General features: G+C 37.5%; 1 protein-coding gene across 5 annotated transcripts; it reads right to left on the bottom strand.

Annotated features, from left to right (window-relative positions):
• Positions 1–137,313: 137,313 nt before the first annotated feature.
• INSC (INSC spindle orientation adaptor protein) lies at positions 137,314–286,953 on the bottom strand. Of its 5 annotated transcripts, none has more exons than XM_071808937.1 (14): positions 286,522–286,569; positions 245,559–245,652; positions 211,097–211,442; positions 210,550–210,602; positions 208,768–208,891; positions 206,179–206,292; positions 199,250–199,375; positions 168,155–168,326; positions 166,611–166,789; positions 151,139–151,205; positions 148,654–148,809; positions 147,920–147,996; positions 145,800–145,968; positions 137,314–142,029 (listed from the first exon to the last, which is right to left on the bottom strand). In XM_071808937.1, exons 2-13 carry the CDS (start codon positions 245,609–245,611, stop codon positions 145,840–145,842), a joined length of 1,596 nt encoding a protein of 531 aa, XP_071665038.1. In that variant the 5' UTR covers positions 245,612–245,652; positions 286,522–286,569; the 3' UTR covers positions 137,314–142,029; positions 145,800–145,839. The 5 variants fall into 5 exon arrangements, with proteins under 5 accessions (XP_071665038.1, XP_071665037.1, XP_065695270.1 ...); XM_071808936.1 differs by lacking the exon at positions 286,522–286,569 and adding an exon at positions 286,416–286,514; XM_065839198.2 differs by lacking the exon at positions 286,522–286,569 and adding an exon at positions 280,603–280,818.
• Between the last annotated feature and the right edge of the window lie 1,405 nt (positions 286,954–288,358).

The raw sequence follows: 288,358 nt of genomic DNA, 5'->3' as shown, positions 1-288,358 counted from the left end.
CTCTTTTTTAAAGGTTAGTGTGCCTCCTGTAGCTTTCAATCAATTTTGGTTTTGTCTTTCTCGTTCATACTATGATAAAATTCAATTTTTTTCCATCTTCGTTAAGAAAAAAACAATTTCTTCACTATTTTCAGCCAGAGTTTGAGGGAGACAGATATATAAATTTGAATGAAAATAATTAATATTTTAATAAGTTATTCCAATTAATAAATTTCAAATTTCCTAAATAACTAGTGCTTCTAGAGAGGCCAAGAGTCAGATTTTTGGATCGCATATTTATAAACACTCACATTACAATTCCATTGGTGAAGGACTCTGTGCTGCTCACCTTTGAAAAATTAACTCAATAAAATCAAAAGGTGAACAACAAAAAATAGCAGGGCTGTATGTGAATAATTTTTTTATACACATTCAAACATACATACATGCACAGTTAGCTATGAAATGCCCATCTGACCAGCTAATTCCATGCACCAACATTTTGCTTAGTAATGGGTACAAGTAATGTCTAGGACATGAGTAAATACTCTTCTGAATCAGGGCCTATCTTGCCACGATCAAGACACAGATTATTAAGTGCTACTGACTGAGGTGGCATGGAGTGTATTTTCTTCTTTTTCTGCTGTGGTTTTGAGCTATACATAGAGTCAGTAACATCCTCAGATTGACAGTTATGAATCCTTGATTCTTCAAGAAGGACAAAGTGACATTCATTCTTCACTGTGAAGCAGACAGAAAAGCTAAGACATCATAACCTTCATACAAAATTATCTAGCTTGGAAGAAGTCTTGTGTTCAATTCAACCTAACTAGAAGTGTGGGTGTGTAAGATTCAGCTGCAACATAAACACCTGCCTGTCAAAGATAACAGCACAATGCATGCTTTGGTATGGATATTTTAGTATTTAGTGATCAATATAATGTGAGATTTGAACACCCCTTTCATGCTAGTTTGGTTCAATGAAAGTTTGGTTCCTCTCACTGATTGTGAAGATACCGTGGGCCTGGATAGCAGGTGGTAGTAGATATATCACAGTATTAACAGGGGATTATTCTTGCACTAAAGGCAGAAAATTTGCACTGGGATGAGGTAACATGGGAGTAGCCTATAAATGGATCAACATTCACCCAATTCTTGCCATCTCAAGAAGGCATGTCACTGAGGCTACTGGTTTCTAAGCATCTAAGTGCCGCAATGTCCAGACAACAGTTTCTCTGACTCCCAAAAATGGCACTGTAATGAAATGCTCTGCTACATGAATAGCAGAGGAATAATTTTAACACAGGAATAAAGGTAGTAAAAGATGACAAGGACCCTGGCTGCACTGGAAGTGCTACTATCACTAGCCACAGTCATGTACTAGTGTTGGAGATAGGACATCAGAGAGCAGATGTTACACATAACATGAAGTCAAATGATCTGGGAAGGACAGACAGAGTTTAAGAGTTCTTGCTCTGAACAGCACTTCCCCACAACAGTCTGCAATGGTTTTGTACAACTTACATACCAAAAATAAAAAGCCTGAGTGAAAAGCTTTTGTTCATGGAGCTAAGCTGGAAGGTAGCAGAGCTCCCGTAAGACCAGTCACACAAAGGCAAGTCGTTCCTGTGTCTGGTCTTTCAATGTCCCAGGTGGGATGGCAGTTTTAGTCCTAATCCTTCTCTCAGAACCATGTCCAAGCATTCAAGGCTTAACAGACACAACCTTATCACTGTCTACAACTACCTGAAAGGAGGTTGTAGCATGGAGGGTGTTGGTCTCTTCTCCCAGGTAGCAAGTGATAGGACAAGAGGAAATGGCCTCAAGTTGCACCAGGGGAAGTTCATATTGGATATCAGGAATAAAATCTGCATGGAAAGGGTTGTCAGGTACTGGAACAGGCTGCCCAGGGAAGTGGTGGAGTCACCATCCCTGGAGGTGTTTAAAAGGCATTTAGATGAGGTTCTTAGGGATATGGTTTAGTGCTAGAGTTAGGTTAGGTTATGGTTGGACTTGATGATCCTGAGGGTCTCTTCCAACTGAAACGATTCTATGAACCTTCTTTTCTACTTTTCACCTACCTCACTGAACAACATGTGGATGCCAACCTTTTCTAAACTTATGTGCATCATGTAATACGTAGAAGCTTTTGGAAATTATAGTCCATCATCCTACAGAAGTTATCAGGAAACAGAAGTAATAAGAATACTGCAAGAACCATGCCAATAAGGATACATTGGGGTGAAGAAATGTCCAGTGTCATGTTCAGATCCTGTTTGCTCAGTCTCAAGCAGCAACTCAAAAGGATTAAGGTATCTAAACCATAGTTTAATCCATGTTAAGTAGAGAGCAAAACTTCATTAATACTTGGAGCACTTTAAATCAATATTTAGACATTTAATTATTTTGTTCATTTTACTTGAATTCATTAGTAAAGCCTGATAGAACTATTAGGACTCCCTGTGATTAACATACTTGAATCAGCAAAAGGTGGCAATTAAATAAAAATCTACTTGTTTTTCTGGCCTATCATAAAATTTGCATAATTTAGCAATTATTTTATCATTTTGAATATATATTAAAAGTGGTTTTCTGCTTTTTAATTGTAAGCTATATTCTACATATTTTAATTCTAGCTGCCTTATGAATATATTTTGAGTCACATATAAAAATATTTTTGACTGGCTCAAATTTGTAAAAATTTTGTGTCTTCTTGTCACCAAAAGGTGCTCATGTATCAAAGATCATTAAGTGTGATTTCTGATTGTCTCTTATAAGCATGTTTATAGGTTATATTGTAAATTAGAGCTTTGGGGGGGATAATTACTTTTCTAGTAGCTCAAAAAATATTTAGCTAACTCCACACTCCATCAGATAATGAGACTTCCCTCTGTACATAATTGTAGTGCTTTTTACAAAGAATAAAACTATATTGATTATTTATGCTCTATGAATATAGATTATCAAGTAGATCTAAACAAATGTATATCACTGAAAGCTCACTTCAGAGGATTTTGGATCAGAAAAATGTATCATCAGTTTGAACTTTAATATTGAAATAGTGAGTGGATGATCAGAATTGTGTCCATCACAATCCCACTATACTTACTGTCTTTATTATCTTTCTGTAAAAGTTGATGTCAATCAGATAAAGTACTGAATCAGGCATCGTACGGAACAAACTGCATCTTTTGTCTAACCACAAAGCCTTTCTTAAGTTTTCTATTTTGTTCACTAAGGTTGCCCTATCTTAGGGCAATCTTTAGTTTCATCTATGGTTTACAATGTGAAAAAATAGTTACGAGACTTGTATATACAAGGATCAATTGTTTATAATAAAGTATTTTAAGGGGATTTTAAAGTGCATTACTCTTATTATGGTTTAGAAAATTGATGCCTAAACAACAACCACATTTGAAATCAGACTTACGACCAAGAACAAAAGAGTTTGCTGGCCTCAGTCTCACTACAAATCCAGGTACATCTGTATTGGCAAGATTTCTAACACAATTAGACTAATTCAAACCCTAAATAGTCACATCAGCGTTAAACACATAACAATGAAATAGGCAAACTAACCTAAATGACCAATATAGAGGTCAGAGGGAATAGGCAATATGTTTTATGGTGCACGCACAGCACGCCCCCTGTACTTGGTGTAATGTTAGGCAGAGATCAGATTTCCTTTTGAGTGGAACAAACCCAAAAGTTATGGTCCAGGAGCACACTTAACAAGCTCCAAGTGCTAATGAGCATTCAAAGTAAACCTCTTTGAAAGATCTGTAAAGTGTACATTCTGTCCTGAGCAGCAAACTTTTTGTGTGGGAGTTGTACTCCTGCTGCACTTCACTACTTGCTAATGGAGATGTAACTACAGAAATGCATATATAATGTATACTGCATGGGATGCTAAAGGAATATATTACGCTGAGTTACCCATAAGTGTCCTAGCATACACAAAATAATAAATCAAATATGTTTTGTTAGAGCTGTTGTTGCAAATATACTGTTAAAGTGACTGGAGGAATAACAAGTATGATAGGGAAGTTATACAAAGGGTTCCAACCATGTAAGCACCTTCTTTTTTAAGCTTCAGAGATCCATACTGAGCTTACAGTACAGAAAGAAATAAGCCATACTCTTTAAACCATATTATAAAGAAGAGAGAAAGGAAAAAGATACGATCCCTTTATCCCTCTCACAAATCTACTCATGATTTTCCAGAAATAAATTATTATATTAGGAAATAGTGATTCACTGGAGTTGAAGATAGGAGAAACGAAACTTGGTGTTTTCTGTCCAAATGTATGTAATCATGAATAATTTGGATAGTGATGGCTTTCTTTAATTTATATACCAGACCTCCACATAGAGGAAGTTCTCTGGGAAATTCCACAGTTGATGATTCAATGGCATAGAATTTTTTATTATGTTACTGAACTTAAACACTTCCGTGGGCAGGACTGTGTGGTCTAATACTTAATAGTTGGAGGAGAAATCTTGTCTTCTGGAGCTGCGTCCCATTTTGGAAGTTCCATGGCTTGGGATTAAAATTAACCTCCATGCAAAAAAGATGTAAAATTGGACTTTGTTGTCTGCAAGGTTACGAAAGCAGTATGTGTCTAACTTGGTCATCGATATATATCCTCAACTGTTGGAAGGATTATTGCCACAGTGCCACAGCTATGTTTAGGGTCTACTATCTGTGTTTTTGACAATAGGTTGATACCTTGTCTACTATGTAAGAAAGGCTGACAACATATTCCAAGGAATAATGATACATTCATTTGTCTTTACTGCTGGATATAAGAACTGTTCCTAGACATCGTGGAAGTTCAGTAATTTCAAACATAAATGAATTTCCTCAGAAATGCACATACTAGCAAAAAAACCTTCAAAAATACTGTGTTGTAAGAAAACCTGTTATAGTTTGGTCTTTTTGAATTTGATATATTATATACTTAAAATAAATAAATTTTTGCATATGAATCACAATCTTAATTGTTCAAGTAGAGATGTATCCTTTCAGCTGCAGCTGGTTATTAATAAACAATTAGCTGTGTTAACTATGAAAGTGAGGCTGAAAAAGGTCATGGGCTCTTCAGTAATTATACCTGAAGTCCTGCTGAATGTGATAATAGGAGAATTTAACAGTTGCTTTCTGGTTGCTCAACGTTGCTGGGTTTGTTGTTGTTGTCGTCATTGTTTTGGTTTGGTGTTTGTTTTTGGTTTTTTTAAAGAAGGAAAAAGTAAAAAAAACCCTTAAGGATATTCTGTATGTAGAGAAAAATATAATCCTGAAGATGATCAATTGGTGCTACAGACAAGAAAGCATCTAAAGCTCAGAGGACCATGGTGGTGAAACTACAGTTCATTTAAAAAATAAATAAATAATGAGACTTCATTAACTTACAGTGAAGTGGAAAAACTTGAAAGTCTTCTCTAAGTTAAAAGCTGTAACAAAGAAAGCAGAGGAAGCAAAGAAACAAAGGAGCAAAGGAAATAGAAGAATGTCTTGTGAAATTAAGCAGTAGGTTTTTTCTCTCCTCCCTTTGAAAACAGAGGAAGTCAATGAAAATGATAGACTGATGTTCAAGAAATATAACTTGATTATTCTAGCAGCAGTGAAAAGGAAACGCTGCAAATAATTCATCAGAATACCAGAGAATCAAAAAGAGAAAAAAAAAAAAAAAGAAAAAAAAAGAAAAAAAGCCCATGACAATATACTATATATTCTGGCATGATAAGTTGCTTCACACAGCAGATAATTTATCCAAGCTGCGTGATGCATCTCATTAAGGGAGCAACCACCAAAAGTAACTTCTGATTTGCTATATGCTGCTCAATCTATCAAAAACCAGTCTCTTCCTACTTGTAATTTTGGCACTAAGAAAAATGTTGAAATATGTCACCTTACTTTGAAATACCTTATAGCAAATTAATAAATTCTACATTACAAAGTACTTTGTTTACTGAACGACAGTATAACTACACTCAGTGTAAAATGCTGCAGTAAACAGGGTTACTTTCCATTGATTTTCGGTGCACTATGTGATGGGTGCATGCTAGTCCAATGCTTCTTGTCTGAATGATAGATAAATTGACAAAGACTTTGGGATGCCTGATTAATTTGATAGATTAGAAAGTATACCACAACTGAGGAATAAAATGTGATGGTCCAGCTTTACTAGGTTTTAAGAAATGAGAGGAGAGGAGATGTACAAATAGATTGATTATAGCATCTACTATTTCAAGCAGTGCTACATAATATTTTCTATTTCTATATTTAAAAGATGAAAGGAAAGAAAAACATTTTGTTTACTTGATCGGTAGTGTTTATTTCGTGGAAACAGAAGATGTTTCAAGTGACTGCTACGGAAGATTCCTATATGGCTTTGACAAATTTGGATACAAAGTTTGCACAAAACTGTTCACTGGGCAAGCTTTTGCCATTCTGAATTTATCATAACTGCATAAGGTCATACAACTTATATTGCTAAGATAGGAATTCAAAAACTAAGAGCCATAACCTCATGAGCTTATGAACAGCATGAAATGAAAAACAACACATTAACAGAAGTCTCAGTGAAGTGTCGAAGTCCTAAAGGTTTACAGCTACAGCTTTTTCTTTTTAATACAAATGAAAAAATGACCTCAGACAAAATTCATATTTATGCCGCTATCACAGATTTGTTTGCTTCTTGGGTAAACATAGCTGGTATGCTAGCTGTAAGCTTATTTGGGTCACTGATATAAAGGTAGCTAACAGGCCCAGAAGTCGTGGAGCTGAATGACTATCCAGGTGGTAGACCTGTGATAGATGCTACACTCCCATGGCTTCAGGGTGATTGCTTTCTGAACAAGCTAGCCTACATTTAAAGGTAGCCCTACATGACCTAGGCCAGAGTTTCAGGATTCTGATTTAATTTTTTCCTCTAGAAATTGTTGCCTCTAGTCTTAAGGTCTTAAAATGAGCCCTTCTACTAATAAAGGTTTTTTACACAATTTAAAAAGGAAAAAGCCATAGATAAGACGTAATTTATGAAGAAATTTTTAATAACCTCTCAGCTGTTAATTGCTGCTTCCCAAAAGAGACCAGAGACAAGAGTGTATGTGTATGAATGTTCCTCCTCCCCTCCATTCCCCAGAAAAGAGCTGACACACGTCCCAGATGGTTAGTTGCCATTGCCAAGAACATCAAAGAGGAAATGCACTTGCACAAACAGCTTCGATGACACCAGACAGCTGGGGTTTGGCTCTTCCTTTTCCTTCCATTTCTGGTGGCTGTCCTTACGTCTAAGAAACAGAAGTCAGAAGGAGAACTACGGAACACTTTTTTTTCATTCAACCTGTTAGCATGAATACACATCTCTGAGGTTCCTGGAAGGCAACTTCTTACAATGCACAGGTTACATAGGTATCTTCCACCTACTGTTTGTGCCCGACACGTTGCCTGTTGATTTCCCATGCTAAAATAAGGCTTAACACATGACGTAAATGCATTCTGTAATTGCATAACCATAAACATGCTTCTGACTGGAACAGAAATATCTTTAAAAATTACTGTGCAGTAGTAAACTTTATGCAAGATTGCAATTTAAGTTGCATTTAGAAAAGAAAGTGTCCCAGAAAGAAAAAAAAAAAAAACACAACAAACACATCCTTCGCTTCTAACCATGTGCCTCATGATAACAGTGAGGGACCTGTCCTCTTTAAAAATAATCCTGGATTCCTGTAACTACTACCTGGTCTCCTCCTCACATTTGTCTTTGCTTTCATCAAATGAGCAGTTCACAGTACCTAAAACATAATCTCCCCCAGTTCTAGCCTATGCTTTAGCCTGTTTCATCTAGTTTAACCTCTTGTTATTAATGTCTCTAATGACAGCTCCATAGTTGAAATTCGTCTCATCTTTGACTTGCCAGACCTTCACTAGAAGTTCTATGCCTTGCTTTGAAAACAGAAATACAAAAATCAATGTCATACAGACATCACACATGCAAAACAAGTAGCTTTTAACCACAACACGGTTTTGGGATTTTTAGTGCTTTTATGCATCATTTTAGCCACCAGGAAAAGCTCTGCATATCCTGGAGGGCTCTTAATCCTTCCCTTAAGTTCTTTGCAATATGTCCTCTGTTGATGACTATGACATTCTCCTTATCACTCCAGCCAACAGCCAGGACAGATCTCCAGTTCCACCTTTTTCTAAGCCCACCTGTACAAGTAATAGCTAAATATTTCACATTCTTTTTCTATAGAAGCATGAAGAAAGTGATCTCTAATTCATCCACTCAGGTAAAATGATAGCTGTCATTGGTCTTGACTACTAGGATATGACTTCCACAATTTTTGTGCAATCTTGAACAAAAAACTTGTCCTCCTGTATCAGTTCAAGAAGCAGCTACAAACGTTATGCTAGTATATATGCTTAAATTAGATCATATCCATCGTCTTCCATCTCATTACCAATTTGCTTTTCTCTACTATGTCAAAGAGGAGCTATTTATTTTCGTATTCAAAGACATACTGCTGCCATCTCTGATGGAGTACAAGGCTGACTGTTCTGTTGCTATCTCCCATCATTTAAATCTTCAAAGTATCTTTATCCTTTTCTGGATTAGAGCAACAGCAGCACTTTAAACTGTGACAGTAATTTCTAGAGTGCTCATCTGAAATGCAGGCAGATATCCCAGAGAACATATTTACAAAATGATTAGTTCTGGAAGATCTGAGCAGCGAAAATGTCTGGTATATGATTAGGTACTCTCTAAGTTACAGAGACAGCCAAAATTCTGGGGTCAAACAATGTCACACAGAGATAGAAAAAAAAAATACCTCAGTTCTGAAACTTGAAAAACATTAATAAACAAAGGAGAACATTTCAAAGTTACCAGCATTACAAACATTTTCAGAAGCAGCAGCTTCCAGAACAGTTGATAAAGTACAAGGATGAAGAAAGAAGAGATTCATGAAAGGTGAATGACAGGGGTGAAGAATAAGAGATAACCAAGACAGTGAGGGCAATAACATACTAAAGTATGAAAAGACAGTGATAACCTGGGTCAAAGTAGTGTGACATAGTGGAAAGGAGAAGCCAGACTGAAAATTACCAGCTAGAATACTGTCAAATGGGAAATCAGTTCTTCAGGATAATATGGCATGTTTTATAAAAACAGAAGCAGCAGGTGGGCTGACAATCAGAGCGCAGAGGAACCACATGAGAACTTTTGAAAGAAAATGAGGAACCAAAGGGTGATCATCTGAAGAAGATAGAGAGGAAGAAAAGTAATTGACAGGGTTAGGAGTGCACCCTGCATTAACACAACCTTTTAAATATTTACAAATAAGCATTCTTTCCTTCCTTTTAAGATCTCACCGTTTCCCTGCATATAGAAAATGAATATCCTGAAGCCAAGTAGGTATGATTCCTGTATTGCTCTGTGCCAGACAGTCCAATGTTCCCACAAAGAACCTTGATCAATCACAGGCAAAGGTTCTTTTCAGAAATCATCTGACAAGGATACAGTTTCATAAAGACAGGAGATGTCACTTCAGAGACATGTATCACTAAGTTGCACTGTCAAATTATCTGAAAACTGAAGCAGGCCTCCTCTTTCACAACTTATTTGCAGATCAAGATTCTAAGAACTTCACTACTAAACTGCTGATTAGTTCGCAGTAACTTAAACCACACGCAGTATGCTAGGTATTCTTACATTAAATGTGTTTCAGTAACTTTTCATAAAATGCTCTATTCTGCTCAGTAATGTTAATTAAATATTCTATGTTTCATAATTGTCTTAATTTTTGTAAACATGACAGCAGCTTCACTTGCGTTTTCCTGATAAACTGATGTGTAACAAAAAGAAATCCGTATAAGGAATAAAGATACATACCATACAAACACACTAAGAATGTCCCACTTATTGTAGTACATTTAATGCACAATATATATCACAGCTGTTTTTTTTAAAGAGAGGCACTGTCTTTAAAACACATTCTTTGTTACAGAATAAGGTGTTCTTTACTTATTTTCATTAGAAATTGAGGAAGAATAATGAACACCCTTACATCATTAAAACAACCCACAAACCAACAAACAAAAAAATGGGAAGTTGAGAATTATATTATTATTAACATATGTAGCAAAACCACCCACCACTTCCAACAAGGAAATTACTGAGTTTAAATGGCAAATGACAATATTTTCAGCTTTAGCTGTGTTTATAAGACAAAAGGCTGGAGTGAATGGCTGCAACTCTACAATGAACGTAACAATTGGTTCTCAAATAAGTCTATGTATTTCACTGAATTGCATTTGCTTATTTAGATTTGGATATATGCATAAAATTAAGCAGAACAGTTAAGTCAGTATACTTATTGTGTATTAAAGCCATCAGTAACAATCAAGACCATCAGATTAAAAACCAGCTCGTAACCCAAAGTTATTTAGCTAGTCTTTACTTCAATGCTATTAGAAAAAAAAAGAGGAAGAATTTCGTCTACAACTGAAATTCTTTTTTTCCAGGAACCCCATGGGAGCAAGACAGTACATTGTTGCTTAGAACGTGGCTTTTAAAATTCACTAAGACTGCTGTATATTATGATTGGCTCAGGTATTTGAACCAGCATACAATGAATACAGTTGTAATTTTTGCAGTTACAGGGCAATGAATGTTCCATGTTATTTTGCTTGTTGCCTATATGTAGAGAGCAATTTACGTGGAGAACATTACTGTATCTGTCATGTTCCATCTAAAAGCACTGATGCAGAACTGCTTGGAGACAGCAGCCCTGCAGTATTGATGCTCATGGCAGAAGAGATTTAGATACCATGAAAAGCTAATGGTGTTAACTAAAGAATCCTTCAATTCACATCAGCAGAAAGGGAACATTTAAAGCAGGATTAGTTTAAGAATAAATGACAAAAATTCAACACATTGAAGTTGTGCAAAGTGCATATTGTAGCAATTATAGAGACTTTTAGATACAGTACTGAAGAGCCAAATTATGGCTGTGCTGTATATTACTGTTCAGCATAGGCAGCTGCCTTTACACGGGCTGACTTCTTATTTTAAAGGCTGCTATGAAATTATCTTTGTGCTTTAAACAAACATACTGCAACTGTGCACAGGCATATGCACCAGGAAAAACTCCCCTTTCCTTTTTTAGCCTACACACTTCTCATTCATGCTTGAAGTTTCTCTCCCTCCTGTGGATTTATCTTCTCAATTCCTCCCCTGAGGTGGGCAAAAGGGGTAAAGCAGAATTAATTTTGCCTCCTTTTCTTTGAGCTAGACAGAAATGACTGCAGTAAGGCATGACAGTTCCGCAATGAGACTGGTGAAGACTATATGGGGTCCGGGCAGACAGTTATGTTAATTCTGTGCTGGAAGAAATGGTCTGAAATGGTCTGCTAGCAAAAGTGTTTTAAAAGCTGATAAAGAAAGGATGGAAGGAATTTTCTACCCTATTCTGCACTGACAGGAAACCTGATCTCAGGCAGTGAGGATCCGTTAGCAGTGAACTGCCAAGTTCACAAACCATACGCGGGATCAGAGCTGCTGTCGTAGCACAGTGACCTGCGTTCTCTCATCACGTCAGTCCCAGGAAGGAAAGAAGTTTTGACCCTGCTCTGAGAACAACTGTCATCAATTCACAAATAAGTATTACCTAAGAAAAGAGGGTTAATTAAGGACTCAGAACTTAATATTCTGTTCCTTAAAAGAGTCAACTTAGGGTAGTATTCCTGCTTTGCTTTTCTCTGAAAGGATAATGAAATTTGACATGTACGTATTATGAGATACATATGTGTGTATGTAAACATGAATGTATATATAGATTTAGCCAAACTCCAGAATATCAGAATGGAGTAAGAAAATAAAGAGCATTAACTCTCAGAGTACTCTCTCTAGATCCTGCATTTGAAATACAGTGATATTTGCTCCCAGCCATATCAACTAGTTCCCATTAAAGCAAAGCTATTTTCTCTCAAATATCATCATTGGGCTATATTTGTGTCTCTTACAGCTCAATTTTGCTCAGTTTACAAGTGAAAAACATGGCTGCTTCTATGGCCTGGCAGCAGCAATCTCAGCTTGGGACTTCAAAAACCAATCTACATTTTAGAATGCTTTTCTTTCTTCCATTGTAATAGTGTTCCTTCCATTTTTTCTGTTCTTTTTGTCAGATTCATTTTTAAGACAGTCAATAGTGGTTCCGATGCTGTACCAGGAACAGTTTTTATACAGTATAATTTGCAGCCTATTATTTCAAATACTATATGATAACAATATACACAAATAAATTAGATCTATGTTAGAAGGTTCCCAGGTTGCAATTACTATTTTCAGTTTTTGCACATAAGATTAACTACGTACTGTTTACTCCTAGTTTATCTTCTATAGTTCCTAGATTTCTTCCAGAGTTCCCAGTAAGACTTGTAAAAATTATCTATTTATCTCCAAAAATTTTCTTTTGTTCATTTTATTTGATAAAATTGCAACATCTTTGGGGACACACAACATTTGTTTTTCATGTCTGTAGAAAGCTAACACAAAGGAGCTATGATCTTTGTTTGAAGCTCATAAACAACAAGGCAACAGAAAAGAAATGTGAGTATATCAAGAGCATTTTATACTTTTGGAAAAAAAATGGAGGAAAATAGTGTTCAAATGTGCTGTGCTGCAGTTGCTTCAAGTAATTAGATGATTCCATGCGCAGCGTCTTTGAATAAAAACAAACAGAAATTTTTTTATATCATCTGTCTGATTTTCATGACAAATTATCTCCTTGAAAACATTTTTGAGTATTTATTTGGGATGCTCTATGTTGATTAATATTTTTCATTCCATTTGTGTAAAAATCTCAATTAATATTTCATACTTTCTTCTGATTCTTTACTTCTTTGAACTTATTTTTAGATATTTGCCTATTCTCTTATGTGTCTTATCAAAGAATTGCCTTCAGCAATCATACCTTGTGAACTTTGGCAGAAAACCATGCTCAACCCAATTATATTTCCTGTAAAAATATTACTTTTTGAACATTTTTTGCAGTCGCTTTAACCACAAAATGCCACCAATTATTGCAGTCTGCTGCTCCCAACCACAATAACATGAAAAAAATTCCAGGAGAGTCAGTATTACATCAATTTCAGAAAAGCACTCAGGAGGGTGTAAAAGGCATCCACCAGGGGCTGACTATGTAGTACTTTAAGTACTATAGTTGAGTAGGGAGCATTTAAATCTGGTGTGGTTTTTTTTGACCTATCAAGACTTCTAAGTGAAGAAAAAACTTTGCAACAGGTACAATCTTTATGCATTGATTTTCTGATGCACCAAGTCTTTCCAGAGGACATCAGGGCAAATGTTTCAAGTTAATGGAGGGCATATTGTGGTGATTTGTATCATCTGTCACACAATGGGGACAAGCAGCCATGGGATAACATTTCCTAGAACCTACTGTAGTTAGGCAAAAATATTCAATTTAGCTCTTTTGAAATCCATCACAAAGATGCACAGTAGAATGTATAAATAGCCAGGCTAATAGACAGACTAGCACAGAAACATCTGTACAGAAGACTGTTCCATTTAACAGTAATTTGTCAAGATAATTGTGTCAAATGCTGTATAACCACAGATGAAGTCAATATTAATAAGACGTCAATCTTTGTTATCAGAATATTAGTAGAGTGCCCTTAGACCTTTATTACTTTTATTTCTGAGGCAGGAGAGAACATTTGTGCTTTGTCCTGTCCTATTTTAACATTCTCCTTGGAATTAAGATGATAAAATATCAAATATTGTGGTCAGAATTCTTTACAAGAAAAATTATACCATTGAGTATAACGTTTAAAAAAAAAAAAAAAAGAAAAAGAAAAAGAAAATCAACTAAAAAGAATATCCAACTAAAGAAAACTTTCCAGTTTTATTTACTAACTTTTGCAAGCAGTTTTAGGAAATATGAGAGGTATGCCTGAAACTTTTAACTAGTAAAGTTCTAGGAGGAATTGTTTATAGATACAGTAACAAATGCCGCACAATAAGAAGTGGCAACTGTTCCCAGTGATTCTTACAGGGAGAAATCTGGTACCCAGCTACAGGCAATGATCTCCAGAGCTCGGTATTGTTAGCAAGGAACCAAACAGCAGAGCTGACATGAGTCCAGCCAGTATGACATGACTTCTGCAGTTAAGCATTTGACTGTATCAGTGATTGATAGCAAGATGCAAATGTTTCAGTGTTTCACCTGAAATGGGACAAGAAACAAAGAAACCTGTGAATCATTGTAAATATTTGTTTGCACTTAGCCTGATTTTTCAGTGTATAATTAAATTTTTAGGGCTTTAAATAGTATTACAAACGTTTCTTACAGCCTAAACTGGAAAGTAAACCGCATCTGAAAATAAAATCTGATTTTTGTAGTAAAAAATCCTACGTAATTCCAAAACAGAATAATTCAAAAAGCTAATAGATGTCATTAACAGCACATTTTGAGCACGCCATGAACTTGTACAGTGCATGTACTGATGCTCAAACTTTGTACTTGTTGTGTACATTTATTAGAGCTAAAACTTAACTCCTTACAGCATGAAAAGTACGGGGAGCTTTTGTAAACAGAAAAGAGCTGTAAACATGAAAAAGACTGTTTCTACGATGGCTGGATGATTCTAGGAATCTTGGGTTTCATTTTCTATTCCATAATGTCCTTTTTGTCTCAGCAAGTGAGATCAGAAGCAGATGCAGCAGAGCAGCTAGGATAAAGGAGGGATGTAGGACGATAAAGGAAGATACTAAAAAATTTTACAGTGGGCAACATGAGTTGGTCAGATTATATCATCCCATACTGAATACTAGAAATTGAGCTAACAGAGCTCACTGCATTTGCTTGGTGCTGTCTGCAATTCTGGGTAAGTCGCTGCTGCAATGCATTTTCCAGCAGTCATCAAAGTGACAGAAATAAATTGGACAGAGTACAGGAATACAACTTGTACGAAACAACCCTGCCAGGGAAAAGGATGACAAAGAAACAGCTTTCCAAGACTATCATGTAAATGGTGGCTTGCATTTTTCTAGTCAAATGATTATGAATAAGCAGTACATTCTTTCGAGAGAAGTTTTTGGTGCATGTATTTAAAAGCTTCACCGAACTGTTTCTGCATCTGCAGATAAATCATGCTGATATATTTCTCTTTTTTTTTTTTTTCTGTTTTTGTTACATTTCTTCAAATTTATCACCAGATATAGGTAATTAATGAATGTCAATAATTATTCATTCTGACAGACAATGTGAGAGCTCTCACAAACATTTATGACAACACCATGCTGACCAGTGCCAACTTTTCACTTCATGAGTTCTCTGCATTTTGTAGCAGCACATGCAATGCAGTACTTATGCACACAAAAAATTCAGTGTAGGTGGCACCTTAGTAACTGAGACAAAAGTTGTTAACTTATGTACATAAACATTGCACTTGCTTCAGCAGAGAGACTACCCCAAGTTTCTGTCCTGAACTATGATATAATGGATATGGTTAACCTATACTCTTCATCGCACTTACACAAAGCACTATTACGTTCTTCAGCTGGGCAAGACAGAAAAAAAACCCCAGTTAGAATCACAGCAGAAAATCCAAGGCACAAGTGTGTTTGTTGAGCCATATCTGGGTAGTGTAAGTCTGGTTTATGAAGTCTTGCTGTCACTCAGAGGTCCCTGCACTGTTATAGCTTGACAGCCTGTCACTCAACACCACACCATAAACTGCTCCCCATCATGCTCTACAAAAGGCTGTCCCTAAAATAAACAGAAACTAAAGCTAACTCTGGAACCAGGTGAACCTGAAGAGCCCAGCACAAGAGCACAAACCAGGACAACGACATGAATTGCCAGATTTTTTGAATAATAGTAAAAATGAAACTGCCTTGGGTACATCCAAGCACAGCTGCAAGAGCTAACTTATTAATGTCTTTTCATTGGCAGCTACATCTAAACAATCTGTCAAAGAAACTTTAGCAGGTTTTCTTGTCATAAATGATTCAGCTGAAAGATATACAACCTTGTAAGCCAGGTGCTGAGATGTAAAAGAGACTGGATCCTGCATGGGATGTTTTTTGGGTTTTGTTTGTTTGTTTGTTTTTGTGTGGGTTTGTTTGTTTTTTTCTCCAGGCTATAAAGAGAAGGCCATATAATTGGCTGGTGTAAATAATGCCTAAGGGCCTTGACGGCACGAATATTAAAATTACAAAGGCTGTTTTTTTCAAACTACTTGCAAAACTTTTGTTAAGAATTCCCCAAAGGATTAAAAGTATCAGGCAAATTCACTGAATACGAGTGAAATTAATATTTTAGGTAGATGGGTTACTAGGCATCTATGGAAAAGGTTTCTTCCAGTGTTGAAGAAGAGCTTTGAAAACACTATAAACTACACTATTAAAATTATAATCCTGTCCTGCTTTCAGTGCACAGGCTCAAATGTAGGAGTCAAAGAAGGTTTCTTGCTTTTTCTCCAGTTAGTTTCAACCAAATGACAATGAGACAAATAAAACTATAAGTGAAGTAACAGCATCACCACTATTGTAATATATTACTGCACCTAAGTTCTTAACCAGTGACAAAACCGAAATGAGAATAATTTATTCCTGATTGTAATATTACTTACTATGGGAATGCCTAAGGTCTACTACAGACTAAACAGTAATCCCAAAAGGTAGGCTATCCTAGCAGATAAGCAAAAAGACTGTCAAAAAGCCAATCATCTCAATAGGTGAGATGAACTTATGGGTCAGGACAAGGATCTAACAGAGCAGAATGCAAGTTTTTTGGCAAATGCCATGCCTAATCCCCAGGTGGAAGAGGTGCTTGTTTGAATTCGCTTTTCATATTCGAGGTTCCTGTGTTTATGTAGGCACAACAAAAGCTAAAAGAAAAGAGACACTGAAGTAACAAGTAGTGAGAAGAAGGGGTGCACATGTAAAAAAGACTCAGTGAAAAGCACTCTCTCTTCTCTTTCTGATATTATACTATATTCAGACCAATTTGGTTTTAAACTAGCCTTGTGGCTGGTGGCAGCCTATAGCAGCAGTAGGCAAGTACTGTGTTCAGTAGCTAATTTAAACTGCATGCTGAAAGGATAACACATATAAAGGTAGAGGTAAATGGTATTTAGGAGAAAAAAAACAACACCACCCATTTCTTTAAAATACCAGTTTTGATGCCATACTCCTTCTTGCCTGACATACTCAGTCTTGACTTACTGCTGCTTCTCTTTGTTGAAATATGTGACATAACCTTTCCAAGTCTACAAAACATATTAATTTTCCCCTTGGGTACTTTCAATTTGCATTAAGTCAAACAATGCTTACTTTGCTTTCTCTGATGCCTAAATACAAGTACTGGAACATTTATGAATGGCCATGGACTTTAAAACAAACCAACAGTCTGATCTGAAGGATTTCTTGAGCAGAAACACAAACATGAGAATGATCAAATGGGGAACAGTAACCTTCTGAGCCAATTAATTCACTTACAGCTTTGAGGAATGGAGCGTTCAGCTCAGCGCATTGAAGAAAACTTTTAAACTCAAGCTCTGTTGATGACCTTAGGCCAGACATTACAACCGTGGTAGCAGTAGGTTTCCCCATTTTAGTATGTTAGCTCTGTTCTCAGCCTTTGCTCCTTAGAGGTGGGAAAGGAATAATGTAGGAGACTCTTGGATGCTATTGTTTAAAAATATTACCTATCATTTGCAGAACATCCAAATAAGATAGTATATTGCAGAGCCCAACAATGACTCTCTTAGGCCCTTCTTGCTTTTTTTCTTAGTGTCAATGGTACCTGACATTCTTTTTGAAAGATATATGCTGCAAATCTTCTCATACCTGCTGTGGTTTAACCCAAGCTAGCAATGTAACCATGATAGCTGCTCGCTCACTCTCTGCCACCCACCTCTGAGTAAGGAACACAGTTGAAAGAGAAGGAAAAAAACTCATGGATTGAGATAAACACAGCGTAATAAAATAACAAAATACTAATATATTACTACTACTAATATATATATATACAATGCAAATAGGATATAAAAGAAAAGATACTCAATACAATTCCTCACAAACTCTGTCCACACTGAACAGCCAGTCCCCGGAAGCAGCACACTGGTCCCAAACAGCCAATATTAGAGACGGTAGAGAGAAAAAGGCAAAAAGGCCCAGAAACCTCTGGCAAAATGGTAGGATGGTAAAATGCCAAAATAAAGAAATTCCTGAACAGAACTCCACTGAAATGGAGCAGAACCAGAATGGGTCTCCATCCCTGTCCATCCCAAGTCCAACATGACTGGAAGATCCTGACTCTCCTTAAATACAAAGCATGATGCTAATGGCATGAAATATTGTTATTGATCAGTCTGGATATTAGTCAAGGTCTGACCCATCCATGCCCCCCTTCCCAGCTGCTTCACACCTGTAGGCAGAGCACTCAGAGGCCTTGGCTCCCAGACAACAGCAATTAAAAGCATTAACTCTGTCCTTGTTCTCAAACTAACTTCAAACAACAACCATCCTAGGTATGAAAAAGAAGGTTTTCTAACTGCATGAAGAAAATTCACTCACTCTCAGTCAAACCAGCACAATGACTGTTGTAGGTCCTCCCATACCACTCTGGTCATCATTTCTGGAACTTCCACATTCATTCTGGCACATCAGATAACTCAAGTTAGTGGCTGGTCCTTCTTCCTTGGTGGGTAAGTAGCACTGAGTTCATGACAGAAGTAAAGTAGCTGAGAAGAAACTAGGCTAGATTTGGTGACATGTTTCTATTCTTCTCTAAACACAACCATCATTGTCGAAGGACTGAAAAGGACAATTATAAAAGCAGTAAATGGGTCACAGACAGTGTGACTTTTAAAAACAATGCTCTGAAAAATTGTAAGGTGTGGAAAGAAGTGAGGGTCAATATGGTTACTTAACTTTGCTTTCCTATTCTTAGTATAATGCAAAATAGAATAGAAATTAGGGGTTTAATCATGGTTTAGTAACATTTTACTCATACATTTCTGTGTATATTTGAGATATGGAGACATTAATACCTATAACTAAATGGAACATCAGGTTATTGCTTTATAACTGAACTAGAAGAGAAGCATCACTGTGGAATTCTATTTCTCTCTCTCCTTTTTAAAAAAAAAACAAAAACAAAACCAAAACAAACCCAAAAAACAAACACAAACAAACCAAAACAAAAAATAAAACACAAACCAAAACAAACCAAAACAAAAAAACAAACAAAAAAACCCAAACCCCTGCATTTGGTCACAAGCCTATGTCCATTAATCTTATTCATGCTGAGTAATAACCACCCATATTTTGGACTCCCTGGGGCATGTTGCCAGAGTGCATTAGAATCTACCCATGGGCTTAGAAGCAACATGATGTGGTTGCTGTCTGGCTGAATTCAAAGTGTGGTGCAAAGAAACTCTACAGTGTTCCATGTCCCAGGGAGGATGTGGAGCACACATGGACCTTTCCCTGCCTACATAACTTTTCTTTTTCCTCTACAGGGGACCAAACTACTTCAGAAATGGTACTCTTGGGTCCCTTTTTCAAACGCTGCCCTCATTCAGAAATACCTTTACAAGGAAGCATTGGAAAACAATGGAATTTCTAGAGATAAGAAGCAGAACAACCATTTATATATTTTACCCATTTCCTACAAATTCTTTTATGTTTTCAAGTCTTTTCATCTTAAAGTAAATACACACAAGATGTGTGTTACAAAGAAAAGTTTGCCTTGGCTAAGTTTTCACCAAGGTTTTAAGATACTACATTAATGAAATGCATGGTTTTCCAATGGTATATGCAGGGCAAGAACACATTTTATAGTACATTACAGACATCTTAAATCAATGTGACACTTTTAAGTTAATTCAGTTCCTTCTATCAGCACAATATCACTAGCTCTAGGTTGCTTTTATTAGCCATTTCCCTATTTCCCACTTTTGATCCCCAGGGAAAAATTAACAAACCAGTTTGTTTAAACTCTTCTTGAAATATTAGCTCTTCTGTTAACCCAATTGACTCTGAAAACTCATTTGGAAAACAGAAAACATAGCATGCATCTGGATGACTATACACAATTGTAACATACACATATTAGCTACTCCTTCAGTGTTGCTTAAGGGACTATGAGTACATTTATCTTATATAGCAAGTTCTACCTAGCATTAGAAGTAGCAAAAAATAAATACGCTGAACATCATGTAATTCCCAAGGCAAACGTTAATCAGTTATGAGAAATATTATGATACAGGTATTACAGTTTTCTTTTTCTTGAGGGACTCATAAGGTAAATAATCTAAGACACTGAATTGATTATGGAAGACGTTAAACTTATGATGTCAAGATATTTATGATTTCTGCACCCAGATATTAATTTTCCAGTACTTTTAACTCATATGATTAACTTTTTGCTATCAACACAGAGGTTGATATGATAGTAGCTTTTAAAACTGGAACTTAGCACTTCAGTGAGTAATGTAAAAATGGTCCTTTTGCTAGGACCATAACTTTTCCAGTGAGCTATAAGGCACCATTTTTCTTAGTTTATGTGCACATTTTAAACATTTTTCTACATAGAGAAGATTCCAAAGAGAACAACCATTGATATTATGGCCATCAAAATATAAATTAATCTTGTCCTAACCACGCACTGAAAATTTCAGTCAGGAAATTCCACAGATGCCAACAAAAGCTTTTCGCTCGATAATATTTTTACAGATTTTTACTTATACTTATTTTCCCATGTATTTTTTGTGATTTTTCCCAATTGAAACATTTTATTTGTTTACATTTAAACATGATACCTTTAAAATATTTAGAAAGTTTTAGTCTCAAATATTTAGGCATATGCTACCATGTAAAACTTTTTTCAGTTATCTTGAAGACTTTCCACCCACCTGTGTTAACCAGCATCAAAATTTTCCAATGTAACAAAAGATACACAAATCTTAGGAGTAAGATGTTTCAAACAGCATTCAATGAAAAGCAGCTGTCCTTAAATGAAATCTATATAAATATAGTAATTAATTTAATATATTGATTCAAGCTATATACCATGAAATATCATAGGCATAATAAAAGTTAGGCACAACTGAAAAATATACACAGGGGAATTTTATTTTATTTTTTTTTCACAAAAATGCAGCCTTTTTTTCCAGATGATATTCTCATATAATGAAAAGTTCTCAAACATCAAATGTTTAATTTGGTTTTCCTCCAAACCAGAAAAAAAAAAAAAAGTTAAAATGTTTTGTAATGCAAAATAGACATCTCTAGCTTTTATCCACTCCACTCATTAACTTTTGTTAAATCAGTGCTATTCATTATGGGTGAGTTTCTTTGTGAAATAGAAAATAAAACTAAAAAGTCCATAACTCTAGTCCTCAAGTTGTTCAATTGCTCAATTTTGTGAAGAACCATTACTTTTTTTTCTCTTGGTTTTGTTCTTATCTTAGTTTTAGACATCTGGCTGATTTCTGTTTTTCCAGTGGGCAATTTCTTGAATGTTTGGGATTTACAACACTATTTTAGTCAGAGAAATGAGACTTCACTGATCATCCAAACACCAAAATTGGCTGCGATTGATTCCTATTCAAATATTGCATTTTAACTCATAGGTACATGGGTACATCTTTCTTTGTAAAACACTTTCTACCTATCACTCTCCAAGTTTTGACCCAACTTGCTTGAGCGTTTTTCCCAGTCTCGCCATTACATGAAAATTCTGCTTGAAATCTGTAAAATGAACATAAAGTACAACCAGAAGAGCTCTGTATTTAAAGAAGATTGACACATCTAAGCAGGACACTTTTTTAGCGATAAAAGGTGAAAATCAGTAATTGATTATAGACAATTTAAGATTAACCTTCTTGAATAAGTAGAAAATATAAGACTGACCTGAACTAAATTTAGTGAACTAAGATGTTCGGTTTTGCAACTCTTTGATTTTAATCTTTCATATTGATTTTATAAAAGATATTTAAGTGACATTCACACACTTCCATCTTTGTTTACATGGAAATCTTCATATGTAAAAGGGAAAGCGCACATGATAATGTAGATCTGAAATGCAGAACACCAGATTTTGAGGTTTTTCCTCTTGCAGGAACTTCAACCAGCAACAGGAAGTGGTATATTAAAGCTCTAATTAAAAGGGTGTAGCTTTCAAAGTCAGCACGTATACTTGGAGGCTGTGTACACTGTGCTTTATATGCTTACACAAAACCAAACTAACAGCAAAGATTTTAATTTTAGGTGTTGACACCATTCAACAGTGTCACTAAACTTTGAAACTGTGACCCATTATTAGTCACGTGAGGCCACAGGAAATAGGCATTGAGTAGAAATACCTGTGGAGTAACAATTCGAAGTCTGCATTTGCTACCTGTCCCACACGCAGAATTAGTTTTCTGAGTGCTGATTAGATTTGCAATGTCATTTTCTATTGGGCTGCTGGAAGTTTTGCTTATAAAAACACTGAATGAATTATGAAAAACCCAAATCCTGGGCAATCACTGCCGTAAAGTTCAATATTATTAAATTAGACAGTATTATTACCTTATAATAAGGTCTCCTGTTTCATAAGTACGACTAACATACCTGAAATCCTAGACATAAGACCTTGTGTTCAGTTGTGTTAAACACATTCCAAATGAATGCATTTAGCAAGAATACTGAGACTAGTTTGTAAAATAGTTATGTCCATGCTATAATTTAATATTCCATTCCATTCAACCACAAACTTCACAAGGATTTTTCTTTAGTCTGCTGATACAAACCAAGAGATTTTGATTCACCTTTTCCCCACGGCAAACGATTTTAAACAATGATGATTCCATCCTTTCAGTTTTCAGATGTATTAAACAGCCTGAATTTGAGACTACCTGAACTTTAAACAAACAAACAAAAGCATGATTGATATGCTTTTCAGCATATTAAGAGTATTGTGCAATAATGCTTATATTAGGAACCACACATATTGTACCACCTTGCCTAATATTAATTAATTTTTGTCACTTTTTATTTACATAATGACTGGACCCAAAATGTCCAAGTGCAATGTCAGTCTGATTTGTTAATTGATACATACTTAGCTTTATCTCTAAGGTCCCCGCACCACATTGACCTTAATAACAGCTTCTTACATCTTAGCTTTTTCTCACCTAGCCTTAGCCATTTTGTTTTCCTGAGTTTGGTCTTCTATTATTTCTTCCACTGCATATGTTTAATTATTCTGCATTCAAGCTGCCTTTTTAACCTCTCATAATCTTCACACTGATTTTATTCTTGCTGTTTAAGAAAAGCAAAACTCTGACACTGACAGGATGTTATGTAGACCATAAACTAAAGATTTTATACTTAATTTTTTATTTTGCAGGCTTTAAAAATATTTTATTAAAAAACAAGGAACAACTACCAAAGTTCAGTTCATTTTTTTCTGTCTGCACTATGACTATTATCATTGGTATGACCAATGACACGGCAGTGTAGCAATTAAGGAGGCTCTTTTTTTTTTAAAGAATATGTAACATTGCACTAGGTAACAGTAGGAATATGCCTGCTCTTTGGTTTTTATTACAATTTTGTGAGTTTGTGGTTGTTTTTTAACAGCAATTTCTCAGTACACTATTAAGGAAATTAGAGAACTAGTAATAATACTCCAGTGGGCAATGAGACTACAATCTGCGAATTAAGATACAATTGCAATTTCCAGTTTTTTCCTCTTTAACACAATTTCTTACTTAAAAAAACCAAACCAAAACAAAGCCCTTATCTCAGAACTTCAGGAAAGGAAATTCTTCAACATTATGTTCTGAACATTTATTTCCAAAGTTTTATTTTGATCACTTCCTGACAATTTTTGTAACCAACAAACAGAAGAAATAATCATAAACATAATAGAAAACAAAGCTAACAGCAACCAAAAAAGAAAAGCACACCAGTAAGTAGCAGTTCAGCCCACACAAAGACAACATAAATTGACAACATCAGCCAACACTTGAAAGCTGAGCTGCCAAAGGAAAGTCCCAGCAGGAAAATCTTTCAAACTGTTACTGTTAAATGGCCTGGTTAAAACAAACAAACAAACAAACCCCAACCGACCAACAAAAAACCACATTCTAAAACAAATGCCCAAGCTTGGCTGAAAATGTGTCATAAATAATATACCCAAGTAAAATGACACGTTGGTTAGCTCTACTTGGCCACTAGTACCAAAGAAAAACAACTAATTTTACAACAAAATACTTATTAAAGATTGGTTACTAGGTTTCTTCTACTAAAGATCCCAGATCTTCGCTTCTGTTGTAAACATACCTACACAACACATACAAAAGGTCCATTTAATTCATAAAGAACAGAGAGACTATAAATAAGTGTAGAACTTGACTCAGAGATTGTAATTACTTTGTGAAGCAGAAATGAATTTGAAGCAAATTGCCTGAAAGTGATACTACAGTTGCCAGTTGTCAAAATCTATGGAATTTCTCTATATATGTAAAAGGTAGATTGACTTTAAGGTAGGAGTGAAAATTATAAGGAACTCATCCTGTGCCTAGCTACAGAATAGAACTACTGATGTTACTTTTTACTCTTTCTTCTGTATGTTAAATATATTTAAGTCAAGGAATTAATATTGTTAATTGCAAGTCTAACCGCATTTATTTAAGAACAAACTATGCCTATGCACTCCAATAGCGGTAGTACTGCAAGTTATAATATCACAGCCAGGGCCTGATCTTGTATTAGATATAAAGAAGAGGGAAGAAAAAGTAGAGTACACCTGTACACAGTAATCATGCTTTGTGAGGTGCCACTAAAATTAACCCTATGGTTTTATTGTTACACAAAAGAAAATGTTTCTGCTAAATTGACCATTGTACATGTGAAATTTACTTTTTGGCACAGAGATTAAAAAATAGAAGTCAAAGATGTTCAGCTACCATCCTCCCACAGGTGTTTATCAAACTTATCAGACTGAGCCTTTCTACCTTCTTAGGCAGAGAGATGTGAATGTTCCTCATGTTCTGCAGCCTACCATAAAGAAATCTATGTCTGTCACCTCTTATCTTCTGATGATGTTATTCATCAGGTACTTTAGAGATACTTTTGAACCCATGAAGTGCAGGCTGGCTCAAAATTTTCTCTAATGAGTTCTACATCCCTAATTCAAAGTGAATCTGGTACTCAGGATTAGGGAGGGAATGATTTGACTAGGCAATATGCAAGGTAATTATTTGTTTTCTAAAAGCTTAACCTCAGGTTTTCAATTTAACATTGTTTAGATTACATCATCAGCATTAAACATATGAATATTACAATGTCCCAAGCAGGGCAGAATATAATTTTAGCACTAAAAAATCATGCTATACTTTGTTAATCTTTTAGATGCCTGGATCCATGGTGTGACAACAAAGAGACTATTTGAGGTAGTGTGTTCAGAACCTTTATCAGGAGCAACTGAAAAAATGATGTGAAAGGATCACACTGTTCTGCCAAATGAGAATATGAACACTATGGGTCATCTGGCTATTGCATAATCCTCCACACTGGCCACTCTATGGGGAATACAAAATTATTTAAATCTTAGCTTTTGTCTCACCTAAAACTTCAGGTTCCCTCACATCAGGTAATACACTGTAAGGTGATGGAACCAAAGACACAAAATCTACCTTGTTTCAGCATCACGTTGGTGTAGTAAAAGCATTTTGAGCACTACAGCATGGTTCATGTTCAGAAGTGGAGTGAAAACAGTACGCATTACCAATTGCCTGCTTATTCTTCAGGCACAATAGGAGGCATACATTTCTTCTGTGATAAAATATCAATGAACTCTGTTATTCTGCATGTAGAGTCAAATAAAACACTATAACAACTTTTCAGCAGGTATTCACTGAAACCTAAAGAAGAATTCATTTCAGATAAGCTCATGCTGCTTTTGTGTTCCCTTCCCTTAATCATTAGAGTGATTTTACCTAATTTAAATGGGACATCACAGAAAAACGTTAAGAGTCTTGAATGCTTGTGTACCTGCATGTCACTGCACATGAAAGGAAACTTAAGGGAGGAAAAAATCCTCACTAATAATCCAACATAGAAGTAAATTGAAAGAATCATGCCAAGATCTGACAGCAGTAAGACAATGCATCTCATCATTTCATGAGAACAAAATGAGAGAATCTTGAACTCTGTACCCAATTAATATTTTGAAGGGTAGGCAAACTTAGAAGAATTTCTAAGGTAAGAAATGCCACAAGTGGTAGAGTTTCATATTACTCTCAGTTTTCATTCTTAAAATGACATGCTGCTTCTTCCTACTACTGCTTTCTGTTTGTGAAAGACTGTTTTATGCAGAATAACTTAGGTTCTTTCTAATATAACTGTCAGATTCAGTGACAGCTATGATAGTAATTGAGAAATAATATGGGCATCTCAAAGCAATGCAGAGTGGGAAGTACTTGCAAGCTGGTTCAGCACCATTTCAGACACTTTTGAACAAGTAGGGAGGATGGCTGACCAGCAGCATCAGTTTTATGAGAATGTTTGAATGTATGTCCTGGTTTTGCCAGGGAGTACATCATAGGTGAACCTCATGTAAATTGAGAACATACAAAATGAGAGGTCCAAACTCACTAATCACTTTGGTAAGACTAGCTTCAAGTTTATGAAACTGGTAATTTGTGATGAATTTAATTGACATTCATTTGACCGTGATCTTGTATTCAATAGTGAGGAACATACAATAGAGAGAAAACAAGCTAGCATATGACTGAAAATCTGCAGATTTTTTTTTACAACCAAAATGTTAACGTTGCTCCAATTAGTCAACAGAAAAATGAATTGTTTTGCTTAACTGGCAAATTTTATTCTGATATCAAACTACTTCTCTCCAGTCAAGAAAGAGAAAGGAGGACAAACAGAAAACAAAACAAATCAAAACAAACAAAAGAACCACCTACAACCAAACTTGCTTTCCAACATTGCCACACTCTGGAATACTGCTGACTTACTTGCTCAGTTAAAAACAGGAAATGATCCCCTCATGATTTTAAATGGTACAACCTCAGTGGAACTGACAGGGTCCATTGGGTTTAGACTGTGGCAGAAATTATGATACTGAACCTGCAAGATATATGCATTACTTAGCTAAAACAAAGTTAAGCACAGTGCATAAATCTCTGTTGACTCAAAAGCCAACATACTATATTCTTTGGCATTCCCAGTGTTCCACAGGGACTACAGAATTAGCTCTGCTCATCAGCAACTGTCACTTGTTGTAAGCTACATGGAGCACATGCAAGTTATGAAAGAAAGAAATCACTTCTGTTTTTTTTTTTTTTTCATATGATCTCATTCATAACATTTTCTGTTAAAGTATTGAATTATGATAATGTCAAAGAAAGAACCTATTGCGATTACAGAGCAAATGTATGGCTAGTAGATACTCTGCCATCCAATTTTATAGGAGACTTAGCTGTTATCTGTGTAACAGAGACTTAAGTTATTAAGAAGTAGGAGAAGCAGGGCACCCCATTAATGTAGCTATATGCCTTCCAGAATCCAAGCACACTTCGGTGTTTCCAACCAGCACTGGAGACTCTAGCTTCAGTCCATGTTATGGACACAACGGAAGTGCTCAGTGGTCTGTCCCCAGTTCCATAAAATACTTGAGCAAGAGCCTAGAACTTCACACAATTGTTATATCTCATAAGCTAAGCATTTATTTATGCACTTGCCAAACCACAGCTAGACCTGCAGACTGAATCTTGGAAGACAACATTTCAATGTTTTCATACAGCATGTTTGAGTTGACAGTCTCACTTGTCCCAGCAAATAATCTTCCTTTTTTACTTTTTTTTTTTTAATTTGCTTACTTGGTACTTTCTGGGGTAGAATTTAGTTTAACTACAGACTGAGAAACGGGTACAATTCAAGGATTTTCTGATTATTATTTTTTTGCACTTATACATGGTAGATAAACCTAGAAGGTAATCCGGAACATGAAACACAATTTTATTAAAGTACTACACAAAATCTGACTAAACGTTAGGTGGAAAAAGACAATGATATAATTGATTTTTCTTTCATTACTTTGAGCTCAGTTTTCTCCATGAAGTCAATTTTGCCACTATCAGTTTTACTGTTAAATTCAACGGTAGCAAGAACATACTTCTTTACGCATAAACGATACCAATGAGGTTAGCCAACACAGGGTTGCACACAAAAATAGTTGTTGAATACATTAAATAATGCAGTAGTAACACCATCATGTATTGATTTGGGATAAATAAATTTGTTTGGGAAAAAAAAAAGCTATCTGAAAAAATGCAATGAAACTAGAAAAGTAGTATGATACACATCCTAAAAATATGTCCTTTGCCATTCAATTTTCTAAATGTAAGCCCAAATGCTTTGTCTTTGGGCTTAATTTTAGCTCCATTCTACTGCAGGTAAGTCTTCTGCAAATTCTAGCCTGAGGGTATACTTTTTTTCCTTTGTGTTTAATGCTGTTTGAAGTTGCCTGAGTGGAACTTGTGAAATTCCCAGCATCACAAGAGACGTTTGTGTTTTCCATTTAACCCCTGAGTTCTAAATTCTGCTCACAAATTGTCTGAGCAATATGCTACATGAAGCATTTTCCACATGCTGATATGGAAGTTGGACTCCATTCAGATGAAAGCAGAACATTTTTATTTAAATATTGGTTCCACTTAGGCATCAATATTTTTGATCATAAAAGCTGCACCTGAAGGTTGTGGAAGGTGTGGAGGATCTAGATAATACCTTCAATGTTTTTTGCCATAGGAATGTAAGATCAACATGAGTAAGAAAACAGACCAAACAAAGAATATGCCAACAAGCATAAGAAGAAAATATTTAAATTACATGGGTAGATATTAATATTTGGCAAAGACTACAGTGGTTTATTTTTATAGACAAAGTAAAAGCCTTATACACACAGAGGAAGAACTGGAAGTACTAGCTTAAGGCTTTATTCAAAGAACTTACACCTGAAGTTAATATATTTTTAGGACTGATAAAACAAATGTAATTTAGAGTGCTCAGTGTGCTAAATCTACTTGGCATGCTCTACAGCTTCCTCTTCGCTGCTGCAAGATTCGCTGCCTATAGCTTTTGGCAGTCCCAACAGAGCTAGCTCTTTCCACTAACAAAATACAAAATGCAAAATTAATAAAAGGACCCTTTGAAACTGACAAAAGTGCCTCAGGCAAACTATCTGCCCAGCAGCTGGTTAAAATTTAATCAGTTATTTTTTTTCCAGTCCTGTATATCTTTTGTATGGAGCTCCCTAGACTGACTGTGGTCAAAGTTTGTTAAAAAGAAATAATAGATAAGTCTCTCTCTTTCAGCAAATTAGCTGCTGAGCTAAATTACTTCTGGTTTTTAGTGACAAATTAAACTATTTTTTTTTTTGTTTCTTCAAAAGCGTTTAAAAGATCAATTGACAGATGTTATTTAAACTTAAGAAAATTAACATCTAAAAACCCATTTGAATGATGATGAAACTGAGATACTTTTTATCATGTGGTATTACTTTAAACCATAAATACTTTTTTTTGTGGAGGATTTTAGCAGCCACGCTGTTTTTAAGCATTAATGCTACCTGTTACGAATAGGAACACAGATTCACAGAGTAGTCAGATGTGAAATATACTGTTGCTTTTTGATTAATTTAGTTTGTGTACTTAAAGACTGTTTCAAAGCATTCAGGTAGAAAGGAGGCATTTTATTGAACCACAGAGTAATTTAGAGTGGAGTTACATCTGGAGGTCAGCTTCCTTTCCAGTATCAGCCTCATCTTTGAAATCTTTGGCTAGACCTTCAAAAGCAACTGTATGCAAAAATTGTTTTGCATGGTTTAGGTAAACTTTAATTCCAGGAATACATTTCCATGCACTGGACTGATCATGTAAAAATTTACCTTTGCTTGAATATAACTATCAGCTGCAAAAATTGTAGCAGATAATGTTTTTAAAGAACTTCCAGTAAGCACTAACACTCTATTAGTATATGCTTTGTCATAACACTCAGGAACTGTAGGCTTAGAAAAGGATTTCATTGCATCTCATTCATTATGGTCACACCATCAGAATGAAAGTTTCCCCAGAATGCTTAAAAGACAGATAGGAAGGGGGTTCTAGGAAGCTAATAAGGGAGCATAAGAAGCATGGGCCCAAGCAGCTATATAATCAAACTATTTTACAATTTTATTCTTATTTTTGACATCATGATAAACAGCTTTAGAAAGGGAGTAAAACTTTTCATATTTCTGCAATATCCACTCTTGATATTTCTATATTTCCACTGCTATTTTCCACTAGAAGTGTTCACTACTTTTACTCTTATTATGAGATTTACAGAAACTGAGGAGAGTCTTTTTGATGACTTAATATTCTCAACATCCCCACCAAGTTTCTTATGAGTCCATACTGTAATCCAAGAGAATCATCCTTCTGTGACTCTCTGAAAAAAAATGATTTGTTTTTACTTGTATAGTTATTCTTATGGATCATCCTTCTTATATTATTGATCATGACAGTGTAGATACTTAGTTTATGTCAATGTTAGTTATTCTCTTAAAATGTGAAGAAAAATCAGGCACAAGAAGAATCTAAACAACGCACAGACATTCTGTAGGCTCTTTCAGGTCACTTCCTTGACATATTGATAGTCACATTACATAGAAAAGAGTATCATTTTTTCTTTTGGCCATAATTTTCCATAGACTTTGAGGACATTTGTCACCTGAATTCAAGTATCAGAAAAAAATATAAACTTTAAAGATTAACTCTGGTTATGAGTTTTTTATTTTTCAATTCGGTGGTACCATTAACAGATATAACGAGATCTAGGACATAACCTACATATTTTTTATTTGCTTGCTTGTATTACAACGAGAAGTCTACCCAAAAATATGGATTTCATGGTAATTCTTCTTTGGTATACTACCTGCTGACAAAGCAGACATGGACTTATATTAACAATTCATAGTATCATAGTGACATCAAGTCATATTTACAGAGTAGAGTAAGTTTATTGTGACCTATAACTCCAGTGTAAAACGGATTCTGTGAAAGCTAATGTCTGACAACCTGTCTGCACCCGTGTGATGACATCCCTCCATGCCCCGACAGGCCTCCCTTGATTTATAGGTGCCAACATGTAGATATAAAGTTGCGTCCAATGATTACTTGCTGCCAGGATCAATCACCTGGTGTCTAACAGGCTTTATGTATTCACATTTTGAAATTCCTTACTCTTCACAAATTTTCATTTCCAGGAATAAAAAATGTATAAGAACATTCAAGTCTTTCAATCTAGCTCAACAACTTGATATTCAGTAAATTCATGGTACAGGTAGCTTATTAAAGTCACCCCACTAGTATGTTTACCCTAATTTTCTTGCAGAAGTAACTAATAAGTTGGTTCAGTAACATTGTGCTCTGTAAGACACTGCCTCAGGCTCTGCAACGAGCCCAGAAAGCCCAAGGCAGCCCCCAACTACACCTACACATAAACAGATTCAGTTTCAGGTGGAAATGCTTTCAAGCTATTTACCTTGAGCAGATCATATGTCTTTCCCTAAATAACCAAGGTAATGTTACCAATGAAGCCTCCAAGCACAGCCTACTTACACACAAGGATTTTGACGAATGATTTTCTTCATAATCTTAATGTCCATTCTTTATTGATATGGCTCTCTACTTCGTTTTAATAAAACCAAATGTCATTAATTGCAAATTGCAAAGTTTTCTCTTCATTCTTTAAATCTAGCAATGTAAAACTAAGAATATGAATACTAAAGCATTATAAGAAGAGTTAAATAAATCTGCATGTAACTAACAGAAATAAACCAAAACTGCAAACTCTACATTTCAGTCGACTATTCATTGGGAGAAATAAATTCCTTTTATCACAACAATTCTGGTTTGTTTATCCATCTCTCCTAGTATGCTCTGTATTTGTTTATACTGTAATGTTACTCTTCCATTACTATTCTATTATTAATAAAATAAAGTGGTGTTGCATTACTAGCAAGCATCCACCTGTGTAATATATAGCCCCTAATGCTTCTGAAGTCTTGACAATATCTAATTGAGGACAAACTCCGGTCTTTTTTGCTCCTACAAATGGATGACCAGAATTCTGTGTCTCATTTTTGCTTAGCTCATGGAATTGTGCTAGTAGCTCTGACATGAATACCTACCTGTGCTTACATTCAGTTACAGCACTGCTGTTTTATGTACCTTACAGACTGAGGGGCTGCTCACAATAAATTGTTCTTGTGTTTCTGTAGCTCAGTCAGGTATATTCAGTTGGCTTTCTGAGGTTCACTGGTTATCCAATTTACAAATTAGCACAATTTAGCATAATCATTGTGACACCAGTGCAAGTGTCTCTACAAATGACTGAAAAGAGATATGAAACATTTACAGACAGCAACGACAAGAGTCTGATTCAGGCAGAAGTGCAAAGTAGACACTCATTCAAATCCATGAATAGTGTACCTACAGTTGGGATTGTAGTTTCTACCTATTTCTCATCATTTATGAACTCTGAAATTCCTCATGAAGCTCAATATTTTTACAAGAAAATTGTGGAACAATCATAAATGAGCAATGCATAAGAGCCAAGGGACGTACTTAAGGTAAATATGAGATGTGTGTATATATATAAGGTTACTTTAAGGTAAACAGAAGCTTAAGTACAGTTATTTTTACATTATTTGACATCTCATGAAATCCACAGCCTAAAAGTGGGCTCATCACCACAAAGTTGGATATATTATTATTAGGACATAACAAAAGGCACATATTCCTACTAGATCGGCATTTGGAATATTCATCTGACATACAAAGTATGCTAGTTCAAATGCCTTTTCAGGTTCTGAGGACACTTGTCTGGATAGCCATTAGGAGATGAAAGAAATAAGTTCATTTCCCCTCTCTCTATAATTACGTGAAGTATAACAAGTTATAAAGAAGTGAATGGGAAAATTCCCAACTAGAAAATCCTTTTTCAGATTATCTGCCAGCACAAACTCTTGTGTGGGGAGTGCTCTTGAGATAAAAGGGAAGAACCATCATGTTCCTCTCAGATTTGCACTGTGCAAGCCCCAGGTCAGTACGAGCCTTGAATAAATCCTTACCTTAATTGGACCCCTCAGGAAAGACAGGTAGAGGATCACTTTACTGTGAATTGTAATAGGATCTGTGAAAAGATCTATAAGAGATGTTGGCAGTCTTTATGTGTTCTTGATGGCCCACAGAGACTGATCTAACTATTGCTGTTCAGCATTCTATGCTTCTACCAAAGAATGCCTTACCTGCCAAATTGTCTTCCCTATCACACTCTTAGACTGTCCAGAGCTTTGTGGATTCCTTTTTTTGTTTTTTTAGTGCTGTTAGCACTTAGGACATGCCTAGGGGTATTGTAACTTTGCCTGAAAAACACCTTTACCGACCTAGCTGTCTGTTTAGTAATCTCAAGGGTTAGATAAGTTTTAGCATCACCCAAAACCAGATATGTCAGGGAGAGGAAACACTTATGTTGTGGTTCCAAGGATTTACGTTCCAATTTTACCACAGCAGTATCCAGCACATCTGTCATGTTGTCATGGTTTAACCCCAACCAGCAACTTAGCCCCACACAGCTGCTCACTCATTGCCCCCAGGTGGGATGGCGGAGAGAATAAGAAGAGGAAAAGTGAGAAAACTTGTAGTTTGAGATAAAGATGGTTTAATAAGTAAAGCAAAAACCATGCATGCAAGCAAACTGAGGAATTCATTCACCACTTCCCATTGGCAGGCAGGTGATCAGCCATGTCCAGGAAAGCCAGGCTCCATCAAAGGTAATGGTTATTTGGGAAGACAAATGCCATCACTCCAAACATCTCCCCCTTCCCACTTCTCCCCCCAGCTTTATATGCTGAGGAAGACGTCATACGGTGTGGAATATCTCTTTGTCCAGGTGGGGTGAGCTGTCTCGGCTGGCAAGAAGCTGCTGCCAGCTGCTTGTGCACTCCCAGGCTCCTCACTGGCAGGGTGGTGTGAGAAGCAGAAAAGGCCCCAACTCTGCATGAGCACTTCTCAGTGATAACGGAAACATCTCTATATTATCAGCACCTTTTCCAGCACAAATCCAAGACATAGCTCCATACTAGCTACTGTGAAGAATGAACTCTATCCCAGCCAAAATGAGCACACATATGAACTATTTTGTGCTTATTACAGAAATCATATTCCATGATTCTTGTATGATATAAGCAGGGTTGCTAAAATGAGCTTCAGTGAAAAGAGCAGAGTAAAACCATAGTCTCATCTCTATCTATAACAAGAACTTAAACTTTAATGAGTAATTTTAACTAAGATGACGATAAGGAAGAAGGCATCAGATAATCTGCTCAGAAGTACCCAAACAGTTTCATCCTCTAAGTAGTCCTTTCTCTTTCTTTTACAAAATGAGATACTAATTTGGGTGGACAGAAAGTCTCTCCCTGCTGATAGCTACCTCTCTGTCTTCTGGGCTCCCGAAGAATCTACTCCTACAGTACAAATTTTACCTGAGCCTCTTTAGATAATTTCCTTGCTTTCCAGCATGAATAAGGAGGAAAAATCCCAGAGTTACATGCAGATCCCATTGGGAGGACAGAAAAGGGACTTTGTGCCATGTATGAGAATTTAAACAGGACTCCCACTTCTGTTTATTATGAAAAAGGTGTCACCTAGTCTTAAAAACCCCATGGCAAGCATTCTAATCTAACCAGCCCTTAATAATTACTTGGTACTCCTTGATTTCCTTCTTTAAACTATTAAAAAGCATATATATGAAAACTCAGGTAAATAGTAGTGCACACATAGTCAAATTGCACTAAGTACTTATATGCCAATACTAGAGTAATTCAGCTACGTATCAAGACAGTAAAAAAGTCTCCATTTTATCCACAGTCCCTATCCATTTTATTCTGTATTCGAGGTCATCAGGACTGGGAGGTAAAAGGTATAATATTAATCTAAGAGTTGAATAGACAGAGAATATTATCAAAATCCTTAAAAACGTAACGATAGCCTTGATGACTGAATTATTCCGCACTATATAAGAAAGGCTTAAAAACCTGGTGGTAAACCTCCTCTCAGATCACTAGGTTTAACGATAAGATAATTAAGATAAAGAGTGTCAGGTTACCAAGTACAATTAATCTGATCTGTGATTTAATTTGAAGAGGGTGGAGATTTGAGAGACAGAGATGAAATATACTAAATGAGTCTCTGATTAGGAAGAAAATATGTAATAAAGTACTTTCATTAGAAGAATATAACTGAAGACAGAATACAGGTATATTGTGCTGGAAGTTATATATACTGGAGGGTCAATTACAAGTTAGATCAAAACTGAAAGCTCAAATCTGAACTTTTCAGGTCTCTGGAAAGCACAAAGAGCAGAGGCTCAGACTCAATCCGCAGTCTTGAATTCAGTGGTCCACCACTTGTTCCAAGTACCTAAAACACAGGTAATGTAATACCCTGAAATCAGAAGGATGGTTCTCCTATGAACTTTTAGGCATGCCTTTTTTCACAAAACCAGACAGTAAAAAGGCAGAAATCCTCACATCCTTGCCATCCACAATTTTTTATGAAATATCATTTCTCATTTACAGAAGGTCAGATTCTATCACCATTAATATCTGAAGAGTTGAAACTGTTTTCTCAGTAATGTTATTTAAAGTAGTAGGGATGTGTAAAGGGCAGCAGTCACTTTGGATTTAAGCGACAAAATCTGGTATTAAAAGAGGAGAGAATTTTAGGCTCTCATTAATCACCACCTTTAATTAAGCAGATTCTCAAAAGATATGTCCAAAGTCAGTTCTTAAGTTAAATACTTTGCAAATCCTATTGATTCCTGTGAACAAACCTACTGTATAGAAAAGACACTATATGTTACTAAGTTACAGAATCATGCAGCCAGATTGGTATTTTACTTGGCTTTCATACGGTATGTGTAAAGAGCTGAGACACGTGTATTAATATATCAGCTGAAATTAGTAATACAGTGATTTAAATGCAGGGAGCATTAAAATAAAAATCAAAGAATATAAAATAGCCTTAATCTTTATACCGTAGCAGCTTTATCCAAGCTTGTCTCAGTAGGCACCATGACATTGCCTAAGAGTTGTATATAGTACACATAGCAAACTACTGGAGCTTTTATTTTGCCAGAAACCATAGACATTTGTTTTTATTAGCATATCTGAGGTATACTAACTTTGTGCCTGTAGTGTGAAAAAGACAGGTATTTAAGTAACCATCTAAAAGTAAAATTATGGACAATTTGCATATTTTTCATGGTTCTCTCCTTTGTAAAAGGATGCAGCAACAGTGGTTGTATGAATTTCTACACATTCCCCTGTCGTTTTTCTGATACTAGGTTTTAAACTATCAAATTTGAAGTGGAAACTGTGGGTCTATTAATTAAAGTATGGGAAAAAAAAATAAGAGGGGGTCAGGGCTCTTGGCTTCTATGTACTGTTTATATCAAATTGACATTTCTGTTCCACTCCTGTAAACTTATGAGGAAAAATACTTCCTTACCATTGTTTTCCCCAAATTCCACAAATTTCCCACTTCTTGACCCATGTCTGGCCCCCTAAATTAGTTTGGTCTATTATTAACCCTTGACTAAGCCATAACACTCTCTGAACTACAGATAGAGGTAGGGAGGAAGAACAGTAGCCCTACCACATTCCTGACTTCTGGCCCTCTCAGTTGCGTTTGCTGGAAAATCTACGTTCACAAAAACAACCTGGATCTTCTTCCACATGTAAACAACTGACAGGATGAATGATTTTTCCTTTCAAGAATAAATTCCAAAAACAATGTCTAGGCACTGGAAAAGAGTATAGGACAGTTGTGGGACATGTTCAGCTGTGGTTCTGAATAAGTGTGATATATATATCAGTTTGGAGCTAAATAAGCAAGCGTTTGTGACCATACAAATGGAGTTTTAGAAAATGCCTAATATTTTCAACATCAGCTCAGCAATCACTTGAGAAAAAATATCCCTATGAAATTCCTCGAATGCATTATATCATTACCAGACTTGGTATAGTGACTATGCAAGATCAACAACTTTCCTGTCTGAAAACAGAAAGCATTGTTGATGTTTTCCCTAGGACTCCAGTTCTTTTTCAGATATTGACTTCAGTACATCTTATCAGTGAGAGATGCTGAAAGGGAAAGGATTTGTACCAGATGTGCTTTCAGCTTTCTGAAAAGGTTTTTGGGACACGTCATCTGTAGAAGGAGGAATGCAACAGTGCCCATCTCAATCAACAAACTGTTCACAGTAGGATTCAGAAATCTCCTGAGAAATCAACTGTAGATCTTAACTGATAAATCAGAGGTGTTTAAAAAGCTTTAACTAGAATTGTTTTCATGCAAAAATTCTGTTTGGGGTAAAATTATTTTAATGATATACTATTTCCTATGGAAAAGCTGTAAGCTTACAGGGTTTGGGAGGTATATGTTCCTCAATGGAAAAACTACATAAATACTTTAAAATTTAAAACCCACATTTCTAAATACTTTGTTGCAGAAATAATAGAAAATATAATTATTTTCTTCTGGAGTTGAATGATATTAAATTTCAAAATAAAACCATTAATGTCATTAGAAAGTACAGCTCAGAAACCTCCTTAGACAGGTATGGTGTAGGAACTTGACATCGAAAATACCAGTACATGTATTTCTCAAAACTGACTGTAACTTCTCCCTTTTTTTTTTTTATTGTTTTATTTTATTTTAATTTGTTGTTGTCGTTGCTTGATGTTGTTGTTCTGTTTTTCCTTTTTTGTTCTATTCAAACAGAATGAACCAGTATTATTCACTTGAATCTACCAGTTGCCTAATATAAGTAGCTTACAAACCTTTTTATGCTTCTGTAGCACACATTAGAGCTTCTGAGAAGATTGGTTGTATGCAATTTAGATTCTTTTCACTTTTTTCTGCAAGATTAAAAGTTGTTAGTTCAAACAGACATGTAGTATTCTTCTGAGCTGTTTAATTTCTTCACTGATTTTGCATTCTAAATGCCCATAAAAAGCTAGATATGAGACAGAATTACAAAATGGAACAGAGTTTATGTAAATGTTAGAGAATCTAATGGACAACTTACCAATTTTCATGGCTAGATATTTATTTGGGCTTACCAGGTTCATGATGCTCTTCGGCATAAGAATATAACTGGCATAAAACCAAAAGCTTGGCTTTCTCATTACAGAGCTTAAGACAGTCATGAATATATTAGCCTGGGAAAGCATTATCATGTCACAGACCAGGTTTCGAGAACATCACAAAATCTTTCCTGTGGGTAGATATTCTCCTTACTGCCTATCAAATGATGAACAGGAAAGACGAAAGGTGATTTCGACTTGGATTAGATATCAAATACCTACTATGTTATTTATCTTTTGCTTCTACTGCTGAGATCTCCGGCAACCAAAAAAACAGGGTTTTAAATGAAGAAACTATCTGTAAACAGAGGAATCACAGACCCCATTGATATACTTACTGAACACTATCCTAACAAAGTATGGCTTTTATTTCTCTCAAAGATTATAAATTCATGAGCAGAATTCAAACACATTGGTCAGAAGTTTTAAATACACTATATGACAGGCTTTTTAAAAAACTGGGATATTGTTGCAGTACATACACAAAGATTTTTTAATCTCCTAATGCATTCTTCTGTTCATGTGATTACAGGCCAGTTTTAACACTGAGAGGAAAGCAGTTTATATTAGCACAGTAAGGTACAAAACAGAAGGCTCTGCCTCCACTTCGATTAGTGGTGTGTAATAATGGTTATCAGAAATAATCTAGCCTTCTTCCTGGCCACCATAAATTTAAATCTTAGTTGAACACAGCTGACTGTCTAAATGATGCAAACTCAAGGACATCCCCAGGAGTTGACCACCAATGCATATGCAGCTACACATACTTATGTTTGAGTGAAAAGGTGAAAGCACAGTTTGAAAACTCCTTTTGTCTTCCAATTTAGACTATCTATGTATCAACACTGATGACTGAAATTCTGAAAGAGGCTTGGCAGCATAATCCTCCACCTGTATCAGTTCCCGTTTTGGAAAGCATGCAGTTACAGTGCCTGTGCTGTGCAGATCTGGTATATTCTGACTAATAGATTAAAAAAAAAACCAAACTGTGAATCCCAAAGCTTGGGAAAATCTTGCCTCTTTGACTGACACCTTTTATGACTTTGAAATGAGCAGCTTGTGGTTATTGAAAGATTGGCCCCATTTCACCCCAAATATTAGAAATATTTAATGGATCCTACAAAGTCAAGAAGTGTATTAAATGCAGAATCAGAAGGAGATCAGTGATATGCATCTTGCAGTAATACTTGCTCTGATAGGACTGGAACTACAATAGAGTTCTCCTTCCCACAGCCTAAGCTAATGTTAAAAAGTAGAAGGAAGGGCATCAGCAGGTAAACTAATGTTTCACCCAGCTTTTTAAAAATCAAGCACCTATTTTACACACAATTATACTGAAGTACAGTAAGAACAACTGTCAAGTGTGGCAGAGATGGATATATTAATAGGAGAGACTAAAATACAGTAAAAGTTTAACCGTATGTGCTTATGCAGATTTCTGAAGGAGTTCTGACAGATGATACCTAAAGACTATTCTGGATTCATCCCCATAAACTGGATAATCAATCAAAAATTTAGAAAAATAGAAAATAAATAAGAATATACATGGAACTGTACTTAGACCAAATAAGGAAAAACACAGTGGATATGGCAAGCTTTCCACATAAAATAGTAAGTGGCTATAACTTTCAATGTTATGGATATGATTTTTTAAAGGTTTTTTTTTGTCCTAAAAATAAAGACTCATCTCCTCTGATCAAAACAAGTATATGTTTTATATTGTATATACACATTTACAATATTTAAAACATAATTATATTTATATTAAAGAAGGCACTTTACAAAATGTAAGCATCATTTTTAATAGATCTCAGTGATTTGTAAACCTCGGTTTCACTATGGGTACTTTCCTATGGGATCTCTTGTTTTTCCTCTAGTCTTTGAATCTTTTAAAGCCTATCTCATTATTTTTGTTGTCTGAAGTTGGGCAATAATGTTACTGTGATTAATTAAGCAAAAAGACATGGAAATGGGGGTGTGGTAATCATCAGATAATAAAGCCCTCTGGGTCCCGCAATGCATGAGGTGCAGCCAGGACCCTTTATCCCCAGAGGTCTGATTATCTCCAGGAAAACTACACCTCCCTGTACTTGCTGTATGGCTATTATGAAATATCTTTACATTTTATAGATAAAGTAAATTACTTTAATCACTGAAAATTGCCAGTGTTGTGAGGTTTCAGCTGTGAGGTTCACAGAGCTTAATCTGCCCATTTCAAGTCTGAAATAACCAATAATTGTTCTAATAAAAGCAGCAGTAAATCATTATTTAAATGCTGGGATCATCCCCTCAGAGTGGCAAAGGCACCTTCTGTATGTTTGATGACATGGGGTGCTCATTTAACCATAACCCTGAAAGTGCAAGCCATAAGGGAAATACTTTACCAGGGTTATTTAGTGTGTGTAATCAATGTTTTGTTAGAGCATCAAATTATTTTCTGTCATTCTGCAAAGTCCTAGGTCAGCAAACAATAACATCTGCCCAACATCTGAAAATCTCTTTGGAAAAAATTCCAAATATCTTCAATTTGTCACACTTCCAATCAGGCATTTTTCAGAAAATCTTCAGTGGCTTTTGTTCAAAGGCAAAATACATGTCCCCATTTCTAAATCATTGGAATGCACAAGAAACATGTTTACTAATTGCAAATATGACAGGGATGTCAGTGACAACTCTATCCTGCCTTCCACACGCTCTGGAATCGTGAACACAGGGCTCAGGCAGAAGCCACGGTCAATCAAAACACGTATCGGTCACACTGCTGCCAGCCCTGGGACCATGATATTCTCATGTTTCCTTTCCATAGATGAGCACAGAAGTGGAAATTCCAGAGTTACATCACAGCTGATGCAAGAGTCAGTGACTGACAAAAATATCACCTTCTAGAGTATTCCTTTCGGGAAAGGTATTTCCAGAAGCAAAAATGTGTTACACTGATATTTATTATCTTATCCTTACCTGTCATATCACTTTAATTTATTTAAAATACATTAACTATTTGGAAAGACTTGCAAGCAGTTACACAGGACTATTGATTTCAAGCAGTTTACTTCCCAGAGGGTTTTACTGAACTAATCTTCTATGAGAAAGACACTGTAGGATACATATAACAAAAAAGCATTCCTGATTATGAGAGTATTCAGAAAGGCAATCTGTGTTGGAACTGTGTAAACAGATAAATTAAAAACAATGAGGTCTTTTTGCAGTGCAATGTTCATATAGACATGAGACCTGAAGACTACTCTCCCAAGAAAGCAACTAGTTATATTATCGGACTCGTGGATGACATGGTTTCAGCTGGCATGTCAAACTGGAGAAAGTTTACCTAGTAACAGAAAACTATATCCTTGGGAGAGGTGAAAAAACAGAATAGGATGCAGATAAATCTGGGTCCTGATGCCATTTATTCTATTTTTTAAATAAATGTTAAAATGTTGACACATTTCTCATGACAGGAAAATAATTTTATTTCGGAAGGAAAGAGTGTGCTATCAGTAATTCTCAGGAGAAATCTGAGATTATTGTGCAAGAGGCAATTAACCCTGAGTAATAAAAACTTCTAGCAGCCTCAAATGACAACCTGATAGAAGAGCAGATAATATTTTCTAGGGAAAATAGTGGCTTGCAAACAGGATAAATTTTGCATCTGGTCTGGCTTTCAACCCAAGCTTTTAAGCTTCCTGCAGTAATTTGTTTACCATGTTGACTAATGAGAAGAATTAATCAGAAGAGTTTTCATGGGAGAAATATGACCAGTAACGTGAGCAAGGATCATATGATACAAAAGACTAATGTAGTCTGCTCTGGAAGAATTCCAAATTGGAAGACTGAACCTGGTAACAAGTCACAGCATAGGAGATGAGGAGGAATGCTCTGTGGAAGGGTACATTTAGCAAAACTAGTTAGTAAAAGAACAAATGAGAATATCAGTCCTAGTAATGAAGATGAGATAAAGTTAAAGGCTAGATTTGTTCAATCCTGAAGTCATGTAAAGAACAGACTAGTGAAGTCAGTGAAAGAACTGCAGCGGGAAATCATATGAAAATGAGAAAAAGAAAAAGATTCTGTGTCCTGATCATTAACTTGTTAGTGTTGAAAAGATATTGCATTTTTGAGATTCAAAGGTATATGTCAGAATCTCAGTAGTGACAGAAGAGCTGTATGTTTTGGTAAAGTACTAAACACGAGGAGGGGCAGGGAGGGAAGGCAGCATTCACAAGAGAATACAGTCCTGAGGAATGCAAGGTCAATACTTACATCAGAACAACTATGATAGAAATAATCATATTGAGGTTTGCTTCATATGTGACTTCTGTAAAATTGCTATTGTGGACCCAGTCCAAGGAAAAGTGTACCAGGGAATCAGCTCGCTGCTTTCCTCCCATGCGGAAATATTCTCTGAAGCTAAAAATGGAAGGGAAATTTGTACCTGGATAATTCTCAGACTACAAGACACTAAATACAAGGAATGAGACTGATTCTCAAGTGGTTGAAAGTTGCCAGTATCCTACTGAAAAGCAACAGAGCCAGGAGGAATTTTCAAGTGTTTTACTCAAGATAAAAAATTAAATGTGACACTTTCAGCAAATGATTTTTTAAATTTAATTTCTGGTTGAAATAGTTTGTATAAAGGTTTGTCTACTTGTATCAAAACAGTAAAAGTGCTACATTCCAGTTTTCTATAATTAAACATAGGAATTATAACTAATAAAGCAAAAACATACCAAGATAATCCATTCGGCAAATGTTGAAACACTTTCCTTAGCTTTTCTCTTCTCTGGGGGAGAAGAGTAGCTTGTTTGTGGGGTGTTTGTGCACATGTGCCAAACCTGAAATTTCATTAAAAATACCATATACTCAAAACTGAGATTTTGCTGTCAATCCCAGTGGAATCACCATTTCAAACAACAGCAAAACAACAAAAAGTGACATTTTCAGGAAAGCTTAATTCCTGTCTGAAAGAAGTAATAGGAAATAATTTTACTAATGTAAGAGAAGATAGTCCTGGTCATCTTCAATACATCTGAAATACACAAGAATTGTTGTTATAGAGAAAAAAAAATACTATTCCTGCAATAATACAGATTTTTGTACTTAATCTATCTCAAACTTTACCAAGATTAAACTCTAGTAAAGTTCAAGTTTATTCACCAAATTGGAAAAATAACTGTGTACCACATACTTCATATGATGTTTTTCATATACCTAACTGGGGAGGAACCGTACTGAACCATATTTCACGTTTTATAACACTAATGAAGCCCATAAAATTCAAAGCATTTCCAAATGAAACAAAGTAATTCCAAAATTTCTAGCTGCATAGAGTTTAGCTGATGTACCTCATTGCTTAATGAAGTTTCAAAAACTAACTTGTGTCTTATAATTCAGAAAGATGGAAGGAACAAAAGATAACAAAACTAAAATTCTGAGAATACAAAAGATAGGCAGGTTCTTAGGACCTGTCGCTAAAGTAATGCTCATTGAATTTTAGGGTAGGAATCAAAGTTTTGCTTAGGTATGTTTCTTACAGCAAGTGCAGAGTTGTCTCAAAAGCTACCTATACCAGAACTATACTTCATGTGATATGTTATGTGTTCAGTAATTTTCATATGCAAACAAAGTAAAAGTATGAAGTTATCTTCACCATACTTCAGTATTTCTCAAGGTAATTCTCTTGTGAACAGGAAATTAAAACCAAATTTAACCAAAACCAGACTAAAATATAGTAAAAATAGGAATTTGAAATTAGCATATTGCACAGAGTAATTCTGAACAAATATATAAAAGCCTTTTTCATACTTTTTTTGCTATGATTGAACACAGCAAAACCAGAGTTGTTCCTAAGTATGCTGATATGTTCTGCTACTCAGTACAAGAGCTTAAAGCCCATGTACAGTTGAGAAAAGCTTCCTAACTGTTCCCGGCACATGGTACACCTAAAGCAAAAAAACTAAGAGTAGACATAGCCTTGATTATCTAGGAATGGAAATATTGCAGTGATTGACCCTGCAGAGTCTTGGGCTCCAGCACTGCAGCTTGTTCCCAGTAAGTGTCCTGGGACAGCTCACATGAGCAGCTCTCCTTCTTGCTTGTGGTTGGTGAGGATAATGGAAATGTTTAGGTTTAATAATGATGTTAGAAAAGGATTCACAGAGATACTGGGTATCAGGTAAACTCCTAGCCTAATATAGAAACTGAACTCATGTAACATTCATGCAGAAATATTCTATGTAGCTACAGTAAATATGATCAAAGCCTTTAATTGTAGAACAGGCTAAAGCTTCTTGTGAAGAATTTTGGGTAATAAGCAAATTTGAAAACCAACTTGGGGGTTTCCTAAAAGGGTGAATAGCCTTTGAGGTACCAAACTTAGAGCCTCTTGTGCTTCAAAATCTATAATATTTAGAAATGAAACAGGGAGCTTTGAAGGTATGAAAATCCTGAGGCTTCAAGAATGTCTTATTTAGGCTGAAGAATGGGCGAGAGCATAATGAACACAGCCTAACAAGGAAACACAGAGTAATGTCTCAACATGCTTTTTGTTCAAACTTTATAGGAAATTATATTAATAATGCATGAGTTTCTTTATGTTGTTATTTACTCACCCACCCCATCACTTTCCTTTAGAAAGTATTTTACTTTTACATAAAAAAGGAGATTTTTCACTTTTATTCAATGTGGCTATGGCAGATACACAGCTCTTTATAAATACTCTTAGATAAAGCCACTTAAGCTGTGCAAAGTAGTTTTGTTAAAGTAGGTATTCTTTGTCTACTTTTTGCAATAAGCAAATCTAGAGAGAATAACAACTGAATTATATAATTCTTTTTACAGCATCATAATTCACAGAGATGCTATTTAAGTAACTTATGATAAATTTTAAGTGATACTTATCAGATCTCCAGGGAAAAGCAGTACATGTTTGGAAGCAAAACTCTTGTTTACTGTGGTGGAAGAGAAGAAGATCTGGTCTAGAGAAAATTTTCATCATTCTCCCACCTTTTCCTCATGGAAAAAGGACCAAGCTTTTGATAGTTCCAGTTTTCAGCTAATAGTCTGGTAGGAAAAACTTCACCTCATTTTTATTCCTAAGAGAAACATGTTGCAATAACCCAGTCTCTCCTTGAAGTCACCATACCCTCCCTCTTATCAGTCAATGAGATTAAATTACATGCAGTTCATTCATCTTCTCTCATTTCTGCCGTTTTTGTCCCTTTAAAAGCAATTAAAGTAGAAGTAGTAGATGAGATAGAGACAATTTTTGTTTGCAGATTGCAACTGTGTTTACAACAGGGAGGAGACATCTTGACCACAGTCAGTCATGGGTTATCAGAAAGTCAAACATAGATTGTGATATTTCTTTAAAGGATAAATCATCATCAAAAGAAAGGTGGGAAATGGGTGTCATTGTTTTTGAAAATAAGAAAGCAAAATAAGTGTGTTTCTCCCTTAAAATCACTAAACTTGTTGCCAGAACTAGAAGAGTTTTTTTCCATAACCTTTCTGTCGATAAGTTCTCACAATCATCAAGCCCAACAATTACAAGGATCAAAAGGGCCTCAGTAGATCACTTTGTCTAAAACCATGACCTGAGGTAGAACCATCTGTACTTAAATAAATATTTACCAGGGAAAGCAAACATTACTTTAAAATCTCCAGTTGCATTCCTTCCTTTAGGCCAATTGTTATTTACCTGCTTTCTTATCTGTGCAGTGAGGGGTTTTTTTTTTTCTGAATGGAGACAGCTTTCTACAAGCTAAGCTGGATTCCTTTTGTCCTTCAGCTGACAGATACCAAAAGCAATTCAGCATGTTTCTGGTAACTGTTTAGACACTGAAAGGCCACTGCCAAGATTCCTCCTCTTTTCAACAGCGAAGAATATATCAAATTCTTTCAGCCATTTTCTTAAGCTTTAAACTCTCAAACTGGACTGTGTTTTATCAAAAGACTCAAAACAGGTAAATATAGTAGAAATTAATATATCCTTAATGAAGTTATATGTATGTTTTATCAAAGGACTTAGCACTTTGTCATCAAAGTCACTATGAATGTTGTCATTGTCTTCACTAGGAATACCATTACAGAAAGAAAACAGAGTGAAAAACCAGCATGATAATTATGAATAATAGCACAGAGGAAAATTCTGGCCAAATCCTCTTTTGGAAGACACACCCATGCCTTAACTTCAGAGAAAAGTTGCATCTGGGAGATTTACAGGATTTGACTGTAAAAGAACTCACTAATCACATACACTAATATTTTAAGGGATCATTATCTGCAACACAGGCAATATTAATAAAAAAATACATAATTCAGTTTTCTTTTGCTTGTAATTAATATTTTTATTGCCATGGTTCTCACAAATTGGGAGAACCAGCAACAAGAATCATTTTCTGTAAACTGTAAAAGTTAATTTCCAATACATTATGCATATCATTCTTTAAATGACATATTCCAAATGCAATTTTTGTGACTGATCTTAATTTTGCATATGCTTTTAAAGTAGCATTCATTAAAAAGTAATCTCAGTAAATTGACGTCAGGACCATGTTTCATTTTGTCAATCAAATTCCTGAAACCTTTTGAGACAGTTTCTTGCACATCACTAACTACACCTGGGAAATTATTGTTTCACTCTCACTTGAACTACATTTAAAAAAATTAGGAACTTACTATGAAGGGATCCTTCGCTTGGAATGCTACAATATTGAACTGTGTTTTCTAAGCTGCCTTGCCTGAAGCCTGAGTTCAAGGTGAACCTCCTCATCAGCTGGGCAGAGCCACAACAGCCCACGCTTGCTGCCAGGGACAGATTTTCAGAGTGGTTCTTTGTGAGGTACCAGAGTGGCCAACCTCTGCATATACATAAACATTTCTAATTCATTTTTGATTTCAAACTAGACTGAAAATTCAATGAAGAGCAGGTTTTGCTTTAATTTACTGTGAATTTCATAATGTAATAACATCAGAGGAGTTAATGTACAGCTGTATTAATTGAAAGTAGAGCTCCAGGGGTTGATGGAATTCTTTGGTTCTTTTCCTCATTTCTCTGTAGAGAATGAACTTTGAATTCTATATTTTCAGCTCCTGTAGATTTGTGAGACAAAACATTTTTTCCTCATTCTCACCAAAATGTGATTAGGGAAAAGGGGCTTTTTTCAGCTGGTTTACTCCTTCTCTTTTTTCTACATATAATGACTTAGATCAGTTAGTCAGTCTGCATACTCTTATAGTGTCACAGCTTTCAGGCTGACAGTTACATTCATTTTAATACTTCCTTCTGGCTAATAAATAAAAGTGGGAAATAAATACTCATAAATTGTGTATCTGAGCAGTTGGTTTTGTGTAGAGAAACTAAACCACAAAATGTTGGAGAATGGAAGAAAAAGCTAAATCAGATTTCACACAGTTTCCCATCAAGATTCAGAGGAATCCTGGCAATTTTTTCTAGATAGATCCAATATCTATTGAAATCGACTGAGATACTAAAGGCTATTTTCCTTACCTAGAGTTGTATCAGCTGATAACTGAAGAGATATAATATTAATTAACAGTAATTCTTCCTCTACCCAACACAATAATACATAAAAGATGGGACTAAGAGACACCATATTTCCTTTTATATATCATAACGGACAAGCATCTGAGGTTCACCGAGATACATGGGTGTACATCTGTACACCAGGTACACCTGAACAGACATGACTGCTGTACTCAGGTAGGAAGTATTTTGTAAATCTGTCCTTTATAATTTCATCTGTAAATAAATGTAGGTATTGCTGGGAAAAAAGGACAAGGCTGAAGTAAACAGCAAAATACCAAATATAACTCATCCTAGTGTTAATTGTACTGTGACAAATTCTCAGTGGCTGTGATCAGAATATAGCTTACCATACTGCTGGACCAGTTATTTGTAACTGTGAGATATGAACAGTACAGAAAATGGAACCATATAGCCCCAAACTGCCTTTATGTCCCATTCTGTCTTGACTCATCCTTCGCAATACTTTGTGCAGGGGAATGAAATCCAGCAACAGAACTGGAGGCAGAACTCTTCTCCTAGGAAATACCTCATAATACCCACGGATAAAGCTAGATAGAAGATACCAAGCCTTGGAAGTCCTGGACTAACATCTGCTCAGGGCTTACAATCCATAATAAAACTGCAACTACAGTTTAGATGACTGACAGTCCAGTTTAAAAATCAAATGGAAGTATGGGTAACTTGTGGGGGACTACGGTGGGTCTGTGGATTCCCTGACGGAGGGCATGGGAACAGAAATTAACCTTGAAGATATGAAGGCCTACCCATGAGAAAGATGGTAGTAAAGGAGTATCCGGAGATATTAAGGATGTACCCGTGAGAGAGAAGGGAGTAGAAGAGTAACACTGATGATAGCAAAATTAGCCAATGAGATGTTACTGCTGTAACTTGTAACCAATAGTGAAGAGACACATGAATTGGTAAAACTGTATAAAAACGCACTTGTGGCAATAAATGGCATCTACTACTTTCATCCTGGAAGAACTTGGTCCATGTCATTTGTCCGTCTCAACCACGACAGTAACTTCTAACAGGAAATTGAGGCTTCTAGCAGCAATGAAGCTATGAAGAGATATAACTTCCTAAACCAGACAGATACAAGCTTCATATAGTTTGTTAAGGGGCATGCCCAGTATAAGAAAGAAGCTCTGATTATAAATATTCTTCAAGTTTAACATGACTTTTTTCACTAAATATGTTGCTTAATGTAAAAATGAAGATGTTGCTTAATTCAGGTAAGGAATTTCATTTCCCTCTTTTGAAAAAGTCATATACACAGACAAACCATTTCTCTCCACAGACAACTCATCCCAGAATTTGTATAAAATCGGTCAATTTTTCTGCATTTCCTCTAAGTGCAGAGGAGGGTCATGAAATCTGACTGCTAAATTCTCTGCCTACCATACAAGCAGAAAAGAAAGGAGCCTAAGAAAAAAGCAAGCAGCATACTGGCCACTGGGTAAAATTCAGATACTTCACTTGTGTATTCCCAGTTTGATATGAGTGTTCTGTAGTCTGTAGCAGTTTTCCAAAGCATTACTTCGCCTTGTCTAAACCACAGGAGAATCTGACAAGTCATTGGAACTTTCAGACTCAATGTTTTGTTTCTTCATTTTGTGAAAAATCACATTCTGAGACAAACACTTCAACATTCTGGGAAAGTTTAGTGAATTTAATTTTCCTCCAGGATGGAAAGCATTAAACTCTACCTACATACCTAGCTACATATTGTACCAAAGATAGATGATCCCTCAGGAAATCCTCCTGACTGAGGTAGAAAAAGAATCCTTTAAAAATTAGGTTTGTTGTCTGTTAACATCATATTTTATATTCAATTTTCTTTTGTCACATTCCAAGAAAGCAATTATTTTTGCATGTACAGACACAATACTCTTTATGAAGGGCATGGTTTCGTATCTTTGTCCATCCCTTTTGATTTATTGCCTCAGTGTCAAACTAAGATGCCTGTTCCAGGATTTTGAGACTCAAAAAGGGTGTTTGCTGCACAGAATACAAATGTTAGTTCAAAGAAAACCTTTGCTTGCATTTATGCTTTGAGAAAATAGATTTTAAAATCACAGAAACCTGTTTAAATTTGAAGAATACAGATGGTTTACTGACAGTATCTGTCCAGTTATGCCCTCTATCTCATTAGCTCCTGAAGGGCAGCAATGCAGGAAAATCACCAGCACAGTCTGCAGATTAGTAACTGGTGAATCTAAATAAAAATAAAACAGAGATTATGATGATTTACGGCCTAAAGTATAAAAAATTAATAAAAACTGATAGAAACTTCTGAGTATTGGAGCTCACTAGAAGTGTCCAGAGCTTTATGTTCTGGCTGGATTGCATTACAGAAGTGATATTGGCAGGTGCTTATAGAAATACCAGAAGAATATTTTTGCAAGTCAAGCGTTTTTTTGTTTGTTTTTAAATCACCAAATGTTATTAATTTTTCCTGAGACAGAATCACACTCTGTTCTTACATTGGCGGGGGGGAGGTAATCTGCTAACGAGCAAGTTCCCCTCATCAGTTTTGTTTACTCAAGATGTTTATACTTTTTGTTTGCAAACACAGCAATGTTAATACAATTTTTCCATATTCTGTGCTTCACTTTTGAAGCCAGAAAGAACTGTTCTGCAAGCATGGATGAACACCTTTTTTTCCACTTCTATGGGACCAGCATTTATTCATGTTGGATATGCTAAGAAATTTGAATGAAATTATTCTATTTTCAGCTCAAATCCACTATTACTGTATTTAACAAAATTCCTGAACTAATAAAAGCATTACTAAAATAAGATGGATTATTGCAGGCTGGCAAGTGGTCTTTAACTCTTCACAAAAGAGGATAACAGCTGTGTCAAGCAGAACTCACTCATTGAAAATGCCCCATAATTGACAGAGTTTACAGTAAAAAGTTCTGGAGGAGGGGTGCATAGGGGCAAGGGGAGGACTACTAAAACACTGACCAAATTCAAACAATGTTTTAACTTACTGCAATATCCTTGAATTCCATCTACATTACCACTTTTTAAAAATGCCTGGTTTGAAGTATATTACACGTACGAAGGAATTTCATCAGTGAACATTACAGGTTAGTGCTTTTTAGTTTTACTGTGTAAATAAAATGTCCGTGCATCATGCACCCTTGCAATGTACCTATGCTGAAAACATACAGGACTTGTGTTCTTAACCCTGTGATTTGAGAACAATAACTGTTAATGTAACTCAGTTAACTGTATTGCTTTTAATTGAAGATAATCTTGATTACAGCCAAAGGGCACTATTAATACTCTGAAGAAATGACTAAGACTTTAGCATTTGAATCTTGTAGAGAAAATAGAACTAATTAGCACTAATTTAAATCTAAGATTAAAGAAAATTCATTTTTTAAATTTTTAATTTAAGATAAACTATTTTACTCAGAACAAAGAAAGAATAATAAGTACTTTTTGCAACGGAAAGGCATTTTTTACTTTTGCATTATTTCATTAATATGGGAATATGGGAATCATGACCCCATTAAAGATCAAATAATAAGCATTTAATTATTGACAGCAAATAAATTTTTAATAAAGATACAAGAGTTTTGCTGTATAAAAGAAAGAAAACAAAGTACCTCTGACCCAGAAATTCATAGAGGATCTCACACCACTATATAATCTGTAACCTAATTTTAAAAGGATAGGTTCACAAAGGCACATGTCATTTTTCTTTCTTCTGTACCACGGAATGAGGTACTGTAAGTATAACGTCTGTGAAAATGCTCCCCAGAAGTACCCCGGTTCTATCTTAATCATGCACTTAAACTAAATAATACATTGAATATGTCATAACCAGGAGGACAGTCATGATAAAAAGTGATTTAACCCCTTTTTACTCTACAAAATAATACTTTTTTTTTCTTTACCTTGGGACTAGTTGTCATTTATAATTTCTGACCAAAGGAGACATAATGGATTTACAATGAAACCCTGATGCTTTTCCAAGCAACATGAAGATGCAGAAAATAAGCACCCATTACATTAGCAGACAAAAAGATGTTTTCACTGGAACTCTAAGCTTCATTCTGATGCTGGCAAATAAATAGAGTGTTTGCAGTTTCTGAAAGCATAGTTTCTGGCTAATCATGGTTCTTCAAGGTAAAAATAAAATGAACTTTTTCTGAACCTTTTGATGCATCACACAGAAAAAGATTCAACATGACTTTTACCAGCTTTACATCAATATTCAGAAGGGGCCCAAATCCAAGAAGGCCAATACAATCAGTCACTATCAAATGCTAAGATTAGTTTCCTAATATGGTAAAAATTATCTATACATATCTATATTAAAAAGAAAGAAGGAATTGGGAAGTTATTACTGTAAGAAACTCTCCTCTTTTCCCAGATTACTTCTTTTGCCACCTGTAAACCTCATCAGAACACGGCATCAAGGTGGGGGAAAAACAAAAATCTCAAAAACTTAAAGATTAGAAGAAAAAGAAGAGCTGTCAGAAGCCAAAATATTTACTAAGTTACAGAATCTGTTTAGTCTTTTCATAGTTTAAATGAAATAGCATATTCTTGACAGATGAGCCAATTTCAAAAGATTCTATGTCGAGATGCAGTTAGAATAACCCACGCACTAGCTGAGTTTCATGAATTTGCAAAAGTGGGTTGAAGTTCTCCCATGCACTGCTTTTCTTTATATTCCTCAAACTTTCAGAAGAAATATAAATATAAATATAAATATAAATATAAATATAAATATAAATATAAAATAATATAAAAATAACTATAACTATAAATAGGGAGAAGTGAGTCACATGAACATTAAAAAATATCCCCTCAAATATTCAGTCTAAGTTAGTTTACAAAGCACAAGATCTGGCAAGTTGTCCCATCCCCAAAGCCTTTGTAGGAAGTTGGCAGCAGTCACATGCATGTAGCAATCACAAAAATATTCTTCATTTTGTGTCTGGCACTTAGATGATAGCACCATGAAGTAATACCCCCCATTTTACCCACGTTTCACAAAGTAAAAAATCCACGAAAGAAAGTACTTTTCGTACAATGTATTTCTCATAGAGTACATGTGAACTTCTGCATGTACAATGGTCAGATTTACAGTTGCATGGCCATGACACACATGCTCTTGGTTTGACTGCCAACATAAACACCAAAACAGTAGAGTTACCAAGTAATACCACTTTCAAGCATACCAAGAATGTTCACAAGTATAAGCAAACATTTTGGAAATAATGATTGTTTAAGAAAACCAGACAGAAAACTGGAAATGGTTTAGCCTGAACCTCTGTATTGTAAAATTCTGTCAGTTCTTGTGAAACATCTGGTGCAGGCCACTGCTCAAGGACAGGGTAATTGCTACTTTATTATTTTGACCATGCCTTAAGATATATATATAAAGATATATATTTAAAGATAATTTTTAGGGTGGGTTTTCTCAGTCTCCTAGAGCAAGCAAACTGCATCTCAGCAATATCTACTTTATTGGAAATAAAATGAAGCCCCTAGTAACCGGTTTTGAGTTTGCCTCCTTTTCCTTCAGTTGTATATATTCTTGTTTAGTATTAACAGAAAGGGTGAATAGAATAATAGAATGCCTTGAGTTGGAAGGGACCCACAAGTATCATAGATTCCAACTCCTGTCCCTACATAGGACAACCCCACAGTTCACCCCATGTGTCTGAGGTGTTGTCCAGTCTCAAACACTGTCAGTCTTGGGGCCATGACATCTCCCTGGGGAGCCTATTCCAGTGCTCCACCATCCTCTGGGTGAATAACCTTTTCCTAATGTCCACCCTGAACCTCCCCTGGCACATATTCCTGCCATTCCCTTGAGACCTGTCATTGGTTATCAGAAGGAGGGGTTCAGTTCCTGCATCTCATCCTCCCCTTGTGAGGAAGCTGTAGACCATGATGGGGTCTCCCCTCAGTCTCCTTCAGGCTGAATAAACCAAGTCACTTTAGCTGCTCCACATATGGCTTTCCCTCCAAATTCTTCACCAACTTCATAGCCCTCTTCTGGACACTCTCCAGTAGCTTAATATCTTTATCCTGTGGTGCCCAGAACTGCACACAGTGCTGCAGGTGAGGCCACACCAGTGCAGAGCAGAGCGGGATAATCACCTCCCTTGCCTGGCTGGCAATGCTGTGCTTGGTGCACCTAGGACACGGTTGGCCCTCTTGGCTGCCACTGTTGGCTCATGTTTAACTTGCCATCGACCAGAAACCCCAGATCCCTCTTTGCAGAGGTGCTCTCCAGCATCTCATCCCCCAGTCTGTATGTACAGCCAGGGTTGCTGTGTCCCAGGTACAAAATCTAGTACTTGTCCTTTATAAACTTCATACGGTTGGTGATTGCCCAGTTTTCCAATTTGTCTAGATCCTTCTGCAGGGCCTCTCTGCCCTCAAGAGTTTCAACAGCTCCTCCCAATTTTGTGTCACCGGCGAACTTACTTACCATTCCATCAAGTCCTGCATCCAAGTAATTTATAAAGACATAGGGGAGCGTTGGCCCTAAGATGGATGCCTATGGAACCCCGCTACTGACTGGTTGCCTACACAACATAACCCCATTTACTAGAACCTTTTGAGCTCGGTCTGTCAGCCAATTGCTCACCTACCGCATTGTGTGTTTACCCAGTTGTATGCTGGATAAATAGTGTTCCTGATCTACTTCTATATCTTTATCATATTTCTTCTTATTAGTTCTACTCTGGAATAAAAAGGCTTACTATTTTCAATCTGTTTTCATATTACTCTTGTTCCATAACTCAATTTATTCTTGTTTTTAATTTCAAAACCCTGTTTATTTCTTTGATATCCTCTTGAAGCTATTGTACAACTAGAACTGGCTATGTATTGTAGAAAAAGTAACACATTTTACTTGAAGGTATTAGACTAGTTTTTGTATTCATAGCCAACCTATTATTTGCACAAGCTAATACATTCTTCTCCCTGGTGAACCGCATCCTTCAACAAGTCCACTGCCTTCTGGTACTGCCCTTCAGGAAACCATATAAACGAATTTTTTATTGCACTCCAAGCCATTTTCTCTTAAAATGATCTAATAATCACAGAGTAAGAAGTTAACTAGAACAAGGAAAAAGCTTGACCAACACCTTTGGCAAACCACCCATATCCATTTGTTTTCATGGGCTAAAGTATGAAGTACTGATAACAAACTTTCAGTATAGTCCTATGAATAACTTCACATGTTTTTTGTCAGTGTTCAAGGGAGTCTGTAAGTGTCAGCCACGAGTGGACTTTGCTCTTTCAAGTAGGTTGATGTCTAGTTGGTTTGGGGCAGGGGAGAAGACTCTCAGAAAGTTTTCTTTAGAAAACAAAAGAACAGTTATTTAAGAATGCTAATCTAATGACATGCTGCACCCCTTACTTCTGCTTGATGGTTTAATTATTAGTAACTCAGTGCAGTTCATTAGGGACCTATTGTGCTGCTATTGGCAAAACAGAAATGTCACTGTATGTTAAATAATTAAAAGCAGTAAAACAAACATTATCTTTTGAGTCCTGGATTTATAAATTGCTGTTAAGCATGCATCCCTTTAATCAATAACTACTTATCTATTTTGTTTTTGTGAATAATGAGTATCAAACTCTTTCCTGCCATTCTGATTTGATAGTTTCCCAATTCTTCCTAGAACTATAGATTTATTTTTTTCTTTTTCTACAGAGTATAAAAGTGAGCAATAGCTCGTGCATCCAACCACTTCTCCAGCAGTACTAGCCTATGCTTCCCCAGCTTAACCATTACATTTTTTTCCTTTTCTAAGTGGTCAAGTATTTCTAGAGGACCAAATCCCGCACTCATGCAGAAGACCTGTCTGCATCATGTCTTGGTCCTCCAGCACAAGAATTGGTTCAGATCCAGTCCTTGTAAAAAGCTTAGGGAGAAGCAGCAGTGAAAGGTTATCAAATAGTTCTACATTGCTTATTTGAAATAAAGTAATAGTCTTGTTGACCTCAAGATCCCCAGATTTGAAGAGCTTTAATTTCTACTTATTAGCAGTGGGGACCTTGATTTTAAAGTAATTCCATGCATCCAGTCCTTAGGTCCTATAGCCCAAATTGTTATACCATGTATCATGTATTTTATCCTCAAGCAGTACCATTATTAAGCCCTGGTACAGCAAAGAGTGAACAAAGATACAGTCTGACTCACAAAACTTTTCTAACAAGCAGATTTTTTAGACTGGAATAATCACAGGAGGGATTGTTTTATAACTGAATAGCCTCATTCTCATTTTTCATCTTTTTGGTTCTATTACATTATGGCAGTCTTGTCAAGAAGTTTTTCCAGCCTCAGTCAAGAGCAGACAGAGTGCATAATGAAAAATAAAAAGCAGAGTACATCTAACTTAAAAATTTTTACTGCTGACATGAAAGAAATGCCAAGTGGAGAATAATGCCTCAACTGCTGACTTTGTCACAACTTGGGAGAAACTTTCAGAACGATTAAGAGAGTCACTTCCACATCACAATTTCAAAACAGTGTTGGACATGTGCAGGCTGGATTTTGAAAGGAAGCAAAGCATTAAATCATCATGTGGACATTTATATTACCATACTGGCAACACTAGCACTTTAAAGCTAGAGCTAAAGCACCACCTACCCTTTTTCCTTCACAACTGATTTTTCACTAATTAACCAAAGCAGGCAGAATGCTGCCAACCAACAGCTAATGCCAGTGCAGAATTATTCAAATCATTGGAAACAGGATACTTAAATTAGCATCTGCCTTACCTGTTGGGTCTTGTTGCAGCTGTGTACAGAAATCCCTTATAATTCCATTCTTTTTCAGGAGAGGGCAGGTTAACTGTGATAAGAAAAGGCAGGTGTGATCACAGGGACTCAGCAGCATAAAATGGGAAGAGAAAAAGGCATTCAGATACTAATATGAGGGCTAATAAGTACCTGACCTGACTTGAACAGCTCTCTCCAGAAGAGTTTAGTGGCAGAGAATAATGAAGAAAAACAGCAGAATGTAAGATCTATGGAGGAAACTGCAGTCTCTCTGCATTATTACTTTAGACATAAAATAATTTGATACGCCAGAGTGAAAAAAATTGTTTCTTTAAATAATCAATTGCAAGCTACTCCTCACAGATACTTCTACACTTAGAGCTGCTTTGTTTTCCTGCTAGGTCTCTTAGAACTGTGACCTCTGAATTTCTGTTCAGCAAACCCCAAGTACCTTTCCTTTACCCCAAGGCACTGTTGCACATGACACAAGTAGGTAACACACAACTACAAGCAAACTACTCCTGGCCTTAGCCAGCTGCTGGTTACAGTGCTTTTCATTGAACAGTATTTCAGACTACTCAGGTTTGCAATGCCAGTACTTTCAGTCTAGCTTGCAACACAATGATTTTTATGTATGTAACCATTAGAGCAAGTGAACACAGGGAAAAACCTCAAGTAATGCCTAAAACCAAAAGCCAATAGGTACATCTATTTTCTTCAAGAGAAAAGACAGCAAGACACCAAAGAAAAGGAACAACCTAATACACACTAAAGATCCCATCAAACTTGAGTCAGTCCTGGAGAAATGTACTTCAGCACTGGCACTTACACAATCCCTCTGACACATAATAATAGTATAGGTCCCTAACTGTGGCAAAGAAAAACAAAGTCATTTCCTATGCTTAGTCTTCAACAGGCAACTAAAACTGATAGATCTCTTTTTTCCCTTTTACATCATGGTTCAGTGGATGATAAATGCATGTTCAATCACTTTGTCTTCAAGGCGAAGCTTGTTTTTTGTTTGTACACAGGCACACAGCACAGCTGAGGCCTCCAAACACTACCGGAAAGCAAACTATGCATTTAAAACAAACAAACAAAAAACCCACACCACAACAGTAAATGGAAAAGAAGGAACACAAGAGCACCACAGGGAAGACAGAATAAGTGGGCTCCCTCCTGAACTGTAGTTTATACAGGTGGCAGATGGGTAAAGAGAAGGGGAAAATCAGATTGAAATTGTGTCAGCTCCCCCAACTTCACTAAGCAGTAGTTAAAACTTCAGCAGAGAGCAAATTATGAAAAAAAAAAATATTCATGCTATGTAGGCACTTCACCATCCCTTCAACATCTTGGAGGCGTATGTTCTTCAGGGCTGGTGCAATCTGTGCATATTTGCAATCTGAATGAACTATTTTTAGAAGAAGGATTGCTATCTGCAGAGTAAACATTAGTTGGGGTCCAAGATCTAAGCCAAAGCAATTCACTCCCTGTTCACTTGACAGAACACCACAATGCCAACAGGAGAATCTTTTCCTCTTATTTTTTCGTGTGGGAGCTTTTGATCTTTTTCTTTTTAGGCAGTCTTCTCTTTCACATGCTCCAGCTGATAGTTCATTTCCTCCTCGTCCCTTCCACTCCCTAGACTCAACCACACTGTCTCCCTAGGTGCACATTATTCCCCACAAACCGCTCTGTTTGCTTTTGCTGATCATGCTGGATCCTTGAGCAAATTGGATCTTTGCTTTTAGATATTTGCATTTTCAACTTGTTTGATTTGGTGCTGAAATAAGAAAAGAGCAATGGCGAGAAGAGAGTCTGCAAAGAGACAGGAATAAACTTTTCAGCATGAATAAAACTAACTGCAGATCCAAACACATTTTTCAGACAGAAGTAATTTCAAAGTCAAGTCAAAGGAGCTTAGTATTTGAGGAATTTTATTCATGTTCGTGTGTGTATGTGCTCATTTATATGTACACATATATTACCAAGGCTAGAAAATTCAAAGATACAACAATATTTGAAATATTTCAACGGTATTTGAAATTTTCAAGTTTCAGAAGTGAAAAATGCACTGTTTAATTACCTAAGAAACCCTAATTTATGCTATCCCCTTAACCAAAAAGTAACCATGCAAGTTTGGAAAACACCTTATAGACACAAAATTGAGGACTAATTTAGAGTGATTACTAAAAACATGTTTTCATTTTCCTGATACTGATAAATAGGTACCACCAAAGTTCTAAATGAATCAAGGAAACATCATCTACAGTGCAAAACTGTTGCATCTTTAGGCTACAGATTCTTCTTCCTTCCTGAGCCTCCCAGTGTTGGAGTGCCATTGTATGTGAAAAACTAAAACTAATTATTGCAGGTGTTTTCTGACTATGGTGGATCCTTGGTCTGTCTCACAAGCTCTGAATATATAAATCCATCAAAACAGGGAGAAGGTCAGCTCTGCTAGATCAGTTCCTGAAATGGAGCAGCTTCCTCCCCAGTGAGGTCTGAGAGATTTAGAGGAGAGGAGCTACACCTACCACTACCCCTTGTGCTGCGGTACAAGTATAACTGCAAGTTTACTTTGCAATATAAATATGATTTGGGTGTTTTTTCTTCTCCAATGAATGTCAATCTCTAATGCTAGAAACTGTCAGAGGTGTAACATTATCGTTGGCAGCAAGGTAGTACTGTTGAAAGAACAACATTTGCTTTTTCTTAAGTGAGTTTGACTTCGTCATAGTGCCAAAGAGGCATAATATTGATTAGAAAACAGAAAGAAAGAAATGGTTGATATCTCAAGTTGTTGCAATTCATGGCCCAAGCTACTAAGCAGTAGTCATATTTTGTCAATGATGTCACTCACAGTTTTTCCTCTTCTTCCACTCCATGCATTTTTTTACATTGTCCCACAGACTGAAAGGTCATTCCATGCCTGGTTTTCCAGCTCCTATTGTCAATTCAAAAGTATTGCCACACTTGCAAAAAAAAAAAAAGCTAGTTTCATGATGCTTGTTGTGTGGAAAACAAGCATATATAGCTTTGCAGATAGTCTTGGTACAGAAGTTAAAAACACTGACCATAAACTCCTTGAAGCACAGACCCTCTCTGTGTATTGTTTGTGCTAAAGAATATTGGTAGCAGTAGAACTCAAGAACTAAACAGGAAAGCTTTTTACACCACAAAAAGTGAACAGGGGAAGGAGGTAGAACGAGTTGTATGGTGACATTGTGCATAAGCTCCAAGCACAATGTAAGTACATGAATTCAAACTGTGAATTAATTTGGGCTTTCATTAAGGGGTAGGAAGAAACCAAGTGACCTGAATAGCACTTACTTAAAAAAAAAGATTGCAGAACTATGGATTTTATTTTTTTTTTCCAATTCCTATGGAAAATGGTCTTATTTTGCAATCAAAGTTTGCACAGATTTGGACTTTAAAAAGAAATAAAGATGCAAGATGAACATTGTTTTCAAATATTTTTTCAGATTTTTGAAACTAATATCCTATTTGCTTGTGTTCGTGTTCCATAAATAGAGTCAGCTCTACACAAGTAATTGCCCAGAGAGGGTGCCTGCTAAGGACAGCCACACAGCCCTTGCTTTATTACTTTTCTGTCTGTGCCATAGCCTTGGAAAACCAGACAGACTTGTTAGTATTAACCACAAAGGAAGGCTGAAGGCAAGTGGGGCAGCAGACAATGCATGGATATACTGAAGACAGAAAATGCAAAGTCATTCAACATTTTTTATTGAATCAAAATACAAGCCACTGAAACACTAATCCAGGGACTACAGATATTTTCTTAATATTCCTGTAGATTCCCAAAAGAAATGTCTTACACGAATTGGGTTTTCTTAGCCATGACATCCTACAGTTGGTATAATTCTTTTAGTATCTATGATAAACTGGATCGTAACTTCTTAGGCAGTTACTTATTACTAGAATTACAGTCTTTCAAAACTTGATTCTTGAATATCTCCTGTTGAAGTTTTCCTTTGGCATACTCCTATACTCCCTCTTTTTCAAGTATCTACCTTCCAACAGTTACTCCATGGAAACTGCTTTTGATATTGTCTCCTCATCCTTATTCCTGGATGTATAATATGATTATATAGATACGATGGAGTCTCCACAGTTCTATTTCCTAAATATACACAGCTTTCAAGGTTTCTGGTGGTATCTGGGATACAGAAGAACAGCTCTGGACAATAAAGATTTCTAATTTCATTAAGCAGTCACATCTCCTTCAGCATCTTACAGAAACCATGAACAGCTTTCAGAGACTTTTTTTTCCCCCCACTTCATCAGGGGTGAAGTAAAATCATAGTTAAGATATAGATAACAATAAAGCAAAAGACTTCAGAGCAAAGCTCAGTGCACTGAGTATCTGTTCATGGGCAGGTAATCCAAGCTAGTAATATATTTAAGCAGTGAACAACATCACAAATGGATGCAAGTGAAGCAGCATGTGCACAGAAAAATAAGTCTGTAAGGTTATGCTAGACAGAAGTCTATGTTAAAACTACTTCAACATTTAGGTTTTATTCTGTGCCAGAAATTCTGGCACTAGTCTGTAGCTTCAAATGGCATGTTCCTACTCAATTTTAAACTGCTAGGCATAAGTATTCAACCTTTTGAGAGGCAAAGCAGAATATGCAACTCCAATTAACACTAAATGGAGCTGTATGTTTGTTCAGCTACACATGCTGCTAAAAATGTACTTCTTGGCCCATAGCTTTAAAGTAGGAAAAACAAACACATTCTGAAATGTAAAGGGAAAAAAAAGGTTCATGTTTCAGATATTTCACAGAGTGCAAAAACCAGAATATTATAGTGCAGTTGTTATAGGTAGTATAAACTGCTACATAAAGGCAAATCAGGCCTGCAATAAAAGATCTGAATACCAAATAATCACTGATGTGTCAAGTCTCTTACACTGATATATAAAACGAATCAAAGCATTTGCATGGATGGAATATAGTGGACATAACTCACAACTAAATCTTGAAACATTGCAACCAGCAATCTTTTAAAAAAGTTTCCAACTGCTCTGCATCATCTAAAGCAACATTATCATTCTAAAGAGAGAATCTGATACCATGTGTTTGTTAATACGGCCTTAAGTGTTAAATGTGCTGTTGCTGTCTTGAGCTATGTCAAGACTTTTTAAATAAAAGCAGTGACTTACTAAATCCTGTCCCTAGCTAATCAAAACCATGAGTTTGAAGCAAGTTGCTTAATACATTCTCTTTACTCACTATTCACTGTTGAAACACTTACTAAAGAATTGCACAGTACAGGACACATATCCAGAATTTGAGAGAATTCTTAGTGTACAAAAAAATCAAAGGTACTGCTGTAGCTGAAGAGAGGAGGGGCCTCATAAAAATGCAGAAAATTCCTTGACTTTAAAATAAATATATTTTTAAATGGATAACACTCAAACATAATTCAGACAAACACAGGTTATCATTCAAAGCAGGTGTGTTATAAGAAATTGACAAAATACAACATTTAGAATTAAGGAAAAAATTGTAAACTCTGTTGCCAGAGGAATTCAAAGCACTTTAGATACATAGCATCTTAATATTACATTTTTTTTCTTTTAATTAGGGTTTAAAATGATCCAGAAACAGCACTATGGCTGTTTGCTCCCTTCCATTTTAGACAGACACATCATCACTCGGTTGTTTTAGTTATGGGCTGATTGCATTAAGAACTGGTTTTTTTTTTTACAGTCCAGTACATTCAAAAGAAGCTAATAACTATTAGCACAAGAGTGGAAGATACCATCTGTAGAGGAGATCCTGCATATAAAGCTCACATACAAAGAAACTCCTGAACATTAAGTTTAGATCTGCAGCAAAAATTCATCATTCTGGTTCATCTCTGTCCATCAGTCAACTTTCTTAGGCAGCTGTAGCGAATTACAGCTGCAAAGGCATTATCTATCAGTTATTGAAGAACGGCTAATGATTGTGCATCAGAGTAAAGCTCTTTAAGTTGAAAGAGAGAAAAAATGCATTCTGACTGCTGTTGAAATACACAGCTCTTTGACAGAAACCACATATAACGTCCAGATATACCATGCAGAAGGGAAAGAAATATACTGGGTTACACCCGCATGAGACAGGAACTTCTTAATGTTAAATTTTTCACCTTCCCAGAGGCAAAGAATTCTTGGCTCAGACAAAATATCTGAGACAATTATCAGTCACAATCCATGTCCCTGAAGCTCTTTCTTTAGCAAGAACCAGCTTGTGCAACCAAGCAGCATTCTACTTCTGTCACAAATATTAATGATAAAAGTAATACATCACATCTTCACAAAAACATGGTTGTACAATAACTTAGTTATAACAAGGCTGCTGGAAGTAGATATGGCTCTCCTTGGATTGCCTGTGTGATCTCTAGCAATGTCCTTAACCCCTCTTTCTTTCTTTCTCTTTTTCTCTTCTGTGCTGCATTAAGTATTTGTAATTGGAAACTTTTAAAGTCAAGGATGGCTTTCTATTTTGAATATAGACTAAGTGCACAAGGACCTAAGCATAGGCTCAGTTGTAAAATAAATTAGTAGCAAATTGCATTTATTGAGAATAACTGAGCAGTGAAATAACAACAGTACACTTCAATCTGCAACCTTAGTCAAAAGAATATTTCTTCATCCTAAAGAGGACGTCAGGAAGCTCACCGTTTCCACTGAATGGATACAGGGATTGTACAGACATAGACTTCACCCTTAAAAAAAACCCCCACACTTTAAATGGGGACCAGCCATGCAGCAGTACATTGATGCAAATAACACTGTTCCCTTTACCAGGAAGTATGTAAAGGCAAGGAGAAAGTCTGTCTGTGTAAGAAGGAGAAAAGTGACAACATAGGAGAGGCTCCATATGTCCCAGTCCAAGTTTCATCTGAGAACCAAGAGATCTCAGCACATTTTCTGCTCACAGTATTGTTTTCTACAGTCTCAGCAAGCACCCAGGATAAGCCTACAGGAATGAAGACATTGCAGGAAAGTGGCCTTCCCCACCCTCAAAAAAAAAAAAGTAAACTTAGAAAAATTGTCATTTACATAAGACCTAAATTCATTTTGAATTTAATGGAATTACTTCAGCTCCACAGCTGCGCGATCAAGACTAAGATATGAACTGTAGTTCAGTCTAAGTATATTTCTGAGGTTACTCTCAGCCTGAAATCCCCATACATAAGTGTGATACGCAAAAGCTTTAACACAAAACCTGCCTTTATCTTTTTCAATACAGTACCATGTCTATTATATTCTACAGCTTCATTAGCATGAACAAATTCAATCAATATTTCAGCAAAGAATGAAAGCCAATTGTGCTTCTTATTCATGACATCTTGAGGAACTCAGTACTGTACCAATGACAACCTCACACAGATTTAGTAAGAGATGGCTAAAATAATTATTTGCAGAAAAACTGGAAAAAGCGATATAATTTTTAATGAGTCAATTCCTGAGATAATAAGCCATTTATGAGTCTGTATACCCACCAACACTAGTGGACCCACAGCTCCTTGCAACAGAGTTAAATTGGAGCTCATGTAACCATGATAAGTTAAACATTGCTTAAGTCAGGTTGTTCACAAGGGAAGAAACACAGCCCTTTACTAAGACATAGATCTTCCACAGTTTATTTATCATTAACAGAATGTGCTTTATAGCACTGCATAGAGGTTGCCATAAAACAACATTTTAAGGCGCTCTCAACCATATTTCAGCCATAAATGTCCTATAGATATAGGAAGGAAAACTACCAAGGTTCAATATTATCATCTTTATTACAGATGACCTCACTATTGTGTTCTCTATAAAGAAAAAAAATAAAACCATTAACAGTCTGAATCCTAAATTAATACAGGTTTACGACTCATATCTAGATCTAAATGGCCTTACTTACAGTGTAATTATTTTTCTATGAAAATTTTGTTGACAGCCCCATTAACGGTGATCAAACCAGAATAGATATTACCTCTTCTACTAAAAATGCAACTTCTATGGCAGAGTGTTCCATATATTAACACACATCCATCAGGGATTCAGTTTTCAGTGAAGTTTTATAATGAATAACATATTAAAAAACAAGGCACAAATTAATGAAGATTCAGTCATTTCACTACATATTACAAAGCTTATACAGCTACACTAATTCAGATATTTCTAGTCCCCTTATACGCTATTTCTCACTAGTCCTATTTGTCAATATGGTTTCACAATACAAATATATTATTACAAGCTGTATTATTGCAGCTAATAGAGATTCTTATAAAAATCCAAAAGAGACAGTAGGAAAAAAAACACTACTTATTGATTCATTATTTTTTAAAATACGATGCATATGTTTGATGCCAAAATCTGTTTCTGCTTAACTTGCAGCTCTGTACATCCTAAATTTGAAAAACTCCAAGGGAATTTCTAATGCCTGTGTCAGAGTATGGCAAAGCAACAGTTCTGACTTTTGAGCATTATATTATTGCATGTGTTTCCACAAATTTGCCTAAAACACAGAATGTCTCTAGGTCTTACTGATGTAATAGACCCCAGATTATTCTTTTCTTTTAGCTGTTACTGTTTCTCAAATCGATAACACATAAATCAATCACAGAAAGTTATATTCTTTGGGTTTTAGGCATGAAAGAGGGCCTAGGGAGACATGCAAGCTACAGCGACAGTATATTCCTATTATTTACCTTGATACAGCTTTTGTACATTGTACTCATCATAGTTCAATAGTACCTGACAAAACTAATGCTAGTTTTCATCTAACACTAGCTTGTGATCTTAAATAAGAAGCTGTGTGTGTGAAAGTGCTTTTAAGCACTACAGCGCACCAAAGAATGAGCTGTTTTCAGCTAACATTGAGCCACTAATGATTTTAATGAGAGTGCCTTCTGGATTCATATTTTTTTCATAAAATACATCACACTAAAACAAAATCAATGAGAAACATTAATTAGGGCCTTTTTAGACGCCTTCTGTGGTGTTGTTTTTCTTTTGAGAAGCACCAGATGAAGAATACTGTGCTTTATTTAAGCTAAGTTGTTTGACATTTAGATGAGAGAAAAAAGAGAAAAATACTAACAAACACAGGAACAATTTTTGACAGCTCTTTGTCATGCAAGAGAGAAAAAAGGGGACCGACTGCAAGATACCACTTTGAAGCCCTGGAAATTTGTAATGAAAAATTTAAGATACAAGAGAGGAAGAAAGATGAGCTATTCATTTGGTTCTGCATATATTAACACTTGTAATTCAAACTAAAGGTTTGCTATGTGTTTTCATAATTTTGACTCTAATAAATATCTTGGAGAATTGCTTTGATATTCTAAGATCATGCGTGTAGCTTGCATCCATTAAGAAAAATGGGGAACAATCATCATCAGCCCTCTTGGCGCTAATGAGAAGGTCATTGCTCTTTAATTATCACAGACATGAAACTGAAATATTTCAAAGGGTTTGTAGAATACAGTGGCTGTGGGCAAAGCTGTGTATCTGTTTATAAGTCTGTCTGTCACGGAGTAAATCAGGCAGGACGTGTATCTTCCATTCTGTTGCCTCTCTGCTTTTGTGTATGTTTAATTTTCAACTTTGTATCACTGTTTCTTGCACATTGGATTAATCTGGGAAATTTAGACCAGCTATTAGCAGGGGCTGAGTAGGAGGGAGGAGGACAGAGAGAGGCGGAGAAAGAGGGGTAGAGATGTGAGAATAGTAAAATGTTCCTCATCAGGAGGTATTGTGACATAAGTACTGGTGTGTTGTGTGACCTTATTTCCCACAGTAGGGGTGTTATGAAGAAATAGAGATGATGAGGTGTGGCAGGAAAATATTAGCAAATTAAAAATTTGTGTTTGGCATTGGCTGTGATCTCACTCATATATCTACCCTTGCAAAGGAAGTGACTACGAGGGGAACAGATACAGTTGAAGGAAAACGGGGAGGAATCAAAAGTGATTTTTTTCCTTTCGGTTCTGCATTCCCTAAAACAATTTCCTCTGACTCTGGTACAGAACTAAAATAAATCATTGCCCTAAAATGTTTACACCAAATGTATTATATTGGACCACTACCAAAATTTTGAATTACTTCAGAATTAAAAAGACTATTTTAACTTCAGTAATGGGTGAGCACCCTTGCCTTTCGCACAAGGGAAAGATTGAAGAGTGGAAAGAGAAATTTCCTCTCTCTGAGGAACAGAGAGAGGAAAGAGGAAGATCCAGTTTTGAATACTATTTCCATTTTGTTTTGCACATTTTGGAGTACTACTGTTGAACAGCTGTCCTCTCTCTTTTTACTCAGTTTTTACCTTTGGGAGCAGTCACACTCCCAAAAGCAGAGTCAGAGCAGGCATGAGGAAGAGAAAGCATTCAGAACGCCAGCAATCAAACCACAGTCTCCTCTGGATACTTTGTTATAATGGAAAGTTATGGCAAATGTGCAAAATTAGCTTCAAAATCTAAATTTCACAAATATTTCTCATAATTAAGAGTGTTTCTATTTTTTGGAAGACTGATACTGAAATTTCAATACAAACTGATTTACAGAACCTCTAGATTTTCATTACTGAAAATTGATGTTCATATTTCAATAGAGTAATACAAGAGTAAACCTTTATGAGAGATGGAAAGCTTACCTTCCTGCAATAACTTTCATCTTGAAAGCCAGCTTAGGTGGAATTACATCAGGTAAGGAGGGAGTGGTTTCCCAAGTTATTTCCCACAAAGATTCCAACTAACTGTTTTCACAGAGTTTGACCTTTCTGTGCAAATATGAATTCCCTTTTCTCCCCCTGTCAGACATCAGGCCAGAAAAACTTCTGGGGACTTTCCATGAAATTCCAAGAGCAAAAACCACCACCTTATTTTTTTTTTTTCCCCTGGTCTTTTGTAATACTTTACATGCAGAAAGGTAGAGGTAAACTTAAGCCAAAAAAGATGAGCGAAGACAGTATGGAGTGGTATCTGCACAAATCTTGTCTGTTCAACTGGTAATGCAAACAAATGCACTTGAAACTGGTGGATACCCTGACACTAGGTAAAGTGACCTAATCCCTAAAGGCAGCAAATCTCCATGTGATCCTGATAAAAATAAAAAAACATTGCCCTATTAAAAAGTAATGTAAACATTCTCATAGGAGTTTTTTCTTGAGATCTCCATACATAACATTGTGCAAAAAGATCAGACTGCCTTTGTAAAAGAAAGACACAAGTAATCACCTTCTAATGTGATGAATGTGACTGACCTGACATGGTCAAAGCAGAAGCATTAGCCTGTGTCTGAACTAAAATACACATCTGAACACCCAGAGCGAGAGGTATTCTCCGACCTTTCTCCTTCTCGCTCTCCTAAGAACCTGCTGTCCACAGTGAAGAAATCTGTTGCGCAAGCCAGATAGGGAGCACGGCGTACCTCCCACCAGCACTGCAGATGCAGTCAAGGTTACCCTCCAACCAGGCTGGAAGGTGCTGCTCTTTTACTGCAACAGAGAAACGAACTTAAACAGAAGGCATACTGATTGGTTTGGCTCACCCTCACAGCTGGACACCAGCTAATCTAGTGATTGCAGTGATCCCTTCATTAGGCTAAAGAGCTGTCAGTGCTTCTCTCTTCCCCATTACCATCAAAATCTGACTTCAATGAAAAAGGAGGACAGAATCTCTGGTATCTCCTCTGAAAATGTGTATCATTATTTGATGCCTCCATGACTGGTATTTATAACTCTGTTTATTCTCAGCTACACTTGTTACTGGTCTATTTTTGAAAGAAACTTTGGGGAGATTAAAAAAAACAAAAATGAAACAAAACCACACCCCACCCCCTTCACCCCCCCAAAACCCAACAAAACACAAAAAACTACAACCAACCAAGTGACAAAACCAAAAAGACACAAAAAACCCCACACAACTACAAACAAAAAAAATCTCATACATGCCACATTTAGTCAGCGGATAAAATAATAAAATCTTAAGGTGTTATTTCAGAAGAGAGTGTGACCCCTACATGTAGGGATAGTGCCTGTGAGAGGGACTCAAAAGAGACCATTTGCTAATGACACTCTTGCTTGTGAAGAAAGAGGGACACTGGCTGGATTTCTGAAGCTGATATTTCTCAGTTATAACTCTATTCAGAATTCCACCTGAGAAAATATCTACTGTCCAAACCAGGTAGCAAGAAACACTGTATAAACAGGCCCTAGTTGTTCTCTTTCCTTCTGTAAAGAGCACGGGAAAATTTGCAAGTATGGACAGGTATGGTGGGCAGGAGGCTGGAATCTTTCTTCTAGATATATTAGAAGTAGAAAATTATTTTCTAAAGTTATGAAGAAATTCAAATGCAAATAATTTAGTCCTTGTGATCCTTGTGCTCGCTCTCTTTTGCACAAGCTGAAGGAGGATGGCACTATGCAGGTTCTAGCTGCTATCACAAAATAAATACATGAGAAGTGAAGAAAGTAAGTGCTCATGCTGGGAGAGAAACAACTTTCATTTGTAAATCAAGCAGCACAAAAAACATCGGGGAGCAAGTTGCCTGTTTCAAAGTATTATCCTGACGGAAATATTTAGCACATTCCCAAATGATTCCGATTTACAGTATTTTCTATCCTAAAAACCCAAAACCAAGGTATAACTCCTCAGTACTTCATGGCTTTTATATATCTGTCCCTATCTTTATACTGCTCAGTATCCAGAAATATAGATTACTTCCTATTTATGTAGCTAATTTATCCAGCCCATTTTTAATTGTATTACCCTCTTCATTTTGACTATCTTTCGCTTTGTATCTTTGGCATTTTAAATCCTTTTGCTATATGTTTTTTCCTCTTGATCACTAAGACATAAAGTAAATTGAGTTAGTCCTAAAACTGATTCTTATGGCACTCCATTTTTCTCCACCTTCTCATGCTCTGAAATGATTTAACTCACAACTACCTTTTTGCCTTTGGTATCAAAGCACTTTAAAAACCAAAACCAAACATCAGTTTAATGTAGTAGACCCAAACATTTACAAGTAAATACTTAAAAATACTTAATACCTAAAAAACCCGCAAGTACTTAGAAAAGCCCTTTGTGCAACATTGTATCACAATATTCTGAAAGGAATTGAAAACAGGAGAATTCTCACAACATTGCAGGGCCAAATACTATAAAGCAATTTTTACCAGGGCAAGTTGAATGAGCTTTTAACAGCCAGTGGGGAAGGAGTGGGTGGATTTTTCTGCCAGCTGTTACCAACAATTCCTCCTTCTTCACTCCTGCATCACGTATAACCCTGAAAGCAGCATCTACTGTTGAAAAAGAGTATTCTACCTTCTAAACATTTGCTTTTCTTTGTGGACTCTTCATTTCAATGTGATTAACAGCACAGAAGATAAATCACAACTGATGGAACAAAAGGTGGCTGCTCAGTTCATCTCCATTGCTCCCACGAGAACCAAGTATCTCGGTAGACCCTCATGGAAGACAAAGCATTCTTCCAGAACTGAGCTAGTAGAAGAAGAAAACAGCTGGATAAAACTCACAGGTACAGAGAAATTAAAACTACTTGGAGGTATGTAGAACTGCACAGAAAAGGAACAGCTCCGCATAACTGTATCTGAAAGTCCAAGCCATGAGATCTAATCTACATTTTGGAATAGCTTTACATATTGAGGCCAGTGGTTGTTCTACAGTTACGTGCTCTTAGGGTTAACTAATGTCTGAAGCAGGCATGTACTAGTTGAAAAAATCAAGCTCTTACTCCATAGGTATCACAAAAAAACCCTACACATACTTATTTAGAAGTAGAAATGCTGCGAAAGCTCATGAAATAAGACTGCTGGAGTTGTAAGGCAATGGAAAACCTGAGCATGAGGCAATGAATTCCTAGATCAACAGGGGTTTAAGGCGCCAAACCCTGCGCCTATTAATTTTGTGCTATTGGTTTCAATAGGGCCATATCCAATAATGACGAGTGATATTCCTGGTACGGTTGTTTTTATGTTGTGTTAATACAGTGTTAAGCCAGTTGTTTAAAACTGCTTTGCAGTAATTAAGTAATGGCAGTTACTGGCACATGTGTTTATTAGTAAAAAATAGTAAAGAACTGTTGCGGTTCTTTTCTTTATACCTGGCCTTAGGGACTCTAGCTTTTGTACTCCCCAAAGTGCCCTCCTATTACTGAACTAAACTTGCCAATAAAATACCACAGGGGGTAAAGGAGTTTTGGGGTTTGTATTTTTTTGTGTGTTTTGTTTTGGCTTTATTTTAGTGGGGATGGAAGTTCAGCTGAACCTGACCCTCACCAGAATGGCAGCTGCTGATTTCTTGGAATGGGAGAGGAGCAACAGGTAAAATCTTTACGTTCATAATTCTGACATTTGTTCACCAGGTAGGGAAAGTATGAAGAAACCACCTGCAACCCTGGGTTGAATGGAATTATGGCTGTTCAAAGCATTTCTTACGAAGACTGCATCATAAAAAAATACCCCACAATTTACGGCCCACAAAGGATAACTATATAGATTGCTATAAAACATTCAAGGATCTGAAGATCAAGTGACCCCATTTTTCACTTAAAAAAGGAAGTTCACTCTTTTTTTTTGCCGACTTCCACCTACTACGCAATAAAATGTGTACTTCTATCCTAGATAGGTGGTCAACAACTGAGATAACATGACTGATATGACCATCCTTAAATTTACATTTATATTCCACATCTTTCAGTTTTTATATGAGTTTTCCATGCACTCCAGTTTTGACATATCTTGCCATAAGAACTTCAGTAAGTTCTGAATAAAAGTCCGACAAAGATGAGGTATGCCTGAAAGCAGCATTTTCAGCAAGCTGAGTAACGTGCAATAGTTACAAGGTAGTAAGATGATTTCTTTGGTCAAGACCATCTTTCAGCAAATCATCTTCCCACAATACCATGGCTCCAGTATTTCGAAGACAATTTTGTCATAAATTCTAGCTCAAAAGCTGCCAATAAGCAAATTCAATGCATGTCTGAGTTTAAAAACTCAGGAGGCAATAGTCTTGAAGATTCTTGTTAAACTGTTTTCTTTCTCCTCAACTCCTTATTTGAAGCATATTTTTAATTATGCATCATTGCCCACACATAAATTCATTTATGTATATTAATTTTTGCTCCACTTAGCAGAGTGGTCACTTAATTAAATGTCTTCAGTTGTTTTAATGAAAAGAAAAAAAAAAAAAAAACAGCTTTAACAGAATGTTGTAACACCATACATTTAAACATACTATTTGTTGCCTTTATTTCAGTCCATTTGTAACACTGATACTAGGACATTTGTGGAACAGATATTAAAAAGTAATATACTTTTCTAAAGCCCTTAGACTGTTTTGCAGATTTTTAAATTGAAATCAAAATTATACAGATTTTTCATTCTGATAATTTTACCAATTCACTAATTCTTTAATCTTTACAGGTCATTGAACAGCTTCACATTAATGAGATGTAGTTAAGAACAAATTTTACAGTTTTTCTTTTTTCTCTCTTTTTCTTGAAAAATGTTGCATATCATTTGCAAATTAGAAAGAACTTGTTCCATTTATGGTACATTTATTTAAAATAATCGAATGCATGAGAGCCAGCTGAACACTGTGTGCAATGACGCTTTAAAACAAATTACCATTTATTTATAAGGAAGAAATAGACTTTTAGAAAGCACATAGGCTGCATTTCATTATTAATGGTGTTCTCCATGCAAAACCGATTTCTTTCAATAAGATACAGAAACAAGAGGAAACTCAAAGAAAAAACAGGAAGAAAGCCTATCTTGGGGACATGCATATTTTGCATATTAGAAATTCATAAAACATACAAAACCTGATGGCACCTGAGGTGCATGTATGAGGTATTTCAGTGAAAACTTCTCTGCAGCTGCTAGACTGTCTCAAACCACACGGTAGTATGAGACTCTATACAGTAAATACTGTATTTAAAAAGAAGTCAAATTACTCAACATCAGCATGTAAAAACTTCACTTTCTTCTAGTATGCACAATGTATTCAAGAAACACTGCTAACATCAGATGCCTGAAAGAATCAATATTTCAAAGTTATTGTAGACTGTAATTTCATGCTGTGGAAACAGTGAAAGGTAATTACTTTGGCTCAAGTATGTTAAATTACTATTATTCTATTCTAAATTGAACAGACTGTTTATAAATGGCAAGTTAACCACCTAGGGTTTCTCGGGCTGGGTTTGGTACGTGGACACGTGCACACCACTCATGAAAGTCAGCACTCATCACCGGCCCAGAGGTCCATTGTTATTCAGTCAAGAATAAATAACTTGCTGAAGATTAAGGTTACATGTCTCAGCTGAATATTTTGACTGCTGCTCAACAATTCTCTAGGCTTGTTTGTAAAAGCCTGCAAACTCTGCATTTGACTTCATCTGGAAGTGGAATGAAAATAATTTTATACTGTTTATAAACAGCTATTCATTACAGAAGAGCAGCAGTCAGTAACAAAGGTATTTTGGGAAGTAGGTGGTAAGGTTTTCGTTCTTTTTTTTTTAAAGCATAATGGAAAACTATAACTCTGTGAGTGTGGGTCTGTTATAATTTCAGCATGCTTGTTCCCTTGCACTTCAGCTCCCTCTCTCATATTTTATTAGCTAGAATCTGACCTGTAGCTCAATGTAAAGGGGTCCCACACGTTTCTCGGATAATTTTAACAGAGGTAGAGATGGAAGCATAAGCAATTTTTCTTTTAAGTTAGTGTTTGGAAAGGCTCAGAAAATACTTCAGGTTCAAAGACATATGAACTGTTTGGCAACAGTAACTATACACCTGCTAATTCCAGAAAACTTCTTCACATAGACGGATGACGTACATAAAGCCTAGAACTACTGTTACTAATTAGATCGCTGTTAACAGGCAGCAGTATCAATGCTTGACTGCAAATTCATATCTGGTCAGTGAACTGACAACAATCCCCAATTACTCATTAGTGATCTGCACTTCAGGAGGTGCTTTTAAAAAAAACCTGAACTAATTCCCTCTTCTCTCACTGTAACAGATATTTGCATGATTCCTGAAATACTAAAACTCAAGTTTCTGTGTAGCTGCCAGCTATTGTCATTGATGAGATTTGAAGGTTTTTTTCTTCTAATAAGCTTCCACACAAGAATTCTTAGCAAAGAAAAACATAGCTATAGATCCTGGGGCCTGTTTCCAGCTCTGCAATCAGCTTCTCTGATGACCTCGCTTTCCAGCTATTCTGATTTTTGATTCTTGCAGCCTCAGGGAACAATGTGGTCTCTGCATAAGTTCTCCTTATTCATTTTAATACTACCTTCCCAAAGTGAAGGGCCACTGAGATGTGGTAGCTGTTCTGATCCTTCATTCCCTCACTTGTTGTTCACCGCCTTACCACCGAATGAGGAGAGAACACCACACACAACACCACACTGCTGACCCTCATCAGGCCAGGCTCCAGCTCAGACCTTAACATAGCAGTTTACAGATGCAATGGCAAGCTGTTCCAACAGAAGATCTCAGGATTCACAGCAGGCCATCACTCCTCTTTACTTCCCTTTCTACAAACACAGGAAGCACAAAGAAATCGCAGAGCTCTGGATGAAGAGACACAAGACAAAAAGGACAGAATACACAGGGAAAACAAACAAACAACAAACCCCACCAATAAACAAGATTTTCCTGAGAGAAGGCTTTGGGAAGTCCAACTTGCTCACTGCTACTAGCATTCAGACAATATAAGGAAGAGAGAGGACACAATTATCTACTTGCCTCCTCTGTAAGCTCCAACATAAGGAAAAGACATGCTGCCTTGCACCATCTCAAAGATAACTGTCTGCCTTGAAGTACAACAACTTCTGAAAGTCCCTATAATGCACTTCTTACTATGTCCTATACCACAAATAGGCCATTTCTAAGACATCTCCTACCCTTCTCCCAGTAAAAAAAAAAAAAAAAAAAAAAAAAAAAAAAAAAGAAAAAAAAGGGGGAAAAAAAGAAGGAAAAAAAAAAAAAGCAGATGATGCAATTTTCCCTAGCTACCGCTGCCAGCCCACGTCAGGTGCCATGCCAGCAGTTTACTGAATTTTTGACATCTCACAAAGTCTAATGTTCTGATTTCTTTAAACTACAGCCTTAAAATTACCTAATCACAAATTATTTTCAGTCCAATTTGTCTTGCTCTGGAGCCACAAGTCCATTGTTTATACACCACATCTGGCCAGAGGTCATACAGATGTCCACTCTCATCCAGTCTGGGATTTGTATGCTTTTCTTCATGCACTGATTAATGGAAAGTGCTTAATGGGACCACCATAATAATTTTTTGTCCAATAATCTGATTTCAGCCAAGTTGTGGCCAAGTTATAAAAGTTTCTGGGCAGCCAATGTGACTGAAAACAAAGTACATCAACTTGAACTTAAGTAACTCATGTAGCAGTCCTTTTAAAACATGGTTTGGCTTCTGATGATAAAGTCAGTTACAATTTGTACAGACATGACTTAAGTTATTATACCTCTAGCATCTAAGTAATGTAAGTTTTTTATATTAGTAGTTTTTCTCCTACATGCTTAAAGTGTAACACTCATGCTTTATTTGGAAATTGGGAGAATAATAGTATAAAAATTAGAAAGGTGGGTCACTTTACCCACCAGCAAGTTGTATGAACAATCAAGAATATACAGGAAAATTATTTCCTTTGATTAACCATCCCTGTTTCCTAAGATTATTTTCCCAGTAATGTTATTTGCATTGAGCCACCTAGACCAGCTTACTGAACTGCAAGTTCTCTGTACAGAGCTGCAGTACACCGTGGCCCTCAGTAACTCATACAGAATGGTTTCTCTAAACATCATCTTCTCTGCTGAAAAAAATAACTTCCAGCCATTTGGTGATACTAGCCTCATCATTTCTTATTTCATTATGGAATGAATTTGGACTATCAATAACCTTAGCACATTATCACAGCCCTGATGCTTTTCACCACATGGGCCAGGTACTGGAGCTGCACTTCCATTGCCTCAAACTCCACATGGTTTACAGGCCCCAGGCTGGTCCCTTCCAGTGAGGAACCAACCTGCAGAGATCCTAGGAGAGTTCAGGCTTCCAGCACTGCTGAGATTAATCTTTCCACTGGGGTCAGCATGGGAAACATTTATACAGCATAACATTTATTAAGAAATTGTTGAGAAAGTAGTGGCTGTAGGAGGCTACTTGTAGTTCAAATATTAGAAGCAATTCCAATGAAAATGAAAGATGTCAATGTCCACTGATAGTTTTAGAAAAGTCAGTCATAACTCAGTGACAGGATAAATTATTCTTTTTTTTCTTTAGTTTATAAACAACTATAATAGTTTTTGGACAGACATAAACTGCTGTAGAAAGCCCTCCAGGTGGCACAAAACTTTCTGTGGTATTAATTTACCAGATAGTAGTTTACCCCAAATAATATCAATCAGTAATTAGGATCGTATTACTCCTGCAAGACAGAACTCTATGTAAATGCATATAAAGAACAAGGCAAAGCAGTGTAGATACCCTTTCTTTTCTTTGTTTACTCTCATGTCCTCTGGCCAGCAAATCTAATATTTTTTTCTTCTGAAAACTCAAAGACAGTCTTGCCATATCATGTTGGAACGGAGCTGACAAACTTTTCTAATCCCCAGAGATTTGTCCTTGAGAAATTACATTCTGCAACAAGGCAACAGGGCCTTCTGCTGAAGAAGTCTTTGACTTTAAAACAGAAGAATTGTGCAATATTCCCTAGATGTGATCTGATGATCATACCAGTGTTGTAGCTTCACAAACTAGCTGCATGCCTTAGAATGGTGGAAATCAGTATCGTTGTTGGAAGTGTACATGCAGTAACTACAGGAAATTACATTGTGGAAGAGTGCAGTTTCAAGAGAAAATGAAAATTGCTCTTCTCTACTATGCACTCTAGAGCTGCTTCAGATCATAAAGGCAAGAAATCTGGCCTGAATGCAGTCTCTAGGGAATAGACTAAATGGAATACTCCAGGTTAGTCTCTAGGTAATCTCTGCAACATTTCATTTCCTGCCCAGCTCCAGGCTGCACTTTTACCTCAGGCAGCAGTCTCTACTCCTCTGAGCAGGCAGCTGCGCTTTTGTCTGAAAAAGTTTGTCCCCTGTGAGACCCACCTCAGAGAAGCTGAATGGTCCAAGGGAATGGCCTGGTACAGACACACATGTTGACACCCCTTCCAGCCCAAGCTGGGTGTTTCTGCCTGTGTCACTGGTACTCCTCTCCATTGCAAAAATGGCAAAGCCCAAGCAAATTCACAGCAAGTAGTCCACAAAAAAAAAAAAGTCCTTACAAAATACTGTTACTCTGTCAACACACCCTCACCTCCAGCCTGTTTTCTCAACAGCAGCAAATCCGGTTTTTTGGGGGCTCCAGGAAGATTACTGTGTATCCTGCAGCCCACCATAATTTCCCAATATAGGAACACAGCATGGCCCCATGCTGCTGCCAGGCACTGCCCAGCAGCCCCTGCCCTCGCAGGCTCTATCCCTGAGGAACCCATTGCTCTTCCCAATGGATCATGGCACAACCGTGATCAAAACAGAGCATCTTAATAGTATCCATCACAACCACAAATAAAGACCTCTGTCTCCTTTCTCCAGCTTTAGGGAAAGTCAGGCTACAGATAAAGAGAAAAATGTTGTAGGCATAGTTATTGTTGTAGTACTTATAACAGCCTCTTAAGGTTATAGAAAAACTATATCATTGCAATTCTACTGTCTTTTCATGAATCTTCTGAGATCTCCAAATCAGCTCTGAACAAAAGCATCTCACATAATGTCTGTTTCTCACCACACCTATCCGTAAGTAGACTCTCAGATTCTTTCTTGCTCAGGGACATGTTCTTACAGCACTGCTGTACTCAAAGGCATTCACAATAAATATTTCCCTTCAATTTGCAGTTTTCTTAACAAAGTGCTGCCTTTCTGAACAGAACCACATGCTTCTGGTTTGTTTCCCCTCCCCTCCCCCACCTCAAACAAATCAATCAATCAATCAATCAATCAATCAATCAAACAAACAAACAAACAACAGCAAAACCCAAACCAACAGATAAAAAAAAAACCACAAAACCAACAACAAACAATAAAAACTTGGGTGAATGTCTCACTGTAATGGGTTTATAACAGATATTGAACCATCTCAGGTAACATCAGCCAAAAGCCTAAGCCAGGAAAGTTTCTGCATTTATAGCAATCAGGAGAGATCACTTCAATTCCAAATGCTTTAATTGAAGTAGCCAAGAAAACTAGCCCCTAAAGTTCTGCCAAAATATCCTGGAGATTGGGATTCTCCCTCCTTGCCCACCCATTAATGAATTGATCAAAGTTTTCATGTTGGTGTTTTGCTGTGTCACAAATATCTTCATAGTATTCTCTCTTGCATATCTATTAGGTGAGAGACAAGGGTCTATTAGTAAACGGAAGTAGGCAGCTGTTGAGGCAGGAGCGTTTGGAAGCTGAGACTCAGTACTTCAATTCACAGTTTTGCCAACAGAACCAATACTCTGGAGCAATGTGCAAAGCAGCCAGCTAAAAAGTTAAGTAGACAGATTAGAAAAAGAGGATCTGTAAAAGTTTCATATGACAAAAATTGAAGGGAAATGAGCAGTTTCACTTCAGAAAGAAAGGAAAATAAATTATTCAGTATTTTTTTTCAGAAGAGGATTAGGGACTGGTCATCGGACAAGGGTAATCAAGACCAGAGAATTCAGGAAATGAGCAGAATCCAAAAAAGAACTTGGATTCACTGACAGGCACCTAGGTTGAAGATACTGTAATGACCATAGTATCTAGCAAACAGTTGATTACACCACAGGAAAAAAAATGGTGCGAGAAAAGGATTTTCTTGAAACAGGATAGCTGACAAAATAGTTTAAACTTTCAAAACAAATAATCTATAGCAAAAAATAATCCATCAGGTGCTTTTATACTATGTGTCTTGCATTAATATGTAAAATAACGCATTAACTTTCAGATCAAATCTGCATTTTAAAAGTTAAAATTACTGTAACATTCTCAATTTGTAGAGGCTGCTATTAGCAGGGAGTCATCCTGTAACACAAAAATGTATATAGACACATGCATTAATTTAATTTGGAAGAGACTCCTGGAGGTCATTTGATCCAAACATTCCACTAAATGCAGGGCCGTAGACAAGGTTAGAGGCAGCTGCAAACGTTACAATCGGGTTTCTCAGGGCCCCACTCATTTGCACTTTATCTTCACAGGTGGAGTTTCTCTGGGCTCCTCTACCAATGTTTGAGCACCTTCAGTGTGAAATTTCCCTAGTATCAAAATAGGATTTCATATGTTGTAACCTGTGTCCATTGCTCATTTTTGTTTTGCTGGGCACATCTAAGGAAGAGTCTGACTCAGTCTTCTTTATAATGTATTAAGCAGTTGAAGCCAGCACTATATTCAACTTCTCTTCCTCAGAGTGAGCAAACTCTCAAGATGCTCCTTGTACATATAATCATGGAATCATTTTAGTTGGAAAAGACCCTCAAGATCATCAAGTCCAACCATCAGCCTAACACTGTCACTAAACAACATCCCTGAGAACCTCATCTATGTGTCTTTTAAACATCTCTAGGGATGGTGACTCAACCACTTCCCTGGGCAGCCTGTTCCAATGCCTGACAACCCTTTCTGTGAATAAACTTTTCTTGATATCCAATCTAAACCTCCACCAGCATAGCTTGAGGCTATTTTCTCTTGTCCTATCACTTGGTACTTGGGAGAACAGACCAGCACCCTCCATGCTACAACCTCCTTTCAGGTAGTTGAAGAGACCATCAAGGTCTCTCCTTCACCTCCTTTTCTCCAGGCTAAACAATTCCAGTTCCCTCGATCTCTCCATCGTGTACTTCAGCATCCTCAATGATTTTGTTAGACCTCTGCTAGACTTATCTCTCTTTACTGATGACTACTGGCAAACCACAAACTGGAGACAACACTTAGGATACCATCTCCCTTTCACCAAAGAGAGGGGGAACAGTCACGTTCCTCAGCCTGCTGGCTGCTCTCTTGCTGATAAAGCAGTAGGTTGCTGACCTTTCTGTACACAGGACACACAACTGACTCAGGTTTGACTTGTTATCAACCAAGGCCCCGAGTGCTTTTCTGCAGAAGTACATCCTTGCCAATCTGCTACCCCAGGTGCAGAACTTTGCATTTGGCTCTGCTGAACTTCAGGAAATTCTTGTTGTCCCATTCCTCCAGCATGCCAAGGTTTCTCTGGATCGCTGTGCTTTCTCCTCAGCATACTTTTGCCCATGGACTCACTAAGTGTATGCTCCATCTCATGTCCAATTTGGCAACAAAGACATTAACTAAAGCACACTGGCCCTAGTATTGACACTTCAGGAATGCCACTGGTGACCAGTTTCCAGTTGGACCCTGAACCAGTAACCCTTTCAGCCTGTTGGTGCAGTCAGTTTCTCACCCACCTTATAGCTCACCTGGTTAGTCCTTATCTCATTAAACATACTAAACTGTTAAAACATTATAGCACATATATAATGAAGAACTGTTTCAGGTAGGTAGACAGAGATCTGCCATCCCGACAAGAAGGGACCAAGTTAATTCTGCCAAGGGGGAACAGGGACAAGAGGCCAGAAGACTAGGAGATCCCACGGGAGAACCTTTCCTTGTGCCAGATCTGCTGTCAGTAGTGGGCGCAGCTTCCACCTGCCAGGAATAACCACAGAGCACATTGTGTGCTCAACTTCTCCATCAACGTCAGCCAGCCCAAGCTGCCCAAGGCTGTGCACCAACAATGGAGGGGCAGTAGGGCCATTTTGCTATCTTGCAACTGCTTCTTGTACCGTGACTGCAGTCAGCCTAGGTTCTATTCTTGGTTCAACTTTCTGGCCAAGCAGTCTGTAGCTAGAATGTGCAAATTGTATGTGTGTCAAACAAATTCTTAAAATTTGCCAACATAAGTAAACATTGAAATTGAGATGTGCATAAATCTGTGTTTTTATTTAAGCATGTATAAATATATAAAAATTCTTATTTATGTTATTTTCCAGGTAAAATAATGGCAATGTCTTCGTGTGACTTAAGAGAATCATGTCACTTCAGCAAATAAATAACCAAAGCACTTGCATGCATTGATTCTTCTTTTACTCCCTACAGATATTAGTGATTGCAGTCTTTTGGGCCACATGAAAAATGTGTTTCTAGTCATTTGCAATTGAAAGCTTATGCTCCACTTTCTAAGAACCACACTAGTGCATTTTTTTTTCCTGTAAGGAAAAGCATTAGAGATCTTCATTGTCCCCTTTGTGAAATTTGTGTGCTTCTGCTTCACTTCTCAATCCACCTTAACATGTACATCTGTCCTGTTTTAGCAGTTGGTAGCTTTACCAAACACAAAAAAATAGCAGTAATAAATAAGAGTTGATTTTAAACCAAGTTTAAGACATGAACAAAAATTCTTTTTCTTCAAAGCTCAAAAGAGACCCTTTCATAACCACTCTTGACAGACCACAGAGGATGGGATCTAGAGGTTGGAGATGCCAACTTCATTTCTCGAGAGGTTGAACCAGATGTATTAACTCAAATAGAACAAGAAAGAAAGATGCCTTCCTAGTCCCAGCAAACCTATTATCATGAGGGCTGTGAATATTATGTGTTCAATGTTCTATGTGAAAGAATGAACAGTAAAAGCTTTCAAAATGAAGTCAGCTGTAAATGCATACTCTTTTTTTGAACTGAAGATGCAAGCTCCCATGAAAGTTGGCCTTTTAAAAAGTTAGAGAATAACATTTGAAAAGCGAAGGCATAGCACATATAAAAATTCTACATTTTCAGAACAAATTCAGAGAAAAATACATAATAATCTTCTTAAAATAAGATTTTTCACTGTACTTCTAGTTGTAGTAATCTAATGTTTAAGGATGATGAGTAGATCATTCCTGCTGTAAAGTTTGTATATTTCAAAAAAATAAACATTGGTCCCAGTTCTAACACTGTTATCTTGAATTTCACTATATTTGGTATTTTTCTGGAATAGCATATTTTGAGAGCAGTATTAATATCTAAAGTAATAAAAAGACAAAATTGCAAGCTTCATGGTTAAGAAAAAGTCTGGAAAACATACACTTAATACACAGACAAATTTCTAGAATATGTTCCAGTTGAAATAAATTATCTTTCTCACAGTAGTTATTTCAAAGCAAAATGGCTTTTGTTTCATGACAGAGTACCCACACAGAGGGACAGTCTGTAGCAAATGACATGCCATTTCACATTTTTGGAAACATCTTCAGTTCCTTGTTCTCATGTAGACTAGACCTAGGTTTTCCAGGCTAAAGAGACCTATTTAGACTCACTGACCCCTCAGGCCCACTCAAGACTCTTTAGTGAGCGGAGAGCATTGCACAGTCATGGCCACAACTAGGCAAAGAATTATGGTCATTTCCTAGATCAGTAATCAGCGTGCGTGTCAAAGATGCCTGTTGTCACTGAACCTATTTAATTTCTACAAGGACCCCAGTAAGTCAAGCTGATGAGGGCAGCGCTCACCCCAGCAGGGATACTGGGGTTGGTTCAGGCTTATTGTTCTCCTTGCTGCAGCAAGAGCATTTGCCACCCTCATCCTTCCCATCATATGAGGAGCAATGACTCCAATGCTGCAAAGCCCTTGATCTGCTTCCCAGTCGCTCTCCTTCTCACAGCAGAACTCACCCTGGCCCCTGACCTGCACGGTGTCCAAATTCAGTTTTTGTTTCATACTACTGAGAAGCCACAAGTGAAGCTGAGCACAGTTGCCCATGCGTGAGTGCTTGCAGCTGAATATTCCGGGAAGCACATTACTGGGGAGCTCTGCAAGAGGGAACCTTTACAACAGGATTCTAGGATTAGTTCCATTCTTAGTGCGTATAACGTGTGAATTACTTTACTTTCCTCACTGAGGATAAATAATGCAGTTCTTTCTGAAACAAAACATACCCCAGGTCAAGTTTTCCCCCCTCAGTTATACTGGCAGCCTGCAGCACGTGGAAATATGCCAGAGTCAAAGTGGACTGTAATAAAGTCAACAGCGTTTTATCAGATACTATAGCTAGGGGCTATAGTATGATCCAACGTGTACATTTTGAAGAGAATTCTTTTAGAAAGCACTTCAGAGAAATAAAACAAAACCAGTTTATTTTCCTTGATAATATTCAATCCATGCAGGACAACTCACAAGAGGCCAATAAATGATTGTTACTGGAAACTTTGAAAAATCATTGCAAAAGAAAACATTTATACAAGTTTATGAAGGCTTCTGAAGTATGGTTGATATGTTCAGGTCCAAAAGGACTGTAAAGTATCAGGATATTACACAGAGTAATGCTGATGGTTCTTACTGTATTTACATTGACCGCAGTTTGGTTTGCTTCTTACATATGGGAAAGGTTAATTCTGTAGTGAACAATGTTTTGATTCCACTCTGGTGCATTTCTTATAGAAACACAAAAGATTACTTGACTTATTAACATGAATAATAAAAAAAGTTCCCACTTTATAATACAAAGATAAACATACATATTTGTAACAGTGTTTTGTTGAAAAGATATAGAATTCAGATCTTGGCCAACAGGTTTGGAGAGATTAAAAGTAGCCCTGAATGCTCAGGCAAAACTGGTTTCAGCCCCTGTATTTGTTTATAGCAGAAGTATTTTCCTTGGGTCATTTTGGTTTTAAGCTTGCTACTGAAGATAATTAGATATGCTTATTAATTATAGTAGGGTTACATCAAGATTTTAATCAAAATGTGATGCATCTCAGGGCAGCTTTCCATCAATATTTGAGCCAAGTTTGTTAAGTTCATGAACTTTTCAGTAAGGTTAGGTGAAGTCTAGAATGAACTCATATTGATTTATGGCATTGCATTTAAAATAGAAGTATCTTTTTATCTTCAGAAAGTTCAAATTTTAAGTAATATCCTCAATACTATAAATCAATGGGATACCCACCTATGGAATAATTTTATATGTTCTGTGTATCCTACCTTGAAAAGAACACAGAGAAAGAATTGTGCCACTGACAAGATTCAAAGCCGGGCAACAGACATGAGTGTAGTCACAGAAATATATCCGCAGAAGGAAAGCCGGAAACACTTGGAATTTTTATTGCAGACGAAATGCAGGGGGAAGAGGGAGGGAATATGCTAGAGCTACTGCACTGAACACATGATATGAGGGAATTCAGATGTTCTCATGTTCCCTGCCACTTTGTGAGAATAAGGGAGTTTTCATTAAGATTGCAAACACGCTCTTTTTAAAGTGATAAAGAAGTTAATCTCTTTTATTTGAACCACAAATTATAAATAACCTTTAGAATTTATTGTTATAATAAAAAAATCATAGTTGGGTAGGGAAAATGCAGCAATAGCATTCAAAAACCCAAGAATATAAAACGTAATGCTTAGCACAAAAACTGTCTGGTTAAGAGGTTAACCTGATTCAAGACAAGAACTCTCCTCTTTCTCACATTGCCCTTTGTACCAAATATTACTACTGCTACTAATGCTATGAAATTTACCCATTATTAATTCAGCATTAGTATTTCCCCATTTTAATTGAAGTACTAAGGATAGTTCAGAGGGGGGCGACAAAGCTGGTGAAGGACCTGGAGCACAAGTCTTCTGAGGAGCAGTTGAAGGATCTAGGGTTGTTTAACCTGGAGAAAAGGAAGCTGCAGGGAGAACTTATCGCTCTCTATAACTACCTGAAGGGAGGTTGTAGCATGGAGGATGTTGGTCTCTTCTCCCAAGTACCAACTGATAGGACAAGAGGAAATGACCTCAAGTTGCACCAGGGGAGGTTCAGATCGGATATTAGGAAGGGAAGTGTTGGAATCACCATCCCTGGAAGTGTTTAAAAGGTGTTTAGACAAGGTTCTTAGGGACATGGTTTAGTGCTAGTGTTAGATTATGGTTGGACTTGATCTTGAGGGTCTCTTCCAATCAGAATGGTTCTATGATTCTGAGTTATGTTAGTCTTTATTGCCAAAGGATTGATCTGAGACAGATCATCTACAAAGATCGCGTGTTTTTCAATGCACAGGCTTCCAAGAGAGAGGCCTGCAGAACAGGAGAAGGCACTTCATTCATGTTTACTGGACATATCTCCTTGCTTTTGAGCTACCAATAACCAGTAAGTAAAAATGAAGATATCATAGCCAGATAATTCACATCATTCTAGCAATAACTGATCTTTATCACTGCATACCAGCAGAGCAGTCTGATACCACCTAGGAGCTTCACTAAAGCATTTGCATAAATCATTGCAATGGAGCCCCTCTAGGCATTTGTTGGATCTGAAGTAACTAAGATACAACAGATCCTCTTTGACTAATAATCTAGAAACAGCAACTGACAAAAATGGATGCCTGTAACTTTGAATCAGCCACAATGTATTTCTTCAGAAGCCTAGGCAAATACAAGTTGGGGGCATGGAAAGAAACTAGGTGTAGCATGGAGAACATGGAAGAGAACTAAGGATGTGTTTGCAGGAGATACTAGAAGGGAGTGTAAAATACATGCAAGAATGCCAAAATAATATTGATTAACTGCAGGAGGCCAGAGGAAATCAGAATTCAGTTTCTGTGCTCACAGAAACTCTTATTCCTTTTTTTCCATCTTACTGTAATGCATCAGAGATTTGTCACAGCCAGAAAGAAAGTGTTAAGTAAAGGCGGACAGCTCTCAAACAACACAGAATACTTATTGTCCTAAACATATAGCTCAACGTATGAGAAACACTAAATTAAAGGCCTTTGCTATTCAGTGAGTCACATTAGATCAAACTCCTTCTCCTCAGATTCTAGATGTTAAATCATGTGCTTAAGCCATGACACATCATCTACTGGGTATGGAGAAAGGAAGCACTTGGAGCGATACCAACAAGAAATATTGATTTGAATTTCACCTTGCATGCACGTCCTTCCATTGCCTTGAATATTCTTGCAATGTAAAAGCTCATATGGCTTTGGTTTGAGTATGAAAGTTAGAGAACCCAGACTTACCAGGAACAAACTTGAAACAGGCATCCTACCTGTTCCTGCCATGTTCCATACCATATGGCTTAACATTTGTGGAAATCTTTCACACAACCTTAGACTGCAGTTGTTTCTGTAAAAGGCACTGTCCGCAAAACACTTTTTTATTCCTCCAAATGTAACGAGTTTGCAACAGTCCGAGCTGCAAAAACATTGGGAAGTATTTTCGAGACCCTTTTTTCTGGATGTTCCATAAAACATTTAAGTAAAAGAAGGATGGACATTACACTGGCAGATAGTACAGGCATTTACATGTTGTGGGATCATCCCTCCACAAGAGAAGAGAAACTTAGCTCACAGCTTACTACCAGGATGTCGCTGGTGAAAGCAGCAGCTTTGCCTACAAGCTAGATTTCAGACTGCCAGTCCAGCCCATGGCATTTTGCAAACACTAGGAAATCAGTTCACATCTGTAGAAGCAAGATATATTAAGAGAGTTGACTGAGGCCACTGACTATATTGCTGGGCTTTGACTTCAAAGTCTCTTCCTATCCACCTGGCCTACAGCAGCCTGTGCTGCTGGAGGGAGATACCTCTCCTGCAGAGCACTTTCTACTCACCTCAGATGAGCCACTGCCATTGCTATGTGGCAGATGAACAAATGCAGCTGGACAACCAGGAACTTGCTGAAGTGGCTCAGATTGAAACATACCCAACAACTGAGCTCCACGTCTGTGATGTGCATGAGCCCAGTAACCTGCTGAGCCTCATACGTCTTGTGGGAGCAGGGGAGGGGGTAGGTGCTTAAATTGCAAGATTAGGGGCTTGGGGGGAGCGTGGGGGTGGGAAATCACAGCTACTTCTGTGATCAGCTTCAGCTGACAAAGCTATTGTCACACAAAAAAAGCTAGGAAGTTATTTCCCTTAAAAATATTAAATTTAGATGAACCTTGACGTTTCTAGGGGAGAGACCAAAGTCTAGCTCCCGGTAAGAGCATGTATGCTACGTGTGTCACTTATGAAATAAATACAACAACCGAGACACATTAGTTAAGAGAGGCCCATTAGGCATTTGTGTGTTTACAACACACTTCCTGCTGCTTGAACATATTTTCTCTGACTTGATGAAGTATATACAGAATACCATTGTGATTTCTCTATAGAACACTAGCTGGTATCAAGCAAATGTGAATACTGCCTAGTGCTGTGAGATCCAAATTCACAGACCACTGTTGTAGCTGAATTGTTTGAAAAGACATATGGCATCCCAAGTGTAACAGATAGTTGAATCTCAAGGGGGAACCATTGTTCATTCATCTGGACCAAGTGACATTCTTTATGCAAGAATAATTCCTGATTAAAGGGTGAGTTTTAATGGAAACTAATTAGGCAACCTCTTTAGCCTGGGCATAATGATCAAATGAGCTGTCACACAGTACCTGATACAATGATCTCACTTGGTACAAGATTTTATTCCTTAGCAATTACACTCCCACGTTGCACTGCATGTGTTTATTGCCTGGAGCACACATGTCAAATTAAAGAGCAGCTTATGCACCTGATATTTAATTATTGCCTAGCACTACAGACAACCGGGAAATGTCAAAGCCAGCAGTCCTGCATTGGAGCAACTAAAACTGATATCTTCTTTGGCAAAGAAAAAATAGAGATAAAATATGTATGGATGATTCAGTTGTCTCACAATCCACAGTTACAAAAAAACGGCCTCCCAAACCTTAAATAATTTACCATCATGCTCAATACAGAGAATTCTGTCAAAGCAGAAGAGTACGTGAAACAGGTTTGCCAGCTCACATGATTATTTGTATTAGATGCATCTTTGCATGATTAAAGAGTTTACAATAAAATGGTGGGATCTGAGCTATTTTATACCAACTCCGAATACCAAAGGAATAATTTATTTCTTCAGGTATGGACTAATTCACAAGTGTTAAAAGAAACATTCATTTCTAGAACCCTGTTATCCTGCAGTTAACTTAAAATCATCCTTAGCTTACTGGAAATTTTCCTAAATTCCTTCATAGTCAAATCACCTCCTTAATCCTAGTTATAATAAGACTGAAATGAAAAGCCGGCAATACTAAGAGAGATGTAAGCAAAGTGTTTCCAGCAAATTGGGACATGCTAATCAAAAAAGAAAGTTTTATGGCTGTGACGGAGGTGCTGACAGTAAGGTAAGGAAAAATCCACACTGCCCCAAGTTCTGAGTGCAATTTTTAATAAAGAAAAAATGTTCACAGTACAAAAGGGTTTCTCTTAGTCATTGATCTGTAATAGAACACCCAAACTGAGATCTGATGGTATCCTCTGGCTAAGAAAGTTGTGTGTGTATCTTGGACCATTCTACTCCAAATAAAGGAATCTAATTACCCATAATCTTAATTGCACAGTCTAATACTAAAAAGGCTTAATAAGAGTGCTTTTGTATTTACAAAACTGCACAGCTTGTGAAAGAACCCTCAAAACATTTGGCAGGAATCCCAGCCGAGGTATGACTGACTGGAACCTCTAATGACTACAACATGTAAACAAGTGTTTTGTTTCAACTGATAATCATTAACTTCCAGTGTCAGACTTATCCCACAAGGTTTTGTTCACTGCTTCACCAGCCTGCTTTACAAAGGCATCTGGTGCTAAGGGAAAGGGAAGGGGGGGTGGAGGGAAACAGAAAGTGCAGAGTGCTGTACAGTGTTGTCACTCTTAAACTAAAGTGGCAGTAGGCAAATGAAAGGGTCATGAGGTAAACGCTTCTAACAAGGAGCAAGCTGCTGTGATAATTCCCACCATTCTTTGATGGTCTCTCTTACTGTGTGACTTAGTGACATAATGTGCTAGACCTCCTGGATATTATATTTTATTTTTTAATGAAGAAAGGTAGTTTGAAACAGAGCCTCACTGAATTATTGTTTCATGCCTTGATAGCTTTCAAAATTAAGCATGTGCAAAAAAAAAAAAGAAAAAAAAAAAGGAAATTCAGTTTCCCTAACTGTTGCAGTACTGGAACAATCTGCATCTGAGTGCTGCATTAGAATAAAAGACAGAGGAACAGTAGAATATGCCCCTACAAGGACAAATCTGGTATCCTAACAGAAGGCAAGCATGTCACAAATTACAGAAACTGCACTGTTTACCTCAGCTTTGAAAGGCAACTCAGCAACAATCATTTTAGAAGTGAATTTAAAATGGCAAGATCCTCAGGTAGAGTAACTATTATAAAACACAGACACCATGGAGAAGCCTACCTGGATTTCTCATAATTCATTCACTTTATTACTGAAGTAGTTATTGTTCAAATATTTTATGTAGAAACACTAGCAAAGTCGTAAACAATTATGTCCATTATGTAAAGTGTTTCGTAAAACCTTACAGTCTGTAAACAAAAACCTGAATAGCCCATATTTACATTCTCAGCCTTTTCTTAGCTTGGAAAATGCATCTACTTCGGTAATTTCTAATCATGCAATTTCATATAGCCAGTGTTTTGAGTGTTTAGTAAAACAGCAGGAGTAGATTACAGATTGCATATCCAGTACTTCTGTATTTACCTGTAAGTAAAAGGTCATTTGTAAACTCCATTTAGCTACTGATACCGCAGAGACTAGTTTCAAAGGTTTACACTTATTTCATGCCCTGCTAGGATCTTGCCTGTGTAACAAGCATTTCCTGATCAGTTTTAGCAGAGCACTGAAAAGCCTACTGCACACAGCGCTCACGATTGCATGGAGGAATTTATGCGTGCAACTCTCCAACAGCTTTGATATATTAATATAACCCTGCAGAATCAGGTAGGAGCTGTGAATCAGCCTGGTGAAATTTATTTGAAAAACACTTGGCAAAGCAAGTTTGCGATTGTTTAATTTTCATTATAACTGCTGCCTCACAAGATAATGAGCCCTCATAACAGTGCTTTATGTAAAAGCACATTATGCCTTCACACAGCACACACAAATGGCCAGTGATTATTAACAATGTTAAAATGTCAGTAGAACCAAGCCAGCATAACAGCATACATTTAGATGCCATAAAAAGCTGCAAATGACTGTTACATTGTTTTAAAGGAAGCATCTTAAAAAGGCACTTACAAATAGAGGAAAAGATATATTTGTTAAGAGGAATAGAAATTTATGATGAGATGTCAATCAAATTTGACTTCATGAAAAGCATTAGCCACAAGAATCAGCTAAGCTCATCACTGCTGCTATTAGTACTCTCAGTTTTAGGATTAGAGACAAAATGCTCCATAAATAATTTTTGCTTTTTGCCTTTGCCTTGATTTTTTTTTCCTTGCCATTCCAGGATTTCAGTGTTTTGGAATGCTTTAAGAAAACATTCTCAAAGTAAAACTTCAGAGAGTCCAAATGTGCACATTTGCCACTGATTTATGGTCTGAAAAAAAGGGCCAACATTTAAAGGAAAGTCTAGCAAAGAGTAAAAGGTCTAGACAGGGCAATCACTATCTAAATTATGACAAATATTTTAGAGGCTTTTAGCCTAAAAATGTTGCTCAGAGCATCATCTGAGACACAAGTAGATCTTACTCCTATTCACTGAGGGGAAAATTGATATGGTAAGAGGGTTGAATGACAAAGGATTCATGGCGTTAGGCTGTTGTTGGTTATTTACACCAACCCTCCAAAGTTATTCTTGTGAATTTGAAATTATTCAACTCATTTATTAGGCTATGTTTAGGTTAATTTTATTTTTAAATTAGAAAGAAAGAAGGACTGTGGGATGGGATTTTCTTGGTGATGGGAGGGTTTTTTGTTTGGCTTGTTGAAGTTTTTTTCTGTGGGGGTTTTTTGTGTTGTTGTGTTTTTGTTGTTGCTGTTCTTGGGCATTTTTTGGGTTTTGTTTATGTGGTTTTTGTTGTAGTTGTTTGTTTTTAATTACCACTATTTGGTGAAGAAAACAGCATTATCTAAAATTTGTCACGAGAATTACGGTTTTGCTCCATCTAACTCACAAGCTCTATAAACCCATGTAAGTTAAACAAATAATTTTTAATTTTAGATCATTCTGTTGCAAGGCCACGTACTGCATTTCATTTAATACATTAACAAAAGGTGCTCAAGAGCAAGTGAGTTGTAAATGTTAATTTCCCCCAAGATATGATTTTCTAAACATAAACCTTCAACCCCTTTATTAAAAGTGAATATAAACAGAAATGTGAAATTGAGCATTTTAGACTGTCCTAATCTACATAATCAATTGCCAATAATATTTCTCAGCTATTATGATTTTATTTTACACAGACGGTAGCCTATTCAAATGTGATATTCAATAAACATTTGTATCTCCCTCTCATTAACCACAGCCCTAATTTCTAGCCCTCAGTTATTATAACCCAAATACTTTAGAACCTGAGTTATATAGCTCAAAGAATAAATGGGTTCATCTGTATTATTAACATAATACAGATTTTGAACCAGGCAGACTGGAAATTTTAAAATTACTTTAAAATATTAATATTTCATTGTTTTTATTGAGCACTCAGTTGTGAGGTAAGACAGTAAATTAGTCTTCCTTAAACATGCATGAAATAGGTGTTGTTTTTCCAAAGTTGGAAATTATCATTTGTCTCCAGTCAGCTTCAACACTTAACAGGTTTGTAATAAATACACACGCAAGCAAGAAAAGCCTGAACATTAACAGAGACGTTAAGAGGGCAATTAATTAAGCCACATTAGCACAACCTGATCAAAAACACGGCATCAGTATCCTTAGGGCAAAAACACGTTTCAGGTCATACTTTACACACACACATATGGATACGCACACATACACCCACAAGCAGGCACATATAACATATAAAGCAGCATATATCAGACAGACCCTTCCTTTATGTTAAATATATTTAAAAAAGCATCAAAGTAACTATTTGCACTGGCTGCTTCGTTTATTTGCACTGTAAATTATTCGAGATCAGATTTTAAAGCTAGTTTGATTTCTGGTATGTACAAAAAGAAACCATTGTCTCATATTGTATATACTGATTGCCTGGCACCACCCAATGGCAACCATTAGAAATGCAGATGGCAGTTTTTGCAGATGTATGTAGAAAAATTATCAACACTTAAACATACTAAAGAAAATAAGCAGTGGGTGTTCTCTCAAAAATAATAAACAGGTATTTTTTCAGAAACTAGCTGGCTGCTCTTTAAATTGGTTCAACAAATGTGATTCTCACCAGAAGTTTAGTGCTGTCCAAATTCCATAGCAAAGCAAATTAGTTGGTTAGTGAAAGCTATATTTGTTTTTTTAAAAAAACACCATTAAATGATCACATTTCTTATGAAATCAAAACTCATAACCAGATGAGAATTATTGTTAAGCCTTTTGTGACAGGAAAGCTCACTCATAGTGTGTAATTACAGAGTAAATGGTAAGAGTTAATCGATTTCAGCAACTAGGGAAAGAGAAATAGGTGGATTCAAAGCAGAGAAGAAAAAGTCTTTAGTGTTTTCTTAGTCACTGCAAATGTTTTTCATACTTTACTTGATTCATGAGACACACTATGGATAACCAAATAAAAAAATACATGCACACACATACACTCCTCAATCAAATGTAGAAGAGTAAAAAAACCCAGCGGCTCCTGTATTCCTCAAACAGGATAACAAAAATTACAGTCTGTAGGATCGGGAAAGCTGGATACTTTCAGTGAAGAAACAAAGTCACAACTTAATTCCCAGGCTCTTTTTCAGTCAGAGACTTTGTGCAACTCCAGATTAGATTTCTAGCATACAAAACTATAACAAAATGTACAGTCAATATAAGAATCCTGAAGAGATCGTTCAAAAATCCTTGGAAAAAACTGTTTCTTTTTCTCAGAGAAGACACTAAAAAGCAATTTGGTATTGCAACACGTTTTCATCACTGATCTATTCTAAGCCGTTTTATGCTCTAGTGCATAGTTTGCTCTCCATTGCCTTCCTTATGAAGGCTGAGCTTTATCAAGTGTGATAATTATTTTCTGCTAGTCACATAAAACAATGAAAGCACAGAGTATTTAACCTTTTCCTTTTTTGTTGTTGTTGTTTAAACACACATATGAGACACTTGAAAAAGGATGAACTGGTGAGGCATATTCTTTGACAGGTTGCCTACTGTAGGCTTTGCATGAAATGGAATGTACTGAACATCTCAAAATCTAAGACCTTCTGGATCTCAAGTCATACAAACACATAGCACCTGCAGAATTCCACAGAAAGGAACAGCGCTTTCACAGGAGAAATTAAATCTCAAATGCCACTGAGTCCTAAAAATGCTGTGGCAGCTTTATTTAATTTCGGGTAAGCTGGATCTTTCTGATATAAAATGAAGTGAATGAAATAATACATAAAGTTTACTTGCTCCTGTGTTATCTAGTTTCCTTGAAAGCTATTAACACCTTATCTGTACACTCTCATTTCCACATAGTTCTGTGAAGAACTATTTAAGTAGTTACAGCTTGTAACATTGAATATTCCTATTCCTGAGGACAGAAAGATGAAAGAAGTACCGATGTATGTGTATGTTGCAGGTATACCTGCAGTAATTAAAAGTTGTTTTAATTATGACAAAACAAGTAATCATCACATTTCAGGCTCAACACTGCCAGTCTAAAGGAGGCAAAACAGGTTATGTTTAGAGAGACTGTTCTGGACACTTGAGTGCTAGGAAAGGAAATATTTACACTTCTTTTTTTTCCTGCAGTTCAACACTGACAACTAAATCACAGATTCTGGACCACAGCTCCATGTAAAGACAGCAATTCTGCAGCAGATTTCACAACCAGAAAACCACAAAACACCTGTGGTCACAAGAGTAACACTTTCATTTCTATGAAAGCTGCCATAGGAGAGATTAAAAATCCTTCAACACATTAAGGCACACACAGGGCTTCAGAGGTGAGCAGATATTAGTACATGAACTTTATAGGCAGGATGGAGGTACGTGGGGATTGAATAACTTTCCCTAGATCAGATGACAAGTCTGAAACATCTTGTGTCTTACTCTGAGACGTTCTTCCTGCCTTTCCTTTTATTCTCTAGGCAATAAACGTGCTAATGAGAGAGGTTCATAGAATTTACTGAAAGAATGGAAAAGGCACAGAATATGTTCTTATGATGGTGGTTTTTAACTCAGAAGGCATTATTTGTCAGAAATTCCACATCTTCGAAAGGAAAACTAACAGCAACAGCAAAGCTTGCAGCACTAAATATAATAGTACAATTTATATGTTATTTTCACAAGGATAAGCTGTTTTCTAAGGACAAGACAAAATAATCAACCCTATAGAAGCAGCTTGAGTAGTCTAAATATGTCCCAGTTAAAATTGTTAATGAAGCTGCAGAGTGAATGCAAATCTACAAGTCCCAGAGCTGGTGTAGCACCATGTAATTTCTCAGCAACAGTGTCTGAGAAGTCCCCGAGCAGCACACCGCAATCCCTGCTACAGAACTGAATACCCTTGTAGCACATTAGTGGTCTACACAGCGGCATTCAATCAGTTTCTTTAATCTGAGGAGTGCTTTTTTACTTTGTGAGGAATCTAACTCTACTGGGGGGATTTGAACTGGAGGCCCTGGGATCCAAAAACAGCAACATTACTAATGCAAGTGAAGGCAAATCTCCAGCACCTTTTAGCTGGAGCCTTAAGAGGCCTGTAAAAACAGTGAGAGTCTCTCCCTTGCAGCAATACTAGTTATAAAGGGTAAACCACTCAGCCAGGTTTAGCAGAAATGAATGGGGGAGAAAAAAACTCACACAGGAAAAAGGGACGCTAAATTATAGAGGAACAGTAGCATGTATGTTGCATTCATTCCAGGTCAGAGTTCACAAGGAATTAAATCCTGGCAGAGCCCGAGTGCTTTCAGCTACCATCGGGCCAAATCTTCCTATCTTTAATGTTTTCTTACGAAATAGCAAAACTGCCAATGACCTCCCAGATTATTTTTCTCCACTTAGAAGATCTGGAGTGCCAAAATGAGAGGGAGAAATGACAGAACTCTCCTGGCTTACAGAGGTTTCTCAGCATCTCTTCTCCCCCTTAAAGAAGCAGGAATATCGGACATGTAAGAGCAGCAGAGAACAAACATTTCTCATGAAAACCAGAGGCAAAAGATGACTTGTTTTCCTGCTTGGTAGCAGGACACCTTCCCCCACTGCTGGAAGACTTGGAGCACTTGTAGACTCCTGGACACAGCTCCCCCTACTCCTGCTGCTGCCCGGTTCCAGGTGAGATCACCAGCTCTGAACTCCAGCACACCAGGCTGACGGGAAAGCCGAAAGGCGTTCCTGGGGTTTTTGGCTCACGACCTCTAACTTTTTGGGATGATGCCAAAATACAGCTCTTTCTGTGCTTGTTGGCTCAGCAGCCCTCAGAGACTGAACTAAAGCACAGGCCTCCAAAGGACAATTACTCATTTATGCACAATGAGCATAAAGCCTTATAACAACCAGTACAAATACAGCACTTCAGGGTCAGACTCTGCTTTTGGATAAACATGAAGTGAATAACAGAGTGCATGTCATTTAGATGTTTTTGAGCAAGTCCGTTTACACAGAAAAGGAAAATTTACCCTCACTTGACATAACACAGCAAATATGGCTCAGTTGTGCTCTATTTCTGCATCGCATTTGTTACATCAAAAGAGAGAAATCTTGACTACCATATTCAGCTCTCCAAGAGACACCCCAGTTCAGAGAACTGAGATCCTGTACTGACAGACATCAGGATGGCTCCTCCAAACCCCTCCAGAAAAGTTGCAGGATACACAGGGAGCACTTGGATCCAAAATTTATGTAGTAATATAAAAATAGTAACTCCAGCCAGGGTGTGCAGCCTTTGCCAAAGCTTGATTGGCATTAGGTGATTTTGGCAATGTTGCTTACAAAGATTCCAGTGGAAACCTAGGCAACTGGAAATTAAGTGTAAAAAATTACATGGACTAGCATCTACCTTTAAGCCCTTGTGCAACAGAAGAGGTCAACCAGATAGCTGTTATTCTAAAGGCAAGGAGGCATATTTAAAAGCAGTTTAAAAGCTTTATAAAAAGGACATACTAATATAGAAGATACCATGAAACCTCACCTGGCTAACAGCTTGTTCTGAAAAGCAACACCACAGAAGTGAAAAAAGCCAGTAAAGTTATGGGAAACCAAGAAAAAAAAAATAGCACAGGGAGTTCTGTCATGTCAGCTAATTTCTGTGTTCGTTATTCATTAAGTCTTTTGTCTACGTCTACTGATAAAAGGCTTTAATCTCTACACTTCAATTCCAAATCTTTATGAATGACAATTTAAGGCATTTACCCCATATTTTTTAAAATGTGGTAATTAAAATAATCTGTTTTACACTTATTAAAAATAAATTATTGCATATTTTAATGTTTTTCCTCCCTGCAACTTTTTCTTAATTAGTTATTTAAACTGCGTTGAAAATCCCAAGCCAATACATTTCAATATTCATTTTTCTATTTCAATTTTTCAAACAAGGGGAAAAGTTACCCTCTTTAAGCTGAAAATTCAATTAAAAAAGCAGATTAAATACTCATTGGTGTTATTTTACATCGTTCGCAGAGAGCTTTTTTCTTCAATATTTATTAATTACGATGAACTTGCGTGTACCCATTATCTTACATCTATTAGCATTTTTCATCTGAGAGGATCTTGAAGAGCTCTAAAAAACGGACAATTTTGTAAGTAAGATGAGGGACTGATTCACCGCTCAAACCCAAACCTCTCTGGAACAGAAATCTTTTGACTTTTAGAAAGTTCATAGCAATGTTATAAAAAGCAGCAGAAGGTACCTTAGCGAACATTAGCAGAATTTAGCGCAACATAGTTCCATTCCCTCTTGCTCACATTGGTTCCCAAGCTAAAATTCATAAAGTAAATCAACTGTCAATGCTGATTGGCAAAGTGTAATTACTTCTGTTGAACTCTAAGATATCAAGCCTTGTATTCCTAAATAGAGGATTAGTAAACTGTATATTCCCAAATTAGAAGTGGCTACACATAATTTAAATAATTTAGTAGCACATACTTTCAATTATGTTGCTGTTTTACCCTCTGAAGAGTGCTGTCACAAAGCCTACTAGCGGCCTACTTGAGTATTAGAAAAGAATTACCAACAATATTGCCAAAGATTGACTGCCATACGAGACAGGGCCTCAGCAGATGGAAGCAGGGTTTAGCTGTATGCCACGGCCATGCAGCAACACCAGAGCAGAGACATTCAGTCCAGCAAAGTGCCATGAAACAAGTACACCGGACCTGATGCAGAGACACAAATCAATCTGTACTGCTGCCTGTCAGACCATAAATACTACTGGACAAACTCCATGTGGGCTAAAAAAAATTCAAGTTAATACATTCCAAATCATCTGTTCTTTTGGATTTTTCAGATGGGTAGGTTTTTTTAAGGCTCTTCTATGCGTTATAGATAGAGAGATGCAATAGAAATATTTTACTAGTATATGCATACAATTTTGTGTGGTTTAAATGTAATTGTAATTGCAGACTTTGTTTAAAAAGTTCCAGTTTATGACAGAAGCATACTCTCAGATCAGGTGGAACTGAAGAAATCATTACACAGTGTGGAATGGTAAGAAGAATGAACTCAGTAAGATTTATGAAGAAAGTGACTGAGTTTAAGAGATCCCATCATATCTCAAAAAGAAAAAAATAATTTAAAAAATTGCTCTTTGAGTTTCCATGTCTTTCTACCATGGCTTCACATAAACTAACTTTTTCCAAAGTTTGGCACATGCTGTGCTGGGTTTGGCTGGGATGGAGTCAATTTTCTTATGCCTATGGGCATGAATGTCCAGTGTGGCATGCTTTTTCTGTAACACTCAAAAAACCCCCATATTTTCCATAATTTCTGGGTTTCCTCCTCACATGTCATTAAAACAGCCATTGTTCCTCATGTTGTCTTTTATTCCCAAGATACTGGTGATGACTATAATATCTTTTATGGCCAGTCTGCTTCCAGGTAGATGTCCAGTCAAAGTTCAGGATTTTTTTTTCCCTCTTCATCTATTTCAGTGTTTTTTGCCAGTGCAGACTGGTGTATTATTCACAATGAAAGTAAGAAAATGAAACATGAGAGTTCTGCCTTGGCACAAGGTGTTTCCCAATCTCCAGCATAATTTTTATTGCTTCAACTTTTTAATGGTTCCCTAATAAATATTGTCTCCCTTTTTCATGTTAAACACATAGAGGGTAGTGTATACTACTGTGTCTTCAGTTGGCTTAATCTCTTCGATGTTTGACTGGTACAGTATATTTCTATGTAGAACCCTGCTTTATTTGGGATAAGATGCCACAACTAAACATGAAACCTTTATATAATTGGTGAAAATGTCATTGCAGCAGTTTACAAATTCAAAGTTCTTCAGTTCCAATGTCCCCTTCCTGATTTTGAAATGTAGTTGCCAAGAACTTTACCATTTTATGCAGAGAACATCTTTAAAGAGCTGAAATAGACCGCTGTCAGACTCAACATTTTATCAGTTATTCTGTGAGAGTATTAAGACCAGATTCCTACAGAAATTCATTCCTCTGTGTAGTTTTCACCTGCATAAGCTTCCATAACTCTTTCCATATAAACTATGACCAGTATCTGAAAGAGGAAGCAGTTTTGCAAAGTCCACTTTAGAAAGGTGAAACAGACAATCCAGTACATGCAGGTACTTGTATACATAGCAATGCAACCTCCATGCCAAAGCAGAATCTTACATGTCTGCCACTCCTGCACTGGAATTGCAGAGTCTTGGGAAAAATACAGTCCAAACAGCAATGAATGACCACTTCTGATGGTGGCCACACAAGACAGCAACAGGAAAGTTATATCTATACAGCTATGAATTCCTTGTTAGGAGAGAAGATTAACCTCACAGAAAGCAACTGCCATCACCTACTAAAACCCAATTAACTAATCACAGCAATCTTCTTTGCTCATGCTTTGAGCACATGGGATAGATATTCTAGTTCCCAGGGCAAAGGGTAAAGGGGCATAGCAAAAGAACCTTGGTTAAGTTTTGTCCAACTTGGAATGCAGTATTTTCAGGTTAATTTGCCAGAAGTACATATTGCACTGAACTGAACAAAACAGAATACAATAAGAGACTTTTAAGTTTATGATATTCCCCAGTAATCAATGTTTTCTCAGTCTTCAACCTTATTTCCTTTCAAAATGCATCAAATTCTTCTTCATTCCTAGAGGCTTTCTCTGTAGTTCAAGTGAGATGGTCAAGCCATATGTACATGACACAGCCCGTTAAAGCCACAAAAAATATTCTTAAGCCCAACAGCATCCCCAAAGCAGTGAGGTGGTTTTCTTTTTTGTTTTATATATGATCAACATGTTATTCCTACTTTTAACTCCAACATAATCCCCAATAATTTCTGAAATGTCTATCTTGAACATAGTACTCTGTGAGAAAACAGTAGCTAAAAGAGCTGGTTTGCACAACAAGTATTAGAACTGGACCCAATATTTCAGCCTAATGCAGGTTAACAGAGCTGAAGATCTGAATTTTAAAGTTTTAATAACTGCACTGTGTCCCAGCTCTCCACTTTATTAATTCTGTACACTGACAACACTGGATGAAAGCAGAGATCTGCAGATCTCAATGCCAAAGCAAAGCCAAATATATTGACTGTCATCATAATGTCTTTATTCATAAAAGGGGGGGTATGCATGTGCACATAGATATTCTGTATACTGTATGCAAGTTCTCATTCAATAGGAATTATACTGTTGCAAAGCAGAGCTAGGAAAGCTCTACACTAAGGCTATGTCCCTGTGGAAATACTGCATGAAAAGGCTTTTTATTTTTAAAGATAAATTACATTTTTTGTATAATTGAGTCACACTTTTCATGTAGCGCTCAGCCTAGGGATGTCTGTAGGAGAAAAGAACAATATCTTACTAAATCCCTTTTAGGATCATTAAATTTAGATCACAAAACTCTCGCAGGCATGCAATTCCAAACATGTCACAGAAACAAAAGGAACAACAACAAAAAATGACAAGCTTCCCATACATTATTTTCCTTCTTACAATGATGCTTAAGGTAGCAAAGTGTTAATGAATTCAGTACAATGTATCATGCATTGTGTTAGAACTTTTATATTGTTGAAAAATTGTCATATTTGGCTAGGCAGCTGCATGGAGAAAAAAAGCTCTGACAATATCTAATTGAGTCTATTTTTACTGTCTTTCAGATAACGTTGTTAGAATTATGTACTGTACATATTTCTTATTTTTAGTTTCATACTCCCTCCCCCCTTTTCACAGCCCTTCACTGCAACAATATTTTACTACTGCTGATACAAATCCAGGTCATTTTCACAAGAGTCCTGTTCTGTAATATTGAAATGGGGCTACAAGCTGTTATGTAAATCACTATTAATAACAGTGTATTCAGGACATGTGCCTCTTAAAAGCTCGTTCTTCTTTAAAACGCTGACTGGGACACAAAAGCTTCAGTCTGTTTCCTACTTTATGCTTCCTGGGCATTTTTGAGGTAAACATTTAATCTCTTTCTTGCTCCTTTCTGTAAAACGGGAATAGCAGAAATATTTTCTCCTATCTTCTCTCTGTCTTTTGAAACCATGAATGCTTCAATGCAAAGGCTGCCTTTTCTGTGTATATATCATGTCCAGCATAACTGCTCCAACAACTGCACAAACACACACACAGAATTTCAGTTATTAGCGTGGGATACTTGTAGGGCTCTCACAACAACTTTACATCTCTCATCCTTACCCAATCAGCCTATTATCAGTTTTTTCATTCCTGATTTTTCATGAGCCTCCCCCCAAGCCTTCATAGTCTTGTCAGAAAATCAGGTAGGCAGGTTAGTCTCACAGATAGAACCATTTTCTCTAATGCTAGAGAAAGCACGTCCTAGGTCTCATCCTTTGCAGTGGTCTGGTTACTCACTTTAACTGGCCAGGTGAGCTGCATGACACTAACCAAGACTGTCAGGAGCACTAATTTCAGACTGACAAAAGTCTGTTTAAAAGGAATCGGATTCCCTGGGAGTGCAAGTGGCACCACCATTGCGAAAGCAGAGGTGGAGAAAGTTTACCTTTCTGTACAGCCAGCCAAGAGGATTGGACCTTCAATTTATGCACATGTAGGTATCACGTCCTGCTTCCGTGCAGGACAACAGCACATCAAAGTAGATAAAACAAGCCAGGCAGGTCAAATAGCTGCAAGTCACCACACAGAAACTCACTTATTTTAAATTACTACTACTCAGGCTGAATCTCTCTATTACAAATTTTTCCACAATTTAAAAATAACAAAAAATACCATGCTAATATCACCACCATACCCTCCCAAACACTGTTGTTTAAATATGTTTTTGTACCCATAGGCTCAAGGCACAGACTTCTGGGAACAGGATCCTCAAGGAAATTTTCATCCAGTCATGACTTGAGAGAACATTTCAGTTTATATATATTTATAAATACACACACACACACACTGGGTAGACTATCAACAGCTGGGGTGACCAGTGCTTTGGAGGAAAAATTTTATTGAGAAGCAGCATAATTACTTCAGGGACAAGGTGCAGGAGAAGACAGTAAGTAAAGAGGAGTTTCAAGATGGGAAAAGAAACCACCTCGCAAAGATTAAAAGACTGCTCAGCTTGCTTACTTTGAGTTTCTGTGACTTCTCTGGTTAGCTCCCATTAGCATTACCAAGATTTTTCTTTTCTTTTGCACTTTGATAAATGGATATTCATGTGGGTATATTGAAACACTGAGAAAGAAGTCAAAAATCCAGAAACTAAAAACAGTGCATTTAACAGAAAACAAAATAAAATAGTTTTACTTTTTCTTTTTACTTTTTTCCTTCCAACAATAGAAACGTTGAGCTCAGAATGAAAAGCAAGATACTATTTTGCAGAAGACTGACAAAGTAAAATATAAATTTGCTATACCTCCTTCTTGTCTTTTACCCTTCAATTCAGTCTTCTATAAAAACATATTTTGTTGTTTTCTGCATGACACCCTACATTCTCATCATAGAAATCTAATACTGAAACATTGTTCTAAGCGAGTCAAGCTTAGGTAAGCTTTTAGGTGCCCACAGGGACACTGATTATAAAAGGAACAGAAGTGAAAAAAAGAATGAAAATAGAACTGGGAAAGTATGGCAGTCTCAGGGAAGAATAGCTGGGGTCTAATGAGGAGCTGTACCTGTGAAACCCAATAGCCAGAACAAAATTAGCCATTCAGGGTGACTTACTCAAAATAATTCTTACAACAGTTTTAACAGCAGAAGTACTCCAAACCATTATAAAGTACAGCTGCAGATACAAGTAAGAAATGCAGGATTTAGTAGACCTGCTCCTCTGTTACAGATGCCCAGAGGCTATGGTCGGACAACCAGGATATTAAAATGGATATACCATATACATATATATATATATATGTACACATATAAAATCAAGACCATAATGCCCATGGCATTTGCTTCCATTTAGCCTGCAGGCTTCTAAAAGTATGGGGAAAAGTCTATTCGAGTATGGGAACTGGCATTATATATGAAAAAGAGAGCTAAATTATCTAATACGATAACACCGCTTTTCATTTTTCATGATTTTCCTCATTTACAGTGCATAACATACTGGTCTGAACAGATGGATTTAGGAATCGATCGGTTTGTGCGCAAACTCTCTTCTATTATTAAAAAAAAAAGTATAATTTTCATGTGTGAATCTACACGAAGATTAAAAATGGAACATCACCAATTTTGTACGCTAAGCTGTAATAACCTTAACACAGATTCTGCCCACATCTCTCTGCCTGTTCTCAGTAGAGGTGAGGACTGAGTCTCACGTGAGAAGTTTTTTTAAAAACAAATTAAATCTGCTTGACTACTACCATTTACTGCCCGGTGTTATTATGTGTCTATCATGTGACTGACTGTGATTATGTGACTGCATATGAAATAGTAACTATTAATGACAAAAAAATCCAGAAATACTTAGTAAAGGAGATTTCCACTTTCTGAATGCAAGGTGAGCTGTAGCCTCATAATGATTACTGTGACATTATTAATAGTATATTTTTTGAAACAAAAAGATATGTCGAGATTTTTTGCAATGTATAGTCTGGCCCTTAACTTTCTACTGTCTACACTCAAGACGATGGTTTAACACGGGAAAATAAGCACCATGTTATGGTAATTTAATGTTCACTTCCAAGCTGTACACAGGATAACCATATGCACAAGCCTCCTGCAGAAACACAGAACATGCGAGTACTATCTGGGCTATCAGCTCCTGGCCTCATAACTGCACACTTCATGTAGGGCCTTTCATAAGCAGTTAAACATCTATCTCAGAAATGATGATTTTGGTCCATAGGGCTCATGGAAAGCAGTTCTAGACTCTCTGTTCTGATAGTTGGGTTTGGTCCTGATTTTCAACCTGAATCTACTCATGGGCACCTCATACTGTGTGTTCCCCAGCATTCAGTGGTCTTGCATCTTCACTTCCTCTGTATCGTCTGCTTCCTCTGTTCCATTTTTCTCCCTATCTCTTCTCTTCTCTCTGTCACCCAAGCTGTCCTTAAGAGTTTCTTGGGTAAATTACAGTTTGCAAGGACGTACTTGAAAGCAAATTATTCATTTCCACTTTGCACAATTATGCAAGTAATTTATTTAAGCATCCTGTTGAATGTGTGTACATATAACACACACAATTGTTACTAGTAACAGAATCATCAAACAGCTCAACATGACACAAGCAGAAACATAGACTTCATTTTTGTGTCAGTAAGAACACTTAGGCTTGCTGAGGCAGAAAAGTATTTTTTGGCTCTTAGTTCTATTTATAGCAAAGGCAGTTTTCTGAGTGGTTCTGCAGGACACTTACTACCAGAGTGGAGTCATAGAGGCAAGATTGTTTCCTCTGAAATGTCTCTGCTTCTGGCAATCGTCAAAGAAAACATACTGGACTAAACACACCATTCATTTGCCCCAGCACACATCATGTTGGTAGTTCTTACAACTGAGTTGCAATAATGGACCAATGCTCAGGTTTGTGAACCAATTACTGCCATAAGTGTCAGTCCCACACCATCCCTCATTTTGAGAACGACCCTTAATAAAGTTAGCAGAGACTCATTATACATTCCTCTCTCTCAAGTAAATGTAAACACTGAAAAATCATTGCAAGAAAACAAGGACATCCCTAAAGGGTCAAAGTTTCAAAGAAGCACATGTAACAGAATCTCTCTATTGTCCTATTTATAATCCAGGAAACTAACTAGTAGGACAAAGATGTACTAGAAAGTAAACCCAATTTTAAAATATGAGAAACAAGGTTGAAATTCATAAGCCAATGTACAATCCATCTTGAAAATATGGAAAAATTAAGCCGCAAGCATGGTTTGAGGCTTCATCAAATTTACACCCTTAATATTTAGAATTATGCAATTGCTGCAAGGCCTCCCTCTATCTCTTTTGGAAGCCTAATACGAAACTTTCATTAAAGGAGACTGTAATCTTGTATGTGGATGGAGCCAAATAATTTTCTCATAGCCCATTTAAGAAAGCTCGTATTTTACAGGTCTGCTTTGCTTGCAGTGCATGCCCATTTTGTAAAGGGCTATAACTCATGCCAGCTAGACTAGTGGATGAGCTGCAGTAGAATAAAGAGATTACCCTGGTGACTTGAGGGAAAGGAGTTCATTTGGCAGATCCATCCAATTAATAAAACGTGTATTTTGAATTTTGAGACTGACTTCATTTCTCTTTCCTTTTGCCTTTTACAACTCATTACAGCCAAGTTGCCTCTTTTGTTGTAGCTTTTTTTGGTTTGGTTTGGTTTTGTTGTTTTTGGTTTGGTTTGGTCTTGGGTTTTTATTTGGTTTTGTTTCTTTTTTGGATTGTTTGTCTCTCTGTTCACCTCCTCACTTCCCATGTCCCACCGTTTCTCCTAACTTTCTGTATTGGCCACCTTTCTCCTTGCCACATGCTGTCTCACAGGAGATCCACTTCATTTTCTGTATTTTCTATCTTCCTCTTTAGAACAATTCTCACATAACTGAGTCCTCCTCCCAGGAGCATCTTATTCCTCCCATATCTTGAAGGGCTTCTGGCCTGATAACTACCTTTGGTCACACGCATGGATGACACACAGCTAAAAGCAGCCCGCTGGATTGCAGTCTATTCCCCCCCACACCAGAGCTCTGGATATTTACATCACTGGAGCGTCCTATGCCTTGTGAAGCAAACAGCAAGCTCTTTGCTCCTGCAGGCCAGGCCCTTCTCTACCAGGAGGAAGGCTGCTCGGATTCACCACAGATTTCCCAGACAGGGAGCCCTAAACACACTCCAATTGTATTCTTTAACTAGGGGTCTTACAGCCCATATAAGGAGTGCACAAATCACCCTGCTCAGCAGGAGTTTTGAAGTGTGTGTATTAAAGACTAGGACTTTCCCATATAGGATAGCCCAAGAAAGAGAAGAGGAGGAGCAGCAACCAACACCACTGATCCCCAAACTCTTTTCCCACTGAATTCAGAACAGCCTTCAGGCTCAAGTCATCTGATTTGAAGCCCCCAAAGATCATTGACCAAATGAAGATTATGACTGTTTTGTCATTAAACAATTCCTCTTCTTGTATCCCCTCTTCCCACCAGGTGATACAGTGTATTAGAGCTTACAAAAAACCAAAACCCATCTATGTTCACTCTGTGTGTCTGCATCCCAAAGGAGTGGCTTTTGTCCTTTTGTGCTGCTCAAAAATAAAACAAATAATCTTCTCTGTTTATTGGTTTCAGGACCCTAAAAGTTTTGAAATAATGTCTTTGCCTTTCAAGCCAGAAAGGCTGGGAGCTACACCATAGAAAAAGTAAAAAAAAAAAAAGCAAATTGGCAAATAAATAAACTGTTTCTTGAAAGCATTCACTCAGCAGTTCAGAATCGATCTGCAGAGTGCGTTCCACTTGAGTTTGCTTTTCACAGCCATTAGAGCAAAAAGCTCTATCCACACTCATGTTCTGCCAAAGGGGTGAGAGGCTGCAGGGCAGGGACCTTGTCAACTGTGCGTGCCCCAGCTCATGCTGCAGCCCAAATGCCCACACTACAAACTCCTCCTTCTTTCATCAGAAGAGGCATTTTACTGCAAAACTGGTCAGAAAGTGCAGACAGCAGTGGCCCTACACCCCTTCTTTCCAACCTCAGAGAATTAGTCACCCACAGGGATCACTGCACTGTGGGGAATGGCAATCCCCACTAAGGCTTCCCTCTGCCCTGCCCACCATTCAGTTGCTCTATATTCAGCAGCCAGAAATGACAGGCAAGCTCCAAAGCAATGAGTCTGTAAAGCAATGAGTCTGTAAAGCAATGAGTCTGTAAAGCAATGAGCTGTAATTTAGCCTGATCTGATATTGGGGAATTTCTATAGATCAGGACCGTACTCTCTTAGGTAAGAAAAAAGGAAATGGCAGCTGAGTCTCCTTGCATCACCTATTGGTGTATACTTGGTAATTCTAATTTAAAAAAAAAAAAAAAGACAACACGAAAAAGCACATCTGCCCCAAGGCAAGTAAGGGGATAACCATCTGTTTGGCCTTTAATTCACACCAGCTCAAGTTGCTCCATCTTGTCTACAGCCCTGCACTGAACCACTTGTGGAAAGGAAGTTATTTATCCCAGTGATCTCCTGTAAACTTCACATTTTCTGCGTAATCTGAAAAGACTGCCAAAACATTATTTATTTACTTCCTAACATAGAGGCTGGTTCAATGGACCTTCCACAAGTAAAAGAAAAACCAAGCAAACAACTCCTTCTCTGTCACAGACCAGGCAAGTTCCTCACTGCTGGAATGCAAGACGCCAAACTTCTCTGGCACATCTCCTGTACATTGACACAAAACAGTACAGGAAGAAATAGCTGTTTGACCTCTCCTTCTACTGACAATAAGCACAACAAACATATGGGATGTATCTCTGTTGAGAAGGGAGCAGACAAATTCTTAATTTATTCAATGTTATCAGAGGCTGGAAGTGTTCTGTGACTTAGAAAGTCCCCTACAAACTCAGGCTTTCATGAAGAGATTATTTTATCACCATGGAAAGAAATATATTTAGAGATCTGTTGACCTGAGGCTTATGAAAAGTATTGAGTTACAACCATCTTCAGGAAGTTAGAATTAAAACAAAAGGAACTTATGTTTTTAGAAGAGACTCAAAAGTTCAGATTTTCAGAATAAATTTTGTTACTTTAAGATTTTCAGAAGAAAAAAGGCACAGAGACTAAATTTATTTATTTTTTTTTTTTAATATGTTTCTCTAACAAGTAGTCCAAGCCTTGGTGGCAGGAATGTTTGACAGCACATTCTTTCTCATCTTTGTTCTGCCAAGATTGTTATACCATGCCTATGTCACATGAGAGACCTTCACCCTATAACCCACCATCTTTGTTCAGTAATCAATACTGACCTGTGATCAGCTGATACAGCCAAGTCTCTCCTGATCTCAAACAGGTATCATGATGAAAGTCTATACCATATAGTGTGTCACATCTATGTGCTCTGCTGTATGATTTGTCACCTAGAATCACTTCAAGTCTCTTGCAGTGTTTCTAAATATGCTGCATAGATTTTAGTCATCCAATTCACCCTACTGGAGTTTTTTATCGCTGTTCCCTTTGTTGGCCTGAGAAACTACTATGTGACAAGAAAGAATAAAATAAAAAAAATAAAGAGATCAAATTCTAGTTTTGCTGTCTACTTCCAAAGCTCCTCATTTTTAATGAAACACAAGTCATCATTAAAATTTCTTTTGCTGACCACAGTGCCTACAACATTCATGGATCTTCAGGAGAGATGCTTTTTTTCAGCATAGCCAGACTTAGGCCTAGCCTGTGTTAACAGCTCTAGGAAAACAAAACAGAAACCACTTAAGCAAATCGGAGTTTAAGCTTTCTTCCTGACAAGTTATGACTGTATAGAAATGTTTTTAGTGCTTTGGTGCTACTGCCATAATTAAATATCACAGATATTCACTCAAAAGTACAGCAACACAAGTGTAATTTTCACCAAGACAAAAATACAATGAATATCATACTTCCTACTCATCTCCTGGCCACAGCATGACCAAAAAAGAAAAAGAAGGAAGAAAAAAAGAAAAAAAAAAAAAAGTGGGAACTGTCTGCTTGGGAAAAGTCTGGAATTTCAAGTCCTGGCACTATTTATGCACAGTCTCTATAGCATGAAAAATCCTACATCAAATATGACCATCTTCTGAAGATTCTGTGTGGGTTTCAAAAAAAATCACTTTGCACATTCCAGTGCTAGTAAGTACCCACACTGAGTTATTAATAACTCCTAACATGTCTCAAAGCCAGCAAGCCTCTGGCACTACTTTAGGATATGCCTGGCAAAAGAGAGTTTTCCAACAATTGTCATATTAGACTCAGGTAGCATTTTGGAAAAGGATATTTACCTACTAAGCAATCTTTTTTATAAAGAGGTCACTCAAAGTTCTCCTATTTATCTATAGATGCACAAATGGTTTTTCAAGTGTGGTTTCCTCAGAAAACAAGGCTGATGCAATCACATTTGTTTATACGTTTTTCCTCAAAGCTTCCCATATAAACCACATTTGCAAGTAGAACTAGTATCAAAGATATTATGTTGAGTGAAAACAGATCATCAATAGAAGGAAAAGCTGCAAGCTGGGCTTGTGTACTTAGTGGTCCCCAGAAAGGTTTACACTGCAGAGATGAAACTAACTTTATGTTTTTGGAAAAACAGGACGGTAACCTTAGGGTAAAGATGGGAGATCCTTCTGAGCCACAGGAAAATGACGGATTTCACTATTAAGCATTATATGCAGTTCCATCAAAAGCCAGTCTGCAGCAGTTCCTGTGCCCCTGGAATTACTTGCTTTTACCTTTTATTTTGCTGTCAGTATCCATGTAACTCAGCAACATTAGAATTCAGAGATTAGAAATATTCTGTCCTGGTTGCACTTGTGCATGTCTGTACACTATCACAGTAACTTCAATGCTTTTCTGTTCCCATTTGGAAGGAGAATCTGCTTCAGATTCACCAACAAACAAGCTGGGCAGACAGGTCCCATACATCAATCTCATTCATTATATAGGCCTCTTGGAAAAAGCCTACATCTTCAGTTCCTTTATGTATACACTTTTTCTGCAGAAATTCTTATAACACATGATTTTTTTTTATATGGCATATTTCACTGACTCCACGAATATGAACCCTTCTAAGTTTTCTTTCTCAAGGGGGTAAAATCGGTATGATTTGACACACAAAAGCAAGGTCCAACCCCAATTTTTTGAATCACAGAATAGAAAGAATCTGGAGCTTTAACTCACTCTTAAATCTAGTTTAGAGCTCTGAAAGTACATCTATATTTGCACTGTTTTCTCATTTGGCAGATAAGCGATAAAATCATTCAGTTTTCTTGATGTTTTCAGCTGATGGTAGGCAGATTTTACATTGCTTGCTTGATCTGATTTTTATGTTAAAAAAATATATATCCAGGAATGAACGAAAGCATTAGCCTTCACACATTCTGTGCTTTATGCTGTTTACTACTGGATAACCCTGGAATATTTGCAGCTGGCTGTACTGTGTTTAGTACAATGTAGCTCTTCATCACGTTTTTTATCAAAGAACTGTAGTTTAGCACAGAATGCAGTAGTGTTGTAATGTGGCTCAGGTTACCAGGTTGTGTTTTTGATGATTTGGTATTAAAGTGCTCAACACAAAATAAAAATCAACATTTCAGAACTGCAAGTGAGAAAATAACTAAATAGAGACTGAATAAACTATAACATTATGGAGATTTTGCCTTACTTTCTATTTTAAAAGGAGTAGCCTTCAATAAATATAAGTGAATCTCCCTATTATTTTCTTTCTGAGGCAAATCTTATACTAAACTTTTGCTAACAGAAAGTCAGGGGTGTGAGGACATGAGATTTGCAACCATCGCAGCTGTGCTGGCAGAAGGCCCTAGTATATATGTGGTTTTACCAGCAAAATTGAACTTTTGCCAGCATAGCTAATTTCTCTCTTGGGAGTTAGTTTTGCCAGTACAGCTGTGTCCAGACTAGGGATCACTGGTGTTACAGACTTTCACTTCTCTACCGTCACTGACTTTTATGTGTAGGCACACTCTTGGTCTCAACTTAACAGTCATTGGCCAACATGAGTGTGTCTGTGGACCTCTCTGAGACTGCAAATATGACCATCTAATAAAAAAAAAAACACACAACCAACCAACCTACCAAGTTATCTGGCTCCTGCAGTATGGCTTCCAGTGTCCTGTAGTAGTAGGGCTCTTCTCCATATATTCTTTTTCATACCTCACACATTTTTTACTTTCACTGCTAGTAATTGTTCATTGAAGCAGTGAGTGCATTATAGCAAAGCTTCTCACTCTGCTTTGTTCTCTTCTTAGCTGCTTCAAGCTATCTCACTCTTCCATCCTTTTGCCAGGAGGATACATTCAGTATATTTACTTGTTTTCTTGCCTTTCTTTCTTGTCCTGACTGCTTGTTGTAGGAGTATCACAGGACACTAAGCTAAACATAGAAAGGAAATCAAACTGTCCCACCACCTCTCTAGAGATTTCTGATATGTCACCTTCCCTCCACTCTCCACAAAGATTTTAATCTTCTGGGCTCAGTTCTTTTTCACAGCTGGTGCCTATGCTAATAATTGCAATCAGCTGCAGTTCCATCACCTGGTTCTAGGCTTTGCCCAGCTGCTTTTTTCTCATTCTAAAGGACTATGCAGCATACCATCCCTGATATGCTGCTGCAGTTGTGCTTTAAAGTGTTGATCTACTACTACTTACACCCCCTTCCCAGTTTTGCTGTCTCTCTCAAGTATTATTGCCTCCTGCCTGTAGTTCTCTTTCAAACTGGGATCTCTTTCTGTGGGAAGCAATTTCTGCTTCCACACCAGCTATCAGACAGGACTGCTTCTCTTGTATGTTTGAGAACCTATTCTGCTCTGGTCAGACTGCAAATTTTGCAGTTAGACACTAGAGAACACAATTGCCTCCCCTGTGCCTCTCAATCAGTAAGATTCTAAAGATGTTGCTCTACATCAGTGTCTGCAGAGCAGGGCTTTATTTTTTTAATAACTCTTCTGCCTTTAACCTACAATATATATATATATAAAAGCACAGTACTATTCCTGCTAATAAGGGAGAAAGACAAATCATAAAAGGATTAATTTATACCAATATAAGCCAAAAGAGTAGGAGCATTCTATTTTCTAACACCTCTGAGAGCAGACTCCAGTGAAAATGGGAAACTGTCTAAAACAGAATACAGTTCAGCATCTCAAACATTTGGCAGGGGGAAAACAACAACTCTGTTAAAATATTGAATGTTTTTCCTTTGAAGATTGTTTTTAATGGTCCTTTATATAGCTGATTTAAACAACCACAAAATGCACTACCTTTTAAAAAAGTGTCTTGTTCTTTCTTGGGATTTAAACTGAACCACCTAAATCTGTCATTTAAGTTGAACTTTTAAGGACCAGAGTACTGCAAAATTATAATTCCCAGCATACAAATACACAGGTAGTAATTAAATTCCAACAGGCCACTTTGTTCTGTGTCAGCCACCATCAAGAGTGGCAGAGCCAGCACCACCAAAGAGGCTCCATACTCAGCAGCATCAGAGGTAATCTGCAAATATGCACAAGGGGTTGCTTTGTTAATAGACTTTCGGGACAGAAATCCAATGCCTTGATAACTAATGTCTTCAGAAAAACAAATTATCAAAGTTGCTACCAGTTTTCTCAAAAAAGAGTCAAAGTGTAGAAGTCTTGAGTGAGATTTCTTGGAGAAATAGATTATGTGTATCAATTAATAAAAGGCAATTAAGAAAAATATTGTTTCCTCCTATCCCATATACATCATTGCAGGGTAAAAAAAAAAAAAAAAAAAAAAAACAAAAAAACAAAAGGCATTCCCTAAGAGGTATAATTAAAACCCAGATATCTCCCATCACAAGACATAGAATTCAGTTCTGATGCAAAGCATCTTGCATTCTTTTTGGCACAGCGACATTCCAATAAAGGGATAGTGCTTGACCTGACCATGCAATTTTTATCATCATGCCTAGGAAAGAGCAATGTGTGTACACATCAACTGGAAGTGAACTGGTGGGAGTGCAAGCCTTTCAATACAGCTGAATTTACCCTGAAAGGCAGTTGGATGTACCTTCCTGCCATGGGGGTCCCTGATGGATGGAAACATCTACCTGTCCACTGGGACCTTATCCTGGGAGAGCTGCAGGAGGGTAGAAAACATCCTTGCTTGATATTTCCTTACTGTCCAGTGTGTAGTAGCTCCCTTCACAGATGACAATTATTTTGAAGATTATCTTGTTGAGGAGAATAGCTTCCCTCAGTCTTTACACAGAAAAGACAGAGATGTAATTTAAGGTTATAGATTCTGCCTTGAAGAACAGGTGCCTACAAACTGGTTGTTGCACTGAAATTTAAAGTGTCCAAATCTTTAGTGGACCTTTCCAATGTTTATATTGTTTCTTTGGGCTTATTACAATATTAATATATTTATAGCTGTCTCTCCCAAATTGCTGACACATAATCTTGACCTTAACTCTGCCCTTCTGTAGCATTTTGTCAGAAAAGATCCAGCTATTTGATATCCAAACAAATGCAGTAAACAAGCACAAAAAAAAGCCTAGCCTGTGATACTTCTAATGATTTGTTACTTAGTATTGGTATTGAACATTTTTTATTAATTTTAGAAGACATACATTAGTTTACCGAACACATCAATAGCTAGTGTAAATGAGGCTACAGCAGTTTTGGATTTGGGGGCAAGCACATAGGACTACCACACTTTACAGGTGAATCTGGCCTTTAAATTGTAAATCCATTTTGTTCCAATGTTGTTTCTTTTCTGAGAACACACAAAACAGAGTCAGGACAAAGCCAGTGCCCATACTGCTTTTTTAAAATCTATTTTTTTAGTTTTTTTAAAAATACTAACAGGTAGTGATTACGTAGCCTTGAACATTTTGAAGACCAAGGGAAGCAGTCCAAATAATCTACCAGTGAAAATTCTTGCTGTATGTATTATGTCCTTCATACCCTGGAGCTGTTACAGCCAAAGGTGATGCTGTGTTCCTTTTAGCTCAGGGAAAGGTGGTACTAGCTTGGGACACTGCAAGAGTCAAAGGGGTTCAGCGTGGGAATCCTTCATCTGGAGTTCTCCAGGCTGTCAGCCTGGGCTGAGCTGTGAACAGCTTGGCTCTGTTACACTCTCTTTTCTCCAGATTTGATGAAGACACACAACTGCTCTACTCTGCACTGATGCATCCTCACCTGGAGCACTGTGTGCAGTTCTGGGTGCCACAGGATAAAAAAGATATCAAGCTACTGGTGAGTGTCCAAAAGAGGGCTACGAAGTTGGCAAAGGGTTTGGAGAGGAAGCTGTATGAGGAGTGGCTAAAGTCACTTGGTTTATTCAGCCTGAAGAGGAGACTGGGGGGACACCTCATCGTTGTCTACAGCTTCCTCACAAGGGGAGGAGGAAGGGTAGGCACTGAACTCTTCTCTTTAGTGACCAGCAACAGAACCCGAGGGAATGGCAGGAAGATGTGCCAGGGGAGGTTTAGGTTGGACATTAGGAAAAGGTTCTTCACCCAGAGGGTGCTGGACACTGGAACAGGCTCCCCAGGGAGGTGTCACAGCCCCAAGCCTTGCAGTGTTCAAGAAGAGTCTGGACAATGCCCTCAGACACGTGGTGTGAACTGTGGGGTTGTCCTGTGCAGGGACAGGAGCGGGACTTGATCCTTGTGAGTCCCTTCCAACTCAGGACCTTCTATGATTCTATGCTGTTAACTGTTACTGTATGCTTAAAATCCCTCCAATTAGGGATTGTTGAAACAATTCAAGACAGAGGAAAAGAGATGCTGCTGTTTTCATTTTTTTTTTTTTCAAATGGAACTATTTTTTTCATTTCTATTAAATGCAAAGAAATGAAGTGTTTTAATTGTCAATTTTTAGGAAATTATTCCTAACGTAAGGAAAAGACATGTCCAGAAAGGATATTCTGCATTTTGTGAGGCAAATTTTTATATGAAATAAAAAGTTGCATTCTTGCCTCAAGTGTAAAATAAAATGCCAGTGTGATCAGTGGAATGCAATAAGCACATAACTTTGCATTCGGTGTCCAGATGAAAATACACATTTGATTATACACAACTTATCATACGGGCCAGGTAATGACAGGGCTATGGTTAAAACTAACAAGATTCCAACAGATTTTTTGCTAAAGATAGGACTTTTTAATGTGAATTTGGGAGAGATTCTCACACACACATCCCCCCAATACCTACCATACATTTCCTAAGTACCTCAACAGTACAGGCTGCAGATTCAACTTATCCTGAGCTTTGCACTTCTCAGCTATTGTCACTTTGCATCACAAGCATAAAGTTATTTAATATACAAAAGCTTTAATGCTCCTTCCACATCATATAACAACACATGTTTATCTGAGTGCTAAATAAAAGCTTTCTGAACTTTAAAGTGACTTTATGAATTGTATGTACCATAAAATAAACATTAGAGTATAATAATATTCTGTAATTTGGAAAACAGCAACAGAAACCAGTAGAAGACAAAAGAACAAATGCTTGAGTAATCTGCTGCATGTCAGAAACATTAAATTAATTTATGCAATAATGTAAGCACAGTGATGTTAAGGTAATATGAAGGACATAAATTATACATTATTATTGTCAGTTCTAGCACTTATCTTAGTGGTATGTCAAAATAAATCCTGATATGTTAATATTTATAGAAATGAACAACAAGTGTTATAGCTCAGGGATTCATCTGTGATATTTTTATATATAATTTGCATTTGCACATACGGTTGTCATTGTCTTTTCTGTAATTTGAGAGGTAAGCATCATGCAATTCATTTCTAATGCATTTTACATTACCATGAAAGCACATTATGCTTCCTCCACTAACACTTTTCAAATAGATGGCCTGCAATGATTTAGAGATTGCACAAAACAACTCAGCAAATGGGTGACAATCTACCTGCAAAATCTGCAGTAACAATAGGTTATTGTTGAGCAAAGTGCATAGTTTGCGGAGTAAATACATCCCAAAGTCATTACAGTGACACATTTCTTAAGGATTAATACCTCCAAAGAATAGATCTTTTCACTTTTTACATTTTCACACAAGAAAATCTAAATTCCCTAAAATCTGCGGATCTGTGTTTTACCTCCTCTTATCACCCCCATTTTCATCTGACAGATCATTTTCTGGCTGAAGGTAGCTGGACACAACTTGGTTTAGCATTTGAAGCTGACAGGAGAAGCTTCCAGAAAATAAGAGAATGTCCCCCCCTGGAAGGACTAAGTACGCTCACAGTGCTGCTACCTCAGAAGCAGGCGGCACACATTCTTCCTTCAGCAAGAGACCATAATTCTTCCCCTGAGGAAGGGTGGGTTAGGGATTTTGGCCCTGGGCCATGTCTTCTGGGGTCTGGGAACCATGCTTTGGAAAAAAAGGTAGCTATAGAGTTTATATATTGCTGAGTCTACAAGTAAGGCTACTGTTTCTAATTACCCAAGATCGTTTTGCTGTTTTCCAGAAAAGAAGTGTGAAAATACTTATATTCCCTGATTCAGCACTAAAAGGCTTAGCCTGAGCCTTACATTTGTGTTCTGCTTATGAAAGGACTGCCATGTCAAAACGATTTGGCTACATCTTATGTTCCTGTCTTTTCCCAATTGTCTCACACACAGCTGAAGTTTGTTACCCCAAAGTTCATCTGTCAGGATTTCCAGTGTGGAAGACTCTAAGTTCAGATTTTTGTATCTTTATCAATGCAGATGCCTGCTTTTTAAAAAACTTCACGGCTCTCCCCAGTACCAACATGTATGCTCCATCTTATCTTCTGAAATAGCTAATTTGGGAAAATAGTGTGTTTGGGTTTGTGGGTTTTTTTGTTTGTTTTGGTTTTGTTTTCGGTTTCCCTCCCAAAGTATTTCTGGGTCTAATTACAAATTCATGAAAATCAACTTAAACTTCCATTTTGATGCTATCATAGGCACTGAATCCAGATGCTATATAGTAGAGAAAGTTAGAGGATAAGTCATGAAAACATTGACTATTGTATGTTGTGGCCTAACACACAATCAAGCTCCACTTGGCATCGCACAAGCATATAAGAAGCTACAGGAGAAAACACAGGGAAGCCTCAGAGAGGGGTTTCTGATCAATGCACTCTAACATCAGCCTAATACTTGAGAGAAAAGAAGGGGCTGCACAGGTGAAAACTGAGAGTATAAATTGTCCTGTAAGCTCTTTGCCAGATGTGACAACATAGATGAAAAATCTGACTTGATTTCATCTTTCAACAGGAAGGAAAAAAACAAAACAAAACAAAACAAAATCCCAAACAAACAAAATCCAAACACAGCCCAAACCGAAACAAAAAACTCAATGGCTGCATTTTCACGGAATCCGTGTACAACTCAGGAGAATGAAAAATGGCACAAGGGAGAACTATCTCTTCAGAGATGAAAATCACACTTGAAAGAATTCCATACCAGTACAAGCAGCAAACTATATACATTGAAAGTATATAAGTAAAACATACTATGTGGATCTGATTTATCACTTGCCTTTTGTTTATAGCATTTTATGCTCCGCAGAAGTATAGGGTTCTCTTCCATCATTGAAATAAAACTCCTGTCATCACTGTAGTGAAATGAAATACTATAAAAGGCTGCTTGAAAGTCCTGGGAACAGAGGGGAAATAGACTTGGAGTAAGTGCAGAAAAAAGTGTCTAAGCACACAGCTTTACAATAGCATTTAGTCCCTATGGATTGGGCCTTCAACTACCGTAAATGTTATCAGTTCACTGAAATCAGCAGAGGAATAGCAATTCATATGAACGGAGGATTTGTCCCACTGACTTCAAAGGAACTACTTATAGTGCACACATTTAAAGCAAATGTATAAACCTTTCTAACATTGGGGACTTTAATGAAAGCACACTAAATCCTGAAGTCCTTACTTAATATTTTACACTACTCTTATTCAGAAATCTCATACTGGAATCAATCAGGATAAGTAATGAACAGAGTACTGAAAGGTGTTTTCAGATCAAGATATTACATACGAGAGTCTCACACGTCAAAGCTGTTGAGAAATGCTCTTTAGCAAAATAAAGTGTTCAGTTTCGTGTAAATTTGTATTCTGGAACTGATTTTTTTTTTTTTTTATTTCTTGGACTTAGGAAATAAGGGGCTCTTATTTATTTGTTTGTTTATTTTTTATAACTTTCCCAATATAAATAAAGCACAGAAGAGAGACTGAAAACAGGAGGAAAGGTGGAAGTAAGCAATAGATATGACGGATTTTAACTGATTCAGTACCAAAAGGGAAAAATAAGAGAGGTAATAAAAAACCCTCGATTTCTAAAATAGTGAGAATGTTTTTCAAACATGACTCATATTTCAACTTTATAAACCAGAAATGGTGTCAAATATTTTAAAGTATTCTATAAAATGTTTTTCCATTTTCCAGCCAGTTCTTATACACACAACCTTTTAGACTTTATATATATTTTAGGTAGAATTTTAGGAAAATATAAGATAATGTTAAAGATGCTTGTTTAATGTGGGCCCATCCTCCTTGAGCACCCACAATTCTTGATAAGAGGAATGTGAGGCTGAAATGTAAAGGTAGAATGTATGTTTTCTCCAATTTCTTCCTCACTAGTTTCATCTAGATTTCTGTTGTATATATTTGTGTGAACTGTGCAAAATTCCTGGAAAATTCCAATGATGGACATACAGAAAAACAGAGTAACTGGCACTTGCCAGCTAGAAGAGACAGTGCAACTTTTCAGTGTGCTGGTATGGCTAAGGCTGCCTTTCTCTCCTAGATTTAAAGGGCCCTTTACAAAATGGTCACTACAGCAAAGGTATCTTTAAGAGATATTTGATGTTGGTTGCCTCGGGGGTTTAGCTGGCAGCTTGATGCTCACTGTTTGTTTTTTAAGTTTTGTTTGAGTCTGCTATTACTGCTCTGCAATGTATTTTTCAAGTCACTTCTTTTCTCCCCTCCGTGACTTCTCTAGTTTTATTTCTCAGTGCTGTTTAATAACAGCTTCCCTGTTGCCTTCAGCTCTGTCCATCACACTCCCTACTTTGTCTTCCTGAACCTCCTAACCTCCTTTTTTGTCACTTTCTCATATGTGACCTTTCTTTTTGTCTATCAAACACACTGTGCTTCCTTAGCTAGCCCACAGTTGAACACAGTACTCTTACCCAAAAGTTAACACAACACACATCCTCAGGATTTGGGTGGGAAACCAGGCAATGCTCCTGCACAGAGAAAATCCTTAACTGGCATTGAGCCACTAAATCAACATATATGGCATGGACTTTTCTTGTCCAAGGAATACAGGATGCGTTTGGAGTATAAGTGGCCTGACTGGACAATCCTGTTGCCGTTATCAGCTCCTGGAACAACTCTGCAGGCAATCAGCCAACCACGAGCTAGCACAGTCCTGATGTTAACCTAAATAATACTGGCCACCAGGAAATGGCTATGGGGTTTGGAATGGGTAAGCATGCATAAACCTGCTGCTGCTTCAGCATTTTCGGTTTCTAAAAGCATTTCCTTCTGCCTCCCTACATGTAGCCACCACCAATGTGTTCTTTGGTCGGATACATTGCTCTACTCCCTAGAAAAATTCTGTTCCTCTTTCTCTCCACAGCACAAATTGCCATGATTTTCTGTCATCAAGCACGATTTCTATTAAGTCACTTCTTAGGTCTCTTCAAGGTCTCCAGCCTCTGCTGATCACCAGCTAGCTTGTCTAGACAAAAAAGTTTTAACACTACAATGTCCCTGGCAGAGCTGAGAGGCACGTGTGTGGCTATAGAGAAGAAACAGAAGTTGGAGAGAACCAGAAATGGTCTGATACTCAGCCACAAAACAAGCTCTCCTGTACACAGATAGCTCCTGCTGTATTGCCAGATCTGTATGTAGTGAATCCTAAAGTGACATATCCTTTTGTGAGAAAGAGCAGCGACACATTTCTAAAACTTCAGGAGCTATTTATACTTGACTACAACACTCACCACTCTCACCTGGGACTATGTTGAGTCAAATCAGCTTGCTATATTGCTTCAGAGTCTTTTCTTGCTTTTTTTTTTTTGATCTCTCAGGCATAAATATGGAGCATCTCTAATGCCATTGGTAAAAAAAAAAAAAAATCTAAAACCAAAACAGAAACACAAGTTCACACTGAGATAATTTTATTCCAGTTAGAGAACCAGCATGCCGAGTAATGTGGTGTGCACCTGTAGCACACTCTCCTTCCTCGTTCACAGGTACTAGGCTTTGGTAGTAAACACACACCCCACACTTTCTCAGAGTGGTACGGGGGTGACATAGCCCGTGGGTACCAAGAGCAGCCAGGCAGGGTTGTGCATGTCAGCACCAGCTGTTCTCCGCAAAGAATGCGTGTTATCATGCTAAACAGGATGCATCTTTTCTGCATTAGGCTGGTAAAGCTTTGCAACTTTGTCAACCTTTTTAGCATTCAACAAATTCTTTTAAACATATGACTTTTAGCAAGTTAATCCATTCATTGTCTGGAACTGTGCAAAGTGACATAAAAGCACAATGAAGCCTAATTAAACTTGTTCCGTGAAAGCTAATTTGTCAAACCCAGAAGCATAGTTCACAGATAAATGCTAATATTTGAAAGTCAAATTAAAGTTGAAAAGGTTTGTAATAACAGTTAATTAACTCTTGTTTTGTTTTCCTCTCACAAACTTGAACCAGCTGAAATATTGCTCAGTTCATCTTTAACATTTTGGACCACAAAGATAAAATTCAAAGCTTTGAGATAAGGCTTTGATGTTGGTATTCTCTACAGATTATATATTATTTTAAGATCTCTTTGTTTAAAAATTCATTTTTATTATCCCTGCATGAAATGCATGGCAATTCCCCAAATAACTAACCATCAGGGCAATTAACATCTTCGATCGACACCATATTCCTGATAATTAATACAGACTTTGTACCTCCCCTGTGATAGCTGCAAGGGTTTGATTTTTCAGAGCAACTGTTCATTTACAGAACCAGTTTCATCCTAATGAAAATGGATTGTGAAACTTTAATGAACAAGACTTTGCTGTCATAATAATAAAGACTTTGAAACAACACGAAGACCTACATAACAAGCATCTCACTATACTCATGTTGCTACTCTGTATCAAACCAATTAAGCCATACAATGAATATAAACACCAGGGTTTTTCCAAACTATATGACATCAGATAAACTCACAAAATGAGCTTAATTTTGCTTTGACAACTTCTTGCATCATAGCTTAATAAAGTAGCATCTGTGAAGTAAGATGGCTTGATCTGCCCTCGTCCCTTTGGTTTAACCAAGGTAAGCAAAAGTGTGGAAATCCAATTTACATACAGTGCTAGCATGTTTGCTATGAAAGGCAACAGATTGCCTTTCCTGTGTACTTCCGTCACGTTAGGAAGTATATGTAAAAACTAACCAGTACCAAAAAGAGCTACCACAGAATGCTGTCTCTGGCATGCACGTCAGTGCCTGTACCAGAACCTTGCAGGTTAAATAATTCATCTGTCATCAGGCAGGCCATCCTGAGGAAGATCCTGCTGTTACAACTTTAATCTTGAGTGGCCCTGGCAAGAACTCCCTGCCAGTGAAGGGTGAAGGGATTTTGAACCAGGTAACTAAAACAAAAATAAAAACAGAGACAGGGAGAGAGTGCTAGAGAGGAGTGAGACAGCAACTGTCTGCAGCACGGGACGCTGGCACACAGGGGCAGAGGCCCTGCTCCCCTCGCCACCCTGCCCCAGGGCTTTGCCTGTAGCCACACTGCCTCCCGCTCGGCCCTGGCATTGAAGGTGTCAGTCACATAACCTGACACATCCCCGTCAGGATGTGGTCTGGCTTACAAACCAACCAACCAATCAACTACCTGGTGAAAAAATAAAATATTTGGGGTGGGGGGAAGGGTTAAAATTTGCATCTGTTAAACCAAGATGTCAGTGTTTTTTACACAGCCCACCTCACTTCTGTGCAGAGCTCTCTGGGAAGCTCAGAAAGGAGTTTTCCTCTGTCTCTAACGCCTTGGCAAAAGGTCTTTCAAAGTTGTTATCTAAGCTATAATGTGCTCTTAGTTTTCGTTCAGCTAAATCCCCTCAAACATGGAAATGGCTGATGATTGTTCCTATTTAAAAAAAGGGGTGTATGGGAGGGAAGGGATAGAATCATTAGGAAATAAATGAATGGGATGACTTTAAAAAAAGAATAATTTGCTCAATCAAGAATAATTTGAACAGCATCTAAGTAGTCATGGAAAATCATAAACTATTACCCTATATAGTGCTCTGTTGACTATTAAATGTCTCCTTTTTCACACCACTGGCCTGAATGAATAACTTGGCAGAACAAAATTAGCCAGGTGGCAAAATGTGCTTGTGTCAGCTATTGGCCAAACAAAACAGCAAATAGCAAAGCTCATTTTGCAATGTCACATTAACTCCTTCGATGCTGGGGTAGGTATTTTTATATCTGCTGTGAAGAAGTACCTGGGAGCAGACCAAAAGAGAGGTTTTCCCTCTGTGCAGCACCAGTGATCCTGCTCTTGCTCTGCTCAACACAGTTGCAGGTTGAGGTCATTGTGGTTCTTTCCATGGGTGGCATCCAGGATTATGCAGAAGAGGCTGCTCTGTAACATCTGTGTCAGCTTAACATCCCAGTTCAGAAAAAACTGTATTCTCAGATGCTCTTTATTAGAGAATATTTTATGCACAACTTCCTTTACCTTAATTAGAGCCGTTTCTTCACATTGTCATAATACTTACCAATTTTTCTGTTTTCATGTAGTCATTATCTTACATTTATCTTCAGCTTCCAAGAGAATCTCAGGAAATTCATATAAAGAATGTGAAGCAGTAAGCCAAGTAATAGATGACTAAACTTGACTGTATTATGTTCCTAGTAGCTTCAATGGAATAACATTAAGGATTAATCTGGAGTTTTATGTACATAGCACTACCAAAATGTTACATATGACAAGAAGACACTTATTGATGTCAGTGGGATTCTTCTGACAGATTTCACTGAACTTATCAAGAACAACCAATTACGTTTTTCATTCTAGAGGTAAATATAGGAGAACATCATGTGTTCTTTTATAATTAGCAGCCTTTCCCAGATATAGAAACTTACCTTCCTATTGCACAGCTAACAGTAGATCCCTAAAGTTGAGACTGGGCCTGTTTTTTGTTAACAGAGAATTTATTTAACCTTCATATGTAGTATTTCCCTGAAGTACTATGGAATTTCATTAAGAAAATAAAGGCAGTATTTCATAATTAAGTTGCTGGTTTAATATTTTTTTTTACGTGAGACACGCTTTACTGATAAAACTGACCATGTCATTCACTGTAAACCCAAAGCAGAAAACGGTAGAATATTAGCAGCTGTATTTTATACAAAGGACATTTATAGGGTTTTTTTGGTCCACAACATATATATATCTCATATTTCAGATTCATTTTACTTCCGAAAATGATAAACACATTGTGCCTAGCCAAGGATAATGTCCTGTTCTTACCCAAGCAGGCTTTTTTCCACTGAGTTGTTTCACGTGCCCTAGGCAAAAACACGGGTGAATATTTTCCATTAAAAACTGCAGTGGTGGGAGGAGGGAATCACCAGTACTGTAAGTTAATGAGATGGGCGGCTTTAAATACACTTAATAAACAGTCACTTAGGCTGAGCATAATAAGTCATGGAAATTTATAAACTATTACCCACTATAGTACTTCATTGACTATTAAACATCTATTTTTCACACCACAAGCCTGAGTGAATAGCTTGGCAAGAAAAAAAATTGGCCAGGTGGCAAAATGTGCTCAGTACAACCCATGTCAGATATTGGCCAAACAAAATAGTCCAATAGAAGCTGATTTTGAAATGCTTTTTTAACCCTTGATAGCCTATGCTGAAGTTTTCTATGAGCAAGCACACTTATATTCCTGAAAAGAGTAGTAAGCATTAGCACAATAAATGCATGTTTTCCTAAGCACAGTGCTTTTCTCTGTGCTGGATACCTGTCCTTTCTGTCCTGCATGTCGGTGATCTCCCATTCTGCTGATGGTCACAGCCTGGGGACAGAGGCACTGTCTGTCACCTGAGGAGTGAGAATACACCTGACGTAAAGTTTTCAGTGCAGGCTTTTAAGCCCAGGTTTTGAACTGTGCTCTAATTTGAGAACCTCTGACACCCTTATTTAAAAATAACCTCCAAGAAGGAACAGGGAAATTTCCAGTCTAGTCAAATACATGGTGATCCCTAATCACTCTTCCATGAGTGAAAAGTCTTTTTTCTGCTGCAGAAGTAAAGGTTTACCTGTGGATCTAGAACTGTGGCATGCATGGAGTTACATGGTACAAGGAATGTCTGAAAGGAAATCTCTGAGCTTGGTTGCCTGGCCCCATATTAGCTCTGCTGATGTCTGTGGAGAGACAAAAAAGACAGTTTTGTAGTAGTTCATGAAACCTCAGCCACCTCCAGACTGTTTAACAATCCTAGGGTGTCTCATGCCTGGCTGAAGAGCCCATTTATAACAAAGGGTAGAAGGACTAAAACTGGTAGCATATAGCACATTGGAAACTATTCAAAGTCTAAATGAAAAATGAGAGGTTTGCACTGGATCTGAACTTTCATCATCCTTTGTGACTTCAGTTAGCCACAGTAGAAGAAAGACAGCAACCTTATTTTCCATTATATCCTCATATCTGTCAGAGTAATGGACGTATTATTTTGATTCAGTTTCTCACGCTAGCCTCATGTGTTTCTTCCTTTCTCCTATCTAGTACTGTGCTTCTGTCTTCAGCATAGTCATTCCCTCCCTGACAAATTTGGGAACATTTTACCAGGTTACACAGAGAGACAGAATTATCCTTATCTCTTGCCGATACCATCCATCACTGCAAATCCAACTGCACAGCATGTAGCGGGTTACACCTCCTGCCACAAGCTGACTTGACAGCATTCCTGTGTGCCACTATGGGGCTAAAAATCATTGTTAGAAGAACAACTCAGCCTCCAAAGTCCAGTCTTTCTCTAATAGGTGATTAATTCACTGTTTATGTCCATACAAGGTAACTACCATCTAGAAATGACCTGCTACCATCCACTCCGGGAGAGGTGGTACAAATATACCACTGAACACACATGTGGTGAAGCTGTAACAAACATTATATTCTTGTGATGAAGGGCTGTATGGGAGGGAAAAGAGAGATTACAGTTGTCTTAGTGTCCGTTTGCATCAGTCTAGCTGACACAAGGGGGGCCAGTGGGACAGTGCTGAATGGAGCCCAACACACATAGGCAAATGAAACTGCTGAAGGAATGTGTGTAGGAAAAAAAAAAAAAAATCCAATTACTGGAGCTGGAATTAGGCCAGAACACCTTCACTAACACCTCTATTCATGAAAAAAAGAAAAAAAAAGTGATCCTTAATGACCACAAATGATCACAGATTCTGTTTTACATCTCTTACAAAAGCCAGCATATTCATCAGCATTACATTCTCCAGAGCTAGATGGATAAAGGGGGAAATATGTTGTTGATTTCCCTCCTCCCAGGAAATTCATGATAGTGTTTGTACTAATTTCAACAGAACAGAGATTTTCAAAAAGAGAATCAGTCCTGTTTGACCTGGAAGCTGACAGTATTAAAAACCTAAGGTGTCTCACTGCTTTCTTTTGCAGAGGCAATCAGGATCTGCTTCTTCTCAACTAGTACACATAAAACATGTCTTAAACATTAGATGGTAACACAGTTACCTGCAGCAGAATGGAAACAATCAGCCTCTCTAAAGGTACTTCGTACCGTCGTTCCAAAACGGCAATCCCTGATCTGTCCCAAAGCCCTTTGAAGTAGATGGGTGGGATTCTGTGGGTGTCACTCCGTTTTACATGGGTGCACATGGAAAAGTCTATGTATTTAGTATTTCCACTAATGAAGAGCTATCAGTTTATATGAATGCTAACTACTCCTGAGGGTCATGCCTTCATATGTCCTTTCTGACACATATCATTCTGTCTCAAAAATGTCCTGGTTTATATTCAGACCATGTAACCTATCCATTCACTGGTTATTCTTTATCAAAACTTTGTTCTCTGTTACTGGCTACTATCTCTCAGTATTTTGTCCTGCAGTCAACCTCCTCCTTAGCTGTGCAAGAGAGATACTCAGTCAGGCTGAGCTCAGAATAATTGGACTTGAACTGAACACAGAAGCTCAGTGGTTACAGAATTAGCAATAGCTCATAATGTACAAAGGCACAATATAGCTGCTGGATACTTATCACTGTACCGTATACATATATTAGCCACCAAAATATTCCAAGTTCTCTGCAGTATCCATGGACATATTTTGCTTACTGCTTGGTGCCATCCATCATAGTACCTTCTAATCATTTAAGCTACCAAACTATGTGAACAGAACAGCATGATGAATGGCAGCAGGTGGCACAATTGGAGAAGCTCGAAAGAAAATGGATGTTTAGTGGTTTCTGTCCATAAGAGAGGTGGATTTCACTAAGAAATGAGTTTATCAAGCTCTTTATTAAGTTAATAAATATTTTCTGAGAGAGCAAGAAAATTATGTCATTTTCAAATGAGGAACAAAATCTACATGGAGTTCTGTAACTAGATGCCTACATAATACTTTAAAAATCAACCTCAAGATATATCGCATTATTTAAATTGACAGGATCATTGAGATCTGTCCCTTGAAGACAGATTTTCTATTAATAGTTTAGGAAAACAGAAATACTTTCCTTAATTTTTTGTGAGGAAGACAGAACACAAAATTTACTGTTGCTAACAAGTAACATATGCTGTACTCTGATTCATCTAAGCTTTAAGGTTTATTTATTAAGCAGCATAAAATCAAGGTTTAAATATATATATATGGGTACCTAGTGTCAGGCTGTGGCTTGGTTTTGATAGCAGTCTGTATCTACCTTCTCCTATTCACATACAAGCACACATATATATATTCCCCCACCCCACTTCTCCATATTTCTGTTTATTCAATTCCTTGCTCCCTGAAGTTTCAATACACAGGAGTAAGAAGGACTAACTTGCCTTTACTTACCCATCCTCTCCTCAACTGGGGAAGGAAGAGGAATGAAGATTTAGGAGATCATCTTTTCCCCTCACACACTTGCTGGTCATCAGTTCCCATTGGGATTCAGTGTCTTGCGGGACAATTCTTGGCATGGTGTGCTCTTTTTCCCAATAACTTGTTCATGCTATTGCCTACTAAAATCTCACCTTTACTTCACATGAAAATTACTGAAGTAAAACTAAGAGAACAGCTCACATGGATCTACATATATTCCTTAGATTATTTGTTTAAAGAGACTGATATATTTCTGCTGTCAAACTTACAGTTGGCTTAACACAACTTAGAGCCTATAGTGTTGCTCCAACATGTGCTACCGGTAAAGTTTGCTCTTTCTGAAATGTTATTTTTCACTGCCAAAGCACACACCAATCCTGTGTTCAGCTATGGAAACTTAATGAATGAAATGGGGCTGTTTCTGAACTCTGAAGAATTTATTTCATTTCATATTCTTTTTCACATTGGTTACTACTCTGAAACACTTTAATGGGCAATAAAAAACAGCCAAAATCATTGCTGTCCTTAGACCCTGTGGTGGTTAAATAAAACAAAGCAATATTCCAGCCTGCATGTTGAGAGGGAACACATAGCCTCACTGCACTTTCAAAGCAGGCAAGTTTTTTTTAGCTTATGTACCTGCAAAGGAAGGTTGTTGTCATATCATCATCGTAAGCTTTAGCATCAGGGTTACTGAACCTGTTCTCATTTCTAGATTGGCCATTGTTGGGAACAAATCCTACATTTAACACCCTAGGTTGACAGGAGAAGTAAGAAGCATGAGGGCTTATTGCTTGATTCCTGATGGGATGGCATCTTGTTGCTGCTCTACCAAGGTACTTGTGATGGACCTGAGCAAAATACTGGTGATTTTTTAAACAGAAGCTTCATTTCATATTTATCTACTTATATTTCATCTTCAGCAAAGGAAATAATTATTAACACTGACCAGATGTTCTTGACTCTGGTAAGATGATCTCTTCCTTACCCTTTATTTACTGTCATCTTAAAACCCACTGCATTTCGTATAGCAAAAATTCAGAGGATTTCTGGTCCTCTAAGGTGTTTCTGGTGTTGGTTTTTTTCCTTATTATGTGCCATTCATGTCATCTACACAAACTTGCTGTTTCAGCTATGGAACAAATCCATAAGACACCACTGTAGATGCAAACCATGTACCCAAATTAGTTTATTTTGGCACCCAGATTGCTGATGAAATTTATGCTTCATTAACAGATGCCTAATGTATATAATTCACATATTTGAGAATTGACCTCAACCTGGCCAGGGAGGCTGGCTGACCCCACGAAAATACAATTACCTAATGAGAGATTAGAGAGTTTTCCTTATTGTGTTTACTATTTCTAGGAAATTACTTTGTGTTTCTGTAGCTGTGTCAGCCTTCTTTCTTAAAGTATGTTTTAATGTTATTAGAGCTTGCAAGCTAAACTAGTGGAAAGACAGGGAAAGGCAGCACAATTTCCTTTTAGACCAGAACCAATGTTTCTCCAAAACCTTAGCAGGCTGGGTTTGCTACAAGATCAATGCAGCTGAACACTCCACCTGCAGAATGAGCTCACTGTCTGTGCATTACGCTAGCCCTCTACCAGTCCAAGTAGTAAGACTCCTGGGGTTGGTCCTGAACCTGCTACTCCCCACACTGGAGCGCTAAGCTCTGCTGCCAAGACACCAGGCCAGGTATTAAATGCATTCTTGTTTTTGTTACTTTCCAACACCCAGAGGACCACATTAGAAAGACCAGAAAACTTAATTGCAAAGAAAGGAGAATGCAGAACGCTTAAAGACCTTTTACAGACAGGAATGTGTTAAAAAAATATATATTTAAACTTTCATTTCACCTCTTTACAGAGGCATCAAAATGATCAATCATACTTGAAACAAACAAGAGAACCAAGACTGAGTAAGCTCATTTTCATCGCTGTATTAGATTTTATGTGGCCTGCTCATTTCAGCATTGCATGGCTTCCATCTTTTGGAGAAGAGGACTTTATGGGCACTGTAGCTCAAATCCCCAGGTGTAGGAGCCCTGGGGTATGAACCCACCAAGGACCTCCAATTCAGTCTCACTCAGGACTTTGGATGGGCCATGTGCCCCTGTGAATACTTTGGAAACCACAGCAAAGGGCAGGAGCATTGCTTTTAATTAACTGGAGTAAAACTAGTGAACAGGATTGTGAGGTTCCCGTAAAAGTGATTTGGCAGCAGGGTTAACCTTCTGTTTTAAAGCTCTTGCAAGGGAAAAATGAAATGCCCATTTGTGGGTTTCTAGTGGTAATTGTTGAAGGTAAAAAACTCAAGTAGCACAGGTTTATCATTGTATAGATTGTATACATGGGAAATAATGCATGGTAGAATTCAACCACTATGTTAAATCAAGCTTCTCACTACTATCTGAATGGGAGCTAAATTTTAGTCTTTCATTGATTAACAAGACTGCTACTTTTAGCCATTTATTTGTTTCACTACAAGGAGCTTCCCTATTAACTATGCTCTTTACTGGGTACATTTTGCTAGCCGAACTCTGAAAAGAACAAAAGAGAAGGCTTCCATTTGTAGTTATATGTCTTAAGAGAAATATTTCTATGCTATTTTAAGCTATTCTAAACATGACACTGCCCTCAAGCTAGTCATGTAAATCAGGGGGAATAAAGATGAAACAGTCATATAAATTTGTATAGCTCCATTATTTACAATGGAACAGGGGTGTAGGAGTAGTTATATTTATACAGTCCTAAAATTACATTCAGCCCTTTGAAGGCAACGACGAGGCTGATGTGGCCCCTGGTGAAAATGAGTTTGACACCCCAGATATGAAGGGGTGTAAAAAATACTGTTTAGCATGTAAATAATAATTTGAGAAATCCATGAACCCTCATCAAAATACATGTCTGCTTCTGTAAACAGCAGTTTTGGAAGGGTTTGGAAGGGTTCTCAATCTTGAAGAAGAAACTATTAATGAACAATAATTAATCTGATGGTTTTGACAGATCCTATTTGTGTTGAACTTTGATATACAGCCCAGTCACAGCTTTCCTGTTGGTGTCTTCACAGTAAGGTAATTGGTCTGGATTCAGTCTGAAGGCAAACATGGTTCATCACAGTCCTACAATATCAGTCCTCAGTGCAGAGGGGAGCAGTAACTTAAAGAGGCTCTTAATATTTTTAATAACTTACTTGAAAAGAAAATGCATGTTGATGGTTTTGCTATTAACCCTAACATATCCAGTAATTTTCATTTATCAATAATAATGAATACGCTTTTGCTCTGATTTGACTAGGAATAACAGCAAAGCTAGGAGTGTTTGCACACAAGCACAAGTAGAGGTTAGAGAGTAGCAGTAGAGCTACTATACACATTTGGAGGAACTGTATCATGTAAAGATATAGCTCTCAATAGGATTGATGCCCCTGACTCCCCGTGTAAGCAGGAAAATATCAAGCAAGAGCACTAAGGTGGTTTTGTCCACATATCTGGTATCTGTGAGGTATTTAGATCTGGTGGAAAAAAGCCCAAAACTAAATAAAACAAACCCTACCAATCAAAACAAAACAAACACAAACAAACAAACAAAACACAAAGTAAAGATATTGGAATGGTCAGAAGGTTACAAAAATGTGAGATCAAAAGCACAGTCATAAAATGAGAAGTCTCAAAAGCTTAATCTGTAATTCAAATGTGTTGAAAATAAAAAAAAAAAATCAGACTTATTGGTTTTGTGTGCTTATGAGAAGAGACACTGAAAAATATTCATAGGGCTATATGCTAGGCAAGGGACCTCCCATCTGATTCTGAGTATTATGGTGTTTGGATGCTGACAAATAAATTACATTAATTGCATTCATTCTAGCAACCACTTAAACACCATTAGGGCTTATGCATACAATAACTGTGCCATTAGTCAAATCTAGATATCTTGCTGCTGGTAATCGACATTCTGTCTTCTTCTAGTGTAACTATCTAAATTTCCTTCTTCAAGCTTCCCTCAGCACCATTCAGCTTTTGAACATGAAATTAAGGATATTATAATTTTGCCTAATAACATTACATGGTGTTCTATTGGAGTTATAGTCTACTGGGCTACTCACAGTTACTTGCAGAGAATAACTGAAAAGTTTTGCTCCTATGCTACTATTTCTTGCCATGTTGCAACCACCTGCTGCAATACCATCCTCATATTACTGTTATAATTGCTGCTTTGCTTCTTACTCTGGGGGGAAGTAAGATTCATTTTCTTTCCTATCCGTCTCCCCAGAGACTGACAACCTAGACCAGGACATGAGATACAGAGGACTAAAAAATGAGAGAAAGCTACCTGTCCACTTTGAAACAAGAGAAGGTGGAGGGTGGAGTGGGTAGCTTATTGAAATCTGTGTTCTGTCCTTGCTGGCTGTAGGAACTGCCACCAAGCCCACAGAGGCCTGCGTTTAGGAAGCTGATTGCTTGTCCAAGCTGCCTGTGCTTACTCTCCCAAGAGCTGATGCAGCTGGAGGGATGTGTGCTCTCAGCAGTCCCCGAGTACCATCTCTAGGAGTCCCCAGCTTTGTCATCACTATAGTGAGGAATAGGGGACTATGAACCTTCTTTAAAAAGTAATTTGAAAACACTCTTGTAATTTCACCAGTTCTGTGTCAGTCCTCGATCACAACAGTGAGATGATTTAATTTTTGAATTAACACCAAAAACTCGTCTATGCACCAGGGAGAAATTCCTTGATTATTTGAGTTAGAGAACTCCCTTGTATAATTGGGGAAAAAAAATAAAATAAAAGGCAGGGTAGGAGGCTTTAAAATTGATTATCCAGGTCACAGAAATGTCCATTTTTATAATTTCATTAGCAATTTATTTCTGTTTAATCACAGCAATAAGGAAATGGAAGAGCACCCAGCATGGTATTTTGCAACTTTGGAAGTGTGGTTTGTCCACAGCTCTAAGTGAAGCTCAGTTATAAATCAGCAGACCTGGAAAAATGAATCTTAGGAACAGCATCTCACTATTAGTTCAAACTCTTCATTCCACAGACAACACTTGACCAAGGTTCCTAAATTCAGCATTGATACAGCATTGTCCTAAATGTAACAGTTGTTCATTAAAATCAAGTTCTTTCATTTATGTTCATTCTCCCCCCTCTTGTGGTTCATTATAAAATCACAATTGTTGCTTTCAGAAATGTTCCATAGTTGGGCTTTCAGGCAGAAAGGACAGAAAAGGATCCACAAAATCTAACCAGGCAGTGATACTAATAAGCTCAACAAAATGCAAATATAGTAAATAATGAGCTTGTTATTCAGAGTAATTCTCATGGCTAATGTAAATGTTCTCTATAATCTCTGATTGAAAGCAAATCTTGCCACGAATTATATGGAATACATTTCAGACAGATTTACCATAACTATTATTTGGATATCATGTACTATTGTCTGGGGAAGATTTTAGTACTTGCACTCTCAATCATTTATTGTCTTACTAGCTTAACATAGCATATTGTAGCTGTGTCTTCAGCCAGATTTTCAGCTTCTATAAGCTGGTGTAGTACTACAATACTACGGACTTGTGCCAGATGGTATGGGCAACTTTTTGCATTTCTTACGCACAGGTACGTTTCCCATACAGACTGAGTACCCTGGCCTGATGCAGCAAAGCGTAATTATGGAAAGCACTAACTGAAAATATAGAAAAGCTTTGTGTACAGTTTTCTGATATTTAAAAGTCTATAGTAAGAATATGTTTTAGCCATAAAAATGGTTAGAAATGGATGTGGATATAGATACAGACTAAGGGAATCTCTGTTAAATTAAGAATGTGTTATATGCGTAATGGTAAATCTAGAGAAACTTGTGAGCAGCAGGCCAGCTAAATAAGATTGATGGATTCACAGAAACTTGTCAGTCTAGCAAATCAGAGACACAATGCAGAGAAGTCAACATGAACTAACAAAATTTGTTCAGAGGATTTAAACATATTAATAAAGTCAGAAAACTGTCATGCCAGAGTTTCTCACCGTAATGCTAACTGACAGCCAAACAGATCCAATTTTGTAGTAGGAAAGATAGACTATCACACCCACAATCTCTTTAGCCATGCAGACTCATAACCAGAGCTCACTGCTAAGTGAAACAACTCCCATCACTAGAAAAGCTCTTCTGACTGGGGATCTGTTTTGATTCAGAGGACTCAGCTGAAGGCTGCAGGAATAGGAATTACAACAGGTCATATGCTCACAGGTGCAAAAATCAACATCAAATCTCCACCCATCTGCAGCTTTCAGAATTAGAGGTAAGTCTGGTGGTAGACTTGCATTTTGATGAATGAGAGCAGATGGTTTCGTTTTGTCATACCATAATAATAAATCTCCTTAACAGTAGAAAATCCTTAGGAAAACTTGGTGGAAAGCCTTACAGAAAATTTCTCACAGATCAGACTATTTTTAACAAAAATTATATAATGGGAAAACAAACAAACAACCACACACCAAGACCCACAAATAACCAAACAGGCATAATAATGTGAACCAGCTACATATGTAATGCTTGAAACAGTTCTGAGCAAGAATGAAAAATGCTGGTGGGACTTCAAGAAGCATCATTCTCCATTTTTGCCTGGTATTTCTTGTGCTTCTTACTTTAAATATTGCAGAAAAATCATAAAGTGATGAGCTTTCCTACAAGGAAGATGAGTTTGACTCCACTGGATAGTTTTCAATCAGGCACTGAACAATCATTTAATATTACCCACCAGAAATCACACAGTTTCTTTAGTCCATTGTATGCAAAGGCTGAAAACACAAAATGCCAGGTAAAATAGAGTTGCTGAGAGCCTGTTGAACTACTTCAGACCTTGGTAATTTGGCTTTTAGTTTAAGGAGAGCGGGAAAAGTCCTACTCCTCACTTTCTCCAATTTTGAATTGTATGACCTCATGCAATCAGGCCATAAATTTTGTAAAGTCATAAACTCTTTGGATTTTAAGGACTGAATATTAGACATAGACTGAAGAGGATGGGATAGGTAAATTTCAACAGCACACAGAGAACTTTGGAAAACACACCTCAAGGATACATCTCAAAGGCCAATTTATTGCCTGCAACTTCCTTGTCCCAGAGGGAATTATTTACCACTGGTTCACAGCAGTAAAATTTTGGGAAACTCTGACCCCTAGCCAATCCCAGCAAGGCAGTCAGAGGTTTTTTTTTTGTGCAAAGAGAGATCGCTTCATCTTCTGCAATCCCAACCCCCTTTCCCTCCGCACGCTCCCTCGCGGGGAGAAAGGAAGCAGATGTATAACCCTGCTGCTCCTGCAGGCCTCATCCCAAGGTCCAGGTAACCTATATCAGGATGCGAGAACAGCCTTCACACTCTTATTGGGCATGCAGTACACATCACAACCTAGCCCCAAGAAATCAAGAGATTGAAGTTAGAACGAGGTTTAAATGGATCTGAGTGAATAATTTTTAATGAATGCAGTTAATGATGGATGAGTTTCCTGCCTTCTTTCCAAGAAATGTGGGAAGCGGTTTGCAGTTTGCTTCATATATTCCTTTCTCATTGAATTTTCAAAAAATTTCTTTTAAAGTAAGAGGTTGCTACTCCAAGCACAAACTTGCTGTTCAATTGCAGTTAATCCTATAAATCACTTATTATTGTTTCCATCCTCCAATCTAATCAGCATAACTCATGGCATCAGATTTGTGGCACACAGGCTTACAGAGAGCACATTAGAAATTCACTTTTCATAGTATTCCTGTGTGAGCTTAACATTTATTTTCTGCCAACAGTTATACAATTAAAGTTTAATAACTCTACGAGTGTGTGCAGGAAATGAAACCAAAAGCAACCTCAAGATGGCTGAAGATTTGCTTCCAAATTTGCACAAATATAAGTAGAAATTTTTTCTGCATTATTCATCCAACTTTAGACCTAAATCAAATATGTCTTGCTAGCAGCCTTGGAAACACAGGATGAAGTGTTTTAAAATTCCAGTAGATGTCACCACTTCTCCCCCAGCAAGTCCTTAAGTACAACTAAAAGAAGCTTTTGAAAACTCAGTTTGCAATACATCATGAGTAGAGAAAGCAGAGAGACTCATTTTGCTTCGTTTACATCTATGTGTTCTGACAGAAAAAGAATGTATCCATTTTTCTAATCTCTGTCCATGAATTAATGAGATCATAGAACTCATGCCACCACTGTAAACCAAATCACATACAGATTACCTGTCAATCACAAAGTAATGTCACTGCCAATACAAAACAGTACCTAGTGTTGTATTAATTCTTCCTATGTCATTTAATACTTCATAAATATCAAAGTTTTCAGTGATACTTTAATCATAACTGTAGCCCTCCTTGGGACCCTGATCGGTTTTCCAGTTATAGTATTCACATCCAGTCCCTGCAACATTCGTTTTTCCCAAGTTTAAACAAGCCCCAATAGTGTCTCCTTCCTAAACACTTTGGTTCAACTCTTTTCAACTTTCACTTGCTGTTATTCAGTCCTCTCATGAAAAATGAGACCTCATGCTTCAGTTTGCCTGGTTTTCATGGCTATATTTTTCTGCAAACCCACTAGGAACAAGAAGCCCATGAGGCCTAGAGTTCCCACGTTATGGGAGGAAGGCTCATACTCCTTCTGGCCAGCTACATCCAGACAGAGATTCCTGGTACTTTCCATTCCCAGTTGCACACTAAGTCTCCATGGGAGCATAAATCTTTAAATAAATATCTGATGAAACTCAAGGCCAGGTAAAATCTGGATTTTTGACTGAGACACAACATCAATGGATATTCATTTGCTTATACTGACCTTCACTCCTTGCATCTGGCAGCTGTACCACCTTTCATTGTTCTCTATAAAATTAATAACTTTTCATCACTTTATATTTTACTGCATCATGGAATCAAACAAAAAATTACTTGCTCTGCTCTTTAAAAATAAAATCAAATCCATTATAATATGCAAAACCAAGCTAAGAAAAACTTCTGTTACAAAAAAAAATCTGTAGTATGACCTTCATTTTCTGAATAATTTAATATTATTCTTCTTTAGACACAAATTTTACTTTTTTTTTTTTTTTAAGAATATTGGAAGACAAAATTAATTCTCAACAATTCCCAGTGCAAGAAAATGTTTTGTGTGACTTTTTTTCATGTGACCAGCTGGCTCCAAGAGAAACTGGCTTTCTGGCTACATTCACCCCTTAAGACTTGGAAGAGAATCCGAATGTATAGCAGTGCATAATGATTATGTATTTCCGATAAATTCAAGAGTGTTTTAAAGACTTCGAAAATGTTCATTTGCAGGTCTGTAAATGACTTAATCTTATTCAGATGTAAACCAGATCAAAACAGCCAAACTGACTAGACACATTACACATGTAAGGAAAATTAGCTCTTCAGTATTTTAGGAACTGAGATAAGACTCGAGTGCCTCACTAAGACTTTTAAAATGTCCTCATTCACTTGAATGAGTTGTAAAACTATCAAGCACTTTTAAAGAATATTTAAAATATTATTGTTTCAATTCCTTTCCCATCCAGCTGTAAATGGGCCTCTAGGTTACTATATTGTCAATGGGATTTGTAGAATAGCAGCCAGAACTAACATGAAACTGAACAATAGCAACATTGTACTCCTTCTCAAGAAAAAAGAAAAATGCAGCCTATGGTAAAACCGTGGGCTGCTACATGAGGATTGACTCCTTTTACAAAATTCTTCTGATTGATTTCTATTTTTCAAAAATCAAACCTTCATGTTAAGCTTTTAATTTTTTTCCTTCTTTAAAAATAAGTTAAAATTGAAAACAATACTTTTTACTTGAACTGTTAAGAGGAATTTATTTACTTTACTGAAAGTACATGACTAGAGGAGAATAATATGAGCAACTACCCCTGACAAAATTCACTAATTATTAAATATTCCAGAAAATGCTTCAGTATTACTAAAAAAATGCTGTCTGTAAACAGAAGAAATACTTTAGTTACGTGGTGAATTTGATTGCAGTTTTCTAGATTTCAGAAAAGCCTGTCATGTGCAAACTACCTTCAGTGGGCAAGAGTTAGAGATAAAGCGGAAAAAAAAAGAGTTATGCAGAAAAAATCAGAATTATCCACAGGGCTGCAACTCTCAGCTGTCCTGATGTGAAAAGAGAGGAGTTACAGCTCAAGAGGTTGGTTTGAAAAAGTAAACAGGTCCACAGGACACTGAATGAAGGCAGCAGACACCTGAACGCATTAGGGGCCGTGGAGCATCCAAATGGTGATGACTTTGTTAAATCTTCAATAGGAGGAAGCACTTTCAGCAAGACCTTTACGCTTGCTTATACTTCACACATTTCCTGGCTCTTGGCCTCCCACATGAAACAGACCTTCAGTTTGCAGGGTAGGAGGACGAAACTGCTGCAGGTAAAACCATGTGATGTTTGTGCACCTCCATGTGACTGAAAAAGTAACCCCTGGGGGAAATTAGATTTTCTTTGGTGCTTTGATGCTGGAGTGTCTGGGCTCAGGGTAAAAAGGGACAGGCAACCTCTGACAAATGTCCTGAAAGGAAACAATATGAAAGCCTGTTTGGCAGAATCTTATGGAAAGGCAAATAGAGAGTCTAGAACTGCTGAGAGTTACTGAACAGTGAAGAGTTGTTTCAGGACCTTAGCACAGTTTGTAACTGAGAAGTTTATTCCACTAATGCAATCACTAGGCCCTAAAAGAACTGCTAAACTGAAATTTATTAAAATAATTACTTCATACTTTTAACTTACCTAGAGTCGTATTTTTTTCTACTGATTACAGATAAGACTTGGAAATAGTTTTATTTTAGGAAAAGTAGCTTCAGAATCTGAATAAAATGTATAGCTTGTCTATTGACACCCATCAGAAAATAACCTGAAGTATTTATTCATATGCAGCAAGACCCTAGAAAAGAAAGTAATAGTTAAAGAGTTTCACTTATTTGTGCTGCAGTTCTCCTCTAAAGTTTTCCTTGTTAGCCTTTTAAAATAACCATGTTCATTTGTGTTTCTTTTAATAGCCAATATCATTTGTGTTTATTTTAATAGAAACATTTTTAGTTAAAAATATAACCTATTTAAGAAAGAAAATTTTTACCAAAAAATATAACCATACTTGTTTAGTGAAATATGTTCTACCTTGTAAGAACCTTTGAGAACTAATTCAAAATACTTAGTCCGAGATTCTGATGTCAATAATACCTCTGTACTAAAACCACATCGTAATGATTTAATTTTCATCAGCCTTTTCAATTATTGCCCCACCAGCTTACAAACTTTAAACTGGAATTAAAACTTACTCTCTCCTCCCCATTTTTTTGGGTGGGGTGAAACTAGCTTGGAGGGAAAGTTTAGTAATAGGTACCATTCTCCAAATAGAATTAGAAAGTTTATTGATTTAGGCAATTCCACACTCAGTACTTCAGTTATGTAAATTTTCTCTTGTTTCTCCACCTCCCCAAGATCCAAGAAATGAGCCTTATTCTTCTATCACCAGGAAGATTTTGCCTGCCTGACAAAGTAACTCTTCTCTTCTCCACTACTAATAAATCCTGGTGTATTAATATTTTTCTCCTTCTCACCTTAATTCCAATACATGTGTTCTAGTTTCATGGTTAATAGGGTAATGTATAGCTAATGTATCGTTAGTATACAGGCTATTTAATGCTTCACAGATCATTCACAATTAATCATTGACAACCGCAAGAGCAAAAACGCGAGCTAAAGTTCTAAAGGGAAAAAAAGGGCTCAGTGTACTTTTGACTCTGTTCGGCTACAACCAGATGAATTTATTTACTGCAAACAGCAGTGTGATAAAGTAAAAAAGAACTAATCAGTTTAGAAAGGCATTTGAGGAGTAACAAAAGCTACAGAGAAAATAATAAAATTCTAGTTTACAAGGCTACAACTGCAGTGCTGGCACTTGAAATTTCCCCTGAAGTCTTTCGTGGGACTTATGTGGAAGCTGGACCTGAAATTGATGATGGATTTCAGCATACAAAGGAAGATCTCGTACGTTATTAGTAACAACTAAATCTTTAAACATATCCTTTACCATGAATAAAACTGTCATCAGAAGAATTTCTCAGATCTGGGACATTTTCTTACTGATATGCATGATGAGAAAAGTGAACATATTATGAAGGTCATCAATGGGTAAATGAAGAAGGCAGAACTGCAGCTGAGTATGAGAAGCAGCAAACTCATCGCAACATGAAAGGGGAACTCAGATGAGGTTGCAAACAATAGATGTATCAATGGAAAGATGTCTGAATTCAGCAGTTCTTTTTGAATGAATGCTGCAGCTGAAAATGTGCTTGGACACAAAAGGTCACCATCTCAGTTAAAGCCATGTCAGATTAGTAACTGCAAAACAAGTTACAAAGACATTTCCATACAAGGAATATCATAGGGTTACGAACACAAAAACCATGTTGATACTGCCACAGGAGCTGGACTTTGTATTAATATTTAGTTTTAATATATTATCTTTAAGTGGTCTCAAATGAAATGAGGAATCTTAGAGAACTTAGTATCATACAAAAAGATGTGAAGGAAGACTACAGCCCTGTAGTTTTTAGTCTACATAGGAGAGACAAAGAATGAGAGTAGAAACAATTAATGTACATTCATCTAATCTTTGCAGCAGAATCCAGAAATTCAATCTGATTGCACTGCCTAGCATTTTGGTGACTATTTTGAGTAAAATGCTTTCAAAAGGGAAAAATAAATCAGATTTCATTATTTGAGGAGAAATATTTGTCAGATGTAAATAACTCTCAAACGTGAAAACAGACAAACTTTTAGCCAAGGCACCAGACCAAGAGATTGCCTTGATGCAGATGTAACTGAGCAATGAGACGGCACCAGCAGATACACTGTAAAACATGTCGCTTTCTTGGGGTTCACAGATGTTGTGTTTGTTCTTTCAGTTGCTTCATTATATTGGGCCATGCAAATCCTTCAGCTCATATTCACTTTGAAGGCAAGCATTAATCAGTTGACATCAGCTGGAAAGGTACATAGAAAATCAGAAAGTAACATAGTTGTGAACCACCACCCAGATATTGTCATCTGCAACATCGATGGAAAGCATATTCGTTATTCAAGAAAGGGCTGGTAAGGTTTGCTGGCTCAGTGTTTAAGCCACAGTAAGCACAGCAGCAGATACTTCCATGGAAGGATTTAGCAATAGTATTGATAGAAAGCAACTTCCATTTATGCCTATAGCATGCCAGCATGACTTCCAGAAGAATGGTCTGGAAATAATCATAATTAATCAGGGTGTTGGCCATGATGCTGCTAGGTACCAGACTCTGCCTTGCAATTAAGGGGTCTTTCTTTACTGTTATCCTGTGGTCCAAGCCTGGTAGCCGTCTGGCCAAGTGCAAAAAATCAGAATATAAATCTTGACGAAGTCATCTATAGATATGGAAATGCTGTCACCTCTATTCTTTCCCCTATCGTGGGGAAAAAATTAGGTAAAGAAATTTATTGCAGTACAGCAAAAGTATATCCAAGAGCTTCTGCAACTCTTGCTTACTCTAAAGTGATGTCTGTGAAATGGCACATCAATGGACATTGGTTTTAAGTTGCACCTATATTTATCTTACAATATTATTTTATAAGAGACTCACCTCATTGTCTCAAACAGTTAAGTGAAAAACTCCAAAAATACACCAATTCTGAAGTTCTCTTGAGTTTTTAAGAGCTGGAAATATCAAATTTGTGTATAATCGTAATAGGGTTTTTCACTATGTTGAAAAGCAACATCTTCACACAATTTTTCAGTTATTTACTTCATTAAGAAGCTGTTTAGTCGAACACTTGTTTTAATACATTCTTGTGCAGGAATGCATTTCTAAAGAGAAATCTCTTCAAATTTTTCAAGTTTCAGGTTGAGATCTGTTCAGCACCCATTTTTCATTTTTTCATCTCTTATTTGTCTAATACCACATTTAGAGCTAAACATTTGAGCTCAAGGAAAGAAAAATTATTAATATAACAGTAATTATAATGAGAACTTTAATACAAGTAAAGCCAAAGATGACAACTTCACAGGTAAAGACAAGATAATAACAGTACAACACCATTCTTAAACAAAGTTAGAAATGTAAGAGGAATTTTTTTCTCCTTATAGCTCAGCTTACTTCTTTTGGGGAAAGAAGGGATGCAGGCCTGGAGTCGTGTTTTCTTCTTTTCTGATGAGCAGTAGCTTTCCTGACATATGCAATGCTATTTATGAGCTATATGGTATTCCATATATTGTCCAGGATAGCTCACTTTGGACACCATTCTGAGTTAGTGTCCTGTGACCTGTTTTCTTAATCCCTCTCTTTAAATACAAGAGATTCTTCTCTAAAAACAATGTATAATCTGATATAATATTGTGAGCTTGATGAGTTAGTACAATTATTTCTTGTTTTGCAACACTGGCAAACAGGACTCATCATCTAGTGTACACCAAACAAGTAAATTAATGTATCAGTTACTAATTTCAAACACAGAGTCTGACATTGCAAAAATTTCTGGTTTGGTGGGAATTGTATTTGGTACATGAACAGCACATGAAACCCCAGCTGAAAAAGTTCCTTCCTTTTGTCTCCAGACTGAGTCTGGAATTCATCTCACAAGATCTGAACTAATAGTTAGACACTGAGGTCTTTAGATGGCTCCTCCAAACAAATCATTGGCACCATTTTCCATAGCCACTGGGGGAAAAAAAAAAGGCAGTTCCATGGTATTATGTATACTGTCCTGGGCAGTCATCCTCAAAGAGAAAGAATAGTCCATTTCTTTCTGTGGTCTATAGAAAGTGCCTAAATTCCTGATCTGGATGATACTTGCAGAACTGAACTTTAAAACAGATTAGAATTCTCCTCTAGAGTAAAGCACAGTAGATTTCTTCTACTCCAGATGTTCTAAACCAATAATTACACTATCTCATTCCATAAAGTTTTGTTCTTTTAAGGAGGAGACACACATGTAGATGATTGGCTTCATGGTATTTAGTCACTTCTGTGTTCATCCATCCCTAAAGACAGGGTAAACTTTTGAAATCACTCATTTGTAATAATTACGGCTCTGAAAAAAAGTGTGACCTTTTTAATACTTAAGCAGTACAAAAGTAAAGAGTCATGACAAAGGGCATTGTATCTTTGGAACTGGAAGCAAGAATGTATAAACATGTACGTTGTTTAATGTACAAAGTGTACCCCATAAATGTTCATGTTTATAATGAAATTTTAAGTCACTTCTCATTAGCTTCATATTGCGAGATTTTATTTATGTTTATTTTATTTTATGTGTTAGACCTCTACAGTTCTATTTCTAGCAAGAATCTTGAAACCCGAGCGTTAGCTCTGGCTTTTCTTTACTGCAGTGCAGGCACACTGACTTACCATGGCTTCAAAGACGGCTCCCCTAGGTCATTTGGGCCCATTCCATAGTTATTTACCAAAATCAGTAAGTTACTTTGAAGATGTATGTATTGTTAAATCACATTCTAAAGGTTGTGGAGGGCATGGACAAAAGGTCATTAAAAGACAGTGGCAATATGCAGAAAGCTTGAAGAAAAGGGTACAAACAGTGTACCTTTCAGTTAGACATTTGTGACACAGGTGATCACAACAGCAATGGAAAAGGTACCAGGTTAGACACACCTCCTTCTTCACACCATTTAAGCCTTTTTATTCCTTTTATTTTCTCTCTAAAGCAATTTAGTAAAATTACCTACTACATTTTTTGTTTGTTTCCCACTGGTTTCCCATAGGTTCCATTGAGTTCAAGGCACAGCTGAATTATTAAAACAAAAAGTCATTGATTGGCTGTTGAAAAGGAAAGAGAAAAATCTCTGGTTTCCCCATGTTTTCTCTGTATATCTAGTGGTTTTCCTTTATTACTTTGATTCAGTGATTATTTGGCAGTGGACTGATCAATTTGTAAACTCTCAGTTATCAAGTCTGTTTGTAAAAGTACCAATACCTGGAAGTAGACTATTATACCTATGCTTTGTCTGAAGTTTTCTGAAGAACATGCTGATTCTTCCCCCTGTTGTGGGAACAATAAACATTTATTTTTGTTGTAGGTCAGCTAGAGTACTTCTATTCAACAAGCTATTTTTGTTACTTAGTTTCTCCCAGCAAAAACCTCATCAACATAATAATTAACAGGACCAGACTTTGGAATTTAACTTTCTTTAACTAACAATTACACAAACACTCCAAGAGGCAGACATTCGTCACAACTAGAGAAAATCTGACTCAAAAGCAAGCTAGAAAGTAGAGATAAGGATTTCTGCAAAGCATGTAAGTATCTAAAATAGATGGGCACATGTTTTCCTTGTTCCTGGTTCTTTAGCCTCTCAAGGGCTGAAATTATTTACCCACCTCCCCACCAGCCAAGCAGTTCCAACTCAAATGAACAAATTCACCTTAGGCATATCTTTCAATGCTCAATGCCATTTTCCCTTCCTCCCCTTAAAAATGAGAACACTCATGAATAATTTACAGTGTCTAGAGTGTTAATTTAAATGCATTAAATATAATATTAATTTATTCTCAAAATACAAAAGCCAATGTTATTGTGACAGTTGATTGTTGTTATTAAAAAGAAGATTGTCAACATACATATTTGGAACAAGCTATATGAGACACTATAAAATCAGTCTTTTCCTAAGGCAATGTCACCCCCCACAGACCAAGTCCCATCTTTTGGATACTAACAACCAACCCTAAAAAACAGGTAAAATATCCAATTTACCAAGACATTATCTTAGCCCTTGTAGATACAAATATTATTTTAAATGGAACAGGTCAGACAAATAGCATTCCATGTAAATGATTCTTGAACCAACCACACAATATAATGAGAAAAAAATATTCTATGAATGAAATATCCAGGCCATGTATATCTGTAAATAGTCCAAATTAAAGCTGAAATTTGAACATATTGTGCAAAGTCACTGGAACGTAAACAAAGTTACAGAGAGTTCTGCAGTTCACTGAACATTTTTCTATTTCTAATTCATGCAGTATCTAAAATGTTCAAAAAAAAAAAAAAAAGAAACTACAACATTTCTGACAAGCATAACATTCAGTTTCCAGAATGATTAATCTAGTATGTAACCTACATGCAAACTCTGTAGGTCAATGAGTACATATATATGAATTGATACATAAATGTGTTATACATACTCTCTACCTCACTACAATAAATGTATATATATATGAAGTCCAAATATTGATCCACCAAAGTACCCATTTAAATGAAAATATTTTGATATTAAATACTTTGTTTCATTCTAAATTGAAATTAAACATGTTTATTCTGGCTTAAAGTGTTTGGGGTTTTGTTTGTTTAAAAAACGAAAAGTCACTTTTGAAGCAAAATTCATTGATTTCCAAGTTAATTAAGAGGAAAGGAAGAAGTAATTTATTTTCTCATAAACTTTAGTATATAAAGTGCACAACTTTAGGTGAAAAATTCAGACCAAGCGAAAATGGTTTCAATGACATTTAGGTGATAACAGGCCTGAACTGGATCTTCAATGTATGTTTTCTTAATAAAATATGAGATCTACCTCAATGTATTTTGTTTCTGTAGTGTAAAGAGTCATATTCATAATACGAAGACATGTAAATGGACAATATGGGCCTGGAATTATGACCGCATATTTACAGATTGAGAGCATCTGTAGTAAAATCAATAGATGTAGATTCATATCATTGCATCTGAGAGCAAATTAGACTCATTCATTGCTACTGGCCTGCTCATTCAATATTTGACCGACCTATTGGAAATGGCTTTAAAACATTATGGGTCATAATGGCATTTTCTTAATAGCTACTTCAGGTCACTTTACATGTGTGGACTTTTTTTTAAATGAGATTTTAGCTTTACCTACTATGGGATAAACCCCACCCCATCTAAAAACCAGTATCTGTTAGTTGCAGTTGACAGAACAAGGTTCAGTACAGCACATTCACAATATAATTTTATGGGTTTTATTCTATGAGGGATTGTCACACTATTAACATGAGAACAATGGGACCTTTTGAGTTAATTTTTTATGAGATTTATGAGTTCAATCTTTATACCACAAATTTTAGTCTTACCTTTTAAAGTATCCATGGTTCTACATGTATTTCTCCTTAGTGAGGAAAGTGCTAAAGTCTGTCACTTGTGTAATATTTTTAAAGCTGTACAGTACCATACATCTTAACAAGCTCAGAAGTTTAAGGAGCTCTCTCAAAGCAAACAAACCAGAATTCATCTGTGGTCTTACTAGAAAATTACATCTGCGAAATATCTGATTCAAAGCTTGTCTTTGAGTAGTTGCTTATGACAAAGGTCATTGTATGGTTTCTAATGTTTCAAAACTTCAGTCAAGATAGAGCTCACAGTTAAATGATCACAAAGAAGAAATGTTAAGGCAAACATTTCTTAACCCATATACTCAAGGTGAGAGAAAACTAGCCACCATTTATGATTGCTTGAAGTGAGGCAGATTTCTCAGACATAGAAAATGCAGAAGGCAAACACAGCTTAGCAATTTCCTGGTGTCTTTCATCTAAACACCACATAATACTAAATAAACATAAATGAATTAAGCTGCTTAACATATCCACAAAGTAAGTACAGTGAAGAAGAAATGTACTTACTTTTTTGGCAGATGTCCTAGTCCTAGTACCCTAGTACCCTAAAGCTGCTGATCATAAAATGATCCAAAACAATAGCTGAAAGCCATCAAGAAAAAAATACATATATTTTCATAATCTACAGAGTGTTCTGTAAGAAGTTGGGGAAAAACACTCTCAGGATGTTGCTGGTTGAGTATTTTTAAATTTATATGACTTCTTAATGAAAAGAAAAAGGCAAATTTTAAGAGGGATGTTCATAAAAAAGAATTAAAAGAATCTCTATGCTTTATGTTGTTATCCATTAGTAGAATCTCATTTTGTCAACTCCAAGAGCTCCTGAAAGTCCCATTTCACAGTTTTAGAAATACAGGACTAGATAGAAAAACAACCACAACAAAAGTGGAAATTAAAGTTACAATTAACTTATTATTATTATCTGGTTATTTAGTCTATGCAGTGTGTAATGGTTTTGAATCTTATGTGGACACCTTCACATTGGTGACATGTTTGATTTCATAAAGATTTTTCTAGAATTCTTGCAGTTTCTTTAGGAAACTTCAGTAAATGTAAATAAAAGAGTTATCTGCAAGTGTGTATCCTCTAATCAAGCACATCTTCATACAACATAAGAACGACATCTAGCAATGTTCCAAGCCAGTATTCGAAATTTTCCTGAAAAATTTTCTCAGCTAATCTGTTAAAAAAATAACAGCCATTAAGAACTGGACTCAGACTGTAATATCCCTTTTGTTTCAAAGTACTAACTTACAGCTTTAAGGATTATTTTTCTTCTAATGCAACAAATGCATGAGACTAAAGCATTTCTTAAAAAAACCCCACAAACCTGCAAAATGTTCTAACTGTAGAAAAAACATCAGTGATAAAATATTATTAGAAGCATTTAACATGGAAGCACCAAATTCTTGGTTTTGTTACCTTGATTCAACGTTATTAAACAAGACAACAATGTCTTGTTAAATTGCAGTGATAAGGTCTGTTCACATAACTTAGTAGGAAAATAAAATCAAAAATTAACTTTGCAAACCACTGAAACAAGTTTCCTCATTCTGTTTCTTTGCTCCTACAAACCACATGTTCATGGTTTTAAAATAAATAAGTAATAAATAACAATAGAATTGAAATTAAATAAAAATGTATATGTATTATCTTATTGTATACCTTTCATCTTGATTACTTTTCAAAGGTTTTTGGCTCACATTCATACAAAGCTCTCTTCCATATTTGTGCATAGCAGAAAGGAATCCACGAGTCTTGGCTTTACTAGTTGCTGAAAATCTGAATCTTCAAGTCCATCAGGACTTATAACTGCTAGTCTCCGTAAGGCTGCCTAGAAAAACAAATCAATGCAATTGCAGTACAAAGTCTTCATTGCAGTAATCCATTATAACTATCTCTAAATAACAGCCAAGACTCAAAACTGAACTGTGCAGATCTATGGATGCTTCTACCTGGCTAACTTCTTGTCACTGTCTTCACCTGTCAGATGAATCTCCTCTCAAATGCAGCTATTAAATGACAATTCTTGTTGGGCACATTACTCTTAGACTTGAGGAGCAGGGACAGTGTGATGATAAAGAACCCAGAGGTAAGAGGCAGAGCATGGACTGTCAACCTGATCTCTGATCAGCTGCACATCTCACATTACCTCTTTGTATCTCAACTCTCCTCTCATCTTTTGTCTTATTTATGACAACTGTAAGCCATCTGATTCACAAAACATCTGGTATTGCAGTTTTGTGCAATGCCCATAACTGAAATATTTAGGTACTAGTGTCATAGAGAGAAGCTGTACATTTCAAACCATTTGGGAACAAACAAAACTGCCAGTTGTTCCAATTATGGCAATGCTGCACAAGACAAATTGCATTGATGTTACTGTTATCTTCATAAGCTCTTCCGTTCTAGGATGTTACTTGTTTTTCTCATGAGAGAAAAATGTACAACAATTACAAACCTTCTAGCAACCCAGCACAACAGATGCAACTGGAAAGCAGGCTGGTTTTCCTTGGGAACAAAAACTGCCTTCCATTAGTAAGGTCTATTAGTTGTGATCAGCTTATCTCTGTGCTGTTTGTCAATGAAGCACTAGCACAAGACTTAATCGCTCACTTCAAAATATACAAAAAGTAAATAAACAAGCTAAAAATACGAAACAGTAAAAACCATCAGGCTTTAGTGACAATACTGGTCAGAGCTTATGTCTGAAAGGACAATATTTTTTGCACATGTTTATCGGAGCATCATCAGGCAGTTACTAAAATATCAGGAGAAGCAGAATTGCTGAGATGGACAGGCAGGCAACATCTCAAGCAGCAGGTGTGAATTCAAGGAATGTGCAGCAACAACTTCAGTGAGACAGAAAAATCTCGGTCTGGTTTGCTGTCATCACTGTGTGGCCTCTGCTCTAGTCATACAAGATTAACAAGCCTTCTCAGCATGTATGAAGAATAATCACTCCATTTCTTATGCTCACATTATTACTTTCTTTATCCCAAATGAGTCCTGCTCAAACAAACAAAATTTCTCATGTGCTGCTACAAAGCTAGCTGTTAATCAAAGATGCATTAACCACATTTTATTTTGAAAACAACATTAATACTAAAAAGCACTGTCAATATTCTTCAGTCTACACTCATCAAAATCTATCTCCTAGCCCCAGATCACCCTTGTGCCCAGTGCGCTTTCCTCTCACAGAATGCTGGGTGAAATTACTCAGCTTCAACAGCTGTCTGAGGCTCGAGGTCCAGACAGTGCAGGGCCACAACTGGGATCCTTCTCTCGAGCAGAGAAGGTGTTAACCTTCTGTTGGCCACTCCTTGACTGGACACTATATTATCTTAGAGACTCAAATAGAAAAAGATAGATCATGGCGAAAGCAAGAAATGTCGTTTATTCTCTTTGGCCACTTTACAGAAATATTTGCCTACAAATCTGTGTGTGCAGATAAAGGGCTGCTACCCCTGTGATTCAAGGCTCATTTCAGCAAACGTAGCATCAAGAGAGAATGAAAATTAAGAATTACTGAAACCTTGAAATGTTCCAGTGATTTTTTTTTGTGCTCAATAATGTGAAAATTAAGCCATATTTCCTTATGTGCTTAAATCTTCAATCAGAGGATAAATAATTGACTCTGTACAGGGTTATGCTTCAGGGAAAAGCAGGAGACCCTGGCATGAACTTAATACATTTCTGCAATACTCGTGCATTTTGAAATCTAAAGGACTGTTTTTTCTGCATTTTTCAGGATAATCATGAAAGAAAGATTAAAATGTACCTACCAGACATGCCACTAAAACAGAATCACTGTTATTTCTTTCAGTTGGAGATCTGCAAAGTTTGATTAGGCGAGGAATACCTGAGTGCACAAAAGAGTATCAGGAGAAATAATTTAGAAAAACAAACCCCTTATGTTCAGATGTCTTTTTTGAGATGTTTCATATTTATTGTCCCTAGCAGATATGAACTCTAATGCAAAGATGATATGAAAATATTAAGGGACTGTCCATAGAGCTATGCAGTTCAGAGCAGTCATAATTAATAGTTGTGAACCATAAACAAATGTAAATTTTTTACCCGTTATTGCTGTTTCAGTGCGGAAATTGTGACCTCCGTTTCTTCCCTATCACTCCTCCCACACACCCTTAAAAAACTCTGTCCAAAATAACAGGTTGATTGCTTTTAGATTCATCACATCTGCAGGGGTCCGACTTTTCTGTTCACTGACAGATGCTGCATGAGGGTTTAAATGAAGGGATGGAGGAGGCAGCACTGTCAGTTGACACAGTCTGCCACAGCTATGTGTTGAGTGGATACTGCACCTCAGGTTCCTCTGGGAAATGAGCCAGAGCTTCATTTAGCACAACCTCCCCAGTCACTTCTGTGGACAGACTGTATAGGGAATCTATTCCATAAAATGTACAAAGTGAGGCTAAATATTAAAAAGAGCTTCTCCATGACTGGCAGTTCCTCCCCTCTTTTTCAGCCTGCTGATAAGCTAGTGATACATCCTTACAGCTGAGTTTTACGGCTGCATCTGCCACTTCAGGATCTCGGCTGAGCCGGGCCAGTGTAACTGCAGATTTCTGTTGGACTCGCTCACAAGCAGCAACTTCAGCTGAATTTCCCGAAGATGATCTTTCAAAGAGCATTTCCATTAAAAGCTGAACACCTAAGAGGATGTAAAAGCCATTGTTATCCTCTGAAACTCAGTCCAAAAAAGTAAATGAAAAAGCAAGCTAGGTAAATACAGACCAATCACTGCCCAAACATGGACTGCAATTTGACCATCAGCAGTCAGTTACATCTGATTTGTACATAAGTTTGTCTTCACTAGGAAGCTACAGAATTTCTAGAACGAGAAAACGCACTATCTCTTTCCCCCTCCAACTTCTTGACTCCTTTACAACTTGGTATTTTAGATTTCACAAATTTATTTTGGTCAAACTAAATGCAATTCTTCATTTGCTTCTAAAATAACCTGAAAGTAATCACTAACCAAAAAGCCTGTAGTGACATATTTCAGGTCTCTACATGAAGTTTTGCTTTGAATTAAAGGAAAATAAAACTTTTTTTTTCTAGTTTATTTGTTTTTAAGGAAGCCTTTGGAAGTTCCATCTCAAACTGTTTAAGGGTATTTCAGAATGCAGAATCCTTTAATGAAGGAAATGATGAAATTCCACCTCTTGAAGATTGCTGTCTGATTAACTCTTCAGAAAATACGTCATCCATGTCAAAATGATTTCGTTAACTTATTGTTGCCTGCAGGGGTAGAAAGTCTTATTGTAGCAGCACGAAAACGTATGAGACTGTACTGATTTCTATTTTCTAGATTATTTTTAATGTAAGGACAATTATCTGCTATTAGACTCCGTATGCTATTAGGCATTCAGATTATTTCAGGTAGCATCAGAGGATTTTAACTGTTAGAACATTTGCATAAATAATTAAGAGAATTAGCATCAGAATCATGAAGCTAGATAATAAGCAGTGAACACACAAAGTAAGTCAAAGTTGAGAAGAAAACTTATCTAAACTCTCCAGGATTCAAAGACCCTTCTCAGTTTGTGAATCTGGCTTCTGACCAGCATCTGTTTATTACAACATTAGGCAGACACAAAGAGCCTTTATACACAAGATGAGTGTCAACCCTTCTCAAAAGCCTGGGGGCACATGCTTCTGTGTGAACTTCCACTATGGAGTATATACACTAACTTTACTTCAGCACATTATGCTTGACACACAATGTACATCTCAACCTGCTGTAGTATCTAGCACGAGTTAGGCCTTGTTCACATAGATCGTAGTATAATTTCACAAACTTCAATCAAGTTTCTGATGTAGTAGAAGTCCCAAACAACGGAACAGGTTTTGGTGTCCTTAAGGAAATAGACAGCCAAACTGCATAACCAATCTGTTAATCATAAAGGAATGCAAAAGCTTCCAGGGCATATCTGGATTTTGAGTTCTAATAAGAGCAAATCAAAAAACAACAGCACAAGACAAAGAGACAAATCACTGACAGAGTATTCTCTACCCAGTCCTGTAATTACAGACATCTGGGGTTCTGGGAAACACCAGGGCCTTACCAAGAGCTTCCAGAAAAGCCTCTGTGTAGGAAAACCCAATGTGTCTGCACTGACCACCTCTCCAACCTTCAGGAACACAAGGAGCTTGCAGCAGGAGCATGACAGGAGCACCATGTGGACCTGACCCACCTCTATTTGGGACTACCCCATCGCTTCCATGCAATACGGGGATTGTATGAGAAACCACCCTGGCAACCTGCTTTGTTCTTCCCCTCACTACACTGTCTTCTGTGCAGGACAGGGAAGTCAACTAATCTGTAAAATTGCATGTACTTGTGATTAAACTGCTTCACTATCCAGATCCGTTCAACCTCTGCTTTATCGTTTGGTCTCAAAGTGCAACACCTATCCACTTTAGCAAGGGTATCAAATGCGTAATACCTCTGTAACACCTAGCGTTTTTTCAACATAATGAATTTCTCATCATATGATATTTAAAGAAGTGTAGAAAAAAACTGGAAACTGCTGTAGAGTAATAAAAACATAATGCTTCAAAATTTATATTACTTCTGAACAGCAGTGAAAAAAGGTGACACAAAATGCAACTTTGCATGGCTCAGAATCATATGATGTCTTCCAAGGTGTAAGCATTGCCAACTCATACAAAGGTTGTTGTAACACTTTATATGGCCTTGCCTTATATCTATGAGTAAGTCACACACACAGAGAACATTGGCAATATGGTCATATGTGTTAAGTTTACTAAAGCAGGGGTAATTTATTTCAGTTACATAGAACCATCCCAAGGACTCATTTTGCACCCTGCAGCAGTGTGCAATATCCAGCAGAGACAGGATGTAAAATGAAAAATTATTAGTGAAGACTTTCTCCTTGACCTTGTAACCACTACTTTGCCATCTATCCACATTCTTCACAAACAAATACAGAATATAATTCAGCTAAAATACGTACCATTTCCTTGAATGATTTCTGAAGCACACTGGTCCAAGACAGACATGTTTGCCAATATTGTTACCACCTGTTATTAAAAAGAGAAGGAAATGTGAAGTGTAGCCCTACAGTTCAGTAATATTAAATAACACTGAGGTTTTTAAAATTGGTATGGCAGAAATATGGCTAACCCTATAAAATTAAAAAGCATTCTTGTAGTAGAACAGTCAATTCCCACCTTTGTGATTTCTCAGTGGTCTTTATCTTACATATGACTGCTAACTGAAATCCAAACAAGGAAAGTAAAACCTCTTTTTCTCACATTCTTATACTCATGCGAATCGTATGCAGCAGATTTGTTCAGCGGTCAAATTGATAGAAAGAGGAAGATAAAAATTTACAAAAACCAACCTATCAAAAAAAAACCTTGGAGTCCTACAAAGAATTCAGCCAGGAGCTGCCCACCCTCAGGACCCAACCCTGTAGTCACATTCCAGCTCAGGCAGAGCTCACAGTGAAGGTTAAGAATCAGCACATAGCATATGTTCAGCAGCGCTAAGTTATTGCTACGCTTCTGCTTCATGGTTCAGTTGAAACATTGAGAAATCCTCACAACAGATTTTGAGTTTTGAGCCTTGGTTCAAGGTAGTATTTGAGGAATACTTTTCAGTTTTATTGGAGCCATAAGTTGTGTATATGTCAAAGGACTGTCCCAAAATTATCTGGACTTAAAAATCCATTTATACATTTTTTGACCTAAAGCCAATATTAGATTTTTTTCCAAGAGAAGCACATTTTGAGATCATGATTTACAAAATTTCTTATCCAAAATAGCACTAACAATTTTCAAGATTAGGTATAACTCAGCTTGCTTAAAGTGGTGCAGCAAGATGCTGACAGAGACTGGATCACATGAAGCTGCTGGTTTTCAATCACCTATTCCCTTCATTGGTATTATATAATTTCTCTCATACATCCTGCAATTGTTTTTTACTTTATCCTTCACGTAACTGCTTCCTGCATGCAAACACATCTCAATACTAACAGCATATGTAAGAGACCAAATAATAAATGTTATAGATCATTAGAATACAAAATAGAAATAATATTCTTTCTTAAGAGGTTCAATTTTTCTCTATTCTAGCTGAGAAAAAAAATCAGTCTTAAAAATAATGATCAATTTGAGAAGTCTTTATCAGCTTTTTAACAGTATAGAGTCAGTTCACAAACAAGCAAACTTGTTAGATGCAAGTAGGCATGAGATCAAATCGCCATTCTGATCTCACTTTGCCATTTTAATAACAAGGATGACTCATTTTCAGTGCTGTGACATAAAGGTCTTCCACTTTCGAAGGTAGTGTTACAGTGTCATCTCTCTGAATAAATAAACTTACTTAGGATGCAAATGAGTTGCTGAAACTCTAAAGAGTGACAGGTAGAAATATGGTAACTCAGTATATGTCTATGTATTTATTCCATAGTAATTATTAACTGTGTTTCAGGCAGAGTGTATATGTTTTCTCATTCTAAATTATATCCTCTTAATGAAAATTGCTTCCTCTATGCAGAATCTGTACCCCATGTGGCTCTCTAAGCCACAGATGAAGAATTCAATTAACCACAATTTGAATATGTGCCAGTTATTCCAGTGCTTCAAGTTATTTTGTCTAATAAGTATTTTCATACACAAAAACATTTTGTGTATATCTTTTGACACCAAGAATTATTTGAGGTTGTATCTATACTTCCTATGTGTTAATTATGTGGCCCCCTATATTTTGAAATGTATTTATGAACTAACCTAATGGGCTTACATGGAACCTTCTCCAGAGGTGTTTATAAAAGACCCTTATCATCAATAACCATCAAGTTCTACCTATATCAACTTTAATATCTTAGTAGCACTTGGAAGCTAGGTGAACTATAGATTACTTCACTCCTCACAGACAGATTTTCCTTTCCCCAAAAAAATCACATTTTCCTGTGATGTAAACAATGTAACATGAAACAGCATAATACAAACCCATACTAGTCAAGCTGAATAAAGAGTTGACTTTAAATGTTATATTTCTCTGATACGTGCCTATTTTAAAATTCAGTATACATGCAGCTTATACAAAAACTTCCTCTGTAATACAGACCAAAGTTCAAGGAAATTTATAACTAAAGATGAAACCTCTAGAGGAAAACACAAACTTAAATATAGGCTCAATTTGCTTATATAAGCAACACTTCCATGAGCACTGGTATAATGAAGTCTCATTTCTTTTGGATTTAGAGACGATCACAAACCATAAACAGAATTTTTCCAGTGACATTTCTTCCACTGTAGATTTTTTTTTTTTTGTCTAATGATACATAGGCTCATGCTGCAGTCTTTATCTTAGCCTCTTTTTTCCCATTATCTGCATCCAAATTTCATAAAGCCTTAGGGAGTCTCTCAAAAATGACTGCGAAGTTCAGATGTAACATGCAGTGCACAAACACGTATACATAAACATGACTGCCTGAGCACCATTTCCACCAGGAAAATAGACAAAAAAAACTGGAAAAACAATAGACACCAAAACCTCCTTCAGAATTGAAATAATTTTGAAAGAATGGGAAGACTTGAAAATATTTAACATGGAATCTCTACTCTTCAACTGTAATACTTAGTATCAGTTTTCATTAACAGTTCAAGACATTTCTTGTAAAATATTGCACTCCAAGAGTGTAAAGGACTGGTGATTGAGGCAATTTATAATTCTTGCAGTTTTTCTGGATTCCTAAGCCATGCAACAAACTATACTCAGTTCGAAGTATAAAAAAGAAGATATCCTGAAGAGAGGACTCATGTGCTCTGGTCATCTGCCAGTACTACCATACCATGCAGAAAGTCTGCATTGAAGCCATCCACAAATTCCATACCCTAGGGATATCTTGATAAGTGGGATCTACAGATGTGCTACTAAGGAAATACTGACAGATTTTTCCAGGGGGATGGGGGAAGTTGCTTCATCATATGTGGAAGTTTTTATTGAATCATCTGATCTCGCATTCTATTGCAAAATCTAATGCAGGATTATATAATAGTGCACTGTCTAAGAAACCACGTGTTGCAAGAACTGACTCCATCCAGCATAATTTCCTGCCTTAGCATTTGGATGCCTGCTGGGCAGATCTGCTCTCGAGATGGATCTTGATCTGTGCATTTCCTTTGTCTGTATTCTATCAGAGCTCTCCGAGAAACTCACCCAAGCTAGTCCACAGTCTGGTCTCTGCTATCCATACCCATCAAAAAGGACTACGATAAAACTGGTGGCTGCAGCTTTCTCTGTGGGAATGGGCAGCCCTAAAACCACTGCAGTAATGAACACCACAGAAAAATGGACTTGATCAACAAATAATGAACTAGTGCATTTGTTTGTCACCAGATGAAAGCAGATCTATTCAGGTCAGTGTCATATGATTTACATTACTTAAAACAACCAGAGGAACAGGCCTCTGGGGTTTATCCCTGTGTCCACCACCTACCTGCTAATATGTGCGATGCACTACACACCTAAACCATGTAGTAGTGAGGAACAGTGAAACACAAAACACCAGGAAGAGAATTCTCAGATCAGCTCAAGTTTTAGCACCTTTTGAAGAGGTACCAACTTATCAAAATATTAACATGCAGGTAGTTCCAGTGGGACTAGCAAGATTTTTCACAAGACTAAGAGACTAAGGAGTTAAATTTCAGATCTTAAAAAAACATATCCCCACATCAAGAAGCTTTGAAAGTTCACCATTAAATGATTTGTTGATGAACTAAGCATGCATGAATATTTGGCGAGCAGGGGGCTCTCCTTTAGATCCATGGAAAATTTCCCTATTTAAACAAAATAATAGAGATATTTCATACTTTTAGAATGTTAGTACTGCCTCGTGTGGCTAGTCTCGCAGGTGTTCTGTAATCTAATCTAAAATTTAACTAAAAATCTCTATTTCTATAAGCAAGATAACTAAAGAGATATTAAACACAGATACCTCTCCGTAGTGACAATATCATCCTTTATTACAAAATTGACAGTGTTGATCTTGATGGCTACTCTAGTAAACAAAATATATTTTTATAATTTTTAAACTTGTTTTTAGTTCCACATAGTTTCCCTCCACTCACCCAGCCTTTCACATATATTGAATTTATGAATGATGAACCTTACTTTTCAGTTCTGTGGTCTGCTTTGCGCTGAACTATAGGGAATTCAGTTGTCAAAAGTGATTTAAATTTGAGAAACAATGGTTGATTAAGAACCTTTAAGACAGTTTTGTTCAGAACCTCTTGAAGAACAACAGTCAGGCTGGAAATTCTCTTGCTAAAATAAATTAGTCACTAAAACTATAATATCACTTTTCCTTCTAAAAAACTAATGGTGACTAATAATCATTAACCAGCTCACAAAGGTACTGAACATTTGTTGCAAAAGTGAAAAGTAGATGAAAATGCTTTGTTATAAACTAAGATACATACACTGAGAGTGTAAATCTCAAATGCTTTAGGCAATGAAGAGACTTAAACCTAAAGAGCACACAAGAAACAGAAGGCTGCTTTGATAACTTTCCCTTAACAGGACATTTAAGATGATCTAAAAGTGTTTCTCATTATTGTGAAACCAGCTACTCAGGAAGAAAGATGCAACAGGATTTGGAAGATGAAAGCACATGTTTTTGCCTGTTAAAGGGGCAATATCTTCCACATTTGAGGGCCACATACCTCTCTTGGGGGAAGGGAAGGTGTCTACAGAGGTGGACAATATGATGCTAATATACCTTTATTGATAATAAATGCATGCTGTTCAGTAAGCTTTTATTGACAGTCCCAACACAAATAGAAAGACACTTGTTCAAATGATAATTAGCAAGTAATCTATATGAGTGGCAAAGTAGATCAATGTAGAATGCTAATTCTCTTAGTTAATTACTCCTTTAAGGTTGATTAATTGCTAAGTAAAATTAATTTTTCTACATATTATGAGTATTTTGTAATTCATTCAAATAAATGACATGAGGATAAATCAGAGTGTGCTTGCAAAATTCCAGACACCCATCTTCGGAAACAAAGGGACGTCTGACAACTAATCAGAAGCAAGATGGAGTCTTTGTTTCTGAATGTAAATTTAGAAGATCTGAACTTCACAATTCAAGATCAATCCACAGGGAGACAGCAAAAGAATATACACAGTAGGGGTCACAGAATCACAGAGTCACATCAATTCTAGACAGAAAAACCTTTCAGCACACTATTTATTGGGAGAAAAAACTTTGCTAAGAAATCTCTAGAAACTTGCTCTGGGACATTATACTGCTTAAAATAGAAACTTAATTCCCATTGCTTCTGATAATCATTTTTGTGGTTGGAAATTTGGTTTCCTTCCTGAAAACAGAGAAATAAATATACCTAGAAAAGTAGATCAATAGGTCTTTCTGTCACCTGATCAGAAGAGGCAAATATTGCCATAAAATGATACTAGCAGTTAGAAACAGAAGCTGCTTGCAAAGTCCAGGTCTGCTCTGAGAATGAGTCAGGGAACTATAATGTCAGTATGCTGAGGCAGAGCAACAGAGACTTTTGGAATGAAGGATGTGTTTGCTATAGTTTTGTTTACTTCATATTGCAGACTAATCTAGCTAAGGAGTAGGCAGAATAACCAGATTGTCGCATTTTTTGTTTTAAAGAAGTGCATAGGAAATGCATTCTGCATGGGTCACATGGTGAATGGGCATGTCCTGTAAACCAGGTTGTATGACTCTATGATAGTGATGGAGCTAGAGCGTGTCTCCTCCTTCACTTCTGTGGCCAGTTTTCTGTCCTTCACATGAAAATCAGGAGGAAAAAAAATTATTGTCCCTCAGACATCCTTCCTGATATTAGAAAGCTTCTTAGATTTTGAAACTGACTCAATCAACTGGAGATGCCAAAGACATCTGGTCTCCTAGAGCAGAGCACTATTTGACATAAGTTAATGCACTGTTGTAGGAAACAAATTTGTTTATCTAACTAGTCTAATTGGAATCAAAGTTTGAGTACGTGAAGGAAAACATAATTACTCCCCTTTTAGGAGAGGCAGAAAGTGCAGAAAACTAGTTCAACTGTCACTAACTCCAGCAGAGTGATCAGGAAGTAATTTCTGGTGCCTGTCCTGGGAGTTAATGATATTCTACTTGAGGAGGAAAAAGAAACAAGAAACTGTAATCTGTAGAAACACTGTTTATGAGCTTACCTGCTCAGAATCAAGACTGAAATCACAGCTTTCACCTAGGCAGTGATTTTGTTTCAGAAGAAAAAAAATCAGTGGCAAAATTCATAGGCTATTCAAAATCTGCCATCTCATTTTCTGAAGGGCTGAAGACAAAAAGGTGACAAATGCAGCAAAATGTATACAGAACCGTCTCTGACTTACAGCTTTATTATTGGTACAGCTTGCAAAGTCTCTTGTTTATAGTTTTTGCAGTAAACAGCCCAGCATCAGCCCTATTGTACTGTTAACCTGGCAGGCAGGGGCAGAAAATAAAAACTGCAATGAATTGTGCTGACATAGCAGGTTTCCTCTAGAAAGACTTTACAATAAGTGTAATGTCTGCCCAACTTTACAGATGATTAAACAAAATGCAGAGAAGTTAAATTGCTTCTTCAAAATCAGACCAGCAGCAGCAATATTAGGAATTGATCCCAGGAATAAAAAACCTCACCATGCTAAGCTAGCGAAAAAAGGCAAAGCTCTTCAACTGAGCTGAGATCTTAGATTTCCAACTGAACCTCTTGCTTTGTGAGTTGGAGCACATTGTCTTATCCTATATTAAATATAAATGTGAATGGCAGAACTATAAGTAAGGAGGAATTCTGTCTCAAAAAGATTTGATGTTTAAGAGAGAGAGTCAGTGTTGCACTGCTGAAATATAACAATCCATAACATTGACCACATAATATCAGGTAATACTGCTACTTATATTTTTATATTGTTCAAATATAAATAGAAAGACAGAGATAACCAGTTAAAAAGAAAGGCAGAACATAAGGGAAGTGATTACAGTCCTACACAGCAAACTAATAAAGATACCAATGATATAATGGCATGGTTAAAGTTCAGATACAGTCATGTAACTTTGGCCTAATTTTCACAGAATCACAGAATCACAGAATTGGCTAGGTTGGAAAAGACCTCAGAGATCATCAAGTCCAACCCTTGGTCCAACTTCAGCCCGTTTACTAGATCATGGCACTAAGAGCCATGTCCAATCTCAGTTTAAAAACCTCCACGGACGGTGAGTCCACCACCTCCCTGGGCAGGCCATTCCAATGCCTGATCACTCTCTCCGTAAAGAACTTCTTCCTAATATCCAGCCTAAACTTCCCCTGGCAGAGTTTAAGCCCATGTCCCCTTGTCCTATTGCTAACTGCCTGGGAGAAGAGGCCAGTTCCCACCTGGCTATAACTTCCCTTCAGGTAGTTATAGAGAGCGATTAGGTCACCTCTAAGCCTCCTCTTCTCCAGACTGAACAACCCCAGCTCCCTCAGCCTCTCCCCATAGGTCATGTGCTCAAGTCCCTTCACCAGTCTTGTTGCTCTTCTCTGGACCCGCTCCAGCACCTCAATATCTTTCCTGAACTGAGGGGCCAAGAACTGAGCACAATACTCCAGGTGCGGCCTCACCAATGCAGAGTACTTGTGCTGCTGAGCACACTATTTTTGATACAGGCCAGGATACCATTGGCCTTCTTGGCCACCTGGGCACACTGTTGGCTCATGTTGAGCTTCCTGTCAATCAGTACCCCCAGGTCCCTTTCTGCCTGGTTGCTCTCCAGCCACTCTGTGCCCAGCCTGTAGCACTGCAGGGGGTTGTTGTGGCCAAAGTGCAGGACCCGGCACTTGGCCTTGTTGAACTTCATCCCAGCCCATTTTTCCAGTCTATCCAGATCTCTTTGCAGAGCCCTCCTGCCTTCCAGCAGGTCGACGCTGCCCCCCAACTTGGTGTCATCAGCAAATTTGCTGATGATGGTCTCAATCCCCTCATCTAAATCATCAATAAAGATGTTAAACAGGACTGGACCCAACACTGACCCCTGGGGGACACCACTAGTGACTGGCCACCAGCTAGATGCAGCCCCATTCACCAGTACTGTCTGGGCCCGGCCCTCCAGCCAGTTCTTAACCCAGCAGAGAGTGCACTTGTCCAAGCCACGGGCTATCAGCTTTTGAAGGAGTATATTATGGGAGACAGTGTCAAAGGCTTTGCTGAAGTCTAGATAGACCACGTCTACAGCTTTCCCCTCATCCACTAGGTGGGTCACCTGATCATAAAAGGAGATCAGGTTGGTCAGACAGGACCTGCCCCTCCTAAACCCATGCTGGCTGGGTCTGATCCCTGGTCCATCCTGGAGGTGCTGTGTGATTGCATTCAGGATGATCTGCTCCATCACCCTGTCAGGCACCGAGGTCAGGCTGACAGGCCTGTAGTTGCCAGGGTCAGCTTTGCAGCCCTTTTTGTGGATTGGGGTAACATTTGCCAGTTTCCAATCATTTGGGACCTCCCCAGTGAGCCAAGACTGTTGGAAGATGATGGAGAGCGGCTTGGCGAGCTCTTCTGCTAGCTCCCTCATCACCCTAGGATGGATCCCATCTGGTCACATAGACTTATGAGGATCCAGATGGCTCAGTAAGCCACCAACTATTTCCTCTTGGAATACAAGGGGACTATTTGGCTTCCTATCCCTGTCAACCATCTCCAGAGGCCAGTTATCCTGAGGGCCATCTGTTTGACTGGTAAATACTGAGGCAAAGTAGGTATTAAGTACCTCAGCTTTCTCTCATCTTTGTTAACTATATTTCCCTCAAAGTCCAGTAGAGAATGGAGGTTTTCCTTGCCCCTCCTTTTGTTATTAACGTATTTAAAGAAGGACTTTTTATTATCCCTAACAGAATTGGCCAAATTAACTTCAAACTGCACTTTTGTTTCCCTGATTTTTTTCCCGCACAATCTAGCTATTTTCCTAAATTCTTCATAGGTAGCCAGCCCTTTTTTCCACAGTCTGTAAACTCTCTTTTTATTTCTGATTTCCTTCAAAATCTCCCTGTTTAGCCAAGCCGGTTGTCTTCCCTGCCGGCTAGCCTTTCAACGCACTGGCATAGCCTGATCCTGTGCCCTCAAAACCTCCCGCTTGAAGTATGTCCAACCCTCCTGGGCCCCCTTGTGTTTAAGCATTGTTTCCCAGGGTATGCTCTGAACTAGACTTCTGAATAGGCAAAAATCTGCCCTCCGGAAGTCCAGTGTAGAGGTTTTATTGATAGCTCTCCTTGCATCTCTAACTATTGAAAATTCTATTATTTCGTGGTCGCTATGCCCCAGGCGGTCTCCAACCACTACATCTCCCACCAGCCCTTCTCTGTTTGTAAACAGTAGGTCTAGCAAGGCCTTACCCCGGGTAGGCTCATTTACCAGCTCATGAAGGAAATTGTCCTCTATACACTCTAGGAAATTCCTAGACTGCCTCTTCTGTGCAGTATTCAGCTCCCAGCAGATATCTGGCAGGTTAAAGTCCCCCACAAGAACAAGGGCTGTCGATTTTGAGACATCTGCCAGCTGCTTGTAGAATAATTCATCTCCTTCATCATCCTGGTCAGGTGGTCTATAACAGACACCCACGAGGACATCAGCCTTGTCGGACTTCCCCCTGATTCTGGTCCACAGGCACTCAACCTTGTCACTACTGACTTCAAGTTTAACAGAGTCAAGAGACTCTCTAACATATAAAGCCACCCCTCCACCTCTCCTGCCCTGCCTGTCTTTTCTGAAGAGCTTGTAGCCACCCATAGCAGCACTCCAGTCATACGAGTCATCCCACCACGTTTCTGTGATGGCAACTATGTCATAGCTTTCCTGCTGCACGATGGCTTCCAGCTCCTCTTGTTTGTTGCCCATACTGCATGCATTAGTGTACATGCACTTCAAGTGGGCTGCTGATTTCACTCTTAATTCAGGCTTTTTGTCCTTAGGCTGATCTTTGGAGAGCCCAGTTTCAATCCCTTCCCCCTTCAAACCTAGTTTAAAGCCCTCTTGATCAGTGCTGCCAACTTATGGGCTATAGTCCTCTTGCTCTTCCCAGAGGGATGAAGCCCATCTGATTTCATGAGACTAGGTACTATGGAGTTTGCCCCATGGTCAAAAAACCCAAAAATTTTATGGTGGCACCAATCCTTTAGCCATCTGTTAATGAGATGGGCTTTTCTATTTTTCTCTTTATTTGCCTCTTCATCCATTCCGGATAGCACAGGAACTGAGGCAAATATCACCTGTGCTCCTGTCCCATGAACTGACTGACCCAGTGCTTTAAAGTCTTTTTTAATTGTCCTGATACTTCTTCTGTTAATGTCCTCACTGCCAGCTTGGACTACTAACAGGGGATAATAATCTGTGGGCTGAATTAGGTCCGTCAGTCTTCTATGTCCCTCACCCTGGCCCCAGGAAGGCAGCAGACCTCCCTGTGGGATGGGTCTGGGCAACATATAGGGCCCTCTGTTTCCCTCATTTTTGCATCTGTTACTGGTAGTCTTGTTTAATTTCTTAAGGTTTTAAAAATAAATTAATTATGTAATTTATAACCTCTCTTTCTAGCTATATTAGTTGAAAATGTGTTTTCTCAATGTGATCTAGTCAATACTGGAAAAGATCACACAATTTTAGCCTATAGTTTACCAACCACAGTTCACAGCCAGAACACTGAGAGGGAAGGCAATTCTGACCACGCATCTGCACATCATTATACGAACGTCAGAGCTGGTTATTGACAGAGACCTGTGCAAGAAAGTTGTGCAGATGACCTTTTATGACCTAGTTGTCCTTATGTAAAGACTTTGTTGCATTTTTACCCATAGTACGTAAATCTAAAAAAAATATGTTGAAAGCGTGTATGAGCAGGCAGTTGAACCATTTGGGACTGTTAAATACTATTTGTAGCTGATCCTGAAAACAATTTTTGAGAAAGGGACAGGAAGCTTAGGTCCACTGAAGTTAGACCTGGCAGAGGCGGCCCACCAGGCTCTGCTCCTAACACTGTCACTGGTTGCTGGGCATAAGGGATCTAGTCCCAGGGTACCACATGAATTTCTTCTCTGGGAAAGGCCAGACAATGGCTCAGCAGTGGAAGGGTTATTCCTCTTCTGATCCAACTGGGTGAGGGAGTTTCCCCTTCCGTCCATTCTCCAAGAAGAGAACTTTAAAAAGCACAAATGAGGACTCTTCATCAACTGCCCTCCGCCTAACCAGCAATGATTTTGTTTACTAATTCTTGTCAGATGTAAGGAAGAAAGACACCTAACATAGGCTGTGGTCCTCAAATTCTATTTCAGGTTCCTTGTTCTAGTTAGCCCATACTGGCTTCCATGCACACAGGAAAATTTGGATGTCAATTTAACAAATGGAGTCAGGAATCCCACAGTCCTTATTACAAGAAGCAGAAACAAAAAGCAGTTGGCAAGGAGTAATAAACTCCCCGGTATTCAAGAAACTCAGATTAAGAAGTAGTACTACAAGTTCCTTTCATCCAGGCAGGGATTTTCAAAAGTCTAAAAGACCTGTTAATATTTTTATCATTAAAAACACTGTTCTCAAAGTCTTTCATTGCATGTTACGCAAAATCTAATAATAAAAAATTTATGTTAAAGTAACATCTGTCTCTGCTCTCCTTTTGACCCTACAGTTCCCATGTAAGACAAAAAAGGGGGGGAAGGCCAACAAAATAAAGAAGCAAATGCTGGGGGGGGGGGGGGAGAAAGAGGAAGGGCAGACAAAAGGATCTGTAACCTAAAAGAATAGTATTAAGGGTTTTCAAATATTAAATGAGACACAATGTCTTATTATAGCTTCAGAGCCTGCACCATCTCCCAAATACCAAGAAAACAGAAAAAAAGCAACAACCACTTCCATTTTGTCCTTCCAACTTAAGACTTTCTTCACCTCAAACGTTTTTTGAAACATAATTCACTGATTTTGGATCTAGACGTAACCACTTTAAAATTGATGTGTTCACTGCACATTAATTCTTTGCCTGAATAACAGAAGATCAGAAGCTGTTAGACTGTACCTCCACAACTTCACAGGTAAGGTGAGAATACTAACAACACTGAAGAGACAAGTGGGAATGCAGAGAGAAAAATGTTATTATACATAAACATACTGTGCGCAAACATACATATTTCATATTTTTCTATGTAGAGCCTAAGATGATGGTTAAAGTAAAGAAGGCTCTGAATCATAAGGGTTTTGACTAAACCCTCCTTCTAACAGTGCTTAAACTCTATTAAGACATCTGACTGTATGAATTACACAGCTGAATGAACACTTCTGAAAGGATATTGTGATGCTCCTTGGAGGTAAAAAAACTTGCTATCCAAAAAATAAGTATCTGCATCAAGAAAAAGAACATGGCACATTCATAGATATTTTGACCCAAAACTAGAGGCTAAGGTATCTGAAAATTATTAATTTATCTGTTGACTTTTTTTAGAAAAAGTATTTTGTTATAAGACTAAGCATTCTCAATGTAATACTGCTGCTTGCAGAAACAATACATGCTTCTATCAAACAGACAATTATTATCTTGTTCATCATTACATCCATCACTCAGTTCTTGATTTCTCACCTGACCTAATCGACCATTGCCTGGGGAATGAAAGAGGAGGGAGATTGGTTTTCAGATAGTGAAGGCAGGAAAAATTTGTTATCCTTTGCTCACAAAAGCTTTTCAGAAATTAAGAAAAAATACTTTTAGAGGTGTTTGAGCAGAAAAGTACTTTCTGCAGGCAACACATAGTGCATCCGACATCCAGCTCCTGGGCAGAATGTTAATTATTTATACCATCATGGAAGGTGACAATTAATCAGTGCTAGCTGTCCTTAGAAAGGTTGAATAGAAGGACATACTGTGACTTGAAGATAAAATGGCATAAATGAAAACAAAACTCACTGTTCCTTTATTGCATATCAGCCATCTTTCTCTCATTTTTGGCTTACAGTGAGCATGCATCCGTCTATTTTAACAAATTACAAGTTTCTTAAATCAGCAGTCATTCTAAAGTAGTAATGTATTTAGAAATACTGGGTAATTTTCTAAAGGATAACTGTGTCATTTAAGTTAAAGCTCTGTATGAAAAACAGGGTGTTTCAGTTTGAGGAGCTCTTTTATAACACTAAATGATCATTACACTGTATTTTGTTGTATTTGTTATGAATCTTATTCTTGCTTTATTTAATCAACATTTAGTATAGCTTACTTCTAATTCACCTGCTTTACTGGCTATGACAACTTGATCATTCAGAATGGTCATTAGTCCATGGAAATGTATTCCAAAATAAAACCTTGAATCAAAAAATTTCCAAACCTATTCAACTTTAATCTACATATCCTTTGGTAAATGTCTACTGGCTGGGACATAATAATAAATATAATGGGAAAAGTTAGTAATGATATTATGTCCCTTAAAGGAATTAAAGTATATATATCAAAAGTCAAAATGGCCATTTAGAATACCATTATAAAATACAGTATTGTATCATTGTTTTTCTCTCTGTGTTTTCCTCATGACAACTAGACACAGAGCAAACTAAAAAGCAAAATATTCCATGAAACTGTCATAATTGGCAGATATCCTTCCCTTCACGCCAATATAATACTGAAATAATTACCTTTTTGAAAAGCAAGTGATCTACTCAGACACATATTTGTTTGGGAATTCAAAGAATGAGTTCTCTTAAGGTTTCTGCACTACAAAAACTGCTTGACTAGCAACACTGACAGCTCTTAAGCCAAGATGAGCAGCACTCAGATTCCACATGAACATCAGGTGCTCAGTAACAGAAAAACAAGGCAGGATTTCGTAGTCCGCATTGCTGCAGAAATAACAAGGAGTCAGCTCAGAAACTTACTGCAGCATACCACAGAAAACATCACATCTTTCTGATCAAGTTTTTCATTCAAAGAAGAGACGTAAGGGTTTATTTGGGATGAAATATCCTCAGTTGGAAGGAAGCCATTTAGTTCGCTGTTTCTATAGCTAATGAGATGTCCTGCAAGCTGCAAAGTGTCTGGAACTAGGCTGTTACCTGATCAAGTCATACATATTTCTTTAACTGTCTGCCTTCTTCAGACAAAGAAGGGACTTGCTATGCTACCCACAGAGCAAATGGCAAACTCTCAGTTGACAGCAGAATTAAGATGAAGGCATAAATAAATAAGAAAATTAAAACTATGGGAGCATATAGGAGCAGTAAAAAAAGAACATGAAGAATTGTACATACATAATAGTACACAGCCACGTCAAACACCACAGCTAACATCCTTGATTTTCCCCTAAGAGAAATATAGTAATTATGGCTTAACTCCATCTTTTCATAAGGACTCCTGACCTGGAAAACTGAGTGTTCTTAATATAAGCAAAAGAAGCCCTAGTAACCCTCTAGAACACCAATAATCAGTTTCTAAGGTCCCCTGTGCCTTGACTTCCATGGCCCGGTCCCTGCTGAAGGGTACAGAGTTTTCTGTAGCAACGCAGATCTCAAGTCTACCATAAATCATCTTTCCACTACTTCAGAGGTGGGAAGGGGATTGGCCTCTGAGGCCTGAATTAAGGACTTTCAGCTATATTCACGATGTCTCATAAAGAGCAGTAGGTTAACACAGCAGACTAGCAAGCTCTGTCCCTTAGTAAAAGTTAGTGAAACCCTCAAGCCTCATAATAATTACTCTGTTGAGGTGAAACTAATCACGGTGATGCCAAACAAACAGTGCCTCTGCAGCACCCCATTGCATGGCAGTAACTGTGGGGAACTAAAGAATTCCCTCTGACTTCATCTTTGCATTAGCACAGCCCTTTAATTTCCTGTCTCTTTACCAAAAAAAAAAAAAAAAAAAAAAAAGGTGAAAATGAAATGGAAATGCAAGAGTACACATAAAATTTGCAAACCATCTACTATGCAGTTAGGACTTGATCCAAACCCCACCGACGTCAATGGGCTGAGGATCAGATCCTTATTCAGCTTTTAGAGCTAATTCATCTTTGAACTGACAATTGTATATTAGGCTACAGTTTCCATATATAGCTTATTTGCCTCAAAGCTCTGTCCAGTCAAGTTCTGAATACCTCCAGAAATGGAGGTTTCACAGTGTCTCTGGGCTTCTGTGGCACTGTTTGACCATTTTCATGATGAAAAGAAGAATTCTGCAATCTTAGAATTATGGAACTTTGTGCTTTTAAAAAAAAAAAAAAAATCACATTAAAAGCTGTCAGACTTCATAATTCTCATAATAAAAATGAACAAAAGCAGATAAAGAAAGAACCATATATTGAAAAGAACCAAGAACAGAAGACATGAAAGCAACTTAGATTTGATTATGTGAATACAGACATAAATCTGAAACCTGTTGAGTTTTACTCAAATGTGTTCAGACAACATCTTGCTGAGAAACCACTCACCTGATCTCGGGAATATGGAGTATCCACTAGGTGTTTGTCTGAACATGCTGCTAGAAGAATCTTCATTGCATTTAACTGGAGTAATATTTCACAAGCCATGGTATCAAAGAAAGTAATGTTGGCAAGAGCTGCTGAAGCGAGAAGGAAAACTTCACCAGATGAGGCTTCTTGGCACAGTTCTAGGAATGCAGAAAATAAGTTGAACAAAAGTAATTCCTTTATTGCAAAAAAACATAGTTAGGTGTTTCAAAGCTGAAGAAGTGCTGAAGACACAGCTCCCTTTACATTTCTTGCATACATGTATTTTAACTAAGATGTGAATGATCGCCTGGCAATTGGATTTCCGCATGGTTTAAAAATCAAATATATTACAGTAATTCAATTACTGAGTCAGAAGTATCACAAGGAAATTGGTATGTGATTACTGAAAGGGCTTTTCAAACATTTTACATGTTCTGGTTTTAATGCTCAAATTTCTTGAGTATATACCACTAAAATTCCCGTGGAACAGTGACAATCAGGGAAATGTTTCACCTACTGTATCTTCTGGATAGGCTGTTTAGATTGTCCCTTGACTGTGGTACACTGTAATAACCTGGAAAATCATCTTAAGTCAGGTCAGATGCCTCTAGGAGTCCAGCCACAGCAGAACCAAGCTCAACACAAGTTAATTCCACCCACTGGAATCCAGGGCAGGTTCAGGGCTGAGCCTTCAGTGTTTGTTTCTGGTCTGGTCAATTGCTTCTTCAATATCTGCAGCACTATTTCTGTTTGGACACATCAAAGAATGGCTAGATACACCCCAGATAATTCCCAGCCACTGCAGAATCCCCAAGCACCGGCACTACTACGCCGTGAAAATCAAAGTGCTGCAGTTGAAATGTAGCCATTGGGCTCAGGCTAGAAATATCCAGATTTATTGATCTATCATACATGAGAAATTAAACTGGGTGACCCAAATTGTGCTTTCTGACATGAAGCTCTGTGAAACTCTGAATTTCCAAATCAGAGAGAGGACGAGAATGCTTCTGGTATTTGAGAGGGTTGAAGCACACTGCCAGAAATAAGACATACCTTTCTTCAGAAAGTCATGAGACATATGATCTTATTTTTCTGAAGTGTCCTCACTGACCCAGGTTAAGGGAAATCTTGTTGTTACCTTTGCCTCATATTACCATGGATCAGAGGCCTAGACAAGCCAGATCTTTTATTTTCTTGTGACAATGCCCGCAGATCATATAATACTGTACTTTCCCTCTGAAGTATCATACAAATGTAGATGCAGTAGTGAGCTTGAGTTCTAGCAAGTTTGGAAAATTCAACAGGCATAAAAGTTAACAATTAATAGAAACTACTCTGGACTGGAACAAAAAATATTATGTAATTGCAGAATGCCCTGATTCAGAATTTAAAATGTCTGAGTTCTTTTACCTGTTAAGGAAAGACTGGCAAACATTGTTAAGGGAATATTTCTAATGAAAGAGAGTCCTACGCCAACCTATCATTGTAAATGGAAAAACTCAGAAATCCCATAAAGAACTTACTGACAAGTGCTGTTACAATTTCTTCCATATTTTCCAGAAAGCTGCTCAGATGCTGAGTGAATGTGAGATGTGGAGATGTGATCTGTGCAATTACTGCCGCTGCTTCTGCATGAGTAGCTTCAGAATGGGTGTTATCAGTAAGAATATCAGCCAGGCACAGTATCCCATCAACCTATGGAAAAACAATAGGTATAGGTTGGAAATATTCCAGGAAATACTTCTGCAACTGAAGATGGGTTTACAGTTCTCTTTTCTTGGCTGTGGCTAAACTGCTCGGTTTATTTTCTAAAATGACTTAAATTTGGTGGCATTTATGACACAAAAAGTTTCAATTTACTAAATACAAATGAGTTCAGTGTAAAAGTTTGTTGACCAGCTCAAAATCTTGCATTTCTTTCTCCCTTAATGTTTCTGCTCAATTGATTTTGGCCAAACAAACAAGTGTTTTCTGACAGACATCTCAAGTGAAACATTAGTCCAAAAATAAGCTCTGAGAATTAAATGCTTAACTGCTACTATGCCACAGCCTCATTTAAGTACTTCTCTGAATGTGTCCCACTGTGAGATCCGAGCCTGGGTGTGCAGTAAGTTCTTCACAGACATATTTTTTTGCCATGTTTTATCCGAATTTGTCGCAAAGCCAATGCAGGATCAAAAAATACTATTAAGGAGCAACTCTGGCCAAACCGCACCTGATAAGCTTGCACAGCTCTCACATTAGTCTGTATATTCGTTGCTTACTTGGAAGAGAAACAGAAAAATGAGTAAAATGTACATAGGTTTATGCTTTAGAGTATCTGAAGTGTTCTAAGCCCATTTCTTACAGTTTGGGTAGATACATCATAGAAGCACACCTTGCTCTGGATTAAAGGAGACCCATTGACACAAGGCAAGACTGCAAGAGAGCACAGCCAGTGGGATGGCATGAACTGCAGCAACAGAACAACTGTTAACAACCAAACCAGCAAAGGAAGGTTCTCTGTAGACAAGGACATAATCTGTGAACTTTCAAATTAACAGGACTATGTTTCTCCCCCTGTTTAACAAAACACAGAATTATTCATCATGTTGTTAAGCAGGTAGGTAGATGTGTTTAGAGGGGAGAGAGCATGAAGATGGATGTAATTAATTATGGATGTGTTTGTGTCAAATCCACATAGATCCACTAATTAAAATCTTTGTATAAGTGAAACTACTGAACTATAGGGATGGTTTCCAAATGATGAGAACTTTCATAAATTTCACCAAGTTAACTGTTTTAAAAACTGGCCTTATTTATTTATTTGAAATTCTGGATTATATGTTGCTTGGACACTTCATAAACATAAAGAGGACTTATGAAGGTTTAGCATTGAAATATACTTTAACAGTCCAGCAAAAACAAACCCTCATTTGTGTTGTACACTTACCAAGACGCTGTCTTAGGTCTATTGTTCAGACCTCGTTATCTGTCTACTCAAAGCTTCCTCAGAACATGCACAGCAGGTCCTATCCATTATATTCATGAAGGGTATTTAGCAAATCTAATATTCACATTTTTGTTATTTATTGATACAGATTGTTGAGTTATCTTAATTACCTATCCCGCAATGGGCATGAATTAAATTATTTGATAAGCATTGACAGTTACTCTACTTTACAAGAAAAGCTCTCAGATTGATGGGAGCAAAAATTACCCTCTGGAACATCATTCATTGAGATGCACCTTTTAATAGGCAACAGATTATATCATTGGAATTCTAATAACACAGATAAATACAAAAGAAATTATATCCCTATTTTTCCTCAGATTACAAATGGGATCTAGTATAGGAGATCAAGTACTGGCAAGAAGACGAAGAATAAATTTTCAACATTAAACTTTTTCTTGACAAGCTTTCAACATTAATCTACCTACAGCAAAATACTTCCTCCTAGTTATGGCAGAATTCTACAGCTTGAAACAGCAGATTCACATAATTCACTTGGCTTCAAGGTATATTAAGAGATCTCAGTGTCAAGAATTAATATATGTCCTCACAAGATGATTTAGTAGCAAAAGTGTGCTAGACAATATCATATGCAAACGCCTCCAACTTCATCACCTTGAAACCTCCCCAGATCACACCTTGTCTTGGGTCCAAAGGATGCTAATAGCAACAGTCAGTATAAAAAGTTAAATACATTCCAAGGCATTCAGAAAATACTTAACAAGAAACTTCTTCTAAGATCTCTTAACAGGATACAGTACTCTTCAGCTCTAAATTTACTGCTTAAAATTCACTCGGTCAACTCTTATTCAATGACCTCGACAAAATGACTTTAGAGTAGTTCTATCCTATTTCAGACAAGTAATGGCTTATGAAAAACAGGTGCAGGCACATGGTTAGATTTTTCCATCACCACTGATTGTTTATATCCACACAATAAAATACAAGCTTCTAACAATAAAAGGGCTGTACTCAACTATTAAATTACATATTTGATTTTTTATTTGCTAAGTACTTGTTTTTGGAGATTGGGAGTTGTTGAATTGTAAATAGAAGTGGATGTATGTTTTTATTCAGCATTCAGATAGAATACATATTTTGGGTCCATGAAAGCCAACACCACTTGTTTTTTCTCCTTTCTATTCAGAATCATGGAAAATACTAACAAATTCAGCCTAAAATTTTCTCTATACACCTTTGTCTCCCATCTTAAACATAGAAAATAAAATAATTCTACTCCTGCAAGCAACCCCATTTATAAGTGTCTTGCAATAAATTTTAAAATGACAGGGGAACAATCTAATAAAAGCACTTTAACATCCAAAAAGAAATTGCTGCTCAAAGCATTTTTATAATTAGCTTTCACACTGAAAGGAACTTTGGATGGCTGCCCTGTTTTCTGTTTAATTTTGGTGAAGTAATCAGCTAAATGTCAAATCTGTTCATCACCTTGGCAATACAAAAGAACCAGTTAGCCAGATAATGCAAACAAATGAATTCTATGAATGCAACAAGATGCTGTGGCAACCCTGCATTTGAGGAATGGTGTTCAGTAAATGTTTGATCACTAATATTTCAATATTGATAACTGGACAAATGCCAAGACCTTACATCCTTGTGAGCATACCCCTGTTACAGAAATTTAATCAAAGTGACAAAATAAATACGTGACCACTTTACTGCATATATTAAGTCTTCTGGAAGAAAATAATTCCTTTTCTCTGCAACAGGAATGAATGAGTTCTGGGGCAGACCTCTTCTTTCTTCAGCATACTGGTTCCTCATAAAAATATTAAATAAAGCTAGGCATCTATTGAAGATACCAATACAGAACTTGGGATTAATTGCATTAACAGCATCATGATTTGAAATATTTTACACAACAACAGTCTTAACTCTCTACTTTCCAGAAGGAAGTTCAAGGCGGGCTTTCCATGTCACTCTGGGAGCCAAAACCAATTGCCTTCTTTCGAATCATGACTGTCTTCATTTGTATAAAATGTTGCTGAAGGCCTTTTCTCATGCTATGACTTTCTCCAACATTCCTTTTTGTCCATTCTTAACACTCTGATGATCTCTACGTATTGGTAAACTTGCTCAAAGGTGTGATGGTGGTGGTGTGTTTGTTTTTGTTTTTTATTGTGTTCTCTAAGTTGATCTCCCAAATCATCTTGCTGAGACTGGAAAGCCTTACAGGCTATCGGCTAATATCCCATGGATAACACTATCAGCCTACAACTGGGTGTTTCTGGTAGACAGCACCAGCAGATTTCAAAGCAGTTTCAAAGGAAGAATGGAAAGTAGATGTTGAGATCCAGATATAAGACAGCAAATATGGAAAGAAAATCACAAACATCTTGAACATTGTTTCAGCCTTCCCAGGAGGGTAGAGGAGCATTTGAAATGCAGAGGAGCATTTGAAATGCAGAGGCTGCATCGAACAGTCAAGAACTGACAGATGAGAGTTGTGGTTGGTTTATACTTTCACACATGCTGTGTATTAGCACCTCAAACTCGAAGCAAGGACAGGTTAACTATATAGGTGAAGACACGAATGTTAACAGACTAAATAGAAACTGCATAGCTGGATAAAAACCCAAACACATTAAAATTTATGGAGAAAGGAAGGGAGGAAGGAATGAAGGAATGGAGGGAGGTATTATCCTGGCCAAAAAAATTTTGAATCCTGCTCAGCATTCTTTGACCACAATCTTTTTCACTTGCCAGACCATCACGTGAACCATGAAGTGACTTCACTATTCTGCAGCTCCATTGAAAATGTCATCCAGCAGAATCCATATGCTGTTGTTTTGATGACTTGTTACTCATGTAATGAATTCCTTATCATTCAAGGCTGAGGTATATCCGATGCCAATTTCTCTAACTTATTCTGCACTTGTAGAAGGTCTACAAGTCTTGTTGAATTTCTGTGTTGAAAGACAGGAAGAGAAAAGGACAAAAGTGTTCTACCTCACACAAAATGATCTTTCATATTTGAACAGTTGCCCTGCCAAGTGCTCTGCAGATAAAAACTGCCTTAGCTTCACTAACTGACAACTTTGCTGACTTATACTAGATTAAGATTTGGTCAGCTATTTTTAAAGTGAGATGATATATTAATAGAGTGATGCAATTAAAACATCCACAAATACTATTCCAAGTAATCAAAGCTACTGCATCAATTCCATGGCAGCAGCAGGGACCAGTGAACAAAACTTCAATGATTTTTGTAACTCCTGCTGTGCAAGTGACCATAGGACCTAATTTATAAGCCATATTGTATACTCTGCAGAAAGTGTGGGGCTGAATAGAGCTTGAAAGGTTGCCATCTCAGTAGCTTTAAAAACTGCTATCAATAACCTTAGCTTTGTATCTAAACTGGCTGTGAGTGCCTGCTTTGGTTCATGGCAACTTCAGCTAAAACTTCCCTTTTAAACTTCCCTCCTTCATAATGTGGTCAACTTAATGAAGAAGTATTCGTTCTTCCCGTGTTTGGCCATCAAGGGGCAATGTGAAGATGATCTGATCTATTAAATGTGACAATGCCCAGGTAACAACCTTGCAGCCATGCTGCAGGAAGAAACAAGCTGCAGAACAAGATGAAATAACAACTCCCTTATTCTGGGCTGACTGGGAGTGAAAGGATAAACAGTATGTAAACCTTTACTCCCTGCAAAACCTGGAGAAAGCAGCCAGTCACCTCACAGTGCATGTTCTTTGGCACTCAGAGATGCTCTAAGCTTGTTGCAGATAAAAACTACAACTGTTTGCAAAAAGGTAATAGAGAATACATCATTTTACAGAAAGGATGGACAAAATCAGTAAGATCAACATCCAGACTTCTTCTTTGTCTTCACTTCAAGGATAAGGGATAGCTGGCTTTGAACTCCCTCCATTTTGAGGACTGAAATGAAGGATAAAACAGTCTTTTAAAGTATTATTTCTGTAATTGATAAAAGAAACCAGGAACCGTAGTGCTATTAGACAAGCAACTCACATGTTCCTACTCCCTAAATCACATCTTACATTGCTTCAAACTACCCTCTACAAACATAGGTGAACCGCACAAGGATACATTCAGCTTTTGTGATTACTTTTCTCGTGCCTCCAATTCTACAGGATAGCAATGACTACAAAGGGCAGGAGAAGAGACTGCAAAGGAATTAACCGGCATGTTATGTAGAAGTCATCTGTAGTACAGATCCTTCTACTCAGCCATCGTTAGTGTTTATAGGATTAGGATGTCTTGACAAAACAGGAGGAAAACTACTGAGCACAAATGAGTATGGTGGCTTGAGGGAAAAAAAAAATAAATAAAAAGAAAGATGTTTGCAATGGTCTTTGAACTCAACATTTGTTACATTCTCTTTTTACTGCTCTGCCACAGTTAAAAGACAACTAAAATAATATGTAATCTGTAATCTCAGGTGCATATGAGTATGGGCGGACTATTTGTGTTCACGGAAGATAGATAGATCAAATTCTTCAAGTTATGTGACACAGGACAGAAGTGAAAGGTTTCTCAGATTCATCTGCCCTACATTTTGGAGGGCTGGACATACTGGCTTGCTTTCAAGTTGCAGGAATCTGTTCCTATTTGTAGGATTTTCTTGATGTACGTATTACAAATTCCAGAAGATATATGCTTGTTTCTTTTAAATAATGGATGAGGCTTTATATATTCTACTTTGGGATCTGAATTCCATTAAAATGAAGCCACACAGACACAAAAAGGACTTGGCAACAAAATGAGAGGAAGTGTCATGTGTTATATAACAATGTTGAACAAGATACTGGGACCTGAAGTCTGAATTAGGGGAAGACCATACATTAATAGTTTTCACATTAGTAGTTTTCACACAGCCCTCATTTTTATTTACCCTTGAGGATCCTAGTCTGAGAAAACAAACAAACAAACAAACAAGCACCTCAACTATTCCTATAAACAAAAAGGGGCTCCAGGGTTATACATAGCAGGGCACTCCAGAAAATGAGATGTGCTTACTGAAAAAAACATGCTCCGATCATCTAGTTTTAAATAAATAATGTCACAAACACTTCATTGCATGAGGGCATATTCTCAAGCACCTGGTGTCAAGCATTTAAAAAGAACACTCTTTCAACATGTTTCATTACTTTGTATCATTTAGGTTTTGGTGTGACACCATGTATTTTATTTTCAAGAAGTGTCTGTTCGTGTACCTCTTCATGAGAAAATAAAAAATCCCATGCATGCCACATTTTTAGAGGGCCCTCTTCATCTATTACAATAATGAGAAAGTGTGTCTAACCAAAAAGAGCATGAAGGTCACAGCCAGAGAATCTGTCATATAGCCGCTAATCTAACACCTTGTAGTGTCTTTCTTCTCTCAGGTAAAGTATTATAATAAATCTTCCTGCTAGAATTCTCGATGTATTGAAGTCAATACTTTCTAACCTTAACATGATTATGCTAAAGAGTTAATACATGGGCATATTATTATTAATTACTAATGTAATTTCACATACAACTTCTCCTCCCATCAGATTCAAATTCTTGAGTAGGTCATTACACCATGAAGTTAGAAACAAACATAACCTACCCTGTGTTCAAAGCAGGACAATGAAAACACCACAGCAGGAAGTAGAGAGTTACATTAGAAAGGCAGAGAGTGAATGAGCAATGGAAATAGCACAGGATGTCACTTTTTTTATCATTACTTTAAATATGAGATTCTGCAAATGAATTCAGAAACAGAACCTTAGACAAACAATTTTCCTGCAAATATTTCTCATTTCAATGGTGTCAGTCAGTTTAGCCTAAAAAGTATCCTGAGACTCTGAGATGCAAGACTTCTACTGTATTTGAATCACATGCAAACTAGTTAAATGCACCTTAACAGTAGGACATTTATCCAATAGAATATATTAAATATATTCAGCAACTTGTCCAGAAAAATATTTTTATGTTTAAATTCACATAATTGCCAAAAGTGGTGCAGTGTTTGACCCACGTTGTTCTTTCTAATACTCTTTGTTGCTTTTATGAAAAATGTTATGAGGCACCATGTGTTAAAAGAATTGTTTGCTACATTCATTACTTCACAATGGCTGCTCAATTATTTTAATAAATTAATTTAAATAAATTAGCTCCAGAGCTGACCTTGTATGTGCCAGATTTTTATTGGCAGAGAATTTTTATAAGCAAGTTATACAGCTTTATGATAGCCATTTATAATGAAAACACTCACAGCACTTTAGCTATAAAACTTTTAGTGAGCAACTCAATAAGACTCCATTCATGTTGTAATAACAACAGAGGAAATTGCTACCCTTATTCAGACAAGAATTTCAAAAAAAGTAGAAATGTAGCACTTTTCATCTGGAGAAAATTGATCTAACTTTACTGGCTGCAGCAGACTCAAGCTATTTCATCTGAGATTCCTCTCCTGACAGTTAGGAAAATCTTCTAGTGTCTCCTACAAATATTGATTTATTTCTATGACTGCAGTGGCAATAAAATAATTTCAAAACTGCTTTAAGCATAAGAAATTTAAGTTTAAGATCAGCTGTTTTCATGGAACCTTTATGAGCAGTCAGAGGTCTACTATGAGCCATCAGGTAAAGTGATCTCAGAGGTTTTTCTCTCCATTAACACCTCCCAGTAGCACTCTTTGGTCAAACACAGTTGCTATATTGATTCTATATGAGAATAAATAAGGACAATGCTAAAAGGCTGACAAAATGGGGTATATTTACAAGCTGACTTTTTATTTTTCTTCTACTCAATATTGTTTGCTCCCTTACCAGGTCTTAACATAAATAAGCATCCTTATTGAGGATAGCAAACATACATATTTAAAGTTGAGGTAGTGTCTGAACGCTATATTGAAGTAGGAACAAAACCATGTATTTGGTTACACTTTCAATAGAGATCTTTTTTCAGCAAGCAAAGATAGCTACAACATAGCACTTTGATACAGAGGCACTCCCGATGTACATTCAAAATCATAGTTGCAAGTCAGGCTTATTTTCATAAACTGATCTCACATCAGAAAATCATGTCAGTACTCACTGAAAATGAATTTACCTAGTGAGCAAGTTCCAGCTTCAACAGCCCAAGACCTTTTCTGGTTATTTTAGATCGAAAAATGTGTAAGCATTATGTTATGACAAAGATAAAACCTCAACTTGCCATATTTTAGCAAAGAAGTTGCACAAATCTGGGAAAACAAGCATGTTGTTGAGGAAAGCCCCAAATACTGTTCTGCTTCTGTCACCCAGTCACTGCTTGTTTTTCTAATACTGTCCCTAATCTATGAGCCAGTTGGTTCACTCAAAATAATACTCACAAGAGATGTCATGACAGAAGGAACATAACAACTCCAATAGCAAGTACTAAGTATTAGAATTTGCCAATAACACTCAAGGTTCATTTCACATAAGCACTAAAAACTCTCATTCTATATTCAAAATCAACCTAATCCTCCAAATAGGTAAAGCCCAAGTCTGAACAAGAAATTTTACGTGAGGGATTGGACTAGATGATCTTTCAAGGTCCATTTCAACCCCCAATGTTCTGTGATTCTGCGATTCATTCTGCCACCTGCCAGTCCGTAAATAACACAAGAAGAGCCACTGCAGCTCTCCACAGAGCAGTACAGGGCTTTCCCTGGCTCCAGGAGATGCTCACAGGATTAGGATCTGTTCTTTTTTTTCAGAGGGAAGCACAGATAAGTCATGGGACATCTAGAAGAAGTACTAGAAAACATGACAATTAGAAAATGGGTATAAACACATCACTTAGAAATAAGAACTACAGTACCCTTATGATCAAAGAACATAATGTTAGATCAAAGTTTACCAAACTTGTAGAAGGGGTTCAAATTCTGTTAAATATCAAATACTCCGGAAGAAAGAAAATGCTGTTTCAAGGGACAGCGCCTTGACAGATGCTAGAATAAAATAGTGGCTAACTGGATTCTCTCCTGAGACTTGTTTGCAGTGCACTCTCCCTTTCTAACAGCACTATAACAGAATAAATGTTATTTGTTTGGGCATCTATTTTATAATAATTTCAATTGTAAATGAAATATTATAACAGAATTATTTTTGCATTATTTCAGCCCTGAGCTGACAAAGAATAAAAGGAAACAATATCTGTGAACATGTTTCTATCTATATTAGGATGGAAGCTCCTTCAGCCACCTCTCCAGCTCCATTGGGCAGCAGGTAGAACCCTGGTCATATTTTTCGCACCCTTGGGAAAGTGTCGCAACACAATCGAGCTGGCACTGTAAGCAATTATAGTGATTGCTGGGAAAAAAACAGTACGAAGTCTGGATTATATCACTCCCATGACTTTTACCAGAGATGAATGCAGTGTATTTCTGAAATGTACTTTGACTAATGTCTGATGAAGAAGGTAAGCCATACAAAACAAAACAATATAAATGAAGTATGCCAAATTCAAAGCCAAGAAGCATCCTGGAGGAAAAAAGAAACATCAATGCAAATAATTTTTTTAAATAACCTGCACATTTTGTTCTTGCTTATCACTAGATTAGTAGCCTCCAAACAAAATGTTCAGGCCAATATCTCTTACACATTTTCTTTTGCTCTCTACATATAATTTGCTTAAAGGAACAGATATTCTACTAAAGATTATTCAAAACTGTGTCTTGGACTGAGTCTCTGATGTGTTAAGAACAACTGTTTCTCTTGCTTTCCATGAACAAAGAGCATGGTACAGGTTTAGTTTCACACAAAATGTGATAAATGTGCCTTGCAATTCAGGCACTTTAATCATTTTATAAACAGAAGTCTTATCATTCCCCTGTGAAGTTAGGAGTCATCAATAAAAGTCTTTCCACAGGGACTTCATTGAACTAAGAACTGTTCCACACCCCGTATTGTCCCAAATTTCACTGGACGCCTTTACAGTTATGAATAGCCTTGGACTGCCTAGACACCTAGATGATCTGTTCACAGTTTCTGTTCTAAAGTTCTGTTTAAAAACCTAAACACCAGCTGTTACACTGAACAAGTGGACTTTTGTTTTCAAAATATTTATAGAATTGTCAGTTATTGAAGAGACTCTGTGCATATACATGTCTACATACTATAGTTGGCATCATAGGGTTTTGGTCTGTGACTATGGTTTTCCTAATACCCAAGTCAAATACCAATAACATTTATTTCATATTGTTCCACATTAAAATAATTTCCGTATTGCCAATAGCAAAGACAGCGGCAACAGTGTTGGAGTAGTCTAATTAAACTCTTTCACTCAACAACTTCTAGCAGTTCTTCCTGAAAACCTATCAACAAAAGTTTGTCACAAAAACGTGACGTTTTCTTAACAGTGGGATCTATCAGTAAATTTACTAGATGTGTCTTCACAGTCCCAAGGCAGCTAGGTCAGCATTCATATGTACATGATTTTGCCCTTGAATATATACACATCTTAAATTCGTTTCCACCTTGCTTTTCTTTCCTGGCACTATTATGTCATTCTTGGAAGTTGCAATGGCTGGTTGACAATTTCAGAGAGTTCAATTTTTACATTTAAGATTCAGCCCCTGAAGAGAACATGTATGTTTATAACAGCATGCGGACTTCAGCAGAGCAACGTGTGAGGATTTTTCAAGTCTTTTTCTAAAACACTTTTTAAACTGCTTTGAAAAGCATCTTTTATCAGACATCCAGGAAATTTTAGAAACAATACATTTGCTTCTAATTAACCGTTGATTTCCACTCAGATATTTTCAGGTCCAAAAATCCATTCACCATGGACTCTGGAGATTCATTAGTGACAACCCATGGTAGGACAAGGGCTAATGGGTTCAAACTGGAACACAAAAGGTTCCACTTAAATTTGAGAAGAAACTTCTTCTCAGTAAGGGTGACAGACACTGGAACAGGCTGCCCAGGAGGGTTGTGGAGTCTCCTACTCTGGAGACATTCAAAACCCACCTGGACACCTTCCTGTGTAACCTCATCTCGGTGTTCCTGCTCTGGCAGGGGATTGGACTGGATGATCTTTCAAGGTCCCTTCCATTCTCTAACATTCTGTGATTCTGTGGTCACTGAGCAAAGGCACCTATACAGCCAAGTAGATGCAAATGACCTTCTAGATGCTCCTTGCCACCGCAAAAAGCTAAGGCTTACCACTCCTTATGCACAAAGCCTGCAGGGTGTCTCTTTGTCATCTCCATTGTTACTCATTACAGACTATGGGCCCAGGTGCAACAGAGGTATTGCCTGGGCTTTTATTGAGGCTTATGGCCCAGATCCTTGGTTGTCTTAATGAAAAGCACCATTAACCAGAGGTAAAATGTGAAAGTCATTACAAACCAAGATGCATGGCCAAGACAAAATACAAGACAGTAGACACTCCAAAGCCTGAAGGATTTTAAGGGAAAGTGCAATCATGTTTCTATTCAGAACAGCTGGCCACAAACCATTCTGCTCAAAAAAAAAAAAAAAAAAAAAAGACTAATCAGTCATCTTTTAATGAGCTTGAACAACTGATCTTTGTTAATTGAATTGTAAATCTTTATCCATGTTACTGAGAAGGTCTTTGATTGTTATATTCTCTCCTGTCTCTCTCTCTGTGATTTTTCTCTTCCCTGTGAATCTGAAATACCATTTATTGGTATAGGCTTAGCCTGACTGGCTTCTTTCTAGGATTAGAAGTCAGCATTCATAGCTTTCTTTAAAAACTAAGAGGGAAAAGGAAAGAAAAAAGTAAGTGTCATCTCTAATTAAAATTACTTCCTTTTCCATTACTGCTTTCAGCAATTGCCATATTTTGTGTCTTCTTTTATTTTTTCTGTGAGTGAAATCAATTGTAATTACATGAGTATGTCTCAATCACCCGCCCTTTTTCCAGGATGAAAGTCTTCATCTGACTAATTGGACTTCTTTGTCCTAATGTCTTCTCCAATGCCCCAGGTGCCTTACCTTCTTCATACATTTTGTGGTAAATCCTTCATTTTGTCTAGTTCATAGAAGACAGAAATCCTTCTAGCAGAGAAGTGGTAAAACGGTGCCAAAAATTAGATGCAAGTGTGTTATTTCATGTTGAAATGAGCCTGAAGGGAAGATTAACTGAAGGGGAACAGCACAAAGAATTTTTACTCAGTATAACATCAATATCACTTGCAATACAACTGAGATAGCAATGCCAGTACACTAAAGGTGCAGGGTGCCTTCTCAACATAATCTGACACAGCAGTACAGAAATGTCATGGGCTGGGGAATTCACAAACTGCCAGTTCCCTGGAGCACAATTCATCACAAATCCTCTTCTGAGTAAGGAGAAAAGCAATTTCTTACAGCCTTTACACCCATACAATAAATTCCTCTAACAGTAGTAGGAAGTCAGGAGACACGTGGCTTCATCCATAAGTATTTGCTAGGTGAAATCCTGTGACTTGAAAACCAGTTCTTCTTCCAGAACACAGGATGAGATAGGAGCATTCTTTAGTGAGTAACGAAAAAGCGTCCTATGGCTTTTAATAATTTTGCTCAGAACAAAATAAGTATCGAGATAAAAATAATTTGCAAACCTATTCCAACAGCTCTGATTTGCTTTCTCTTTCATTATAACTCCTTCCTCAGCCTAGACAGTAGTACAACATCACGTTTGGATCAGCCATGAAGTTCACACCACACTTTTGAGGCAAGTTCTTACTTGAGTGATTTAATTTTGCACTCACACCCTGTGCTATAAAATGAAGATAATCTAATTACTGACTGCCACATAATGTTTGGATAAATGCCATTGTAATGATACTACTTATTATCATTAAAATAAGCAGTCATTTCTCCAGAAATTACGAGAGTATATCTTACACTGAATAGTAACGTAATCAACAGAGTCCTCATGACTTAATGGGATCACTTGCAAAATATAGTACTGCAACAGTGACAAAGCACATATTTAATAAGCAGCTTCTTCTGCCTAATGACTTTTGCACCTATGAAAACAATTCCAAAGTGTGTAAATAAACTGGTCCAACTTGTCATTCTCTATTTCTTAAACTCTTTCTTAAACTCTTTCTTGACTGCAAAACAGTTACTTGAAAATTAATTCCTGAATCCAGCCTCTCCTTGCAGATCTAAAATAATTCCAGCTTGGCCAAAATGTTAAAGCATACAGTACTTACAATGAAATGTTAAAATAAATAATTTTTTTTAAACCAAACAACAACAAACAAACAAACAATAATGGGAGCAGATGGTGCTAAACCAGTTAAAGATGAAAATTTTGGAGGAACTCAGATCATCATCCTCATTAATCACATTTTTCTGATAATATCAGACATTGCGTAGGCATGCAGCCTGGAACTGAAATACGAGCTCAACAGCATGAGGTACACAGGAACATTGTTCTAATTCTTTCTGTTCTCTTGGGCACTGCAAGTCAGTTACTCTCACATCCCTACTCACCGCAAGTATTTACAATACATTTCTGCTGAGAAAACAATAACCAGAAAATGACACATATAGCCTCATTCCCCCGGACATTGACCAGCATCATAGTAAATCATGTGTACTTTAGGGAAATCTGACATTCCACACACAATGTAACACATCGAGGGCTCTGCATTATGGGGGGGGTTGATCTGCTTACAGATTATTATGAATGTCCACTTATTTTTGATGATGCTACTGTTAGCATTACCTGAATTTAAAATGTTAAAATATGCTCCCTACAGACTCCCTTCCCACCTACATGACACACATCTGGCATTCCTCCTGTTCTCACTCCTCTCTCACATACCTTCCAGTCTGTTGAGACTATTGCATCTAAGCCCAGGCTGAATCAGGAGCCAGGCTTTCCGTCTGTTCCCCTTTGCCCCCATGCACACATTCTGCTCTCCACTTCCTCTCCAAACCTCCGAGGCTGGCACTGTCATTATTCAAGCACTACTTTCTGGGCAGTAGGAGCAGAGGGTATATTCCCTCTGCTCCCCAGGATGTTCTTGCATTAGACGTTGCTTAAGGTTTTAGAACAAATGCAGCGAGTGCAGAGGGTCTATCCTGTAGGAAAAAAGGCACTCACACTATCCAGAAGTTGTTGCGAATAGATAAATCAGATAGCCTGAACTTTTCAAATTAAAAGGCCGGTGGACAGGTAAGAGTTCTTGATTTAGGAAAACACTTAAGTTGTTCACGTAGCTTTGGTCCTCACAGACCTGTCTTCCCAAATCTGTGTCCGCAGTCCTAAATTCATTTGGGCAAGCCCTAGCTAACAACAGAAACTTTGCTGTAATTCCAGCCTCCACTGGGTGCCACTATTGCATAACGCAATGAGTGGATTATGCTGCATGAGTCAACAAACGCAAAACCGACTTTGAACTGGCACTTCAGTCTCGTGGAGTTTTCAAACCATGTTCAGAGACTTAACACTCATTTTTATGTCCTTGAAATGCTATATCATAATTCTTTTCGAGACAGCGATACAAGGAGGATTTAATTCCTCCTAGATCACTACAGCTAAAAGGCTCAAATGCAGAAGTGCTCTGATTCTTCCCTGATTTTGTGCCTTTTAGCTCCATGAGTGGATTTGTTCCTCAGTGCTAGCTGATAATCAACTTAGCACCCTATTTTGACCTTATTTTTTAACCTCTGAAGGGACAATAACCACAAGGTGCTTTGGTGACAGCTTAAATACCGCAAGGGTAAAACCTTACCACAAACCTGTAGGTGACCATAACAACATTCAGTGAGTGTTTGTAAACTGTGTGTACATCAGGATGGTAGTAACACTGAAAATATATTCTTAGCCTACCTTTGAATTTAATTGCAATTAAGTATTATTTTTATGGAATGGATGTAATTTCCATTTGACGGCCAGTGGATGTCCACAACTTGCTAAATATCAAGTTTCATTTTGGTGACTTAACCTGGAATCTAAAAATGCTGAACTTTAATGTCATGGATCTCTTTCAAAAATTCTGGCTAGACAATGTAGTAACCTTTAGTCTGTCTGTTTCACAGAATCCCTGCACTTGGATTTTGTTTTATTTCATTTTCTCAGGTCTCCATTAAAAAAATAAATAAGAAGATTTCATTTCAGTCTTACCTAGTGGAAGATGTTGAGAGCTTACACTAAATGTGAGAAAATCTTACAGGTAAAAGACTCTTATAAGGAGATTTCATGCTATCCCTCCATAATAGAATCATTTGTTATACTATTCATTTGGCAGAACTGACATACCCACAATTGTTTCAAGGTGATGAAGACAGGGGAAGCAGTGTCTCACTGTTTATAAAACTTACCTCAGTGTCTGGTCTTTCACTCTTGCCTACAGTCTTGTCTGGTTGACGGTAACACTGATAAGTACAGAAATTTCTATAGCCATTGATCTTTGAAAGGATTTTAACCTTTTCTAGCAGAAATCCAGAATACTTTCCTGAAATTCTGCTATATACTGACACAGATTTTCCTACAAACACAGGATTACATGATTCTGCCAACATCAGTTGTATCATCACAGAGATGGGCAAAAAAGAACATGTAAGCAGTTGTCTGACAGTATAGGCTTCTCTAGGGAAAAGAATATATGGCAGGAAGAGAGAAAGAGACTGTATGACAAAGCAGGGAAATGAAGAGAAGCAAACAGTAAGTAGACTGAATCTTAATCTGACCCACATTTTTTTCACAGCCAGCTAAATCACTGTCCTGCAGCAAAACAGGTCTGTGGTACAGTGCTAGAGGCAATAGACAAGCCAAATGCCCTGAAGTCTGACCATTCCTGCACTGCTGAGAAACTCACAGTGGCTGTTTGTAGCTAAAGAGAAATAGCAATTCATTTGGTAAGGTAAAATGCTAAGTTCAAGAAATTCACCCAGGGCAGGAAATAGAAGTACTTGTAAAAGAAAATTGAGATAGAGGCAGCATTTTTCACTTTACTACAACAGCCCCGCTAGGGCTCTCAGCGCGCAGGCTGTTGTTCATCACACATGGCAAACTCTGCAGGAATGACTATCACCCACGTAGTTTCTCCTATTATGCCGACTTATTGAATCACACTAAAAATGGCAACAAGATAAAATAGCTATCTACCTGCTCTTTAAATGGATATGTGGCTATTAGACATAAGTGTGTTGACGTAAAGGAAACGTCATAGATGGGAAGAAGGTCAGGTTTATAAATCAATTTGTGCTATCACAAAAATGGAAAATCCCTGTCTTTCCATCAACAGTTGATCTAAAAATTTCCCAGTAAGAAAAAGGCCCAGTCCTACTTCCAGGAATCTAGAACATGTGTTTTCTTTCCTACCTCACCAATGGCTAGGGAAACCGGCTGTTCACAGCCACAAGAAATAGTTACTAAAAGTGTCTTGTTCTGCCTTCAGCGTTATTCAGAGCAATGGTCAGGCTACCAGAGACTTCAACCTCAGCCTTGCTGTCTCAGTTTACTTATTTGTCAGCTACACACAGCAGACTACAGCACTACTTAGCATAGATCAAGATTTGCAGACAATAGACTGACCAGGTAATGACTTCATCACATGCACATGATGATATTATCACATGCAGATCTTGCATGGCTCTAGTTGCACATTTTCATGTGACAATGTCTTCAGTGGCATAGGATGTCAGCTTCAGCCTCATGAGCATCCAGCTCTGCATTGCCTTCAGTCAGATCAAAGCTGTCACGCACTCCTCTCAGAAAGGGACTCCTTTGAAAATTCAAGATATACATAGAAAATGCGCATCTTCTCATAAAAAATGGATGCATAAATTGGTGGGAGGGAAGGACATAAAGTCCTGAGGGCTAGAGGCAGTGCTTTTAACACTAAATTGTAACTAAGGACAACAGTGTAGGGACTAGTAAAACTAATAAGACAATCTCCTGTTTACAAAGATATCAGTGTTCACAGCCTCTGAAGTTAACAAGTAGGCTACATGATGAGCTCTGCCGTTTGGAAGCAGCTACCTAACCTTTGGAGAGTTCAGTTGCTACAGGAAGTTGCTTTCTTCTTCAGCATGATTACAACAGCATCATAGAACCATAGAATGGTTTGTGAAGAAAGGGACATTTAAAGGTCATCTAGTCCTCCCAACCTGCAGTAACATTTTCAACTAGAGCCAGTTGCTCAAAGCCCCATCCAGCCTTACCTTGAATGTTTCCAGGGGTGGGTCATCTACCACCTCTCCAGACAACCTGTTACAGTCTGTCTCCCCTCTTTCAGTTTAAAATCATTACTCCCTGTCCTGTCACCACAGGCCCTACTAGAAAGTCTTCCACCAAATTTCTTAGAAGCCCCCTTTAAATAGCGGAAGGTGGCAATAAGGGCTCCCCAGAGCCTTCTCTTCTCCAGGCTGAACAACCCCCTCAGTGCTGCATTTTCATTTTCTGACTCCACAGACAGATCCTCTTGGGTAGACTCTTCTGCTTTGCTGCAGCTCTCAGAGTGGAACCCAGCATTCTCTGCTATGACAGCAGGATCATCATCCTCATAACAACAGCACCCCTCAACACTGGCTGTGAGGAAGGTCCCTCTCCTTTACACTGATGCCAGTGACCTTATCCTTTCTCTGCATTAAATCTTTACCTCCCCTTTCCATGCTGAGATCAGATAGCAGAGTTTCATTACACAGATGCTTCTCATCTTCCACATCCTCCATTCTCTCTGCCAGCTCTTCTACAGAGGGCTGGCTTAGGTCAGGGTAATTACAAGGTTTGTGTCCTGTTTGCATTTGAAACAATCCGAATTGTCATAGACAGGAGGGTTCTCAGCTCTCTCTGATTTATTGACACCTACATGATGAATTTAAGCTTCCTGACAACAGCGTGTTTTCTTCTTTGGATTTCATGGATGCCAGGGATCTGCTAAAAGCAACTGCTTTACTAGTACGACAAAGGTTGATGCTAGGAGCATGATGTAAATTATGCCAGTATAGCTAGGTTTATTTTTACAGTGCTCATCACAGACATGGTTGTTTCTCAGAAAATAATATTCCTTTCTCTTTTTCTTCTTCATTTATATCTGCCTGGATCTGGAGGAGGAGAGTCCCTCTTAGCACACATACAAGCAGCCACTATATGAGAAAAACATACTCAACAGGTTTATTATGGATAGGTTTATCAAGAAGCAATGCCACTATTACATGCTTACCATCACCATGCTTGGTATTGTAACAGCGTATTTTTTTCCCTGTGTGCTGTTTCCCACCCTGTGTGCTTGTCACCATTCAGAGGACACGGCTGCAAAGACATGCATGGAAGCTCAGCAAAGAAACTGCAGAACCAAAGCCATCAAGATACAGCTCTCCTCACACTGAAGAAAAAAAGAATGTGACCTGTGGCTCCTTAAGTTATTTGAATGTTTAATGTGTTTGCATTGCATATAAGAACCTTTTTTAATTGTACTTGCACTAGAAGGAATGCACAGAAAATCAAACAAAAGTGCAAACAAACTCCGTTTACAGATGTGGAGGCACTCCACCGCTCAGGGCAGCAGCATGTGCTGAGGATGGCAGTGGGGTGAGTTCTTGCTGGAGAACCCGCACGTTGCTTGGCATCGTGTTGGGTGAGTAATGAATTCAATATTCATGGACAGATTGTGATGGTCACTGGTTATGTAGCATTATGTTAGCAATAACTCTGCCATTACCACTGGTTTCTCTCATAAACAGCTCGATTTATGTGCAGATTTCTTTATGATGACATTTTCACCCATTTATTTCTATTATGGGCCTAATCCAAAGCCTGCTGGTGCAACTGAAAGTTCTTTTCTAACTTCTGTTGCGTCTCCATAATGCCACACTTACGTGTCTCTCTGCAAGAGTCCTCATGCCTTCTTGTCTGTGTTTAAAAGTGAGCTTATCGGGATCTCAAAAATCAGGCAGTATTGGCATGAATACTTCAGAAAGTGGATTTAGAGGGGAAGCCAAGTTTTTCCCTTATGTACATCCTGTGAAGCCTTGTTCACACCCAAAGGATGTGAACCCAAGGAGATCTAAAACTTCTGTCAGTGAAACTGACCTTTTCTATTAAATCTGCTGTCAAATTCTATTATGTCATTACTGCAACTAAATAGAGCATTTAGGAAAACAAAACGCTTCTAATAGTTGCCCATGTTTTAGGGGATAATACTGGATAACTGGCCCTGCACAAGAAGTAGCAAATCAACACGGAGTTTCCCTAAGAAACAAGGTCTGTAAGAAACAAACCTCTCACAGTGGCTTACTGTAAAACATGTATGAAAATAAGACAAATATTGGAGCTTTATTAATTTTGTTAGTGTCTTAAAAGTGTAAAACTTTTTTCTTGTGATTGAAACTAACAGTTTGTTTCAAATAAAATGTCTTGTACTCAGTGACAGGAAAATAAGGTCATCTGTAGGTTATATACAAAGTATAAAGAGGGCACGAGTACATACATGCCCAGTACAACAGGATTTAAAGTATTAGGAGATCATGTCAGAGGTCTTACAGAAGTCCAGACACATAACATCAGTAGCTCTTCCCTTGTCCACTAATCCAGTCACTCCATCATAGAAGGTCACTATGTTGGTCAGGCAGGACTTGCTCTTGGTGAAGCCAAGTTATTGGGGAACCTTTCCTACATCTTTTTTTGTGAGAACAAACTGACAGAGATGAGCTCTTATGAAAACTGGAAAGACTTCTGCTTTCTTAATTCCACCTGCTGGTCCCACAGGGATTCCTTTTGCAAGACCTCATCTCAGCTTTGTCAGATCAAACTTTTACTTAAGGTCTAAAAGCTAGCAGAGTTAAACAAAACCAGCTGTGCACAGTGAGGCCTAAGAGACAATCTTCAGGACTCCAGATTATTTCCAAAGTAAAGAATAACACAAGTCACCTAGCTCAAGTCTGCAGTTCAGGTTTATGTCAGCTCTGATAAATCTGTGGACTTTACCTTCCTACCAAACTGCAAGCTGGAGGGGGAAGCCTGCCATTCTATGGCAGACAGCAAAGTGTCTCTTGAAAATTGAGACTGATTTTGCATATCAGTACACTCTGATCCGTACAAAAACTTGCTCATCCATTCCCAGGGATGGTAAATGAGCAAAATTAAAGCCCTCTGCAAAGAAAAAGCTCTAGACAGTACTGGCAAGGGAAGGAACAGTCAGTGAAAGGGCTATTGTCTGAGAACTTAGAGATGGACAACAGAAGACAGAGCAAATATATAAGCAATGCTGTTACGTGTTTAGCTTTTCAAAATCAGGATGATTATCTTAAACAGATGAGATTGTTTTTCTAACAGCTCTTTAAATGTTTTTGAAGATGCTTTATGAAACATGAAAGTTTTAGTGTAAATCAGGCAGAGTGCCAGATCTAAGTGGTTTCCTGCACACAAACCTAAGTAAAAAAACTTCATACCAATGCACAAACATGCCTCTACATCACCTGCCATGACTTATTATTTAACCTTCACTTTTTTAAGAAATACAGGGGGACTCATACATATCATGGGTGAGCTTCAGCTAAGCCACAAACAAAAAATACAGGCAACTCTATACATATAAAATGAGATTTCACAAAACACAAATTTCTGAATTTCCTTCTCAGTAACCGTATAGAGAGATAGCACACTCCTGCTGGGACCCAGTTTGGAAAAGCTCCTTAGTGTCTGCAGCTAGAAAAGATTCCTGCCTTCCACCTGCTCCGAACTCCGTGTCACAGCAGATCTCTCACAGCCTCACTGCCAAAGCAAGTGTGAACCCTGATAAGTGCTGTGATGCATGAGGCCTGTTAACCCTGTGTTGAACCCAGGGAAGGGCAGTAACACTTGTGAGAGTGAACTACAAAAATCACAAACATGGTTTTGGAAAAGAGCTAAGGTCTAAGGTAGGTATAAGCTGAGGTTTACGTGTTTTGCTAGTTTGAGCTACTACTAAGAAACAAGGCCAAGGAAGTGGTCAAGCTGAGAAGCTAATGCAGAATACAGATGGTTTCGTGAGAATAACCAATTTTCTGCAGTGCTTTTAAGTCCTGATTCTCACCCCAATAGGTGACCAATATTCATTATCAGATAAAAGCCAGCCACTTGTCTAGTAGCCCCCATCATGTTGTCCTCAGCTATGACTGAGATCAACTAATTTACAGACAAGTTAAAAACTCTAGCAGACGGAATGTACAGAGCTGTTTCCAACTGGTATATCCCAAAGAAAAGAAATACGAAGCACCTTGAACCAGATAAATGTATTTTTAAACTGGTGAAGAGTTCCATAGCTGCAGCTAGATGAATGAAGAAAGGATTTTCTCCTCTTGCTTTTTAGTAATGTGCATCTGGAAAGTTCAGTCCTTCAAAATTAAATGTGTGTAAAATTTTCAAAGGCAATGTTATGCAAGCAAGAATAGATGTACAAGAAAGCACATAGAGCACTAGAAAAATATGAGAGTTATAGTTAATTCTGGTAGGAAAGTAAATGTGACAGAAGCCTTAGAAGAGAAAATAACACTAGGAATGAATTATCAGGCTCAAAAGTGTTTAAATCCCTGTTGTGTAATCAAATCTACATAGGTACATATTTCTTCCTGCAGAGGATTCTGAAGTCAGTGCAGTTTTACGCAAGGTTAAAGGTCAGCCAGACAAAAAATAGATTCTGAGCAGCAAACCCTTTGGACTTTTCCAATGAGTCACAAAAATCATCAACAATACTGAGTCATGTAGTCAGCAACTGGATGGGTCAGTTAGACTGGCGTATCTAATTGCAGCTGAGGTTTTGTGAGGGGGGAGTTTCTAATGTGTCTGTCTCTTTTAGCAAGTATTTTCACTCCTATCTCTCCTCCCAATGTAGTGCAATACAGCTGAGTTACGTAAGCACATTCACTATGTGTGTTTACATATGGATGCAAATGCAGATATGCAATGCAACAGTTTCCTCCTGAGTGAGAAGAATTATGAAAGCTATTCATCTGATAGGTCTTTCTGTAAGGCCATGTGTTTCCAGTTTCTTTTCTGCCTCTATCAGGGACAGGAGGAATATTTGAGGTCCAAAATAGCTCTCTCCCTGCACTCTTTTTAAATGCTTCCATTGATTCTCATTAATCTCTACCTTCAGTTTAGGAGCTGAGTAAGCTTCTTCTTTCATCTTAAAATTAAATTTGCTTGATAGATAATTATTATTATTATTAGGTAGGGAAAACCCACCTGTCATTTGATGTGCTGGCTTCTGTTCCTTCAAACATCATTCGTGGATCACTTTGCTGCCTTGATCACTGTCATCATTTTAAGCAATATTTTAAATCATTACAGAAAAATCATCATATGGTGATTTCCAAATTATTTTTCATTTATAAAATTCTCTTAACATCCTGACTTTTGAAACATAAATCTAGAGCTATTTGGAGCACTTTAAATAAAATACTTAGTGAAATATAAAATCAATAGCTAGCATAAAATACCAACATAACTGACTGCAAAAACCATGTGTAAATTATATGGGAGCCAAACAAGTGCAGAGTGGTAAGCTGGCACCAGCTCAAAATTTCAAAATGACGTTGCAGGGAATGGCAATCTACAGGCACTGCTCCAATTTGATCTTGCACATTGAAGTGTACACCTCAGTAACCTGGCATAGTCTGAGGACTTTCCTTTTCCGCTTTCAAAATCTCTTTCAGTGCAATTTATCTTTTTAAAACAAAAAGAAAAATTCTAAAGACACTCTCTTCTGCACCTCAGCTAGAAAAATTAAGATGTATAAAAAGACAAAGCTGAGGAGTAGATGAGAAGCAATGCTCTTCCTCCTGCAGTGACTACATCATATAGGGGAACCAATGCCAAAGTCCACCTAATTTTATCAGCTCTCACTCTGCTCGGATGCTGCTCTGGAGCCATGAAAAAAACACAACAGAGCAGTGGCAAGATCTGCTCTCAGCACATCACTGATAATACCTGAATGCCACTGCAATGGTTTCTCCTGATCAAATCTTACAGAAACAAGACAAAACTTGAATAAAAGCAGGCCTGTTTTGACTGTTATGAAATTCTTGCATGCAGACATGTTATCACATATCCGTGCTTAAGCAATATGCCACTTTAAGCACAGGACAAAGGGAAGTAAAGATTAAATCTGTGGGTGACATGAAAGGACTCTGAAGGAAAATGCCTTAAAAAAATGTTCATTTTGGGGTTAGAAGACAGCTTGCGCTTTTGTTATCGATTTATAGATAGATTTATATATAATTTCATAGACTGCCCGCTGTGCCTCTTATTGAAAAGACAGACAAGGTTTTTCAAAAAAGTCTTGAACCTATTTGATCTGAGTCTGAAGCATTTGCTTTGTTCTACAACACTATGTGTTCAGTGACCATCAAATAATATTTACTGTGTGAAACTTACTGCAGTCTGAAACCTCAATTACGAGCAAAACAACAGATGTGCATGTCTGTTGACATTTTTAACAAGTAGTTGTTCTTTTGTTTTTAAATGTAATTATTCACACACTTAAGGCTAAGCGCATGTGCATATGTTTGCAGAGTCTGGGCCAGGCCTGATATCTAAATGAGGATCTACTGATAAAAAACAGAATATGTGTCCTCCAACTGCAGCTATTCGCTACCTCCTTAGCTAAGTCTTACACTGTCCTACTTTACCAGTATTATCAAAATGTTTATCTTTAGTGCTACACTTGCTGGCTCCATTCTCCCTCTTCTAAAATCTATAATATGATTAAAGTGAAGCAAGGTTTGTAAGGAGAGGTAATATCTTTTATTAGAGCAACTGATACATATCTCCTTAGACCATCAGGCCTATAACAACACAACCACTATAATTTAATTAGTCATTTTAACAGAATTAGAATAATGGCAGTGACCTCAGCCAAAGCATTTTGTGTATACTTTATTCCTATAGAGATTTGGTAATGCCCCATAATCCTCCACTAACATGTCTGTCTATATTCAGTTCCATGTCTCTTGAATAACAAGTCCATTAAATAAAAAAAACTGAAAAAAACCAAACCAAACAACCTTGCTTTTTTCTTTGCATGATAAAGTGGGTACTGTGATCAAGGAAACAAATGTTAATCTGCTGTGTAACTGGCAGAAGATTTCAACAGTGATACTGCATAGATTAGCCACCAGTTGTTGGTTTGGTGGTGGTGGTTTGGAGGGGCGCGCAGGGAGAGGCTGTTTTCACACTGGTCTTCAGTATTCAGAAACAAGTCCCTTCTATGACTTCCAAGGCATTCCACCCTACGTCTGGGATTGTGCTGAAAGAAGCTGCATTTACTAATTACGTATACATGGCTGTATAATCAGGAGGTAAAACTTGAAACACCACCTAATAGATACAATGCCAGCAGTTGAGGAAGGGCTGTTCCTGCACTCTCAGATATGATTTAATGAATCTCGCAGGGGCTTTGACAGAAATGTAATTTGCCAAACCCAGCACATTTTTCACTGCCAATTAATTAAACAGCCTTACTGAGAAGAAGTGTCCAGTAAATTAAAGAGCTGCAAGACTAGAACTTTACATTATCTAATTGTACCACAAACTCAGCTACTGAAATAGATTTGCCTGGTTATCAAAAAGGCTATGTGAGAAGCAGCTTTTGAAAACGCTATTCCCCACACTATTCCTTAAAACTGACTTATATTTCTGTCTCGTAGCTCTTCATTCCCCTGTGAACTATTATACACAATTACCCAATGACAAGTGAGACAAAGTTCCCAACTCCAGCTATCAATGACATTAAGTTTCAGTGTGCTCTGCACTGCGTGCCAAAGCTGCTTGAATTAGTCTGTAAAAGGTTCTCCTCTTCTCAAAATTCAGAACAGAAATCTCTTTATCTATTCCTGCTCAATGTTTGTAATTTTACAAGCATGATTTCAAAGCCTGGCTACAAACGCTCACAGAAGATGAGCCAAAACAATGTTCTCAGCTGGAGAAAAGTGCATTATGCAAACCAGGAGAGTTGACTCTTCAGCCAAAGGGTTGTAAAAGAAATGCATCTCTTCAACTCTTTCCATCTAAATCATCTCACATGCTCTTAGCACACAAGCCAGTGTTCTGTGGTTTTAAGCATGCAGAAAGAAAGTTTCCAATCTCTTCCCATCCATGAAACTTCAGAACTGTTTCAGGGAACAAACGAGTGAAATTCCCATTCATAAAAAAGTGTTGAGAATGTTTTCATCAACATGATCCACGCAGAAAGAATTACAGTTTTGAATGTTACCTGTTCGTGAGGGAAAGAGACAAGAGAAGGACTTCTCAACAATGTATCCCCTTCTAATGGCTTCTAAAAGTCCTTTATTTTGTTGTTAATATCCAGCCTTGCTCTGTCTCACTCAGGAGACAGAATAACATGGAATCTGACTTTCCATAAACTAAAAGTAAATTTTGAAGACTATGGGGTTTTTTTGAAAATATTTTTCTTAAAACAATTAATGTTTACTCTTTTAAGCTCTTGAATTCAATTAATTTTAGAATAAAATATCCATGCAATTTTTGTCATCTTATAAGCCTATCTAATGCCTTGTTCTAAAATTAAGTGGGTGCAAAACCACTGAAATAGGCCTTAAGAATTTTTCATGTAGTAAGCAGAAAACAAGAAATTTTAACACAAAGCCCTTCTCTGGGGAGTGAGAGAGGCCAACAGGTTAAGGCAGACCTCTGCACTTCCTGAAATTTTCTCCCTGCTGGAAGTCCTGTGAATAAGCTGCTATTTGCCATAATAAAAATCAACATTTCACTGCTTCTTAGAAAGCTGCACACTACTCCTGCATTTCTTAAAACAAGAAAACAACCTGCAGACATTTTTTTTAATGTAGCAACTTATGGGTCTTTCCTTCCTAATCACTGACACTCTCACACACCTTTTCTAGGAGATCGTTACTAATGTTCTGCTTCCCCTGGTATTTTGCATTTGGAATATGTAAATATGAAGACAGCCATACAGTTCATTCAGATCAGGCAAATTTTCTCTCTCTTGTATGGTACAAAGTTATTTCCATCACATACCAGGCACTATGAAAAGGAAAAACATTCATGATTGTGGAACATTTATATGCCGTGACAGTGAAATCCATGGGCCACCAGCTAAATTTTGTGTTCAGATTTTAGAAGTGGTGACTATACCCTCATACCAGGTCATCCAAGCTCTCATAATCAAAACCCTCTCCATATTTCTCACTTCTGTCTCACCCTTCAGTTTCAGCAGCTGAGATTTAAGGCAACACATATACTTCATCTGAAACAGTTACTCCCTGGCTTTGACTGAGGTTAATGTTGGAAACTGAAAGTTCAAAGCAGTTACAGCTGAATGAATTAATCAGCTCACATTCACCCAAAAGCTATGAATAAATTGTAGTTGCAGGTTCTGTAATAAATATTTTACTTAATTCTCACCAAAAGCTCATTTTTCAAATATATCATTGACATACTACATCCCCGTCATGCAGAAATTATTGCTCCATATAAATGCACAGTTGTTCTTAAAACTCAGACTGCGTTCACAGTGAACAACAGATTGTAGGTTACTTGTGTTTAAGAAGTCTTCATGAAATTCATACAGTTTCCAAAGCACAAAAATTAGACACTTAGATATTATGTGGTTTAAATGAAGCATGTGAAGTAATTTGTAATCTATATCTTGGCCATTTTGCTTAAAGCACAGTGATAAAAACTATTTAATTTATTTAAAAGGAGCTTTTATTAATGAAATTAACTACAGTTGTCACCAGCCTCTCTGGAATATCTTAATGAGTTGATTCCAGGTGTCTTGCTTTTTGGAGTAGTTTAAATAGTGTAAGTAAACATACACCGCACGGTGTTAATATTTAGGCAGCTGTTTGAATGACTCCTTGTATAAATCATTATGTTTTTGTGGCAGATGAGCAGGTCTCTCCTGAGTTGCAGTTTTTAAATGTAATAATGTTTCACATGCACAGTAGAAATTGCAGTACATTGCACTACCTGTTTGCTGTTTATTTCTGGACTAACTCTGAAGTTCTTTTATGACATAAAAAGTTTGCTTCAGTGAAGATCACACAACTGAGCTCCAGTGCATGGCAAAAATTGGAAAGCCATGCATTCTAGCATCAGTCAACTACAAGCATTGTATGGACAGACCTGAAGCAGAAAAACTGCCAGAATCTCTAGACATTAATGAGGCCACATGTCAGCATCTCTACAGGAAGGGCTTTGCTCTGCAAAACAAGAACCTAATGCAGCCTCAGGAAGTGAAAGGGCTGAAGAGCTGCTTTAGGCCAACAACATGCTGAGATATATGACTGTATTCAAATACAAACCCTTTTTCCAGGCAAGGTTGCTTCATGTTGAAGACAATAATCTGTTAGATTTTATGTGTGTCTTGACAGTAAAAAAAGTATTTGAAGTACAGCTATTCCTAATGTGATTTGCAGGATGTGCATTATCAGACAATCAAGGCCACCTTTTTTTTTTTTTTACCTTAAGTTTCATGAAATGCATACGTTAACCTTTCTCAACTCTGCGCCTTCAACAGTCCTTTCTACATGAGAACCCTCGAGTGAAGTAGGTTGTCAAAGCACGCTTGTGAAGATTCAGACATTCTTCCCTCTAGAACCCTCAACAAATGTCTGTGTTGAGAACCAATCTCCTGTATCATTGCATTTCTGTCCAGAGCTGGATACACGAAAAGGTCTGCATGTGCAGCATTACTACTGTTCTTTAGTTTCCAGCCATGTTCATCTCCCCCAAACTCTTTTCCATTCTTCTCATTTGAGTGATTTCAGCTATTTTCTGTATTATCTATTACCTATATTACATATTATCTATATCTGTATTATATATTGTCTCTGCATAAACTCTGGAGTGCCTAGACCAAAACCAACCATCCTTTCCGATGCAGTGAGCTGTCTCCTAAAAACTTATCATGCTCAAGTTCCACAAGACACAGTTGACAGAACTCTCTTTGGCACAGGGTGAGGCAGCTACAGTAGTAATGTAAAGGAGGAAATTTCTGATTGCTCTGCCAGGGTCTCACCACTCCTCTGAAGCGGGACTGGTCAGGCAGCTGAGACCAAAGAATGGTCTCAAACCTGCTGGTGTCACAATGGATTATGAAGTTAAAGTGCAGCAAACAACCAAACATCCATAAACAGCCTGAAGCACCGGAATTACCACTTGTGAAGCACAAGTTTTCACAGAACAACATTTATTTACACACGATTCTCCATCACAAAATGAGACTACTTCCTCACTATCTTTCTACTTTAATTGCCTAATTGCATAATTCATTACTGAAAATATTTTTGTTTAAAATAGACGATTTCCTACACCTTTAGAAACAAACACTCAATTGTTACTTTTTTTTGTTAGTAAATGAGGACAATATTTCCACATTGCAATCCAAAAATTCACTCAAGACAAATTCTTTAAAACAAGTATAACACAATTCACATTAAATTTGTACTAATTATAAAGAAAGCCTAATATTCAGGTATCTTAAAATGCAAGAAAAATGTTAAAATACTCTCTGCTTGGATTGTCTTCTGTGAACTACTGAATTCCTTGCTTTCTTTCTTAATAACTATTTACATTAACATAGATGTTCTTGTTACCCTTCTTGTGTTGCTACTGAATTGGAAAGATAAAAGAGCTTTGGATAAATATACAATATTCCTAATGTCTTTAGTAATTAAGAGCTGCAATTACTGCAGAAAGTATACTGCCTCCTTTTAGTTCACCTCCCAGAGAAATGTTCCATTAGAAATGGTAGTTCCTGCTACTTTCTTTTAAGTGATCTTTCAAACACTTTAATGGTTGTGAAATCTTATTGAAAAATAGAGGGGGAAGGTGGATTTTTTTGGGGGGAGGGGGGGAGGGAGATAATATTTTTTAATATTTTAATAATTTTTTTAAATCCTGAAATACCTAATCTGAATTGTTTGGAGACCAAGCTTTATTTGTTTGAATGAAGTTTCTGCCATTAAAAATCAAATTCAAATTGCACTGATGTTTTAATGCACTAGGTGGCATAATGATATTTACATTAAAGCAAATTAAATGCTTTCCCACCACCCAGGTACTTAGTTGGGTAATAGAAGCCACACTTTCTGCCAGGTAAGGAGTCCTTCTTATTTAAAGAAGACAATATGAAAAACTGGAGTGCTGTTCACATCAATATACTGGTCATCTGATCCATGTACTTTCCATTGCCTCCCTAGGGTCAGAATGCCTTGCCACTTCTAAATAGATGTACAAGAACAGTGGAAAGAGAGTATGAAGAGTAGTAAAACTTTCTTGTTTACTATCCTTCCTCAGCTCTACAAACTGGCAAACCTGGGCTGTCACCAGCTGACAGATTATATACTGGTGACATAACATTTTACTGGCTTGTGTTCTTCAACCTCCACTAGCACTTTCTCCTTGCAGAGAAAATTTGCTTCTGTCTGTTCAGTCAGGTGAGTAGGATTAACATCCTGCCCCTCATGTCACAGACTGAGGTTTTGCCAAGATATTATTTAGAATTGAAGGCCCAGGTGAAAAACGAACTACTGAAAGCAGGGGTAGGGATTTCAGTTAAACATCCCTTAATCCCTACCCTGGTCCTGATTGTGACAAAGTTTACCCTGAGCAGTTTTGCTTGTGATCAACATTAAAGCAGATAAAAGACATATGAGCCTGAGAGATATAACTTTTTCTAGGACTCCTGTTTCATCAGCTTTGATATGGGCCACATAAAATGCATGTTGAGACTGCCAGGAATTGGACCAGGTGAGCTGAATCAATCTCTTCCATTTCTAACTCTATTAATTCCACTACTATAGTGGACGTAATGAAAGATCCTTTTAGACTGATTCTGGTGTCAGTCTGAACCAGCATTATGTAAAAAAAAAAAAAATTAAAAAAAAAAATTAAGTCATCTTCATTTACTGTAAGCTCAGATACCTGCCTTTTGCTGCAGATGTTCTGTCATGGTTTGGTTGAATTCAGGGCAGTAAATTACAAGATATGTCAATGTAAAGTGGCAGTGAAATCATTTATCATTAACTTGAAGAGGCCATTATTCAGCTGTAGAAGATGACTGTTTTATGAAATACAAAGGATGAGATCATGATTTAGTGACCAGAAGTGTTCATTTTCCAATACACAGCAGTATGTAGCAACAGTGAGAAAGGAATGGAACCTGAGCATTTGATATAATTTTATCTGGATAATGTTTTGATGTTTGCCATCCCAGTTAATTGGCCTGTATGAGACTCATTGCTGATTAGCAGACATATTTTTCTATTGGTCAGCTTCTATATGTGTCCCGGTTCTTTCCGTGCAATTACAACTCTCACAAATGCCCTACCTGAGCATCAGGAAAGGATGGAAAGAGGTATAAAGCTTTCTGTCTTTTAAGGGTCATTTGAAATGCTGGAGTTTCTAAACAAACACTTCAGGGAGTCCAGAAATTATGAGTTCTCTGGTTTTTTGACATTGTCACTAGCATATTTATCTGTCTTATGAAAATTATCCCCACTTAGAAAGTTTATTTGTGCAAGCAACTTGATAGGGTAATGTTATTGCTGGGACTAACTTTGTAAAAACTGAAGATGTGTTCAGCACAGAAAAAGTTAAAAGTATGGAGCACAGTATCAACCACCACCGAGAATTCCTAGAAGAGATTAAAGACACAACTTGTCTGTTTTATGACACACAGTCAGCAGAGAACACTGAAGTGCCTACCTTTTCCAACTGGTGCATCCCTTCCTCTACACAGCAAATGGATGCCAACGTTCTCAGTGTCTGGGGATAAAGGCACCTGAAACAATCCTGGCGACAGATCTTAAAGAGAGTGACAACACCTCCTTCCTGCAGGGAAAAAGCAAAAATCAGGAAAGCAGCACTGAATGTCTCCCCAGTATTTAACTGAAATTAGGATGGGGGGCAGAATCCTTTAGTAATTTATCCAAATTAGCTGTCATCAAAACACCAACAAAAAGGATGTTAAGCTCACACAGAGAACTCAAGTTGATTAATGCTTATACACTAAGTGATGAAAAAATAATATAGCCTCAGTAGGTGGTGTGCTTAAGCGATTGACTTTTACCAATTACAAGTGCAACTTAAATTAAACTTGACATTCATGCAAAAATTACAAAGAATTATCAATAGGCAGCAATTGCAATGACATTTAAGTGACAGTTCAACAATATGCTATTAGTTTAAAATAGATTTTTGTTAGCACATATTTCCCATTGCTCTGTATGAGTTCCATACGATATTTACTTAATGTTAAAATTTGAAAGAGAAGATCAGATGGTTTAAGACCTACCTAAAATAATGTGGAAACAGCTGTCAAGTTCTATACAAGTACAAGTCATAACTTCATCCTCCAATACACGAAATTCTCATTCCTACATATTTTTCTTTTAAATATGGCAATAATGACAAATATTTGAGTACATGTACATCCTTACAGTAGCTATACTTAATAATTTCCAACAGAGATTGTGAACATATGAGTGTTAGCAAAGTTCACGTAAAAAATGGAAAGATATAAATAAATACAGACAATATGTGCACTTCTGATAGTATTTTTTTTATTGTCCTACATTTAAAAATTTTACGCCATCAGATAGACTACAGATGCCTTATGTAACAGCAGACATATAATGAGAAGGAAAGCATTCAAAATATTAGCAAGAGATGAAAGATCTCAGACTGAAGCACTCAGACTACACTACTAAATTAAAATTGTTGGAATCATGGAGCAAGTGTAATATACACTCTTCTTTTTCAGATTCACAGAAAATCTTTTTCTCCTCCACCTTGTCTCTTATTTGAAAGCTCAACAGGTTGTACTGACATAAAACCTCCGGACTACAATTCAGACCACTGATTTTCAGAATTCTGTGTTTTTGTAATATAATAGTTCTGCTGGAATAGGGTAGAGAATAATAGAGCAAGCAAAGCTATATGTTCAGTCTAACAAAAATATATGCCAATTTATAAGAAAATCAGACTTAGACAAAATTAACCCCTCAATATATTTACAAGATAAAATATGTATATTATGTCTTTGCACACATATATGTAATTTCCATGAGTAGGTTTACTGAGATTTGCTAACGGTAAAATGTATTTCTGGAGTTGTAAGAAGTGCACAAGTGTCTGTAAGAGTTATTTTATATCTCATACTTCTATATATAACCTACTGCAGAAAGATATACCTGAGCCTTTAAAATAAAAATAAGGCAGTACACTAACAAAAAAAGTTTCACTCATATTTTCCCTTCCACAAAAGGATATTGATATTTCACCCAAGCAGTAATTGAATTATCTATGAAAAATATAGGGAAAAAAAAAAGCTATTACAGGGTTGTCCCCAAACCTAAAGTAACTGGGATTTTTTTATTATTATTTTATTATCAGTTTGAAAGTCTCCATGGTTCACCAGAGATCACCTGATTCTCTGCTTTATTCACAAGCAGAAGTTTGTGGGCAACACTAGTAAAGCTGAAGCGATGGCACATACTCTTCAAGCTTTCTGCATGAGAAATTTGTGCCCTGCTTTTGTGTCTGATGGAAAGGAAGTGATTTATCATCACATTTGTCAGAAGGAGATCTAAACTGTTTATTTTGTGCCCTGCATACCATCACCAAGCTGTAAAATATTGATCACAAATAATGAACCTAGAGAACTGTAAGTGAAATATGGAATATGTAGGAAATACGGAGCCTGATTCTATGGCTTGTCAACAACACTCCCCTCAATGGGATCACAGCATTCCCCAGAATTTATTCACCTTTTCCAAGATTTGTCTCCTGTATCTTTTGGAATGATGACAAAGCTATAGCTGACAGGGATACATATAAATTAGTCAAATGAATAAACAGTACCATTCAGACAAAGAAACATAACAGCACTGAGCTTTGCTTCCTTTTGAAATAAACCTGCACCTTTCCAAAAGTTCCTGATATGTCAAAGCATACTTTTATATATTCTTTGCAGACTTCTGGACAAAATCTAGAAATGCCAAAATAACACATGAAAAGCTGCTCTTGCTGTAATTCAAGTTTCATTCAGGACAGGCTTCACATACTCTGAGAAGCAGTATCTGAAAAGAGGAGAACTTGCTTTACTGTTTGATGACCTATTTCTCTTCTATATTGGGTTAACAGGAATTCAGTTTCCTGGAGACATCCCTGAGATGCTGTTTGAAAGGGCCAGCAATAGATAACAAAATCACCTGAAATAAAACCACAGAAAGTATCTGAGGGAAGTAATGAGTACAGGAAACCCCACTGTGCATGGTGAGTTGAGTGAATAAAGCGGAGAGACGAAAGGCATCCAACTCTAAGGTGTAACATTTTCAGTTTCAGCCTGAAATCACTCAAAGTGCAGTGAATTCTCATAAAGTCTTTCCTCATGATAGAGGACAACAATTATAATTAGCTTTAAAGATGATCTAAGAAGTCTTCATAGTAAATACTTGCTAGAAAAGGAACTGATATACAAAGGTAAAGATAAGATGTATGAGAAGCCTCTCAGAGCAAGTGATCTGCTGCACATCCATATGGGATTCAAATAGTCCAGCATTCTCCAAAGAAGAGTGTGATAAGCAGGTATGGCTATCTTCATTATAATTTCTGTCTCTCTCTGTCTTTTAGGAGACTATTATTATAGCACCCAGTTCAATACAGTTGGTATTAGAGTCTAATCGTGATCAGTGAAATGGATTTATTAACACTTTTTTCCCTATATCACCGTGTCCCAACATTTATTTTGTTGTAATTCTGGAACTGATTTTTACTGATTCATCTGGTTGTTATGAAGCCAAGTCAGTTTAGAACCAGTCTACTTGAAGTGCTCAAGTTCACTCAAAATTTATAATTTCTGGTTTTTAGTGTCTCGTTGTGCTCTCAGAACATAAAGTTATAGCTTTAACAACCAGGACTGATCTATAGTTTTTAATATGAAAGATCCCAGGATCAAAATCTAATAGATAGAATCATAGAATAGTTTGGACTGGAAGGCACCTTTAAAGCTCATCTAGTCTGACCCCCCTACAATGAGGAGGGTCATTTTCAACTAGAGCAGGTTGCTCAGAGCCCTGTCCAGCCCGGCCTTGAAAGTCTGCAGGGATGGGGTATCAACCACATCTTTGGGCAACCTGTGCCAGTGTTCCACCACCTTCAGCATAAAACATTTCTTCCTCATGTCTAGCCTCAATCTCCCTTCTTTTAATTTAAAAACCATTACCCCTTGTCCTGTCACAACAAGCCCTACTAAAATGTCTGCCCCATCTTTCTTAGAAGACCTCTTTTAAGTATCGAAAGGCTTCAATAAGATCTCCCTAGAGCCATCTCTTTTCCAGGCTGAATAGTCCCAGCTCTCTCAGCATCTCCTCACAAGGGAGGTGTTGCAACCCTCTGATCATTTTCATGTCCCTCCTCTGCCCTCCCTCCAACAGGTCCATGTCTTTCCTGTACTGACGGCGCCAGAGCTGGACACAGGACTCCGGGTGGGGGTCTCACCAGAGCAGAGGGACAGAATCACCTCCCTCGACCTGCTGGCCATGCTACTTTTGGTGCAGCCCAGAATATAGTTGGTACATTGCTAACTCATGTCCAGTTTTTCATCCACCAGTAGCCCCAAGTCCTTCTTTGCAGGGCTACTCTCAATCTCTTCATCCCCCAGCCTGTCATGATACTGTGGGATGCCCTGACCCAAGTGCAGGACCTAAACTTGACCTTGTTAAACCTCATGAGGCTCACATGGGCCCTCTCCTCAAGCTTGTCCAGGTCCCTCAGGCATCAAGCGCACCACTCAGCTTGGCGTCACCTGCAAACTTGCTGAGGGTGCACTTGATGCCACTATGTCATTTATTAAAATATTAAACAGTACTAATCTCAATACGGACCTCTGTGGGTCACCACTCATCACTGATCTCTATCTGGACATCAAGCTGTTGACCATTCTGGATGCAAACATTCAGTCCATTCCTCATCTACCAAAGAGTCTATCCATCAAATCCATACATCCACAAAGTAATTTTAAAAAAAATTGATACATCCATAATATAATAAAAAATACTATTGTGAACACATTCCTGCAGTACAACCCCAGACAATGATACAGCAAGTTAGTCAAATTGTTTGATGTTTAACTATGCATTATAAGACTTGATAGAGGAATATTTTAGCAACATTTAGTTCCAAAGGTAGGAAACTGATCTGCAGAAAGAAACTTGGCTAAAACTTTCACCTGATAATTCTCCACTTGGCTCTTCCTTTCCTCATCTTTTTTTGCTTTTAAAATTATCTAAACCAGTGAACTTTCTGTTATGTTGCCACCAGTGAAGTTGTTTGCAGATGAAAACTATGTATTACAGTTTGAAACTCATAGCTCAACATCGGTTATTCTATTAGCTCAGAATTCAAGGATGATTAGTAGTAGTAGAAATAGTAGTATTTAGGCTTTTTCCTTTCATTTCTTATCTTGCCCTTGTTACTACTCATTTGTGTTAGAGACTTCAGTCTTCATAATTCTGACAGCTTGTGAGAACAGCTACTGGGCTGCCAGGCTGAGTCAGCAACATAACTCTTTCGCAGCACATTACAAAGTCACATGCTAAAAGAGAAAAAAAAAAAAGTCAAAAAATACCTCTAGGTCGAATAAAGTTACAGGTGATGTTTCAGCACGAGGGATTACCATTTCAAAGCCTTTTTTAAATTTTGGTAAAAATACTTCAGCAGCGAGGCGGGGAGTAGAGGGGTGGAAAGAGAATACTGAAACCCTTACCAAAACGTAAAGTGAGGAACCAGTTCCTATACTATTATAGCTTTACAATAGTATCATGAACTTCATATCTTGGGACAAGAAAAAAAGCTATCAGCAGTGTTCCACAAAATCAGACACTGTCACGGAGACTTAGTCATCAAGTTTACATCAACACATTTGTTGAGTTTTGCTTTTGCTGTAAACATATATTCCATTTCTCCATCTAATTTTTACAAAGATAATGACAGCTCTTAAGGGAATTTGTATCTGTGGGAAATTTTGAGATCTTTACAAAAACATTCTTAACCCCTTAATGAGCGGGCACAGTTTCGGCTTTTTTCTTTTAAGTCACCCTGCACTTTCAATCTCATAGCTAACTACTCCAGTGACTGAATTCAAAATTTTGATCTGCTACAACTCCACCACCTTGCTCACTGACGTAGATAACTGAGGCAATACAGAGGGTGAATGATGATAGTGAGTCAGGATGAACGTTGTTCATAGTGCACAAAGAGTCACACAGGACAGGTGATGCAGTAACGACTGTAATTTGGCAACCGAACACCACTTAGGGTTATTTGCATAAGGGGATGCATTTCCTTACTCATAAACCTGTGACACATCCAGCGTTTAGCAATAAATTCATTTAGTGATTTATGGAAGGTCAGATTTCAGCTAAATTAAACTGTTTTGGAATTCACACAATGATAAAAAGCACAATACCAATTTTCCTCAATGTGGTAGTTCTGCACTTCCTCAATACTTAACATTCTAACATTGTATTTGGATACCACTGAGTGGAGCTCAAATATCAACTTAGAAAAAATCAAGCCTCTCAGGCTGTTGCCAGGATCCACCATGCATTTCTAAGTCTACCTTATTCTCCATCTTCAGAACAGAGCAGTAACTTTCATGGTGCAAAAATCCATCTAAAGGCAGATCAGAAGTAAAATGAATTAAACGCTTCTGTTTAACCTCACTTCTGAGCAGGACAAGGGATTGGCACATCACTCCATAAGCAAAAGCTGGGGGAAGGAGGTTTTCTTCTTTATGTATACACTGTGGATGTGATTCACCTATTCTCAAACTCACACAATGCCCTGCCTTTCTCTCTTTTTCAAGATCCAAGTGTCCTCAAAGGTGCCAACGCTGCATGGATTGCCAGTATTGTTCATCTTGGCAGAATGATTTGTTTATACCAAAAGCTAGCATCAAATACTCAACGAATGAGAGCACACACTGCCAGAAGTAACTGTAATGGTGTTCCTCCGTAAAAGGAAAATAATCAATGCAAAATATTTTTAAAATTACATCTTTCATAATATCCCTAATGTTCTCTGTACACACAGCTGAAGAATCTTGCTGTTTCGCTGCATACTTGTCAGCCATATGCATGGCCAATTGTAAAGTTTCTCTCCACTTCTGTGTCTGATATTCTCAGGAGAAACACTAGAAAAATGCCTAAGATATTGATGGCAGTGATAATGCATCAGGTGGCACAAAGACAACTGTATCTGGATCAACATTCAGAAGCTTACCATCCCACTGCAGTTACTTGCACAGGCATTGTGCTTTATTGAATAACATATTTTGGGGTTGTGGTCTTTATTTATTTTTTATTATTATTTTTTATATATATATATATATATATATATTTACTATCTAATAGTATAATTGTAACTAAGACTTGTAAAAAGCAACAGAAGAAGAAAAAAAACAAATAGTTTCTCATAGAATATTTTGTTGTTCTTTAACCTAGATTTGTCACCTGAAGTACAGGATTTCATCTTGTTCTGTACATTACAAAACTTCTAACGACTTCTGTGCTGAGTAGAGCAACACACTTGTATTACTAGTTTCCGTTGGATTAATCCATACAACTCCTTACCTTAGCTATGATACGGCACAGATGAGCACCTTCCTGGGTAAGGCTGAATAAACTACTAATCGCTGACTCAGTGATGTACACGCTATCCGACAATTCTATTTGTCTCAGCAGGTTCTGTGTGACATAAGATAATGAAAATAATTTACTTCCAATGAAAAACTTTAGTATTATATTTAAAAATAAAATGGAGTACAAGGTCTAGTTAATTTAATCCCTACCATCTTACTTCTCACCCACAGAAAGAAGAAAAACAAAACACACACACACAGGCAGGAGTCAAACTGATAACACCAACATGTTTATGGTTGCATTTGAATAGATATAACCAAGAATAGTGATATTTTAAAGTAAATATGAATAGAGCAAGAGAACATTTATGTGTTTGAGAACATTCAATAAAGAACTCTTCAGCTATTTAGTAAATTATTATTGGGTTTGGCCTGGGATTGAACTAAAATTTTCAGAAGACAAGTAATTGTCTTAGTGCTGAAGGTGTATCACAAGGTGATACAGGATTTCCAACTTATACAGAACATTGCTATACCCTTTCTAACAGTACTTTCTAAGGCTCTAGGCTCATCACTGTTCTCGGTATGCACAAAATATCATTGACCAACGTAGGGTGTTCTCTACAGAAAGAGTTTATTTCTCCAATGTATGAAATAGGCTAAGTATTTTTGTCTTTGTAAATAGTTATCTTGCTTTTCCTTGTACGTCATTGCAGCTTCATAAAGAAACACAGCTGTCAGAAGAATCTGATGTTTAATTCTGCTCTTTCCGAAAGTACATACTATCATTAGAGGTAGAATTAATCATATTTGCTAGGAGGAAGAAGGCAAGCATTTTTATATTTAATCCAACTTAGAAAGAAGTGCAAAGAAATGTCCCACATTTTACACTGTCATTGATACAAATTTCAGTTATCTTCCCTTGAAGAGGTTGTGTTCTCCCACCTGTAGCATCTTCTCTTAGAAAAATATTCCATAAGAGACATAATTTATCAGTTCACATTTTGATATGAACCTATCCTGAATAAAATCCTGATGTCTTGATTGGAAAATAAAGCTGTTGAGTATACAATCTAAGCTGAGAATTCTGGCCTGTCACACAGACACTTTGTCTGCTCCAGAGCAGCAAAGTACCCACAGACAATGCACTTGTGTGGCAGAAGTGGACACACAGCCTGACTAAATGGATAAGAAAACTATTCTCAAAAATGTTTTCATTGATGATCTCTAATCTGAGTCATCAGCCACACAAATACACACTAGATGATGCAGAGTAATTAATCCTGCTCCCTTAAATAAAAAGGAATTGGACTTCAGATGACAGTAGGTATCAAAGTGCTCAAAGACACAACTATTAGCAATGAGGAACTATTCAGATTAAAAAGAATAAATGTCAAAACAACCACAAGCAACTCATTGAATTTGCAATATGCAAATTTATTTGCACACTTCAGCTCATATGTGGTGTTTCATTTAGTTCTCATAAATACTAACCACAGCACATTAGCAAGTAGCTTGTAAGTTTGACAGTAACTCTGCAAAAGTATGCTGGAGATTCTCACTTCCTAGCAACAATGTTTTAAAACTATAAGGGATGCTTCTGAAAGAGGTGTAACTGGTTTTTTTAATCTTAATGCATCAAGGTACATTGAAATGTAGCCAATACCATGCATTAATTTTGTTTTAGCACAGTGGCAAATACTATTTAATTATTTCCTCTTCAGTAACTCTCTCATTTCCTCTTTTTCTGTAGGGACAACATAACATTTCATCATAACATCACCTTCAAAATATGGACAAATTAATTGAACATAATTACATTTGGGGTTTTTTATTTGAGGAAGATTGAAGGGTGCAAAGGCATTACTGAGATCTCAAGAAAAAAATAGTGTAAGCCAGGATAGATTGGTTAGACTTACAAGTTGCTACTATTTCAAGAATGGTCTAATGGAAAAAAAAAAAATAATGCATTTGTAGTCTCAGTCTTGTTACTCAATGTATTTATCTACATTTAATCACCACTGGAAATTATATGTCATGCCTGCAATGACACGGCATTATTTCTGGAAGATTATACACATATACAGACACTACAGTGTTTTGTACAGGTTACAGTTAAAGTTACAGTTATAGTGTGTGCTATAATAATACACTTGCTATATGAATGTCTTCTAAAAAGTTTAACTTTCAATAAAAATCACTGAGAGGAGAGACTTTTTTCAAGGCTTCTAAAGAAAAGAAGTTTCTCCCTGAAGAGAAAATCTGTCCAAAGATCTTATTAATGAGATATTGTACAGAAATTAGATGCCTTGCAATGAAGACGACCTCTCAGGAAAAGTAAGTAACATATTGACCCATAAGACCATTGTGTTAGAGATTTGAGGCTATTGGAGAATTTGAGAATAAACACCTACATTTCTTTACAAGGTATTTGAATTACTGATCATAAGTTCACTGAAAATTGAGAGCTGTAATTATAATCCTTCTCTTAATGGATGCTTTCCCTCAATATTCAACAATTTGACAGCCTCATTTTAAAAAAAAAAAAAGTAATTAAAAAAATATAAATCTATAAACTAACCTGCGCCTCATGTGCTAAAACCAGCTCTATTAACTGGCCAAAGTACTGAGCAACAGTGGTGAGTGTTTCATTAATACAAGATTTCATGGACTTCAGCGCCTGTTCATCTTCAGTTTGTATGCATCTGAAAAGAATGAGAAAGGAAAGGGATGAAGGAAAAATGATGCAACCGACAACTATTGTTTTATCAAGCTGATTGTCATGGGTGAGCTCTGTGTGAATGATGGGGATACAATGGGAATTCAACTGTTCACATGAAGACACAGCCTTTGTGCCATTAGCATCACACCAGACTTTAATCAAAACTTTGTCTACACAGGAACTTTGTCTATTCATGAACATTAATGAATAATTTTGGGGTCAAAATTTACTTCACAGACTACAGGTCAAATTATGCTTTAGATGCTGTATTTGTATCAGTGCAACTCTTATTTTCGACTTATGCTTCTAGTTATAGTCACTTCAGGATGCCTGCATTTCAGCTGCAGCTATGTATGTCCATTCATCTTTCATTGCCGAAGAAGTGTGTTCAATAATTTTAATTTCTTTACCTTCTTTGCCATACTTTAATGATAGCAGGGTAAGGACCCAAAATGAATGTGTGCCGAGATGACTAAAGTTCATTTAAATTTAAACAGCATACTCAAAAGTAAAATTTGGCCTTTTATGCAGGAAGATTATGTACAGCAACTCCACAGAATTAGTATAACTATCCTGTAACCAGTGATATTGGGCCGTTATTGAAGAAATGAGTTAAAGATGGAAAACTTTATACAATTCAAATGAAATAACTAATACTTTCTCACAGAAATGCATTCATTTGAATTGTCAAAACATACTCTACTTAGGCAGGCCACTGTAACGGAAGATATAGTTTGTTTGATCAGTGTTTCCATCTATACAGTAGGTCCCCTTTTCACTTCACTTGTCTTTCACTCACCTATGTCAACTTTTTGTCAAACAGAGAAGGAGGGATAGGGCTGATTCAGGGCAGACATTATGAGACCAGAGATCTCGTTAAATCAGTGTGCCTCACAGTAGAATATAAAAGTAAAGTCTGAGCTGTGTGGGTTAGGCAAAAAGCAATAGTGCTCAAGAAATGTTCTTTCCTGATAATTAGATGGTGTCTTTTTCCCTGATGATCCCCTGAGCAGAATGACTTGCACAGTGTTTAAAATAAATCAAAAAAGACTGATTGAGCTGTTCTGGAGGAAACAGGATAACTTAAGATAGGTGGGGAAATATCATGAGAAGAATTATAAAGAGATTCTCATTTTCCAGTCTCGGCATTCTGGAGTGCATGGAGCTGAGTAAACCTACAATTGCAAATTAAAGGAATGTGTATTTATTTGAGTTTGATTTACTAACACTTTGATATATGCATATAAGTACATGCACAACAGTACAACAGTCTCACAATGTAAGTTTTCACACCAGCTGAAATCTTGGCTCCACAGAACTCGAAGGGAACTTTGTCACCAATATCATTAGCGCCAGACTTTCTCCCTTGGTGTCTAAAAGCCCTAAAAACTCCACTTGCACACAGCTTTGTGTCTATGCCAGGCTCTTTGTGAAACAGCAGATCCCATCTTTCATTAGGATGCAGTTTAGATAAAAGCAACTCATTTCACCCACCAGAGGCTAACATTTAGAAAACCTTTTAGAGCTGCAGGGGCCTAGTTCAGACATTTGAGGTTGTTGGTTGATTTGTACTCCTCATTAGAAATTCTACAACATAACAAAACAGCAAAATTAATATTTCAACTAGAAAACTGAAATTACCTTTCTGTGAATGCTGTAAATTCTGAGCACTTGTCTATTAAGAGTTTTTCAAACTGCAGAGAAAGAAAAAGTGGTTTTAAAGCAATATCCATATATACAATTGCTTTTTAAAACTAAATAATATTTTTTCATTATATTTAGGTGAAAACCCTCCAGAAACATAATCTTTCATTTGGACACCCTCTGTCTACTTTTCTGCATAAAATGAGCAGAGATAAAACTGAAGTTAATAAAAAAGGAGTATTTTCTACATTGCAAATGCAAAGAAACTCACGGATGGGACATCTAGTTACTTTAGTCCAGTAGTCCTCAAAAACAAAACCTTGCAATACAATTTTTTAACAGTGTTATCATTCAGAATCAGGCCTATGATAAAATAGGATCCAAAATGAGTCAATAATGTTTCCATAGCTGAAAAGGGATTACAAGGTCTTAAACAAGGAACCAGTATCAGTACGTAAGGATTTCTTACCCATTGTTTAAAGTTTTAACTATTACAATAAAAAAATTAAACAAGACAAACATGACAGTAGGTGAGACAACCTACCTGGTGCATTTCTTCTGAAGAATTCATGGTGAATGTATTGTATTCATTTATCATTGAACGTACATGGCAGTTGACTCTTACTGTCATGCTGTGGACTCTCTGCCATCTATTCTTCTCCAGCTTTTGAGCAATTCTGGTCAATTCTGTGCTTATGATCCAAGCTCTTTTTAATATCAGCTGTAAGTTATCACATGTGCTATATTGTGAGGAAAGGAGAAGTTCATTTTGTTCATCCTTCTCAGTGCTGATTGGCTTGGACTGGAGAATACACATACATTCACAGTCGGTCATCAACTTCAAATCTTCCATCCATCGCTGAACAGAGTCCACTTGAATTAAATGCATACTAGAAGACAGAGAAAGAGAAGGAAGAATGAGGTAATGGAAAACAACCTTAGAATAACCACCAGAAATACAGTTGCATTCATCTGCTAGGTTGCATTTTCTTGACAAAAGGTAACTTAATGAACAAATAATTTGCTTGTAATAACACAGTGACATGTTTAGCTTTGTATTCCAAACACAGGTTTTGGATTTCTAACCACATGCACACCACATACCCTGCTATAAAATTATTTGCAAAAAGTAAGCAGACATTAGAGATAAGTAAATAAGAGAAGTTTAGACTACAGTTCTTGGGGAAAATGTTTCTTGTACTTTCAGACCGTAATATGATAAAAGAGCAAAACTGTGGGCGTGTTTGCTTGTTGTTTATGGGACTATACTGTCAGCTTTTTCTGGACACTTTGCCTATTAGATACTTAACTGAAATTTTGCCTTGCAGCATCTCTCCAAAGCCCTTCCACCCACACTGACACAGCCAAACCAAGACAGTGAATGATACAGTCTGCAATATCCATTTCTGTCATATCATAATCTCTCAAAACTCAGTTGGATTCTACTTCCAGACTCGTGCTTTACCTTCCCCCTTCTTTCTCGCTACTCTCTGTACAATTTGCACATCTGACTTCCAATGCACATTTTCACACTACAAAAAATGTACTGTGAATCAGTGAGGCTGAAAGAAACTCTTTGGTGAGTATACCCTGACCCAAGGGCAATGGGCCTGCATTTTAAACTCTCCAGCGCTCAAATGTGATACTTGAGACAGTAGCTGTACTGAGCTGTTCCGAGTTCATCTTTGTGAGGGATCCCACGTTCCCCAGAGCCTTGAGGTAGGGTTGCATTGAATTTTTTCCTTATAATGAGGTGCCCAGATCCTAATAAAACAACTTTAATCCTTGCCCCAGCCGTACGCATGTACAGAGCCAGGTTTTCTTAAACATGACTAGCGTTACTAATATTGTATCTAACAGCATATAAAGGTCAGGTATAGGACCCTGGGTCAGACAGAGCTAAGTTTGCACAACCACATCCATTCCTACCTACTTTGTCTTTGCAGACAGGCTATAGTTTCTGCTTTTGTTTCATTTAGCTCGTGGACTTTTTTAGTGGCAGCACCCGGATCTCTGACTCCTTGGAAATTTGTTCCCTCCCTCTGAGGCCTGTCTGGCCTATTGCTGCCTCCCACAGTCTCTCAGACCATCTGCGCAGAACAGAGGCTCAGAGCTTCATGGTCTGACTCACACACCATACCTAAGGCTGGAACTCTTTCCCTTTGAAGGACGGAGCTCCACAAAGAAGGAGCATCACTGCCAAGGGGTCCATCCGACCCTTGATTCCAAACCAAGGGCAGAACAAACACTGTCAATCTCTCAATATCCTCCATCCAATTATTTTTTTTTCAGATTGTTTCAGTTTACATTTCCCCTCCCCAGTCCTCACAAAAGACCAGTTCCTCTGGTAAGTATACACATAAACATGGATATATGAAACATAGTCATAGTAGATATATAATACATATTTGTATAAATATATATATATATATATATATATATATATATAAAATGGGCAGTTACATAGCACTAAGGGAAAAAAACACAAGTTACTTCTAAAAATAAATCTTTAGTGTATTTTCAAATTACTTAAATTTTCTTTATCTTTATGCAAAAGCTTAAAAGATTCTCAGTCATGGTTTCTGAAATTAACCACAGTTGCAATGGTAAAGACTGACTTTATCAATATCTGTTCCCTATTGGGCCCATTATATACCCTCTCAGTGCAACATAATTCACTGGTAATAAAGCAAAGCAGGAGGCCAAGAGCTCAAAGAATCACTGCAAATCTCCATGGCATAGGAGATTTTTATATCTCTAAGCCAGTTTTTCCAGAATTTATAAACACACACACAACCAACAAAAGCAGAATTTGCATACACAACACACTTCCAAAAGGCTCACTTTACTCAGCACAAATTTCAGATTTCTGATCTACAATGAATAAAATATTTTTTCTGACAGTTTTTATCAGTCTGACTTTTTGGAAAGTCTTCTTAACATGAAATAGTTCAAAATTTTAGTATCTCTTCTCCTAGTGAAAGATGGATCAATACTAAAGCACTCCAAAGAAGTGAAGATGAAATTTGAAGAGATGAAATCAAGTGAAAGCAAGAGACATTGTGCTTAATGATTTTTCCAAACTTCTATTGGCATCTTACAGCTAGTCTGACAGTGTAGCAGATTGTTGTGAACTTTCTGCATACATGCTGCAGTTTTATAAGATGCTATGCCAGAAAGGACAAAAAGAAAGTTTGTTTTACAGCCCCCATTCTTTTAATTCAGATACTGATTTATTGCAACTCAACATCACAGCAGTAATGCTCTGTGTTGTATAAAACCTTAATGTTATAACAAAATCTGCAATCACATTAGCCAAGCTACAGGTGAGCAGGTGGAAGGCCCTTTTAATCCTTGTGCTTTCATTTATAGACCGAGCGCCAGGTGAACTCAAGAAATGTCCTTCCAGACCACTGAAGTAGTATTCCACAAATTACCAACATTTATTAACATACATATGAAAAGGAGGCTCACCTCAAGTATAGTTTCATATAAATCAACAGCAAACAAGATACAAGAGATCAATTTCATTGATCCAATTCCCCTTTTCACCGTAAACGATGAAACTACTTTTAATTTTAAACTTTACGGGCTGCTGCTATTTAAGGTCTTTATTTTGTTCAGCTTTGAATATTGCGTAATTACATTTCATGATCGATTGTGGGTTGCTTTTTTCTTGCTATGTGTAGTCCCCTTATTGCTTTTTTGGATCTGAAGCAAGATTTCCTAATAAACAAAAATAACAACTTTAGAAGTTTGAAACCATGATTTATAATGATGTGTGTAGTTTGCATGCAGTACAGGATAAACTAATTTGACACAGACTAATGTATTTTTCATTTCTAAAGTGCACTATGATAATTAATTAAATCTCTGCATAGTAAGTACAAATAAACTCCCACATTATAAATTAACACAGAAAAAAAATAGAATAGGTTAGTCAGAAAATAAGGAAAAAAAAAAAAATCTCATGTTTCCTTTAATCCCAAAAGTCAATCTTCACTCTGAGGAGAGAAAAGAATGAGGGTTGTACAAAAAAGGTACAAATGTTAAAGAAACTCTCACAGAATGTTTGAGGTTGAAAGGTACCTCTGGAGATCACCTAGTCCAACCCACCTGCTAGAGCAGGTTCACCTGGAATAGATCGCATCCAGGCGGATCTTTAATGCCTCCAGAGAAGGAGGCTCCACAGCCTCTCTGGGCAGCCTGTTCCAGTGCTCCATCACCCTCAAGGTAAAGAAGTTTCTCCTCATATCCAGATGGAACCCCTTGTGCTTCAGTCTCTGCCCGTTGCCCTTCATCTTACTGTTCCAAGTAATTGTCAGAAGTACAATGTACAATTTAGGATGTGCTGTCATTGAAACATAGTATTCCCTAACTCACAATAATGGCAAAAATCATGCTATTCACCTCCTTTCAGACAGAAGAACCACAGAAAACTCCCCCTGCTCCCTATTTCACCTTTGTTTTAAAATACACATATCATTATTATTGAACTGAAATACAGAAATTATTTACCTTTGTCCACATCTTCCTGTATTTAGAGAAAATCTTCCTAAGCATTCAGCTGATGAATTTGTATGCTAATTGTTTCTATATTAAAATAAAGTTTAAAAGTGTGATCATTCCTAACTAGCTATTAAGAATCATATTCCACACAGAATTTACTGAACTATAAAAACAAGTTGAAAAATTCTATCTTTTCTATTACTGAAAAGAAAAAAAAAATAAAAAATCTATGCCTGCAACATAAAAACAACCATCATAATGGGTCAGAGAAAAAAAAAAAAAAAACACACACACAAGAAACAATCTGTCTAGCCCATTATCCTGCTCCCAACATGGCCATTAGGAGATGCATACGGAAAGATTATAAGAGGCATGGCAAGAGCTGAGTAACCCCTCCTTCCCATCTTCTGTCAATTAGTGGTTTAGGAACTTCCTAAAACCAGAAGTTGTGTCTGAGCAGGATGTTTTAGCAATTCATGAAACAAAAGTAGCCATTAGTCCCTTTTTGAACTCAGTTAAACTTTCGGCCTTTACATCGAGTGGCAGTATCTCACATTGTTTGATTATTTTTATATGAAAAAGTGTTGCTTATTTTTTGTTTTAAACTTGCTGCCTGGAGATACTAACACAAGTTCTTTAGTTCTTGCATGTTAAGAGATACTAAAATGATAGCTCTACATTCATCCGCTTCATATAATTATTTTATTTGCTCTATCTTCTCTTGGTTATCTAATTTCCAAGGTAGAGAAACTCAGTCTATCTCCATACAGAAATGATTCCACTCTCCTCTGATAATCCATTTACTCTCCCTATATTTTCAGAAAACTTTCCTTGATTTTCCTATGTCCTGAGATGTAATGGCAAGAACAGCAGGCAATAATCCAAGATTCAGGTAAATTATGCATTTTTACAGTTTGATCACATTTTCTGCACTGTCCTTGTTTTCCTTGTTACCCAAAATTAATTTTCTCTTATACTTCAGTGTTTTCCATAGACCTGTTTCATTTTTACCTTGCAGAAAATCTACTTATTTTGATTTCAGAATCTTTTCCATGAGTGATAATACGTAGTTTAGGGTTTGCTATTCTATACATACGATGAAAGAGATTTTCTTCTGATCCCTACCCCTCTTCACGTGCACTACTTTATGTTAATTAACATATAATTTCTTCTGGCATTTTATATTTCAGTGACTCAGTATTGTGAGACTTTTTGTGTTTGCACATTATCTTAAATTAACCTGAACAGTTTTGCATCAGCAGGAAGTGATGCCCTGCTGTGATAACTAGTTTTCAGGTTGCTAAATACATTAAGCAAGATTGTTTCAAGCATAAAAGACCTTGCTGGTGTGATTTTCCCCGGTTCTATCTAATTGAGAAACAGCAGCTGGGTAACTGGCAGAGATCCTGATGTACGTAGACAGAAGTTCCCCACCAGCTAGAATTTAGTATGTCATGGCATATTGACAAAAAAACAACTTGTCTAGACTCCACACTATAAAATCAACATTTCATGTAAAAATAGCAGTAAAAATAATTCAGTGCAAAATAAAAATTCAAGAGAAAGTCTCCAGCATTTCTTTGAAGTCATTCTATTTTAATTGAGGTTGTAAAATATTTGATGAAGTTTTCAAGAGCACTCTACTGAACTCAAGTAACCAGCAATTTGAATACTCTCAACTCTAGTGTGCTTGCCAAAAAAAACAGAGTCTTTTAAAAAATTTCTTATTTTGAGAAAATCATTTGGCGTCAATGGCTGAGACCACCTTAGAGTAACAGCATGTTAAAAGTATATTTCTTTAAAAAATGTTCAGACCTGGTTTCATAGAGAGACCACTTCACTATATAAATACACTGCAGACAAAGTTCGTCCTGGAGAAATACTTGTATTAAAAATTCCCATTTGGAATTTCTAAAAAGAGGCATATCATATTCAGAGTTCTGTTATCAGCATTTTTCTTCTATTTTGCTATTTTCTGTCCTCTAATAAGGAATTTGTTAACTGACACTTCACAAGATCTTTAGGATAGAGCAATATTTTATATGTCAATCTCTTTTGTTTATCTCATGTTGATGCTAGATGAATACAAAACCAAAGAATTAATAACTAGATCATTTGTGTAAAACTTCCAGCTTGGAGCTCTCTACTACAATTTTACTGGCAGCACATAAACTTCTTTTTGAAATTGCAAATGTTACACTAAAAAAGAGTTATACCTCCATTTTAGGACTGAGTTTCACTAAGTGCAAAAGTTTCATGTTTTATAACATTGTGTTCAAGTCTGAGCTGATCAATTCATGTGAATAATTCCAACGGTTGCATTTATAAAGTGTAAAGACTTCTGCTCAGTCAAATTATGTTTTCAAGGTTTCTCATCTTTTTTATCAATTTTCATTTATTACGACAGACTTATTACAGCTTCCAATGATAGCATTTATTGCAGCTTCCAGATAAGCCCACAGTGAAAGTCAATGCCAAGTCTTACAACTGCGCTCAAATTTATTATTCTAATTAGTGGTAGGTAATTAATTGGCAACAAACAACTTTTTGAATGGATTTGGCCCAATCTTTGAACATAAATAATCTCTAATTTTTTCCTAATTCATCTTTTCAAAATTATTCATAGATATCCAATATACCCAGGGCCAGTTTCTACATCAATACAATGGACAGTAGAACTCAGCTCTCAGTGGAAGGATAAGTGAAGAGCCATAGAGGTGGCTCCCATTTGTCCTCAAGTTGTTTTACACAATATTAATTGTGTAAGAGTCTTGTAGATCCATGATATTGTATTTGCATTGATTTTAGCAAAATTATATAGAGTTAGGTAGCTAGCTTAGAAGGTACAGAATAGCTTGAAGGTAGTTGCGAATCAGATTCCTGATTTTTAAGTGAACACACTTGCTCTGTAAATCATTCCTAAGGTAACAGAGTTCTATGAATATTTGACATTTGTAACTGATGTGGCAATCTAAAAGATTAGTCAAATGATTCGCACTGTGGGTTTTTTCCCCTTGATTTTATGTTGTTCTTTTCCAGTAGAAAATCAGCAATCCAAATCTACTAGGACAAAATATAAGTTTAGAATTAATTATTTAAACCTCAAGAAAACTTTGATAAAAACAAGTTAGTTCCTAGTTATCAAAAAAGTTAACAGACTATATTAGAAAGGTGTTTTAATTTGCGTCAATAAATATTCAATCATTACCATTTCTGAAGTCTAACAATTTCCACAAATCAAGTTTGTAACAGATGTGAGCTACAGCCCTGAAACTTTTCTCAAAATGAAACTTAAGTAAAGGTACGCTGTAGTCAGCCAGATATCCTGAAATGTATTGTAGAACACAGAACTCTTGTTAGCCAGCATCAATCACCCTTCTATGCTTCAACATTTCCACTTAATTTAGGTGTAGGCTTAAACAACATAGAAATGAAACAGAAGAAATAGAGGCATTACCTCTAGTTTCAGGAATCAGCATGCCATTGGGCAGAATAAAGAAATACTGGTACCAAAACCAGAATTACTAAAAGATCACAAGCAAAATATGGATGTATCACAACAGTGGTAATAAGTTAACTGTTTTGTTGAACAGGGATACCTCAATATTGCTACTTTTCTGGTAACAAATATCTATGAATCTTTTCACCTGACCTGACACCAAAAATAGTCCCTTCCTTGTCATTTACTGAAATTTCAGTATTACCAAATTCAGTTTGGCATCTCCACTCTTGGATGATGGAGTTAATCAAACTACCAGCCTCCTCAAAATCAATGCTACTATTGGGAAAAATGTGTTTAAAACACAAACAGCTTGTGCCTTCTTAAGCATCCATCCAACTTCTGCAGGGAGCTCAGCCTGTGAAACTTAGAACTAAACATTTGTGGGCAGGCTGCTGTATTTTTTAAACCTTATGCATTCAGCAATACAGAAATGTCTATAAGGAAAGTAAAAACAGTATAAACACTTATAAAATATAAGGTATGATGTGTGAATTAACTATGGCTTCATCACACCTATTTAAAAAGCCACATAAATAATTTAGCATTAAATGCTGCACCAATGCTTTTCTTGGATCTTCATATTTTCTGAGAAGTCTTCGCTGTAAGTGGTCCCTTTAAAAACGTCTAGAAATATTATATGATCCCAGAATTACTGGCACACTATAGAACACGAGGAAGGCAATATAAGATCACAGACCAATCCAGCTTGCTGATTAGCTTCCACAAAGTCTAGGATAAACCTATTGCATATTAATTTTCTTTACATTGTTAGAATTCAAGTAGGGCCAGGTTCTTTCCAGCTTCTCTCAACTGAAGAGTTAGTCAGGAGGGCGAAAGGACTAGTTCAAACTGGTTTTGTGGATTTTTACTTCGTACCTGGTACATTAAATTGCTAAAACAGTAGCTATTTTGACAAGCACATAAGCCACCGAGTTCACAGAAAGCAAAGACAGCAGTAAAAGAGAATATAATTTCCTGACAAAAGGAAGGAAATGTTAAATAAACCCTGCTATAGGCAAATTAATGACAGTAAAAGGCTACTAATTGTCCTGCTTACAGGCAGTATGCTAACATTGTCACAAATATCACCTACTGAAATATCTCTGTTGAATTCATATTCATATGGTATTATTAATTCATACTAGTAATGATATTATTGCTTTTGCAGTGTCATTATAAACTAGTAAACTGAATAAAATGTCCAAAAGCAATTAGACTGGTGAACCCCATGTTGTTGTCATATTGAGACTTAATAAGCTGTTACAGACTCAGATCAGACTTGATGGATTTTGGTCCAAACTGAGGAATCCACCAGCCTTAGAAAGCAGGCACTTTTAGACACTCTACAATTCGGACAATACGGTAAATAGGAAAAAAAAATGCCCTCCCATGATCCCTGCTGCTTGAGAGTCCATTCATGCTAAAGTGGTGGCGGTCAGTCACCAATACAGAGTCATAGAACAGTTTGGGTTGGAAGATACCTTTAAACCTCATCTAGTCCAACCCCCCTGCCAGAAGCAAGAACATCTTCAACTAGAGCAGGTGGCTCAGAGCCCTGTCCAACCTGCATTGAATTTTTCCAGGGATGGGGCATCTATCACCTCCCTGGACGTTCAGTGCCAGTGTTTTACAACCCTCATTGTAAAAAATGTCTTCCTCATGTCTAGCCTCAATCTCCTGTCTTTTAGTTTAAAACCATTATCACTTGTCGTGTCATAACAGGCCATGTTAAAAAGTCTGTCCCCATCTTTCTTATAGGTCCTTTTTAAGTACTGAAAGACTGCAATAAGGTCTCCACAGAGCCTTCTCTTCTCCAGGCTGGACAAACTCAAATCTCTCAGCCTGTCCTCATGGCAGAGGTGTTCCAGCCCTCTGATCATATTTGTGGTCCTCCCTCTCCCACAGGTCCTACTGTTCATGGGTTCCTTCACCCAAATGCGTTCACATCAGTTATTGACAGCCTTATATTTTTTAATCTCAATTTTCCCATTGGTGAAACAATAAATGAAGGTGAATTTATCAAATTAAGTAGAACTTTGAGATGGAGAATTTTTTTTTGTTGGTTTTTTTTTTGTTGTTGTTGTTGCTGTTGGTTTTTTTTAATATTAGCCCTTTTTATTTTATGTATAAGAGAGTCTGTTATTCACTGAAGGTCAGATAAAACCTATTTACAACAGGACACTGATCATCATCTAAACTCTACTTTCCTCTACAAGTTCACTTCATCAGCTACACTGGCCTGGATGAACCCTGAGATGAGATTTCTCACTTAGCCAAACCTGCCAAGCAGTATTGCATTTTTGTGCTCTGCACAAAATATACACACACATATATATATATATGTAGGAGAAGATCATCCAATGAATTCTCTCTTGGATCAGCTCCTGTTCATTTTTCATGATATTTACAGAATATCAGTGTGAGATAGATAGAAGAGTTATACATGAAGCAAAGAAAGAAAAAAATCCATTGACCAAGATTTGTGAAAGACATTGGTTCTTTTGTTACTTGATCATTTATTCTGCAGTGAGTAAGCAGATTCCCTTCATTCCTCAGGCAAATTGTTCTTTGATGAGCCGGATGAAATAGCCGTTCCCTTCCTCTGAGTTTAGGTCCTGAAGTTAGAAACTATTCTTCAATGCACAGACAAAAGCAGTGCTGAAGAGGCAAGATCAAACCACTCTTGTTCTCTTTGCAAGTAACAGCCTGGATCTCGCAAAAATGTGAAACAGTTATAGTTTTTCTGTATTTACATAGATATAGAGATAGCAGAACTGAGGGATCTTAGCTTTGTGCACAGTGACAGAGTCCATTACGTCGGACTGTATTTAGCCCAGTGTAAGCAGAACAGCATAACCTGATGGAACGTCACAAGGTAGATCTACTCAGAACATTTTTACAGCTTCTTTCAGGACTTTAATTCTGACTTGGTGACTGAAGTAGGTTGATAATCTTGAAGGGATAGTGTCACCAGCATGAATTTAAATTGCTAACTACTGAGTATATGCAAAGTTCTCACTCCCAGAAGTAGCTAGGCATGTTTCCTGCATTGTGTGACAGAAAAGACAAGGTCGTCAGCAGGAGAGAATGTGCACAAGATATTAACCCGAGAGGTGATCCCAGTTCACTGCTTCCTGATGCTCAGGCTACACTTGTAATTTCCGAGGACAATATTCCTCATAGCCTTATATTAACAATACGCTGTAAGAGAGAAATCCTTGTAAACAACTAGCAGGGAGAGTGAAACAGAAATGAAAGAGAGAAGGAGAAAAACAACACTGGAAATAATTTAAGGCCATAGATCATGGAAATGCTCAGACACAATCACAAGCAAGGACTAATTTGGAAACTAACATGAGAGTCCATGAAAACAGTGCCAGTAGCTCATTGAACATTTTTTTCCTTCTTTCAAATTTGCCTTATTTTGTAGTTTAATAATAAACAGTACAGTGCTCTGTGCTTTTTTCAAAGGAGTTATGACATGCATTATGAGCAGCACCATTAGCCTTTCACCTTTTACTATTCACTCATTTAAGGTCCTAACCCTACTGATTAAGTAAAGCCTGGATTACTTAATGAAGGAAGCAACAACCATTTTACAGGGAGTTATGAGATCAGTATCACTCAAGAGACTACAGAAATTTGGAGACCCTCTATCACATCTATTGCACAGCAGCCCTGGTTAAAGCTGTCAAAAAAAAAAAAAGGTAAGAAAAAATAAATGGCTAAGAAAAGAATCTTGGCTTTTCCAAGATTTGCAGCAGAACATTAACCCCTCAATAGACAAGTTGAAAATACGGAAACTAGCAACAGTTTCACAAATAATGAAATTAGTTGGAAAAAAATACCTTAAGTAGTTTCATTCAAATAAGAAAGACATTTCTAATCAAACAAATGTGATATTTAAACAAATAATTATATACTTCTATACAAGGCAGAGGACTGAAAATGAAATTTTATGTCATCTACTCTTCTGATACCAGAAAGAAAAAGATCAGAATGGGCTCGTAAATGGTCTATTAAGTAGCTAACCCAGAACTGCACTGCTTTGATGGTTTGAAATTCTTTATTTCTGATTTTCTTAAGATCCATCTCATTCTCATTTAATCTGTTAAATAAAAATTTATCTTCCAATGCATTTCTAGCAAGCGAACATGTGCTCTCAGCTTCTCTTTTGGAAGACTGAACAAGCAAAATTCTTTAGGCTTCCTTTACGAAACTACATCGCTTTCCACTCCCCCTGTCCTAAGCAGCCTGGCAGATCTGTAGCTGCTGCTAAGTTAGTTTTTTACTGAAAGACTGGACATCATGCTTGATACAAATAAAGTCTCAGAGTAACTTGCACAGTGACACTAGTACACCCTTATCTCCACCAGAAACATCTTGCTGCTTTCATCACCACACCTTACTGGCAAATGCAGTCACAGTCATCTCATTAGCACTGGTATTAATAGATTCTCCTTCTATTTTTTTTTTCATTGAACGAGCTACAGGTTTTTGTACACTTTCTTGTTCTTAGTCTTTCAGTGCATAATCTTGAGATTTCAGTTACTCATCCTTTTTCTTCAATACTTGAATTCTACTTCTATTTGCCTGCTTTCAAAAATAACCTTTGCCATTACCCTTTGCCATCTTACCTTTTCTCTAATAGTTACTGTTTTCTGAATTTACTAGTAAATCACCACATGTATAATCTCCCTGAATTTCCTTTGTTAAAAGGGAAAAGGGGGGGAAAGGGGGGACTTACCTTATCAGAGAACAATAGCAGATTATTTAGTTTAATTTATCTTTGGCAGGTTGATGTTTCGGCATCCCATTTCCCATTTGATCCCAAACCTTCAGCTATATTTTACTACAAATTTTGTTGAATGTATTGTCTCTTCCTTTCCAGTTATGTGTTATTTTGCTCCCTCTCCCCACTTATATGTAAACTTTATATTTTCCTACTTTTCACTTGAAGTCACTAAAAAATTTTGCCAACAAGTTCAGCAGCCTGAACAGAGTCATTTTCGTGCTTTTTGTAGACTCATTTGTGTATTGATTGTCCCCTAGATATGTTTCTTTCTTTTCCCACGTACTTGACAGAATCAAAATTAGATGGTTAATGGTCCTGTTTGCACTGCAAATGAAGTCTTTATTTAGTCAGGGTACTATGACTGCTTTTAATATCTACTCCTTAGTAATTACACAAAGTAAGCATTTCACAGAATCACCGAGTGGTTGGAGTTGGAAAGGGCCTCTGGAGATCATCTAGTCCAACCCACCTGTGAAAACAGGTTCACCAGAGATCACACAGGAACAGGTGGGTTTTGAATGTCTCCAGAGAAGGAGACTCCACAACCTCTCTGGGCAGTCTGTTCCAGGGCTCTGTCACCCTCAAAGAAGTTTCTCCTCATATTCAGATGTAACCTCCTGTGCCCAGTGCTCATCCTCTCATTAAGCACCACCGAAAAGAGTCTGATCCCATCCTCTTGACACCTGCCCTTGAGATATTTATAAGCATTAATGAGATTCTCTCTCAGCCTTCTCTTCTCCATGCTGAACCTTCTATATTAATCTGTGCAGTTATTGAATTCAAATTCCTACATGGTAAATTGCTTTCCTGAACAAAAATCACATCGGAAAAAGTATAACTGACATTGTATACTAGACTAGAGCCCTAGACAGTCAAATCACCCCTTAAAAGGCTATTTAGTAAACTCAGACCTCCTGTCTCAGTCTCCTCACCTGGACACTTCCTTATGCTCCGAATTAGTGTACAATAACACTAATTACTCTGTGTATGTAGGTGTGTATATGCACAGATATATATATATATGACATTTCTCTTTTCTACACTCTACATCCCTCCCAAACAACACATTATGCCTAAGATTCTGATCTAATTGGAAAAGACTCTGTTTCATTCCTGCCTTTTGAATGTACTTCAAATTTCTGATTTCCTTTTCCCTCCTTCTGCTAGTACTACTGTTTTGCTCTTTCTGCTTATATATCCACTGCTCCGTTACCAGAGAGAGACTCTTGAGCCAAGCAGAAATAGATGTTTGCACTCCATTTGCTTAAAGCCCTTGTGGTCCTCCAGCCACAATAACTTTACTCAGAATATCAGGGTTATCTTGTGGACAGACTCGCTGAGTAGAAATTTTAAAAGTTGGGCTCCCCTCTTTGCTTTCGTATCAACATTCTGACAAGTTTTAGCACCTCCTGCCATCCTTCTTTCCTGTTAAACTTTGTTTCTCTCCTCTGCTTGGCATATGAAGTTGCACTTTCTTACTATTTCTTACTATTTCTTACTATGCATTGTGCAGAGCATTCTGATCTTGACTGGACCTTTCAGATGCTACAGTAACATGTGTAGTGGAGAAAGGCAAAAATTTAAGTTTTTCAAAGCAATCCTGAAAGGAGTTCTGAAGGCTAAATAGCAAAAGGAGAAAGGAAATGAGTGGTTATTTCTACCACCATAAAGTTGCTTTTCAATGAGGGACAACAGCAGAAGTGTGAAAAATGTCTGAGCTTGAACAGTCTAATTAAAATATAAAATCCAAAGCAATTGGATTCCAACACCTGAAAAAGACAAGAGTTCAGAAGGGTTCTTCAAAATACTGGATGAGGTGAGGAAACAACCACAGCCCGGTTTCCTAGTGAAAGTGAAGGTGAGTGGGTTAGGAGCCTCACAGATTGTTCATTTCTTGGAAATAAATCATTAGCGAAGACTTTTCACCTCATTGCTGTCCACAGCAACTCTGGTCATCTCAGGTGTAAAAGAGGAGCAAGGGAGAGAGTAAATCTTGCTGATAAGAGCCCCACTGCATCTGTGTCAATCTCCATGTTCAGAAGGGAGTGGGTGAAAAGAATTACACACATTGGAGGATAGAACCAAGTGGCTTTCACAGGGACTGAGAGAGTATTACAAATGATGACAAGAAGAGAAGGTAGAAAAAAGGTCTCTTCTTTTCCCTCCTTCTTAGTGAGTAGAATGAAACAGCACATCTATTTATTCCTCTTCATTTAGTGAGAGCAGAGTTTGGGTCACTGTCAGTGAAACTTTGGGACAAACGAGTTATACATGATTAATAAGGGTATGCAGGCTTCACATTCTACAGTGCAATAAAAACAGAACAATTATGTTTTCCAGGAAAAAAAGCATCATTCTTGTATCATTGCGCAAAAATAAGTCAATTATCACTCCTTAATTATTTATTTAGCTCTAATAAACTCTCATTGGCCATGAAAGGAACCTGGGAAACAGCTAACAGGAGTGAAAAACATAGTGAACATCATTGTTTTGCAATAATACAACCCAGGTTCAATGAATTAGCCTCTGGCACCAAATATAAATGAATGGGTATTTTATGTGAGTACAATATTTTGCATTAAAAAACAATTAAAGGATAAGTGGAACTAGGTTTTGTCCTGCTATAATGCTTTATGATACCTCACAGTAGAGCAAGCAAATTGGATGTGAAAATGTATCAGAAATGGAAGCAAAGAAATATTCCATAATATTAAGTCTGTTATAGTCACCAGCCCTAGCTAAATAAACTTGCTTCATTTAAACTACTGTGGGATAACAGAACTTCCTCACAAAAGGGAAATACATGTCTGATGCACAAAATTTAAAAAAAAAAAAAAGTTGCTTATTCATTGAATATTCTCCTTTACTTTCCCTTTTTCTGTCTCTATTATGAGAGTAAAGTGTTCAGAGGAAGGAAAAAAGCCCTCTGTGGATTCATCAGTTGTCTGATTGACAGTTCTTCCCTGCTGCTATCATATAACCAGAAAATAATATAATTGACTTCACCGTGTAGAGAAACAAATGCAAGTAGATCCAGTTTTCTATCTGATTTCTATGTTTTACTGTTTTCCAGAGTGCAAAAATAAGTCAATACAGTTTTATTAAAGGATTGCTATCACCGCCTAAAATTTTCAAAGCACATGTTCAGTAGTTTCTCAAATTCTATCAGTTCTCAAGCAGAATGTATTTTCTATAACAGCCATTGGTATATTTTTAAAAAGTCAGGAAGCTCAGAGATAAATTGGCACACTGACTGCAAGCAAAAGGCTGTGCAATTCAGATTCCATCCCTCACTTGCCACCTGTTTCTGGAAGGACTCAAACAATACCCTCAAATCCAGATCCTAAACCTGAAAACATTTGAAACAGGAATGAAACTGTGCATTTTGGGCCATCTCTAACTTGAAGAGAGATGGAGATTCTCTCTTCAGTGTCCCTTGCCTCTAAAAGTTTCACTTAAGTAAATTCATTATTAGACTGGAGATTATCCATGAAAAGCAAAGCAACTGAAGCTTCCTCCTGAAATCAGAAGGCAAGAACAAATCTACACAATCCCTATTTTGGGAAAGATACAACATTTATCTTCAATATATTCCAGAAATTAATAATTTTAATAGGTGTGCTCTTCAAAAGGCATTAACAGATACTTCTGTTCCCTGTTATCAATAAAATACACATTAAACACCCCATACACATCAAACTAAACAGGCAAATTCCCACACTTTCCTGCTTCTCACTACTGCTATACACTAAAGCTGAAGACAACCCCTTTCCAGTAGACAGCTAAAAACAAATGCCAATTAACCTATTTAAGGCTGGTCGAAAAACAAGCATTACAAACAGTGTGATAGAATGCACAAGAGTGACAGATGCATCCCCTCACCCCTCCAAACCAGCAGCAGTTTGGTACAGGCACCAGAGGAGGTATAAGCCTGAGCTCCATCCGGGCCAAGAACTCATTTTAGGAAACCCACAAAGAAGCAGAACGACACAATCAACACTGGGAAGTTGTGGGTGCAAGAAGTCTCATGCATACCTTTCCCACTGTGTGCAATTTGACTACAAGCCAATCACTTTATTCAACAAATACAACAGTTTAGGTAAATTTGCCTAAATCTTAAACCGTATTTTGTAAAATTCTGCTCATATTTACCAAACTTGTATCTACTTAATTAAAACAAAGCAGCTACAAACCACTAATGACACCTGAAAGATAAGACCTGTTTTGCACCTTATTGAGCAAAACAGAATCTACTCAGACAGAAAACACTTTCAAGGCCAGTACGAAGTGACTACAGACTGTCACCAGTTTCTACAGCTAAAAAAACATAAGGGCCTGTCTGAATACAGTGAAACAATCCAAGAACAAACAAGAAAACCCGAGACTCAAATATTACTATTGGATTGAAACATCACGTGAGGGGCAGGTAAATAGTCTGTCAGGGTATAATTACCCAGGGACTTCTATGCTCAGTTCAGCACCTCTGCACCCAGCTCAAGCCAACCCTGCTGCTCTACTGCTCCATTAAATCACTTATTTTTATGAACTTTGATGCCTGAGAGTTTGTTTTGAGAGACCTACGATCCCATCCTCAATGCCAATGAACTTTGATGCCTGAGAGCTTTCTTTGAGAGCCCAAGGATCCATAGTTCAGAGTGACTTTGCACCAGACCCCTAAAGGGGAGGTAAGCAGGGTGAGATGCTGAATAATGACACTTTGAAATCCTAGCCAAGCAATATAAAGAATCGGGTGTGCACGTACAATCCTTTGGCCATAAACATGTATAATCCCTTATCCTCTATGTTTCTCAGACATGAATCATTGACCAAGTCTGGGACTAAGTTTGGATCCAGCTTCACCTAGACTCCTCTCTGAGAATGAATTTAGAAAGCAAAGGAGTCCATTCTAGACCTTGTGATTCAACAGAGGCATCTCTATCTAGCCTTTTGCATCTCCTGTCCAAATATAAGTCACTCTAAAACAACTCTCACCTGATTCTCCTTGGCTTATTTCCTCTATACAGTAAGAGCGAACCTTACCATTGAACTCTGTCGAGTCATGTTTCTCTTTCAGGGATCTAACTACTGCTCTGTGACAAGCAAGACTCTAAACCACTCATCCACAACAACAAGTGAAATAATAATAGCCCACCATGATTTCCCACCTTGAAATTCAGTTCTCTATGTAGAAGTAGTATTAAAAAAGAAAAAATTAAAAAAAAAAAATTAAAAAAACACTACATAATGCACTTCTATAATTGAATCTGTAAAAACATTAAATATCTTCTGTCTATATTTTGCCGGATGTGTACTATCCTGTTTCCCCGAAAATAAGACAGGGTCTTATATTAATTTTTGCTCCAGAACTTACTACGTTTTTACATGTATAGCTGCCTGGACACTATTTAAATTGACTTTTTAAATGAACTGTAACCAGGAGTTATTTTTACAGTAGGGCTTATATTTCTAACATCCTCAAAAATCCATAAAAATCATGCTAGGGCTTATTTTTGGGGAAAAAGTATAACAACAGAAGTTGTGTGCTTATGTCTTTGCTTTTCTCTTTCCTCCTCACCTTTTCCCACCACCTCAACCCCCAGACATCTGACCTGAACTCAGAAGCTTTGAAGACCTGGGATGCTCCAGACTGCGCTATTCAAGTCTAAATGTGATAGCAAGTCGTTGAAGAGCAATACTGACAGAAGTGTCATTGGTCCTACTGAGACTGCGAAGGGATGGTACAGTATCCTCTTCCTGCATTCAGGGAATACCACCTTTGTCACACTGCGCCCTTTATCTGTTAAATATATAGCTGGATTTTTCATCAAGCATAACCTTACTCGAGCTAGTCATTCTTGTACTTCACAGATACCTGGAAAGATGGCTGGTGGTAATAGGAGTGAAACTATGACACGGCATATGCCAATTGGATCATTATCTTTCTTTCGCCTACATTGTATGGATATACTTACCTGTAGAAACACACACAGATCTAATAAAATACCATGATACTTCATATGAAAGAAGTAACTGCTAGATCCATGAGACTATAGACCAAATCTCTCAAAATGCTGTTTGACACATCAGACCTGGTAGTGGCTGGTCATTTTCTGAATATGTATCTTTCCTTCTTTCTTTCCTTCTCCCCCAACTGCTTTTTTTGGGAGGCTGGAGGGGGACAGGGAAAGGGTTCAGATCAGTTTTTATGTACCAGACTTCCAGTCACATTGAGGACTCCAGACTCCACACACATGAAACCCATGCTAGTCAAAGACCCAGCACCTGTAGGTGAATAACAGGCCAAGTATCTCGTGACTCAGACCACAGTGTGGTTGCTTTAACACATTGTAACTTCATATTCCACTTGCTGGCTATTTGCTGTTCTAACGTTAGTCTCATGCAATAGTCTCAATACATATATAAAGTTTATCCAGAAAGATATTAGGGCATTTATACTGAGCTTGGACTCAAGTCACCACTTCAAGATATATATTTAGGAAACAAGCTATGTGGGAGAAGGGAAGATCTTCCTGTGCTGGTTTCCAATACTTGAATGGAACAGACAAGAAACACAATCTTTATGCAAAGGTAAAACAAATAAATATGAAATATTCAAATAGAGGAACTATTTCTCAGCCAACTGTACTCAGTGTTCCTGTTAATTTGGTTTATGTCAGCTTTGAGAAAAAAATATGCAAAGACTTGATAAACAGTCCTACAACACCTATTTTCTTTCATTTTGTTCATGTACCTAACCTGTTGTGAAATAATCATCTTACACCTGCACACAGGATTCTACCTTCGTATTTCTCAAGAGCACTACAGAAGAGAGGTTCCTAAAACAATTCTCTAAGTCAGGGATGTCAAACTCAGTTTCACTGGTGAAATTTTCATTTTCACATTTGTACATTAATGTAACTACTCCTACATTTATACAGTCCTAAAATTACATTTGGCCCTTTGAAGGCAACCGCAAGACTGATGTGTCCCCAGTGAAAATGAGTTTGACACCCCTGCTCTAGGCCATGCTAAATAATCTCTGGGTCACACTACTATTAGCTAGGATACCCTTTGACCACCTCTTCAGCAGTATGCAGCCCAGTGTACCACCTGCCTGCCCCTTGTGCAGGTAACTAATAGTGACAGCATTCCGGGCATGGCAGCTTCACAGGCACACACACAGACACACACACCAAATAACAGCACTTTGCCGCCTATTAACAAAAAGTTCAACTATATCTGACATAAAAGAATGTGTGAAATCTGAACATGTCTTCTTTTATGTAACCATAATAAATTAGCTAATCTGTCCCACATTTGTCTGCTTGATGTAGTAAAACTTGTCCTAACAAGCTGCAGGTCTGTATACAGATCTCTGATGATAATGGGCTGTTTTCACTGTTAAAGCTCTTTGAGATATAAAACATAGCTAAGCTCACTTCTGCTTATAGATGACTTCAGGACCTAATTTAGGAAGCGGTACTGCTGTATTCCAACACAAGAATGGTTGGAGGATATATATATTTTTTCAAATAACGCTAAGGTTAATATACCTGCAGAAAGCATTTATGATTCCTGTATTATGTTTGTGGAATATTACGCTTGTTCCACCTTATCAGTTTTACCTTTCCTGATTTATTTGATGCCTAAGTGGTAATTTTTGACAAAGGTGTTTCTTTGGAGGATGAAACAGGTAATCAGTGGAGAAGAAAATGAAAATGGTTAAGGGTGGCTTCACCTATTCTTCATACAGACCTCCATGTAATCATACTTGGGAAACAACATGGAAAGAAATACTGGAAAGTTAACAAAGGTAATAGGAGAAATGACACTGCTCTCTGCTTATGACCTAAATTTCAGTGTGTGTATGTGTGTGCTTGTGGGAGAAACAGGGGAAAGCCTTTAGGCAGTTCTGTTCTTTTTCAATTAAAATTATTCTCTGAATAGGATAAATTACTTAAACGCTTATCTATCATTATAAAGACAATAATGAAGCTTTATTACTCCAGTTTCTCACCCCATGAAGACATGGGCCCTGATTCATCCTACCTGGCACTAACAAAGGCTGAGTGTGTGTGCAACTGCAGTCCAGCTCTGACCCTAGTGCAGTCAAAGCAGCTGTCACAGTCTGCTTTACCTCTCTTACCACAGTCCTTATAGCACACACAAAGCACTGGTGACTGCTCTTTGTCTGCAAACTTCACATGTCATCTTCTGGCACATTTTCTCTTGTTTGCTATGCTGCACTCAACAGTCCTACAAGACTGGTGCCCTGCTGGCTTAAAGGCCCTCGGTGCAGAAGATGTTTGGTGGGCAGGCTGTGAAGAGTGGGTTCATGCAACCCAAAACAAGGAGCTGGGGTGACCGACAAGCAAAGTCCTTGCTTCTCATGTCACAGCAGTCACTTAAATTAAAAATCCAAATTCAGTTTTTTTGGTTGTGGGATCAGTTGAAGAGGTGTGAAAACTGATATCGAGGTGCCAATTTAAATAGTAAAAAATGCTCAATTTGAGCATTTACTGAGGACCTTGCATTAGCAGCAACTGGAACCACAGTGGAACAATGCTGAGTCCAATGCACACTCTGAAGTATCTTCCTCTTTTACAGCATGGCAGGTCTGGCAGTTTGCTCAGTTAGACTGTCTTCACACTGTACCAAGAAAAGGATACTTTTGCAAAATTACTGAGGTCAAATTCTCACCCAGCAGTTGAACCACAGGAAATGTTCAGTGAGATTCCAGTTCTTTTGAGTAGATCAAAATGCTTGGGAGGAAAAAAAATCTCTACTCAGAAAAAACAGGAGTGTTCCAATCTAACTTCTTCCTGACTCACTCACAACATAAGCACAGCCCTTACTCCTCCACATCATGGGAAGTTCCAACAGGCTTAAGAAAAGTTTGTTTGCTTTTAAATTATTTGGAAAAAAATACCTTTATGCCTGAAACACTATTTAGAGGTGTTTCTGTCAAAAGAATGTAAAAAAAATAGTTTATGAAGACATTTCTATATTTCTCCATCCTGATTCCCCACTGGGTGCACTGGATTATAAGAAAACTAGCATCCAAATATTGTTACTTGAAATCTGGAAGCCTGAGGACTTCGATGATATTCTCAGGACTGGGAACCCGACTTAAACACCTGTGAATAAAAGACTTGTGACTGCTGCAGGCTGGATTCCCGTAATATTCACTAGGTCACTGCCAAGGTCTCATCATTTAAGCCCTGAAGACAGACCAGCATTCCACATTTTATGCTGAAAATGTTAGCCTTAGTAATCGGATATCAGTGAATTAGCTCTGAAGGGGACAATTTTTAAAAAAAGATTCACAAAATAAAGGAAAAATGTAACATTTTGCATCAATGGAACAAAACATAGAAAACTCTGATCTTGAATTTTGAAGCCACTGGCATAGAATTCAACCCTGGTCTATAAGGCAACCTGTAGACAGCTATGGCTCCCTTCCTTGTAGATCCTAACAAATAAGAATAACAATCTGAACATGTGTCATTAGCTGATATTACTGCTTCCAAATTCCATTATTTTCGTGCCCTTTGCTTCCCCCTCCACCTTACCCCATGGAACAAAAATCAATTCGACCAAAGTTTGGAAAGCCAGTCTATAAATATATGTAAGGTATCAATGTAAATAAATATATAAATAAATAAATACATTGGTAGATAAATTTTAAAAAACAAACAAAAAACCCACACAACAACAACGAGGGGAAGAAACAGAGATAGCCTGGTGCAAGTCCAAACCAAATTATTCCTCGATTCTATGATTTGTTTAAATCTCAGAAATCAAAGGTGGATTAGTGAAAAGTCATTGGAACAGTAATTTCACATACTAAAGATCATTCTCTTCACATATAAACTCTTACTCCTCAATAAAGATTATACAATTCTAACTCAAACCTAATAAAAATCTAATTATAGTCACATGAGCTAAATTTAAAAAAAAAAAAAAATTGTAACATTCTGGCTACTTTTTCAAAGCTTCTCTAGCTATGCTACAAGGACAAAGAAGGTAGAAATCTGTGATTAGAATATCTGAGGTTCTCTGGTCAAAAGCTGGCAGAGCTCCCGTAGAAGTGGGTCTTGGGAGACAACAGAGGTGGGTAAAAGTTACTGTCTAGTTCTCCCAGTCAATAGTAAACTTTGTGCTCTGCACTCAGCAGAATATTTTTTAAAATTTAACGGAATAGCACACTGTGAATGTTTGTTTCCTGGTCAGGTAGAAGCCATATATCTGTAATAATGTAATGTCCATTAGTTCTCAATTTATTTGTTTTTGACCTACTGAAAAGTGAAATTAGCTTATCCTTCTTGCATAAGTACTATAAAAAATAAATTTTCATTGCTGTACCAAAGTAACTTACATCCTGCACCATGTGTTTTAAATTAAATCTACAAAGTAGGTAAATTCCAAAATTGAACATTTATGTGTGTACAGTCAATACTGAACAGGACTTTTTGCTCTGTAGCACTTCCCAGAAGGTTGCTTTCAAGTATCTTGCCATCTCTTGAATAACTTCAATCTACTTTGATGCCATTTCCTGGTCTTTCCCTTTTCCTTTGATATTTTACTCTCTCAGCTTTCCGCTGTTTTGCTCCTGTCTAATCTTTATTCTGAGCTCAGCCCTGCTGCCTTTTTAGACGGTGGAAAAATATTTCCATTTACTTCAGTTGGACAGAATATTATGTTCTTGATGTGAATGTGTTCTATGTTTCCATTGCACCCCTGGAATAACTTCAACCATAAAATATCCATCAAAGGTAAGACACAAAATTCGAATACCTGAAATGTTGTCTAAGCACAGTCTAAACCTGAAACATAGCCTAAACATGCAAGACAAAAAGTTTTTCTTTAAAAATAAGTAAATTATGGGATATCTATAGTCCTTTAAGCACATTGCCTTAAATAAAATAACATATACATACACACATACTTCATCACATTCTCCAAAATACTGTAGGGAGCAAAAAGCATCAACTAGCACTGCTGACAGTCACATTCCAGCTTTAATACTAAATTCCAGTATGTGTTTCACTCCACCACTCCAAATGCCTCAGGGTTAATATCAGCTCAGAAATTCGACCACTAACAGACACTAGCAAATTTAATGAGACTAGAAAATGGGGTCAGACCAGCATATGTCTTAAGATCATTATACTATTGGTCAGAAAGAGAAAAAAGCAAAAAACCATTTACAAAGTTCTAGCATTGTTCTGCTAGCTTTCTTAAATTTGCTCATTACAGGTTACTGAACAACTGATTACAAGATCCTCCCACCATCCCCAGGCAGCAGGGAACCAGGTTAAGAGACACCAGGCAATTAAGTAAGGAAGAAATTCCCAGGAAGGGTGAACTGAAGTGACAAATATTGTACTTCACACAATATCATACCGCATTTCTAATAAATAGCTGAGAATACAAGTAATATTAAGATCATTAAAATATCCTTAATAAGGTGATTTATTTTTTAAAACCAGATTGTGGAAAAACACTTGAGAAATTAAAAAGAAAAAAAAGTGTAACTAAGCATCATCTGTTATAACCATGGTTGTAAAGAGGGTTTAGTGAACTCACTTGCCAGGTAATACCACTGTGAAAATAATGGCAAAATATAACACACGGAAGGAACAAGCTGTTTTTTGTGAAAAGAAACATACACTTCACATTGACTGAAAGCAGATCCTAGGAGTATTCAACATTACCAACCTGCAACTGTGCTGTGATGTACACCTATCAGGCATAATAAGGCATATGAGGTTATAATATACCAAGTGCTATAATAAGTATCATTAAAATAGCCACTTGTGGAGATGGACCAATCAAGACTTCTATTGTGTTTCCCCAGCTGAGGTGGAGAAAGGAAAGACACACAAAGATAAAGTGCTTTGCTTAAGGCCAAGAAGATTAATCAGCAGTATAACCTGGAAGAATGATGTATAATGCTCAAATCAAACATAAGACCTCAACAAACTTCAGTGTTCTTTTGAAAACAGATGGCAACACTGTCTTGTCTCACAATAAGACAATAATTAATTCAGTGAATCTGCTTTATTGACCATTAGGATCCCTTCATTACTTTGATATCTGCTTTTGAGTTGCATTAAGAGGTATATTCCCATTAAGGAGAACCACTTAGATCTTTTCCCCCTTGGTTTGCACAGTGAAGGTGAATATCCCTGAAATGCTTCACTGAAGCTTGCATTTTATACAGGAAAAATATTTTTGATATAATGAACTCAACAGACAGGATTTCATCCTTAATTGCCTTCCAGGGCTAACAGGAACAATTCCAGCTACATTACTAACATGATAACAATAAAATTATGGCCTAGCTGTTAAAATGACAGACAACAGATGAATCTATGTTCTTGCCAGCAGAATACTAAATTCAGGTTGCTTGATATGTGTAAAATTGCATAGGAAGACAAGGTCTCACAATGGTTTTCTGAAACAAATAAATATTAACCCTATATTGTAAACAGAAAAGCAAAGGTACACTCTTTATTGTAATTTATTAAAGTTCAGAAAGACCTGGAAATGAACCAAGTCAAAGATTAGACACTGCAGACTCTCTGTTTTCCTTGTAAGCTGTACTGTTTACAGCTAATACTAGTTTACTTTGCCTTCCTGAAGACTCCTTATAAATTGGAAATTCTTTCATGCACAAACAAACTTGCTAACAAATCTGAAATAAAATTTTCTAAGATGCACACGAATACCTGCAGTCAGTGAAGCAAAGTAGTTCTCTGTACGTTTTGTGAAGCAGAATAGGAATAAGGATGCAGTTAGTTTCAGGATTCCCTGTCAATGCCAGCTTTACCTTTTCTGGCTCAGCATCTGAGAGCAGTCTCAACCCCTCGAGCACAGCAGCACCACCAAGCACACAGCATTGCTCTATGACCACACAAGACATGATTGCAAGATACAGGTTTGAGTTCCTCAAGGCACAGCCCTCCGAGTTCCTCCACTCTTAAGGGCAAGTTTGACTTCTCCTTATTTTGTGTGCCACAAGACATATCAAATTATTGTGATGGTCTTGTCCTGTCATACTCTACTGTTTCTTACTCTCCATTCCTATTTCCTTCTTAGCCATACAGTTGCTGGGAGAAATTCCTTCTGCATATCCTTTCCCCACAGCTCATACACTGGGTTCAGAAAGAATACACTTACACTTCAGGTTCCATCTTATTTGAAGCCAGGAAGCTCACATTGACAATACAGAAGCCAAAAATGTTGCTCCTATCAGCTACCCATGGCCGAAACATTATTACATAACAGAATAACATTATTGCACAACTCAATCAAAGGAGTTATTTAACCTTTCTGGTAGGTTTTAGGAGGTTTTTCCTAAGCCTTTGTGGTAAATAAGCAAGATGTCCTGATATTATACCAAAACTAAACAGTTTGAGGGGTTTATTTTTGTCTTTTTTTTTTGTTTGGTTGGTTTTTTTTTGGGGGGGGGTGGAAGGGAAGAAAGGTTTGGGGCACATATGGGACACCATCTGTGAACTAGAAGGAAAGACTGTCAATACTGAAACAGCTATAAAGTGTAAATCATTATAATAATAGGCAGTGAATGGTGAAACGAAATTTTGAGTTAAAGAACTAAGATGACAATATAAATACCTTACAATTTAAAAATTCCATTATATTCACATAGCACAGCTAATATACCTCAAACTTCCAAGAATCCATCTACATTGTTAGAAGACTTTACAAAGCAGACAAGTATCAAACTGCACTAGAAACATTTGGTAGACTAAAAGTAATTAAAGTATTGATGTCAATGTATCATTCACACTGTTAGATTCACAAACAGGAAAGAATATTCCCATGTGCAAGACAAAAACTAAAACATAGAAATAACTAGCAAGAATATCTTTTAAAAACAGAGCAGAGACATCCAACAGGAGTGGTGCAACGTATGTAAACCTGATCAACATCTCTTCTGAAATGTGCTACAGAAAAACAAGTATGATGAAAATCTGAATGCAAATAAATATAACTGACAACAAACAACATATGAATTCTTTGAAAAGGTCTTGCTACTACCAAGGAAAATTTGCAGAGGAGCACAATCCATGGAGTCAAAGCCATAAAACAACGTCTAGAAGAGCTAGCTACAGGGTGTAAAGTTTACAGGATTGCTAATTTGATGTCACAATAAAAATTTCATGCAATAGTTGTGAAGGTACAGTCAGAAAGCATCATCTGTGTCTAATAGATAAGGTTACTTAACATTCAGGCAAATTCTGTCACTGTTATTTCAAAGACATTGAATCGAGGGTCCTTTCTGAAAATGAGACCAAGTCCCAAACACAAGATCTTCATCGGGCAGGTGAAGACTGTTATTTCTCTAGCACACAAAAAGAGAAGAGTCTTTTCTGTAGAAGACTCTCACATTTCAAACATACGCATTCTGAACATCAGCTAAATTTCTCCCATGATAAAGGCTATACCAGCACTAGCTTGACCTCTTCACAGTGCTTGTTTGCCGCATACTATGAAACATGCTACTGACCCTGGCAAGTGGGATTCAGGGTAAACTCTTAACTGTCTTGATGGATGAAAGGTGATACAGGATAATTTTGAAAAGTTCCAAACTAGCAGGAAGCTACAAATGTGAAATACCAACTTCAATAAAAACGGTCTAGTGAGGCCCATTGAACAGATTGTTTAAATGTGTCAATTTGTTTGCGTTTTAAAGACACCATAACTTTGCAATTATTATAATGGACAAACTCAAATTTCCTTCAGGTTGAAAGCAAAAATTCTTTTGTGATTTCTAAAGTTCGACATAAAATATTTTACAGCATAGCTCTGGGAAGTAATATAATATGTTTCTACAGCATGTTATACAACAGAATATAAAGATATAGTGATAAAACTATCAGAAAGAAAAAGTTAAGAAAAACCTTGCATTCTGGCAGACTTGCACACCCCAAAAATGCATATAATACAAGTGAAATGCAATTATTTTTACTGCCTGTGAGCTTAACAGCTGACCTATGTTTTAACATCCCGAGTACAGGAACAGAGATATTTTACCAGGGTTTCAAAGAAAAAAATAAAAATCTGTTGAGTTCATATTCCTCACGAATACCATCAAATGATGGCAAATCAATAGTCACTACTTTACTAACATCATCCTTTGGATCCAGTCAACCAGCATATCTAAAAATCCTTCCCAGAAGGGCCATACAGATACACAAATCTGTTTTAACTACCACCATGAAAACTCCTGCAAACAACCCAGCTGTCAGCTTGATTATAGGTGGAATATAAATCCCTAAAATCAGAAATGCTTAATAGTAAGGTAAGCTCCCTCTTTGCTGAATTGTTATAAGGGTAACTGAGTAAAATGAAAAGAATACAAGGTCATCATATGAGGCATCATTAGTGTCTTGAGCTATGCAATAACTGAATTTCTTCCTTATCACCAGAGGGTAACTTTATTGCATTATTGGCAGAGCACCTTCCTTTCTTCTGTAGTACTCTATTCCTACAGCTTACTGCAAAAAGAGGTTTTTCAAAAAACATTTTCGATTGCCCAGCAAGCATTCCATTCTTGAATGGCTTTTAAGAAGTCATAGTACAATGATTCAAAATCTTCAGCTCTAGCACTTGTATCACAGATAACACACATTTTTTTTCAAGAGTTTCTGAATACTTTAAAGAGACAGAACATACAAGTTCTTGACATCGTCCAAATAAAACCGATTGTAGGGAAAGTAGGATTTAAATAATCAGGGCAAGATCTATGCACAGTAAGTAGCCTGTAAAATACCAACAGGAACTACAAATGTTATTTTCTACTTTGCACAGAGTGCTTGTCAGACAGGAAGTTCAGTTTGCAGATGCAGGTGGGAAAAGCCAGAAATGCAGAACAAGCCCTTGATTATCAGCAGCAGACACCATAGGAAACCACGAAATAGGAAGAATTCAGCAGTTGTAGAAGATGTCTAAAAAGTGTAAGGACATACACAATTATTGATTAGACAAAGCATTTAAAGTACTTGTACTTAAATATGATTTTACGGTTAATTATGAACTTGAGCACAGTCTTAGAGTGGTGCATACTTTCAAATGTGTTGCTGCTTCTTGAGGTCAAGGTGTCATAAAAAAATTAAAGGTGAGGCAAGTCTTGTGAGGACAGGCACTAATAACAGAAGTGGTAACAATATGCTGAAGCCATGCAGATATGACGTAGAAAGATAACAAGAACTGAGATGGTTGAAAAAAGAATAAACCATAAAGAGACAAAAGTGAATAACCTTTATTCAGGTTAATTCACAGAAGTCACCTGAGGGATTCATATCTAAAAAAACAGGTAGATAACCAAATAGGAAATGTTTCAATTAACTGACATTCAATCAAACAACTTGCTGCCCAAAATTCAGTCAAAACCAGAGCTTGAACTTAAGACCAGATGAACAGATGGCACCAAAACCTACAGATTCCCACCACCTACATAATACAAGGGGAAAGAGATTGTTGGCTAGCTGAATAAAAAGGAAAACACCTGTGCAATTTTGTCCAACTCACTTTTTAATGACTGAACAACATAATTTCCCTGCCTTCAAACCTAAGGACAAAATCATTCAGGATTTGTGAAGTTTTAGACACTCTAGGGATAAAAACCCAATAGGTAGGATCCATTATTTTCCTGACAGCCTTATTTGTGGTTCTATTTCTTAATAAAGAACATCTGAATGCTATATTAAACATGCTGAAAGGTTCTTCACGTCTTACACCTCAAACTCAATGCTCCCAAAACACCTCAGTTGTACAGAGGCCATATGAAGCTCTAGAAATAAAATCTGATGTGAATAATCCTTGAAATAAATCAGTTCCTGAACAGGTAGAAACATGGCTTAGTTTACAAAGGTTTTTTTACACATCCTCCTTACTAGGAATATTTTGTCAAGTGTTAGGGTTTTTTGGATGATAAATACAGTTTACATTAAAAAAAAATGCATTATAGACATCCATATTTTTATCTCGTTATATCCATGTGTTCCATAAAGTTCTGCATGTTTCTCCTCCTGATTTGGCAAAGATAGAAGTAGAATCAATGCAGTTTCTGCAGTATAAAAATTCTGAATTTCTCTTGCATCTACTTCAAGTCTCAACTTTCAACTTTTGGCAAACATTATCTGTCAAAATATCAGTTAACACCAAATATAATTTTTTTTTCTTAATTTCATAAAGGTTTTAACATAATTTCAATCAATACCTCTTTCCCCACTGGGCAAACAGCAAAGTACTTAGAAGAATTGTGAAAGACAACATGGTCCCCAGCTCTTCATGGATGAAAGACATTGATCCTTGTGCTCTGGGGATAGTCTTTCAAGTGTTTGCTTTCTGTTTGCTTACTGAAAACCTGCAAGTTATTTTGATCCTTATCACCAGACTGGGGATTCCTTAAATCCTTTAGTATTGTGTTGGGATTTTGAACCTAATAAAAAAATTCTCTCACTGAAGACCTCACTCTTTATCCACCTCAAGTGATCCTCAGTTCTTCTGGATCTGAAGGGACAAACACGTTATAAATTTCCAAACATCAGTTTAATTTGTCTTTTTACATGGATAGGGAAACACAGGTGCAGAACAGTATTTTTCTCATAACCAAGCTGAAGCTTTCCTCAGATTTTTGTACTATGAAATTTGGTGTCTTCTCCACTTTAGCTCTCTGTACCTCAAGTTACTGTTAATTGAAGGGCCATCATGGTGTGGGTCTTACGCTGGCTCTGTTGTTGTATCTCAACCATGTGGGAACTTCTCACACAGACCCTTCTAAAGCCCTGTTCTTGCTGCACTTCAGAGAAGCACATTCTTCAGCACAAATTCTTACTTCAGAAAAGGATTCAAATCTGAACTTAAAGAAACACAGTGATTTTTGTGTATGACACTGACAAGCACCAACTCCCAGGTTTTGTTTGGTTTTTTAACTACTTCATTTATTTCATTAAACTTGAGTTTGGGGCAAGATGATTACAATTCTACTTGGACTTAAAAGGCATATTTTTTCTTACGTTAACCATGTTTTTGCTTCCATTGTCAAGTCATGCATATAATAAGACTTTTTCTAAAGTGATTTTTTGAATGTTTCCTTCAGTAATTTCCATCATATCTTACACAGCGTACAGAACAGATGTAGTCACTATAGCTTGTACAATTCCTCTCAGGGTGTGCACATGCAGTGAACAGATCTCCAGCTACTACATTAGCTACCATGCAGAAATACAAAAGTAGCACTGAAAAACAAACCAACCAACCACACCCACTTAAGACAAACAAAAAGTGAGCTGAAATAAATGGAAGACATTCAGATTTCTTAAGAGCTGAGGCATACTCTAACACTGATATTCTTAATTCCAAAGGGCATGTTAATTTATATAACAGAATCCCTGAGCAGATCCTCTAGAGCAGTTACCAGAACACCTGCAGATATACAGTACATTTTAAGGAGCAATGCAAGGCTATAAATATGCAAGGCATGACCTCATTCATATTGTTCCTTCATAGAACTCAGATCTCTAGTTCAACAAAATAAGGAAGAAAATAACAAAAGGAGGAAGGACTGTCTACTGGTTAAGAACTGGGAGACAGGAAACCTGGATTCTATTTTTGGCTCTGCCACAGAAGTCCATTATGGCAAACTTTTCCAGATTTGAGGGGTCAAATGAAGCAAGTGATTCTGAGAGATGAAATGCTACAAAGGACTTAACCACAAGTATGTAGATTTGAAAGATTTGTCTACTTTCTCTGCCTAATCTCTGTCACCTGAAGCAATGATCAAAATTCTCATTTATATCCCAATGATGATGTAAATTTCCAACAGAAAACAGTGTAATATTATTATTAAAACCAGGAAAAATAAATATGGACACCTATTAGATTCATCTTCCTTGTCCTCGTACTCAAAGTGTTCACCTTTTATAAGCAAACCTTTAAATAACCAGCATTAGCCTTTGTTTGTATGTGAGTTGAAATTATAACCTCCAGCATCATCTCTCATTTTTGAAGTTATAAGGATATTTAGACAAGGTATTAAACAGTCCAGTAGTATTGCATTCCTAATAATCAGGAAGACATTCTCTCTGTTCTCACCCTCTTCTTCATCTTCAAGAGTACCTCCAAGATATATAGCACAAATTTCAATATCTTTCAGCAAGACGAAGGCATTTTTATTTTGTTGAGGTTTTTTTGGTTTTGTTTGATTGAGTTTAGGTTTGTTTGTGGGGTTTTTTTGATGGTGGTGGTGGTGGTAGTTTTGTTAATCTAATTTCCACAGAAGACCTTCCTTTCTTTCCTTTTTTTTTTTTTTTAAGTAAGTCTAATCATACTATATTTCTCACAATTACAACACTGAATTGAACATGTAATCCAGGAAGCAAAAACAGTGTTCTATTTAACTTTTTCTTATGAGTACCCTTTCTTTAACTGAATGATTTCAGATTCAGCACTCCAAATGTTAAGTTTAGTTTACTATCCAAAGTGGAAAGCACAAGAAACCACGACTACCATGAAAAAATCTGGCTAAGTTACAATTTTCACTTGAAGAAAACAAAAAGGCCAATGAACTTTCATTACATAGGAGGGAGGGGGAGAGACAGAAGAGAAAGGGATCTCCTTTTACATTGGCTTTGCCATTTGGAACAACTCACCAGAAGTATGGAAAAACAATATCAATAGAAAGATAGGAGGAAAGAGTCACAATATTTTTCAAAAGCTATACTAAAATAAATCTGCTGCAACGTTGAGATACATGCATCTCTAAGGAATATACACACTTTTCACATGCTATAGTGAACTGGCTGTCACTGATGGTAACTGATTATTTTTTGTGGTCATGTAAAGTGCTAAAAGTATCACTAATTGTTAGTTCCTAACTCTCTGTAACAGAAAATAAAATTTCTGTAACTATAATTTGTTTGTGGGGTTTATTGTTTGGTTTTTTGTTTGTTTGTGATACAGTATAGTCTTTAATACTGTATCCATAGCAGTCTAGACGTCAATTAGAGAAAGCGGGTCTGACAGTGTGTTAGAAAACCACTAGCACAGTGACTCAATACTCTAGAGACTTCCTGATACAAGCAGCGATTTCCCACAAAATCCAAGGGGAGAGAAGAGTGTAAACAACAGTTCGTGTAGTGCAGAGACTTGGTTTAAGGCCCCAGTTCTAAATTCCTTATACAGTCAGGTTAACTGTTGACTTTAATGTCTGCTGTGGAAACACCTGGAATCAGTTTGCGTATCATACATTTTTCCTATGGAGACAGATATTCCTGCCTGTGGATGTATCTGTTTTCACTTCTGAAAGATTCTGACCTAAGCATGAAGCAAGGCATGGATGTGGTGTTACACAGGACTAACCTCAATTGGATTTGCATTACATTTCCCCTCTGACATGACACAACAGCACATGCCTTTAAGTTAATTCAAGTCCCTCTCACAAAAAGCAGGAGCATGAACTGGAATCCTGAGGCTTGGTTACAGGAAAAATAAAGAATAAATAATCCTTGAATCTTGTTAGTTATTTTGAAACCTGACTTAATCCTCTTAAATTCCCTGTAGGATCTGTATCTGTCCTTTCTCTAACCCAGAGAAACAACTTAATCTCACATAAATTCCATTTATTTGGAAAAGCTATTATGTTGAGTGGGTTTATAATAAAAAAATGATCAGTGCTTCTCAGTTCTGTGCTGCTGTTACTTTTGAGTGCTGAATCCATTATTCCTACTGCACATTGTCAGTTGCTAGCACAGGGAGTCTGCAGCTGATTTCCACCATCAACCTGGATCAACCCTTGCCATCCACAGGACCTACTACCTTTGGTTCTGTTTGCATCTAGTTTTCTGCGAGAATAAGAGGATTCAGTGACCCATTTTGCAACCTAAGTTCTTGGCAAAGCAGTTAGCTTTAACAACTTCATCGATTTTTCATCCAGAATTCAGCTTCTGGAATATGTTAGTTATCACCAAGCAGTTAAGCTGGATGTCTGGCAACTTATCTGACCACTGGATTAGCCTGAGTATTTCCACAGCAAAGTCATTAGTCCGTCTTCAATACTGTGTGCATGTGAAATTATATTCTGTGGCTCCATCTCATGGAAGAAAATTAGATTAATAAGTGAGACAGGACACCTCTTTACTGTTTATACTAGTCCACTTCATGATTGGTTATTCAGGGCTTCTAGGACTCACTAATTCCTAAAACTAATTTTGGCTGGAATCTGACGAACAGTACCAGTTACCTTGGTACCTGGGATCCCCAAACTATATTCCTCAACATAGTATTTCTTCCAGAAGATGATATACTCATATGGTCTTATTGTGACAGTGAGCTTAATGGCATTATCAAAGCATCTGCTGGAAGACTTGAGCAGGAAAGGTAGAAAAACATCAAATTCCCAAGGAAGAAAAACAGTGCATTTTAAGATTGCACATCAGCAGCCAGTTAATTATTGTAAAGGATTACAATCGGGTCTGAAGAAAGAACACTAGGAGAAAAACTGAAATTGCAATTGCAATACTTTTCATTTCTGATTTTATTCTGCATTCAACAGTCCCCAATTCCCCTCACAAAAAAAAAAAAAAATCAGTTGTGCCACATGTCAAGACTGTAGTTCAATGAGAATGCTAGAAGTGAAACTACACTACACACATACAGATGCTAGATGTCAGTCAACAGCCAGATTTTAAAGACCTGTTGATTAGTCGAGTTACCAACATCTCCAGTCCCACCAGAGCATCACAGAGTGGAAGGATTGTACTATAACCTTCATATCATTATCATAGCTACACCTTAAGAAAGTCAAACATTAAAAAAATTATATCTATAGTTTTCAGCAATCTTCAGAATGCAGTACACTCAATTTATTTCCATCATGCCAAAGAACTGATCCAGTGAATACAGTCACGTCTCTACTGCAAATACTTTCATCCATCTAAAATGACTGCATATTCACTGTCATGACTTACCAGACTGTGTGTATATGAATTTGAAAATGCCTTGAGAAATGCATCCCAGATTTCCATGTTAATTCTCAACATTTTATATGAACATTACATGAGTTTAAAAATTAGTTCCTGAGCTTCTTTGGATCCTCAAAGAAAAGTGCAGCTGCAGCCTTAGAAGCTTTCAGTCACACAAGTCTGGATGAAAGAGTGCACCACTTACCGCTGAACAGGTAATGGAAGGGAATCTAAGTGGTCCTCGCCTTTAAAAGCCATATTTATCCTATTCTTATGTGTACTTCTCCATAGGCTGAAATCTAGAAAGAAAACAAACAAGTGTTTAGTAAACATAGTGAAATTCAGGCCTCTTCAGTCCAGGGTGGCATGGCGTTCTCTTCTGATCTGTGGAGCTCACTCATTAAAAACAATTCAAAGGGCTTTTTTTCCTCAAATCACCACAGAACCCCAGGAGTTAACCAAAGCCATTAAGTACATTTCATGCCATAAACACCACAGGGTTTGCATATTCCTGAACTTCCTGGACTACTGCAGAGGTCAGATCCATCTGGGTTGAACAGTTCTGGGTTGATATTGAGGTATTATTTAGACTCTTTTATTTTGAATTAACTGGAACTCTAGAGGAAATAGATATAGTACAATTGTAATTCTTCAGGTTATTGTGAGAAAGATTGCAAGAGAAAGCAAGTGTATGCTCATATGAGTTCAGGATCATTTAGTACTACAACTACAAAAAGCCCCTCAATATCTAAGTTACTGAAGTACTGGATCCTTCCATGATAAACTATTCAATTTTTCTATCAGTTTGAAATTCTGTGCATGTCCTTTTCACCCATGTTTTTCCTTTATACCTGGTAGACCAAGAGACACATACAAACACTATTGTACTAGAAAGAGTCAAGATGGAAGGAGAAAGATCCTCCTCGTTTTCACAAAAAGGAGGGGTGCTGTCTCCCTTCCTCTTCTTTTAATTAGCCCCGTCTTACATCAGGGCATTACCTACTGTACATCAGTGCATATTCTCAACAAAACAAGAGAGGATATATTCTATCAAAAAAGGTGAAGTCATTCCCACTCATCCCCATGGCTAAAGGAAAACTAATGCAAAATATTTGAAGGAAAATATTGATCTATTACTCATGAAGATCAAAGCGGAGAAGAATTAATTTAGAGGAGGAAACAGGAACAGTGGGGAAATGATGCTTTCTTAGATGCGAGGAAAAATCTTGGATCAATGGATCTCACTACTGAAGAAAAATACTTTACATAGGAAATTAATGCTATTTGTGTCACCAAGTGAGGAAGAATGTTTTTGATGTAGCCACTTGTGAAATTCTGCCATTTGGTTATTGACTACATTCTGCAAGCTGAGTCAGCCAGCATTTAAGATATTTGCCACTCCAAATTGCTCTTAATTGACACAGAGTGGTCCTCAGCATCTTTCCTAGCAAACCGATCTCATTGCTAATGCATGTCCTTGGGTTTTTTTTTGCAAGATCTCACAAACGTTATCCTGAGTACATGAAAGTATTACAACCAATGTAATGCATTCAGATGCTGTCTACTGTTAGCACCAGACTGCTTTGGTAATGGTGTCATCCTGTGTTCCTCCCTACCCACCAAATTTTCCTGGAAGTAACAAACTTCATCTTCTTAGTCCATGCATGTAGGAGTACATTGAAAAATGGGAGAAGAATCTGTTTAGGGGAAATATATATAAGCAGTTTCATTGTTGCCGAATTCGCTGATTTAAAAAACATTGCAGATACTTAACAAGTTTTGCCTGAAAATAGGGCTGTGGACAAGTGTGAAAATATTAGTACATAACCTTCCACTCCCATGACACACAACAACTTGCAAAACAAGCTTCCAGTTGTTGTTGGTTTTTAAAGCATTTAGCCTATGATGCACAGATTTCACTAACAACTGTAATAAATTGGTTATCTTTATATCTTTTTACTAGTAGAAATTGTTTGTCTCTTTGTAAAAGATGTTGGCAATCCAAATACAAATAATCACATAATCAGATTTATCAGAAATAGCCAATTATCAAAACTGTCACTATCTTTGTCTTGAGAAGATACCCTTAAACAAAGATCAACACTTCTGCATAAAATCTTAATTTCCAGGAGGAAGTTTCCTCTCCTAAATCCTATCATGTAAAGGACTGAGAAAATAGTCTTTCAGCCTGCAGAAGTACAGACTTCACGAACACTAGCTACATCCTGATCTGTACCAGGCACAGGATTTACCCTCTTATGCTACCAACGCAAAATCAACAGCTTCCCTCTGGCAAGCTAAAGCTACTTCACCATTAGCTCAGCCTGCTAACAATTTCTACACATACAAATCAAAGCATCTGCTTGTACTCCATTACTTGTGATCAGTGACATAATGTACACAGACATGAATTAGATTATTGCATGTCATTGTTCCCTATAAATCAGAAACCTGACAAAAATGCAGTTTTTTATACAGCGTCTTCCCGCAAAACATACATTTATATTATGGCTGAGAGCCTTTAAAAACGTGATCAACTCCTACTTAGAGGTCACTTATGCTCCAGGAACAACAACAAAATGTCACACCAATATCTTAACCAAACAGTCTATCTCAAGACCATGATTAGATACTAGCTCAAATCTTTAAGCCCAAGTTAATGTTGACAATATGAGGAAATGCCCTCCTCAAGCACCTGGCAGTCTGCCAGAGGATTAACTGTACCCTCAGGACAGCAAAGTACCACGTTAACCCACCCAAACTCGTGACTACAAGAGAGCTTGAAGAGCCAGTGCCCGATACGGTACAGGCTTCTGGTTCTGCTCAAAATGGCTCCTCCAGTGCTGGGCAATGATGGTTCTCAAGGGCAGACATTCAGGTTTTGGTGTTCTCATTCACTCTTCTGGGTAAGACCAAGACAATTATACTTCCTAGTAAAGATCATGACAAGACTGATGAATCCTTCTGTTTGATTGATGTCGCTTTTTATTAAAGGCCACAGTGCTGAGCTCTAGTCAGCGTTCCTAAAAGGAAGGTCTCCTACTAGAGTCAACTGTGTGGATGACCGCCTAAGCATCACCTCGAATCAAAACAAGAAACTTTCAGAGTATCAAATGCTTCATCTTCTAAAAAAAAAAAAAAAAAAAAAATATATATATATATATATATATTCAGAATAGTATGGGTTGGAAGGCACTTTCTTCTTCTTCATGTCTAGCCTGAATCTCCCCTCCTTTAGTTTAAAACCATTACCCCTTGTCCTAGTACAACAGGCCCTGCTAAAATGTCTGTCCCCATCCTTCTCCCCATCCTATTATTTTCAGGGTCAAAGGCTTCTTTACTCTGGCAAACACAGGACAACAGAAATGGAAGAACAGAAATCTACTATTACTAACAGAAACACGTGCTAAAAACCTGTCATGAAAACCTCTCCAAGGCTTTTTCTCTGAGGGGCTGAAACATGGGTAGGGCAATGTGCACAACCTCTGCTGCAAATGCTGAGTCTCTGTGCAGAGGCACCAAGAATTTCAATAGCTTTCACACCATGGCTATACATAACCAAAACATGTAGCAAGTGAGCACATGCACCCAAGGATACATAGACTATAGCATATGCCCACAAGCCTCTTAATCCTTCCCACTAGCTGCCTCCTGACAGGTGGTGGGGACAATGTGGCAGCAAGTAGAGTTACAGATCTGAAACGGTGCTGGAAGTCGGAGACCTGTCTTCTAGTGGCCGTTTAAGAAAATGCACCTCCAACTTAACATCTCAAAAACATATGTATGCATTGTATATATGTTATGCATGTGTATATACACACACACATTTATTGAGTATATACATACTAACAGGAGAAATTAACAGATCTGTGCAGCAGAGACTAATTTTTTCCCCAGCTTCAGTGGCCACTGATGAGGCCCACAGCTGGTTGGAGATGCTGTCTAGGCAAACCTGTACTAAAAGAATAACACTACTGGTAGTTCACAACACTGATCATTTTGGTACAAGCCCAAGTGACGCTTCTGCTGAAATAATAAAATTGTCACTCTAGGACTTTTATGAGGCAATTTTTTTTAAATACCTTACGTAGTATTTTACATAAATTAATGCACATAAAGTTGCATTGTAATCATAAATAGAGACTTAAAACCAGTTTAGTTCTCCTGGTAGAGAGCAGTTTGTATGTGTGGAATTAGACATATCCAAGGCAGCAGGCTCTCCTTGTGTCCTTCATCTTTCTCTTTGTCATGTCAACACTGAATTAGACTTTAAGATGTTATTTCCTCATGTTCACTAGATAGACATAGATAAGTAGACCGCAAAGAACATTTCATTCTCATTGAAGACAGTCAGCCGAAGCTTTTCTTCTTGTGTGGTACTTCTCTGAAAAAACAAATCATCACACCTGAAACAGCACATGAGCACTGCTTGCAGAAAAAGTAGTGTCAAAAGAGGATGTGACCTTCATGGCCAAAAAACCACACCAGCAGGAAGATGTAACTTGCTTATGTACAAACATCAGACTCTGATGCTGGCAACTGACACAGAAGTAAAAAACAGCTTAAAAAAACCTGTCAAGCTAGCCCACCTGCAAGTTAAAGAAGAATGAGTTTCATCCTAATTTACACCAGGCCTGGCAGCACCCATGAAAGCTGTGCAATGCCTATTTAGCACAGAAGTGCAGCTAGGAGCTGTCAAACCACTTGCTCAGGCCTGTTTAGTGTTGGAGAGCAGCTTCTACAGTGCAACACGGCTCTTTAGCATCCTACAAAAGAAGTTATATCTGCTAGGAAAACAAATACTGTAAAATCTCCCAATTTAAATTTAATCTCCATGATTCAATGTGTTATCTTTTATTTGACAAGCCAGAAATTAAGAGGATTTTAGCAGCTAAGTACTTTATCAGAAATACATCCATGTACAAAAGTATCACAGCAGCAGAACATGTTCAAGGTGAAACAAGCGTGACTCATTTATTCCTACTACTGATGGCCATGAGTAAGTTCTCCATCACAAAATGATGTTCTGAACAATTAAGCCTAAAACTCACACAATTAAATTCACATTTTTAGTTCATTCACTGCACACATCCAACCTTAAAAAGGTTTAAATCAAAAAGCATATCCATGAACTTTTGCCATGCCATTTCTAACCCCTAACATAATAATTTCAACAGTGAGAACTTTCTAAAATAAGGTCAATCAAGAGCATCATTTCTCATTCTGAAAGACAGAAACACACACATCTAGCCTTTGATTATGAATAATCATCAGAATTAGAAGTGCATGTTACCTATAAGCAATACGGCTAACCTGAGAATAAGAAGTCATTAGCTAAAAGGCATTTCAGATTAGATACCATTTGATTAATATGAACAGTTCCTGTCTGTAGTAAAGTACAATCTCTGTTCTGCCAAACAGGACTTGTCCTCATTTCACAATTCTGGGAGTTTGGGAATCATTCTGCTGGTACACAGAATAACTGTTAATGGAGTGCCACAAATCAAACTAAGAGCAAAATTCTGACAGCACTTATGTGGTAGGTCAGAATGTAGATACATACATTCTGTCCTTCAGCAACATGTGTGGTCCATCACAAGTTTTTCCACATTAACCATTTGAGGACTCAATATCCTGTTCTCATTTCGCATTATAACAGGCTTGTACAGACACGGATCAACTGCAACAGTAAGAGCCAACTCAGAATTAGACTGGGTGTCACAACTTTAAGAAGCCATAAAACCAGAGGCAAGAAAGAATGAAGAGTCCTTCAAATGATGCATTAAAGCGGGCTGAATTAGCGTGAGAGCATGTATGTAGATATATGTACCACACTCCTAGAATGCAAAATTGAAACTGGAAGAGGAAGAGAGAGGTGGAAACAGGCATGATCTGCAGTAGTCATTCATGGTAGCTGCTCTTGCAGAACCAACAATTGAAGAGAAAGCACTGCTGAACAGTTTATGCCTTACAATTCAAGTACAACATGAAGCATAAATCCGTTTTCACTCACACAGGCCGCTATTTTTAGTACATATTTCTTCCCATTTTTTATCTGTTTTCTGGAGAGAGAGGATCTAATTTTAAACATCTCCAACTTTGACAATACCCCTTTAAATATATAATTGTTATGTTAATATTATAGACTATTAACAATATTAATATTTTATATTAATAACAAATATTATTAATATATTTTAAAATTGATGTGTATATTTAGATTTTATCATTTCAATTACATTATGTAAACATTTTTCTAAAACATTTTATAAATTATTCTTTTTATAATTACCTTATGTTATTATATTGAATATTGATAATGTATAAGTTGTAATATATACGTGGATACAAAAACAGAGGGGGCTATACCTCTCTCTCTAACATAGCCTACTGAAGTCTGTGCTACTTCCGTTCTGGATTTTTTTCATCTTAGCCTTACTGTACGCAACTATATCAGAAATATAGCCAGAAAAAAAGCAGATAAAGATCTATTTAATTTCGAATAGATCATCCTGAAAATTACAGACAAGGAACATTATTTGGTAGATCTTAAAACAGCATAAGAACTGCAACATCGCCAATGAAAAATGTCAAGGGAGGAGGGAAGGGGGAATAGTGGGGAGAAATCTGAAACCGTTCCTTTAAGACATTATCTCATTCATCTACATACAGAGTCTGATTCCTTCATTCAGCTTTCTGATTTTAGAGCCTTTAGGATGTCCTCGTTGAACACATACCATTTTTTCTTTGTGATCACCACAACGCAAAAATCTGCTCTTAAAGCAAGAGATACTGACTTGTCCATTCCATTACTTTATTTTAGCAAGTGGATCTTCTGGAAACACACTAAGAATATTTGCAATGCAACCAGAAGATCTGGATGCACCGAGATGGGAAGTATACACCTGTTTCTCCAGCAATTCAGCTTTCGCCATGATGAAATACACATATAACCACAGAGATGAAGAATGAAAGAGATCTGTCATCACATGCACTACACTCAGTCCTTTTGCCAAGGCAGAGTTTTCTTAAAATGTATCTTCAGCAAACTTTCCCATTGAAATATGAAATCTCCAGAAAGATGGAGTTTACATCATCATGGACTACGTTATGAAAAGATTTACAATAAGGAATTAGAGAAGTGCGTAACAGAATTTTAAGATTTCCTTACCTCCCTCTCCTTAAAATTATTTTGAGCAAAAGGTTACTAGGCTAATCACTTGGTTGGAATATTTTTTTTTCAGTCTTGTCAGTGAAAGACTTTAAAATCTCCCCTTCTGGAAGGGCCATACTGATTTATAAAGATGGCAGTATTATGGGAATAAACTGATTAGTGGTCACATTCTAGCAATTAGCATTTTAGAGGCAGTTCTGCTGGAAAAGAATTTGCTTTTGAGGTTCAGGAACCAAATAATAGGTGGCAAGTTGATGCACTCCAGAGCTATATTTTTTTCTTTTATGTGATGCAGAATAGTCACCATATAAAAATGTTTATTAGTTCTCAGAGCGATATTAAGGCAACTTGCTACTATAAAATGCTGACACATACAACTCTCCTGTATTTATGCTTCCCTTGCTTTCTGACAGACTGCATAGTGCTTTCCTTGTCCCTTCTTAAAATAAATCAAACAGCCAATTTGACATCACCTACACCAACACAAGTCTCAACTCAAACATGATGGGTCATCCTGTGCCTGACCACAGCCTCTTGGTTCCAAAGGTATTTCTGAAGAGAAACAGATAAACAAGTTTTAACTGTATAATTTGCAGACCACCTCTCTTCGCTGTGGTTCACCCTCAGTCACGGCAGTGCCTGTATCAATGGGCTCTATGTGGTGTGAGGGCTTTCTCTTCAGAGATGCCTGACTGCTTTCAGACCAAAGAACAATTCCCCACCATTTTTTTTTTCCTTTTCTTCTCCCACCCCTCACCCTCCACCCCTAATAGTAGGTGTGAGGCACTAATGAGGGACATACCAGCTGTAAATTCAGTACCTCACAGACATGGCTCTGAGGATCCCCACACCATCCCTGAGGGGGCCCCCCAGGTGCCACCCACTGTTTGGAACTGGTTCCACATGGCCCTGAGGTAAAGCAACAGCCCAGTGGTAGGACACAGCACCAGCTCAAACTTGGGACTTGGCTGATGAGGGATCTGTGGCCACCATGAGAGGAACTGTGAGGAGCCTCCAGCCACCATGAGAAAACCACAAGTGGCTGCACCTCAACCTCCCAGGTCTCCTTGAAAATAAAGCAGTTGGAGGCTCCCCTAAACTTCCCTCAACATGTGTATTAGAGGTCAGAGGCTTGTGTTGATTAGTGATAAATTAATTCAAGTGAAATTCCCCTGCTTTGGTCTGATCTACCTCGACACTATAGCCACAGGCAAACAACACCCACTCTAAAGGATTTCATTTTGTCTCCTCAACAGGAGGTGGGACTTTGTGTTTTCCCAGTCTCCTTGGAGACACATCAGAAGTAAAAGGGTTGTTATTCCAACTAGCCATTGGGCAGGGCACAAAGAAAAATAGGAGGAGAATGTTGCACCTTACCTTGTACAAGTGTAGATTATGCTGCTCAGAATAAACGCTTACAGAGTATCACTGTTGTACCCTTATTCGTTAACATGAGCGTTCTAGGTGTAATGAAACTACAGCTAGGATTTATTATTCCCCCTAAAAACAAATCAAACAAACAAACAAACAAACAAACAAAAACAAACAAACAAACAAACAGGAGCTTGAAATGAAAAGAGATGGTTTTTTTTTTCCCTATGCAGGAAATGGAGAAATGGAAATTAAGTGACTTAACCAAAGTTGAACATGAGACGAGTACGAATTCAAACCAAGTATTCCAATGTTTAATACTGCACATAAGTACAAGGAGAAGACTATAACCTTGTATTTAACTTCAATAAAGGAAAAGGAATAAGGACCAACACAAGTTACTTGCTGCAAGGAAAGACGACAGCAATACCTTGCTCATCTCTGTATACAATCAATTTTCTTTCATGAAAAGATTTTATCCTAATTATCCATTCCAGTTAGTCAGACAGGCAGCCTCAAAGACATCTTTACTTACATTGATATTCCTCTAAAGAACAAAAAAAACCTGACATTTTAACAGAGATGAGTAAAACAATATTATTAATTCAGGTTACAGCCCACACTAGCCTCATCTTTATTGGAAGTATTGCAAGGCATTACATGGTAAACAGTGGTGGTATTTTCACAATATTTGCCAGCAGTAATCAAGTTTTTCATTTTACAGAGTTAATATGCAGTTGCTCTTTTTTTTGTCCGAACTCAAAAAAACTTAAAACCAGCTTCAGACCAACACAGATGAACACACATTGACCAAAAAGTTAATACAAAAGACCAAGAATTGCTCTCTCTAGTCACTGAAGAACTTCTCTATTTGAATTACAAACAAACTTGTTACTTCTGTCATTAAAGTTCATATTTTTTTTTTCTCCTTTCCTCTACATATTGATAAAATGAAGACAAGGAGATCAAAAGTGTATAGAAAGGTTAAAATGTAAGAAGATAAATAAGAGATGACAAAGTTTTTGCCTGCTGATAAGGTGTCTCATCAGAATACAAGAACAGGACATACAATTTAGTGACAAGCATGTGAGATGAGCCAACACACACCAAGGAACTTGTAAAGCAAGTGTGGTTGAGCTATGTACTTTCAAGAATCCCAAGCCACTGAACAGTGATTCTCCTCCACTAGGCTATCTTCATGACAATTGCAGTCTCTACCTTCAAGTATATTGTCTTTAGACAGAGACAACAAACTAGTAGATGGACAAAAACTTCTTCCTACAAGCTGGGGGGAAAAAAAAAAAAAGAGTGTGTTTGTGAAATTACCTATACACAAAATATTAACTTCTGAGCTACAGCAACATTTGGTTGTTGTTCATATTTCTTGTTTTTTTTTTCCTTTAATAACTTCAATTGGTACCTCCAGACAACCTGTCAGCAGAACTATGTTGTCTAGTCATTATGATTTTACATAAAGTTCAACTAATAGAGCAGCAGTGGGCTTTTTCTCTTTTCAAGGAAAAAATACTGCATTTATATTTTTGAACAACTGCCAAAGAGTATCCAATCATCAGACATTTTCTTCTCCCTCTGTCCTTCGCACAAAGTAACATGAAGGAGCAAAAAGCTCTAATTACGATGCAAAAAGGGAATCCCCAGCAGGACTAGAGACAGAACTGCTCTGCAGGATCATTCCCATATTCAGCGTCTCAAAGGCAGATGAAACATGTTCAGAGCCATTCAGAAATCCCCAGCAAATCTAAAGGCTTCAGGAGACTTTGCAGCCTATACACATTAGATTAGATTTACACCAGAGATCAAGTTGTGTCTTGGGAACAGCTTGGAGAAGGAAGTGCAAAGCCTGCTTCAAGTGAACACACTGCACTCAGTCTTTGTGTCAAGAGCACTTCCACAAAACTCCAGAAGGCCAACTGAAAAAAAGATCAAATGGTATGATGTGATGGTATGGTACAGGTTTTGTGCGGTTTGATGTTGGTTTGGGGGTTTTGTATGTGTGTATTTCCACCCTGTCTCCCTATTCATGTTGTTGGATGTACACATCAGCTATACCTGAGAGCTTATAATATTACTGATCCTGACAGAACAAAACTGGTTGCCCTTTTCCAGAAATGTGTCCATCAACAAAAAGTTTGCACAACTAAGGATTCCATGAAAATGGGCATTGTAGAATAGTATGCATTGGAAGGGACCTTAATAGGTCATCTAGTCTAACTCCCCTGCAATGAGCAGGGACATCTCCAGCTAGATCAGGTTGCTCAGAGTGCCATCCAGCCTGGCCTCGAATGTCTCCAGGGATGGGGCATCCACCACCATTTCGAGCAACCTGTGCCAGTGTTTCATCAGCCTCATGGTAAAAAATTTCTTCTTCCTGTCTAGCTTGAATCTCTCCTCTTTTAGTTTGAAACCATTACCCCTTGTCCTATTGCAACAGGCCCAGGAAGGAGTAATCTTCAGGGTTTGTCACTTACACTCATTACAAGGGCAAAAACATTAATGTAGAGCAAAGTGGGCTTTGCACTCGGCCTTTTGGGTTTTGCCTTTTGTTTAAAATCCAGCTATACTGTAGAGTCAACATGACATCCTCCACCAGATTATAGCAATAGTGAGCAATATATATTATAATATTACACATTACTATTCCCACAAATATTGTAGCTCAGTAGAGACCTGTGTATTTCAATTTGAAGTGACTATTTATATGTGACACTAATGCCCCAAATTTGGAAGGTATACAAGTTATGGCCTATATCTTCTTTCTCATTGGTAACTCCCAAATACTTGGGAAGTTAATGGAGTCCAGCAACCTTCACATCTGTCAGCTAAACTACAGTAACTGACTATGCTCCTCAGATGATGTTCGGTAACCTATTACGCACAGGAACTGGCACACAAGTCTTGAGTACACAATGAACTACTTCACAGTCTGTTCCAGGAATGCTGTATTATTTGTTCTTATGATTTTCTAACAAGCAATATCAAAAGAAGAGAAAAATTATCTTTTAAACAACACAAGCCTCATTGCCAAAGAGGACTAAAGTTTTGATAAATATTTCCCACTATTATAATGAGTTTTTAATAGTCTGTGATGGCACAAGTAGAGACATACACATCAAAATTGGTTGGAAGTACAGGTCCTAGAGCCAAGTTTTTTCTACTAGTAGCCAAACTCAATGAATTTCTAATCATTAGGCTTAGGAATGCTCAGATACTGGACTTTATTTTTTCTCCCCGTAGAAAAACATAACTGTGACCTTGGCTTTTATCCACAAATTTGGCTGAGCTTTGTGGTTATTTATGACTATGCCACAGAACATGCTCCTTAATACTTCACTGAAAGTCAAACAGACAGATACACATTAGGTTTACAGTTGGAAAGTATTCTGTTCAGCCCTTTTTAGTGCAAGCCTGTGCACTAGTAACCCTCCAGGCACACGAGAGTGGCAAGACCAAGGAAATATTTAAGTGTAAACGTTCTCCATGAACTTCCATTCCCAGAAGTCTGGTGTTGGCCATTTCAGGTGCAAGCAGGCCAAAATTTAGCCCTGAAAACTTCTGTTGTTATCTGTGGTATGTGGGCTGTGGAGCAGACCATCCCCAATTTGCAAGAGTAGTCAAGTAAACTCCAAATCTATGCAGAGAGATCATTTCACTATTAAAATACCACCATTTTTTCTATCTACCACCTTGAAAGAGAATTTCATGTGTCAGTTTCATACCTCTCAGTTTTTCATGATCAGTTTCAGAAAATTCGATTCATCTCCAAATACCCTTCATCTCCCAATGCCACCAATACAATTCAAGCCAGTAATTGACCTAAGCAATAAAACAGATATGTACCTAGCTCCTCATGAGGACAGATTGTATATTCCACCTGCAAGTGTGGCTTTCATTATTTTTAGGGTGCCTAACCTTAGAGATGCTATCAAGAATCCAACACTTGCATCAGCTTGATTCAAAGAACTGTGTCAATTGCACCTATGTTATAAGTACTCGATGGTCAGGTATGTCAAATAACTTGTTAGGTATTGCCAATACCCATCTACTGATGTTCAGTGCCTCGGCATCCAAGAGGAGGAAGGATCTTTCATCTGACAGTCTACCCTACCAGCAGCAGAAACTGCACATATGAGTTTTTCTTTAGATACATGTTATCTGGACAAGACTAAGCACAGATGTTTCAGGCAAAGAGCCCATGACCTCTCTTAGTCAGTGCTCAAGTTAAAGAAAAGGATTTCTGAAGCCACGTACCATCTTATTCATTACCATGAGTTGAATGTCACATAGGTAACTTGAAGCTTGTGTACATGGGTCAGCTTTTGTAGCTGCTGTCAATACAGACCTCAATTAAAAAACTGTCTCCAAAAGCAGAATCAATACTTGTACAGCAGTTTCAAAAGCTGGGAAGTTTTTATTTATTTGAAGATGGACAGCTATGACCAGCAACATGTACATGCAAGGAAAAAAGTTGCATCCTTAAATTGGAGGAAAAAATTAAAATTACTGCAGTGGTAAATGTAAATCTGTTCTGAGACCCAGCCACCTAATTGTCCATTAAGATATCAAAAAACAGATTTTTCTTTTAATTTAATAGTCTTCTAAAAGAGAACCCAAGAAAATGCTAAGCATTACTCATGGTGGAACTACAGGACAGAGCTTTCGACTCATGACTCATCCAATAAAAGTGAAAGCAGTTCATAAGCAGATTCTGAAAAGTTTCAAAGCACAAAATGAATTTAACTTAAGAAAAAAAAAAGCAGTAAGAAGGATAAAACAAATCAGTTGCAGGAAACATAGGGCAGTGGTTACAGCTAGGGAATGAAAATAAGGAAATCATCCTGCTTTCCACAGCAAGGTTTGTCACCAACTTCCAGCTACACAACAAGTTATTTAACCTCCCCATATTCTGAAGTAACAGTGTATCAAATTCTTTTGTTCTTTTCAGTGCAGCGACAGATTACATTTGCAATATTGTTGGGGGAAAGGGGGCTGTTTACTTACAGACCTTGAACCTCAAGGTGTTTTTAAGATATCTGCCCAAATTTCATCCCAACAGTTGAAGAGTTCATCTATGTGAGGCTGGAATGCCTAGTGCATAAAAACAAGGGTTTTTTAAAAAGAATGAAATAGATGACCACTGACAGGAGATGCCAAAGAGAAGAATTCAAGAGGGAATAAACATGGAAAAAAAACAGTCACAAACACACTCATCCTAGAACCCCTAAAAGATTAGAAGAATAAAACACAGAGAAGTCAAAACTTAGAAGGGATTTTGGTGGTGGTGTTGTTTTTAAACATGACACTTTTTCCCACATAATCACTGTGACTCAGAAGCTGGTATCACAGAGTCACAGGATGGTTGAGGTTGAAGGGACCTCAGTAAATTTCAAAAAGCAACACTCTTATGGGTAATACAAGCTACCAAAGTTACAATTAATTAAAATAATTTCAAAATCAAGTCTTGCACCTCAAGACAATTGCTACATGTATTGCAGCCTCCTGTTAGGACATCATTGAAAGTTTGGCTTTTTATTTTAATTGAAGAACAACCTTTTCCAGGCTAACAGGGAACTGAATAGAAGAACTAGATGGGGCCAGGTAGAGTCAATGAGAAGGATCGATGAATGAAATTGCCCAACAGCCCTTCCACTGACTTTTGTGGTGAAATAAGCCAAAAACATTATTGTACATTTAGGAGTTAAGATTGACTGGGACCTTTCTAAAATTACATGTACAAAATACCAACTTCTGCAAATAATTATCAGGTCATATACCCATAAAAGTCAAGAAAAGATATTTTATTACCTGCTCATCTTACTTATTCACGGAATAGAGCCAATATTAGTCAGCACAAGTAGCTGCTTACAAGCAAGAAGGTTTCAGTCAGTATGGAAGGGAGGTAATTAAAGTGAGGGAAATCCAAAACACAGTCATACCTACCAATCATGTCATCTAAATTGTACTATTTTATTCATTAAAAATAAGGCTTTGAAACAAAGTTGCCATATTTTATGCAAGTTCTTGATTACTTTTCTGCCGAGGGAGCATGTAATTTACAAGAAAGAGGACTTAAAGCTTTAAGTGCCTCTGACTTAATTCAGCATACTGTATTGATGGTCCCATTTAGATGATTCCATTTTAGGCCCCTCTAACGCATTAAAGGCATGACTTACTCACATCCATTTGGCTAATGATCCCCTACTGCTCTAAAGTAAATGACAGCTATTTACAGTAAATTATTCAATTAGATAGAGGGAAGTGCAGTATTCATTTTATATTGTTTGACACGGCAAAACAGAAGTGTGCAAGAAGGCAGGTGGGGCATTTTAATCTTCCAGAATCAATTGTTTAATCCACAGCAAGAGGATAAATATACTCCACAGTACTTGTCAGCATCAGATTTTTATTGTAAACATTCTAAGAGAGACTGAAGCGTTACAACTCCAGATAATATAATTCTGCCCACTCCTAAAGTAAGTCATCATACAATAAAAGGAATGTTAGTAACCAGCATCTTATAAAACTGCTTTATTTTAAGCAAAATTTCAAGTAACACACAAAATTACTTTTTTTTTTTTCTTTAAACACATGCTAGCCTGTGTTTGATTTCCATTAAAAAAATAATAGGTATGGGCAATTCTGAATCCCATTTATTCATAATGGGATTTATACTACTAAGTGCCTAACTCACTTTCAGGAAGAGGACTGAATCTCCCAAAGGCATTTGGATAGTGGGGTATTTTTAATTCATGAAATCCCAGGAAAGGAAAGCTCAGCTGCCCTCATGAATTAAGAAGGAGATTCAGAAAAATAATCAAAAATCACAAGCTTGATAAGTGTAGATTTGGGCTGAAACACAGCCTAGAAGAAGGGAAAATTATCACACTACAATAACTCAAAAACAGCCTCAGATTTGAAGATTTTTTTCACACATTCTTCTATTCCTTTCTAGGTGCTGAAGGGTGTGTGCCTTCACACATGAGCACACACAGACGTTACCATCCACACTGTACACATGCTAGAGTGGCCACCACACCAAGAAAAAGGCTGACGCTATGACTTCGAGGTACCCTGTCAAACCCCTGCCTCATAAAGGAGAAAATAAGGGAGAAGTTCTCCTAATTGTGGTGCAAACACAAAGTGTAAGGTGCAGGTAAGGCATCCTGAGCCTGCCAGTGGCCAGTGCACAGTTCTCAGGCCTCCCAGCATTTAATACAGACAGGAAGAAGGAAGGGGCAATTTGTCTGAACCCTCTTGGCTAGCCCTGATTCTCTTCTGCAAGCCCAGAGTGCATCAGAGCAAGTGCTGAGCACCCTGAATAGAAGAACACTTTCCTCTGGCTAACCTGCCAATGCATTTAATTTTCTGCAGGCAGAGGGCCAAATTTAGCAAGCAAGCTCTGCTAAGTTTAATGGGAGTTGCACTTGCCTATGCCAGCAAGCGGAGTTCGCTTGGGGACTGCAAGCTCCACACTACAGAAAATACAATTGTAGCCAGCATCTGTATTCAAGGATACATTTGAATGGATTACTTTTTTTTTTTTTTTACTTTTTTTTTTTTTTTCTTACTGCTTCAGTTCTTCTAAAGCTGCTGGCACAATGAAACCCTTCTTACTCTTAGTATGTATTCACTAACTTCCATGAGCAGGGATTCCAGACTGGCTGTTTGTAATGATGAATTAAGTCAAAAGACCAACTTACTGTAACTAGACTATTATGAATTTAACAGTCATTTGGTATCTATATACACAAAAGTGCTAGCCATACTGTTCAGAAGACCTCCTACACACATTTCCTGATTTGCTAAGGAAGGTCTGCATTTCAATGGCTCCAGAGCCTATTTTCTGCAGTTTGATACTTATTGCTTATTTTGCTAACTACCTGCACCCTTTTATGAAAGATTTATCTTATTTTAATTTCCAACTCTACCAGAACCAAATATATTAAGCAAATTTTAGTTCAGAATGTCTGTGGCTCTAAGCTATGTTTGCTATGCAAATTTTTACTAGGCAAAGATTGCTCCATTATTATTTGCAGAAACTCAAAAATCCTCTCCATTTGAAACACCTATATGAGACTACAATAATACAAGTCAGTAATACAAGTAACAGTAATAGCAATTCCAGACCTTAGCAAGCAAAACTGGTCTTTCAGTGTCCAGTGGCTGTCTCTGCTTGACCTACAATGTCTTCCTTGTCCACCCGCCTGCTCTCAGACTAAACATACTTATAACTGCTGATGTTCCCTCTAGTGCACAAGGAAGAGGCTTGGACTTACATTCTTTAAACATGTGATGATCCTCTGAAACATTCCATTTCTGCTGAAAAATTACCTGCCTGAAAGGGACTGAGCTAAACCATATTGCAAGCCAATCCTTTATCTAGAAAGAACTTTAGAATAATGAAAACACTTAGCATGGCACTTCAAATCACCAGTAAGCCAAAACTTTAAAAAACAAACAAAAATCACATATAAAAAAATCAGGGATAACGTTAGTTTGGATCCACATTTTTAATAACTCAATTCACTAACATAGACTTCTGTGCATCAAATAAGTAACATTTATATTTTTCTAGTTCTGAAATCCCTCAGACAGCCCAACAGTAAAGTTCAGAGCAACTGAGACATTCAGAGTACGTTGCCAGTAAAGCTGCTACACATCATAGCTACACTAAGCAGTACTGAAAATGAAATATTGAGTGTACAAAATAGTATGCATATTTCTGAACAGTTGTTCAGAATAAGCTGCCTGGAGGGAGAGAAGTTAGAAGACGCTGTAGTGGAGGAGGCAAGAGGAGTCAATGTTGCACTCCAGTTTTTCCCTCAGCTCTTCACAGAGAAGTCCTGCCTTGCCCAGGACCAGGCTGTGATGGGTGTGCATTAGCAGCCCACACAGCTGGTGGGATCACAGCTCAGTAGACCACTCACACCAGCAGTGACAACATGGTCAAGGTGGCCTGAGAATGTGGCTAATATTGTTCCAAGAAAATGCAAGAGCAACCATTGGAAGGAATGACTTGGCCTAGGATGAGTCACTTAACGTCTTCTTTCAGGTGGTACAAACAGCAATGCTGAGGTCCAGGTATTCACAGCTCCTGTGTCCTCATCCCCATTTACTGCCAAGCCCTGCTGCCCTGAGCAAGAGCCCTGGCTCTGTTGTGCACAAGGTTCTCCAAAACAAGACCATTAAGTGCTCCAAATGAACTTGATTTACAAGAATTATTTACAAAGCACACAAAAATCCCTTGTTGAGCAGTAGACCATAGTAAAATTATACGAAAATACAATAATATTTTCCTCCACCTCATGCAGGTACACTGCATTTTCATTCATATTACAACTAACAGACCTTACGGGTCAGCTAGAAAATGGCACAATGATTAGGGAGCCCAACCCTGCTCACATAACATCAAGCTTTGCTTTGTTTTGAGACTTTTTCTCCAAACCTTTGATGTTGTTTTCTAGCTATGGTAACAAATAAATAAAAGGACAAGTAATATTTCCATAAGAGGATATTGAGTATGCAACCCTATAATGGCCTCCTCCATAGTTTCAAAATTCATATAAATTTAGATTTTTAAAAGTATACACAGAGTATTTTTAATAGAAACAAGCACAAGGTAGAATGATTTCCCAAGCTTTTCCAGGGACGGTTCCCACAAGGTCAACAGCTGTTCAATACATCTTTGTATAAGTGGAAGTCCAGCAGTTTTTTTACATTTTCTTTCTCAGCAGCCAGAGGTCACTTTCTTCTCACAAGTCCTAAGAATGTTCTCCTAAGTCATATACTTTGGAGGGAGAAATTGGAGGAGAGGAGTAAGAGCACTCAAACACACAAAGGACGTAAGAAAATAGACATGAAAGAAAAATCTGCTCTAGGGAGGCACCTGCATTGAAAAGGTCCATGACCCAATCTGAAAAATAAGCAATGAAGATGCACCATAAAAAAGACTCATTGCATCTTACGCTTCTGGCTTAGCACATCAGTCTGTGTTGGAGACAGTAAGTCCCTGGCATGGGGCGATGCTTCAGCACATTTCAGGCACAGTACTGTGTTATATTTTACTCAGGCATCCTTCAACCAGACAGTCCATGTTGGCTTCGTTTTTCTTTTGTAAATCAACCTAATTTGGCTCTTTTTAAATTCCTCTTTTCCTTCATTTAATGATTTCTGCAGAAGTGCTTAAAAATCAAGGACATTTTGAGAACTAAATTACAAAATCTAGCATATGAAGACTCAGATTCCTAAAGTTAATGGATGTCCCATTTTCTGGAATTCTAATCAGCTACTGCTTTTTATTTCACCCCTATCAGAAGGCAATCTCCAAAGCATTTTTATGGCTGTTGAATATTCATTCCTTTTTTTTTTTTTTGCTTTAAAGGAAAACTATTGATTGACTGACTTTGTAACTCACATCAAAGTGCAGGTCCCAGGAGAAGAAAATAAAGGGGATATAAAAGTACCAAAGTTTATACCTTATAATGTAGAAGGATAACAGAATTTCAAGAGCAAATATCTTTCTACTTGAGAGATGAGTGTAAAGCTCTGCACCTCACCGACTATACATTGGTGTCCAAAAGTGCTGTGCGGTATGGTCATGTTCTAACAGTTCTAGAGAAATCCAGTCCAAGATTTTAATCAACCTCATGTTCATGGATCATCTAAATTATTTCAGGAGGAAAACCAACAGCATGTTTATACTGAATTGCTACCTAATTCAGGGCTAGCAAGAAGGTGTCTTTGCAGGTTAGCGTGGGCACTTTGAGAAAGCAGGGAGGATGGAGCTCTGTGTGTAACAACACTCTTGGGTCTCCTGGTTTTTGTCTCCCACTCTGCTGCCAGCAATTGCTCCTCTGACTTCTTCTAGCTGCCAAACCCCCTCCCCAGTGCTGCAATGGGATCAGCAAGAGCAGCATTTGGCTTGTGTCTGTCCAGACATCACTGTAACCGTGTCAGGAAGCTAAGCTGTAACAAGCCACAGCTGAAGGCAGCACTGGGAGCCCTGTCCCACACACAGTTGTCAAAATATGCACCCACCTTTTCCATTATGATCTCATGAGAATATGAAATCAAACCAGGCTTACTTCTGTTCCTAGCCATGCTCCTACAAGCATCTTATATAAAAAGTAAGAGAGGAAAAGCTGCCACACAACACGCACCTATAGTAATCTTACTTCAGCTGCACTTTGGCAAAAAGCCTAGGCAGCAACAAGATTTTTCCCTTTAGCTAGCAAACAGATCCCATTTCCCTTTATTCCAGGGCCCACATCCGTATATTCAGCTATAGTTTTGGTATCAGCATTTTTAGCTTTCATATGGTTACCATTTCTAAGGAAACCACTTCCTCAGTATAGAGACAGTTAGTGTATTTTCATATTTTTATGTTACTCTGGATTTGGCAGAATACTTGTAGAGTGTGGGAGAAGAGGAAGGAGAAACCACAAGGGATAGAAATCAGACCTAGAAAAATCAAAGGTAAGAGTGTTTCTTAAGACACAATAGTTCAAATATGCAAAAAACACTATGAAATAATGTTTCAAGCTCACTTTCTGCCTTTCTTTCCTCTGTATAGCTATCACAACCATTTGGATCTTTTCTGGTGGGATTTCAGGTAAATGTGAAAGGGTCGCATATCAAGAGACTAAAGCCACCAGATCAACACCTTTGCTACATCTATATGCCTAGGTGCATCTAGCTCTGCTTTCCTGTGGAACACAGCGCCCTGGAGATAATGGTGGTTTTGCTCACCTGCACTGTCTTGGATATGACACAACCATCACAGTGTCAGCAGAAAACTCCAAGCATTTATGTAAATGCGATTTCCAGCACATCCACACCTTGATGTGGTAAATCATGGTGGCTAGCTAACAGTAGCAGTGAAGGAAAAAGTCTCCAGGACAGGTTGGATGTTCTTCTATCTTAATTTTCTTTCTGCTTTAAACAGCTTAGAAACAAACAAAAGCTAAAACCCTTTCCAACAAGCAAGGAGTAAATTTGTGATTTCAATAATAAGTTTTGCAACAGCAGTTCCAGAATCCAATATACAGAAACTCTTCAGACTCTGAGGCAAAGACTGGCATTAAATATCATAGCTTTTAAAGACAATGTAACCTCAGTCTTCAGCTTGCCCTGGTATTAGCGGCTATAGTCTTCTAGGAACAGGCTTTTGCCTGCCTTAACAGTTTGCAGGTCAATGCATTAAACTAATACTGATAAAGACAAGTCCAAGAAAATCAAGAGCACAAACTTCAGTCTGCCAGTGCTGTGACAGGGATTGACGTCAACCATTGCAGCTGCTCGCTCCATCACACGATGTCAGAATGATTTTTTTGACACATAATAAATACTGCCTTCAAAAAAAAAAAAAAAAAAAAAAGCAAAACAAAACAAGCCATCCACTCTGAAACATTTCACCTGGCCTGAAACGAACAAGAGTCGGAAAAAGTGAAATACCAGAAGGTCAGTCCACTATTGGTACAATCAATGCCTTCCAACTCCCTTGCATTTGGGCTGAAAAGACATATTTAAAAAATATATGCAGTGCATGCTTGACTGTATAGTTCTTTTATACAAAGAAAGATGACGTTTGCAAATTACTCAGATCCTGATCTTTGAGGACAAGTTGACCTAGTTTTAATTCTTCCTATGCTTGACTCTTTGAACAGGTTCGATTTCCCAACTGCAATGCATGGAAAAATATATAACCCAGCCAGCCCTCATAGCTTACTCCCTACAATATTTTCTAGGGGTTTCTTTCTGACAACAGCAAAGTTCTTACACATATGTTTTCTACCTGTTTAACCTGTTGGTGGCACTACATCTGTCTTCTGAAGACAGCTAATGATCAACAGACCACTTGATTCCAGTGAACAAGTTTACATCTATTTTTTTTTCCCTCCAAATGAAAGTAGATCTCATGGAAAAGATCTTGAAGAAAAAAAATCTCTCAACGGATCAGATTTTCAAATAAAGATACACACACACACACAAGTCAGAAATATTTTCTAAATCTGATGACCAATATTTTCTGGGTCAAATACATGGATTCCAGGATAACACAAAGCACACATCTAACATACAAATTGGAAAATTACTTTTCTGAAATAAAATATAATGTTGTAATATAGATTCATTAAGAACATAACCTACAGTGAATCAACAACTTCTCTTTACTGGAGGACAGCATGAATGCCAACAAGAGATGGCAATCATGGAGCAGTGCCAGGTTACACGAGCTGAAAATAAAGCTCACTCCCCTTGCCACAGAGATCTAGAATCTAAGAATAATGTGCTATGGCCCAGGTTCATTAATGTGAATTTCTAGCTATTGTAATTTCTCTGAAATGTTTATGCTGCCCTGAAGGAGGCAATGAACTAGAATTCAGTATATGTAATGCAACAAACTATCCCTGGGGAAAAGCAGCATCTCTGGATACCACTTCCCTACACAGAAAACTCAGCTGTATATTATATAATATGTTCCCTTTACCCCTATCCTGATCTTACCTTGCAGCATAGGGCCAGTATGCAGAAATGGAAAGCTTATTTTTTGTGTAGGATAAGAGCACAGGCTGAAACTGTACAGTTCAAAAAGTCCTCTTTGGGATATATAATCTATATTTTGTAAATATTAAAAACTTATCAACACTGAGCTATTGAAGAAAATTATTTGTGTTGTTACTATTAACTAGGGTATATGAAGAATATTTTTAAAATCAAAATAGTTTGAAGAGATATCACATAAAGCAGAAAATTATTTAGCTGTTCTTCCAAAAGTTTTGCAACTTCATCCACAGTTTTTAGGAACTATTTACTGTGAGCTCTGTGCTACAAAGAGCTTTGATCACACAAAACATCCAAGAAATCAACTGACGTTTCATTTTTAATAAAACACCATTTCAGTTACTACCATAATTAAAATAGTGCGGCTTAAAGAAGGCAAAAAACAGGTACCCCTATCACTGTGAATGAAGGCAATGTCCATTTCCAGTCAAAGAGTGAGATTTTGGTTCTGGTGTCCACTTCATCTTGTCACAGTTACAAGCATGTTTAAGCCCATGAAACTTAAAAGTAATTGGATGACCCAAAAAGTGAATAAGAAGAAATCCTTCCCTTTAAAAGCATAAACAGTTCCCTTGGATTATGTGACACAAAAATGCTCACATCAAGGCTTGAAAGTAGTTTTCAAAACTATGAATCAAGAACAGACAAGACAGCATGCTAAGGCAATGTAGATGTAAAGTTCAATTTGTTTTTCACAGCATGGTAGCACAGCTTAGTACTTAGACATGGCATTTACTTTTCTCTCTTTTAATCCATCCTAATAAACGAGCAGACATTTACCCTACAAGCTATCTGTTGAACTGTTGAGTGTGTTTCTGCCTGCTGCAGGCTTGCAGAGTAACAAATACTTCAGCCCTGCATGGGCATGTTGCATCTGTATACTGCATTGAGTGCAGACATACTTCTCCTGAGGAAAAAGAGGAAAAAACAAACAAACAAAAACACAAACAAACAAACAACACCACCAGACCACAAAACAACAACAACAACAAACCACAAACACAAAAAAACCTACATATTGCCCAAGAGATTGCTATGTCTTACAGCTCCTCACTCTTCACTAACCTAAACAAAGATGCACTAGCAGAGCTAAGGTCAAAGAATTGCTCCAAGAGACATTTACCACGTGTTTAGTTAATAGACTTACCAGGAAGGGGATGAACAGCGCATGGCTCTACTTATTTCACAGTTTTTGTGAACACTAGCATACATGTTTAAGTACAACTGGAATATCAGATATTCTTAAAACAAAGCCTTGGCCAGGAGCTGACATAATGCTGAAAGTAGACTTAATTCCTTTTACTCCTGCTGGAACAAGGAACAAAAGCTAAGATGGTGTTTTGTTAGCAAAATGGAATTTTTAGAAGAGAAATGAAGGGGTAGATTCAGTCCTTTTGAAAATGTAAGAGACCTCAAAATAATAATAAGGTCAGCGATGTGATTAAGGCAACTAGTACCACATTTGGGGGCTGATTTATCTGGTATGCTTTTGGAATTATAAGTTCACATCCATTTAGCTGGAGGAACGACAGTAATGGTGGTCATTTCCAAAAGATCAGCACTTAATTGTTAAAAATATATTTTATTTCATTAAGTAAAATTCTTCCTGAAATCTTATCATCTTTGGTTTCTTCCCTGACCTAGTTTTCAGTACGGGGAACTGCTGAAGTCCATCTGTCTTGTCTCAATAGCTGGGAAGACAGAGTACTTAAAGCTGGAACAAGACCCCTCTCTGCCTGAATAGTTTCCCTCTGCTCTGAAAAACTGCAGCATTCTCCCTTTGTTCGGGCCAAAGAAGACCCTCAGTCAATGTGTAAAAGTCTGTTTTAGAAGCATAACAGGAAGACTGCAAAGCTACGACAGCATAAGCTGGGCAAGTACAGTCCAGCTCCTGCTGCCTGAACCATGACAGCTCTCCCAGTATTGGTTCAGCTTTCTTCTCATCAGCCAGAAGGAACATATGTTGTCCTATGCTGAAAAGTCATTTGATGGTTATTAGCATTTAATTCAGCTGGTTTATGCTAACAGCTAACACCTTTTGAAAAATTCATTGCATACAGCATTTGCCATCCAGCATCCCAATTCCTTCTTCAATAATAGATAAAAACAGCATGAAGAAACTCTACAAAAGAGAAAGGTATCTTCACCAAAGACACACAGAGAGGTGTGTAATGCAATCATGAAACATAAGCACAATCAGGCTCAACAGCAGTCATTTTCTAGTACAACTAGTACATCATTTATGATGGTTTGCCATTAGCTGCAAGTTCTTACCCGAACACATTTTGTTTCAATGGAAAAGCATAAGCTCAGCTGTTGCTAGATCTGCATTATATTGGGCTTCATGCTAAATAACTTATGTCTTTATTGCAGGCCAGAATACAAATAACTCCATTCTGCAATGACTTATTTGAAAATATTGCAGTTCTCTCTATGAACAGCCTCAAACCTCTGGAGAAAAAAATATTATAAAAAACAGTAAACTCTTTCAAGCACAAAAAAGCAAGAATAACCAAAAGAGAAATAGCATACCTATGTTATATAATTTAAGGAAAAGCTGCAAATCCAAATAAATTCTTGCTTTAACTTACACTGCTTTATGTGCAAAGATATCCAGGGTTTCAGTCCTGCCAGGATTCTAATCCAGCAAAGTACTTAAAGATGTCCATAGGAACCAGAATGAAAAATGTCACATGTTTAAAACCTGACACCTGCTTAAGTGCTTTGCTACATTAGGGCCAGCAACCTCAGCACTTCTCAGCTAAGCTGCTTGTGAATCTTCACTGAAATAAGTTGCATTGTCCTTCGGTACTTGCCTTTAACTTGCCCAAACACCCTGTGATTTGGAGCATGGGCCACCTGAGGCCTCAGCACAGCTGCTGTTACTCCACTAAAATGCATAAAGTAAAAGTGGTTTCTAAGCCTTTGACGTAGCTCCTGAAGAAATTAAATAAAAACTTGATAGAGAAACTTTCAGTAAGAACAATACTGAAAGGACTGTAGCCACAAGTAATTGCTTAGACTCAAAACAGGTTTTTTAATGCCTTGTAGCTAATGTCTGCACAGCACACCGACCTTAAGGGCTGTTTGGGAGCAGTGGAATGGTTTTCAATACAGGTTTCTCAGTGCTGTTATGTGGTCAACCTTCATGCTGAGTGTATGCATTAAGCTCTTTAGCAGTTCTTTGATATGAAGTATGTCCTTAAAAACACAAGGGTTTGTTCTTTTGGGTTGAGGGGGTTTTCTGGTTGTTCGGTGTTTTGTTTTGGGGTTGGCTTGTTTTGTTTGGTGTGTATTGTGGGAGTTAGGAGGAAGGTTATATAAAGAATTCAAGAACAAAACTACAGCCTTGGAAAGTTTTGGTTTCCCCTCAGGCTCTGAGAAGGAGATAACTGCAGTGTTTTACCTAGAAAGGTGCTGTTGCTGAGCAGATGCAGAATTCTGCTTCCCCCAAGTTGCCTCAGCACAGCTGTGCTTCTGACATTATGTCACTTGGACACAAGCTGGTCATCCGGCCCTCCAATCATTCTAGATTAGAAATAATCACATTCCTCTCATTTCTTGCTTTAAACTTTTCCTTCATCTTCCAGTAACTACAACAAATCTATCTCCTGGTTGCCAGAGTTTACCGGTATAAGGGACACACTCAGAAACCCGTATTTTCTGGACCAGATGAGAACTCATCAAGTTCAAAAATTTAATAGCTCTGAGAAAAATTTTCAGTCTATTTTATCCTCCGTTGTGTGAACATAATTCTCAGTGAAAGACCATTAGGGTAAATTGAATAACTCTAAAATGTGAAAATTTGGCCAACAGGTTTTTTTTAGACAAATTAAGTATATACAGATTGTAGCTGGCAACCTATTTCAAATGATAAAAATGAGATACAGCAATACACTGCACAGACTTCCACAGCTTTCTTACGAGAAACAAAATGTGTAGGAACCAAGACTTTACATGTGTGTTGCAATGAAGAAATAGTATGAAAAATACATACTTGTAGGCAAATTATGGTTTTGCAAATGACAACAGATTCACGCAGAAAAAATAGTACAAGTGGAGAGAATCTTGTCAAAAAGAAGTTGAACACAGGACAATGATGTCACAACTCGTGAACTCATATAGAAATTAGTTTATCATTTAAGAAAAAAGAAAAGCAAGGGACATCAAATTGAGGCTGCTTTTGGTTATGTGCAAGTTTGTCTCATTCCTTACTAACACCCTGAATTTCTCCACATACTCTCTTTTTCGGTAACAAGAGATGATACAAGGGCTACATGTCTTTTGGGAGGATGTTTTAACATATGAACAAGGTGTCAGCACACTGTGGGAATAACACAGTATAGTGTCTGAGAAGTGTCTGCCTTTTCATCATTCAGGCTCTGATCCTCAAAAATATTATCCTATACAGAAATTATTTGCACAGACAAGGGTATTTTGAACAATAAAAATGAAAACTCACAATATCAGTAGAAAACTGAGTTACTAGGAGGAATAAAAAAAAAAAACCACACATAACACAAACATATCAATGTATATAAGACTGTGACATGAGTTCACAGAGACACCACCAAAAATTCCCAAGTTCTATTACCAACCCAGCACACCCACTCGTAACAAAAATCTGAAACCCACACAGGACTAAGTTTTCCATGCATAAAGTAGGAATTCATTGTGCACAGAATTTTTGAGGAGAGCTTCCATTCATCTGGGATCTCCCAACACACAATAAGCCTATTAATACATGAAACATTCCAGTATTGTTGGTCATATGCCATGTATCGGTAATGCTGGAAATCCAAGTGTATCTCTATTAGACATACAGTAGTTCAGGAACTTTTGAAGTGAACCATACTTACTGCAGAGACACAGCCACGGGACTTAGAATGCTGTGGTCTGATACTTCCTGGGGGCTTCAAACTTACTGCAAGTGCACAGAATGGCATGAGCATATGGATTTGGTCCTGAAATCCCAGATGGGCATTTGTTAATCTAATTTTTCTACCCAACAAGAAATGTCTTTTTTCGTATCACTAGAAAGCGCAGAGTTACCACTGCAGCAATCAACACTGCAAAACTCAAAGAGAACTTCATCCCACACTGACATCCCAAAGGAGGGATAAGAGCTCTCCAGAATAAATACAATGACCCACTATTGTGAACCTTATTTATCTAGTGGACCTACCGACTTCTTCTCAGCACAAGCACTTATTTTCCTCACCAAAAGTTTGTCAGACCACAGAATATTATTTTGATACTGCAACATTAAAAAAAGACCGTACCTTGCATTTGCTCTAATTATACTATTACCTACAATTTCTAGTGGCACTTCAAAGTCTGGGTTTTACTCTTCTGCAGTAGTACTATAATAAACTACAGCTACATGCAGTGACACCTAAGAGATTTTATAGCAGTATCTTAATCTTTCTTTTACCAATATATTTTTTTCATGCCATAAACAAGGACTACAGTATAATACTATTGATCAGCACTAACTAGAAAAATACACTAAGCCCCTCAAAAAATTATGATGGATTCCTGTCAACAGACCTCACTTGTGTTGAAGTTTGGTCAACTGTTCAGTGTTCAAACTACTTCACTGAAGTTCTTTTCTTTTGTTATTTCAAAACATTTTATTGTAGACCAACCATACACATCTCAAAAGTTCTCTCACTGTTTGCTGGTATTTTAAAGTATTTGTGTAACAGTTTTGATGTATTTGCACCATATTTGAGGGCAATATCACAAAATGGTGCTCACAGTCCAAGAAGGGACTGCACACAGCTACCAATGAATTGGAGCCACAACCAAAGCCATGTATAGCTTCTTTTTGTTTCCAAGAGGTATGAGAACAGACAAAGTTACTTCTCTGGCTAGATAAAGCTAATTCCCTCTCATTTCACAGGCTTCATAGAGAGTAGGAGGTAGAGGGGCCTTTGTTCATTCCATGCACACTGTGTACTTGTACAGAGGCAATAGCTGATTTTATTAGTAACACCTTGGAAGTGTCTGGTCTCCCTGGTACCACACTCCTCAGACAAGCAAGCTTACTGTAAACTGTAACACCAGACACTTTTGTGCCAAGTTTATAAAGCATAAAACGTTTCAGATGACTCTAAGAGAACTTATGAGTATCCAAGACGTTAAAGAGATTACAGACATTTCTACAGAACTGAATCTTCTTTCACTCAAAGTTAACTACTACATAACCTTTTCAGCATTTTATCAATAATTATCCGTTAACTGCCCATCCACAAAACTTTTATAAACACATGAAGAAATCACTTCAAGTTTAACTGCTTGTCATGTAAACACATGTATCATTAACCGTACAAATGAATTTGCAGAGTAATTCATTTGGATCTCTCCCATCTTTCAAAGCAACACTAAAGCCATTATAAAATGCAAGTTTTAAATTGTGTTCTCTCTTTCTCTCATTAATATTAGATAGACACGCAAAGTACTAACGCACTGTTAAAATCACCACTGAGACAAAACAAAAAGTCAGCTCTTGAGTCCTACGTGGGTGGCTGCCTTATTTGGTTTATTACAGCAGAAGCAACATATAACACCATGTGTGGTCTTTGGGACAGAAGGTCTTTGGTAGTGGTGCTGCTGCAGGTAGGGCTTCCAGCCTCCCCTCCACCAGGCAAGGCACAAGCATGAGCAAATACACAGAATAAACCAGGGCAAACATAAACAGATCACAAAAAGATTATAGACATGGGAAAGCAGATTGAACCCAAGACAGGCATGTCCTGAACTCCAAAGGACTTTGAGGAGGAGACAAGACTTCCCATGCTAGATAGGCTGCCAAACAATGGTCACAGCCAGGTTTCAGGATTTTGTTTCCCTGCTGCTCTTAGTCTCTTCCTCCTGAAATCAACTCTATATTGTTCAACAATAAACACAGCTGATTCTGCCCTTTATGTGGAATGAAGTGTTTACTAGCTGCCCTGAAGTTATGAAAGCCTCTGTCAAGAACAAACACAAGCAGGAAGCTGAAGTCTTTGGCCATTCTGGTACATCAAGCTATCAAAGTGTTTGAACACTGTTATTGTTACATCTCTGTTAACACTAACAAACCAACCAAACAGTGATCTTCTGTGACATTTGTATAATAAGCTATTAATCAACAACCCTCTGCAAAGTTTGTCTCTTATTAAAAAAAAAAAAAAAAAGCATGACAGATTAGCTCTACAAGAGTAGAAAGTTGTCAGATTTAAAAGGCTGTACTGTAGTTGTCTCCTACAGCTTTTGGCAGAAGAGAGGTGAGATAACTTTTCAACATCCCTAGCTAATTCACTGGCAAAAGGTAGAAGAATTTATATGCGTCTTGCATAAGGTTATGTTAAAATTGCATCTATTTTTGCAGTAGATCTTACACATCCAAATCCATCTGTAAATATCTCTTGGCTTCCACAACACTGAAGCTGTTAGGAACCCAACATATCAGAGATCAGACAGTGACGAAACCCCTGCCTTCCCACTTGCAGTGTGTCATGTGCAGATTGCGCATTGCCTGAAAAAATAAATAGCAAACCCCTGACAAAAAGGAAAGATATGGATTTATTCTTTCTTTGCTTTTAGGTACCACATATTTAAGTTAGAACTCTACAAATTCCAGGAAGCCAAAGGGCAAATCAGAACAAACAAACACCAACACAGCACAGTTTTCCCAGGGCTGGCACTGCCAATCTGCTGTTTTAGCAGTTTCTGTAGGAAGTGGTCTCCTTGCACATCTGTTTCAGTTTCAGTGTCTGAGACCATTGCCTATTTGGAAAAAAAAAAAAAAAAGTCTTTCCTGGATCCTGGATCCTGTTCTCATGTGTGCCTACACTTGGGTTATTCACTAACTTATTTGTTACCTCATATTTACCTTCCACATATGCATATAAGTCACTTAAAAATTAATAGCTGACCTAAAGTCTTCATAGGAAAGGCATTACAGTATTTGCAATGAACCAGATTGTCTCCTCAGACACCCATGAAAATTTGGCTCTGTAAGAACGTTTATCACAGAAACCCCCAAAATACATTTCTTTACACTCACCACACCACAGTACCATCTGAAGATGTGCAGAATTGTGATAGCTTAGATAATGTAGTGAACATGGAGAAATGGTGGCTTTTGAAAAGGAAAAATGATAGCTTGCACAGTAATTGCAAGCTATCGTAAATGCCAGTTACTTAACTGCAAGACAGAACGAAGGCTGGCCCCAGTTTGAGGCAATTAAACTCCACAACAATCAAAATGAAAAGCCTTTGTCACAAATCTACTTTTTTCATTTTTACTGGAAATCATGAAGTGGCTCAGCCCCAATGAATCAGAGAATGAGCCAAACTACAGGTCTCCCCTCTACGAAGACTCTAGTCTGTGCCCTTTGTGCTTTCCCTGGGCAGCTGACACCTTCTGAGAAGCAGGGGGAAGAAAAGAGAGAGTAACAGGCATCAGCTCAAAATTTTCTCTCCAAAAGTAGCAGTCAGCAGCCAGGTCAAGAGGAGGCAGGTATTGCTTTACAGACACCTGGAGCAGTTACAGAGTTTCTCTGGCATTTAAGATATGATCTCATCTCCACTGATGGGCACTTTGTTTATGGAATCAAATCCATAACAAGTAATGAACAGATTGATTTGGCACATAGAGTTGCACTTCATTATTTCTCCAAAAATCTAGAGTTATAGTTACTTATATTTAGTATACATGATAACTAAGAAAGCAATTGAGTTAATACAACCTGAAAGCTAAAAGAATACTTCTACAGCACTTTGGTGGGTCAGTTCCCTCCTTCAAGCAGCATTATTCTCTCTTTAACAATATTATTCCCTCTTTCGCATCCCCATCTCATTTTCTTCAAACCAATTACCCCTGTGCCCATTCCATCAAGTTCAGTTTGGAGGTGCCCAGGCTGGGGAGGGAGGGAGGGAGGAGAGGTAGAGAAAGGCAGAAAGTATTTTAAATTGAAAAAAGCTCTAGACAACTTGAATACATTTTTAACAAAGAAAACTTGAGTCAGTGTGAAAAACTCTTTACATATTACCCTTTTATAAGACTTTTCTCCCCGGCTAGGTCAGTTATTATTCAAAGAAATGAGTCCTATCTCCTTACTCCTTTTCCCCCCCTTCTTCTCTTTTTTCGGACACACTGTATTTGCTTTTGAAAGAAACTGGGAATTTTGAGCCTTTTCAGTACCCAGTGTGCTGGTTGTTATAGAGGCTTTTCATGAGCAGATTTCATAAATGGTACTTGAAGCAATGGTACAAAACAGTATTCTAAAGGAACAATTTATTCATAGTATAAGAATTCCCTCATTTATTTTCCATAGAAATAGACCCGATTAATTTAATGTTTCTATTTTCAAAGCTCATTAAATGGTAGTCTATCTTTGGCAAATGGTACAGAGATTCACAGTGCAAAACAATGTTCTTATTTTGTTTATAGTAAGTTTTATTTACTATCATTTTGTGACATAGCTTCTTGTGCTCAGGTTTTGACAATGGCAAATAAAATTCTGCTGAAAATAGAAAGAAATAATAATAATTTCATCTTCTTAGCTACGACCAAAAAATGCCAGATTGTGGAGAAAAGTTGAAAATCATCTCATACCATGTACACACAGGTGCAAGAGCTGTCAACCAGTATCATAAAAGCAGAAACCATGAAGGAGAACTAGAGGTACAAGGAACCTGATTAATCCCAAGCTGTTATCCCGTGTGTCCTTTATGCAGAATTCCCAGTGTCTCCATGGAAATAGCTCCAAAATCTGCCAGGAGGTGTTTGTGAAATAACTTCACCCCAGGAAACTGCATCTCCTTTAGATTGCATGTTTATCCATGGAAATCCCAAAAAACTAAGAGAAGAAAAAGAATCTTCTTAAATCAAAAGATATTATCTTGATCACAACCTGTCACAAGTCCTTTCTTCTGTATGTGGGAGTTTTTGATCAGAGATGGAACAACAGAGCACTAATCCATGAGCTCTGATGCTGCTCTTGAACCTACAGAGTGAGTATTTGCCATTCCCACAAAGGTACAACTAGAAAGAGAGAAAAAATAGTGTTTATCTTATGCAGCTTATAAATAGGTTCATTTTTAGAAAGAGATTTATAGGAGTCTCAAGTCCTAGTGTTTTCTTTTACCTCTAAAACAAGGTTTTTGGTTTGCTTTTTTGTTTGTTTTAGAACTATTTCCTAAAGACAATTGAATGAAGCTGCTTTTCAGAAAGAATTGAATTCCTGTTTTACATCTATTAGCACTGCAACAAAGTACACAGTCCCAGAGAGCATCCTTGAAGTTTTGTCTTTGCTTTGGACAAGGAATTACGCTGTAATGAGAGTCTCCTATGTGACAACCAGCATGTTTCTGTCAGTCTTCACTTAACCTCATCTGGATTATTACCGTGCTCAGATCAGCATCAAAATTAAGATGGTGGTTAGGTCTCCTCCCATCATTGTGAAAAGAGCACAAAGGATCCAGAAGCATTAGCAATTTAAATGATCAAATTGAGAGCAAAATGACATCTCTGTCCTCTCTGTTTTGCATATTTGTCTGATTTTTGTTCGAAAATAAAATGTAACAGAAGCACGTTCACAACTACAATGAAACCTTTTTGCCATTTTTGTACTTTATTATGAACAGGGAATGCTAACACATTGGCAAAGGGCTTCATAGTAGTCCTGGCAATTTACTGCATATCTTGTCTCTGCTTTCACATCTGTAGAAAACAGTCTCTATGACTCTCAGACCAAAGACTATTTTTGTCACATTGCTGCCCTTCAACACCAACAAGACACTTACTGGCACTACAATTTACTGTTACATCATTTTGGACCTGTTCGTAGTACCCAGACCTATTTCACTGTTGACCTTGCTGCAACATGCATTGGGTCCCGTAGGTTATTATGAAAATAATTATACAAATCCTAACTTTGGCTGGAGCTAAACAGATCCAACGTGAGATAATCTTCACTGTACACAGCTATCCTGAAGACCTCAGTGGAAAGTTATACACTCTTTCGGGTTGTCAAGTAGTGGGGTCTTGAAGGCATTTTAGGGACAGAAAGGGAAAGCAGATTTGGGAGTGCTTTGAGAAAGAAAGTCGGGGAGAGGACAAATTTATATACTCAGGAGAAAAATACTAACTCAATTAGAGCATCTGCTGTTTGACTGAAACAATCTCTCATAGCTATCAGCTGTATTAATCCCAGCACACACTTGGGAACACATTTACCGCTGAGGTGGCAATTATCTGTGTCTGCTATTTTTGTGGTGGGGTGGACAGCAAACATGCATAACTATGTCTAGTTGAACAAAAAGAATCAAAAAGTTACCCCACCTTCCCAAGTGGAGGGTGCAAAATTTTCTCTCAGAATTCTGAATTTCAGAGGAAGTTATTTGCTTCTCCATTTGTAGAGGATAACAAAATAGTAATGCGACCACAGAGAACACTTTACTGGGAAGAATATTTAAGATTTATTCCAGTTTCAGAGACATTATTAATTTCAAAATGATACTTTGGATCAAAAAAACAGTGATTTATGTTTCTGTGCCAAATCACCTGATGTTGACTGTCCAGCCAGTTCAGGTTTCATTTTGTTTGTTTTCTTGTGGTAACTATTCCTCTGCAATCCTATTTCTTTGCACAGGTGGTACCTCTGCGGCAAGGCACCCAGGACCCTCATATTTGGTGACTGCTATGGGTGCGCACCAACACCGCTTTTCTGAGTGACTCAGTGCAGGGGGGAAATGTAGTCTTAAAGTTATTAAACCGGTTAATCCTTAACACATGTAACAGAGAAAGCTTCCCTGGCCTGAAAAATACCTTTCTCACAACTGATTGTAGAAAGCCTAATTTGAATGATGAGAGTAAGGTGGTGTTCCAGCCAAGAAAGTTGCAAACATTTTAAATGAGATTATTTGAGCAGAATCACCAATCTATGCAAGTCACCACCTTAGAAACACATCCACCAGCTACGTCCAATAAAAACTTTAACACAAAGTCTAGAAAACGGAACCAATAAAAACAGAACCATTTCTTTGCCATTAGAGCAGAGCCAAGCACAGGGATCTGGGTTTGGAGTTTTCAAGGCTTTTCCTGACACACTGAGAGATACTTGCACAGAAGATAGACATATACCTGTCATACACATGCAGTTTCGAAGCTCAGACAGATTGATGGACAGTATATTGGTGACTTAACTAGTTTTAAATATCTTGAAGTCATTAATAGTTCGGTTACTGCAAGCACTTCATTTAGAGCATAAATTAAGGTGCTAACGAAGAGGGATTTTGGCCCTGAGTCTCCACCCTGCGCACATCATGAGACAAGGACAAAACTAAATATCCAGAGAAACAAAGAGACAAGTTATCCTCCCTGCTTCTGTGACCAGTGGAGTGAAAAGCTGATCTCCAGGGCAAAGCTAGAGCAGTCTCCTGTAACGTCCACTAAGCAGTTTGCCGTCCATTAGCTTCTGTTGGAAAAGGCTCCCGCATTACAGCAGAAACTCAGGAAAAGCTTGAAGAGCTCCTGAAGGATTGCCCATGGGGTATTACTGCATCACTGTGGAGATACCTCCAAACAATACAGAGCAAGAAGGCTCTCAGGTGCCCTGAAAGCTGAGCAGACAGTGCCTGCAAGAGCATCACCACGGGGCCTTATTTTACATGAGAAGAGGGGCTGGTTTCATATATTTTCACTGCAGAGCCAGAGAATGAAGGTGCACAAGTTGTTTACAGCTAGTTTTGGCACCTATTTTAGCTCTACATCTGGGGTTGATTTCAGCATTTAAAAAAAAAAAAAAGGCAACACAAAGTTAAATCCACAGAAGCAACCATACTTATACAACCTCCATGTTCACAAAATAAAAAAGCCATGGCCTTCCTCTTACACAACAAAGTTGTCACGTTGTTCTTCTTCACTTTAAAATTCTTCTCTACAGAGGTGGTTTGTCAGTGATGTGCACTGATTTCATGTCTGTCAAACACCACTTAAAAACAGCACTCCATAAGCTACCGAATTCAAACCACAAACACCAGCTTCTGCATGAAAGGTACAAAAAAAATAACTCCTTTCAACACTCTCTCTCAAATACTTTCCAAACTTATTAGTGTAAAATTAACCCACCTGTGTAGAGAAGCACAGGCTGTGCTTGTCAGCACAAAACAGCAGTGGACGGGGAGCAATAAATAAACACAGCAGAAGATATGACAGAGAAAAGCTGTCCTGCTTGCAGTCAAGTCAATACCAAAAATCCCAACAAGAAGCAGTGTTGTGCCTTGCATCAGCAGCTGGAAGCTCTGTGCAATAATCTTACTGTCCCTGTGCCTTCCTGTGCAGCTTCGTAAAGAAAAGACATTCCCAGCGCGTTCCTTACACAGTGTATCTCTTATCTTCTTACTGGAAACACAACAAAATTAATTGCGACCAGATCCTGTGCTGTAGCGTTGATCATATTTCAGCAAAATTGATAAAGAAAAGTGTTACATAACAGTCTTCATTCAAGACACTTGAATCTGCAGCTTCAAATCCACTTTATGCACTTTCAGTCACATAAAACACTTTCCCCTAGAAGAAAACTGAGGATGGTAGAAAAAGACAATGTATTCTACTGGCCCATTTAACAAATGAAACATTAACTTTCTGCTTGGTGTAAGGTGACAGCTGGCTTATTAGAGCTGACACTGATCCTCCTGAGAGGATTTCAGTGAGCAAGTTGCACAGGTGAAGGTCAAAGTAGCAAAGGATTTAAATGAAGAGAGGAAGGAAGCGGCTTCCTCCTAGGGACAGAAAGTAGCAAACAAAAAAGCTGTTCCTAATGTAGTTCTCCTGGGTTAGAAATACAGCGCTTGCAAAATGCTTTGTTCTCACGGAGTGCCTCTAAGACACTTTCTTTTTTAGATCTAGATCTAGATCTGTGCGCTGCAGGCATGGGTCCCAGTGCCGGTCTTGCCTACAGGAAAGGATCCTTGAACACAGTCTGTGCCATGTTACTGCCTGACTTACGCAGTATCAAAGGCAACACACGTAATATTCTTACTTATGAATTATAAAGCTCTTTTGACTTGTGTGAGAAGGATAATTAACATGGGATGATCCATGTTTTAAAGTGAATAATAAGACAAACACAGCCGTACTGTCTCAGTGAGGTTTAAGTCCCCCAACAGGCACATACAGTTGGCTGGAGGGAGCCGAACGCATTCTCTGGCTGCCCTCAGCAAACCTTCAGCACCCCACAGGAATTAAGAGAACATCCAAGAGATGATCTGTTTTAGCCAAGGTTTGTTTAGCTCTCCTACTTTTGCCTCCCTGGGTCCAGCTCAGGCCATGGCCTCCCTGCAGCACCAGGACCTCAGCAGCTAGTGCCCTGCAGAGAAGCTGAAAGAAGTTTGTATCCTCATGAGGAAAGACACAGAGCTGGTGACAGAGGCTGTGGGTCTGGTGCACAGCTCTGGAAAGAGATGGGGATTTGAGCCCTGGTAGCATATGAAGTCCTGCCTTAGACAAGGTGCACCATTTTGTTGTGGCAAACCCCTTAAGGGAGACAGACCACATGCTGCCCAGATGGTCTGATTTTTTCTTCCTTTTCATAAAATAAAGCAACAGAGTTTTATTAACCATGGCTCAGTTGCACTGAGAAGAGCAACATATCTGTGTCCCAGCTAATGCACGTAGTCAAATCAAGGACCTGGGTGCTGGTGCACATACACTCGACCTGGACAGCTGGGCAACCAGGCGTGGGCAATGCAGGATGGTTCTTGGCCAACCTTGCACTGTGCCCCAACTCCAGGGTAAGCCAGGTGTGACTTCCAAAATTTGTGGATGCTTCAACTGGGCAAATACCAAATGACAAGACTTGCCTGGACGCCTTCCTGTGTAACCTCATCTCGGTGTTCCTGCTCCGGCAGGGGGATTGGACTAGACGATCTTTCGAGGTCCCTTCCAATTCCTAACCTTCTGTGATTCTGTGATTCTGTGTCTTTGGTGTGAGCCATGCCTCAGGAACCCCCACAAACAGGCATTTGCTACATTTTTCACATATTAAGAAAGCAGAAGCACAGCTGAAGGCACGGAGGCCAACTTTGGCCAGCACAGCCCCCTCTGGAAATTTCTTACTCCAAGTATCTCAGCTCCCTTCTAGCACTAGTTTTAACTCTTTCCTGGCCAAGAATCCAAAAAGCATCAGAGTGAGCAGTTTCTAGCTATCAGTGACCTATCACCATATGTGAGTTTCAGGTTTCCCTAATAATTTTTGAATTCAGTGAGGTGGATTTAGGTTTGCAGAGAGAGAGGTCCCTAAATTAAATCTGATGAGTACCAGAATCTCTAGTTTTAATCTCTATGTTCTCCAAACACACTTGTATGATACAAGATCACAGATTTTATTTTTCCTTCATGTAGATACCACTTATGCAAAACTACAATGCGCTATCCTGGCCAAAGACAAATCAACATGGCTCCACTGACTATATTAGGGCTCTGCCAGGGTACACAGCCTGGGGACGTGAGCCTACAAAAACAGCATCATTTCTCTCGAAGTAGCTTTTCACTGGTGTCTGTTAAGTCTGACCAAACATTTTTCTCGGTAACTCTGATTTATTGCAATTTTGATGAGTTATCATTCTGGTATTGCAAATGGCCATGTGCGGCTCCATGTGAGAGAGTAATCAGGACCACAAAGACCAGATGGTTGTCATTTGATCTAACTGGGGACAAAGGCCCAAAACTGAGCATTTTTGAGGGAAAAAAAAAAAAAAAATCAATGCCTGAAGTGCATCAGACAAGAAACTCGGTTGAACATTGTGGTCACTTTTCAAAGCTAGACATGGTAAACCGAGCAGTACTTGACCCTTTTCCTCCTAAACACAAAGAGAAGGAAGTGAAATGTATTATTACGTAGTTCCTCTGCAATCTGGGGAAGAGACTGAGGGGAGACCTCATCATGGCTACAGCTTCCTTACAAGGGGAGGAGGAGGGACAGGTACTGATCTCTTCTCTCTGGTGACCAACGACAGAACCCAAGGGAATGGCAGGAAGATGTGCCAGGGGAGATTTAGATTGGATATTAGGAAAAGGTTCTTCACCCAGAGGGTACTGGAGCACTGGAACAGGCTCCCCAGGGAGGTGTCACTGCTGCAAGCCTGACAGTGTTCAAGAAGAGACTGGACAACGCCCTCAGACACATGGTGTGAACTGTGGGGATGCCATATGCAGAAACAGGAGTTGGACTCAATGATCCTTGTGGGTCCTTTCCAGCTCGGAACATTCTATGATTCCATGATGCCCATTTAGGCCACCAGATGTGGCACCGTGGCCCTGCATCCTCACAGAAGCTTGCACAGGCATACTATTTACATTTAATACAGACATCTACTCAATAAACTTGCTGAGGTAGAAATGAACTAATAACTAGCTCTAATCTCTTTTAAAGGTCACAAGCCTGCTAAAATGTTTTCAATGCATTTTCAAGCATAAGCCTACCCAAAACCTGTGGATCTCTTCTCTTCTGCTGGGTTCCCAGCACCGGGTGCTTTCCCTCCATGCAGAGCTTCACCTGCAGAAGTTCAGGCCTTCCTAGGGCTTTCTCTTCGGACTCTGATGTCTGTAGAGTGAGCACCTTTCACCAGACAGTCTGTTCCATGCTACCTCCCACTCCATCAATATCTCCAGACAGAGACTTAGAGTCCAGAAAACACAGGCGAGTAACAGAGAAACAGCTGAGCCGCTTGCAACCGAGCACAATCCGTTTAGAAGTCCAATTAGAAAAGTTACGGTTAATCGCTACTCAGGAGGGAGGGAGAGAGAGGCAAAGAAGAAATCTCCTTGCTTAAGAGATAAGGACAACAGCATCTAATCCCAGCTGAAGTTTTTCCCTTTGTGCCTAAGAGAAGTTCACTCCATTGGGTCCTCTGTGCAGCTCTCTCAAACCAATCTAGCTTTCATGAGATGACCTACATTACCCAAAGACAGCCTTCCAGCAACTGGGGAGAGACCACAGGTACTCATCCTCTGAATTTCCTTTTAGACAGTGCTGCCACCTCTGAGACTCTCAGGGACCCCTCTGAAGGTTTATGAGACCCCCTACATCACAAGGCATTTCAATATGGACCAGTGCCACCTATCTTATGGCCCATTAAGACCAGAGAGCCACCTGGGGAGATGACTGAAGAATGAAGAATGGAGTTAATTGGGCCAGGTACACAGGAGGTAAAAGAAAGTTGGCACATGGTCATTCATGTTACTCTAGCTGATTACACTGGTAGTAAACCTTGCACTCCAAGATCACATTTGCTTCCCAGGCCCAAGAAAAATATGTGCTTCCTCCTGTATTCATTAAGTCAGTACGAAGACTGGTACTCAAGTCCCAAAAAAAAAAAGAGCTTCCCATGGCTATGCCATCCCATATGTGCCTTTCCAGCAACTTGCTTCAAGTCCATTTTATTTTCTCTTCCATCACCCAAGCTTTCTGCCAGAGCTGACACATTAAGAATTTGGCATTCAAAAAACATACAAAAGAAGGGGGAATGGGGAAAAAAAAAGCACCTGCACACAGAGTGATGGTTGTAAAGAGAGCAAGAGCAATGTCAGTGCCCTTTGGAAAAGGAATTTACGCAGGCCAAAGGATGACTGCCAATAAATACTAGTACCCTTTATTAGACACTGCATGTCTTAACCCCATTTCCCTTAATGCTTTAGTACACATTTTACATTGTGCAACACTTATGGGGATTTAAAGTCACCTCAAAGAATACAATAGTGTATAAAATAAGAAAATAAAAATTTTTATTTCCTCTTTACAAAAGAGAAGGAAACAAACTAGTGATGATAGTAAAGTGCTAAAAATCTATTTTTCAGTCTTCCAAGTATCCTTCCTACATACAGTCATGGAGACCTAACAAATCCGTGAAATATTTCATTTTAGTCTCCTCCTACATGCGCAGCACAATTTCAACTTCCAGCACAGTGCACAGGTTTCTTGGTGAGATTTTCAGCAAACAAATTAAAACCAAACTGCCCAAGGACTGGAGTTCTGCAACATGAAACTGCAGAGATTTTTGAAGTGAATATTATACTCCTATGCCAACCAATTCCAGTGAGACTCATCATACATTCTTATCCAATGTATTTATATTGTGAAAATTAAAATAGAGCTTATGTTATTCTAGCATCTATCAGCCTTGACTTCATGCTTCATTTATTTAAAGAGAGGAGGGAAAGAAAAAGCAGATAATCAAAAGGTTTTCATGAAAATGGTCCTTTTTTAGGAGGAACCTGGTACAACTGTCTTTACACACTGCTGACATACTTCCACACCACATCTGGAGGTAAATACCTTAAACAAAAGCATAGATACACCATTACAGCTTTTTTCAGTCTGTCTGTAGAAACTGCCACATGTGCAACTGAGAAAAAGTATCTAACCTAATAATAGCTTTCCCTTTCCAAGAGGAAATATTTGCATCGGTGTAAGTAAGTTTTAAAAATACAGAAATAAGTGCCTAAAGGCTGAGCTATGTTGACTTCCCACTGACTTCAGAGATAGTATGGTTCACATAAGATGAAGATATCCTTCGAAATAATGATACAAAAATATACACTAAGATACGGAAACACAAGTCTTGAACTGCAGAAGAAAACACCCTGAAAAACTGTGTTATCTCATACACATTTACCTCCTTTTTACATTCAAAGCATATGAAAGTTCCAGTCCAAAATGCATTGACAAAAAAAGTTGCTCAACCGCCTAAACACCCCATTTAACACACTCACTGTTCTTACAGAGGGTTGGTGTGGATTTAATCTCACAGACAGCTCAGAAGACTATGGACAAATATTATCACCCGGTAATAATTACCATTTGTTCTTGTTTTCCTTCTGTATATACTGACAAATATGCTCTTTTTTTTTTTCCTTCTTTTTCAACTGAAGCAGCCAATTACCTGCTGTGCTTTGTAAGCTCCCATCCACACTCCCCAGGAAACAGATAACTTGCCATGCAGCACAGTGGGGAGAGCTCGCTCAGATGCAAAATAATTCTGAACTTACTCAAGCGAAGTCCCTCCGTTGCATTTGCAGGCTGAGCTATGTGTTAACTGTATTTATTCACCACTGAAAGACTATACTTCACAGTTATAACCCTGGCAAATACTGAGCATTTAAATAACTCTACTTTTGCTTAGCCGCACAAAGGGGTTTTATTCTTCTACCACAGCTGTACACGAAGAATAGAGTGCCGTTTCAAATCAAAACTCCTGAAGTTACTACTTACCAGCTTGCGATTATATATTCAGTAAGTCCGATGAGCTGAAAAGATTTTGTTGCGGAAGATAAAAGTTACAGAAAAAAAAAAAACAGGCAAAGTTAACAAAAATGCAGGGAAACTAGCTTAAATCCTCCCTTCATTCATCTACTTAAATGTTCCTGAAGACTAAAAAGGACCTTAAAGAAAGTGCTCTCAGCAAAGACTACATCCTCTTGTCAGTCAAACCCTGCATAGTTTCAGCTAGGCATCCGTCCAAAAAGACATGGAATTATTCTATTTTTGTCTCCCGGCGCAAGTGGAAACATTTTTACAGATTTGTGGTGAGGATTTCAATTTTGTAGTGGTCAGCTAGTAGAGGAATGTAATTAAAGACCCCGTTAAACATAAGATCGTCCACAAAGGAGGAACTAGATAAATTTGCAGATAAATAAATAACAATTCCATTACAGCAAAGTCTGATATAGAAGCACAAACGAAGTCTGATATAGAAGCACAATAAAAAGTTTCAATGAGGTTAAAAATCCAGATGTGGTTTACTAGAAGAAAGCTGTAAAAAAATTTTTTGTTTTTTAGATGTCACTGTTGTCAGGACATAAAACACAACATGTTTTCCATAAAGGCAGGCTTATCCTTTTTAATTAAATAATTTTAGGGAAAAAAAATATTTACATGGAAAACTAAACATTTGTTTTACCACCCATGTTATGTCTGGTATGTTAATGTTTTTATTCAACACAGGTGTTTCCTTAGAAGTACTTCACATCTTTGCCTATTGCTGATTTATAAAAATAAACTAGACCTCTGACTTTGTAAAGTAGGAAAATACCTTGGAAATTATATGTTTCACTTCTGTCACATTTAATTTTTATTCTTCTTATATCAGTAAGACAGTACGGTTATTTTCTGCGTATATTCACTCTGGAAGCTGACACTGAAACTCAGTGTACATCTCCACTGATTCCTTGAGCTCTCCAGATACAAGACTTTCCTCACAAGGGAAGCTTTCAGTTCAATTCCCCCAAAACTCTGACATCATCGAGGAGGCTGAACTTTTGTCCCTGCCTTCCTTCTCTGGTCCAACTTCCTCACCCATTGCCCCTTTCAGGCTTCCTTGTCATTCTGCTCCCATCAATCCCCCTTTGATATCCTGCATTGCTGTCCTTTTCCCCTACTCACTAATAGCTCTTTTTTAGTTGTCTTTGTAGCTCTACATCCCTCTCTCCTGGTCCTGCTCACTGAGTGATCACCCTACCTCAGCGATCAGTCTTAGGGCTTCTCCAGCCACCACTGCATGCTGGGCTGCCTTCCAAAATACTCCTTCAGTGTAGAAAGCTCTCTCTGACCTAGTCCATGAAGTAAGCTGTTGCTGGCTGTCATCATCCTTCAGGTCAAAGACTTCATCGAGATGCACTAGAAGACACTAGTCGATCGTAACAGTAAGTGTTGTGGGGAACAAACAGTGCCTTTTTTAACAGAGAACAAAAGAAGCACTCACTGTCCCCCATTTCCCAGGTTCTCCATACTTACGTGTTGCTTCTTTGCTCTGAGGTTTCAAGTTTCGTTACAGTGTGAATGTCCTTGGGATAGGAAATATCTCTTGCTACATTTTGAATTGGTCTC

The sequence above is a fragment of the Patagioenas fasciata genome, chromosome 5 (assembly GCF_037038585.1).
Source record: "Patagioenas fasciata isolate bPatFas1 chromosome 5, bPatFas1.hap1, whole genome shotgun sequence".
In the NCBI taxonomy this organism is placed as follows: Eukaryota; Metazoa; Chordata; class Aves; order Columbiformes; family Columbidae; genus Patagioenas; species Patagioenas fasciata.
This window is presented reverse-complemented; position numbering and strand designations above follow the sequence as displayed.

Bases quoted from the DNA above. Each gene is read 5' to 3' on its own strand.
- INSC (XM_065839196.2), bottom strand. From the start codon at position 245,611: ATGGCTTTTAAAGGCGAGGACCACTTAGATTCCCTTCCATTACCTGTT. The intron at 211,443-245,558 runs GTAAGTGGTGCA...TCTGTCTTCTAG, and splicing joins CTTCCATTACCTGTTCAGCG to TATGCATTTAATTCAAGTGG. The intron at 148,810-151,138 runs GTACGTATTTTA...ACATCCTCTTAG, and splicing joins AGAAATCATTCAAGGAAATG to GTGTTCAGCTTTTAATGGAA.